The sequence below is a fragment of the Cydia splendana genome, chromosome 18 (assembly GCF_910591565.1).
Source record: "Cydia splendana chromosome 18, ilCydSple1.2, whole genome shotgun sequence".
Lineage (NCBI taxonomy): Eukaryota > Metazoa > Arthropoda > Insecta > Lepidoptera > Tortricidae > Cydia > Cydia splendana.
Window position 1 is genome coordinate 8,209,941 of NC_085977.1, and position 228,471 is coordinate 8,438,411.

Consider the following 228,471-nt stretch of genomic DNA (forward strand, 5'->3'; position numbering starts at 1 on the left):
TCACTTGCTCCCTCCGCATAAATGCGTCCCTTGGAGTGGCCGGCGCCGGGCCATTGTGTAGAGGAGCCATAAGGTTTAAAGTGGTAATACCTATTTACCACGTTTTAGCGTCAGTTTAGCTGCAGCAGGGTCAGTGTTATCGCATTTATTGACGCCGAATACGTCTAAACCAGCTAAAAAAGCTTGTGACCATTCCATTATTAATAGTAAAAGCGATAATAAAGTAACTCGCTTCACTTCGGCTCGAACAAAACGGTAGTATAGAATAAAGAATAGCACTGTGCAGCACATAATAAATACCTAGTACCTACTAGTAGTAGAGGTAAAGTAAGGACTCTAAGCGCGAATAATTTCGTACATTAACCCGCCTGTTCCTATCGCACGCGCATAATTATATTGCTGTCCCGCTGGCACAGTGTCATTGACCGCCGACATCAAGATAAGATAATTTATTCCATAACAATACTATTATGTCGGAAATATAAAGTGATATTTAACTTACAAGCTACTAAAATCGGTAAAATTAATAGTAGATTGTACAACAAGGGCATAAAGTGACCCATTTTTACCCGAGGCAATTTTTTAAAATAGTAGACGAGGGTAAAAATGGACATTTATGCCCTTGTTGTACACTCTGCTTTTCACTTCGATTGCGAGGAAAATATACAAAAAATCAAATATTTTAGGTTATTTTAACGTATTTATTCAAGACTAAAGAAAATTGTTCTTGGGCCGGTCGGAGGCGCGGGGCACGCCGATCGGGAGAGCGCCGGTCGGGGGCGCGCCGGCAGGGCTGGCAGTTTGTATGGCAGAATTTGGACTTTATTGCTAAGTCAATAAGGGTCGTAATAGATGATTTTACTTTATGCTCTAGAGCATAAAATGCGATTTTATGTCGTCTACGCACGACATAAAGGTGCACTTTTTGAGCATGAGAAGTGAAAACACAATTTTATAAATAACATGCCCATTAACTTAAATTAAAATATACAAAATAATAATTACAGTCTTATGTATTATATTTAGGTATGTATGTCACTTTATTGCACATATACGAGGGGTGTTCAAAATATTCTCGGTATGAGAATGAAAACAAACAAGTTCGAAAAGTTTGATATTTTTATTTTTCAATATACTCCCCCCCTATGTTCATACACTTAAGAGATCGATCAATTATTTTTTTTAATCCCTCATAAAAATATTTTTTATCTTTGGTGTAAAAATGCTCCTCCACTGCCGCCTTCAATGCTTCATCGTCAGAAAATTTATTTCCACGCAGATCCTTTTTAAGATTGGGGAACAAAAAGAAGTCGCTGGGGGCTAAGTCCGGGCTATACGGTGGGTGAGTAACAGTTTCAAACCCACATTCAACAATAGCTGCCTTGGCAATATGAGCAGTATGGACGGGGGCGTTATCATGCAGAAGCAGAACACCTTTGGTTAACTTTCCTCGCCTCTTTTCTTTGATTGCATCCTTTAACTGACGTAGAATATTAGCGTAGTACTGTCCTGTGATACTGACACCTTTTTCTTTATAGTCGATTAGTAATACTCCTTCACAATCCCAAAATATCGTGGCCATGACCTTGCCAGCTGAAGGCATGACCTTGAATTTCTTGGGATGAGCTGAACCCTTAATGTGCCACTGCATGGACTCTTGTTTACTCTCTGGGTCATAATGATGAACCTAGGTTTCATCTCCAGTAACTATTCTTTGCAGCACCTCATCAGGATTTTCACCGCACAGGTCAATAAAATCGGAACAACAAGCAACACGCATGTCTTTTTGAAGCCGAGTCAGCATTCGCGGAACCCATCTTGCACTTACTTTTGACATATTAAGATGGTCATGGATAATATCATGTACGGTACCAATAGAGAGATTGGTTACTTGAGCTATAGATTTTACTTTCACTCGACCATCTTCTAATATAAGTTTTTCCACTTTATCTATATTTTCTTGTGAAGTAGCTACTACAGGCCGGCCAGGTCTAGGGTCATCTTCAATACTCTCCCTTCCACGTTTAAACTCGCTTGACCACTTTTGAATGGTAGATAAAGAAGGAGCAGACTCGCGGTAAACACAATCCATTTCCTCTTTTATGGTTTTTTGATTTTTACCCTGTTTTGTCAAGAATTTTATGACGCATCGATGTTCTAATTTTGTTAACATTGTCAATTCGCACATGATGTCCGTGTTTGTTCAGCAATTGCAGAAAAACAAAAGAACATCTCGGTTCGAATTATACTTTTTTTTAATGTCAACGAATAAACCTTAGCGGCCAGTAACGAAAGAAATTTTAGAAGAGGTTGTAAGATATCAATACCGAGAATATTTTGAACGCCCCTCGTATAATAAACAAGTTTACACAAAACAGAAATAACAGAGTAAAAGATCAGTCAGTTTAGTCAGATTTTAAATATCTAGGTATTATATGAACATATTTAAAAACAAATAAAGTCGTTACAAATATTACAAATAAAGTCATGGGCGGGACAGCAATATAAATACGCGCGTGCCATAGAGACAGGAACAGGCGGGTCAATGTACGAAATTCTTCGCGCTTAGCGTCCCCACTTTAGTAGGTATGAAATGTTCTAGTAGTAGCAGGAGCAAGCGTGGCTCATTCCGCGATTTCGTCGCTTTGCTACAGGTAGCTAAAAGTACATCCGTTCCACACCAATTTTGGGGAAAGCCATAAGCCGCGCGTGGCGCTGTCGCCACCTAGCGGCCATATCTGTGCTGATCGTAACAGACGCGTTTTGTTAGAGAGTGAGTCTTCTGTACCTAGTGCAGTGACACTGAAACGGAGCTATTCCTAATGGTTCCCGCTAGAGGACCTACTTCGCCCTTAACCTTTGAGTTTCCTTCAGCTTCCGGTACTTGAATTTTTAGATGATCTCCTTAACAGTATTTGATTTATGACAAATTAACATTTATCAGCTTATCTGCGAAAACAAGTTGGTGAAATTATGTAAAATTTTGGGCCAAATACATTAGACCAGCGTTCGGCAACAGGTGGCCCGCCGCGAAGCTCTCCGAATTCCGAGTTCCGAATGTGTTCCTTTCTTGTGTAGGTAGCCTACTGCCTTTTACAGTTTTTAATATAGTATTTTAGCTAATATTTTACAACAGTTCGTTTAGTTAATCGTCAGGTAATTTAAGCATCAGACTGATTGATGATCTTGATAATGACTAAAACATATAAAAACCTATGAACAGAAATGACGATTCAATAAAGTCTTGAAGTGGTCTACCAGTGCTCGATATACTTACCTATTATCTTCGATTTCTAGGCGGCCGCCCTGTATATTAGTTCGTTCAGAATTGTTCACATAAGTCATGAACGATCCATGACTTCTTGTCAAAAGTCTGATGATATGAGTGTAAGGCCAATATCAATTGCGTATAGCATACCTATTATCAGTATCAGTGTGCGACTGTGTTTGTCATAATTAGGTACATACCTAATATCAAAGGGATGCCTTAGTGCTTGGGAGTATGACTACAGTTTATTCTATACATTATCAGAGAGAAGGTATTCATTATCTTCCATTATAATGTGCAAGAAAAAAATATCTGTAAAGTAGCAGTTTCTCTAGATGCATTATTACTTATTAGGTACAACGTCCATTCAACATTGTAAATTTAGACAAAATAGGTTTATACATTATGTGTATATCTATACTTAGTACAAACAGCAACACTCCTACCCTACATAACTACCCTACTACTACGGGTGTGGGCGATGATACCTCCCTTGCTTAATGAGATGCTGTGCGAACTGCATCTAGTGAGACATGCTATTTTCACAGGGTATTTATGCACTGTCCTCTGCCTACCTACACTCTCTCCACAATGGAAAAACTATAGGGTAATTCGCCAGTAACTGGCCACCCTAAACTAAAAATGAATTCTATTTTTCGTGGGTTGGTCCCATAGTAAAAGTTGCTCAGTATAATCCCAAAATCTCCCTGGCAACGGGAATGCAATTATTTTTTAGCCACCCTGTATTGTATAATGCGAAACTATTACCAGACAGCAATGTTTAGTTATGTATATGTATAATGATCTAACAATGTTAAAATGTAAATATGTATTGTTAATAGAAGAGATAAACACTTATATCCTTTTTAGTGTTTTATTTATTTAAAAAGAATTACGTATAAAATAGTATTCGATTCAGCCTTATACACATTTAAAAAAAACCGGGCAAGTGCGAGTCGGACTCGCGCACGAAGGGTTCCGTACCATAATGCAAAAAAAAAAACAAAAAAAAAGCAAAAAAAAAAAACGGTCACCCATCCAAATACTGACCACTCCCGACGTTGCTTAACTTTGGTCAAAAATCACGTTTGTTGTATGGGAGCCCCATTTAAATCTTTATTTTATTCTGTTTTTAGTATTTGTTGTTATAGCGGCAACAGAAATACATCATCTGTGAAAATTTCAACTGTCTAGCTATCACGGTTCGTGAGATACAGCCTGGTGACAGACGGACGGACGGACGGACGGACGGACAGCGAAGTCTTAGTAATAGGGTCCCGTTTTACCCTTTGGGTACGGAACCCTAAAAAAGTAGCACTTATTGCGTATAAGTATTTAGGTAAGTATATATTTTGAGTCGACCGATGGACCATCAAGAAACTGGAAATAGTTAAAATAAAGACCTTTTAACTCATTGAACTCTATTGCCTAGGATATAAGGGTGACAATTGGACTCCATTTTATAAATCTGCAAATTACAATTATATGTACTAGAACTAGGCCAAAGATTAACTGAATGTATGAGTAAAGTCTATTAGACAACTTTGTGCTTCGAATCTGTCCAACTCGGGGCGGGGTACGATTTTTTGATACTTAACATCTTTACTAATTCATACAATATAATCAATAACTGACGACACTGGCCAATAGGCCAAAATGAAGTCTGACATGACTAAAAATTCTTAAAGACGCGTAGCACGAGGAATCTCCTATACTGACCCGCTTGTTTCTATCTCTATCGCACACGCATAGTTATATTGGTGTCACGCTCGCGCAGTGTCATTGACATCCGGAATCATGGGCGGGACAGCAAAATAATTACCCGTGTACGATAAAGATAGGAACAGGCAGATCAATGTACGAGATTCCTCGTGGTAAAGCGTCAATTTTGTTCGAATAGACCATAGTAACCCTTTACCAAACTAAGGCCCACTTGCAGCATTCCACTAACCCGGGGTTAACCGGTTAAACCTGGAGTTGCCATGGTTACCAGTACAATTTGACACTAAGTTAACTGTTTAACTGTGGGCCTAAGGGATATATATATTTCCCACATACTTGCGGCACTTCAAACATGTGTTCTTATTTTCGATGAGTAAGACTGACATTATTTTTGAACGGTCAGCATGGTAAAGGGTTAAGATAACGGACATGTTCGGTGCAATAACTAGCTTAAATTCAATCACGTCTAGTTTTCGGTATCTGAACTTTCAATATCGTCTATATGCGAGCCTATACTGGTTTTCTCGTCGTCTTCAACTGCGGTCACGAACTTTGGTAGATTATTCTCCATGGATACCCGGAATGGACATTGCTCGAATTCCGGCCATGATATTAATCTGAAACAATAAAAATATCGAAATAAACTCTCTGAAAGCAATAATAAATACACATAACTGATTAATTTTTATTCGACAGCGCAACACAAAGGAGGGTAATTATAATTAATCATAAATATATACCTACTAAACGCGCCATATATTTCATCTTTGCCCCGCCATTGTATAACAAAACAAACTTTTCTTTAATAGGTAATAAAAGAACCAAAAACTACCATAAGTCGATATCGCATATTTGGCGTTGGAAAATCAGTTGGAACATACATACAAAATAGCCAAGGACTTGGAATGTATGAGGATACAGTAAATAATGAAATGAGGTTTCTTTGAACATAAAATGCCATAATTATGCATCCACATGACATAAAGAAAAACTTGGAGTTTAAGAATTTAAAACGTACTTTTTAAACACAGTAATCTTCTGCTTCAGATTGAGGTCTCCGAACTCGGTGAATATCGTCATGTGCGGCAGCGGCGCGTCGCCGGCGCCCGGCGCCAGCCGCCGATCGCTGTCCGGCGGGTCCTGCCCCGTGATCAGCCACACACCGCAACCAGGTATCCATTGTCTGCAAACACATCAAAAATTAAATAGATGTCATATACCTACCTACCCACCCAAGTAAAAGTGACCAAGTCCACCGGGGCCGAAGCCGGAATTGAACAGGCGTCTTCAGCTTCCTGCTTCCTGACCATTAGACCAGGGGGTAACCTTCCCAAATTCTCTAGTATATGTTGTCTTTGAAAAGCTTGGCGCCTTTGACCAAGTCTAAGGGCGAGCAGTACGTGCTTGCACCTCCGCGAATCCGTTACCTACGGGTTTACGGAATAGCGAGAGACATGAGAACACATTGATTTTGATTTAGTTTTACAAGCGTTTATTATTACTTTTATCTGTTCCTGTGTGACTGGACCACTTCAGTTTCCGACTGGGATGACATCTTGCAAGCGATCCTACCTAACTTCGGTAGCAATACGATATGATTGGACCATCACGCTTTGATGACGGAGATCGAAGTACCGCCGCCGTCGCAACGTATTGTAAACGAGAAGTACTGCGTACTGTAGTTGTGGAATCGTCGAGTCGCAAGATCAGAAGTCTGCATGAATAAATAAATACGCAATCAAGCGGAATCCCACTACAAGGCACAAATGCGGAGCACTTAGACGCACAGCACAGACTGACTTAATTCACCTCCGCTGCATGGCGGTTTGGCGTTTGCTGTAGTGGATTTCTGCACTAGTTATCGAGCTGTATAATTTAAATAAACATACTTACTCTAACATTGGAATCACCCTTGTGGACTTGGAAAACATGTGAGGCTTGAAGAAATACCATAGCAGGGGCAAATACTCGGGTGGAACTGGCAGCTCTCGTTTTTGGGAGATATTCACCAAGTACAAACGATGCTCATCCATCTGAAAAATCAATTTAGGTACCTACTTTAAGAATGTTAGAGTTAGAACAAGGAAAAAAAAATAGAAAAAAATCCTGCCTGCCTAATAGCCTGATGTGCTTGAATGGCACTTTTGCTTACGATGTGCAACGTTGCGGCACAAATACAGCAGGCGCTTTTTTTCCATGTTTGTGTGTCGCGCCGTATTATTAATTTTTCGTTAAGATATAGTCAATTACTATAGTTGCCATAATATATGTATAGAATAGAGGTCCCCAAACTGTGCGCCGTAGACAGTAAGGAGGGGCGCAGTGAGGCAATCCTCACGATGTTACCTATCTAATTCGCATAGCCTAGCTAGGTTAGGGCACTGAGATTAAATTTTAAACTTGCAAGTGTGGCGCGGACTGAAAAGGATTGAGAACCCTAGAAGATAAACTTGTAAAGTTTAGATAATCTTAATTTTTACCAGCGTAACTCTCTTGTTGGTTGTGGGATGTGTCCATGGTAAGAAATGTACTTTTGGTAGATTTGCAAGTATTTTGAAATCAAATAGAAGCTGAAACAGAGTTGGCACTGCCATATGCTTTCTATTCTGTATCTCATTGTCCGTTAGGAACTGGAAAAAAGAATTATTGCGTAAATTATACAGTTTTAATTTTAATCAACAAGCTGATACAATTTACATAGCTGCTGAATAGGTCTACAGGTCTAATCTGTTAAAATAGTTTTAACTATAGTTAATAACTAAAACAACACCAGACACACACACATACATATAACAGATTATTATTTTATTTTTATTTCATTATTTTGGTATGACGTCATCATGCGACAGCGCTATATGATAATATGCGATAGCGCTATATATAGCGGCCATGTTATTGTGACGTAGGCCCGTGTCACTCTGGGAATAGAAGACCATGTTTTATTAGACCATGGACAGAGGTGAATATTATTCCTCAGTCTCCCATTGACCACAAACACTGCAACGCGTGTACAGGGTTTGCAAAGTTGGAATGCATTTTAAATTTATTATATGTATATGATATAATCAGTTAAAATAGTTTTATTTTGTGAGTAGCTATCGCGGGTTTATTTCAGTGTTTAAAACATTTTAGTATAAAATTTTACTATTAACTTACTTCATAGTGATGTCCAGGCATAGTGATGAACAGATCTGGTCTGCCTAGATGGCTAGTAGTGTTGTGAAACACTATGGTGTTTATTAAATGTTTAACAAAAGACAGGCCAGGCATTGATCCTACTATCGTAACCACTCTATCTGGAAGATAAATGATGTGACATCATTAAGTCATTGTCAAATTTTAACAGATTTATGTAGCTTTGTTTGTTGAACTTAAAACACTTTTGCACAAATACAAGTACTTGAGACCTAATCAATACAAATAAAATGTGTACAAAGATGACCCCTTAAGAGATCTCTTCCAGTTAGTTATCTACCTTAAAACTAAACTTATTAGAATTGAATATAATGTTTTAACTTTAAAATAAATACAAATAAAATGTGTACAAAGGTGACCCTTTAAGAGATCTCTACCAGTTAGTTATCTACCTTGAAGCAAAACTTATTAGAAGTGAATGTAATGTTTTGACCTGAAAATATATCAGGATGTTTTATGAAAGTTTGTAAAAGGTTCCAATGTCTGTAGTATTGGGTTTTGAGACTGAATTCTAAAAGTATTAAATCCAGTTACAATTCATAAAATTGCCCAAGGAAAACATACCAGGATCATCAGTTGCCAAGTCACCCAATAACTCTTGAATTCTGTTCCCTTGGTCCATCTTATCTTGAAAGGCAAGCTTCCACATCCCAAAAAAGTCTGCTATTTTAAATTTTACTCGTCCAGGATAATTTGATTGTAAATCCTGGAAATGTTTGTATATTTAAGTTTCAAAAATGACTGTATTTTAATATTTTAGTATAAAAATTCAACAATAATAATACTTACTTTTAGATATTGAGAAAAATGACTAGAACTTTCATACATGTACAGATGACTTTTTTGGCACTGTAGTAATTCCTTACTCAAAATTCCCAATCCTGGATTAACTTCAACTATAGGAGAGTGTATTATCAAATTTTTCTTTACAGCCTGGACAATTTCTTTGGCAGTACCTTCATTTATAAGGTACATACTCTCAGGAGCTTTGTATTTCCTTAAAAGAAACTTCGGTATCTGATTTTTAATACCAGCATATTCAGGTGTATTTTCAATATAGTTCATGACATCTTGGGCAACTTTGGGAGGTGGTTTTTCATCTTTAGCTTTGTTTAATTTGTGTCGCAGTCTTACAGAGTTCCGAAAAGTTAAATTTATCACACAGGAAGGAGTGTATCTTACTGATTGTATCATGTTAAACTTGAAAAACTAACCTTTTCATTTATCAATGAAACTTGTTGGTTATTTGTGCCGGTTAAGCGACAACAACCACCAGGCACTCGAAACCATTTAATAGTTCATTAAAATAATTCAAGTTAAGATTAGATTCTAACTATTCAGAATTTGTAATCTTTCTTGACTTTGGAAACAGCAAGTAAACACCAGTAACATACCAGTAAATATAACCGTCAATGTCAAACAACTGTCACAACAAATGTGACATGAAATGGGTGTGTTACAAAACAGTAAAATAAGTCTGAATTTAATATACCTATAATCGCGTTCCATACCGCATAATGATAAGGAGATCCCCTAGTGTTTTTTTTTTTAGATTGATTCCTATATATTTATGCGTTACCGTTAACTTTTTGTTCTCATTAAGAAATATTTAATGGAAAGTTACGACGCAAAAATCTCATTCGATGCACAGTATCATTATATCCAAGGGCCCAACGTTTTCTGTTCTCTTTCACGGCGCAGCAACTAGTATCATTTCTCTCTCCTCGCTCTTTTAAAAATGCCGTTTGTCAAAAAAGGACAACCATACTGTTGACAAGATGGACTTCAAATCAAGTGTTGCCTTTTTTGATGCGCCCAGGCTGTGTATGTGTGCGTAAAAGCGTATATGTGTGCTCTTTTAGGGATGTGAAAAGTCGATTTTAATCATGTTATATATCGATAAACGCTACACAGCGGAACGCATTAGCGATTAATTGAAGCTTCAATATCTTCGTTAAACATAAACATAATTGAAATGCTAATGGATAATGAATATATTATAATATAATAAAATAATTCAATTATTGCGAAACACCTATTTTAGTAGGTATTTATGTATTTTAATTAAATATCTGAACTTTCCCTTGGTTCCCTGCTGGGGCGTGACTATAAAATTGTGATCTGATAACCACAATAAAGAATAAAAGCGTTTTTGTTCATTTTAGGTATCGTTAAACCTTTGAAGTAAAATTAAAATTGCAAGAAATATCGATAGTTTATCGATATGACTTTATCGACATGGCTACAGCAAGATGGGCCTCATTGTTAATCATACACTAAACAAAAGTGGCAACAGTGACAGCTCGCTGAGACGGGATCTCTATATATTAAATCTATGATTATATCTGAACCTTAGAGGATATAACCAACGGAGACGCCATGTCTAAAATTTTTGGTACAAAATAGTCTGCCGTTTTTTGCGGGGAGGGGCACATCAAATGTATAGGTACGTCATGTCAGATAAACGTCAGTCCATACATATGGTTGACATGTGGTTGACCATTGGCCGCCTATTTTCGACAGAGGGGAACGCTTGTTAATGGCGGCTCCATTATTAATTACTCCGAGATCTGAACGTACTTTAACAAAGTAAAGGCGTGTCCAGGCGGGGCCAATTTGATTCGCCAATCTGATTAAATTGTCCGATCAAATCAGGTCGTGCGGACGCAAACGCCAAATTGGCTCGCCGAATTCAACCGCCGATAATGATCGATATTACCGATAAAATGAGGTGCGAATGCAGGAATACCAATTTGTGACGTGTTCAAATTTTCTATGGGACGATAACCCTTCGCGCCCACATTTTTTAAATTTGCCGCCTTTTTCTACTGACAAGATTTGCTTGACCAACTATAAATGTAGGCGCGAAGGATTAGCTCCCAATCGCACGGGAGCTTTTTCAACGCGCGTTAAAAAAGCGTTTGAATCACACAAATGGATACATGTGTATTTTTTCACAAGACGGCGGTGGCGCTTTTAATCAAGCGTTGTTGGATTTTCGACTTTAAACCTTGGTTGTTGAATCGTTTATTAGAGTGCGGACAGATTCAAGCGCTTTTTTAACGCGCGTTGTAAAAGTGCCCGTGTGTATGAGGGCTTAGAGCAAAGAGTATAATAATATATGTATAGTAAAAGAGAGCCAACGTGGAGCCACTCGCGACTAAATGTCAAAAAACGTTGACACTAACGCTCCTAGCGGATTTTTGTTACAAACCTTTACGTATGTGTGCGTGGCACACATGCATAGTAATAAAGACTATGGCGCCTTTTTCCTTGACCGTTTACAGTGAACTACAATGAGGGTTCCATTCTTTCACCTTCTTGCAAAGCAATCACGTGAACAATGTGACGTCCAGGCTCCGTTGTGTACTGGGTGATCAAATGAAACAACTGTTATTGCTCGTGCACTCCGCCAGCCACCCGCCGCCATGACACTTCTCCACGGAGTGAAGCTAGCGGGTAGTTGCGTCGTACTGTTTATTGTGTAATCGTCACATCTCTCCCTTTTTATAATGATTTATTTATTTTACTTTATATATTTATCATGCAACAATAGTTCAGTTTATCGTATTATCTTATACTCGCTAGGTTAATTTATTTTTCCAATCTAGGTATACTACCACCGGTTCGGAAAGGTTAACCTCAGACCCGAGAAGAACCGGCGTAAGAAACTCGGCGAGGTGTGGATGTATTCATTTTACAACAGTTAAATAATAAATATTTTCCAACACTAGCAAGCCTTTAAATCTGTAAAACTATTATTTTACTTTTACAATTTCTTCTTAGGTGTCAGTCCCTCTCCTTCTCCTATTTGCAGTTTTGAGTTTTTTATTCAATTGCTTATAACTCAAAGATTTACTTTAAACGCCTTAATTACTACATTTTCCTTTTGATGCTTACATATTTCCAGGTATTTCCATTAGCATACAATATAATATTTTACTAATTAATACCTATTTCATGATTTAGGTACAATAACATTGTAAGGTTGCCAAGCGCCTTGGACATTAGTTACTTATTGGCAATAACTGATTGACTCTGTTTTACTTGTCTTGTATGATGTTAATATATATAATGCAATTTAAAATACTTGTAGAAAATCCAAGGTCAAATAAAGTAGAAATGTTACATTCGTTGTAGAGGTACCACGTCAAGTACCTATGATTAGTTTTACTTGTGAATAGGTTAAGCAAACAATAATCTATATAAATAGATTTATATATTATTAATTTGTAGGTACCTATACTAAGATTTACCTGCCTATTTGACCATTATTATTATTAATTGCATTGCATACATATCTAATTATCGTTCTTTAATTATAATACTTGAATAATATAATCTTGACATCAATTAATCCAAATATTTATTTTATTCATTTTATTGCTCAAAAAGTAACACAGCAAATATAATATCGAATGTAATATTATTCTAGCAACTTACTTATGCGAAGAATCATAATTACAATTTATGTTATGAAAATAACGTAACACTTTACTAATTGAAAGCTGATTTTTCAATTAAATTGTGACCAGTAAGTATTGTATTATTATTTCCACAATAATTACTGTCAGACTGTCACATAAATATTATTATTTGTACTTATACACTTTTTCATCGGTTTATTTCAATTACTTGCAACATATTTTATAAACCTGAAACATAGGTATACACCTTGTAAGTATGTCTGCTTCCTATATCCTGCCATTGGTAAGTATGTCATTTAATTTCAATAAACATCTCCCAACGAACCAATGGAATTCCATTATTCTAACCATGATCCCATGAAATACTGAGTACACCAGAGTACAGTTCGAATGTTTAGGTACTTTACCATTTTATCGTTACGTTTAACGTTTCTAAATGATAAGACCTAGGTTTTTGGTCTTTTGAGTCTTAGTGCTCAATTAGTACAATAAATGTGTACTCTTGGGTAGATCAATGAAGTGGTTCAAGCTACAACTTTAATCTACTAGTTTTACTTAATTTGTTAGCCTCAACAAATTAAACATCAGGCAAACTGTCATTGAGAGCGATCAAAATCACGGTTAATTCGAATACTTATTGTTTTTATTTTATAATGTGTAGGAATGTACCTACACACAGTATTTAGTTATTTGTTTCTGTTTTGATTTAATGTATCGGTTCTGAGACTATGTATAATTTCTAATGTATGTATTGTCTCAACCGCATACCTAAGCGTTTTGGCATCCTTAATTATTGTAAGTTTATGCATGTGACTGAAATAAGGAAATATATTTTCCGGTAAAGTGCCTTTTTAATTACACTTAATTATAATTAGTCATCACATCACACACATCACTCATCTTCATCTGAGTAGGTGTACCTACTACCTAGGTAGTTAAAAAGGGACTTCGTCATCTACAATGGTTAACCGACAAAAGTCGTATGTCTATTTACAAGACATTAGGTTAACTGCTGGTCACTAGAGTTTTTTCTGTTAGTACCTTAGTCATGGTTGCCTTGGGTATAGTTTCGTAGTTTAGTCAAGTAAGCGGTGCTTCCTCACCGTGTAAGGCTCCCCGCATCGCCACTTCAGTTTTTACAGCATTGACTTTAGGTACTTCATGACATGATGTATTATGACAGGCCCAGCGTCTATTTACGTACCTGTTGTACTTGGGTTTGTAATTGAGCTTTGCCCTGATTACTATTCTATAGAATCATGTATTCCGGCTTTTAAAATAGATTGGAATTGGGATTTATTATATGAAATCTGGGTCATATACGATTTTGAAGAATTGTATATCCTCATCTATTTATAGGTTTTATTTGGGCAGTTTAGGCATGCCTCTGTGTTCCACAATTTCCACGGCTACTTACGCAGAATGCATCATTACTCTTATCCTGGTCACCTGCTTGTTTCTCTTAAACTATAATTTAACCTGTCTTCTAACTGTTCCAACAGGATTGCTACAACAATCTTTAACCGGAATACCGTCAAAGTCGTCGTATAATATATTTTTATATATACTTTGTTCGTTTTTATTTAAACTGATACATTAAGTTCTTACCCATACGAACATCTGCAAAATGCAGTAAATTTATGATACGGGTATAGGTTAGAAGAAGGTTAAATTGTAATACTTTACAGGAAATGTTTTCCAACTGGCGTATTTTTTATTTTGTATAATTGAAATCTATCCCGAATCTACCTTAGTAGATATGCCTATTCCCGAGGCCATCCATCTATACCTACGCCTTAAGTTAACTGGAACATTAGGCAGAGGCACTTAACTGCTTATTATATAATTTCGAATTCAATAAATACATTACATAATAGGAGGTCACTCTATACTAACATAATGTCAGTTAATGACTATTTTGCCTCCCTATTAAGTTTTGGTCGGCTAAATAATCCATCTAATGGTGGTATCTAGGACATTTTGGATGACCTAAAACAAGATACTATCGTTAGTACCAACCAACACTATATCGCGTCAGTTTACTTTTAAGTACTATGTTGTACTAATTTGGACGACCTATAACAAAAGGTCCTATCGTTTTAGTACCAACCACCACTATCGCATCTACTAGACTAGTTACTAGGTACATTTGACTCTTTTGGTTTGTTAGTACCAGTTGAACATTCAACTTACTAATTATTCTCTGTTTGTATCGTAGGTAAGTGTTATGATTTCGCTTATCATTTCTTTTGTTTTGCTAGTACTAGTTGAACATTCAACCTACTACTTATTTATTTTGCTAGTACCAGTTGAAAGTTCCAACCTACTAATTATTTGTTTTGCTAGTACCAGTTGAAAGTTCCAACCCACTAAATATTTGTTTTGCTAGTACCAGTTGAAAGTTCCAACCTACTAATTATTTGTTTTGCTAGTACCAGTTGAAAGTTCCAACCTACTTATTATTTGTTTTGCTAATACCAGTTGAAAGTTCCAACCTACTAATTATTTGTTTTGCTAGTAGCAGTTGAACAATCAACCTACTAATTATTTGTTTTGCTAGTACCAGTTGAACGTTTCAACCTACTAATTATTTGTTTTGCTAGTACCGGTTGAAAGATTCAAACTACTACTTATTTGTTTTACTAGTACCAGTTGAACGTTTCAACCTACTCATTATTTGTTTTGCTAGTACCAGTTGAACGTTTCAACCTACTAATTATTTGTTTTGCTAGTACCGGTTGAAAGATTCAACCTACTCATTATTTGTTTTGCTAGTACCAGTTGAACATTTCGACCTACTAATTATTTGTTTTGCTAGTACCGGTTGAAAGTTTCAACCTACCATATATTTGTTTTGCTAGTACCGGTTGAAAGTTTCAACCTACTAACTATTTGTTTTGCTAGTACCAGTTGAACATTTCAACCTACTAATTATTCGTTTTGCTAGTACCAGTAGAACATTTCAACCTACTAATTATTCGTTTTGCTAGTACCAGTTGAACATTTCAACCTACTAATTATTCGTTTTGCTAGTACCAGTTGAACATTTCAACCTACTAATTATTCGTTTTGCTAGTACCAGTTGAACATTTCAACCTACTAATTATTCGTTTTGCTAGTACCAGTTGAACATTTCAACCTACTACTTATTTGTTTTGCTAGTACCAGTTGAAAGTTTCAACCTACTAATTATTTGTTTTGCTAGTACCAGTTGAACGTTTCAACCTACTAATTATTTGTTTTGCTAGTACCGGTTGAAAGATTCAAACTACTACTTATTTGTTTTACTAGTACCAGTTGAACGTTTCAACCTACTCATTATTTGTTTTGCTAGTACCAGTTGAACGTTTCAACCTACTAATTATTTGTTTTGCTAGTACCGGTTGAAAGATTCAACCTACTCATTATTTGTTTTGCTAGTACCAGTTGAACATTTCGACCTACTAATTATTTGTTTTGCTAGTACCGGTTGAAAGCTTCAACCTACTAATTATTTGTTTTGCTAGTACCGGTTGAAAGTTTCAACCTACTAACTATTTGTTTTGCTAGTACCAGTTGAACATTTCAACCTACTAATTATTCGTTTTGCTAGTACCAGTTGAACATTTCAACCTACTAATTATTCGTTTTGCTAGTACCAGTTGAACATTTCAACCTACTAATTATTCGTTTTGCTAGTACCAGTTGAACATTTCAACCTACTACTTATTTGTTTTGCTAGTACCAGTTGAAAGTTTCAACCTACTAATTATTTGTTTTGCTAGTACCAGTTGAACGTTTCAACCTACTAATTATTTGTTTTGCTAGTACCGGTTGAAAGTTTCAACCTACTAATTATTTGTTTTGCTAGTACCGGTTGAAAGTTTCAACCTACTAATTATTTGTTTTGCTAGTACCGGTTGAAAGTTTCAACCTACTAATTATTCGTTTTGCTAGTACCAGTTGAACATTTCAACCTACTACTTATTTGTTTTTCTAGTACCAGTTGAAAGTTTCAACCTACTAATTATTTGTTTTGCTAGTACCAGTTGAACGTTTCAACCTACTAATTATTTGTTTTGCTAGTACCAGTTGAACGTTTCAACCTACTAATTATTTGTTTTGCTAGTACCGGTTGAAAGTTTCAACCTACTAATTTTTTTTTTTGCTAGTACCGGTTGAAAGTTTCAACCTACTAATTATTTGTTTTGCTAGTACCGGTTGAAAGTTTCAACCTACTAATTATTTGTTTTGCTAGTACCAGTTGAACGTTTCAACCTACTAATTATTACTTATACCAACTGCAGCATAGATGTGATGTACAGTTTACTTCTTGCAATTTATTTTTCTTGTTAGTCCGACTCCGACTTACTACTCAATTCATTTGATGCTGAGTTTACGTGTCTACTCCTACAGTAAAACAATAACAAAGCCCTCGGCATTCATCAGTCTAAGTACGCTATCTATGTTCTTGACTCACTTGACATCGTAACGGTCCTTGATAATTTAACTGGTCCGTTACCTGCTAGCATTGTTTATTATCATAAACAGCACATACCTATGTATATATAAATACATGTTAAGTCGACACTAAGTTAACATCGATTCATACCCATATCGTGCTATAAATAGCATTTCAATTGATTATAACTGGTTATTTTAACCGAACAATATTTCTTTTAGGACATAAGGTCCATAAAATGTATACAACTATACCGACTTAATATGCAGGTTTCTCTATACGTTCCCTCATGTAAAAATATCTTAGTATTTGATTACACGACTAAGTAGGTCGGTATATTTTAAGTATGAACGGTAAATACACAACTCATAATAATTATGATTTCCGCGAAGGTAGTTTGATTATTTACCCTTTATATCATATGAATTCTAATATACGATTTTGAGTCAGAAAATAAACCATGTACCATCTGTATTTGTAACACGCAAACCATCAGCATATTCGTTTCTGTCATTTCATGGAAATATTCATGGCTAATACGTCGGTGCCACATCATAGGAATAATGTAACATGAGTACATTATTTTTTGTAGTGACCCCAATTATTGATCTATCTTGCATTGATTACACTTTTGGATTTACATTTGGTAACTAGGCTCTAGCACAGTAGCCATTGTCAAAGAGTTAGTGTAATAAGCACGCGTATATTTCTTCTTTGCTTAGTAAACATTCCTCCCGAGCTACGTACCATCAATTATTTACTCAATAATAGTTGTAAAGTTAACCACTGTTCTTATGTAAACAGTCAACAAATTTTCGCATTATGTACAACCGTACGTCACTCGTTACACTGAATATCACCTCGCCCAAAATTTTGTATTACCTGAATACAATCGGCAGCTCGGGAGGAAATGGACAAATACGGTAGCTATTAGGTTAGGATTTCCATACCTTAGGTTTGTTTTTTTTCCGCCACCGTTACCTTTCCTTTCCGTATTTTTTTTGTAATATTTTACCCTCGTCGCCATCTGTGACGTCCAGGCTCCGTTGTGTACTGGGTGATCAAATGAAACAACTGTTATTGCTCGTGCACTCCGCCAGCCACCCGCCGCCATGACACTTCTCCACGGAGTGAAGCTAGCGGGTAGTTGCGTCGTGCTGTTTATTGTGTAATCGTCACAAACAATGAATACACCTCATTGTAGTGTACTGTACACGGTCAAGGAAAAAGGCGCCAATATATTATGTACTATAATACCTATTCATTCAGTGACGATTTACTACCTAGACCTTGCCTAGACCAGTATTTTATAAATGTTCATACCAAAGAATATTTTAGTCGCAAAAGTAAAAACACGATGTGTAAAAATATCATTTATTTTTCATTACTTACATGCGTAACAAACCAAAAAAATATTTTCTAAGGGTTCCACTTATTATAGTAAATTAGTTCAAAATAATACAAATCCACTATTAAAACTTGGACTTAAATTTGACTAGCTAGCACGAGCCACGAAGCATTGATGCGTTTTGGAGTCATGTTGTTTTAATTCGCACAGCCGGAAAGGCAATAACGTTTCTTTCTCCCAGGCGGACTCATTTTCATCAATTTATAGTGATTATACTTTAAATTATTAATTAAAATTACAAAAAATTAGAATCTTCTGTTTGACTTTTATAGTTTGACGGTTACTATGTTTTTTGTTTTAACGTTTCCTTTCACTTAAGGCACTTGGCGAAACTATTTAGTTAGTAGTTCTTAATAAAAACGATTATATTATTTGAATATAAATACAATTATATTAAAACGATTAAAAAATGTGAGGTACCTAAATTACTGAAATTTTTAAACGTTTCATACTTGAAACGGAATTTGTGATAAAAATGCAAAGACAAAGTTTTTTTTCTTTTTAACAATTATGGCCTGCGGGCTTAGCAAGGTTATATCATATTGCGCGTGGAATCTACTGTCGTCTTTTAACGATAGTCGTATTTTTATCGTTTTGCTGAACATGGTTACGGGCTACGATAAGAATACCACGTCGATATCGTATAAAGTTATCCACTATCATTCGTAAGTGACCACGATTGTCTATGCCTAGAGTTTATGAAAAATCCATTTAATGCCTGGCTTTATTAAAATGTCGGACGTGTGTCGGACGATGTTTGAAAACGAATAGTTAGTTTTATTACTACACTTCCAAATTGAAAAATGTTTAAATGAGTGACAGCTTTATACAAATTGACTTACATTATAACATGCACGGATAATCGTGTTTTCTCAACTGACAATTCACTTGACATTGACAAGCATCGCGTACGCGCATGATTCAGTGAATTTAGTGAACATACAAACTAAGTCGAAGAAAAATACTGATTTGCTGTGTGAACTAAAGGAAATGCCACCCAAAATGTAAGTTTCTCTAATTTATTTATAGAAAAAGTTATAGTTCGTTTGATCATTAACTGGTTTTGTCATGAATATGTTTAATTTCAGACGATGCTTCGGCGCACAAGAAAATGCTAGCCAAATATATATAACTCAGCATCCCCTGTTCGCCTACACCTACAGGGAGATCCATGAGCCTCTCGGAAGCCAGAGATACAAAATGCAATGCTTCACATTGCACATAACTTCTAAGATCCAGAAGAAAGGATTGAAGATGTAAGTACACCTTTCCTAAACTAAAATCATGAAAATTTTCTGGTGCCTTTTAATATTATTGACACTTATTATCTATTTCTTCTCATTCTATCTATTATGTTCTACTAAGTGACAAAAGTTTGTTAAAAACCTGTTCTATCACTACTATAATTTCAGGAAGTTGATTTGGCAAAAATGATGTGTAAAAGTTACACTACAACACTACCTATGCATACATTTATTCACACTGCATAAAAAGTGCATACGCATTCTAACAAATATTAACATCCTTGAAACCCGTAGACCTCACTTTAAAAAAAAAATTTTTTTTTACTCTGTATATTCTAGAAGCTAGTTTTGTAGCAAGAATAAAAGTTTATTGACAAAGAAAAAGACACACTTTATGCCATAAATCTAAGACATAAAGATAAAATATTATTAATAAGTATTTAGTTTTTATGCCTGTTCCGGATGTGAACTCCCGCTCACTTAAACTTTAAGTCCTTCCTCTTTATAACCGTTTTATGTCTAATTGTTTTGCCGTTCAGGCAACCTATCTATGGAATGCACTCCCTCTACCTGTAAGACAAGCTCCAAGAAAATTTGATTTTTGAGTAGTCATGCTCGGTAGTCATCTGCTAAATGTCTCGTCTAGTGTCTATCATCCCATATACATATTAGTACATTTATTTTTATAACATATATGTATGTTTATGTTAGTATGTATATCTAAGATATACCTATTGCATTTGCTTTTTGATTGGTTTTTGCACCAACCTTTAGTGTTTATATGTGACGTCCCACGGGTAAATGTACCTTATGGCGGTTGGCGCTTACTCTATTAACTATTAACGCCGCTCCAATATTATTGCGGCGCTATGCGACGTAAGCGCCAGCCGCCATAAGGTACCTTTTGCCGTGGAACGTCACATATTTGTTTCTATGGTTGACTAGTAGGTGGTAGATAATGCCTTTTGGCATTAAGTTCGCTATTTTTACGTAATTATATATGTTTGTGCAATAAAGTTTATAAAATAAATAAAGTAGCCATACCCACAAGTAACTTACAAATTCCCTGCAAGAGTTAGGCCGGCGCCCCACTGCTGCGCACGCTATGTGCAAGATAGGGAAAGCTGGAAGTTACTCCACCGACAAGTTACTTAGTAACTCTTAAGTTAATGATGATGATCTTCTTTTCCAGGGTCCGTCGGGCCTGGGCATTATGATCATCGAGGGGCGGCACACGGAAGCCGGCCGAGGAATCTTCGTCTCCGACTTACAAGAAGGCAGCGCTGCCGAACAGGTGACTGGCAATTGTAATTAAGTAATTGTCATAATATTTGGATAACCGACCTTTATCTTTCTTTTATTTGAGGGAAGATAAAATTCAGATAGATTGAGTGCGATATATATTGTAGAACAGGGGCCCATTTCTCGGACGGTATTAGGCCGGAGCCCCACTGCTGCGCACGCTATGTACATGACCCACGTTCCTATACAAAATTTCGTGGGCTTGCCCACGGTTTGTATTAAAACGTGGGCCGTGGATGTAGCGTGCGCAGCAGTGGGGCGCCGGCCTTATTCAATACAAATAAATTGTATTAGTACCTATTCTACTAAGATTATAAAATAATATAATACCTACTAGTACAATATTCTTACTTATAATATGTAATATAGGAATACTAGGAACAGTTATGTTAGCACTAAAGCTGGCCATATACATTTGACAGCTAAGTTTGACCCACTTCCCGATTTCCAATTGAGATGAAATTTTGCATACTTACATAACAATATGTAAATCGGATGACAATTGCAATATTATGATGACATGGAGCCTATCTGATGATGGAGATATGAGGTGGCCATGGGAACACTGTGATAAAACAACGCAAACTAATTGTGCTTGGTGTTGTTAGAATGGACTCTGAGTCTGAGTCTGAGTCTTAGTGAGTATTAGTTGCCTGTTGAAAGAAAAGTACAGTCAGCGATAAAAGCTTATACCAAAAATGATATTTTTGCTAAAAACTTATTTATATTGTTAGGGCTTGGGAGTAGAAGCTGGTTTCTTTACTGCTGGCAGCTGGAATATTTTTTTTTGTGTTTGGTAAAATGGTTTATTGTACCTATACCTGACTATGGGAATGATTTTAGCAGCCTATGTAAGTGTGTGGGTATGTTTGTGTCGTATAGAATATCGTGGTACAGAACTACACTTGATACATAATACAACTTTAATAACGGATAAATAATTACTAGAACAAAATTCAATTTATTTTCAATCGATAATTCGGACAACTGTAACATAAAAATCCCCCTGGCTTAAAAACGAGAGCTTTCTAAAAGTGACATTAATTTCACATAATTTGGCAATGAACCGCTGTAAGTACTAGCCTGCGCCTGACCTCATCTAATATAATTTGTTTCTGTTTCAGTCATGACATATTGGAGGCTTGAAAGTGCACATACCCATACATTGGACGTTAAGCTCAACGAGACCATGCGATGCATCTCAGGCACTATCCGATCTACAACCGCCACTGGCTGCCGGCATTGAGTCACATTGCCCCTCCTCACATCCGACGACTCAAGGCGTTGAAGAGGGAGGCTGAGAATATCACGAATAACCCCACCCTGACCCTGTGCTACAGCTGGGAGCCTGAGCAGCTTTAATATTTCGGATAGGTGGATAGCGGAATGGTCAGCTTCGGCAGCTCGGAGTTGCTGTATATCTGACCCAACTAAAAAACCAAAAGGGTTTGACCTTCCTCGGAAAATCTGGTGCCGCCTGAGAACCGGACACTCATACCCTGGGCCTGTTGAGGACCTGAAGACCGTGACACCTGACTTGGTTGCTTAGCTTGGCAACCTCAAGGCTACACTCTGAATGCCACTTTATTGGAGCATTCCACGAGCTGTCCCGTACAAACGCATTTTATTTCCTGTGTTGCGACTTTTTTTTTTCGCCATTTAAAGCAAGCGAATAATTTTCCGTGCATGTTTGACCATTTGTCATAGAAAAGGAAACTCTTATACCTCCAAATCTCCAGAAAATCTGCATTTCTACGGGACAAACGGTAGTCAATTTCATGGAATGCTCCATTGCCAAAACATGATAAGTTGATGGCAGAAAAAATATTAGGAATACAAACCATATACCTACATATAAATTCTATGTTAAGTATGTACTAAGTTATTCTAGGTTAAGTACTAACTTATTGTCTACTCTATACATAGGTAATTACATTTAGCAAGACATGTTGGCCGTGGGTACCAAGCTCAGCATGTGCTAGACTGGCGTCCAGCGCTGGTTTTCAGTTTGGCCCCTTTTTGTTGGAGGTCTGAGAGGAATGTTGATATTTTCTACACCGTTAAGCATTCTATTTATATTGGAAACGAAACTTATAGATGAGCAGTTATGAAATAGCAATAAATGTGCCCCGGGCGACGTCCAAGGGGGGGCGCCAAAATGGGCTAAAGACTACCTCTCCGCCTTGCCAAAGGCAGCAGGGAAACTTTTGTCAGTCGTATTTACCACCACTGTGAAGTGTGAAATGCGGATGGTAATCTGGCCCACAGCGCAAAGGGAGAAAGACGATCTTTTAGAAACTCTTTTTGCATCGAACTCGATCTTGAAAGACGACGGTAGCGCCCTACCGCCCACCATCCCGTAGTGTGAATACTCTATGCCAGAAACTTCTATCAAGCAGAGGGATATTCGGCGGGAGTTGCTATGCTTTCGTTTTATAAGGCGAGCGGGCCAAGTGCTTCAGAGTTGTGTCCAGTGTTAGCGCGTCTTTTACGTTAGGGGTCTCCTGTCGAAGTTACCATCTTATGGACTGTCCAATAGACTATGCAAGTGGATCGCTAGCCCTTTATCCGGCTGGCGCATATGAGCCGTAGTTGACGGAACCTGATGCTTCAATAGCTGCTGCTGCATATCTGTGACATGTTGTCTATCGACGACATTCATCGATATGTGGACTACTGAGGATTCCTATACACTATACAGGATGGCTAAAAAATAATTACATTCCCGTTGCCAGGGAGGTTTTGGGATTATACTGAGCAACTTTTGCTACGGGACCAACCTCGAAATCGCGAAAAAAAGAGTTTACCCTCCCATAGACTTTCGACCAGCCAAAATGTATGAAACAGCCAAATTTTTTTCGCGACTTAGGGGTTGGTCCCATTTCGTTAGTTCATTTCGTTTCGGAGAGGGGGGGGGGGAGGCGCAAATTTGGTGCCTGCCCCGGGCGCCATATCCTCTAGCTACGCCACTGCCCTCGCTCCGAGACGTTCCTGGTACAAAAGCTGTTCATAGTAATCCAGCGATAAAGCTGCTGGCATGATGGGCACTTTCACACCGGGTACGGCAGTGAATGATTTGTTTGTACACCTACATTTAATGTGTAAATAAACTTTGTTTAATTTTTTGGCAATAGTTGTTTTATTTACGCATTTATAATATTCTCTCTAGCGCAGAGCTGAAATTGTTAACTTATCTATAGAGTTTAGTAAACAAAAAAAGACTTGACAACACCACAAGTGACGAGAATTGTCATTCTTGTATCTACCTAAATGGAATTTAACATAGTTTTTAATATTCAACATTAGTTATTGGCGTATTGAGTCTGACCGCAGTTATAGTCACTAAAGTAGACTTATTAGCATAATAGAGCATTTAGGAATATTTTTATTTGACCTTTTGACCGCCAGACTCACTAGACGTGTCGTTAAGACGCGCCTTTTCATACAAACGTACAGCCTGGCAAAAAAGAGTAGAAATTAAAAAGTGGCAACACTGTAGTGTCGTCCCTTTCAAATCAATATATAGAAGAGAACGGGACGACACTACAGTGCTGCCACTTTTTAATTTCTACTCTATTTTGCCAGGCTGTAGTCCACATTTTTCTCTCTGGAGAATAACATTAAATATTTTGATACAATTTGTTGTATATCATATCAACATCAACTACAGCCATGCCCCTACATTTGTTCTTTTTTTTATTTTATTTTAATTATTATAAGAGTTAGGAGCATTTAAAAATTTGTATGAAATCTGTCTTCCGCTCCTAATTTTTACAATAATCAAAAATTCGAACGTAGGGGCATAGCTTTATGGTTAATATACATTAAATTATGTAAAAATATTTTCCATAATGTCAATATCCAGAGAGGAAAATGAGGACTACGTTTGTATGGAGAAGCGGAAGCGGCCATCTCCCTTTCCTCTTAAGTAAGAACGTGCCTAAAATGTTTTTATTACCTATGCTTTCATTGTACTATACTGCATATGAGTCGGATTTTACGTTTAGAAGCTATATATCACAAATTTTGTACGCATAAGGCTAAAATGAAAAATAAGAATAAATGACACCTACATTGAAGCATGCCCGGGAATGGTGTTCTGTGTGAAGATTATCCGTCTTGAATGTTTACTAGTCTCTACTTGTATAGAAATATAGGTAAATTAGGTAGATATTTGTGTGATAGTAAAACATAGTAATAGGCGAAATATGTATTTATTAAGCTTATTAAGAGCCGGTTTTGTGTATGCTTGCATGCTTAGGAAGTTTTTTAGGAGCGTCTTCTCTAATTTTTCCCTTGATCCACGAGACGTTTTCTGGAAGAAAAAGAAGGAAATAAGTAAAAGTAGGTTCATGTGGCAGCGATGGAGTAAGTATTTTCACATGAGTGCAGTCTAGTGCACTCAAGATATATACTAAACAATCGCCAGGAATAATATCCATTAAACAAGGCAGCACATTAGAACTAGGTGCCTTAGTTAAACCTAATAAGTATTGCATTCCCAGATTATATATGCCAGAGAAAACTACTTATCATACATAACTATCAAACAATAGGTAGGTACATATCTCAATGCACAATACAGCCGCACTCATACTTATTCAAAAAAGTAAAAGTTACTAAGACATTCCTTGTGGAAAGTCACAGTTTAATACTTAATTCAGTAAGTCAAAAGAACTTACCTTCTGTTTACAGCATCTACAAACTGCTTGAGGTTCAGGCTTACAGTAGTGTGGCCAATCCAGTAAGTAGTGCTCCAATGGACAAGCCATGATCTTGACTAGTCCCACGTTGGTAGTTGCCATCAGCTAGCAGGTGTAACTGTTACACACCAGCAGCTGCTGCTGCTGCTGGTGGTGTAGGTGTGCTGCTGGTGTGGTGTATACTGTTAGAACCTAAAACAAATAAGTACCTAATTAAAGTACCGGCCAATAATATATCACCTCCATGCTTTTACGGTATAACTTTTTTTATATTTGTGAGTGACTTCCACAGCTTTAGGTAGTTTAGTAGTATTCCTTGTCCAGCGATGAGAAAAATTGGTCTATGTAATGACTTTTTCATAGAGGTTTTGACATTGGAAATGTCTTTTCGTTCGCTCCAGTATACGGTCCGATTTCACGAAAAAGTGCGATCCCCTTATATCTCGGAAAGTTGTGAAGATATGATATTAAAAAATAGGCTCAAAAGACGCATAATCACGAGAGCTGTAAGGTGCAAAAGTAATTATTCGAGAAAGTCAAAAACAAAAAAGTTATTAAGGAGAGGGAGAGGGAGAGGGAGAGGGAGAGGGAGAGGGAGAGGGAGAGGGAGAGGGAGAGGGAGAGGGAGAGGGGGAGAGGGAGAGGGAGAGGGAGAGGGAGAGGGAGAGGGAGAGGGAGAGGGAGAGGGAGAGGGAGAGGGAGAGGGAGAGGGAGAGGGAGAGGGAGAGGGAGAGGGAGAGGGAGAGGGAGAGGGAGAGGGAGAGGGAGAGGGAGAGGGAGAGGGAGAGGGAGAGGGAGAGGGAGAGGGAGAGGGAGAGGGAGAGGGAGAGGGAGAGGGAGAGGGAGAGGGAGAGGGAGAGGGAGAGGGAGAGGGAGAGGGAGAGGGAGAGGGAGAGGGAGAGGGAGAGGGAGAGGGAGAGGGAGAACTTTTTCCTTATCCTGACTTTCTCGTCGCTCAGCGACAATATTTTTTCGAATTCCGTAGATTCATTTCCAATGTGCTCGATAGTCGTGTGAGGCACGAAATCTGTGATTTTTTTTTTGTTTTAATGTATGGTCAACTTCATTATTTTTAAAGAGCTTTTTTAGTAATATGCTGAGTCTCTTATTGTAGTTCACAGTATTTCAGTATTCATAATATCTTATACCTTTAAACGAGCAATTCTTGTATATTTCTTTATTTATATGTATATATATTTCGGGGATATCGGAAACGGCTCCAACGATTTCGATGAAATTTGCTATATGGGGGTTTTCGGGGGCGAAAAATCAATTTAGCTAGGTCTCATCTCTGGAAAAACACGCATTTTTGAGTTTTTATATGTTTTCCGAGCAAAGCTCGGTCTCTCAGATATTATTTATATAAAATGACTAGTAAAATATGAAATCTACAAACTAACCTACTACAAGTTCATACAAAAACACACAAAGGTGATATGTTATTGACCGGTACTGTAAATCTAATTTTGTCAAGTAGATTTTCCCCCTTAGGTTCGGAGGTTAGGATATGAATGTTGAAGTAAATAGTAGCTTAAGTAACCTCTGTTAGTAGGTTAGTAGCATAAGTAAGAGATTGTACAACAGATATCTTAACATACTAACTTTTACATATAATAATGAGGCCGGTACCTAGTATTGAAGAGTTTAGTAGCATTGTCATTAAGACGTCTGTTTTACATAGAATCAATGATTTCAAATATAATAGAGTCTATGCATAGAATACATATTAACTTTATAAGAAACACTGCAATTTTATAGCTTTACCTTTGAGATGTTTTGGTAGGTAACCCATCACCGTTTTGAAGCTCGGCGTTAAATTCGGCACATAAGTAAATGCACTGCACACTCCTTACGCACTCTGTAAATATGCCGAAACTCTTCGTCCGTCATATCAAATGGGCTGCAAGTGTTTCTTAAAGCTGTTTACGATATTTTTCTTCAACAGCAGCCGCGAGTAGGAATAATAAAATTTGACTTCCCTGCGAAGAAAATATTGACAATATTATATACAGCGGAACATTGTAACTAATAACTCTCAATATAATCATAGAAAAACTGATATTTACCTGTAATTTATACCTTAAAATATGATTATTCACTACTTTTGCTTTCACGACAAGGCTTATCGTCATCTAAGAAGCACGTAGTTAAAATTAACTAAGTTGAACTGTCAAAATGGGACAATCTGTCAAATTATCCACATCTTATCCAACGACCATGTTATGCAAATTGTCTTCTATCATCTACCGCTGTCAAATGTGGATAACTCCATATATCGTCTGCAACCATAGTATGGACGATAAAACCGACGATAACGGCCGTTTTATCCACACCTATTGCGTGATAACTACCTTGTCGTACAACCTTGCTAAGCCCGCTGGATGCATGTTTTTTAAGACACCACAGACAAAGGAGCAAACATGTTTTTCTGCGGTGACACCATCTAGTTGATTTATATGGAAGCATCAGGTGAGGAAATGTTTGCTGTAAACATAACGCTGACTGCGCTAGTTTCCATGTATAAGGTACCCCTCTTTTAAGTTTCGCCTCCCTGGCTTAGAGTCTGTGCGGAAAGAAAAGAGTCGTGAAATGTATAGGATCCAATACAAACTTGTTTGACCGGCTATATCATAAAATTACCTCTAAAATTACAGTTTCGGGAATAAAACAATAATTGGTTACTTATCTTATAGGTAGAGGCAGATTTATCGCTAAAGAGTAATATCTTCCAGACAACCTTTGCGTATATGATGACATATTATGCGGTCACTTACGGTTGGAATTCAAATATGGGTACGTAGTACCAGTACCACACACATGTCATATGTCCACGGAAAATTGTGGTCATTCACAGAACCTAACCGTAGTGGGGTTTTTATTTCGTTAGGTAATTCGACTTGTCGATGATCTTATTAGTTAATTTGGTTAGTACCTGCCTAAGTCGTCCATGATATTGCATCATGGAAAGCAATACATACGAATCTAATGACACCTCAATACATTGAAGGCAGATTGAAGGTATACTGTATACCGAAGAATTGTACGTAACGTACAGTCAGCAAAACGATTAGCTTTTAGCACCCCTTATTTTGTATACAGCGGGTACTGTACATAATTATATACCTATTAGCGATCGAAAAACATAACCCTCCTTACGACAGTCGGGTGATTAGATGAGATCAATGATATTTTTGAGATCAAAGTACCTTATATATTTATGATATAAAATAGAATCGTTATAAGTTATAAATAACCTACTTTACAGGAAATCTGATGTAGAATTTTGAATAGGAAACGGATATGTACATACGTGAGTTTCATCACATATTTCCGTGCATCTAGTAACGTCATACTTTTATCTGTAATTTTACATTTTCCACATGAGTCATGGCGCAAATTAATATTAATTTTGACTTGTAATAATTAATCAACGTCGTCCAATGCATCAGATTTACAGTGGCTGAATTGGCGTTATCAGGTGATAATATTGTACTCGCCTATACTTATACATACCTACGTTGGCGTGCGCCTGTTGATATAATTTCAGTTTCAAAAGCATTTGTTGTCACGCGCGAGTATATTTTGTTAACATAAAAAAATGTTTCTGTTCAATCTTATACTGCTGCTGGCGGCAGGAAATATAGCAGCGGCAGTGGTATTTGAGGATTGTGGTGAGTTCTTAAGAGCCAACGGGAGTGGTCATTTCTCCATACAAACGTACTCCTCGTTTTCCTCCGTGGTTTTTGAAGCTAGAGCAATGATTTTTTCAACACAGATTAATATTGTCAATATCTGTGTCGGACCGTTTTGATTTTTTTGATATTTTTGTTTTATAAGGCGCTAGAGCCCTTCAAAAATGGCCAAAATGGCCTAATTGACTATGCCGCAATGAGAGGCGTGGCATTCAAAACTGATATCAATTAGCCAAAAAAGCAAAACGGTCTGACACAGATAATTTCATAATCATTTAGATTTCCAAATTTGGTTACGATTGGTTAAGTTTTGGAGGAGGAAACAGAGGAGTACGAAACCTCGATTTTTGAGATTTTTACGCAGGATTTTTCGCCTTGTCCTTATCGCACTACTTTTAGGTGCCGCTTCCGTTAGCGAGACGGGTATATTCACCTAAAATATTTAAAACTCAGCTCCTGTTTCGTCTTAATAACTATACTTTACGCGCTGAGTAACTGAATTCTAAGTAAAGTTGTATCAATCTCGAGACCGTTCTCCGTTCTTAGAGCACCGTACAGAACTTCGATCACTTCGGTCTTGCAAATCGGTTATTTGGAAATATTGTCGAACGCGAACGTCTCCCACCGCGCGAATGGTTCCGTACCTTTTCAATTGCTCTACCCCAGATACATATTCTAGAAACTGATTATCCTGATCCACTACCCACAAATCAAAATTATTTCAAGCAATCAATACAAGCAATTAAATAGAGAGACATTTCAGGATTCCGTCACCGCTAAGAAATAGCTGTTTTATCTATCCGGGGTTAATTCACTACCAGGTTCGGAACTGAAACACCTAACATAGGTTAGTTATAGTTATGGTTTCAGGTAAATAGAAGACAATGATGTAAGTAATAGATTTCATGTAATTTTACAAATAATATGATGTAGTTGTGAAAAATCTCTATTCGATTTCAGTTTGTAATGTACCTAAATATAACTGCTCACTGAAGCGTGCTGAAGCTAATTAAGGCTCCCGTAATCTGTAAATCAAGGTAAAGAGATAAGTACCTAATACTAATAATATTAATCATCAGAATCTACTAGTAGTACCTACTATTACCTACATAATAAATCTAATAATACAACACGGGCTGATTTAGACGGCGCGCGAACTCGCATGCGATTTTTAGATTTTATAGTTACATTGCGGACTATTGGTTACGTCCAATTTGACCGACCGATCAAAACCCGCAATGTAATGAAACTCGCAAGCTAGTTCTCGCATCGTCTAAATGAGCCCTAACTTAGATACGCTACACGTACGTAAACGTAACTAGTACCCAGTTGCAAAAGAACATACTACCCACATTGTGAATGAAATTCCATTCATAAAGTGGGTATGCACTTTTGCAGTGCGCTATACCTATTTGGGTAATATCGAATTACTTCCGAAGGCCGATTAACTTCGAAACTGGACTCTACTGGTAAAGATGAAATTACGGGTGTTTTTCGGAATTACCCGATATACGGTAGTGAGTATTAGTGACTCTGACTCGGAATTACTAATAAACAATATGACAATTAATTAATTATTGAATAGTAGTATCTTCGTCCGCTTATTGACTTCCGGTTATTATAAAAGATTAAGATTGCGGCTGTGATTGAAGTTTATTGTTCTACTTATCTACTAGGTGTAGTAAATACCTAGTAGCTATGTCTGCGTTCTGACTTCTGGTGGATCCGCTCGCTTGGGCATTTGTCTGTGTCATAACCCTCCCTGCTTTAAGCGGTAGATTTCTAAAAAAGTTATGTTTCTACATACTTACATGCCAAATCTCGTCAAAATCGGTTGGCTAGTTTATCGATAAAACGTTAACAAACAGAGTTACCTACTTGGTACCTAATATTTAATAATAGGGGTCATCCATTAATTACATCACACGTTTAGGGGGGGGGGGGGGAGGGGGTCAAGAAAATGTGACATGTTGTGACAAGGGGGAGAGGGGAGTCACAAACTTTGTGACGTCACTTTAACTTCATCAGTAACCAAATTTTTATTTTAATCATTTTATTTACTGTACAGTTCAAAAGCAAGTTTTTGGAACGATAATCATTTTTATTAGTTTAATTTTTTTTCATAATCAGTTTTGGGTTATAAATTTACTAATATTTTGTCAAAAAATTAATAATACTTAATTCGATTTGCCGATTTCGTTGAAAAAATGTGACGTCACACCAGGGGAGTTTGCCAAAAGTGACCAAGTGTGACAAGGAGGGGGGGAGGGGTCAAAAAACCTTGAAATTCGTGTGACGTAATTAATGGATGACCCCATATTAATTAGTATCCACAATGTAAGTTTAGACCTGTTGAGCTAGAGATCCAATCCCATACCTATAGGTACATATTTCTGTACAAAATAACAAGCAACTTGAAACCTAGATTGTCTTACCGAGTAATATCTACCTAGTACGCCGCCTGGGTTGCCTTTTTAAATTTTGACTTGAAATACAAATAAAACAAAAACATAATATATTATAATCTTAATCCTTTAGATTCAGCTTAGATAATCTTCAGACGGCTAAATGTTTTGTAAACGATAACAAAAGTGCATCAGAATTTGGGTACCTACTTATCAATAATACTTAGGTACATAATATATATGTCGCAGTTAAAAGTGTGAACTGGTCAAAAGAACTTTTAACCGACAAAAACAGGCAAAACTGCTTTTGACTGAGCATGTTGGTCAAAAGTAGTTTTACCTGAAAATCATTGGTTAATAGTAATTGTGACTGTTACTATCAGTCAAAAGTACTCCCAGAAATAGGTAGGTTAGGGTTATTTTTTTTGCTATTACGCCCTAAAAACGAAACTATTCCCAGAGATAGGTAGGTTAGGGTTATTTTTTTTTGCTACGCCCTAAAAACGAAACTGCTGCCAGAAATAGGTATGATTTTCAGGTAAAATTACTTTTGACCAACATGCTTAGTCAAAAGCAGTTTTGCCTGTTTTTGTCGGTTAAAAGTTCTTTTGACCAGTTCACACTTTTGACTGCAACATATATATTAACGTACTTATATGTCCATATTACCTAAAATTATTGTACATATACTAATATTATGAATATTATGATAATTTATTCATTTTTCCCCTAATTTTATTGTATTTATTCAAGATTGGCGCTACGTACAATTGGAATACTAACTTATAAACTAATACACGAAGCTACCTTCGATTTTTTTATTCTCGATAATCGATTTCAACTGCATTAAAACGATCTTGTAAATAATAAATATACCTATAGGTACCGTACCTACATATTAGAATTAGACTAAGTATCTATATTATTCATGATTTTAATTTATAGGAGTCTTATTAGACACTTATCTACCTAAGGTTAGTCCGGTCGTATTGATTTGAATAAATGAATAACGTCAATTATAGACTAACGCCGATAACGGTCGTTGTTAATACCTACTATTAGTCCATGTCCTTTTAAAAGCGGCACGAGTTGTGCAGCGTCGCATAAAATACATCTGTCTTAATTTACTAGCTATATGCAGTGACTTAATATTAGTTCTTTATTCTATATCTATTCCTATTATGTAAGTAAATTTGCCACCATTATTATCTATCCATCAGGTAGGTATTTGCGGTTATTAGGTTACACGCCCATAGGGGCTATTCATAAATTACGTCATTTCAAATTGGGGGGGGTCTGGACATCGGATGATGGTAGCATGACGTAGGAGGAAACGGGGTCATTCGAAGCATGATTTTTGGATGATTTTAGGGGGGGGGGGGGGGGTCAAAAATCGTCAAAAATAGATGACGTAATTTATGAACAGCCCCCTAGTCCCTCACTTAATCAACTGAGGTTTTTACCTCAGCTCGCTGCTGTTTACAGCAGAAAGCGCAAATATGTAGAGTCGGTTCATGCTAAGTTTTCAATCCAAGTGCAGCGCTCCTATGGCTATGGGATATTAATAAAGTAATTTTATATGTACATTTCGCGTTTGCGTTAAATCCGGTAGTTCTGATTTTTTGCAGACGTGTTTATGGTGTTGGCCCAATGAATAATACCTACAAGTTTGTGACTTCGAGCGCCGAACGCAACTTTGTCAAATATTTGAAAAACCCGCGAAAATTTCGGTTTTCTTTTAGATTTGGTCGATTATAACCCTAAAGGACTAGTTGTTGATAGTGCCTTCTCAGGACGTTTTTAAAGTGAACTAAATTTGCTACAATACGAGACTAGAATTGTCTCTGTACATCTAGTAGTTTCCGAAATAAAACCTTTCAAAATTTATAATTTTTTGAAATTGAATTCGTAGGGTAATTAAGTGCAGTGAGTATGCACTTTTATCTCAGGCGATGCAGCTAGACACGATTCTTCCTTAGGTCAAACAAAGCTGATTTGGCCAGGTAGCTTGAGATCGTACCGTGCCTACCCCCCAAAAAAGAATAAGGAATCCCTAAATTATATGAAAATGATATATTACTTATTATTGCTTTCATCTATGTCCAGGATCAGCGTACGAATTGGATGAAGTTAACATAGATGGGTGCGGCATGAGACTGCCCTGCGTGGTCACCTTGGGCGAAAATGTTCCTGTCAACGTGAAGTTTTATGCTGGTAAGTATAAGGATATAGGCTCTGTCAAATACCTACACATTTATATACATTTTGGATCTTATTAAAATCAAACCCCGGCTCGTACCAATGAGTTTTTCGGAACTTATGTACGAAATATCATTTGATATTTATTATTTACCAGTCGCTTAATTTTCGGTGAAGGAAAACATCGTGAGGAAACCGGACTAATCCCAATAAGGCCTTAGTTAACCCTCTGGGTTGGAAGGTCAGATGGCAGTCGCTTTCGTAAAAACTAGTGCCTATGCCAAATCTTGGGGTTAGTTGTCAAGCGGACCCCAGGCTCCCATGAGCCGTGGCAAAATGCCGGGACAACGCGAGGAAGATGATGATTAATACTTAAGATGCGAAATTGTCATTTCAGTATCTTGAGGGTGAGGTAGATACCTATAATCCTATAATAGGAGTGATACAAATAAAGTTTACGTAGAAGTTGGATTAATAAAAATCTCGTTTCAGGCTTCTCATCAACGCAACTCGACCAGGATGTGGTGATCAATATCAACTTGATAAACTTAAAAACAAATGTTACTCCAGGTAAATTCACCAATTTACATACTTATTTTCTCAAATAGTTCCTTAGTCAAAATGGCAAAAAAGGAACCCTTATACAGGGTGGAAAAATCGAGTGCCACATGGATGGCGCGCAACTACCTTAAATATTGTAAATAGCACATTTTGTGTAAAGGAGACTTTCCTTTGTTTTTAACAACAATAAATTCTGCATTTAAGGATTTATGAAAAATCGCTTGCCTCAGTCGGGACTCGAACCGGTCAAATGTGACAAAAAATCAAATTTAAAAGGTAATTGTTAGTTTTCATGGCCTTCCGTTATTCTGATTGTATTTGTTATTTAAAAATGAACCTTATCAGTAAACCTTTCAATCTGCATCATAAAATACGGCACGTTATTTTTTGTCACATTTGACCGGTTTGAGTCCCGCCTGAGGCAAGCGATTTTTCATAAATCCTTAAATGCAGAATTTATTGTTTTTAAAAACAAAGGAAAGTCTCCTTTACACAAAATGTGCTATTTACAATATTTAAGGTAGTTGCCATCCATGTGGCACTCGATTTTTCCACACTGTATAGTTTCGTCATGTCCAGCTGCCCGTCCTATGTAACAGCCATTTATCTCAAAAATTATTAGGTATCGTACATATTTGAGTGATTATGGAAGGAAATGGAGTGAATATGTAGGTGTATTATCTGCGCCGCCACTAGGTTCACCCCCCCTCTAACTTTTGAACCGAGCGTATAAACAAAAAGAAAAATTAAAGAAAATAAAGCTGAACAAATATTCTCCATGAAAATGAGTTTGAACATGGTCGCCTGATCGGTTGACAATTTTTGCTTGTATGGCTTTGACTTGTGTACGGAACCTTCCATAAAACGTGGCCCGACCCGCACTTGGGGGGTTTTATAACATTGTAGCTATTCGTTTCTTATTACATTTCTCTATTTTTCAGAGCCCTGTGTAACTGTACATTGTCCAGTAAGAACCAACGCGGTCACTTCTTTTACCAGCGTTATGACCGTGCCCACCAATATGGCCCTGGTAATTATTCTATTCCTACCTATCATTATTTGAATCCCTCAATGAATTAACGAGTAGGTATAGTAGACCATTTCAACAGTAACTTTGGTAGGTAGCGATATTGTTCGGCGTTTGAACAGCTCATTTTCGTCTTTGGGATTTTGAAATAAGTAGATTGCTGCAGGAAGTCTAATGTGTGTCACTTGATTCTTGATTGTTATGACCGTGCCCACCAATATGGCCCTGGTAATTATTCTATTCCTACCTATCATTATTTGAATCCCTCAATGAATTAACGAGTAGGTATAGTAGATCATTTCAACAGTAACTTTGGTAGGTAGCGATATTGTTCGGCGTTTGAACAGCTCATTTTCATCTTTGGGATTTTGAAATAAGTAGGGGGAAGCGGGGTAGATAGGCACAAGGGGCAGTTTTGAACACCCACACTAATTCCTTAACTAAAAACTTATGTTCACCTTCTACAATGCTAAAACGTGGCTTTGTATGTGTGAGTGAGGTACCAGCTTCGGCACATCTCTCCTGCCAGCCGTTGTCGCTAGGTGCGTGAAAACGTGTTTCCGGGGTCGCATAGTAAATAAGTTATGATTTTTTAGGGTTCCGTACCCAAAGGGTAAAACGGGACCCTATTACTAAGACTTCGCTGTCCGTCCGTCCGTCCGTCCGTCCGTCCGTCCGTCCGTCCGTCCGTCTGTCGCCAGGCTGTATCTCACGAACCGTGATAGCTAGACAGTTGAAATTTTCACAGATGATGTATTTCTGTTGCCGCTATAACAACAAATACTAAAACCAGAATAAAATAAAGATTTAAATGGGGCTCCCATACAACAAACGTGATTTTTGACCAAAGTTAAGCAACGTCGGGAGTGGTCAGTACTTGGATGGGTGACCGTTTTTTTTTTGCTTTTTTTTTTGTTATTTTTTTTTATATGGTACGGAACCCTTCGTGCGCGTGTCCGACTCGCACTTGCCCGATTTTTTATTGAGTTGTGGTGCGAAATTTTAGACTTTATCGGATGATCATCATAATGAGCGCTAAGTATGTTTATTCAGTAATAAAGTTAGCTTATTATTTTAAAGTAATACTTAATAGTATATTTTTAATAAATGATTTTTATTTTATTTGACCATTGGGGTACTTTGGTACAATAAAGATTGGGGCAGTTTTGAACATATCAAAGTGCCCCTCTAGTGTATCTAAGTGACCCTGCCAGTTTTTATGTTAAGAAAAATATTAATATTATTTTTTTGTGAATAGTGCGAACGTACAATGAGAAAGAAAATTGACAAAGAAAAGTTAAAACAACTCAAGTAGCTTTTTGTCAAAAACTGACACTGATTTAATTAAAAGTTTTTTTTTGTAGTTTTCGTGCACCTGCTTAATAACTGTAGTATGTTCTAATAGCACCGCACTTAATAGACATTTTATAATGTTTAAAAAGTTTACTACTGGTCAGCTAACTGAGTTGATCTGTAACGTGTGCTCTGCGGGGCAGTTTGAAACACTTACGGGGCACTTTGATTCACGTCCCATGTAATGTATCAAAGTGCCCTGCAGGTGGGGCACAATTGAACAAATCCCATTTTTTGTTAAAATCCATATATCTCTATTACTGGCCATAAATTTAACAAAAAAAGATATACTTTGTATACCTTAGTAAATTTGTCATCTACTAAGTACAAAAATAATGTATTTTGAGTTCATTTTGGGGCCTAAAATCAATTTCAAAAAAAGGTGTATCAAGCTGCCCCGCTTCCCCCTAGATTGCTGCAGGAAGTCTAATGTGTGTCACTTGATTCTGTATTTAGTTAGGTTAAATATCAAATTTGTTGATCACCGCCTTTATAGTCGTATCATCGAGAGCGTGGAATTGCATATGTAGTAGTATTGTTTGTTTACAGGCATTCTATATTTAAATTTTCTATTTTCTTGTACTATCAGCATACAACCACTACAAATGCAATTCCATCTTCTCGATAATTCAACTATAGCATCCATTATGTTTTTTTTTTATTAAATTAGGTACAGAAATAAAATAGAGTCTGTCTAATGAAAGTTGAATTGCTGGTGCATGGTGCATAGGTAGGTAAGTATAGATGGTCAAGCAAATCTTGTCAGTAGAAAAGGCGCGAAATTCAAATTTTCTATGAGACGATATCCCTTCGTGCCTACATTTTTCAAATTTGCCGCCTTTTTCTACTGACAAGATCTGCTTGACCAATTTAATTAATTTTTTGCCAGTCCGGTAAGGTAACTATGGGGCCATTCTTCCTCCACTCCGTCATTGTTGTAGAGTCTGTCTAGTGAAAGTTGAACCTGCAAAAACGGGGCAATCAAATTTTGTACGAATGGCATTGATGCCACTCATCCCTACCTATGTTTTTATTCTTAGAAGTAAAAAATCTATTTCCATTTAGAACAATGGATTTCTTAATTAAATTGAAGGCTACAATGTTCGGAGCCGTATGGTTGTTTTTCTGGTAGTTACTAAATTTAAATTTATTGCTTTATAGCAGCGGTCGGCAACCTTTTAGCAGCCAAGGGCCACATAGTAGTTAACGAAGTTGACGCGGGCCGCACTTTGGTAATATTTGTGACTTTAGCAGACATTGTCGTTTGTCAATATTACATACAAAATACCCAGGAAGGCTCGCGGGCCGCAAGCGACAGGTTCGCGGGCCGCATGCGGCCCGCGGGCCGCTTGTTGCCGACCGCTGCTTTATAGCATTATAGCATAATTATAATTAAGTATATGTGATAATTATAATTAATTATATATAATTACGCCGTCTTGGTGGTCAACCTAAATATCGTTGGGCAGATAGAGTGGAGGCAGATCTCCGTGAGCTGGCGTGATACCACTCTGAGGGTCTACCGCGAAACACGTTCGACGTGTTGCCTCTCTGTTGCACATGTAAATTCGTACGTAAGTGTGACAGGGAGGCAACACGTCGAACGTGGTTCGCGGTAGGCCCTCTGGACCGAGCAAAGTGGCGTGCTCTTGTGTTGGAGGCCAAGACTCATTTTTGGTCATCGCGCATACATACGAGCCCCGATGCAAATTATTTCGTCTAGTTCCACGCAACAATTTTGTTTATTTTAATAAATTTTACACATGAACATAAAATGACCCAGTAATGGGAACCATAATAGCAATGTTTAATGTAGTTTATTTTGATCGTATAATAAAATTTCATGAGACTTTTATTGCTGAAAAAAAGGACTTTTCAAAAACGTTGTCCAAATCGTATTGTCCTCTCCTACAGCACTGCTCCATGCATGGGCTCGAAACAAAATTGTCAGTACATTGGCAGAGCCCTATTGCTTTCCCTAGTAATAGCCCTTTTCACATATGTCGTAATCCTACCCGTCAATAAAAAAATAAAAAATCATTATTTTTTTTCTTTCGGTACAAACGGTATTTCTTGTATTTGGATTTAGTTATTGCAGAGTATTACCATATAAAATTAAATTACATTAGTATAAGTATTAAATATGAGTAATTTTTAAACAAAAACATTATTTTTGAACAAACGCGAGAACCTCAAAAAATGGTCTCACTAGACGAAAACATGTGCATCGGGGCTCGTATACTTATGTTATGGGTTAGATAACTCTAACGAAAATAAAAACAACAATAAGCCACAGTTAATTACTCGGACATAAACATAAATTATGATATATCAAATTAGTACTTTACTGTCCACAGTAGCGTGGCGTACTTACTAAAAACTTGCTTGAATTCAACAGTAATTACTCCTGCTAATTTTAAATCTATCTACCTCTCGCAACCAAACCAATGGGCTTGCAAAACTGTTTGGATGAGTACACTGATTTAAACTTTCACGATTATTAAACATTATCAAACTACACAACGGGACTTAATCGCGTATTTAAGTTTTAAGATTTGTTGCTGAGGAACTGCTTGGAAGGAAGCTACTTTTTGTATAGTGGAAAGCATTACCTCCAGATTGATGGGGTAGCCATGGGTAGCCCTGTAGCACCGGTTTTGGCAAATATCTGGATAGAGCATATCGAAGCCAGTATAAACCTGCAGCCTTGGGCAGTGAAGTTGTGGAAGCGATATGTGGATGATGTTTTCTGTATTATGAAGGGTGGGAAGCAGGAGGTGGAGCAACTACTCCGATATCTAAATTCAATTCATCCGAAGACGAAGTTCACGTATAGTATGAATTAGAATCACAGCGCAGTTTGCCGTTTTTGGACGTGAAAGTGATTGGTCGAGTAGACGGAACCCTAACTCATACTGTTTATAGAAAACCTACGCACACTGACAGGTATTTGAACGCCCTTTCTCACCACCATCCCCGTCACTTACAATCGGTGGTTACCTCGCTAGTAAACAGAGCACATAATTTGTGTGACCCTGAATATTTAAAGTGTGAGATGTCTCATATTCAGGAGGAGGTACTAAGGAGGAACGGGTACAAGGTAAAAAAGTGGCAACCCAGACGAAAGGCAAGAGGGAAACGTCCTGATGTCTCCAGACAGCCGGCATTTTTGCCGTATGTAAAAGGGGTAACGGATAAAGTTGGCACAGTACTTGGAAAGTACTCTATAAAGACGGTGTACACTCCTTTATCTAAAGTTGCAGGGAGCCTAAGGTCACCGAAGGACGTTATTCCGTTCCAGTCACCTGGCGTTTATAAAATAGATTGCAGTTGTGGTAGTTCCTATATCGGAGAAACTAAGCGCACCATAGCAGAAAGAGTTAAGGAACATATCGCAGCTGTCAAAAATCGTCAGGTGAACAAGTCTGCCGTAGCTGAGCATTTGCTGGAGTCAGGACCAAACCACTGGATTGAGCTGCATAACCCTAAAATCCTTTCCACGGATCGCCATTTCTACAGTAGAAAAGTGCGGGAAGCCATTGAAATCAAAAAACATTGCAATATTAATCGGGACGAGGGTTTTAACATCTCATTAGTAAATGTAAGCGGAAACGAATATCGACAGTCAATAAATCGAATATCGTTAGTGTTGTGTGTCGACAGAGTAACATCCCTAGTGCGCAAAACGTTCAAACTGATAAACAAGACCAAGTCCGGGTAGTTCGAAAAACTCGCGCGGCTAGAAGAGGTTGATGTCAACTTGAGCCAGTCTTCTCCGAGACCACGGGGACAACGCCGTCCTCGAAACGTCGGAGGTAAATCTTAAAACTTAAATACGCGATTAAGTCCCGTTGTGTAGTTTGATAATGTTTGGATGAGTTGTTTGTAACCAATTTTTTTTTGGCTTATTTTAAGCCATAGGTATGTATTATAATGTCTGCGGTGACGTATGATTAGCGACTAGCACTTTTATATGGAGTAACTCGATCCATGTATTCTTTTAATGACAGATACATAGAGTTAGACCAAGATAAGTCTGCAACGATTTTGATAGCACACGCAATGCAAGTGTTATTTCAAACGTCAAAGTTCTATGAATTATGACGTATTAAATAACACTTGCACTGCATATGCTATCAAAATCATTGCAGACTTATCTTGGACTAACTCTATTTTGCAGTGATTGGCCGAAATAATTTTAACGCTACGAAATCCTTATGATTTCCAGAATCAAAGGGGCTATTTGCGTTGGCGAGTATACAATGAACAAGGCAGACAAGTGTTGTGCTACGCCGTGCTGGTGCAAACTCAGAGTCCACTGCAGAAGATTCTTCGTCAAGCGATGGCCCGCGTCCAGGACACACAGAGCCACTCCCTCAATTTTACTAACGTAAATGCCACTGAGCTATCATACATAGAGAATATCGTGAATGGTCACTATCAGACGAATAGTAGATAGTTCGACTATAATGAATACAGCTATTGTAAATTAGAAGGCAAAGTGATAATGAAAAGATAATGACAGACGTAATAAAACTGTGATTTACTGATAATGTATTGTATTGTACCTACTAAATGTCTTTGTTAGAGGAAATTAAAGATAATGTTTAATTTGAAATCAGAAATAATTTACTATCAATAATTGGTAAAGTGACATTAAAGAGTAAACAATTGTTTGTTACTAGAATACTAGTAATTAACAGATGTGTTTCTAAAAAAAGAGTATAAAGTGTAGTGTAGGGTGTATGTAGGTATAATATAAGAGGTATAAGAGGATTATTTGAGAGTACCTATGAGATTACGAAGTAATAAACGCAAATTGGTTTGGCTTTTTGTAATTTTTATTGAATTCCATTTTAGATACCTTTTTTCGATTAGATCGTAAAAGTAATTATTCTTATTCTAAAGTCCATCCAGTATAACCGGGCAGTTTAGCCATTAAACATCATGGGGCATAATGATACTTTTTAGATTATCATTGGCAAACCCGCATTGGTCCAGGACCTGTAACTGTATAGTGTCTATTTGTCTAAATACCTATTTAGAGGTACGAGTATGTTTGGTAATAACCATAAGGTTATCGGGGGAAATTCCTAATTAAGACGTTAATTTTTGATACTCAAATAACATCCATCAATATCAATTAAATAATTGCGTATTCATGCATTAATTATATCAATCATTGTATTAATGCTTTCAATATTATTAATTTTACCTCGGCTAATGACTCTCTTTGTACCTAATACTTCAAAAACTGATAGAAAGTTGCATTTCATTCACATATGTAGCAAAGTAATCTGGTGCTTTTAAGTTGTTTTGTTTGCTCATGTTAGCTGATATAATTGACTTTTAAGTGATGATTTTGAATGATAATTATTTATAAATAAATAACATTCATTTGAATTAAGTATATTTGTAATTTTACTTACAGTTAGTATTTTCCTCGCGTTGGTGTGGTGATAAATGTGATAATTGATAAATTTTAGTTTCATTCGGGAGCAAAGTACCTATGTTAAACCCTCGCTACGAAACGATTCTGTCTTACACAGTTTTATAACTGTCATGCCCCTTTGTGCGTCCGTCCGTCAGTCCGTTTGCTTATCCCATGTTTATCCATATGTCACATCACAGCTCACAGCCATTTTGATCGAAAATTATATAAAATTTAGCCGATAAAGTGGAGTGTGAATTGTATGAACATCATCAATATCATCATCTCCTAGAATACCTATGATCTCCACGTGTATGTAACGAACGATGTCGGTAATAAATAAATTGCGTTGTGCTCAACACAATAAGTACATTGATAATAAGTAGGTATTTATAATATATTATCTTCACTTTTTTAATCTCTAAAATATCTACTAACTGGCGTATGGTCTATTAGAAGTTTAGGTTTCATTAATTGCATCATTTAAGTATTTATGGGTAGGGTAGGTAATTGGGTAGGCTTACATTGTCAGGTAGGTAGGTTCACAGCTCACAGCCATTTTGTTCGAAAATTATATAAAATTTAAGCCGATAAAGTGGAGTGTGAATTGTATGAACATCATCAATATCATCATCTCCTAGAATACCTATGATCTCCACGTGTATGTAACGAACGATGTCGGTAATAAATAAATTGCGTTGTGCTCAACACAATAAGTAGATTGATAATAAGTAGGTATTTATAATATATTATCTTCACTTTTTTAATCTCTAAAATATCTACTAACTGGCGTATGGTCTATTAGAAGTTTAGGTTTCATTAATTGCATCATTTAAGTATTTATACATGGGTAGGGTAGGTAATTGGATAGGCTTACATTGTCAGGTAGGTAGGTACTGCGGCACGGTCCGTCATCTCTAATTATCATAATTCTGAAAAATCACCTACTACACGCCAATTGTCTTAGTGCAAAAATCCGCTTATAGATATCCAGTTAAGATAGGTACTTATTACATACTTATACTTATGATACGCAGGCAGGTATTTAATGTTAATGAAGAAGAAATGTAAAAACATTGTTCAGATATACCTACCTACACATACCTATATGCAATACACACACATATATATAATGCAATAAATAGAGAAGCATGGCGGGAAACAATGAAAAAGGCCGTAGGTACAACGACCTCAATGACCACGACTACTCTGACAAGAGTATACGAGTGAGAAGAAGACACATACCTATATAGGCTATATACAAATATCCAAAATAATGAACTGGTACCGCCCATTGTAAATAAAGAATTTAAATTATGCAGACGACACGCCCTAAATACCTATAAGCACCAGATTTTTTATATAGTTAAGATTAAATTTTTTACTTTGTATACGCAAGAATGACTGTTATCTATTATTATTATTATTTGGAGCCTGTCGTGTCCCACTGCTGGGCAAAGGCCTCCCCCCAATTTCTCCACAAATCTCTGTCCAGTGCTATGTCTGGCCACTCCTTTAAGAATAAGGAGTCTAGTTCATCCCGCCATCGCCGGCAGGGTCTGCCAGGTCCCCGATTTGAGTTTTCGGGCTCTCACTCTGAAGTGATTTTGCCCCACAACTCATTCGGCATTCGGCAGACGTGACCAGCCCAGTCCCATCCCATTTTAGCTTGGCCGCCTTCCGAGCTACATCGACGATTTGGGTCTTGGAGCGTAGCGTGGTGTTCCGGACTCGATCCACCAATTTGACACCTAATATGCTACGCTCCATGGCTCGTTGGCAAACCCCGAGTCTGGACTTCTGAGCTTTAGTCCAAGACCAAGTCTGTGCACCGTAGGTTAGAACTGGGAGTATGCACATGTCCATGAGCTTCCGTTTGAGTGACATCGGAAGATTACCTTTCATCAGGTGTTTCATGGACCAATAGCTCCTCCAGGCGTTTTCAATTCATCTTTCGACCTCTTTTTCCTGACGCGCCTGGAAGGAGACTAATTGGCCCAAATAAATGTACTCACGGACATATGCAACATGTTCTCCATTTATCGAACGAGCGAGCGAAGCGAAGCGAAGTTCTTACATTCGACTTGGATCACGCGGCTGGCTAGCGGCACGTCCCGGCATTTCGATGATTTTAAGCTGAACTGTCAGAAGATAGTTTGATACTCAAGAACTTAAGTAAATTTGTTTCAATTTAAATGAAATTGGGTAAATGTGTAGTTGAGGGCATTATATTTTAGTCATTAAATTATGAGCAGGCTCGATCAAGGGATTATTGAGGTAGAAGAGCTTAGAAGGCCAAAAAGCTGTTTGTGAGAGGTCTTGCTATTCTGGTCATTTTATTTGCAAAAAACATGGTCTAATTTAGTATCAAATGAAAGTGCTCGGTTTGCACTTTTATAATATCGATTTTAAATTTACCATTTTCAAATAATTAGCAAAATAAAAATAAAATAATATAAACATAATATAGGTATTTGACATTGGACAGGAAATATTTCGGCTTAGCACAGATACAGTTTATTTTAATCTCTATGATTTCTATGATGACATTGATGACTTAAATCCAGGGGAGGGACAGTCGTATATAAAGCACTTTATTCGAAAAAATAGCGACGTCTATATTACTTAACGCTAAACTTTTTTTTTAATATGGCTTCACTTTATTTCGTCAGAACGTCTTAAAAGTCTTGTATCCAGGGCATGTATTAAACAAAAAAATATCTGTTGAACAGATTATTTATGGCCATCGTTGCCATGGAGGCGATTGTCACAAAAAACAACTTTGTCAAATAAAACTCAAAATATTATAACACCCCATTTATTGTCTGTAGTACGCACATAATTCAGATAAATAAAAATACTTTCAGTTTTACAATGTCAAAAGAAACAAAGTTTTCATATGCCATCACAGTTGCTGAGAATTTTATTACCAAAAATTCAAAAAAATATTTGGCGGGTAGATTCACAACCTGCTGCGTGTAATTAATTGTGTTTCGTGGTCAATTGTGTGTTATTCCAGCTGTGTATGATAGTAATTTATTTACATCAACAGTCAAGTTAAAAGTACCTAATCTGTTTTCGTGTAGGTATTAGTAAATATTCTTCAAAGTCAAAGTTTTTTACGTTCGCAACATACTTAGACGCTATTTATGCCCAGCCCCCTGATATTGACGTTGATATTTCTGGGCTATAACCGCGAAAATCGAAGTTCGCAAATTGCGGGCATTTTTCTCTGTCACTCTTATTACGCCTTCCTTGGAGTAAAAGAGAAAGATCCCCGCAATTTGCGAATATCGGTTTTCGCGGTAGCCCCTCTGGTTAAGAATTACAGATGGCATTTCAAAATGGATGCAAAAAAGTTCCACGAGAGGGCTTTGTCCTATATATTATACATACTACTCTTTGCTTAAATCTATCAGTCAAGGGCTCCACAGACCTTGCAATAAATCCAGGCGATTTTTGATCCATTCAATCCATTGCCGCCTTTAGTGCGACATAATAAAATAGTAGAAATTAAATAAAATGGAACTCAAAAATATCCATAAGTACTAAATTGTTGCCATGTGTAAGCATTTTACGTCAAAAATGTGACAGTTACGCAGAAAGTGGTGCCCTCATTTATTTTCTACTATAGTTGGTCAAGCAGCTCTTGTCAGTAGAAAAAGGCGGCAAATTTGGAAACCGTAGGCGCGTAGGAATATTGTCCCATGGAAAATTTGAATTTCGCGCCTTTTTCTACTGACAACATTTGCTTGACCAACTATATTTTATGTCGCACTATACGAGTACCTAAGTAGGTGCAACAAAGTCAATCGCTCTATAATAATTTTTGGTTAACTGCGAGTTCTCAGTTCGGGGCGAACTACTAGTTTCTAGCCTACGTGGTGTGCTGTTAGCCTAAGCGCGCACCACGATTTTAGTTTTTGCGACACGATTTTAGAATCGCGCTGTAATACATCGCAGAAAATTCACTGCGCGCAGTGCGATGAAAAAGTCGACGATTTGTTCATTCTCAACATGGATTTCGTACCAGTCGTTTGTCATGAAACGTTGTCTTTAATATGTGATCGCTGTATGACTTTGAGTATTTAGACCACAAAGGTGATCTCCTTCTATTTCCATAATTAAATGGTCAACATCTAGCGTCTTCAGCAGCAGGTTCCGACATGTTGACGCTTGGAGAGCGATATGCCGGCTGAGGTCCGGGTGCGATTTTATTATCGCAGTGCGCGCGGGGCCATACAACTCCGTATGCTGCAATTCACTTTGCGACAATCGCGTCGCGAGCAGTCGCGGAAAAATGTGACAAATCACAATTTTAAAATCGCTGCGATTTTTTTGTCGCATATGCGCGCACTGCCATATAAACACATACGTTACATTTCTGCGACTAAATTATCGTGCGACAAAAAGTCGTGGTGCGCGCTTGGCCTTAGTCATAAGCTTGGTCTTTGACATATTCATCTTCAGTCCAATCTCGAGGCTTGCGGTGCTTAGTTCTTCAAGCATTTGTTGTAGCTCGGAAGCGGTTGAGGAGAAAATGACAATGTCGTCTGCGAATCGCAAATTGGTTAATCTGCGATCTCCGACGACCAGTCCCTTCTCTCCCCAACTTGGCGCAAGTTTTCTGAAGACGTGTTCCAGAGTGCTGGTAAAGAGTTTCGGCGATAGAGGGTCTCCTTGCTTAACTCCTCTCTCAATTTTGAAGGACGGGCCAGAGGATTGCAGTTTGATGGAAGCGGTACAAGGCCTATTGACTTCCTTGAAACGATGTGACCCTTCAAAATTGTGCATGTGTTGTCCGTTCCCAGACGAGATTGCCAGTAATTAACATCAAAATATTTTACTACAGCAACATTGCTAGAACTGGCTTTGTCTATAGATGCGATTTCTAGGAACAAATCAAATTATTTTGATTTGTATTTTATGAAGTAGTCATATGTAAATTATTATTTATTTTTTGATATATGTATATTATTATCTATTATATTTCAGTTTTTCTTTGTCTATGTTCATAAAATCTACGAAGGGTAGACGTGCCTCTACCCTCCTTGATAAAATAAAAAAAAATCTTTGTCAATTGGCCTCTTTGATAGGCCTTGATTTAGGTCTGGCCGGTAAGAACATAGACAAGATAAAAGTCTGTAATGTCAATGCTGTCATTTAAGTCATTTAATGCAAAAATATAAATTTTCATATAAAACGATTTATTCACTTAAAATATATTTATTTACCTATTAATTTTGAAAATAAAATCTATTCATATGTACGAGCAACATATCTAAATGCGTCTTCGCACAGACTTAGTTAAATTTAAACCGTTGTCTCTCTTCCTTCCTTGCTGTATGTATCCGGCAATGGCGACTTTATCAACAATTCTTATCCGGATTATGGAAAGCCCTAATGTGTGTGTGGAAACCGTTGTAGTAAATCAGAAACAGCGATAATTTCAAGGTAAGATATATATTAATCTTTAAATAAAAATGAGCGTGCTAATTACCAAATTCAAATATAATAATTTAATCTTACTATCCCCGTAAGTCCCGCGGACGCGTCCGAAATTATAATCAAAATTCAACATAGATGTAAAACCCCACAGTGTTTAAGCTGGTAACCCTAGGAATTAGCGACGTTAGTAATTAGGAAGATAGATTATATTGTTTAATTTTTTGACTATTTTGTTTTAGAAAGTGAATCAGCAGATGGCTTGAGCGCGAGATAATAATATAATCCTGGGCCGTCATATGATTTCTTGGAAAAAGCTCAGAAGGGCACGTATCTGCCGCATATCCAAACTAGTTTCCCGGTGACCAAGAACGCTGCGCGGAGCTGTGAAGCAGAAAATGTCCGATAACCGGATAGATGTAATAACAACTTATAACCATTTGCCATATCAGTGTATGTATTCATATGTATTATGAAAATATTTATATCTTAATAATACGTAACTTTTTGTTACCTTTTATATTTCACGAATTTCTGAATATAGTACCTAATCATTATCTTTTAACGTATTTTTTTACTTATTTGTGAAATGCTAATTTAAGAGCCCAACAACGTGCACACTAGCGCCACTGCTAAATAATCGTGATTATTTAAATTTAACGACATGTATTTAAAAAAGGGGCCGCTACGGACTGTATTGTGTATTTAGGTACCTTTTGAATACATCAAACTAGATTTTATGTTGCTGGATTCGTCGATCTATGAGCTCAAAACAAAAACGGCCGTTTTAACTTTGGACGGGTAGATTGACGAATCCAATAACATAAAAACTAGTTTATTGTATTCAGCAGTGGCGCTAGTGTGCACGTTGATGGGCTCTTAAAAACCTGACCCCAACAAAAAATAAAAAAATACAAAAAGAAATTCCCTCTCTGGGATTCGAACCCAGGACCATTAGCTTCCTGAACTGGATTACTGCCAATACCCGCTAGGCTAAACGGGTTGTCAATTCTAATTACAATGGTATCCCACCGGAGCGCTAGTAGTATAAACGAACTTTTGAAAGGGACATTTTTTTGTATGGAGTTATCGTTCTTCTCCTAGTGAGTATTATATTCTTTGGAAGCGGTACTATTAACACTTATTTAATAACACCCAAAAGAAATATTAAATAAAAAAAAACTTGAATGTCAACCTATGTGTACATATTACTATTATGTCACAATTACTACCATAGGTACCTACCAATATGCTGGTTTAGAGGCGCGCGACAACCAAAAATAAAAAAATAATTACATATTCGAACGAGCGAGCGAAGCGAAGTGAAGTTCTTACATTCGACTTTGAACACACGGCTGGCTAGGGGCACGTCCCGGCATTTCGATGTTTTTAAGCTGAACTATCAGAGGATAGTTTGATACTCAATAACTTAAGTTTTGTTCTAATTTAAATGAAATTGGGTAACCGTATAGTTGAGGGCATTATATTTTAGTCATTAAATTTTGAGCAGGCTCGAACAAGAGGTTTTTGAGCTAGAATAAGAGCTTAAAATGCTAAAAAGCCATTTGTGAGGGGTCTTGTTATTCTGGTCATTTTAATTGCAAGAAAGTATGGTCGAGTTTGGTATCAAATGAAATTGCTCGGTTTGTTACACATTTATAATATTGTTTTTTTAATTTAAGTTTTTTTTCAAAAATGATGACAATTTTGGAATCCAAGATGTCGGCCATGCACTATGTCATAAAAGTCGTCATGGATGTCGTTTTATAGGTTTTAGGGGGCGCAGATTTCGAAAATGATGACTGTTTTGGAATCCAAGATGGCGGCCATGCACTATGTCATAAAAGTCGTCATGGGTGTCGTTTTGTAGGTTTTAGGGGGCCCCGATTTCGAAAATGATGACCATTTTGGAATCCAAAATGTCATAAAAGACGTCATGGATGTCGTTTTATTGGTCATGGTCATCATTTTCGAAATCTGCACACCTGTTTCAAATAAGGTATAGGTAGATGCATCCTAGTAAGTCAACAACATCTATATCTACTATTGAAATGTACTTTTGATAGTAGTAGTACGAAATGTAATCTGAAAGGAATCAAGTAATATATTCCTGTAATGAGGAATCGACATTGATTCCAATTACTATTACTTAGTAATTGTAATATTCGAAAAATTGATTCCTGATTCCTCAAATGGAATTGTACTTAGTAATTCGGTATAGTGTTCGGTATTGATAGATTACAAAGTATGAAAGTAATCTGGGAATCGGTAATCAGATTACAAAGTAATTTCAAGTAATCGTGGAATCAGGAATCATTTACGAAATGCCCATCTCGGAATTCTCGGACTAAGTAGCACTGCATTCAATTGATCTTTTTGGCGAACCGCGAGTTCACAGTTCGGGGCGAACTACTAGTTAGGTAATTTGTTTTACAAGGATGCAAAGATTGCAAAGTTGTTGTTGCTAATATTGATATGTGTATCCAACGTGTGTATCAATATCGCTTGCTCGTGAGCAAGCGAATGATTCCAAAATTGAACCGCGAGCATACCGTAGAGTTTCGTATCTTTGCCTGCGCTACCTATTTTCGCCTAGTTGGACATAAGTTGCCATTAACAAAATATTTCTAATGTAAGCCTTACATAAAACTGCTAAATACAAAGTATTTTTCACGGGTGTCAACATTCTTCGAACAATCTGCGGCTAACTTCACACAGTTGACCTTTAGTGAGGTTTTTTCGTGACACCGACCACACGTTTTTTTGAACCAGTGTTTTAACTTAAGTTTTAAACGGTGATTTGGACCCGGTAATGATAAACTTTTTACATGATTATATCCTATAACTATTTCTTTTTCATATGAAACTATTATTTAACGGCTAGCTTACGTTTAGAAGTCACAATTGGATAAAACATTGGTGAGGATACTTTGCGTCCACCTTGTTGCCAAATTTCGCCTACCCCTAGGGTTGACAAATTTTTTGTACCACATTCATTGGTGGATGACATTACTTGTTTCCAAATTTAAATATTTTCTTATGTTTGGTTATTTTAGTTTACGCTATATGCAAATGTTTATTTCTACTCTTACCGATGTTGAGTAGGTACCAAATAGGTATTTTTATGTCTCACTTTGTGTAAATAAGGTTGATTTGCTGTGAATTACGATAATAACAACAATTTTGCAACAATTATACAATTTTGTTAAAAATAATATTTTTTTAACTTATAAACCATTACTCCCCTTTATTTGGCATGTTGGTTAATTTTTGGCAGCCCTAGCTTCATTATAGAAAATGTATGAAACAACTTCAGACTGTTACCAAACTTCGCCTACTACCCCGTTTTTTAAAAATATGCCTAGTCTGGTGTAGTTAAGGTTCATAGTATATTAGCACATTCCAAGGAGATACGACTTAACATCCCATATAACCATTCCAGTCGCAGAATCACAAAGTGGTAACTAAATGTCAGATGTGTCGTAACAGAGTCCACACAATGTGTCTAGAATTGTTTCGAAACAAAGTGTCGTCGCCGTGTCTACACTTTTCCGTAACAAGGTGTCGACACATTTGTGTGCACTTTGCGTGCGGTTTGCGACTAAATCTGACAGCAAATTTGTGACAGCAAATGTCAATATAAAATACCTCTTGAAAACCAAGGTTTGTCAAACTACTATTAGTGTCTCGTGTGCTCGTAATTCTAGTAAGTCATCATGGGCAATGCAAATGATAATAATCGACCGAAACCATATAAACACCCAACACCCGTCAACCTTTTACAGAAAAGTTTTTAAAGAAATTCAATAAGCTACTTAGGTCAGGCAACGAATGCTCCAAAAGTTGTAGAGGGAAATGCTCGGAACACAATTTTTGACTCCGTAACTCGGTTTGACAAGTTAGGAGGTGGACATATCAAAAGTCCCCGGCCGTAGCCCTTGAGCGGGGGGGGAGAGAGGGGGCTTTGAAGGTCCCATTTTCCCGTTTTTCGATTATATCTCGGAAACTATGCATCTCAGCGACATGGCCTGCACTTATACAAAATGAAAGTTAATTTAATTTGTTACAAGTTTATTCCGTCAATTTTTTCGATATGTTGAATAGTTTTTGAGATATCCGCTCTTGAAAGTTTATTTAGGGCTCTCAATTTTATCTTGATATATCTATATCAGTGAAGGTGCTAGGCCGTGTTTGGTATCGTTTTCGTATAAATCTGGGGTGCTGAACCCATTTAAGATATCACATTGACACCATTCCACAAAATAAAAATAAATCTTTTTAGGGTTCCGTACCTCAAAAGGAAAAAACGGAACCCTTATAGGATCACTCGTGCGTCTGTATGTATGTCCGTCTGAATACACAAAATAGTTCTTTACCTATAGATGACAGGAAAACCTATTAGAAATGTGCAGTCAAGCGCGAGTCGGACTTAATGTACGGAACCCTTAATACGCGAGTCCGACTCGCACTTGGCCGGTTTTTTTGAAACTCTTCTTGACGCTTAACCGCTGAACCGATTTCGTTGAAATTTGGTATAGAAATAGTTTGCGTCCCAGAACAGGACATAGGATAGATCTTATAACCAAAATCATCTTTTGAAGGTGTGAAAAGTGGCGTGGAAATTTGTACGGGAAATCAATAACCGCTGAACCGATTTATATGAAATTTGGGATGGTCTACATGTTTGATTTAGTTAAAAATGATGAAAAAACATGACTTCAAACCTAAACTTAAACAGTATTAACTTCAAGAAGTCAATTCTGAATTCCCCCCTACACCTCATTTCACACCTTTAAAGGATGATTTTTGAGATAACTTATTATATCCTGTCTCGGGACTCAAAATATATGTGTACCAAATTTAAATTAAAACTGTTCAGCAGTTTAAGCGTGAAGAGGAGTTTAAAAGAAAGTATTTTAATAAGTTTATATGTTTTTACTTCGGAATGGTGTCAATGTGATACCTTAACTAAATTTGGTACTGCGAATTTATACGAAAACGATACCAAACATGGCCTCGTAGCTTTACTGTTGTAGAAGTCAAAATAAAATTGAGAGCCCTAAATTCTTATTACTTGGCCAAACTTGTGTAGAAGGAAAAGGTAAAATAAAAGTCTTCGGCAGGAATATAAGACACAAATATATTTTTTTTTTGCGTTACTATTTCATTCATCAAATATAAACATACCTTGATTATACTATTCTAGTGAGATCCTCATAGATAAACAAAAACATTTACTTAAAAAATTACAAGGTCGAAATGTCACGGAACTTGTGAGAGTAATATGTGAAAAATATAAACTTTTATGACAAAAAAAATCTGGACACAATTTAAGAATCACCCAATTGCGTCGAGGAATCATCTGTATTTTTGCTTGTTTCATTACCTCCTCGCTTCTTTTTTGTCCTTTGTATTCTGTAGCAATTTGTTAGATCTGAAAATAAAGATAACTTGCGTCGTCACGGATGTCGATTTATAGGTTTTAGGGAGTGCAGAATTCGAAAACGATGATCATTTTATAATCCAAGATGGCGGCTACGTATTTTGTCATAAAAGTGGAATCCAAAATAGTCATCATTTTCGAAATCTGCGCCCCCTAAAACCTATAAAACGACATCCATGACGACTTTTATGACATAGTGCATGGCCGCCATCTTGGAATCCAAAATAGTCATCATTTTCGAAATCTGCGCCCCCTAAAACCTATAAAACGATATCCATGACGACTTTTATGACATAGTGCATTGCCGCCATTTTTAAATTGAAAATGTTATCATTTTCGAAATCTGCGCCCCCCAAAACCTATAAAACGACACCCATGACGACTTTTATGACATAGTGCATGGCCGCCATTTTGGATTCCAAAATGGTCATCATTTTCGAAAGCGGGGCCCCCTAAAACCTATAAAACGACATACATGACGACTTTTATGACATAGTGCATGGCCGCCATCTTGGAATCCAAAATTGTTATCATTTTCGAAATCTGCGCCCCCTAAAACCTATAAAACGACACCCATGACGACTTTTATGGCATAGTGCATGGCCGCCATTTTGGATTCCAAAATGGTCATCATTTTCTAAATCGGGGCCCCCTAAAACCTACAAAACGACATCCATGACGACTTTTATGACACAGTGCATGGCCGCCATTTCGGATTCCAAAATGGTCATTATTTTCGAAATCGGCACTCCCTAAAACCTATATATCGACACCCATCTCGACTTTTATGACAAAGTGTTTTGCTACCATCTGCATGCAAGACATTTCTATTATTTTTACGTACAAAAATGGCCCCCTGTCAACTTTCAATCGAGATTTAATCGATAATTTATTCGATTAATATTCAGATTAATTCAATTTCAATTTATGTTAGGTCGACTAAACTAATCGCGATTAAAATTTGAGAATTAACTTTTTTTATTCCATTAATTAGTCGAATAAACAGTTAATCGATTAATGCCCATCTCTGACCACGGCATTTTTACACTTTGAGAATATCTGAAAACAAATCAACACAAGGAGCCATTTTGCAAATCCAGTAACATACCAGTAACTTTGTTATTACTTTTGACAGCGCGTGTCATGTGTCAACACAGAGTCGACACAAAGTCGAAACATTGCAACTACTTTGTGACTGCAATATTTCTCAGCCTTAAACCATATTTATACATCATAATTAACAAGTTTCGTAGTATGTAAAGCGTTATTTCTGTTATTTAAGTATAGTATACGCATCGAAGTACTAAAAATGCTTCAAATAATATAGTTATGAATACAGGCACTGAGAAGTAAACAATTTCATTTCCGGCTAAACTAAAACAATGTGGTGGCGCGTTGATTATATTACACTTAGTTTATCAAATCACTCGAGCAGTTTAATTCCCCATAATAATTTAAGTCATATTGTAATATAAATGCAAACAATATATAATTACGTCTTGTAATCCGTTTTAGAGATGGCGTATTAATGTCACTTATTTTTATTTAAGTATTTTTCCATCTGACAGTTTCCATTTGACAGGAACAAAATGAACGAATGAACGAATGATTTTGGCATAAAGTAGTCGCAAACCCGAAACAATGTGTGCACACGGCGACCACACTTTATGTCACTTTGTGTCATGTGTCGACCCTTCCCCATTTCTGGTAACTGTGTCGACACGGCGACGACTCTGCGATAGGGATTGCAATCCGGATTATTCGAACTTCGAAAATCCGGATTATCCGCCAATTTTTCAATCCGTTTCTAAATCCGGATTTTTAAACCCAAATCCGAATTTTCGGATTTTTTGTTAAACTATTATACAATTGCCTTTTGCACCGTTAAAATGTTCTGATTACTGCAAATAAGCAAATGTACAGTCAGCAGTCAGCCAAATATCGTAATATAACTTTGTTGCCATAGAAATAAGGATGTGTTACGATATAGTGGCGAAATATTGAGAGACCAAAGCGGCAGCTTCAGTGGCTCGGACACTTAGAGATAATGGGAGAGGACCGTGCCGTGAAGAGAGCGTACTTGGGACAACAAAATGGGAGACGCCCGAGTGGACGTTCTAGGTACCGCTGAAACGACGTAGTTGCTCAAGACCTGCTCAACCTCGGCCATGGCGACTGGCGAGAGCTAATTGCAAGACCGAGAAACATGGCGTGATCTGGTGTCGGAGGCTAGGACTCACTTTGGGTCGTTGCGTCACCGTAGCCGTAGTAAGTACCTAATGTTAATATCCAGAAAGGGAAATGGGGACTACCTACGTTTGTATTAAAAGGCGATTTATCGGCGGTGATCGTCCATATTTGTGTTAAGGCGGAAATTAATCTAATAAATGTTTTTGCAACAAGGCTTATAAAAATATTTTTTTTTTGTTGAATCAAGTTTTAAATAAATACCTACGTAGATGAAAAAATACCATCTTGCCTTTTCGCAATGAGAAATTTGCGAATTAAGTTATCCAAATAACGGCTACAAATAAGAAATCCCTATCACAGTTATAAACCCTGGTAGGGTTGAATACATAATAATATCGGTATTTATATTTGACTAAATTTAAGACAAACTCTTTATTTCACTTACGCGAGCGGAGCTGCGGGCCCGTCTAGTATAAGATAATATTTGTAACTGACGATTCGAAAGTGCTTGTTGCTAAGCCCACTCAATAAAGAATATTTTGACTTAGACATTGACTTAGGTTCCGCAACTTCCGCAGTGGAGATGTGCTAAAACCCCCAAGAAATTTTGATCTCAGTGTTGTGACTGTAGGATTCTTAATTAAAATTATTAAACAAGATATTTTTTTGTTTCCAAGTTGCTTTTGTTATTGATATAATATAACTGTGTAATTAATATAACTTGTTATTTGATCATAACACTATTACAGTAAATAAAAAGACTAATTTCTTATTAGAAAGTCGTTTTTTTTTTATTTATTCCTGGTACCAAGAAAACATTCCCTAAATCCGGATTTTATCCGAAGTTCGGATTTCGGCGTGAAAATTATCCGAAAATCCGGATTTTGTAAAATAGATTCGGATTTGCAATCCCTACTCTGCGACTGGAATTGTGACCGAAACAGACGGTGTCGACACAAGATGTGTCAACACCGCGTCGTAACGGCGACTGGAAATGGTTGTATGGGATGTGTAAGTCACAGAAAAGTAAATATTAGCGGCAAGGCATGCCATAGGCGAAGATTGGGAAAAATACCCAAACATCGCCTATTGCCTTTGGGGCCATTTATGACCAACTTAACCAATGAAATTCTAAGTTTTAGTGGTGTATACTGATAGTTGGGAGTACTAAAAAACATTTTTTCGTATTAACGGATTAAAATGCTTTCAAATTTGAGAGATTTTTTAGGAAAAGTGTCAAAATCCAGGCGAAGATACGAAACTCTACGGTACTCTTTATTATACTGTGCCGCGAGTGTAGCGCGTGATGGCCAAAAAAGTTAAATCTTGAGAGTTGCGAGGGTTTAACTTAAGAGGCACGAGGGTCGAGGGTTAAACAAACTTTGCTACCGAATGAAATAAAATAAATCACAACACCAACGCTAGAGAAATTCTGCCGTGCTAACAACATATGGAGTAATCGCAGTTGAAAAGTCATGCAATTGTTTATCTTGTTCTCTTTGAATAAGTTCTTTTTTTAAACGATGATTTTCATGCAAGTACTGCACATACAATAAGCAGGGCAGATTAATACTCGCAGTAAAATATTACCTACAAATCCAAATTAATGTTATTGAATATTTATCATTCTAAATTAATCGTAATCCTACTGGACTGGCCAACATGAGAAAACAACTCAAGCATCATATTACTTTGCCGCTCTAGAGGATAAAATGCAACTTTTGCATCTGTTGTTGAAAAATAAACAGAGCCTTTTCGAGTTGGTGTGGTCAAATATTATTTTTCTCTGTGAAATTTCAATTATTGATATGATTATTTATTACTGAAAATTCCGAACTTCACCTATTTACATAAACAATAATCTAAACGCAACTTAATATTTCGAATATCGCAGTGTCGCAAGTAGTAAAATATTTAACCACTTTTGTAAAAAACGTCAATAAGGCTGTAAAACATACATATACATTATTACGTAACATAACAGTCATAACATTTATAAGTACTATTATGTAGGTGTATAAAATTGAGCCTAAACTATCCAGTTTTCTCATGGTACCTACCTATAGCGGTAGCCCCGCCCCATTACATGTTAATAGTGTTAATACCGTTAATACCTATTATAGTGATGTCACAAGCTGTCATAATACATTCTAGAAATGCCCCCTAAATGCAATTACTTTCGTTTTTATTACCTGAACACAGAATTAAGTCGATATTTACTAAAACAATGTGTTTCAATAGTATGAAATGTATAAAAACTATCTGACAATTATATGTACATCCGAGATGTATCTGCCACTCAAACACGGAAACCGCATTTCGGTACACGTGTAATGTTATATTATATATGCAAGTGTACAGTTGTGCGTGAGATCGAAATACACAAAAAGTGCAACGTCGTAAATCTTTTATTTTTTCTGAGATGCGCAAACGTAGGCAACCGGTCACTTGAATGGGTCATTGCGGTAACATGGTTAGTTGCCACAATGGTTGCGCTGAGTGTGGTCGTGCTGTCGTGCTTGGCTCTCGCCGCCGCCACAGACGTCGACCAATGTCCAGGTAAGTCTTTACATAAGCCATTAAGAACACGACCTGCTTTCGTCTCCGATTGCGTTCGCAGAATTCATGCACTTATATAGTCTAAAGTTCACTGCATAAGACACCAGTGAAACTAGTCATACCTAACACTTAGATAATTGGACAATTATAGTAAAAAAAACTTAGTAAGCGTAACGGTTTATTGATTCAAAGGAGTCAAATGGTAAACATCACGTTAGTAGTTAGCACAGACGTGATAGCACAAATTTAGTAAAGTGTAGAGTAATGTGACTATCTGATTAGCCAATCTACTACCCAATGTAACTGATTTTGTACATCAATTTAATAAAATAGAATTTGGGTATCTAAATAGGTATGATAAACACAGGTAAACTATTTAAGCTATTATCTAATAAGATTAATACCTATGGAAATTCAAAATGGCAGAGGAAACTTTCGGCCTATTCTAGTCATACTCATACCCTCACAATACTGATATGTTTGTTTACAATTATGCATAGGTAGGTACAGTCGAAAGTTTTAATTTATGAGTTTATGAGCCATTTTGTACTTTATCACAGTGACCATAGTATGAGGTCTCTATGCGACTTTCATATTGATTGTCAATCTGACAAGGTACGAAATGGGTCTTAAATTAATACTTTCGACTTTGATGTTAAACTCTGTTATGTTGCTACTAAAAAAGGTACGATTCACTTCAGGAATTATCGATGTTTGGGATGCTTTAAGCACGTAGCTTAGGTGCTTAGGTCTTTTTTTGTTGTTTTTGCAAGTTTATTTTTGTAAATGTAAATTGACTTGGAAGGAAGCATCATGATGCGAGGATTGCTGCATACTTAAGGATGACTCACGTTAGACCGGGCCGTGTCCGGGCCGGAGCTTCCGGGGCTTACTTTTCTATGACATGACAGGTGATCACGTGATGCTTTCCATAGAAAGCGATGCGCCGGAAGCTCCGGCCCGGATACGGCCCGGTCTAACGTGAGTCATCCTTTACTCTGCCAATAAATTGGTCTCAATTTTATTATGCTATGGCTGCATGTAGTCTAGGGAGAGGATTGGTTAAGGTTAATATTACTGTTATTAACACTAATTATCTATTCCACCTAGAGTAGGGCATACAGATGCTTTCAACCAACAATGCTGCACCAAAATTGCTGGAAAATTAACGATCACTGATAATAATATATACATATTATAGGTACACATATTTAATACATACCTATTAATAAAGATACGGGTCTCTATTGTTTCCCAAATAGTTTTAAGTCATAATGTATTGTTTGTCCGAATTTTCGTTAGTCATAATTGGTTTTTCTCAGAAACGCGTAACTTTTCAGGATTGCCATAAAACAAACCTAACCTAACCTAACCTAACCTATCTATAGAATAACCTTACGAAAATCCTGAAAAGTTAACTGTTTCAGTTTTATGACTAACGATAATATGACAATACATTATGACTTAAAACTTTATGGGAAACAAAGGGACCCCTGAAGGTACATATATATAGGTATGTATAGGTATACAACATCACAATTAAATAAATATAAATATGTATAGGTATACAACATCACAATTAAATAAAATATCGGTATCGTCTTGGGTCGTACCATTAGTTTTTCGTCAAGTTCTTAAATTAGTCCTATTCTGCTTTCGTCACTCATTCTACATTCGTCACAATCGTCGGTGGCTTTCAATGTAGAATGCGTGACGAAAGCAGAATAGGACTAATTTAAGAACTTGACGAAAAACGAATGGGACGACCCAAGACGATACCAAAATATCGTCATGTCAATGTTTAAAACTTTAAAATATTGATTTGGCAGCACGCAACAAACTGAAAGTTCGTTGTAGCTAATGTATACCTAGTTCGTTTTTTTTAGCATTAGAAATAAGGTAAACAATCTTGATGTGTATTTTAATTGAATAACACATTTTAAAAATAAGTCACGGCAAATATGTAACAATTATGAATCTAATACGATCATTTATATTCTTCTGCTTTCATAAGTAATAGTTATTGATTTTTAAAAAGCGTTTTTCAAATAAAAGACATGTAAAGATCGCTTACCTTCTTTCAAGTTCTTTCTAATGCTAAAAAAAACGAACTATAGGTAGGTACTTAGGTAGGTACTGTACCTAGGCAGCACGCTAGTTCTACACGTGCAATGGTTAGGTATGATTTGTAAACACTCAACACAATTGAAGATAATTTTTCTCACACTTGGTCGTGAAAGGTGTCAAACGTTGACGTACCTAGAGTAATAAAGGGAGAAAATCTTTTATTATGTTGTTTATTATATTACGTAAAGACAGCTAAATCAGCTATACTTAAGTATGCCTACTATAAGATTACAAAAAAATCTCTAGGTATTTTATCCTAACCATTAATATTTGGTTATTAAAAAACATTTTAGGAAATAAGTATTAGGCTGTTTTCGTTTTAAATCGTTGTTCGCACCTGGCTGTTGTAAATCCGCATTTAAACACTGCACTTTAAAGTTCACTTTCCTATCACTAAGCACTGTTACTTTTACTACTATACTTCACTGTATCACTGTCACTTTACTTTTGGTTACTGACTTGACCATGGAAACTGTTTGACTCCATTGTTTTTAGAAAACATACCGTTAGCTAGTTTGCATTTTAAAAAGAGACATCTAGCGATCAATTCAGTAATTAATTTAGAGTATGTACATTTATGCGGCAATTTTAAATCTCAACATCCTCCGCCGCCAAGGAAGTATTCCTTGATTACTAGTTAGGAAGTCGACACAGCTTGGTAATCGGCCGTTGTGTGATCCCGAAAGCTGTGCGAATATCATACATACGAGTCAATCCATCAGTGCCAGGGTACTTCTTAAGTACTCTACCTACTCTCCAATTAGCTGGTGGAAATCTTCCATCTTTGATCAATACCAGTTCTCCAATTTCTAAATCCTTCTTAGGTGTATTCCATTTTGGACGCAATTGCAAACGAGAAAGGTATTCGCTTTGCCATTTAACCCAAAAATCTCGTAGCATTCGTTGGGTCAACTGCCATCTCGATAAGCTGGATATGTTACTCTGCTCATTACTGCGATCTGGTAAGCAAATCAAGGGTTCGCCGACCAGAAAATGTCCAGGTGTCAAATAATCTAAATCATCGCCTAATGGAGCCAATGGACGTGAGTTAAGACACGCTTCAACTTGCGAAAGGACCGTATAAAATTCTTCGAACGTCAGGGTTGCGTCTTGCATTATTCTTTTCAGATGATATTTCGTCGATTTTACACCGGCCTCCCATAGTCCTCCAAAGTTTGGTGCTCCAGGGGGAATATATCTCCAACGAGTTCCTCTGTCGTCTAAACTTTTGAGTAAGTCTTCTGGGATTTCGTTGCGACCTTGTTGCCACATCTTCAATAGTTCTTTTTCAGCTGCAACGAATGTTGTACCATGATCACTCCAGAGTTCCTTGCAATGACCACGCCTAGACACAAATCTTTTGAAAGCAGCGATAAACGCTTCTGTGGTCATATCGCTGACTAGTTCCAAATGTATGGCTTTGGTAGACATACACACAAATAAAGCAATATATGCCTTGTATGTCTTAGCTCCTCGACCTTTACTCATTCTGCATGTGATGGGACCGGCAAAGTCAACACCGCTGATAAGGAAAGGGCGGGAAGGCTTCACTCGAACTACCGGTAAGTTTCCCATCAACTGAGTATTTGTTTTCGCATTGTATCTTGCACACGTTATACACTTCTTGTAAAACTGCCTTATTGAAGAACCTCCTTTAATAATCCAGTATTTGCTTCTCAAATATGGTGTCATGAGATGCGGCCCTCCATGAAGAGTGTTTTTGTGAGAATCTTCCAACAAAACAGGTAACAATACGTTGTTTTTAGTTATAATAATAGGATGCTTTTGATCCATACTCAACTCTGCGTGTTTCAGTCTTCCTCCTAATCTCAAAAGACCTTTATCATCCAGATAAGGTGTGAATCGCAGTAGACGACTGCTTTTCTTAATAGTTTTTCCACTTTTCAGGTGATCAATCTCTTCAGGAAATTCTATCTCTTGGGACATCTTTAAACACAAGGTAAGTGCTTCATCTTTTTCTTCACAGGTTATATGTTTACTAATATTCTTTTCTCTTTTCAGGATCTTCAGCCATCTTCTACAATACGAAATCACGTCCAGAAGTTTTTGCAGTGACGAGTATTTCTTCAGTAAGGTAAGCTTTTCAGAGTCTGTTTCTATGGTTGTTGTCTTACATTTTACTAACAAGCGTTTCTCTAATTCTGTTTCAGGTATGGAGTCGACGGGTATGGTGAATTCAGGTTCATGTAAGAATTCCGGACCATTGAACCATAACTGATTTTGTTTCAGCTTGCTGGGTGACAGACCTCTGGAAGCTGGATCTGCTGGGTTATCCTTGGTATTGACATATAACCAGTGTGTGTCTAAATTGCTCCTTATGTCAATCACTCTATTCTTGACATAGGGTGTCCATCTGTTAGGATCTCCTTTTATCCAGGCTAAAACCACTTTGGAGTCTACCCACGCATAGATTTGTTGCAACTCGATATTTAGAACTCTCATCACGTGTTTCATGAGTTTGCTAAGTAGCGATGCTCCGCATAGTTCAAGTCGTGGCAAAGACAATGGTTTAACAACTGGTGCAACTTTGGTTTTTGCAGTAATTAAAGACACTTGACATAGTGACCCATCTTTGGGTACAACTCGAAGGTACACGACTGCTGCATATCCTGTCTGGCATGCGTCAGAAAATCCATGTAACTCGATCGCTGAATTTTTACTAGAACCAGTCCAACGATCAATCTGTATCGCTGATAACGCGGGTAAGTCTTCTTGGTACTGGATCCATTCTTCTTTTAGATCTGTGGGTAGTTCCTCATCCCAATCTAGCTTTTCCAACCATAGCTTCTGCATGAACATCTTTGCCTTCATGATTGCTGGTGCTAACCAACCCAACGGATCGAAAAGTGAAGCGATCTGTCCGAGTACATTTCTCTTTGTAACAGGTTTAGCACTCTCAGTATTTATCTCTTTTTGTGTAACTTTGAGTTTGTCTTCATCAATATTCCAAATTATTCCTAGTGTCTTTATTTGGCTCTTTCTACTCATGTCTACAGTGTTTGAACTCTCTCTCTTTTCAGGTTGTATGGCCGACATAAATTCTCTGCTGTTAGAAGCCCACTTTTGTAACTCAAATCCACATTTGCTCATTACTTTGTTCAGCTCTTCGTGTGCTTCTAATGCTGACTTCACATCATCGAATCCTGTAAGTACATCGTCCATGTAAAAGTCTCTGTCTATAATTTCAGATGCTCTAGGGAATGCGTCTTTCTCTTCTTTGGCCAGCTGTTTTAGTGTCCTTATTGCCAAATATGGTGCTGATGCTGTGCCAAATGTTACGGTTAGCATTCTGAAATCTTGAATCTCTTCTTTTGGATCAAATCTGTACAAAATTCTCTGATAGTCAGTGTCTGCTTCTCGAACCTTGATCTGTCGATACATCTTTACGATGTCTGCCACAAAACATATCTTGTTTTGTCTCCATCTCATGATGACATCTCTTAGCTCTTCTAGCAGAGTCGGTCCAACCAGTAGTTCATCATTGAGAGATACTCCATTAGATCCTTTACAGGATGCGTCAAAAACTACTCTCACTTTCGTGGTCTCCCGATCCTCGCGAACCACAGCATGATGTGGAAGGTAGACTGTTTTCTCATCTTTCTCAGGCTTGCCTACCGGTTCCATGTGTTTCAAGGTAAGGTACTCTTTAATCACGTTATCGTACTCAGTTTTCAATTTGCTGTTGTGTGCTAACTTCCTCTCTAGACATTCAAATCTTTTGACAGCAATTGAACGGGAATTTTCGGGAACAATCGGTGTATCTCGTACGAATGGTAGTCCAACAATGAATCTTCCATCCTCATCTCTCGCTAGTGTTTTCTCATAAATCTCTTCAGCTCTTTTCTCTAGAGGTGTCAGAGTGTCTTTGCTCTCATTATCTAGCGTCTCCGATTCCCAAAATCTTTGCAGCATGTTGTCTAGACTCACACTCAAATGCATGCTAACAATTCTTCCACTCTTCCCGTGCTCTTCAGCGGGTGCTCCGCCCGAAATTATCCATCCGAATAACGTCTGTTGCACTATCGATGATCCTGGTTTGCCCTTGATGACTCCACTCATTAAAATGTCTGTATAGACATGCACACCAAGTAACAAATCTATCTCTCCAGGATTGTAGTATGTAGGATCAGCTAACTCCAAGCCATGTAGTTGAGACCATTGTTCTTTATCGATCTTCGTAACAGGCATTATGTCAGTAACTTTTTTTGACACGTAGGCGGTGCAGTTTAGCTTGTAGCTCTCGTTAATTCTCGACACAATTTGTATCTCCGCCGCGTGCTTGATTGGAGTCGACATCTTCGCAACACCTGTCACTTGACCCTCCACCCTTGTTCGTTTGAGTTGTAGTTTGTTGACTGTCTCCTCTGATATAAATGACTCTTCCGAACATGGATCTATGAGTGCTCGAACTACTTGTGCTCCTCTGTTTGTCATAATATTCACTAGTGCTGTAGCTAAAAGAGTAACCCGTCTCTGAGAGGCACAGTGAGATACTATGTTGATTGTTGGTGTAGCTTGCTCTTTGTTTTCTTTCTCTGGTTTTTCTTCGAGTGATACAGTGTTAGGTTTCGTAACGTGCAATAGTGTGTGATGCTTTCTCTTACAACGCAGGCATGAAGTATTACGCTTGCAAAATCTCACGCTATGTCCAGGCCGTAGACAGTTGAAACAAAGACTCCTTGTTTGAACCTCCTTGGATCGTTGCTCGGGATCCAATTTAGCAAACTCCTTGCAGTTGTAGATAAAATGATCTTCGTTACAGAAACCGCATTGATGGTTGGAGTCTGTGGTACTGCTAGGCGTAGCAGTTGCATGGAACGTCTTGGCTCTAACTTGAGGCTTCTCTTTTGGGTGCGCAGTTTGAACCATCTCCAAAACTCTAAATCTTCCCTCCAAAAATTTGCTGAATTGTTCCAATGTCGGCAAGTCTTCCACAGATAATGTCTTCAGATCCTCTTCCCAGTGCTTGTGTGACTCCGTATCTAACTTGTGCACCAATAGATGTATTATGATTGGATCCCAGTTATCGATACTAATGTCATTGTTCTTCAAGCTATTCAGACATTCTGTAGAAATATCCAGCAATTCTTTGACACCTTTGGCAGATTCAACGCTCAGTTTCTTTTGACCCAAAAATCTATTCAAAATTGAGTTAACCATAATCCTCTTGTTATTGTATCTATTGTGTAAGGTATTCCATGCTACTTCATAATTTTTCTCAGTAATTTGAATGTGCTTCAGCAGTTGTTCAGCTTCGCCACTAAGACTACTCTTCAAATAGTGCAATTTCTGCACTGGGCTCAATGAACTCTGATTATGAATGAGAGATGTGTAGAGATCCTTGAAAGTCCCCCAATCATTGTAATTTCCATTGAACTGTGGTATATTAATCTTAGGTAGCTTCACTTCCTGGCTCTGTGGTCTGATGGATTGCTTCTCCGTTCCTGATGTATGACTCGTTTGCTCTCCTTCTAATTTCGCAAGTATCTCCGCTTTGGTATCTATATACAACTCTTCTCCATTGTCGTATATCTCTTGCGTAAAATATTCGTGACTATTTCGTTGTTCTGTTGTCGCTATCTTCACTATCTCTCGGTGAGTGTTTTGAAAAACTTCCCAAAGTTTGTCTAAATTCTCCACTCTGACTTGCAAGTATGACTTGGTAAGTCTCGCCTTGGGACACTTCTTGAAGTTTGTAGCCGTTTTCTGAAGAAGATGTAAGTTATCCGCTTGTACTACGAATAAGGCTTCCATTTTGACTGAGTCCAAATTCCAAGAATTTTCTAAGTTCCAAACTTCTAAGACACAAGTTAGTGAAAAATATTCAAAGTCTTTTAATCACAGAATTTTTCTATGTTCTAAATTCTATGAAAATTTTCTAAGTCTCGGATACTCGAAAATTAGACTATGTTCAGAACACTACGAAATATTCTAAGTCCCAAATATCGCGGAAAATTTTACAAGTTCAAAGTACACTTCGCGAAATTCTACAAGTCCAAATAAACGGAACGATCTTACTCAATTATAGTCCTTAGTGCAATCCGATAGAGTCCACTTTGCACTGCACTATCACTCGCGTCACAGCCTGATCCGACTCGAATAGGACCAAATGTTCGCACCTGGCTGTTGTAAATCCGCATTTAAACACTGCACTTTAAAGTTCACTTTCCTATCACTAAGCACTGTTACTTTTACTACTATACTTCACTGTATCACTGTCACTTTACTTTTGGTTACTGACTTGACCATGGAAACTGTTTGACTCCATTGTTTTTAGAAAACATACCGTTAGCTAGTTTGCATTTTAAAAAGAGACATCTAGCGATCAATTCAGTAATTAATTTAGAGTATGTACATTTATGCGGCAATTTTAAATCTCAACAATCGTTAACGTAAGATATGAATATGACTGATGTGGGTGGGTAGTGGGTACCAACGACTAGTAGACTAATTGCCAGATTTTAATTTACTTAATCCTGCCCTATTTCCTTTTCTTACTTATTGTGACTTGTGACACAACACGACCTTAATCTTTATTGGTTCACAGTAAGTAGGTAATTACTTGGCAGTTTCATTTCAACTTTTATTTCCTTTCTTTGTTGATCTTAAGGATAACGGAAAATTAACCAAAAGTCACTTTAATCCCCATTACAAAAAAAAATACTAAATTTATCACGGAAGAATTAACTATCACAATAGGTAACAAAAGAAATCGAAATACCCCGCCGTGGTGCACTGGTGCAGTGCACTCTAAAGCTGGAAACAAATTATCGGACGCGGCTGACGGGCGCGACATAAAAGTGTGCACACAGTGTTCGGGACGTGGCTTGCGGCTGACAGGAACATTCAGCGCGCCAGATTTCTGACGATGTCCGAAGGCTCAAGGTCAGCACAAGGTTACGTTCACGGCTTACCTCCGATAGTTTGCACAGTTAAGTTCTCTAGATACCTATAAGTCGCGGCTGTGAGCCGCGTCCGTCAGCCGCGTCCGATAATTTGTTTCCAGCTTTAGCCGACAAAGTATGTCCCAAGCCGAGTAGGTATAAGTGCCATGTCAAGTTACATATAAACTACAAAGAATACTAGTCGTTAAACTGGTATAATGACGTATAATAGAGAATATGCGAACATCTACGATGACCAGCTAAGATTCTTACATTAATTGTGATTAGAAGGCTGCACAATCGCGGGAATAAAGTGATTATCAACAAAACAATGGCGGCCAACCGTGTCGGCCGTTCCTCTAGTTACTAAACTAATTATAATAATTACTAACTCCGGTAACGTCCAAAATGCACAAAGAGCGCCCTTAACGCATCTCGTCCCTGACTCTAATATGCCTAAATAAAAAATAATTAGCTCTGCATTAGACTAGGTTTGTAGTTAATTATTGTAATAGAATTGTATATATCGCTATGCGAAGTAAGCGCGAGCCGCCATAAGGTACCTTTTGCCGTGGAACGTCACATATCTTTACTATTTCATATCTAGTGAAGCTCTAATTCATTTCCCGAATCGCGCCGTAGTTTATTTTGACGCGATAGCACGCGATAGGTAAGACCTACATCGCGAGACCGTCCGCAATGTCCGCATTGACGGCTCACACCTATAATGTCGGTGATGATACTGATGATCAATGCTTTTTGCTCAAATATTTGCTTGTGGCTAATATGTGGCCTGTATGTACAGATCGCTCACAGAAACCAGTCCCGAGGTTACTCTGTTTTTCCAACAAAAAGTGAGACGACTTAAGGAGCCTTAACGATGTAAACCTATTCATGCCCTAGGTACATTATGTATCAATTTAATTACCGTGTTTAAGTGTTCAATATAGGTACCTATTTTATCCCTTTATCAATTAAGTTACTTGTTATAATTCGAAACTACAACTTTTGTAAAATATAATATGTAGGCTATGTAAAATATAGTACTTATGTACCACTTGAGCACCTCGCATGATTTTGTTTTTAAGCTACATTACTCGTAAACCTTAGGTAATTACCAGCAATGGTGTCTTATGAAAAGTTAAATTATTATATTAGGTATTTACTTTATTACCTATATACCTAACGACACTTGGATTCTAATCGCGGGACTCCTAATATATCTGTCTACGATTTAATTGTCCACAAGGGGGCAATAAAATTGACGTCCGTAGCTGGTCTAGTGGTGGAAACAAGCGGTGGTAAAGGCCGTAACAGACTATCGCACCGCACCGCGAGCTTGATGCGTCGTACCCATAAGTGAGAGCGAGAAAGAGATATCTGTTTCTCGCTCTCACTTATCGATGCGACGCATCAAGGTCGCGGTGCGGTGCGATAGTGTGTTACGGCTTTAAAACTCAATAAGTACAGTCAGCTAGAAAAGTTTACTTTTCCAAATGACATTTTTGACGCTATAGTAGGTATACGTAGATATTTCGTTAGATATTTTACTTGTGAAACCCGCACAAGTATAATATCTAACTAACATAAATACTAATGTAATTATACCGAATATAATATATATTTTTTTTATTTATAAATAACCTTCAATAGAATGACATCGAAATAAATGAACAATCGAATAAAAAAAACGCGTACAAATCAGGTAACAAAAAGAGATGATACGCAATAATATCTACCTATCCAACACAACCCAAAAGTGACATGCAGTGCCCACCTAGGTAAGGGGTCATCCATTAATTACATCACACGAATTTCTAGGTTTTTTGACCCCTCCCCCCTCCTTGTCACACTTGGTCACATTTGGCAGACCCCCTCCCCCCTGGTGTGACGTCACATTTTTTCAACGATATCGGCAAATATTGATTTAATATTTTATCAAAATATTTTTCACAAAAGAAATACCTATAGTAATTTTATAAACCAAAACTGATTGGGACAGAAAATTAAACGAATAAAAACGTCGTTCCAATAAGTTGTTTTTTAACCGTACAGCGAATAAAATAGTTTTCGTTACTGATGAAGTTAAAGTGACGTCACAAGTTTGTGACTCCCCCCTCCCCCTTGTCACAACATGTCACATTTTCTTGACCCCCTCCCTCCCCCTAAACGTGTGATGTAATTAATGGATGCCCCCTAACGAACAACACGTAGTTAACGTTTAATATTTAAAATTCTGTAACAAAAACCATACTTATGCATAAATAGATGAAGATTCTAATAACTAAAGGTAGTTAAGAAGGAACTCGCGTACACATAGTAGGAGATCCCACATATGGTCGACTTTCACCAATCTGTCTGACGGATGAAACTATGAAAATATGAAAGAAAATATGTTCCAGAACATAAATAAATAGGGTTGCCTAAAGAAATATGGTCAAGGCTATTTATAATAAATTTTTGAAAAAAAAAAAATCTGCAAATTTCACCCATTTGTCTGGCGAACGAAATAAGTTTCAATGGAAAGTATACAACTTGTACAACATAAATCATCTAGGTTGCCTATCTTTTTCCGGTCACTATTATGTGGTTGCCGTGTTTAAAGAGGTGATTTTATATCGATAATTGCACTCATCTGTCTGACGCTTGAATTATACATCAAAATGATGGTAATTTTATTGCAAATACAATGGTATAGGGTTGCCTGCGAAAATCCGGTCACAAATAAGGGTTGCCAGGCTTTTAATTAAAATAAGAAGGGAAGACTTTTAGCGGTAACTCACAAACGGCTTAACTGATCAAGTTTGTTTTAATTTTATTTGATTGAGTTTTTTAAGCACTATTTTCATGATTTTTTTCATATTTTTTTGACAGATGGTTCAAAAGTTAGAAGGAAAAACCTTGTTTTTTTTCTTTCTAAACGATTATTTCCGAAATGATTCACTTTATCAAGAAATGTTGTTTAAAGACCCCTGTTTATTTTGAAAGGCCTATCCAACGACACCCCAAAATGTTTTTTTGAAGAACATTTTTTGATAAAGTGAATAATTTAGGAAATAATCGCCTCGAAAGAAACAAAATGTATGTGAGGATTATTTTTTCGTGTCAACCCTATGATGTGGGATGTTGTTGGAAAGGTCTTTCAAAATGAATAGGGGTTTTAGAAGAACATTTTTTGATAAAGTGAATATTTTCGGAAATAATCGCTTTGAAAGAAACAAAATGTGTGTGACAATTTTTTTATCGTTTCAACCTCATAGTGTGGGGTGTCGTTGGATAGGCCTTTCAAAATAAACAGGGGTCTTTAAACAACATTTCTTGATAAAGTGAATCATTTCGGAAATAATCGTTTAGAAAGAAAAAAACAAGGCTTTTCCTTCTAACTTTTGAACCATCTGTCAAAAAAATATGAAAAAAATCATGCAAATAGTGCTTAAAAAACTTAATCAAATAACATTAAAACAAACTTGATCAGTTAAGCCGTTTATGAGTTATCGCTAAAAGTCTTCCCTTCTTATTTTAATTAAAAGCCTGGCAACCCTTATTTGTGACCGGGTTTTTGCAGGCAACCCTATACCACTGTATTTGCAATAAAATTACCATCATTTTGATATATAATTCAAGCGTCAGACAGATGAGTGCAATTATCGATATAAAATCACCTCTTTAAACACGGCAACCACATAATAGTGACCGGAAAAAGATAGGCAACCTAGATGATTTATGTTGTACAAGTTGTATACTTTCCATTGAAACTTATTTCGTTCGTCAGACAAATCGGTGAAATTTGGCGAAAAAATTTTTTTTCAAAAATTTATTAAAAATAGCCTTGAGCATATTTCTTTAGGCAACCCTATTTATTTATGTTCTGGAACATATTTTCTTTCATATTTTCATAGTTTCATCCGTCAGACAGATTGGTGAAGGTCGACCATATACGTGGGATCTTAGACCAACATACATACCTACTTGCTAGGAGATGGCTAGGAGTAAATAGGCATAGTTGCGTCAAATGTTTAACTATCTTCAAAAGTATGTTTACATCTCTCTGTTTGTCATTGAAATACCAAGGTAAAATCCATGTAGTAGGCATCAAGGATTGTATCATAGGTTTTTTAAGTAATATCTATAAAATACGTCCTGAAATAAGTGGGTAAGAAGAATTTAAAGTATATTTACCTACCTATTGATATTTTTATTTCGGTAAGTAATTCGATGATACCTACTAAATAATTCTACGACACAAGCCCATTTAAAAATATCTAAGTACGAGTAGGTAGACTTTGTTCGGCAATAGTAGAGTCGTGGAATGTATTCCTCCGTGGAATATATTGGGCCTCATACATTCCTAAATTCCTATCCACGAGTCTTCTCTTTCCGCACAGACTCTACATATTTTTAAACGCGCTTATAAGTAGGTATCATAGAATTGTTTGAGGGTGATAGTGGCCCTACTATAGATATACCCATTGTTTTGCAGGTGGGCGGACCGTTGAGACCCTCAGGAGCGACGTCGTTCTGATGCCGTGCAAGAAGCTGCCATGCAAGCTCAAGAAGAACACCAGGGAACACGTCACTTTTAAATTTAAAACCGGTAGGCGACCTACTTGACTATATTCTTTGTCCTCCAAAAGGCGCAGAGGCAGAGGTCGTATACATCGGATGAATATTGACTTCGTGTTTAAGTTGGATCCATGACTTCCATGTCTTCCCATTGGCCTCCGCTTCTGCAATAATTAGTCTTCTGCCAGATGGGGTTGTATTATGGCTAAGACGCTTTCATAACGTGTGCCTAATCAGACTCTTACTGGCGCTTGATGTGTTGGCTGTCCGGATGAGAGTCCGGAGACGCATTGCAGTATTTCCAAGGCTTAAAACATTGGAAGATTTCTCGGGCCATTTAGGTGGTATATACAATACATATTACCTTCCGTGTACCCGGGGCAGGCAGCTATTGATGCATGCGAGAGTTCCTTAGTCAACTTTCCAAGACCATAAGGGTCTCCCCTGATATATCGACGCGCATTCGGCAAAAGCCGATAGGAAAAAGCTGTATGACCACGCAATAAGAGCGAAAAAGCCGTCGACGCGTCGGCAGGCGCCGGCCGATGCGAGCCGAGCCGAACGACGACTTTTTCGCTCTTATTGCGTGGACATAAAGCTTTTTCCTATCGGCTTTTGCCGAATGCGCGTCGATATATCAGGGGAGACCCTTACTTGATTACTATACGGGGCGGAGGCGGAGCTGTGTGCGATGGGTGTTACTTTGCTTAGGTAATTCATGAAAAGATTTCCTCTTCGACTATTGGTTATAGTCAGTTCAGAACTATCCGGCATCGACAACGGAATGTAGATGTAGGTACTAAGGGTAACCACTTCAGCCTGCTTATTATGAATTCTATAGATCCTCGTACAGTAGGTACTTATTAGGTACTAACCGTTAACCGCAGACCAGGAAAAGGTGTCGTTTACGTTTGTCTGAGTAAAAGATTATAAAATAAAAACCCTGAGCACGTAGCTCTCGACAATAGAACGAATGTATAATATAACGATATGTAAACTAACAGGAAGTTTTATTTCTAGATAAGGAAATTAAAGATCTGAAGAACCACGTGCAAGCGGAGGTGTTCGGAGTGCCGCTGCCATTCGTCGGTGTGGACGGCAAATCTGTGTGCGACAAGCTGGAGACGGAGGCCGGGGAGAAGGCCTCCTGCCCTCTGGCTGCCGACACCACCTACGTCTACAAGGACTCGTTCCCCATTGAAAGCTTTTATCCAAACATAGAAGTACGGGTGCACTGGGCTCTGCAATCGCACGGTAAAGATGTCGCGTGTTTTGAAGTACCCGCTAAAATAGCCAATTAGTGTACCTATTGGAAATGTTTTCTTCTACTTAAAATAAAAAAAATCGACTTAGAAGTTTCGCAACAACTGAGTCCAATTGATGATTCTTGGCCATATTTGGGCATAGACAGAATCGTAACGTAATGTGTACCTATAATTTAGTCGCTTATGATGAGAGGTTTATGGTTTAAGTACATAAGTATTTAAATCGTTACAGAATAAATAGTTTTAAATTCTGTTGAGTTAGACTCAGATACATCTATGCGGAGTAGAAAATATACACGAAATATTGCATAGAAAAGCTCAAGCATCTCAAACAAAAAAGACTAAGCCATGTTCATTGTTCATGCTTTAAATAGAATGCAATAATTATTTTAATAAATGGAAGACAAGTTGTTTAATAAAACCGCTCGTACTTACTGCTTGTGTTATTATTTAAATTATTCTACAACCTGGCAATCAGAGCGTAGGTAAAGATACTAAAGACCAAGCTATAAATAAATACTAAGAGGTAGGTTATTTTATCTAACTTACCTATCTTATTTCTGACCCAACGCAGGATTCCAACAACTGGCTAGAAAAACTTTCAAACAGGATCTCATGAAAACCAGTGTCACTGCTCGAGAGCGAGACTCGGAAACTCTCATTTGGTTAGCAAAATAAATAACATATGTTTCTTACATGCACACTTAGACCGTGTAATGAGGAGGGATGAATGCCATATAGTAAGGCAAAATAATGTTAGGGAAGAATGTTGATGGACGGAGAGCGGATGGTAGACCCAAAAAACGATGGATGGATTGTGTGAGAGAGGATATGAGAAAGAAAGGAGTGAGTGCTGAGGTGATGAAAGACAGAGGAGAATGGAAGAGAAAAACATGTTGTGCCGACCCCACATAACGTGGGATAAGGGCAGAGAAAAGAAGAAGACACTTACCCCCTTATTCATAAACGTCTACTAAAGTTGACAAGCCGATAATAATTAATCGTTTGTCCCTTTCCGACGTTCGACGACGACGTTATTATCGGCTTGTCAACTTTAGACCGCAGACATTAGTCTGAGTAGGTAGTCCTACATCTACATATATGTGCAACAATTTAAAGCTTTTTCTTTCTCAATTCATTGCAGCAACGGCAACCAACCATTCTATTAGTTAAGAGCGGCTAACTACTAGCTGCACCGCTGTTTTTTATTTTGTTTATTAATTTGTACCAGTAATGTTGTCTTATTATGCAATTGTCCTCAAGCAACTATTTTATAATAGCGATTTATCATGAGTCATGACCGTAAAGCTGCAAACGGGTGCAAGGTAAGTCGCATGAGGAACCAGTTTCGTCGAGATTAGATCTCGGTCGTGGTCTTTTTGTCGTCGGCGGTGCCCCGCCTTGTCTGCTCGAGTATTCCTAAGCTGACGTAGGCGAGTTGAATGATCAGACAAGCCAGAGTAGTGGTGACCTCCAGATCTCTTCGTAATCGAAGTGCGCCCTTATATTAAAATATTTGGTCGTTCGTCTCGCTGGCGGTCGGTGCGACTGGAATACATAATAGGCATAATAGCAGTGGTGTGTGACGCATTCCACGGATCGACCGCATCCGAATACTAAGCGGATCACGATTGTCCACAAAACAATGAATTTAATATAAACTGACGTTTGTTTTTTTTAGTGCCTCGATGGCGCATGAGTATACTTAACGTGACTTAACTAAAGATATAGCGCGTTTTTAGGTCTTCGTAGAAAACACGTTAATCACCCCAACAATGTTAAAATGACAATCATTATTTCTTTAATGTCTTTATTACAATAAAGGTAAAAAATATCAAATAATAAAATAAATAAAAATAATGATACACAATGAGGCAGACACAATACTAATAATAACTGTTAACGTACAGTCAAAGATTTTAATATCCGACCCATTTCGTACAGTCAAGTGTAAAAATATGGGTCCACAAATCATCTCAAAAATATGTCCCATAGCTCTTATGTCAGCGGATTAAGAACTATGGGACATATTTTTGAGTAAGTTTGCTACATCCATATTTTTACAATTGACTGTACCTTGTCGCTAGAGACCTCATACTATTATCACTATGACAAAGTACAAAATGGGTAGGAAATTTAATTCTTTGACTGTACCTATGAATATACATAATCCAACAATTACTAAAAGAGACTGGGACAGGACATGGCAAGCATATTGCAGCTATTCGTCATTTTAAACTTTAATAAGTTAATTATTCTACAAATATTTCTAATGCTTCCATTATGGACCCTTTAGCATACCTAGTATAAATACCTACCTATTAGTCCCTCTTTGTGCTACAATTACTTAATCAGACTAGCCAAAAGCATCAGGTCACAATGTCTGCAATGTTAAGTTCTTAAATTGAGATAAACTCATCGGTGTCTATAGGCCAAAGGTATGGTGCAATCTTATCGCGCGATGGCGCCATAACCTTTGACCTACTGTCGAGTACATAGCGTTAATTTCAATTTAACAAATGAACACATATCAGTGAAAGAAAAAAGTAATTTTTTACCGCTAAAAACTTTATTTCATTCTTCACAAATATCATGAAAACTTTGTGTGTAACATGGTTAGCAATTTTAGCCATTACCTAACACATTATACCAACGAGAAGGGTTGTCATACGTCAGTATTTCCCCTGACGTGTAAGGAATTTAGATCCTTTGTCAGGATTGCGAGGGGGCTTAGCGAGTGTCAGAGTTTTTAGAGACCTTCACTAACCACTAGAAGCTAGCATAATGTTTGGAGTTGAGCAAAGGCTAGATTATGTTGCAAGTTAAGGGGCTAGTGGACATGCCAACTGCCACTTACAACAATATTACTAATATGTACCTACATAAACCATAGTCCAATGTAACACACCTCATTTAACTATAATTAAGGTTGTAAGTAAAGACAAGCCACTTACGCGCAACGCGCATCATAAAACTAGCGAGTAAGTATACTCGTAGTCATATAAAACTAACCGCAAATGCACAGTCATTTAACGTGCTATGCTCCATCTTTATTGTTATTTTATGGACCTTTATGTATACAATTACATACTAATTACTCAGAGGTAGGTAGGTATAACATCAACCAGTCTACCTGTACTCAGCTTTCGTGCATTATCTGATGTTGGCTTAGCAAGGAATATGGATTTCGATTTAAATATATATAGATGAATGCATTTTGTGGTGTTTCATCTCCTCAGACTCCAGTCTGACTTGTTTGAGAATGGCTTGCAAGCTTATTTAAAAAATAATGTTTGAATTAATAGTTTTGCATGCCCCTAACAGGTCAAGGTTTTAATATTATGTATCATTTTCTTTAATGCTATTCAGTATGACTTCCGTTGGGTTCACGGAGCCCTCTAATAAATGGTAGTTTAATCTGGTTTTGGCTTGGGAATTCCGAATTACTTGCATGCAAGGTCTGCTCTACCGCATGTCGCTGGACATTTTACTGACTTTGGTACCTACATACATTTATATATATTCAACCTGTTTCACGGAGACACGTCAGCACTTCAGCAGTGAACGCAGCGATTAAGATTAGAAACGGACTCCGGGTAAATTCTACTTCCTTCCTCTCTTCAATCGCATCGTCAGCAAACGTAAGCGAGTACTTAAGTAGATGTTCGTGTACTCGTTGATTTGCTCAATTTCTGCATTAGGTCCAAGGTTCATTGGGAACCGAATGAATACGAACCACGGGCATTTTAACGATCAAAAAATTGCGTCAAACGACTTTTAAGCAGACAATCAAAATGTGAAACTCGTTTTTATCAGTAACACTTTCAAAATCATATTCGGTAAAATGTTAACACTTAGATCCCTAAGCGCCACTTGCACCATTCCACACTAACCCGGGGTTAACCGGTTCAACCTTAAGTTCCCATGGTTTCCAGTACAAATTGACACGGGTTAACCGCGCTAAGAGCCACTTGCATCATCACACTAACTCGGGTTAACCGGTTAAACATGGAGTTACATGGTTACCAGTACAATTTGACACTGGGTTAACGGTTTAACCGCTTAACCTCGGGTTAGTAGGATGGTGCAAGAGGCGCTAAGTAGGTAACTAGGTATCTATAATAATGCGGAAATCTATTTGCCGCGATAACTTGGGAATTATAATGAAATAAAACAAGTAAAAATTACTATAGCCAAGTTTAGTTAGACTAGTCACTCTAGTGGTAGTGGTGGTCTTCTCCTTTCGCCAAAAAAAAACAACTTTTTGTAAGTTAATGACTTAAAGTGGGTGTCCAGACGGGGCATTTTTTCGCACCATCTTAAATTGATATTAAAATTGTGTCGTGTGTACGCAAACATGCAACTGAAGTACATTTGCTAGCCTGGCTAGAGGAGATTGACAATAAATTTGCCCATTTAATTTCTGATCAAATTGGCAATTTGATTGTCCCGTCTGGACGGCCCTTAGGACAACAAACGGTTGCCTTGCCTGTCAATCAAACTTATAAAATCGCGGATCAAGGACCAAATCAGGTGTTTCCAGGACCACGGATTAAGAATCACTATAACACACGGTTGTACTATTGCCCACACTGTTAACTGATAGTTCATTAGCCTTCAACCTTATTACAAAAGGCATAAGGTCCACCGATGGACAGTTAAGAGTGTTGCTGTTTGTTCGAAACCGTCTGTCACCGTTAAAGCTTTCGTTAAATTTTATTGTATGGGAAGTTTCATATAGTTCACTACTGAGTAACGTTATCAATTGACTAATTGTGATTGGTGCAAGTGGTCCTTAGTCCAGTCCAATAACTCCCCTGTTATTCCCATTTCATGAGAACTCGGCAGTACTCAGGTCTGCGGTTGCATCTAATCACAACCCATTTACTCTTTACATACATACATTTTATACATAAATATACTGCGTCGCGGTCATCAGATAGTAGACGTATTTTCTGAGAATGGAAAACTTCTAACAAGATTAAATGTAAACCGTGCGTCACATTAACGAATAATTAATAGACTAAGAGCTAGTCCCGGAGAATGATTTATGATAATGAGAGCAATGAAACGAAACCGGTCTAGTTAGTTTATATGTACTACTGAATGTATTACTTGTTTCGCGAATCTGGCAGCTGTCCATCGGTGGAGGCCGGAGTGGGTTTCCCGACTCAAGTACTTTAATATCAATAGTGTAGCATATAACTGGAGCGGTTTCGTTGCTCTCATTGTCATTTACCATTTTCCGAGGTCAGCTCTTTGACTATAAATAAATGCAATGCTACGACAAAGCCAATAAACAGTAAATAAATGTAAACTTATACACAGTAATATGTCAGTTGGTCTCTTGGTAACAACAATGCGTGTATTTAACATAATACCCTCGTGAATACTATGATATTATATTAAGGCAACATTTCAAATACTTTACATCTTAATTGTATAAATATAAATACATTGGTGACATTTAATTGTGTTTCAGAGAAAAGCTACCTTAGAGCAGTAAACGTCGCAAAGTGTGATATACTTCACTTGAAGTTGAAATATCATCATATATATCTCATTTTAAGGGTTTCATAGTCACCTAAGAAAGCTTAATATTAGTGTCCGACCGAAGGTTCGGTTTCGGCCAGTTTCGGCCAAAAAATCATGTTTCGGCTGTAGTTTCGGTTTCGGCCAAAAAACGGCCGAACCTTTCGGCCGGGCCGAAACTTACGAAATGGTAGTTCAAATCAGACAAAGACCAAAAGTTGGGCAATAAGTAGGCTACGCTCAACTAGTGCCGCGAAGTTGATTTTCTCAATAGTTAATATTTTGCGAGGCTGAACAGCCGACTATTGATTAAAACGAAGAAAAAACCCTTAAAAGTGTCCCCAGTACAGTTTTTCATACGAGTGCTCGACCTTAGCTTCACTTTTTACCTCGATTTACCATTTTTTTGTGTTCCACATGTCCTCTACTTCAGCTTAGCCTTTGGCCTCGCTGAGCCATGCTCGGCCTGCGGTCTCGCTTTTTGATACAATGGACATTGGTTGGAGTCTGTGCTCGACTACTTATCCTGGAGCCTGAAACACGGCTTTGACTTCGCATGAAAATTCGCCTCACAGACGCACTTCGGACTTTTAGGCCCAGGTTAAGATCGGTACCCGGCCTTTCAATATTGTCAACAAAAAATTTCACGCTCGCGTTTTTGGTTCATTCTTGGTTGACCCTGTATCTACATGTTAGCATACGCAGTGTAACTGGTGCAAATGTTATTTATACGTCATAATTACATAGAAGTTTTGTCGTTTCAAATAACACTTGCACTGCGTGTGTTATCAAAATCGTTGCAGAATTATCTTGGTCTAACTCTAGTAAGTTTCTTAAAAAACTGCTTAAGTATCATCAATTTCAAGGACATTGGATGTTGACAACCCCATAATATGTGTGTAAAAGCGGTTTTAGGAAATTTTTTCAACGATTTTAACAAGTCTACAAAAGTTTCGGTTTCAGTTTCGGTTTCGGCCGAAACTAGAAACAAAGCCGAACATTCGGTTTCGGTTTCGGTTTCGGCAAAAAAACATGTTTCGGTCGGACACTACTTAATATATACTTTCAATGAAAACTATAGCGAACATGATCGGTCCATTCGTTTGTGTTATTGCAAAAAATCTTCTCTTAGTAAAAAGACGTACAAAGCGCTGCAAAGGTACTCTCTCATGCTTGTAATGTACATGATACTTACTAAAAGCCCCCGTTTGGCCTATTTTGACAGAATGGTAACTACGAAACCCTACATTGAGCATGGCCCGACATGCTCTTGGGCTCTTGGCCGATTTTAATGAATAGTAATGATAATGACGTATACTAGTCTCTACTAGTAGACGCACTATACTGCCGCAGTAAGGTCCATTTTTCCGAAACACAAGTTTTATTAACTAACGTACCTAAACACGGACTTCGAACACTAAATATGAGTACTAAATTTAGATTAAATAATGTAATACATTCAAATACCTTAGTTGCTCTCTAGATTAAGAGCCACACTAACCTAGCCGCCGCCATACAATCGAAGTTACCCTCTCATTTCAAACCGACGTTCTGTAATAACATGCAAGTTATTTAACATATACATATAAATAAATAAATAAATAAATATTATAGGACATTCTTACACAGATTGACCAAATCCCACAGTAAGCTCAAGAAGGCTTGTGTTGTGGGTACTCAGACAACGATATATATAATATATAAATACTTAAATACATAGAAAACAACCATGGCTCAGGAACAAATATCTGTGTCATCACACAAATAAATGCCCTTACTGGGATTCGAACCCAGGACCATCGGCTTCACAGGCAGGGTCACTACCCACTAGGCCAGACCGGTCGTTATATTATATGTCTGGTACTAGTTTTCATTGCTAGAAATTGTAATACATACAACGAAATTAAAGGGAGCAGAACTTTTACATACAAAAGTGATATTTGCTTTGTTTTGTTTCTATACATTGACGTATATCTAAGGACGTATATCTGGCCTTACGGGCAATAAGAATGTGGCATGAATGGGGCCAGTACAGAAGTGAGACACCGCTACAACGCGATTGGTTGATGAGTCCGCATCACGCGCGCGATATGTCGCAACTAGTTGCGTTAGACTGCACGATTGGCTCGAATTCGTGAGTGACACCGCTGAACTAGTAGCATTTTCAGTGCCCGTGAGGCCCGTCCTTAGATATAATACGTCAATGTTTCTATACCATTTTTCAGCAACTAAAAGTAGTACCACACAAAGATATATGTCACGTTAATGATAGCGTAAAGGCTCCTGTACACAATGGGCCAGTGTGGGCGAGTCGGGGGGACGCATTTATGCGTTAGAGGGAGCAAGTGATATTGTTATCTCATTCTACCGCATGGCTGCATCCCTTGGACTGGCCAGCGCTGGCCCACTGGGTACAGGGGCCTTAACATCGATTGTATGGAGCAGCATTTAGGCGGCGGTTTCGTGTCACTCATAATGTAATGTTAAGCAACTGAAACTACCTTATTAAACTATGATACCTGTAATTTGTTCGTTCGGTACTAGCTGACCAATCGGGTCCGATTGGGACGTCAGTATATCCTTACAATAATTAGGCAGCATTTCTACTATAGTCAAAAGAATACGTAATTCGTTGTAAACTTGTAATATTATTTAAAGGCACCGAGTTACGGATTCGATCCAACTCTACTAATGATAACTTTTAAAGATCATTTTCCAACCTTACCTCCAATCTAGTCTTAGTTATTCACTTCGTTGTCATGGTCCCTTCGCTCTTCAACTTCGTAAGATGAAATCGCTACCTGAGGGAATTAAATACATGTTAGACTATGGTTAGTGTGGTTCATGAACGCAAAACAAATCAAATTTCCCAAATTAGAGTGGAAAAATAAGAAGTGTGGCGCGCGTTTATGGATGACATTGTTTATGTCTATATAATGTATTTTAATAAAAATATTAAACAAATAAACAGACAGACAGAGACTCTTATATAATACCTGTAGTGTTCCGTGTGCAGGTTAGCTATTGCGGCAGTGGGAACCTTCAGGAAGACGTCCTTGAATTGCCGCAGAGCGAGGGCGGGGAGTCTACGAAGGAGCGCTCGAGGACGGCCGCTCCTCGATGGCCCGGTATACTGCAATGTGTATATACCTGTCGGGTTTCCTGTGCAGCTTGGCTATTGTGGCCGTGGGGACCTTCAGGAAGGCGTCCTTGAGGTTGCCGCACAGCGAGGGCGGGGCCTCCGTGAGGTAGCGCTCGAGGATGGCCGGCAAGTCGGAGGGGTCCAAGCCGACCGACCACTCCTCGACGGCCCGGTATACTGCCTATAAAATGACTTCACTATTAATATTATGTATACTTGTATAGGATCGGTTTTAAAAAGGATTTTTGGTGAGTCGCTAGCACCTTCCCTGTCCCATTACTGAACGATAGCGTGAGAAGAGAATGCAATCCTACGTTATCGACATACCATTCATTTAGCGATTTGCTTTGTCTATTTTAACGCGTAATAGTAAGGAATGGATTTTTCTCCCTTCCTTTGTATTTCCTGCCAAACAACAAGAGATATGGTGTCTTCAAAGAAAGAATGAACAAACTATTACCTACTGAATAACATTCCATCAGTTGACGGCCATCCCTGGTCAGTTTTTGGATAGTTACTACATTTAACCCTTAAATGCATGATTTTTTCTTTTTGCCCGAAATTAATATATGTGTCACATAATTGTTTGCCGATTCTAGGAAAAATAGTAAAAAAAAATATAACTTCGATTTTCACTGCGAAATCAGGGTTAGAAGTTGAATTAGCTAAATCATATTTATGTTAATATGTAATTTTCAGTAATATATAAATGTTTTTTTTTACTACCATTAGAAAGGTAAGTACACTATTTGTGATATACCTATGATAAAGTTTTTAAATATAAAATAATTACATACCCCGAAAAAACCGTTCAAAATCACATACTAAAAATTATCATTTGCCGACTTTTCGTCTTAAAACGAATGTAATTTTTATAAATTAAAAATATTGCGTAAATTTAACCCTTAAATCATCACCATATTACTTGACGTTTGGTATAAAGGTGCGTTCAAGAACGTAAGCCTTTTTATTTTAAAACAGTGAGCTGTCTAATGGTTTGTAGACATTTGGCAACACTATGCATTTAAGGGTTAAAGACAGTATATGCAAGACGCTGTTTGCTTGAATGTTTGTGCAATTGAATCAGAATCAGAATCAGAATTGTTTATTGCACTCATATTAGTATACAGTTCTTAAAAACTACTAGTACAGTTCCACATGAACCCTGTAAGGGTATAGCAATATACTTAACACTAACTTATGAAATAACATGCATCATAGGCTTAAGCCAATTCCATAATGTATGATTTACAATGGTCTCTCTTGTAACCTTTTTTACAAATTTATCTCTTCTCTGTGCCAGTTATTCATCCATATTTTCGTTAAAAAAATCATTTAATGTATAGTACGCTTTTTTTACTAGGTAAGTTTTTAATGCATTTTTAAAGTTACTATAATTATTTATTTCTTTGATTTCGTTTGGGATTTTATTATATAGTTTTATGGCCATGCCAAAAGGGCCTTTATGGATCATCTGTAAAGTAGAGTTTGTGTGGCTAGTCTAGTCTTTGGTCGTAGATGGGCCGCTCGCGAGTATTGAGGAAAGAGGTTTCCATTATTCTTTACGAATAGACACACTTCCAATATGTACATGGAGATTAAGGTCAGGATTCCTAACTTTATGAAGTGAGGTTTGCAGCTTTCCAGTTGATGAATATTTACAAGGATCCTAACACAGTGTTTTTGTAATAAGAAAAGATTGTTCACGCTTGGACTGTTTCCCCACAGTATGATTCCATATTGTAACCAAGAGTGAGCATAGGCGTAGTATGCATTGGTGGCTATTTTTATGTCAGTACATTTTTTTAGGTGATATAGTGCATAAATGAAGCTACTTAATTTGCTACTTATTTTATTTATGTGATCTTTCCAGTTAAGGGCCGAGTCAATGTTAATACCTAAAAATACTGTTGAATTAATTGATTCTATTTTATTATTGTTGTAAGAGTAATTAATGTTTAATGTTCGCTTTTGAAAAGGTTTAAATTGTATAATTTTCGTTTTTTCGAAGTTTACTTGTAAGTTGTGGTCACCAAGCCAGGTTACAACTTCTTCTAGGGTAGAGTTTAAGTCACTGTTCAAGTTTTGTTCGTTTTCGCACGATATAACAAATGAAATGTCGTCAGCAAACAACCCATACAACCATTTCCAGTCGCCGTTACGACGCGGTGTTGACACATCTTGTGTCGACACCGTCTGTTTCGGTCACAATTCCAGTCGCAGAGTCGTCGCCGTGTCGACACAGTTACCAGAAATGGGGAAGGGTCGACACATGACACAAAGTGACATAAAGTGTGGTCGCCGTGTGCACACATTGTTTCGGGTTTGCGACTACTTTATGCCAAAATCATTCGTTCATTCGTTCATTTTGTTCCTGTCAAATGGAAACTGTCAGATGGAAAAATACTTAAATAAAAATAAGTGACATTAATACGCCATCTCTAAAACGGATTACAAGACGTAATTATATATTGTTTGCATTTATATTACAATATGACTTAAATTATTATGGGGAATTAAACTGCTCGAGTGATTTGATAAACTAAGTGTAATATAATCAACGCGCCACCACATTGTTTTAGTTTAGCCGGAAATGAAATTGTTTACTTCTCAGTGCCTGTGTTCATAACTATATTATTTGAAGCATTTTTAGTACTTCGATGCGTATACTATACTTAAATAACAGAAATAACGCTTTACATACTACGAAACTTGTTGATTATGATGTATAAATATGGTTCAAGGCTGAGAAATATTGCAGTCACAAAGTAGTTGCAATGTTTCGACTTTGTGTCGACTCTGTGTTGACACATGACACGCGCTGTCAAAAATAATAACAAAGTTACTGGTATGTTACTGGATTTGCAAAATGGCTCCTTGTGTTGATTTGTTTTCAGAAATTCTCAAAGTGTAAAAATGCCGTGGTCAGAGATGGGCATTAATCGATTAACTGTTTATTCGACTAATTAATGGAATAAAAAAAGTTAATTCTCAAATTTTAATCGCGATTAGTTTAGTCGACCTAACATAGATTGAAATTGAATTAATCTGAATATTAATCGAATAAATTATCGATTAAATCTCGATTGAAAGTTGACAGGGGGCCATTTTTGTACGTAAAAATAATAGAAATGTCTTGCATGCAGATGGTAGCAAAACACTTTGTCATAAAAGTCGAGATGGGTGTCGATATATAGGTTTTAGGGAGTGCCGATTTCGAAAATAATGACCATTTTGGAATCCGAAATGGCGGCCATGCACTGTGTCATAAAAGTCGTCATGGATGTCGTTTTATACGTTTTAGGGGGCCCCAATTTTGAAAATGATGACCACTTTGGAATCCAAAATGGCGGCCATGCACTATGCCATAAAAGTCGTCATGGGTGTCGTTTTATAGGTTTTAGGGGGCGCAGATTTCGAAAATGATAACCATTTTGGATTCCAAGATGGCGGCCATGCACTATGTCATAAAAGTCGTCATGGATGTCGTTTTATAGGTTTTAGGGGGCCCCGATTTAGAAAATGATGACCATTTTGAAATCCAAAATGGCGGCCATGCACTATGTCATAAAAGTCGTCATGGGTGTCGTTTTATAGGTTTTGGGGGGCGCAGATTTAGAAAATGATAACCATTTTGGATTCCAAAATGGCGGCCATGCACTATGTCATAAAAGTCGTCATGGGTGTCGTTTTATAGGTTTTAGGGGGCGCAGATTTCGAAAATGATGACCATTTTGGATTCCAAGATGGCGGCCATGCACTATGTCATAAAAGTCGTCATGTATGTCGTTTTATAGGTTTTAGGGGGCCCCGCTTTCGAAAATGATGACCATTTTGGAATCCAAAATGGCGGCCATGCACTATGTCATAAAAGTCGTCATGGGTGTCGTTTTATAGGTTTTGGGGGGCGCAGATTTCGAAAATGATAACATTTTCCATTTAAAAATGGCGGCAATGCACTATGTCATAAAAGTCGTCATGGATATCGTTTTATAGGTTTTAGGGGGCGCAGATTTCGAAAATGATGACTATTTTGGATTCCAAGATGGCGGCCATGCACTATGTCATAAAAGTCGTCATGGATGTCGTTTCATAGGTTTTAGGGGGCGCAGATTTCGAAAATGATGACTATTTTGGATTCCACTTTTATGACAAAATACGTAGCCGCCATCTTGGATTATAAAATGATCATCGTTTTCGAATTCTGCACTCCCTAAAACCTATAAATCGACATCCGTGACGACGCAAGTTATCTTTATTTTCAGATCTAACAAATTGCTACAGAATACAAAGGACAAAAAAGAAGCGAGGAGGTAATGAAACAAGCAAAAATACAGATGATTCCTCGACGCAATTGGGTGATTCTTAAATTGTGTCCAGATTTTTTTTGTCATAAAAGTTTATATTTTTCACATATTACTAAATCTATGGCAAAAGTTATAATATTGCAATGGATTCCATCGCATGTAGGTATAAGTGGCAATGAGACAGCTGATGCATTAGCAAAACAGGCATGCAGCGATGGCATTGAATTTCACTTGAAACATTATATGGGGGCAATAATGACTGTTTACATTTAGTCAAATTAAAGTGTCGCGAATTGTGGAAGGAATATTTCGACGAGAGATCTAGGGACAAAGGTATTTGGTATAAGACAATACAGCAACAACCCTTTAATTCTCCTTGGATTGATAAAAGTGTTGTGTGTAGGCAGGATCTAGTTTTATTATTGAGATTGCGCTCTGGACACATTCCATTGAATAAGTTCGCCTACCTCATGCGTAAAGTGAATTCGGAATTATGCACCTTATGTAGTCGCGTCGAGGATGTGTATCATATTTTAATGGAGTGTGTCCGAAATGAGCGACTTAGAAGACAGATATTTCATGACAATGACAGTTCCATTGGGTTATGTAATACCTACCTTTCGAACCCCATGTCTGAGGTTGTTGAAAAGGTACTAAATATTGTTAAGTGCGATCTGAGGGACAGAAATGTGTGATGTAATTAAACTAGATGTAGCTATTTACTTTCTTTTAACTTTGTTAATTAAGTCTGTTTTTTATGGGGTGACATATTCGTTCAATCGAAAAAGCCCCTTAATAAAGGAAAAAAAAAAAAAGTTCCGTGACATTTCGACCTTGTAATTTTTTAAGTAAATGTTTTTGTTTGTCTATGAGGATCTCACTAGAATAGTATAATCAAGGTATGTTTATATTTGATGAATGAAATAGTAACGCAAAAAAAATATATATTTGTGTCTTATATTCCTGCCGAAGACTTTTATTTTACCTTTTCCTTCTACACAAGTTTGGCCAAGTAATAAGAATTTAGGGCACTCAATTTTATTTTGACTTCTACAACAGTAAAGCTACGAGGCCATGTTTTGGTATCGTTTTCGTATAAATTCGCAGTACCAAATTTTGTTAAGGTATCACATTGACACCATTCCGAAGTCAAAACATATAAACTTATTAAAATACTTTCTTTTAAACTCCTCTTCACGCTTAAACTGCTGAACAGTTTTAATTTAAATTTGGTACACATATATTTTGAGTCCCGAGACAGGATATAATAAGTTATCTCAAAAATCACCCTTTAAAGGTGTGAAACGAGGTGTAGGGGGGAATTCAGAATTGACTTCTTGAAGTTAATACTGTTTAAGTTTAGGTTTGAAGTCATGTTTTTTCATCATTTTTAACTAAATCAAAGATGTAGACCATCCCAAATTTCATATAAATCGGTTCAGCGGTTATTGATTTCCCGTACAAATTTCCACGCCACTTTTCACACCTTCAAAAGATGATTTTGGTTATAAGATCTATCCTATGTCCTGTTCCGGGACGGAAACTATTTCTATACCAAATTTCAACGAAATCGGTTCAGCGGTTAAGCGTCAAGAAGAGTTTCAAAAAAACCGGCCAAGTGCGAGTCGGACTCGCGTATTAAGGGTTCCGTACATTAAGTCCGACTCGCGCTTGACTGCACATTTCTAATAGGTTTTCCTGTCATCTATAGGTAAAGAACTATTTTGTGTATTCAGACGGACATACATACAGACGCACGAGTGATCCTATAAGGGTTCCGTTTTTTCCTTTTGAGGTACGGAACCCTAAAAAGATTTATTTTTATTTTGTGGAATGGTGTCAATGTGATATCTTAAATGGATTCAGCACCCCAGATTTATACGAAAACGATACCAAACACGGCCTAGCACCTTCACTGATATAGATATATCAAGATAAAATTGAGAGCCCTAAATAAACTTTCAAGAGCGGATATCTTAAAAACTATTCAACATATCGAAAAAATTGACGGAATAAACTTGTAACAAATTAAATTAACTTTCATTTTGTATAAGTGGCCATGTCGCTGAGATGCATAGTTTCCGAGATATAATCGAAAAACGGGAAAATGGGACCTTCAAAGCCCCCTCTCTCCCCCCCGCTCAAGGGCTACGGCCGGGGACTTTTGATATGTTCACCTCCTAACTTGTCAAACCGAGTTACGGAGTCAAAAATTGTGTTCCGAGCATTTCTCTCTACAACTTTTGGAGCATTCGTTGCCTGACCTAAGTAGCTTATTGAATTTCTTTAAAAACTTTTCTGTAAAAGGTTGACGGGTGTTGGGTGTTTATATGGTTTCGGTCGATTATTATCATTTGCATTGCCCATGATGACTTACTAGAATTACGAGCACACGAGACACTAATAGTAGTTTGACAAGCCTTGGTTTTCAAGAGGTATTTTATATTGACATTTGCTGTCACAAATTTGCTGTCAGATTTAGTCGCAAACCGCACGCAAAGTGCACACAAATGTGTCGACACCTTGTTACGGAAAAGTGTAGACACGGCGACGACACTTTGTTTCGAAACAATTCTAGACACATTGTGTGGACTCTGTTACGACACATCTGACATTTAGTTACCACTTTGTGATTCTGCGACTGGAATGGTTATATGGGAAGGTACATGGGCTATTTATTATTTTGGGTAAATCATTTATGTATATCAGAAATAAAATACACCCCAGAACACTTCCCTGAGGTATCGATTGGTTTACTTTTGTTATTTGAGATTGGACATAGTCTATTGTATCTGTGTTGTAATTGTGATGCTCTATTTCGACGTACTGTACGCGGTTTGAGAGGTATGAAGAGAACCAGTCATGAGCATTTCCTCTTATGCCTATATCTTTTAGTTTTTTTAATAATATGTTATACTTAACTCGGTCGTAAGCCTTGCTCATATCTAGTAAAACGCCTATAGCGTATTTTCTTTCATTAATTATATTTAGTACTTCTCGAACAAACTTGTACACTGCTAGGGTTGTAGATCGCTTCTCTCGGAAGCCGTATTGGGCGTCATTAAAGATGTCAAATTTTTCGCAAAAGGAGTAAAGTCGCCTAGACATCGCGGTTTCAAATATTTTTGAAAAGGTCGATAGGAGCGCTATTGGTCGATAATTATTACAATCGGTTTTATTACCCTTTTTGTGGATGGGTTTTATTACTGTAATTTTTAAAGCGTCCGGAACAACACCTTCCACGAATGATTGGTTTATTAGAAGCGCTAAGGGTCCTGACAGTATATCTGCACATTGTCTAATTAAATAAGGTGGCATTTCATCGTATCCATAGCTTCGTTTGTTTTTTAAGTTTTTTATTATATTTTTAACTTCAAGTTCTGATACGGGTCGTAAGTACATAGAGTTTTTAGTTGTCGATATTACTGGCCTGCCCGTCGAAGGTAACGTTTGATTTCCGACTGACAAGAAAAAGCTATTGAACGTGTTAGCGATTGCTTTTGGATCATCAATGACTGTGTTTAGAGTTTTTAATTTGATATTATTTCGATTTTTTTTATTTAATTTATTGGTTTCACTTTTTACTACATACCACATTGATTTTATTATATTATCAGATTTTTTGATCATTTCTATATTGTGTAACCTTTTAGACGTTATCACAGCTTTTTTTAATGTTTTCTCATATTGCTTATAGTGTTTGTTTAGAATTTCATTGTTGGTTTGGGATATAAATACCTTTAGTAATCTTTTATGTTTGCACGATTGTCTAATACCTTTGATCAACCATGCCTTTTTAGATTTTGTTTTGAATTTAATTTTGATTTTAGGTATAAATAGGTTCAATATATTGTTGATCACGCTATAGAATTGATTATAGTTTTCATTTACTGTTTTTGCTGGGGATATAAAGTTATTAAAATTAATTTTATTTAGTTCTGCTTTAAAGATTGAGCAATTTTTATCATTATACAACCTTTTCATAATATTCCAAGTACTAGGTGAATCGAATACAACCGACGGGGAGCTAATTAATACACCTTTGTGATCTGATAGCCCATAATCGCGTACTTGTATATGACAATTTTCACGGTGAAAATTTTTAAAAATAAGATCTATACACGTAGAGCTTGTATTAGTTATTCTGGTGGGTTCTTTCACACTTTGGTAAAAGTTGAAGGTTTTCATTAAATTTATTAGTGTTATTGAGCATTTAGTTTCTTGTAAGATGTTTACATTAAAATCTCCACCGATAATAATATCTTTTTTGTTATATCTATGTTGTAGGTATTGCATTAATTTTTGTAACAACTCAAAAAATAGATCGGGCAATCTTTTGCTATCCGGCCAGTACAAGTTGATCAATATTAGGTTTAATTTACTAATTTCTACACTACAGATTTCAAATAGATATTCTACTGACATATCTGTAATATCGTTACATTCTGTGTATTCAATTCCCTGCTTCAATAATATACATACACCTCCGCCTTCTTTGTTAGGACGACAATAAGCTGATGCTAGAGTATAGCCTTCGACTTTTAATAGATCGAGTTTGGAAGTATTTATCCAGGTTTCCGTTAGGCAGATTGCATGTATATTTTGGTCTTCTTCTGTAGCCGCTTCTATCAAATGTGTCTTATTTTTTATGCTTCGAATATTTTGATACAATGCATTAAATTTTGTCTCGAAAGGTATTTGTCGGTATCTCCGGTGTATTATGTGGTCTTGTTGCGCTAGAGGTGTCTGATCCCGGTTTACATGCGGTAGCTGGTGGGTGGTGTACTTCTTCATTCTTTGTTTTTTCTGCATCCAGTAGTTTGTTATCGGCAGTACTATCTTCGATGCATACATATGAATGTTTTTGTTTATGTTTATTAAGAAAATCTGTTTACCGATTTTTTTCAGTTTATTACCAACTAAAATATTGTACAGCAAATAACATCAGGCAGAATAGAATCTTGTCAGGCTTTACAACAAATTACTGCCACTCAGAATACCTCAAAAGCAGGCTGCTTGTGCGCGTGGAAGGCCTTCCTGCTGCCGTGCAGGAGGAACACGCCCCCGGCGGTCGCGTCCGGGCACGCGTCGCCGTACATGCACTGGTCCGTGCGGTAGTTGTAGCGGCACGACAGCTCCAGCACGGCCCGGGGGTGGTAGTGGAATATCACGTTTATTATATCCTGTGAACAGAGATAAAGACAGGATATTCAATCCATGCAAAGACAACCACTGAATAAGTAATAGTACTACTGTACAGAAAGGACACTTCCTACAAACCCGAAGTTTGACAGCGGATCAGGGTCGAATCATGCTATCCCTTTCTAATATATGGCACTATCTCTTTCGACTATTTAGGGTTGTCAAAATTCAAGTGACTATCTTATCTGTGGTTGTGCACGCATAAGGACGTGAAGTGGTGCCAACCCTAATAATTGCTCGGAGCAATGCTGAGCCGAACGGAGCCGAGTTCGACCAAAGTGAGGAGTGCCTCCCCACTGAGACAACTTGAATAATTAGAATGTGTTTTGTTCACAGCTGCATAGTTACAGATTTGAATAACTTTCACCTTCCACCATCTAGGATTTCTTATTCACCCTAAGCACACAAAAGAGCTTTTTCACAAAGGTTTTTTGTTGTGGTCAAGTATACTGTCCTACATAGGTATGGAGAACTTTCTTTAAATATATATTGTCCAGTTACAAAATAGCTTTTAATATTCTTCATTGAGATTACCAACCTGTTGCTATGAAACTTGATTCCAATTCCTTATTTTCTAGTCTAATTATGTAGTAAAGTTCCCTTAATTACCTGGTCGCCCCATGGTATGTACAATTTCCATTTAAGCATAATTGGGGTTACATAGTCAACCCAAGCAAAGTCCCTCATTCTTGTCAGGTTCATTAACATCACACCTGAATTTAGCCCTGAAAATATACAAACAAAAACTGTTAAGGTTTACATAGACAACTAGCAGCTAAACAAAACCTAGTTCTAGGTTTTGTTTAACTGTTGCTAAAATCAAATTTTAATTGAACCAATGCTAGAATACAATTTGATTGAATTTTCAGCATAATTATGCTTATTTACTTAATGCTTATGCATAACCAGCAGTGTCAGAGCATGACACAAGTTACCAATCCAATTCACTAATACTATAATTCAAAAACGGCATGTATGCTCTATGATATTTTAACTGCAGTTAATAATATCATCAGAAGATTAAGGTAGAACTATAATAAGACAAGTCATCTAGGAAATCTAACATTATACACTCACCATACTTCCCATAAAATGGATGCTTAGCAAATCTAGGATACCAAGACACATTAGGATTGTCATTTTCCAGAGCCATGGCAGATATTTGTGAGATGTTGAACAGGGAGAACTTGCGCCACAACTCGTCGGCAGGGCCCAGGAACAGGGTATCAGTGTCAACATAGATCATGGCATCTATGTGGGTAATCAGTTTCTGAAAAAAAATTATATTTTTATTTTGCTACGAGAGGAGACGTAAACCAACAGAACATTGCTTATTATTACATTATTTTTTGTATAAGACTGTTTGTTGTCTAAATAAAAAATAAAAAATGTTTGTGTGAGATAACGTAAATTGAGAGAAAGTGTTGCCACTTGACTTGACAGGTCACATGTAGCTTTATAAGGGATATAATATATACTGTATGTTGCACTATGTGATCACAAGTATAATAAGGTCAAGCAATGTTGTAATGATTATTACTTTACCGGTATAAATAATCGTTGCGCAGCACACTTGCTGAATAAGTTCATCCAATCATCGACATGTTCCTCAGGGAAGTTAATGCTGTGGAGCTCAAAATCAAGCTGGTAGTCAGTTAGCACTCTCCAGTTGCTCAGAGTGTCATTGAATTTCAATTTAAGATTGTCGTCTGTGAATATGACGAAGAGCACAGGAGTCTTAGTAAACAGTAACACGGATTTAACCACATTCAGGGATTCGTTGAATCTTGAGTCACACACAACGAACGACAAAACAATCCTGTTTATGGTAGTCTTCTGAGGTATAGTACTTTGAGGTCTTCTGAAAAAGGACGTATTATATAAATAGTGCTATACAACAAAGATGAGAAAACAAAATTCATTTTAAACGATTACTTACAACGTTAATAATTTAGTGCTCGCTGTACCCCGAGGTCTATTTACAAAGCTCTTCACACCATCATTACTAATCCAAGAGTATAAATAAATTATCACAAAACTAAAACCCAGTAAAACTACGATTTTCCAAAGAGGTAAACGTCTCATGATATATTTTAAGGAATTAATTTCTAACTGATCATCCATCCATTGTTTGTTTACAGCTATTTCCTTTTTTTTTAACTGTCAAATGACATTTTGTTCGAGGCAACATTTTTTGGTGTGGTCTGTGAAATCTGTATGAACTTTGGTCAATAGTCTGGCAAACACAACTTGTCAGTCAGTAAGAACCAGAAAAATTATACTTATCCCTGTCTTTTGGGTGCTATAGGGCTACCGCCATTGATATAGAATAAGAACTGGATACCCAATCAGCCGCAAAAAATGGCCCCGCAAAAGTAACGTTAAAACAGATCACGCGTTACTTTTTCGTTTAGTCTTGTATGGACCGCTCAAATGTGAAGTTGTCAACAATGTCGTAAAATGGTCGTAAAAATATGCAAAAACAACAATGATAAAACGAGGAAAAAGCATGGAATGTATTTCTTTCGGTTAGTTCTTTGGATAGCATTACATAATTTATGTAATCTGGTGGTAATTTCATGATTTTGAATAAATTATTATGTTAGTACCAAAGAAGGGATGTGAAGGAACAAAAATCTAATGAGTCGATGTGAGGCCAATACTTTTTTATTTTTATATGGAATTCGTAAGATATAATATTATGTTTAAATTCAAGATTTCCAAGAAAACCTATGCGACGTGCAGAGTGGACTGCTATTATAGCAAGAGATAGGGGTGATGCAGTTTTAAACAAGGCAAAACGGCACTTGTGTGTTCGGCGCATTTCCCTGTTTCCGACATATACACGACCAATAAGGGCTTACATTGACTAACTGTAAATGTTAAACCTGTCTGAACACAGTGACAACCACAGGATTTTTTTGATAAAGACCATAACCAATCAGTACCAGTAGCGACTTGAATGTCCCCGTGCACTATATTGCAAAGAACGAAAGTGCGAAGAGTATTATGTAGATCTAAAATACACAGTTATTTAATAAGTTGAATTTATTTCAAGGAAAATATAATAAATTTATAAATTTATTTTATGATAACTTACACGGGTTGTTACCATGAATTAATTTTATTTGAACTCCCGATAAAATTAAATTTGTTTCATTTATTACTTCGGTTTTTCTGTACAGTAATACCTATTAAAATGTACCAAAGGGACTCCATTCGTTCATTATTCTCGTTTGACGTTGTTTGACGTAAATACAAAGGTGAAGTTACGTTTAGTGCCATCGGACTTAAAGTTTTAACAGTGTTGGTAATAATGTTCACAAATTTGACACTTAATACTTACGACAGTAAGTTCTTTTCCGTACAAAACATTTATCTTGACTCAAAATTTACGTAAGCGTTTTTATCATCAATGCAAATTTGCAGCTAATGTCATTCTGATCCACATTTTGTTGACATTTTTGTTCCGCTCTGTGTGTCTATTTCTAATATTAAGTCAGTGGCTACCGCCAATACCGAAAATCGTCAATTGCGGGCATTTTTCTCTGTCACTCTAATTACGCCTTCATTGGAGTAAAAGAGTAAGATCCCCGCAATTTGCGAATTTCGGTTTTCGCGGTAGCCCCTCTAGTACTAGCTTAAGACAAAGATAGTATGATCTCTCTGTCTATGTTTAAAATGAGACAGTCCTGGGCAAAGAATATAATACTCACTAGGAGGTCCTGGGCCAAACTATATTTGAGACAATACTAAAAGCGCTGGTAAGTGATACATTCTCGGTGAACCTGATTGGCATTGGCACTGACACTGACAGATTTTTGTTAATGTCAGATTATGTATGAATGTGGTGTTATACGAATAGAAGAAAACTTGCAAAATTAAATTGATACATGTAATCGTTTCTCCAGTTTACCCTAGTAGGGCTAGAATTTCTATAAAAATATTTGCTGTGTTATTATAATCACTAGAATCATAAGCTACAATGGTTATTGGAGCGTTTCCCATTGCCAAATTGTCGGTGTTGCTAATCAAGCAGATCAGTAAACCCATCGCTAATGCATGTAAAGAACGAGCCAAAAATAGTCCCTTTTTCAGGACCTATGTTTGTATGCCTCCTGCCCAATGTAAGTATATCTTTAGTGACCATTTTATGATTATATTAGAATATTGTATCTTAATGTTGATTATTGATTTGTTCAGTCTACAATTGGTGCGAGGTGAAAGCTAAGATGTGGGTCCTAAATTTGGGTAAACCTGTGAACATACCTGTGCTGAGCCAGGAAATGGCCATTGAGCTGGGTGCCAATCTGCTGGGTGAATCAGTCATCTTTATTATTGGTGCTGCCCTGATTACTGTGGAATATAGCAGGTAATTTTCTGTTTAAATGCCACTAAGGGATTATTTAATTAGTTATTGTTATTACCATGTTAACAACTTTATTTGTGAACTTTTTTTTTTTTCAATATGTCCCTATAGTATTTAAAATCTGACTAACTAAAGTAACATAATTATAAGACTAATTATTTTTATATTGTATATTTTAGTTTAAGTTATAAATTATAACTGATAGATGAGATAATTTATTCCATAACAAATTTACAATCATGTCGGAAATGGAAATATAGAGTGATATTTAACTTACAAGCTAAATATCACACCAAGCTGTGATGTGGCTAAGATTGACGCTTTTGAGATGTGGTGTTGGCGAAGACTGCTGCGTATACCTTGGACAGCTAGAAGAACTAACATGTCTATTTTGTAAGAACTCAGTATTACCACACGGCTCTCTATAGCATGCCATGAACGAGCCCTTAGATTTTTCGGACACATTATGAGATCACCAATGCATGATATGGAGAAGTGTATCATCTTGGGGCGAATGACAAACGCGCTCAAGGTGGGGCTTGTAAGAGATGGTCTGACTGGTCATGTGGTCGCGATCCTCAGCATTGAGGGAACGAGGAAGAAGAAGAAGAGAAATATCACTTTTTATTTCCATTTCCGACATGATTGTAAATTTGTTATGGAATAAATTATCTCATCTGTTTAATGTTTGGTTTTAGTTTTGTGATAATTTATTTATACTCTTGGATTAGTAATGATGGTGTGGAGACCCAGAACAGACCATACATCACATGGTATTTCAGTGCCCTGTTACCAGATATAATGGCCCAGTTGAGGATTTTAAAAACCTGACAATAAACGCGAGTTTGTATCTGCGGAATTGTAAATTTTGATGTTAAGTGTAAATTTAATAAGTGTGTGTACCTATTGCCATACGATAAATAAAATGTTTCAAATCTGAAAATTTCAAAATTGTAGTAACAAGTTTGTCTTAAGTTTATTGTATTGTTTACAGGCAAAGCAATAAAGAGGCAGCTAAAGAACAAGCCCGTATAGATGAGCTGAAACATATAACCAATACTATTACAGACTTGTACTTCGCAGTCCAGCAACAAGAAACACAGATCAGGGAAATGGAGCGCCTCATTCATTCAATCAGTGAGTACCAGTTAACTATTATAAACTCACCTTGGCTTGTCAGTATTGTTGCTTCATTAATAACAATAACTCTATAGTGGCATACATTTTTATTTTATTATGTATTAGTCAAATTTACCTCTTGAAGGTATAAAAGAAAAATCCATTATATTTTCAGTTAAAAGGTAGCTACAATTGCTGCTATTATTACTGTGTTATGTGTTAAGAATTAAAATGAATTGTTCTATTCAAGGTGGTAAAAAGATAGAAGCACCTCCTCCAGATGTCAGGGACATAACCAAATCACTGAAGGAACTTGAAGAATTGACGACTAAGAGTTCCCCTCCACAACCACCAGCTGGTCAAACATCACCAAAAGGCCAACAACCCCCCACCACCCAACAGCCTCCAGCACAGCCAAGGCCACAAGATGGCTCTAAAATGATGAGACCTGAGGCCCAACTTATTTCCACACCATACCCTGACAAAGGACTTATACTGCAATCATTGAATTATATCCAAATGGATGTTTTTAGTTCAATATTTCCTCATAGCCGAAGGGAAGAGGACAATAAACAACAAGAAAAAAAATTACCGTTTCAGAAACGTGATAGTGCTGTACTTTCAGAGGCACTCTACAACATAGAAAATAACTTTAAGAGCTTGTTTTAAACTGTATTCAAAATTGTAAAATTTAGGGAAAGTTAGTTTGTTATGGTTATTAAATAACACATTGTATTGTATAGTTTTTTTAGTATATTGGTAGTATTTATTTTGCTGCACTTTTCTTTGAAGTTGGTGAAGCTTAAAATTTATTAATGACAATGTTTGTTTTAATCTTTACTGCCAACCAGGTTGCATTTGTGCGAAACTTTTGACTGTAGAAGTGTTGACACAATACTGGGAGTTATGAGCATACATTAGGGTTTTGGGTGCGGGTATAATTTTGTGGATTATAAATATATAAAATCAATTTGTTTATTGTAAAATAATTACGAAACTTTGAATTAAAAATAGGTAGTAAGCTCCACATGTTTTTACAGTTTTTACCTATTTTATGGCTAGTAAATATTCCCGCACCCAAACTTGATGATTTATACATTTTTATTTGAAATGTTTTATAGCAATAGCACTTGTGAGTTGTGTTCGAAAAGCTGGTATATATTGTACACATTCAAGCTACAAATTAAAATAATGCTGTTAGGCAGACAATTAATTGGCAAAATAATAAGATTAGTGCATGCTTAATACTTACCGAGTAGGTGTTTCAATGTTTGTTACCACACTAGGTCTATGTGAGTCTACGAAGTATGACTTGTAAACTCTAATCACTCTAATGTATAAATATTTATTTATTAGGTAACAATGTAAATAAATTGTATCCAATAATATTGTCTTTCTTTTTTGAGGTGCTGTGTTTATTAATATTAATATATTTTTCCTTTTTAGGGTTCCATACCCAAAGGGTAAAACGGGACCCTATTACTAAGACTCCGCTGTCCGTCCGTCCGTCTGTCACCAGGCTGTATCTCACAAACCGTGATAGCTAGACATTTTTCACTTTCATTTTCACAGATGATGTATTTCTGTTGCCGCTATAACAACAAATACTAAAAAGTACGGAACCCTCGGTGGGCGAGTCCGACTCGCACTTGTCCGGTTTTTTCATTGTGATTGACATCCGTATTTACAATTTATAGGGCATAATTAATCATTAGACACACAAGGACAACTATAATGCAACAAATGTACATTATATGATTTAATATTCTGTAAATAGGCGTGAAAAGGGGGTAATTAGGTTAGGCCCTTACTAGACTAACAAGCAACAACTAACTATACTATTAGATCAGTAATCAATAACAAGATATTATAGTTTTATGTAGATTGTAGAACATTACAAGTTTATGAGAATGTTGCAGCTATGTGTGACAAAGAATTTTGGGTATTCAATATCTACTTTTGATGGTCCCCCTGTTGCATACTGTGAAGATACAATAAATAACACAAACACACATTTTTATATATTTATTATTCTAGCCATTCATTCATATAAGTACAGTCCTGTGGGGTGATGAGTCCTTTGGAATAGCACTTGTGTATGAGAGGACACACTCCACAGGGCACTTGCACTAGCCCTGGGGGTGGCAGTAGGGACTCAATGGCGCGAAACACTTTGCTGCCATCAGGATACACACTGCTCTCTGCCTTGCCATCATATACTAGTGTGTTCAAAATTGTGATGACATCTTCAACATCTAGGGTGACCTGAAATGAGAAGTATTGGACAAGTGAACAAAGCATCAATATCATAAAATATTTTTATGTTGATAAATGTTACCATTTACATTAAAGATATTGTATGGATGCTAAATTTTTAAAGTTCATTTTTATGATCTGTTTATAGAAAATAGTAGTGCTATTTTTATTATATAAATACTTTTTTACAACTTAAATCAAATTATATTTATCTTGAACATTTGCTGACAAAGGTCTCAAATACTTACATTACTAATTCCTAAGTCAGTTATGTATTTGTGTACTTCTGCACCAGTAGCATAAGACTGAGTTCTGCCTACAATGGGTCCACGAACATTATTCATGATTTTGTCAGCTCTTTGCTGCAAAAACCTAAGGCACTGACGATTCAGTATATCCACAAACTCAGACTCAAAATCTTGATCCTGATACCATGCTCCTCCAGATATAGACCTATCTGGTTCTAAGTTATACAACATGTACACTTTCTTTTTTGAAGCCTAAAAGTTGAAAAACAAAATTTAAACAAATACAGATAATAAATCATGACATAATTATTCCAAAAGTAGTAATTACTGGCATTCCATGTGTGGGTGGCTCCCATTTTGACTTGGGCTTCAGCCAACAAAACAAGAATAGGACCATTGACTGGGTAGTTTATTAGCCGGGTCCACTTAAACTCAAATTTATGAACTTACGTTTACGCATTTCACTGCCTTAATAACTTTTTTGCTCTCAAGACTTTTGAGCACTTTAGTGAGCTGTGTATTGGCGAGGTTAGATCGAACTCTGATGTCACGAATCCATATTCCCTTATTACCAGCTTCCTCTATCAAATTGTAAACCACTTTCTCCTCATTGTCTGCACCTTTAACTGCTGTTTTACTAGTTTGAGTTTTTAACCTGTAACAAAGAGTAATAGTCAAATTAAAATTAAGGCATGTTGGTTTTAACGTGGCTCTTGTTTTCTAAATTGCCTGGGAATACGAATGCTAGAGTAGGTACCTATAAATTAGAGACCCTCCTTGATTGAATAAATCAAAACATCCTTGCTGCAATAGCGAGTTGATCGCTGCCACTAGTTCCCCAGAGGATAGCTCCGGCACAGCAGCTTTGATATCTTTATCTGACACACCTTTAGGATTTTTCTTAGCCACATTCAAAATCTTTTCCTTGATTGCTTCCTCTGATTTATTAGTACTCATTTTGAATCTTAATTTTTAAAAACACGCTACACCGCGTCGACGCCGACGATCAGCTGCAACTTGACGTTTGAGCTGTCAAGAGTCACTGATATCTAGTGCTATTCGAGGTACTATTAAAAACATTAAGTTGCGGGTTCTAGCACGCGGCGCATATCACATTTTTTATTGCACATATTGGGGTACTTCTGTACTGGCCTACAACCGCGAAAATCGAAGTTCGGAAATTTCGGGCATTTTTCTCTGTCACTCTAATTACGCCTTCATTGGAGTAAAAGAGAAAGATCCCTGCAATTTGCGAATTTCGGTTTTCGCGGTAGCGCCTCTGCACCTCTAGCACATCTTGCATCCGCGACTTAGCCCCCATTCGCACGACAGCTTTTTCAACGCGCGTTAAAAAAGCGCTTGAATATGTCCGCACTCTAAATTCGATTTAACGACCAAGGCTTAAAGTCGAAAATCCAACAACGCTTGATAAAAAGCGCCACCGCTGTCGTGTGAATATACATGGGTCTCCATTTGTGTCATTCAAACGCTTTTTTAACGCGCTTTAAAAAAGCTGCCGTGTGAATGGGGCCTTAGACCGCGACTCGAGTCGACATTCCCGCGGCTGTCAAATCTGTCGATTTCCGTAGCACAACTTGTACCCGCGACTGCAACAGCCGCGTAGAGAACTCAAAGTCGCGCATAAGTCGCGGCCATAGACTTATAATATATAGAGACGGTGTCTCAGCGAGCTGTCACTGTTGCCACTTTTGTTTAGTGTACGATTAACAATATGGCCCACGCTGCTGTAGCCATGTCGATAAAGTCATATCGATAAACTATCGACATTTCTTGCAATTTTAATTTTACTTCAAAGGCTTAACGATACCTAAAATTACCAAAAACGCTTTTATTCTTTATTGTGGTTATCAGATCACAATTTTATAGTCACGCCCCAGCAGGGAACCAAGGGAAAGTTCAGATATTTAATTAAAATACATGAATACGTCCTAAAATAGGTGTTCCGCAATAATTGAATTATATTATTATATTATAATATAATCATTATCCATTAGCATTTCAATTATGTTTATGTTTAACGAAGATATTGAAGCTTCAATTAATCGCTATTTCGTTCCGCTGTGGGGCTGTCCATAAATTACGTCATCGTTTTTTGACGATTTTTGACCCCCCCCACCCCTAAAATCATCCAAAAATCATGCTTCGAATGACCCCGTTTCCTCCTACGACATGCTACCGTCATCCGATGACCAGACCCCCCCCCCCTAATTTGAAATGACGTAATTTATGAATAGCCCCTGTGTAGCGTTTATCGATATATAACATGATTAAAATCGACTTTTCACATCCCTAAAAGAGCACACATATACGCTTTTACGTACACATACACAGCCTGGGCGCATCAAGAAAGGCAACACTTGATTTGAAGTCCACCTTGTCAACAGTATGGTTGTCCTTTTTTGACAAACGGCATTTTTAAAAGAGCGAGGAGAGAGAAATGATACTAGTTGCTGCGCCGTGAAAGAGAACAGAAAACGTTGGGCCCTTGGTCGCGGCGCGACTCATCAGTGTTCCCCGATAGAATCAAAGTCTAAACATAAATGCTATTTACATGTGACAACACTGAATCGGAAACAGAGGGGCTACCGCGAAAACAGAAATTCGCAAATTGCGGGGATCTTTCTCTTTTACTCCAATGAAGGCGTAATTATGATATTATTACACATAATATTATCACTACTTGTAACGCAGAGTCCCTTGTGAATAAAATAGATATTAAATAATAAATTAGGATTTAATTTATTAAGCAAAAATTAAAACATCAACAAAGAACAAAAAACACAGACAGTTACGCAGCATGACACTTGATAGAATAGTATTTTCAAATACGATTTAATATGAAATTACAGAATACAAAATGCGGCCAGTACTCTGGCGCCAAACCTCTTTTGACCATTCTAACACTCCTCCTTAATTTCATACCTCTAGAGGTCTAGACCCATGCCTCTTGCACACAACACAAACTTACCCTTCAATAAGGCTTTCGTAAGTACGTCCGCCACCATTCGTTCTGTCTCCAAGTACACTAACTGGATATGCCCATTCTCAACCGCTTCTCTCACATAGTGGTGGCGCACATCAATGTGCTTTGTGCGTTGATGGTGCACAGGATTCTGCGCGATGGCAACTGCTGACTGGCTATCACTGAAGATAGTTAACTGCTTTTCTCGTTCTCCAGTGATCTCAGCAACAAATCGTTTTATAAATATTGCCTCTCTGGCTGCTTCTGAGATGGCAACATACTCGGCTTCCGCAGTTGAAAGGGCAATCGTTTTCTGTTTTTTGCTCTCCCAGCAAACAGCTCCTCCTTTCCATAGGAAGACCAAACCAGTAAACGATTTCCTGTCGTAGGATGTAGCATGGCTAGCATCCGCATAACCGACTAGGCCTTTCATCTTGTCCGACTTTTTGTACTTGAGTCCTTGACTCTTTGTACCCTTTAGGTATCTAAGCACTCGCTTCGCTGCGATCCAGTGCTCGTCAGTATAGCACGTGTTAAATTGGCTTAGATAAGTCACAGTATGTGCTATGTCCGGCCTCGTGCAGACCGCCAGATACATAAGTGACCCTATGAGATTCTGATATGGTATGCCCTCATCAGTTTTGTGTGTTTCTCCTGGCTTCTCAAGCTTTTGTCCAGGCACTGCAGGCGTTGATGCGATCTTGCAGTCAACCATACCAAAGGTTTTCAATATTTTATCCACATAACTCTCTTGGTCGATTTTGATCGAAGTATCAGTTTGGGTAAACCGAATTCCCAAGATAAATTTCGCACGACCAAGATCCTTCATCTCAAACTTTTTCATGAGATCGGTTTTGACAGAGTTCAGCTCCTTTTTATCATTCCACAAGATAAGAATGTCATCCACATACACTGCGAGTATAGTAATCTTTTTGTTTTACTAGATTTTATATAAACGCATGGTTCGTTCTTAGACCGCGTAAAACCTAATTGTAGCAACTCATTGTTCAGTTTCGTGTTCCATGCTCTAGGGGCTTGTTTTAACCCGTACAGGGAACGTTTGAGTAAGCATACGTAGTCCGAACTCCCTTCTTCAAAACCTTCTGGTTGCTTCATATACACGGTTTCAGATAAGTCTCCATTTAGGAATGCCGTTTTGACATCCATCTGGTCTATGTGAAGGCGATAATCAGCTGCCAATGCCAGAAGCGTCCTTAGCGAGCTGTGTCTAACGACCGGGGAGAAGGTTTCGTCATAATCAATGCCATATCTCTGGCTGAAACCACGAGCCACGAGCCGAGCCTTGTACCTTTTTCTTCCCTCCCCCTCGTCTTTGATTTTAAAGATCCATTTTGAATCAACGACGTTGCATCGCTCTGGTCGTTTGACTAAGACCCATGTCTTATTTTTCTTTATCGCATTCAACTCCTCCTGAATGGCGACTTTCCACTCTTTGCTGTCATCTCTTGACAGTGCTTCCCGAATCGTTCTGGGTTCCTGTTCCGATTCTATGGCTTGATACAGTACATGATCCGGAAACTCAGTTGGTTTCCTTGTTCGAAGGGGGTACCTCCGTTCCTGTTCCTCCTGAGGTTCTTCATCGATACTTAAAAATGATCCACAGTCCGACTCAGCCAGATCAGATTCTATGTTTGGCTCATGTTCGACTCTAGGACTGTTGATACCACTTTCCGGTCTTTCCTCTCTAGGAATGACGTCCTCCACTCTAGGAATTTCGACATCCTCTCTAGGTGTACCGCCTTGAACTCTAGGAACCTCATTTTCCACTCCAAGGGGAATTTCTATTTTATCACACTCATGTGACGTTTCTAGCCTTTTCTCAGGTTCAACGATGTTCTGATGGGGTGTCGCCTTGACACTTTCTTCAGACATATTAAGTATCTCCTCCGGATGCTTATCTGTTTCCGAACGCTGATGATGTATTTCATTTTCGAAGAATATCACATCTCTTGCCTTATGCAGTTCGCCTGTAGTGGGGTTCACTAATCTATAAGCTTTGGAGTTGTCACAGAAGCCTATATAGATCAGTGCTTTACTTTTGGGATCCCACTTTCTCCTTTTTTGTTTAGGGATATGCATAAATGCTTTACATCCGAAGATTTTCACATTGCTGAGGTCACATTTCCGCCGTGACCACTTTTCTTCAGGTGTCATATTCTTCACCGCTAGCGTTGGTGACCTGTTTTTTAAGAAAACGGCATGACGGACTGCTTCTGCCCAAAAACGTTTAGCCAAACCGGAGTCATGCAGCATGCTTCTTGCTTTTTCGCATATCGTCCTGTTTGCGCGCTCGGCGACGCCATTTTGTTCTGGCGTGTAGTCAACTGTCAGTTGATGCTGTATCCCGAACTTTTTCAAGTAGTTGTCCATCTGTTTATTGACAAACTCTGTGCCGTTATCTGTGCGAAGGATCTTCAGTTTCTTCCCACTTTGATTCTCAGCAAACTCTTTAAACTCCATAAATTTTTCAAACACTTCACTTTTTTGTTTTAGAAAATATACAAAAGTTTTTCGAGTGAAATCATCAATAAACGTTAAAAAATATCGGGCCTTACTGACTGAAGGAACCTCCATAGGTCCGCAGACGTCTGAATGTACCAGACCTAGCACCTCAGTGCTTCGCGGCGCTTTATTTTTTTTTATAAAGGGTTGTTTTGTCTGTTTTCCCATGATGCAGGGTATACACTCAAGTTTAGATAAAGTGTTAGGAAAACTTACCCCTGTTGCCATCTTATCTCTGAGTAATTTGAGGTTTTTCATACCAAGATGCCCCATCCTCCGATGCCACTGCATCAGCTGGTCACTTGCAGTTGCAGATGAAAGCGCAGAACCCTGTGAACAGCACTTTATTTTATAAATGCCTCGTTCTTCCACACCTTTCACTACAGCCTTACCTCTAATCTCGCATTCATCACTCTTAAAGATGTCACACCCTTTTTCAGTAAATACCACCACGTGTCCCTTTTTCGCGATAGCATTCACACTCAATAAATTAGAGGCTAATTCAGGGACATAAGTTACATTGCTTATAGTCAAATCTATAGATTCACAAACTACCGTACCTTCACTTTCGCCAAGTACCTCATTACCATTTGCACATGTCACTCTCAAGGGTTTCTTAGAGTCTTTTAAGTTTTTGAACCAAGATTTCCGATGAGTCATATTTGAAGACGCTCCCGAGTCTATGATCCAGTCATCTGCGTGTGGATTCATCGCTGTACCAAACGCATAGGCTTGCAGTGCCTCCTTCCTCGTTTTCGGATTCTCTGGACATTCCTGTGCCTTATGAGGTCCTTCACAAATGAAGCATTTGACCTTTCCTTTGGTCTTCCATTTAGGTGCACTCTTGCTCTTATGCTTCTTTGTTAGCAGCGCAGATGTTGGTTGCTTCTCGCTGGAGCCTGCTGCGAAGGTATCTTCCATTTGAAATAGCTTGGTTTTCACATAATCGGTAGTTAAACTAATGTTGCTGTTCTCTATGGCCAACCTCATCGGTTGAAACTCTGGGGTAAGGCCTTGAAGAAGTAAAGCTGCTAGTAGCTCATCATCAATCTCCTTCCCTAAATCTAACAGCTCTTGTGACGTCGCCATGACAGATGTCACATAAACTCGAACCGACGAGAATTGTTCCAGCCTCAAGCTCACTAGCTTTGACAATAGGCGGCAGCGATTGTTCAGACCTTTGTCTTCAAATGCATTCTTTAATGCTTCCCAAGCTTCCTTAGCAGACTTTGCTTTACGGACATGCACTAGACAATGGGGTCGGACCATAAGACAAATCTTTGCACGCGCTCTTTGGTCCCGTTTCGTACCTGAAACGTCGGTGGCTGCAGGAGTAGCACTCGTGTATTCCCACAAATCCTCGTGGACCAAATACAGTTCCATCATAAACTTCCATGTTGCGTAATTGGAATTACCATCCAGTTTTTCTATAGATGGCAAACCACTGATGCTACTACTCGAAGTTGCATTTCCACTGTTGCTACTACTCGAAGTTGCATTTTCACTCATTTTGCTAACACTATCTTCTAAATTATTCACACTATGGGCATAACGCAGTTATAGTTGCGCGACGGCCCTTAACCTGATATTATTAATATATATTATCACTACTTGTAACGCAGAGTCCCTTGTGAATAAAATAGATATTAAATAATAAATTAGGATTTAATTTATTAAGCAAAAATTAAAACATCAACAAAGAACAAAAAACACAGACAGTTACGCAGCATGACACTTGATAGAATAGTATTTTCAAATACGATTTAATATGAAATTACAGAATACAAAATGCGGCCAGTACTCTGGCGCCAAACCTCTTTTGACCATTCTAACAAATTAGAGTGACAGAGAAAAATGCCCGCAATTGACGATTTTCGATTTTCACGGTAGCCGTCCAGGGTTGCGCTATTTCATTCGTTCTTTGGTGGTAAAAAATCTAGTTTATTGTCGATGGTTAAGTTTTTCCTGTCAAAGTCAAGGAACTTTCAAATTTTGTCAACATTTAATTACGAGAAAAAAATGTTAGTAATAGAGCCTTATATACTAAATTTTGATAATATTCCTTAAAATATATATTGTTTTTTAATTTCTGTTTAATAAACCTTTTAAATAAAATATTTTTGTAAATAACTATAATTAATGGAATTGCTATTAATGGTTTTAGTTCTCATATTCCTGTTGTAAATTGTGTTTTTTTTTTTTCAGAATAAGTCCAGTAGGGCTACCGCCAATACCGAAAATCGTCAATTGCGGGCATTTTTCTCTGTCACTCTAATTACGCCTTCATTGGAGTAAAAGAGTAAGATCCCCGCAATTTGCGAATTTCGGTTTTCGCGGTAGCCACTCTGTATTATCCTAGACACGATTGATATCCTAGCACCCAAAGGAAAATATTGTTAACAGGAATTTGCCAACGGGCCCCGAAGTGGAGAGTCAGGAAAATAAACACTAGGCAAGCTTTTAGGTTTCAAACGCGGAGCTGTCCCCGTTTCTAAAGTCACTAAGATGTGAGAAGCGCTTTAGCTTTAAGAACACCACCGAGGAAGTGAACTATTATAATAACCATAATGGTTATGGCGTACCTATCTATAGTTCGTTTTTTTTAGCATTAGAAATAGGTAAACAATCTTGATGTGTCTTTTAATTGAAAAACACATTTTAAAAATAAGTTACGGCAAATATGTAACAATTATGAATCGAATACGATCATTTATATTTTTCTGCTTTCATAAGCAAATATTGTGCCAATAATGGATGGCATTTGTGTGTATGTGTACTGTGTAACTGTTTATGATTTGACAAATTGATATGAAAAGATTATTTCATAGTCCTTGATGAAGCCACGACCATATTTTATTTTTTTGTTTACAAACCAATTTTCTTTCCAGGGTGATATTTAACACATTCAACACCAAGAACCCGACTGTCGGGTACACTGTTCGTAGCGACTACGCGCTACATACGACGAAACCGTGGCTACGCGCTACGAGCGTAACCCGTAGCACTTAGTGGTATTGAATGTGTTAATTGTCCTACGCCGCATGTCGAAGAAAAAGGAAGAGAGAAAATACTTTTCAAGGGTAATAAAGAAGATTCTTACAATTTCTCTATTGTGGTTCTAGATATTAATAATATATTAGGTTTAATAATAAGAAGTCGAATATTGCAAGAATATATAAGGCAAAGCAATATATTATTAATTTAAATATTGTTTTTTTTTTCACTCCTGTATTTTTTACCTGAAATGAAACAAAAATAAAGTAGGTAGGTACCTACAACTCCTAGAAGCCATGATTAGCTCCCCAAGGCCCACTTCATACTTAATGCTGACAGCAACGTATCATAGCATGATCGTATCAGACCCTGTCAAACATGAAGTGAAACATCTAGAACGCGGGTATGATCTAGAGGAGTTTCAATATGGTAGAGTAGACCATATGATAACCGTACCTATGCTACGCAGACTATGACATGAGCGTAACGATTCCTTCAAAATATTGTTGGTCGGGTCGGTCCAGAGGGGCTACCGCGAAAACCGATATTCGCAAATTGCGGGGATCTTTCTCTTTTACTCCAATGAAGGCGTAATAAGAGTGACAGAGAAAAATGCCCGCAATTTGCGAACTTCGATTTTCGCGGTTACAGCCCAGTCACGTCACGGTATGGTGTTGGCAGGGGACGGAATGGTTTAGTGGGTGATGACTGATAATATTTCATACAAAGCATGATTTTGAGCCGGACATGATCCTGTTACAGCCACGTATTACATCATTCTGTTACAGTACGATGCAGCGGGCACAGGCCACATGTAGGTATGTTTTGTTGAAGTCGAGGAAGGTTCCAAACGGTACCTAAATAGTAAGAGATTGTTGAAATTAGACATCTAACCGTGATCCTAAATACTACTACTAAGGCTTACTTAATAATAATAAATTAACTGGCCTGGCCCGCAGGATTTTATAAGGATTGAGCGAGGAATCTTTCAGGGCGACAGTCTGAGTCCCCTGTGGTTCTGCCTAGCTTTGAATCCCCTCAGCACCCTGCTGAAGGATTTGGGACTAGGTTGTCGGCTTCGGAGAGAGGGTGAAGTCATTTCTCACCTTCTGTACATGGATGACCTCAAATTATTTGCACCAAATAGCCAAGACTTGTTGGAGCTACTGAAAACCACCGAAGTCTTCAGTAGTGCCATCCACATGGAGTTTGGTGTCGATAAATGTGCGGTTATGCATGTACAGCGGGGGAGGGTTGTAAATTCAACAAATTTACAACTTTCTGAGACAATGTCTTTCAGATCTATCTCTGAATCAGAAACCTATAAATACCTTGGTATGTCACAGTCGTTGGGTATTGAGGACGAGGGTATTAGACGGTCGGTGAAGGAGCGCTTTTTCAGTCGGCTCACAAAAGTCCTTAACAGTCTTTTGTCAGGAGGCAACAAAGTGCGCGCCTTCAACGCCTGGGTAATGCCCCTACTCACATACTCCTTTGGCATACTAAGGTGGACTCAGACCGAGCTGGACGCCCTGGATCGGAGGGTCCGATCACTGCTCACCGCACATCGCATGCTACACCCACGCTCGTCAGTTATGAGATTGTACATCCCACGGAAGTGTGGAGGCCGAGGCTTCCTAAACGCCAAGGATCTCCACAACCACGAGGTGTACAATCTCAGGAACTATTTCCTTAACAACGAGTGTGGGATGCATCGTGATGTGGTGGCAGTAGATAGGAACCTCACGCCGCTTTCCTTGGCAAACGAGAACTGGCGCAAACCTGTGGTACTAAGTACTGCGGATCGCAGGGCGGCATGGGAGAGTAAGGTGCTACACGGGCGGTTCTACAAGGCCCTCACGGGACCCGATGTGGACCTGCTCGCGTCGGTGAACTGGTTACGATTCGGGGACCTCTTCGGAGAAACCGAGGGTTTTGCCTGTGCAATTGCGGACGAAGTGATGATGACGAACAACTATCGGAAATATATCCTGAAGGACGGTACGGTCGACATCTGTCGGGCATGCCGCCGTCCCGGAGAGTCACTCAGGCATATCATTTCCGGTTGCTCTCATCTTGCTAACGGCGAGTACTTGCACAGACATAATCTCGTAGCCAGGATTATTCACCAGCAACTTGCTCTTCTATATGACCTTGTGGACCGCGAAGTACCGTACTACAAGTACTTACCTGCGCCTGTTCTCGAGAATGGTCGTGCCACGCTCTATTGGGATCGATCTATCATCACTGACAGGACTATTGTAGCCAATAAGCCTGATATTGTGATAATAGATCGATCGCAACGTCGGGCCGTGCTCGTTGACATCACCATCCCCCATGATGAGAATCTCGTGAAGGCCGAGAAGGACAAGTCCAGTAAGTACCTAGACTTGGCTCACGAAATAACCGCCATGTGGGATGTTGATTCGACGATCATTGTCCCGATAGTCGTTTCAGTAAACGGTCTAATAGCGAAGAGTCTCGACCAACACCTTGAGAGACTCTCGCTAGGTGGTTGGATCAAGGGTCAGATGCAGAAGGCGGTGATATTGGACACGGCGCGGATAGTCCGCCGGTTCCTCTCTCTGCAGCCCTGACCACCGGTAGCTTGGGCCTTGCCCCGCTGCTGGCGGCACCCTAGGTTAGGTTTTTTATAATGTGTTTATATTAATTTTTATTGTTTTGTAAGTGTTTTTATATTTTACTTTTATATTCATATTATAAAATAACCTAACTTAAGATGAGAAATAAATAAAGAGAATAATAAATTAACTACTTATACTAAATTACTTAATAAGTTGGATAGTTTGTTTTGAACATTTGTACCTACCCACCTCATCGGCTTCGTTTATGTACAAGCAAGCGGGCTCCGTTGTTAGTTGTTAGGTTGATGAAAGTTTTGTGTAAGGAAGTCTTAGGATTATACTTTTACAAACTTACGAACCTGAATTGAAATTTAAACAATCCTACATATGTACCTATTTACTTAATTGAGTACCTACAAGCTAGCTGTTTGAAATTAAAGTTGTAAACATGATGGGTGTGTTGTGGTACTTGTTGGTATCACCGTGCATAATCGATATAAGAGTGCGTAAAGCGCATTTAGTGATTGTTCCATACTTCCTTATCCCTTAGGGCAATAAGTAATTATACAAATTATATTATTACATAATATATGAAACTTGTTTTTAAGTTATAATTATCATGAGTTCAGTTAAAAAAGTACAAGCAAACCACCCGCGAGAGCGAGTCGCGTTATAAAGTCGCGTAGACTTCAACTCGCGGATTGACATAAAGCCGAGAGAATATTTTGTCTCAAAATAGGCAGTTGTGCTACGGATTTTAGTTCAAAGTCGCGATCGTTGTCATTTTCTGACAGTGACACCTGATCGCGAGATTGTCGCGGCACTCGCGCGTGAGTTGTGCTGCCAACACGCGACAAGCCGCCAAGTCGCGCCGATCTGTCTCTTCTCGCGCCTGTCGCGGCCAGTTGTGCTAGAGGTGCAGTTGTGCTACGGATTTTAGTTCAAAGTCGCGATCGTTGTCATTTTCTGACAGTGACACCTGATCGCGAGTTTGTCGCGGCTCTCGCGCGTGAGTTGTGCTGCCAACACGCGACAAGCCGCCAAGTCGCGCCGATCTGTCTCTTCTCGCGCCTGTCGCGGCCAGTTGCGCTAGAGGTGCTGATCCGCAATAATATCGCTCTAACTAAACCAAACTCTAAACTTATTTAAGTTAAAAATATTAATAACAAGCTAATGTCATTATGATATAGTTTATTTCCTCATTAAAATTTTATTTTATTGCAATATAGCTAAATATACAATTTCGTAAAATTACTACACATCAAAGTCCATCTTGTACTGAGTAATACTTTCTTTTTTGGGAAAATTAGTTCTTAATATAAACATCTTATTTACTTCTGGGGTGGAGTCCAGTGTTTCTAGATACCCAAACCAATAGATTACTAATCCTGGACCAAACCTGTTCCAATAAGCCATTAATTGATCCTTTAAATACCCAGAATGGTTTTCTTCATCACCAAATAATGCTTTACTTTCTACCCAATGAACAATAAAGCCATCTACTGCTATGGGTACATCAAGTTTGAAATCAGGGGTCTTATCATAACCCCGAGACCTCAATACATTTTCATCAGAGAATGTTATATTCATCAATCTTAACTCTTTTTCTAGTCGTAACTCATATTCTAATCCAATTGACCTGAAAATATAAAAAAGTGAATTTAAACATTAAGAAATTTTGTATAAGTATGCTTGTAGAAATGTTATGTACCTACACTATTTTAGAAAGTTTTAATATTATTATTAAAATTGACCTGAAATTTGGCACAAACCCCCCAAGTTGTTCAAAAAGCTTACTAAAGGTAATTTTATGATTTTTATGAAACATAACTTACTGTTTTATTATATCTGCATATGGGCCATACTGGTTATCATTCATGGTGCCCTGTAAATACAATACATTACTACTAGAGGAAATACTGCCAGCATCTATTCTTCGGTAATATGCCTCAGGGGCCATCTTTAGATTTTTAGTTTTAAATTAGGTTTTGTTTTATATTTTTTATAAGTTTTATATCAAAATATTACTGTTTGTTAGTTTTAATTATATTAAATTTAATAGTATAATAGTAATAAAAAGTAAATCAAATTTAAAAATTTTAATTATTATATTAAATAGTAAAGTAAAATTTGCAATGACATGGATAACGAAGACAATACAATTTACCAGAAAGACTTGATAGGCAAGTTCCTTGTCTTCAATCAATGTGGTATCTTTGAAGCACTTCTTGACCATGGACGAGTCCGAGTAAACATTCTGCAAGAGAGATCTTGCAAACAGGGCTGGGCTTATTCCTTGGTTGTCCGAAAGCCTAAAAATAAAAAAAGTACAACAAACTAAACATTAAGGCATTATATTAGAATAAATTTGAAATTAGCATTATTTGCAGATGTTTCTACTAAAACAAGTTTAATATAATTTGAAAATAAACATAATATTCAAGACATAATAAAAATAAAAACATAGTCTACAATACATGGAACATTAAAAAACCTAACTCATCAATATAATGAAACTATATTAAAACTTAAAAAGTTATTACTAGGTAAATAAAACTAAAATTTGGCCCCTTTGGCAAGTGCAAGAAAACTGACAAGTCTTTGGTTGCCAATAAATAAACTGAATAAACAAATGACTAGTCTTTGAAAAAGTCGAGTTCTGCAGAACAATAAAATACCATTTAAAATGTTTTCTTAAGTTATTTCTCTTCTCTATTCTAATTTCATGTAACGAATATTTTATAACAAACACACTAAACTAAAATACTTACTGTAAAAGAACACCATCTTCTGCAGACTTGTCTCTCATTAGTCCTTCATACAGTTCATAATATCTACTGGATATTGATGGAGACTTTCTATAGCTCTGTTTCATTGATCTCTGCACCAGCAGTGATATAATGCTGCCCAGTGTAGCTGGTGGTAAACTGAAAATATTACCATCACGTTAATCTCAAATCCATATTCATAAACGCAAACAAACTTTTTTCTCAGAGACCAGCAGTTAGAATAAAATATATTTAACGAGAGCTTGGCTCAAAATAAACAGATTTATTGTCTAGAAGCTAATAGTTCGATCATTCTTATACACGCAAAAATAAAGCAAAGGATACTAACTTTTTGTACTTTTTCTTTAATTCATTCTCAGCTTTACGCCCATACGATGGGAGCCTATTAAAGTCTGCTACAATAGCGTTGTATAATTCCACTTTCATAGGTTTCATACTGAAATTTCTCAAGGCAAATAAATGTGGACCAATACACGACTATTATTCGTAATTTTCTAAGAGGAATAATAACGATTTCATAAATAAATAGCGAGCACCGAGCAAAGTCAAAACATAACACGGATCTGACAGCTGTCAAATTAGTAATACCAGTCTAACAAATATAATTCCCGCATAACAGTTGTGCCTGTTTCTGTTTACCATCGTTTATCATATTATGGAAGGAGATGCAATACGAATGTTTGGGAATATATAGTAATGCGCCGAATGCGCGATACCGATAGCTAAAGGACTTAAAAATAATGTTAACGAAAAAGCTCCAAATTCATCCGATTACGAAATTATGGCTACTCCCCCCAAAAAGGCGAGTCGTATTTTTCTATTAAAAATTAACCGGTAGAGCATGAAGCTGTTCAAGACTAGTATAAAAACTTCACACTCACTTCACTTCTTGTTCGAAAGAACCTTTAAAAAAATACATTACACTCATGTCATGTAGGAATTATTTTGTAACTATTTTGTGAATGTGTTGTGAATACAAAATAAATTAATGATTTATTTTGTCCTTTAACGCATACAATACAAAACTAAAATAGTAAAATACTCGAAGTACGAAGATGATGACTGACGAGAGTGCGAATATATCAGCAAAAACAAGAGCCAGGGCTCTAGAACCAATTAACAAAGTCTGTATTTCTTTTGATAGGATTACTAAATGTGTATATCAGATTTGCCATATTATTTATACAAATAACATATACGTTTTTCATACTTTCAGCATGGATACATGGATGGTGCAGCTGATGGACAGAATGCTGCATTTCAAACCAGTTTTAACATTGGCTATGAACAAGGTTTCAACTTTGGCATGGAGTTAGGATTCAACGAAACCCTGTTAGTAATCAAATAATACTTCATTTAAGTATGTAAAGTTGAAATGGTTTAACTAACTTGATACTTTGCTTTCAGAGCACAATACCAAAATGAACCACCTGTTATGAATTTGCAAGATCCAAGACGGATAAATTGTCAAATGTGTATAACTGGGTCAGGAGCTCAGGAGAACATTGTCAATTTATACAATGCACAAAAAGAAAAGAATGATCTCTATTTAAGTAATAAACAATCAAGTAAAGTAACATAAATCAAAATGCTAATTTCATTTACAATCTTAAATTAATTATCCTATGTTACATTGTTGGTCTTTAAATATATAGCACTTGAACATATTTCTGATTCAGTTTATTAACTAGTTCAGTGCTCCAAGAGCATGATCACACTCTGGGCTTCTTCTCTGGAGGAGGTTTCATGTTCTCTTGTTTGATTTCCTGTTTGATGTCCACATGTCCTTGGATGGCCCCATTGGTCATGTCGGACCCACTAGGGTCAACAGGCTCCTGCTTTATAGTGATGTTATTGACATTGTTTGTTTCTGATGGCTTGTCTTTGTCATTTGTATTTTCAGTTTTTACTCCATTAGTCTGAAATAAAAGTAAAAATAAAAGTTATGTGTATAATAATATTATCCATCTATTATATATCAACGAAAAGTCTTTATGAATGTTGGAGTCATAAACCAATTTAACTTCTACACTAATCACAGAATGGTCAGAGCTACACTATACCCAAAAGCAAGGAACAAGACAAGAATTCATTTCAATTCTCACCGACACAGGCTCCAGCACACAAGAAACATAAACACAAGTGATCCCAGTGACTTTCAAAATACCTACGATAGAGAAACCAGTAAAATGTTTAACACCACAACAACAAAAAAAGAAAGGAAAGACATATAGAGCTCAAAAACGAAAACACTAATAGCAGAAAGAAAAGAATTATTTAAAAAGAAAAAAGACCTGACCATCTCCAAAGCCATTACCAAACTAAGCAAGGAAATCAGCAACAGTATAAGAAAAGATCAGGAAAAACGGAAAATGGACAGCATAAATTACCATATAGCTAGGGCAGGAGGAATAAGGAAAGCTTTGAAAGACCTGCAGGAATCTAAATCCTGGATACCGAGAATCAAGAATAAAGATAAGAAACAAACAACAAAAAGGACATCTATTCTCAACACTGCCACTAACTTTTATAAGGACCTGTACTCAAGTGAAAACATCCAAGAAACAGAAACCATATGCGAAGATATTAACGATGAAGACATCCCGCCCATACTAGAAACAGAAGTTGAACTTGCAGTTAGAACACAAAAGAACGATAAAGCCCCGGGACCTGATGGTATTACCAACGAATTAATAAAGTCAAGGTTAGCTGACATCCTACAAAGACTAACGGCACTCTTTAATATGACTATGAAGGCAGAGGAAATTCCAATACAATGGACCACAATGTTTTTTATTTTATTTATTTATATAGCCCTTTATTCTGAACATGATTGTTGGTTTTTAGTTTTGAATGTTTATATGAAGTCTCTTGGTTCAGTGTGCCTGTCGGCAAAGGCCTCCTCCAACTCCTTCCAGTATTTCCTCTCTCTTGCCACCCTTGTCCAGAGTGGTCCCACTGTGAGTATAATTTCGTCTTCCCATCGTGTTAATTGAGGGCCTTGCGATCTTGATCCATCTGTAGGGTGCCACATGAGAATTCTTTGGCTCCACTTCTCTGTTTTGCATCTTATAGTGTGGCCTGCCCACCTCCATTTTTGCCTGTCTATGTGGGTGAGGATGTCTGTCACTTTTGTTCTGGTTCTTATGTCAGAGCTGCGGTTTCTATCCTGTAATTTTACACCGAGCATGCTCCTCTCCATAGCTCTCTGGCACTTTGCAAGTTTATCTCGTTGTTTTTTAGTAAGAGACCAAGTTTCGCAGCCATAGGTTAGACATGGAAGCACACATGTGTTAAAAGTTTTGCTTTTTATCCGTATACCAAGGTTGCTTTTCATGATTTCTTTGAGTGACCAATATTTGCTCCAGCCGGATGCTATTCTTTTTTCAATTTCTTTATCCATTTGGTTCTTGAATGATATTATTTGACCTAGATATACATATTCTTCAACATAGTCCAGACTGAATCCATTAACTGCAATTTCTTGTCTCCTAGAATTTGTCATCAATTTAGTCTTGTCTGAGTTAAGCTCCAGTCCCACTGCCTCACTCTGTTTTGCTAGATCCAATAGCATGCATTCTAGTTCTTTTGGGTTTTCCTCAAACAAGACTATGTCGTCGGCAAACCTGAGGTGGTTTAGGCGTGTGCCATTTATGTTGAGTCCAAGGTGTTCCCATTCGAATTTCCTGAAAATTTGTTCCAAGACAGCGGAGAATAACTTTGGTGATAGTGGGTCACCTTGCCTGACACCTCTTTGTATAGGGAAGTTTTTGCCAGTTGATTCTAGTCTAATTCTGCTTTTGCTGGTTGTATATATCCTTCGGATAATTTCTACGTATACTTCGTGTACTCCTTGTTGTTTCAGGCTTGTCCATATACAGGTGTGGTTAAGGCTATCGAACGCTTTCGAGTAGTCGATAAATGCTATGAACAAAGGCTTTCGGAACTCTTTATACTTCTAAATTACTTGTTTTACTGTATGGATATGATCAATTGTACTATAGTCTTTCCTAAATCCAGCCTGTTCGATTGGTTGGCATTCGTCTAGTGTTCTTGATATTCTTTCTAGTAACACCTTAGCAAAAACTTTGTATATGTTTGACATGAGGCTTATTGGCCGGTAGTTGCTGATATTGTCTTTCGCACCTTTTTTGTGGATCAAGATGATGTCTGATTCTCCCCATTGGTTTGGGATTATCCCTGTTCTTAGAATTTCGTTAAATACCACTGTTAGGATTCGGCTAAGTTCTTCAACTGTTCCTCTCATAAGTGCATTGGGTATTTTATCTGGTCCAGGGGATTTATCTAGCTTCTGAGAGTTTATTGCCTTTTTGACCTCTTGTACAAGTATAGGTGGTACCACATCGCTTTCATGCAGTGGAAAGGCTCCGGTCGGTGGTTCAACGTTTTCTTGATCTGGGCTTGAACTTTCTTTGCTGTATAGGGCTTGATAGTACTCAGTTGCTACTTTCTGGATTTCTGTTCGGTTAGTGAGGTTTGTCTCTGCCTTTTTCAGTTTGGGAATCCATTCCTTTCCTTTTTCCCTTAACTCTTTTAGCGCTTTCTTAGTACCGCCTGTTCTTATTATATGCTCCTCTATAGTTCGTAGTCTTTTTAACTTCCTGTCATTCCTCATGTTATTTCTTATTGTTTTGCTAAGATTAGATATCTTCTTCCTGTCTTTATTATTATTTTCTGAGATGATCGCTTTTCTTTCTTCCATGAGTTTAATTGTAGTCTCACTTAATTCGTGTGTTTTAGTCTTTTTTGTATTCATATTTGTTAATTGTGTCAGATTTTTTTCTACTTCTCTATACTTTTCTGCTAGTGGCCTGGTAGATTCTACGATTTCAGTTAAAGGTTTAAGGTTGATTTGTCCCAGTTCAGTCAGGTTCTTATTTATAAATGTTGTTTTGTTGTTAAACATTTTTCTTGAGCTTTTGGGTGGGCAATAGTTCATACAGCTGCGTACCATGCGGTGGTTAGTGTTGAAGTTGAGATTTTGAATTATGCTTGTGTCGCTAAACTGTTTGGCATTGTTTGCTAAAATAAAATCAATTTCATTTTTAGTTCTGCCATCTGGGGAAATCCAAGTCCACTTGCTTTTTTGTTTTTTCTTGAAAATGGAGTTCATTAATATTAAATTGTTTTCATGTAGGAAGCCAATCAATTTGTGGCCATTGATACTTCTTTTGCCATAACCAAAGTTTCCCATAATTGACTCTTCTCCTTCTTGTCTAGGACCGACCTGAGCATTGAAATCTCCCATGACCACCAGGTTGTTGCGAGAGTATTTTTTTACTTCTTCTGTTAGGGTGTTGTAAAAAAAATTAATTTCATCCTTGCTGGCTTGCTGTGTAGGAGCGTACACCTGGATTATTGTCAGCTCTTTTCTGTTACCAGGTATTTTCATACGGAGTATTGCAAGACGGTTTGATATTCCTATGAAGTCCAGGATCTTGTTTTTATGCTTTGATTTTACTAGGAATCCTACTCCATGGTAGCCGGCCGTCCCTTTGTGATACATTACGTAGTTGCTGCGTTCGTCGATTCCTTCGCCGTCTCTTCTCATCTCACTGATGCCTAGTATGTCCCACCTTATATTTGTGAGAGCATATTCAAGTTCCTGTAAACTTTCTTCAGTCCTTAACGTTCGGGTGTTTAGTGTGCATATATGTAGGGTTTCTTTCTTCTTTGGTGTTAGATTTTTTGGATGGGTTGCAGTTGGTGATGATTGTTTACTATTTGGAATTGTTGTTGTTAAGTTTGTTTCCTTGGTTGGAGGGTGGTGGTCTGACGTCCCACGGGGACCAGCCGGGTTGGGACCTGATGTTTTGGTTGTTGGTGGTAGTTGCTATGATGAATTGTCCGGCTCATTTGATGACCGCTGCCTCACATATTCACTGGAATTTGAGCTAGATCTAGCTCTCATCAGGTCGAATGCGTTTGTTTTCTTATTAATTGGTGGGGTAGCGGTTTGCTGTTTTTTTGGCTGCGAATTATTTGATGGGGAAATTGATAGTTCCCTCTTCCTGTTTTCTTTTGTGTTAGTAGCTTCTTTCACTATCAATTTATCATATTTAATGTACGCAACATTTCCTTTATTCCTCTCTTCCATTAGTTGTGGCATTAATGCCTTCCTTCTTTCTAAAATGTCTTTGGAATAATCTTCCGTGAGCTTTAGTTCTTTAGATTTATTCTTATTCCTCATTATTTCTGTCTTTTTCCATCCACTCACAAAAGATAGGAGTGTTGGCCTTGGTTTATCGTCTTTCTTATTTTTACCGATGCGATAGATTTTGTTGATGTCAAGAGCTTCTAATGATATATTTAACTCTGTCAGGAACTTTTCTTGTACATGATTTATTAGCTCAGTTGTAGATTTTTCGCTTTCGCATAGCCCGTGTATTATTATATTGTTACTTTTCTTCTCTTTCTCCATGAATTCCACTTTCTTTTCTAACAGATCTACTTTTTTCTTTAATTTATCATTCTCTTCTATTAACGGCTTTAATTTAGTGTCGATAGTTTCCGTTATTCTCGTGGTTATAACTTCAGTGTGAGCGTGCATCTCTTTTTGCATTTTCTCGAAATAGAGTTCAAACTGGGCTTCCATCCTTGTTTTTTAATTTTGTTTGCTTAGAATGGAACGTAATGGTAGTAATGGGGTAAGCCGATTTAAATTGCTGGCAACACTCGAGATGACCACAATGTTACCTTCCGTGATTATTTCTCACTTGATGGTCTAATCGGAAGATCAGCGCTGGAAGTCGCCAGCAACATGCTGAGATGGGACCATTTCGTGACATTTTATTTTTCACTATGTTTTTTCAATGTATGTCTGTTGTCTGTGTGTTTACGAATAAAAAAATATTCTATTCTATTCTAAGCAACATAACACTAATTCACAAAAAGGGAGACCAAGATGACATCAACAACTACCGCCCTATCAGTCTAATGTCTAACATTTATAAAATATTCGCAAAAATAATATTAAACCGCATCACAAAGAACTTGGAGGAACAGCAGCCTATTGAACAGGCAGGATTTAGTTCGGGCTTCTCAACAGTGGACCACATGCACACATTGAAACAAACCATCGAGAAGTGCCAAGAGTATGGACAAGCCCTATACCTGGCATTCGTCGACTTCAAACAAAGCATTTGACTCTCTGGAACACAACCACATCTGGCAAGCTCTAGCAAATCAGGGTGTTGAGAGAAAATACATACAACTAATAAAGAACGTGTACAGTAACAGCTCCGCCCAAGTCAAACTTGAGTCGCTAGGAGAAGAGTTCCCTGTCAAACGAGGAGTCCAACAAGGCGATCCACTTTCACCAAAAATTTTCATTTGCGTGCTGGAAGAAGTATTTAAAAAACTTGATTGGACTGATTCAGGCATAAATGTAAACGGCAAGAAACTAAGTTACTTGAGATTCGCGGACGATATTGTGCTCATGACTAACGATCCAGAGTCCCTAAGACACATGCTGCAAGACCTAACAAGCAGGAGCAGAGAGGTTGGCCTAACAATAAATAAAAGCAAAACTAAAATTATGACCAACAGAATGGAAGTGGAGTCACAGTGGACGGGGAAGACATTGAATGGGTAAAATCATACATTTACTTGGGCCATAAAAAGAAAAGTTTCAATATGTGTATATTGCCTATACTAACATATGGATGCCAAACCTGGGCCGCAACAGAAAAAATGGCACAAAAACTGATAACGTGCCAGAGGGGAATGGAGAGAAGCATGTTAGGGTACACAAAAAGAGACAGAAAATGGGCGACGGAAATAAGAGAGGTCACAAAATTAGAAGATGTTACTCTAAAATCAAAAACTCTAAAATGGAAGTGGGCGGGCCACATGCTCAGGGAAAAGCAGAAGTGGTCAAACATACTGACTGAGTGGACCCCACGCTACAACACAAAAAGGAAAAGAGGCAGACAATACAAAAGATGGTCAGATGATCTAGAAAACTGCTGGTCCACTATGGACACGGCTAGCCAGAGACAGAGAGGCATGGAAGGCAATGGAGGAGGCCTTTGTGTCAAAAGGACATGTCGAGCCGACGGTTGTTGCAAACACATAAATAAATAATCAAATACTGTATTAAATATTATTAACTGTATGTTCGATAATAAAAGGCTTTGAAATTGAAATTGAATTATCCCTTGAAGTGGCAGGAACCGGCTCCTGGACAATTTACATTATTTAAATTTGATATTTGATTAAATCATTAAATAAAAGGTTCATTCACATTCTAAATTCTTAAAATAAGGTGGACAATGCTTTAGATAATGTTACCTGATTGTGGGCCACTTGAGCTACAGGTAGTGGAAACTGCCGCACTAGCTCTGCTAATAGCATATCCACTCGCTGCCGTTGGAACACTGTTGATGGCTCTTCTTTGGGAGTAGTTGTCGTTTCTTTTGGTGCTGATGAACCAGCATTGAAGGGGCTTAGACCTAAAAACAAATTTTGTACAATAACTTATACATACCCACATATCTTGGAAAAGAATATGTGATAAAAAATGACTCTTCAACCCTAAGACCAAATTGCCCTTTATTGTGAAATAGTATTTGTTACAACAAACCTGGTTTATTTGCCTTAAAATCCCACCAGTAACCTTTACTGGGATGATATCTTGAGTAAGACATTGTTTCTTCAAAGGAACATTGCAGGTGATGGACAGCAGATAACTGTACAAAAACAAAATTATATTAAATATATAATAGTTCAAGCCTGTATTGTGGTTTCTTCACTCTCTCCTGTAGTCACTTCGGAATTACCAATGTTATCAGAGATCCTCTAAATATAAACTAGCAGATTATCATAAAAATAATAATATTTACATTAAAATAGTAGAACAAAAAATAAACCAGGAGAATATTTTATGTATTTGATATCTTACCAGTCTAGAATTAAGTACACTGGCGAGGTCAGGAGCCTGATAAACAATGCCAGCAATTATATAGTAATCAGCAAGAGGTATGACATGATTTGGACTGTGTCTATGTTGTTTCCGTATAACATATAAAATTGGATCCTGAACATGTAGAAGCATGTATTCCAACCCAGTCATAGACCTGCAAGGTAAAGTTTTATGAAATAAAAAATATACTCAGTGGCCAAATCCTATGTTAGATATAATATATGTGAATAACACTTACTGCAATTGGTCCATGCTGAGCCGTTGCATCTTAACAACTTCGTTGTTACATGTGCGATCGAAAAATGGGTTAGACCTTTCCGAAAAATAGTCCATTATATTTGATGGGTTCAGCGACGGTATCCAAGTTGAATCGTGCCAAGACAATCCTAGAGGGTTCTCAGCCGCTAAGGGCAAGTTACCAATCCTTCCGGGCATCATTTTGATTACGGCGATTAGAGATTTAGGATTGTTGGTAAATGAAGCACGACCGTATACATGAATCAATAAAATTACTATTTCTGAAAATTCTGAAATATTTCACAAAGATTGTTATGACACGGACAGTCGAGTCGAGATTGGCATTTAATTTTGCCACAGACTATAAAACAAACCCGTACAAACTTGAGTAAAACCAATAAAGTAATGCCAACATTCAAGTATTAATACCACCTCCAACGGACTACTGTAAAAGCGGGCGGAGCGGCGGAAAGCGCCGAAATTCTAAAACGTAACAAATATAAGAGCCTCGGTAGAGAGTACCATTTGGAGTTGAAACTCTAGGTCCATGGGGTACCAGCGCGCATAAGTTGTTCGCAGAAATCGCGAAGCGTCTGGTTGACGTAACTGGTGACCGAAGAGCTGGCGGCTACCTCGCACAACGTATCAGCATTGCGATACAGCGAGGAAATGCCGCCAGCATCCTTGGTACAATGCCTCAAGGGCCTATTTTAGATTTAAGCTAGTTATTAATTTAGTTTAGTAGTACCACTGTATATATATTGTATGTAAATAAATGATTAAAAAAAAGTATTAATATCCAAATTATAGCATGAAGTTATAAGATGGAGTGAACTGTCACTTTTTTTGCCATACTAAATTTAACCTTATCACCGAGCCAGAAAGACGTTTTTACCAGACTAGAGAAAACGGTCCACTTGAGATAGCAAAGGTGGGTCGCGGTGTCTCACTCGCACATGCTGCCAATGTTAAAAATATACTATTGTGGTAGTATTTATATCAATATACTACTAAAGTGAAACACCTTCTTATATTATTTAAGTGCTATATTTAGAGTAAGGTTCTGATATCTTTTAAGAAATTTGTAAATAATTATGATGTCAATATTATTAACTGATTTAACCAAGCATGTGCACAACAAAAAAAACATTAATTTTGATATGGTAGACATTGTAGTAACTTTGAATATTAATTGGTATCCCTAACGTGTGATGACATGTTATCAAAACACGTGAATGAAAAAAATCTTAAAAATGGTGAATAAATGTTGCGTTAAAGGTTGTAGGAGTGAAAGAATTTCTAATTGTGGAATATTGTTTCACAAGGAAGCCACAATTATTACATTTTGCGATAAAAATACAAGTCAACATTGTCAAACTCATTAGGGTGACCATGATGTCGGCACGATGAGAATCAGTGTTACACAATTCTTATTACGTACTTGAAAGTAAGTTTATATGAATAGGTATGTATTTATTTCGGCATGTTTAAATTAGTGAAATGAGAGCCAATACAGAATAAATAATTGCCAAAATTGAAATCTAAAGGTGTTAAACATTACAGACACATTTATATACTTGGTCAAGCAGATCTTGTCAGTAGAAAAAGGCGGCAAATTTGAAAAATGTAGGCGCGAAGGGATATCGTCCCTAGAAAATTAGAATTTCGCGCCTTTTTTTACTGACAAGATTTGCTTGACCAGCTATACATTGTTATATACTTGGTCAAGCAGATCTTGTCAGTAGAAAAAGGCGGCAAATTTGAAAAATGTAGGCGCGAAGGGATATCGTCTCATAGAAAATTTGAATTTCGCGCCTTTTTCTACTGACAAGATTTGCTTGACCATCTATAATAATAAAAAAACACATTGATAATAAAAGAAAATAGAACTTTATGGTAATTTACTGACTTTTCGGACGATACCAGAAATGTTACTGGGAATTTACCCTCTTTGGAAAATTTACTGGGAACGGCACATCACTAGTTTCTTTACATTTCACGTCTCTTCTCTTTTCACACAGATGGCCTACCACCGTGAACACCGAGGTTCGCAAATTGCGGGCATCTTTCTCTTTTACTCCTATAAATGAGTAATTACAGAGACAGAGAAAGATGCTCGTCAAACGATGCAAACTTCGGTGTCTAACTGTCTATGCTCCAGTGACAAGCGTCCTAGTTAAAAACTATAGCAAACGGGCGTAGCGGTCCCACGCGACCCTGTGGCAGTGGCGGATTTGCCCTAAGGCCGAGTAGGCCCGGGCCTAGGGCGGCCAGATATTTTAAGCGGCAGTCTATATGATGGGTGCTGAGAAAAGGGCGGCTAGTGCTTGCTATGAAGGGCCTGGGACCTAACGCGGCAAAGACTGTAAAAAGCTCTCAGGACATTGGGGGTGTCCTGAAAGCCTACCCCGAGCCGCTTTCGACCTGTTGCCTCTTTGTAGCACTTTCAAAAAATCAAAAATTCAAAATCAAAAATATACTTTATTCATGTAGGCCTAGCAACAAGCTCTTATGAATCGTAATTAATCTTAATCTAATTATCAGAGCAATTTATTGATGTTAATATTATTCCATAATAAAATTGGATTATTATACATATCAAATTTAACACTAAGAATTTCACAAAAGAATCGTCAAACATTAAAAAGATTGTATAAAAAAATACTAGTCTAGAATTTCTAGAATAAAATCTAAATGTCAAAAAAAAGCATAAGTAACAAAAGAAGTAGATAGTATTACATCGGAATATCCATTTCCTCATCAAAAATCAAATGTACCTAATAAATAAATAATCATTTCGAATAACAATTAATCCCACGTTGTAATATCATTCATGTAGTCTTGTGTGGTATAATAAGCTTTATAAATAAGTTTACGCTTTACATAATTCTTAAATTTATTAATAGATAATTCAGTAATATGGTTTGGAAGTTTATTATAAAATCTTACACAATTACCCATGAATGATTTTTTAATTTTATGGAGCCGAGTGAAGGGCACTGCGAGCTTATGTTTATTTCTAGTATTAATATTATGAATTTCACAATTTTTCCTAAAATTTACAATATTTTTATGTACATACAGAATATTCTCATAAATGTATTGACAGTGCACTGTCATTATGTCAATTTCCTTAAATTTATCTCTAAGTGAGTCTCTATGGTTCATTTTGTATATTGCTCGAATAGCCCTCTTCTGCAGAACAAAAATGGTATTTATCTCTGAAGCACCGCCCCACAGTAAAATACCATATGCCATAATGCTATGGAAGTAACTAAAATATACTAATCGAGCTGTTTTCACGTCAGTTAACTGACGGATTTTGCTCACTGCAAAAGCTGCAGAGCTCAGTCTATTCGAAAGAGTAGCAATATGGGGACCCCACTGGAGTTTAGAATCTAAAGTTATACCAAGAAAAACTGTACTATCAACTAATTCCAATTCCTCATCCTTCACAATGACACTTGTTTGCACATGCCTTACGTTACTACTAGTGACAAACTTAATACATTTAGTCTTTTTCTCATTTAACAATAAATTATTAACATTGAACCAATTTACTACTTTTGAAATGGCATTGTTTACATCATTGTAAGCTTGTTGCTGTCGTTTGACTTTGAAAATAAGTGAGGTGTCGTCTGCAAACAATACTATATCATGGTGGGTCTTAACAAGGAATGGCAAGTCATTTATGTAGATAAGGAACAGGAAAGGCCCCAATATTGACCCCTGTGGTACACCCATAGAGACCAATGACCCAGGTGATCGCTGTCCATTCACATCGACCCTTTGTATTCTACCATTTAAGTAGGACTTAAGTGTGACAGAGGGGCGACACGTCGAACGCGGTTCGCGGTAGACCCTCTGGTTCTGTCAGCATATCTATCTCTCTCACTCATACCTGTATTCTTGACAGACGTTACGGCGGACCACCTTCCTGAGGATCGACCATGTTCGTGGTCCAGCATCTACGCCTATTAATAACAGTTTTAGAACAACTAAATTAAGTACCTAAGGTTGTGTGAAGCGTTGTACAGAAGAGAAAAAAACTATATCCATCCCTTTTTTGGCCATAATACTAGTACAGCGATAAGACAGTATGATTCTTTATAACTGATATAACTAAGTATGCATGAATAAGAAAAGATCCTGGCCAAACTATATATTCAATGTTGTCCTAATATCCCACATACATATGACTTATGGTCACCCTAATTAGAAAGAGATGCAACGGCCCACCTTGACTTCTCATGTGGACACACTTTTTGGCTAATGTACACTATCCGGTTTACTCTCTAGGTCCGTGAATTATAGATGGTGTAGCAAATCCTGTCAGTAAAAAAAGGCGGCAAATTTAAAATATGTAGGCGCGAAGGGTTATCGTCCCATAGAAAATTTGAATTTCGCGCCTTTTTCTACTGACAAGATTTGCTTGACCAAGTTTACTTGCACATGGAGCTCGATAAGGCCTCATACGTAGGAACCTTCGAGCAACACGGAAGGGAGGCGGCATCAAAGAATATAATACTCACTAGGCGGCATTCGCACTATTTCCCCTCTGCCGAGGTACAAGATTAGCGCGTCAATCTAATCTAGCGCGGGTAATAAAACTAGTTGCACTTGGATTTTTCACTAGACCGAGTCCAGACGCGCGCGTGAACACTGCTGCACAAAAATGCCTGTTTGCTCGGTTTTTTGTTATAAAAAGAGGTCGGGGACATCAAATTTACAAAAAGAAAGTGTTACATTTCACATGTTATATTTTTTTTACATATCATACGTTTAATTACATTCAAACACAATTATTATATTTTAGTCTCATGTAATTGTTGGATTTATCGATTTTGCTCGCTCAGTACAAATTGCGGATCGGTCGAGCGACAAATCCGACTTCTCATCTCTCAGAATACAATAACATACTTCAACGAAAATGTGTTAGTGTGCGTGTTGTGACACTTGTCACTCGTCCGTACACAAAAAGAGATCGAGGTTTGCAAGATTTGTCTTTGACGTGTGTCATTTTCTATGTATTTGTGTCGTCATTACAGATTGGATTTTGTATGTAAGTGTGTGAGAAGTGCGACTGTGTGCACCTTTCCCCCCGCGAAAAATGGCAGAAAGATTTGTACGGTGAGATATCGCTTGGGCCCCTCCCTTCCGATGTGTCGGAAGCCGGTGTTGCTCGAAGGTAGGAACGCTTTTACAACACGCGTTTAAAAAGCGTTTGAATGACACAAATGGATACATGTGTATTTATTCACACGCGCGCTTGGCGCTTTTTATTTATCAAGCGTTTTTGGATTTTTGACATTAAGCGTTGGTCGTTAATCGAATTTAGCATGCGGACTGATATAGATGGTCAAGCAAATCTTGTCAGTAGAAAAAGGCGCGAAATTCAAATTTTCTATGGGACGATATCCTTCCGCGCCTACTTTTTTCAAATTTGCCGCCTTTTTCTACTGACAAGATCTGCTTGACCCAGTATACAAGCGCTTTTTTAACGCGCGCTGGAAAAGCGCTCGTGGGTAAGAAGCCTTAGAAATTCATTTCTTGGTTTTGGTTTCAAAGTCGAAAATTCAGCAACGCTTGATAAAAAGCGCCACCGCCATCGTGTGAATAAATACACATGTATCCATTTATGCCAATGCTTTTTAAACGCGCGTTGTAAAAGCGCTCGTGCTAATGAGGCCAAGTGATTCCTTGCTTGTTATCGATGAGTCCAAACATTCGAGTTGCATCGATTTCATCTTCGATTTTTTACTATCGAAATCCATGGAATTGTGACTTTTGTGATAAGCTGTGGTCCATGTCCATGCCTGTCAAATATGTCAATACACGAATGAATTTTTATGATTGATTATGATTAAAACCAAGTTTTGAATTAATAGTGAAAAATATTGTCATGTATTTGGATTTACTTGAGTAAACAACGTATCTAGAACGAATTGTGTGAATAAACGAGATTATTTACTTTTAGATACTGTAAGTATGTGTCACTAAACTATCGCGTAATTTAAGTTTGTATTCATTGTAAAGGTTATAAAACAAAGGTTACAATCAGCCTAAATATATTAAGCAGATACCTGAGCTGAGATCTATATGCAGAGGTGTCTGCATTTAGAATGCAATAAATAGATCGCTCGCTAATTGGGGTAGTAAACCAAGCTGCTAGCCAAAATAAACTTTATAAATATATGTATACAGCTAGAAACTAGATTATGCTTTGGCATTGTTATAATAGTATTTGATATTATATATTAGTGTACATTTCTAATTTTACTTTTAGGTACAGTAGGATAATTCTTTCCTTAGTGTATTCAATATGAATAAAAAACTGGAAAATGAGATTCGGTGCTATGCCAACATTTCTGCAGAAGCTTATAATACAGAGAAAGTAGTCACGGATACAGCCACAGATCAGGTAAACAATGCATAATTATTTATTTGCTTCTTTTGATATATCAAATGGAGTCTGTACTTACATATTCTTTTGAAATGATAAAGTGGGTTACCTACGCCATTTCGAAAGATGTTTTGCCGATAGTTGTTTCGTCGAAGACCTTTTATCGAATCTACTTTTAGACGAAAGCTTGATCAATCGAAGGTACCATTCATCGAAATATCATTTCACCGACAATGTGTTTTGTTGAAAGCTTAAAACATCGAATATTCATTTTATCGTAACTTTTTTACACATGATATTTCATTGACATTTGATGTACTTACCTACTTATGCAATGTTTTATTTTATCGAAAAATGGGACCTTGACCGTTGGCCCTGGCGTTGTTGCGTTGGTGGTGGCGTTGTTGCGTTGGTGGTGGCGTTGGTTGGAACGGTCAAGGTTCTATTTTTCGATAAAATAAAACAGGTCTAAAAGTAGATTCGATAAAAGGTCTTCGACGAAACAACTATCGGCAAAACATCTTTCGAAATGGCGTAGGTAACCCTGATAAAGTCAAATGTCATTTCTTTGATATTGATTTCTATTCATATTTTTTGCACAATGTTTTAATTATCACAACAACCTATATCTTTGAATGATTTTAATCTTAAACATACAATATGTTTAAAATTAAAATTGTTCCTATCGGCTCATAGGGGCTATTCCGTCCACAAGCGTATATTTCTTTGATTCTCAATTGTAGGAAAAAAAAACCATTTTGATTGTTGAAACTAAAAGCAATCGCTGCTTTGTTGATGAAATTATCAATTTTGTTCATTGTTTATTGCATGCCTGTTGGTCAAATATAGCAAGACCACTTTTGTAAGATTACCATCACGGTACCTGTGTACTACCTATATTAGCAAATAAAATAATTATAGCGATATCTGATTATCTGATCTAAAAATACAAAACTAATTAGTTACGCTCACTACAACTACCACACTATAGTTTGTGCCATTCAATAAATTATAGCAATTGATACAAACAATTTTAAGGGTGATTAAAGTTAATTTAAACTCAAGTTATACTAACATACAACTAATTTTACCGTTTATATTAAGTTACGAATTTTTGACATGCATGACTCTCATGACATGTTGAAATGAAGTGACTAAATACATTTAACATTATAGTTCATCTAAAAATTGTTTTAACTTTAAACTATGTCAAAGGTCAAAGAAAGATAACAGACGATAACAGTACACTGAAATTCCATCTAGCTAAAATACTACTATACCATTTCAACTATACTAATACTACCACATATTTAATTGGTATCATAATCAATAATCATAAGAACATTCAATAGTAAATAAATTAATTTGACACTTTTCATTGTATTTTAGTTGGAGGTTGAAGCTACAGTATTAAAAATATTTAGACAATTTGAAAAGGAAGCATCCATTGATCCTGATCTGCCAATACTTAATAAACGGGTTCACAGTAAGCAATTAAAAACTTGGTTGAATGCCCTACCAAAAGGTTATGAATGCTTGGATGCCAGCAGACCATGGCTTGTGTACTGGATTTTACATGCTTTGTGGATCTTAGATGATATGCCCGACACAGAGACATTGTCTAGTGCTGTGGACTTTCTCGCTCATTGTCAACACGAGGAAGGGGGCTATGGAGGTGGCCCAGGACAATATCCACATTTAGGAACTACTTATGCTGCTGTAAACGCATTAGCTATAATAGGAACAGATGAAGCATACGATTCCATAGATCGCAGCTCTTTACAAAAGTTTTTATGGACTCTTCGAGATGTAGATGGCTCCTTTGCTCTTCACAAAGGAGGGGAACAAGACATAAGGGGAGCGTATTGTGCAGTGAGCGTTGCTAAAATGACAAATACTTACACAGATCTCTTATTCGACAAGACAGCAGAGTGGATAGTTAGTTGCCAAACTTATGAGGGAGGTTTTGGCGGGTGTCCAGGCATGGAGGCACATGGCGGATATGCTTTCTGTGGGATCGCATCTCTGGCGTTACTAAACCGGCCAAAGCTATGTGACATAGATGCACTATTGCGGTGGTGTGTAAATCGTCAGATGCGGTTAGAGGGTGGCTTTCAGGGACGGACTAATAAACTTGTTGATGGCTGTTATTCATTTTGGCAAGGTGCTGCTTTTCCCATAATCAGTGCTATTTTAGCTCAAGGTAAGATTAAATGGCAATTAATTTGAAATAACGAGATATGATTGCAATTGCCTGAGGTCGTTAATGCTTTTATCCTTTTTTGCAGAAGACAAAGAACTGATAGAAACGTGTTTATTCAATCAAGGTGCCTTACAAGAATACATCATTGTTTGCTGTCAAGCCAACGACGGGGGCCTAATAGACAAGCCTGGAAAGTGAGTGACATGAATTGTTAACATGCCTTTGTTATTGATACTAGCCATATACTAGGCTGATGGCACGACAGCCGAATTGTTTGTGCAAATATATGGCGGATGTGTTAAATACTGGCGTAGTCACTCATAACAGAGTTAATAAACACTGAATACGAAACTAACCTCATGCGATTTGAGCACACGTACATAATGCTATCGTACTGATATTTTAACATACGTATCCTCGTAAGGCCCAATGTGCATTATAATATACACTCTGTTTCAATCTCATTCGAACCTTTTAAATACGAAATAAAGTAGCATTGTTTTCTAAAACAAACGAAAGTCACCCTAATATACTATACAAGACGGTTCAAAATAAAAACGGGGAAACTTTGTATGGTAGGCCTACGAGGGTATACATAATCTTTACGACAGAGTTAGATACTATGGAATAATTCACTTGTGGATGAGATTACCTCAGGACCAGATCCGTATTGCAGGAGGTCTATGCTCAGCAAAAGGCTGAAATGATAACGATGATGATGATTTTACTGCCTTCACTCAGGGGTGACCGTATCAACGGTGGTATACTTTAATGTGCAACTTGCCCTGATTTTGTCAAAACGTGAGATGGAAGTATACCACATGTCAGCGTGTAATTCGGTTTCAGAGCGCGCGACATCTACCACACATGCTACACGCTATCAGGGTTGTCGATCGCGCAGCACGGCACGGGCGCCGGCGACCCGTTCGTGGTGGGCTCCCCGCGCAACGAGCTCAACCGCGTGCACCCCTTGCACAACGTGGCGCCGCACCTCGTCTACAACGCCGTGCACTACTTCATCAGGCACCCGCCGCCGGTCAAGGATTTCAGAAAAAACTAGCTTGTTTTAGATCTTCAACTATTTAGCACTGATGACGGACTGCTTTGCACGATTACGTGTGATGCGTGCTTCATAACAAATAGTAAAAATAAATAAAAACTAAGTAAGTTAGTATTTGTCATAGAAGGAAAAAGAGAGGAAGAGGAAGACCGAGAATAAATTATTTCAACCAAATAAAAGAAAAGGTTCAGGTTGTTGTGTCATACCAGAAGGTTAAGGAGTTGGCAGAGTACGGACGAGTTGGAGATTGCTCCACCGACAAGAGCACAGCTCTTAAATATAAAGAAGAAGAAATAAAAACTAATAGGATGCTAGTAGCTTTTATATGTATTTTAAAGAATTAAACTAGTACCAGTTCGATTTCTGCTCAAAAATGCATATAGGTAGGATATATATCCGGTTCGAAGGACCAGTTATTTTTTCTAGTAGTAGCTATAGCTAGTACTAGAAAAAATAACTGGTCCTTCGAACCGGATATATATACCTATAGCAGCCTATAGGTACAGATTTATTTATCAACTGGTTCCTGGGGCTGATATTTGTTTTTAGGTAAAACTAAAAATTTATCTATTCATATATTTCCCTCCGGGCATTGAACTTTACAAAGTTATGGATGTAATTGTATTAGGCAGATATGGTCCTTCGAACCGTATTCTATAAAATAAATCAAGGTACCTTCCGGAAATCGGAAACATGTTATGTAATATCATAACATTTTCCTTAACCAAATCTGAAGGACTTATTTTCCAGTAGCTACTCTAAATTTAGGTACCTAGTGCCTATTTTGAAATCCGGGGCTGCGTGCTCAGATATTTGTGAGCAACTTGGCCGCCTCGATATATCTGATAGCGACTGTATTATGAGTGTAGTAAAAATCAGGACTTACTTATTTGTTAGTATGCCATTTTGGATTGGATAAATTCTACTTTTCTTCTCTTTTTGACATTTTAATCCCAATGGAGCGTTCTGACATATTACGTACCTACCTCTTACGAACTATGACGGATTGATGGTCTAGAGCAGCGGTCGGCAACCTTTTAGCAGCCAAGGGCCACATAGCAGTTAACGAAGTGGACGCGGGCCGCACTTTGTTAATATTTATGACTTTATCTAACATTGTCATTTGTCAATATTACATACAAAACAGCCAGGGAGGTTCGCGGGCCGCATGCGGCCCGCGGGCCGCTGGTTGCCGACCGCTGGTCTAGAGTATTTTTCCCACATTTGGGTAAGTATACTAAGTACAAATGTTCTCTTCAAACAGCCTTGTATGATTCTATTTATCTATCGATTCTATATATGTAAATATATGTAGCGATAAATTACGCAATCAACTTGATTGCTTCAACATATTAATTTGTGTATCGTCAAGATTATACATAAGTATATAGACGATAGCGTACCTTAGGTAAGCCATTTGATTGGCATACGTTAAAATGTGTTGCAGTTATACACAGTGGTTAAAAAATAACTGCATTTCCGTTGCCAGGGAGGTTTTGGGATTATACTAAACAACTTTTACTATAGGACCAAACCCGAAATCGCGAAAAAAAATTTTACCCTCCCATAGAAATAGGGCCAGGCAAAATGTATGAAACAGCCAATTTTTTTTTGCGATTTGTGGGTTGGTCCCATAGTAAAAGTTGCTCAGTATAATCCCAAAACCTCCCTAGCAACGGGAATGCAGTTATTTTTAGCCACCCTGTAAATGTAATAATCTTGAATAGGTACTTCTTGTCAAAGACATTAAGAATTTAAGTGTCGTTTACCATAATATTTTTTGTCCATTCCTAAGAAATTCTGTTAATGTGTGGGAGCCCTTATTCCTATTAAGCTTATTGCATTCAAGTTAGTAGATAATCTTCATATTCATCAGTTCTACTTTTTATAGTATAGTGGCGTGGTGTGATATACGTTGTTTAAAGCCTTTAAGTACACGTTGTATTATCACTATTAAGTAGTGAATCTGAATAAAAATACATAGATATGTCGCAACATCATCATCAATGACCGAGGCGTTGTGTTGAGAAATTTAACATCGGTACCGTCGCCCACACTGTTAACTGTACATCGGTGGACCTTATACCTTTTGTAATAAGGTCCACAGGTGTACAGTTAGGAGTGTTGCTGTTTGTACTTAAATTCGGTTTCTGATAAATTAATAAAATTAGAATGATACTGGAACTGGATATCGCAATGGTACTGTACAGTCTTACATCACATTATAAACTCTTTAAGCATCTATAATGGCCTTGTACCTACCTATAAATAAATAACCTACTATTTAGTTACGTATGCCTTCGGGTTTTTAGCTGATTGCCTATCGACTATGCAAGAATGCAAACAATTATACTAACATTCAAAAACTCGAAGAAAGAAAAAAACTTGCTGGAAAAGAAGAGGCGGAACAAAATCGTCTTTATAATCAAGGGGGCCGGATGCGGTAAAGGTTGAAAGTTGAAAGATCCATGGTTATATACGTGTTGTAAATAACTAGACAGAGGACAGTCTGCATGTTTGTTAAATAATAATTCCTGTTTCATGTTAATTTTACTGAAGAATTTTACAGACAACCTAGGCCCATCCCATAGGTAAATTGTAAAAATGGTGGAATGTATTTTTATAACGTGTGTAGACATAAATGTATAGAGCAACTGTTTTATTTGTATTAAAAACAATAAACATCTTCACAACTGTTATATTTGTTTTGTTGTCAATGGTATTACATGTTGGAGTTATAGATGAGTTGGTATTGGTAATGATAAATCAGAATATCTAGATTACAGTCCAGCTGAACAAACTAGTCAAAGTAATTTTAAGTCTTAACATTATTAATAGGAAGAAACTTAGATTTTTTTTTTACGTTTTAGGATTATATTTGGATACTGTTTCACACTTTACTATCCAGACTGATAAATGGTTTTACATTAAACATTACCAGTTTTACTATAATATTGCATAGCAGCCTCTATTAGAAGATTTTATACTCACCATAGTTTTATATTGATTTGTATAAAACCTTATACTTTTTACAATATTAGTTATTAAAATACTAGCAGGTAACAACTGGTCCTTGAAATGCATGAAAGTCTTAGTGGAAAATGAATAATATTTTGATAAGAAAGTTTTAAGTACATAAATTCTGTATTTTATCAGAAAGTTCCTATGATAAGCGCATGTGTGTTGACCTTGTGTATCACTAATTAATAATCATGTTATGTACACACTTAAGTGAGCATGAACATATATGACAGCACACAGAGATCTTCATATAAATATTAGAATAAACATAAAAACATCAATAAATTAACTTAAAAAACCTAACAGATAGTGCAAATACCCAATAAAATGATCTACTTTAAAATAACTGATATACACAATAATTGCAATCATATTTGGTATAACTAATATAAATATACTAAACTAAAACAAATTCCTCTGACTCGATGTCTGTATCACTGTCATTGATGCTGGGTGTCACCCAATTCTGCTCTGATTCATAAATTGAGTATCTTATGTTTGGGGGATTCATGACTGAACTACGGGAGCCCGGGTGTATTGAAAATATTGGGTATTCATTGTTTGATGACACACCCTGAGGGATGAGAAAAGACTTGATTATGTTTATGTACGTCTCAAAGTCATGCTCAGTAGCAAGGTAAAATCCAATACAGCATGAGGGATCCATTTTACTAATAGGCATCTTTCTCGGAGAATGGCAGTGGAAGGACTGCAGGGCAAAGTTGGGTTGCCAAACATCAACCATCTCTTGACAGTAATGTGGATCTAAATGTATTAATCTATCATCTTGGTAGCCAACAAAGTAAAGTGAATGCTTAGGCCGCCCACCAATAATCCCAATGCAAAAGTCCAGGGTTAAGAGAGAAGTGAGGCAGGGTCCATATATGGGATTTAACTTATCAGTGCCTAACTTTACAGGCACCAGTAGTATCAGGGACTTCCAGCTTCCGCTGGGCAGCTTACATAAATCTTGTATATCTTTGATATACACAGTAGAGTCTTGAGCAACATAAACTTCTAAGGAATCAAATTCATAATTTTCTTTAGAAGCAGCATTTAGCACTGCCTGCAAGCAGTGGGCGACAGAAGCTGGACCGTACCAATCTCCGGGCTTCTTGCCCAAGTTTTCTCCTAACTTTACCATCTGGTGGATGGAGAGGGGACTGTTCACTGATGACTTATCGCCAAACCACTTTATTATCATTCGATGAAGGCAGTCTTCTTGGAATTCTCTTGCATTTTGAATAGGCTTTTCAGGAGTCCAGCGCCAAGTTCTTCCAAGGAAATGGCATACCAGTGCTTGTGCTAGTAACATTTGTCCACTCCTCAACATGCAGCCCCACCCACAGTCTGTGGTGAATGAAGAGCCTGACATTGTAGGAAACTCTCTTCGGTAGGTCATCCATAGTTTACTAACAAAATCAGACTTGAATCCTTCAATCCCTTCCCCATATATTTGTTCCATAGGTTGAAGTGCTGTGGCTTCCATACCGATCTCTGTAGAGGACTCCAAGGAGCCGGTTGGGCTTAACTTTCGATGATAGCACCGCCCCAAAAGCCATACTGGTGATTCTTTTGAAAAACTAGTCTTCAATTTTACAGTCCAACCGAACTTTACGTTGTTCCACATAGACAGCAATCTGGATTCGACTTTCCCTTTAAGATCTTGCAAGTCGTCAGTTTCACGTCCATTTTGATGAGTGGGTACAGGTGGTGCCGGTGCAGCTCTAGTAGCGACTCTCATTGGAGTGCTGTTGGGAACACCACTATCCGAAGTTAAGTGTAATTGGGAGCTCTGGGCGATGTTATTAGAACGGTTCATTATGTACCATACAAATGAGTTCAAATTTCAATAACATGCCGAAGGCAATGCATTCCTTTAAGCCAAATTCTTGATCCACAACCCGGAAGCATTTCGTTGCTTTGTGACTAATCTTTCAAAACGGCTATTCCTATTTTACGTGCAAGCAAAACGAAGTCTTTCTTTCCTTTAGTTACAAATGTCATTTTGACAATAATATGTGACAATAGTAAAGTAATGCGAAAATGCGTTTGAGTTACATATAAACCGACTCATTGTAGTCACTTAAATTTCGTCGAATGTGCAAGCTCTATAATCGATTCATCGATAGAAAGCAAAAATAAATTGAGATTATCATGTTGTCAGCCCTGTTTATAATCTCAAATCATGAATCTAGTATATAACTGGATCAGGCATGAGGGGGTGGAGGGAAATGACCGAACGGGATAGTCTTATGTATTTTTCAGCAGGAGTAGCAGCGAAAGCGCGCTGTTTGTTTTGTCATAGTCTCACTTTTTTTTTATACCCAACCGTAAATTTAGTATGGACTATGGTGGGCAACGAATAGATTCGATCAATCATAGTGTCCCAATACTCGCAATGCGTATGTTTTGTCCCTCACGGAGGCACGCGTATAGCACGTCTATAGGATCCTACCATCTATTATGTCTCAAATGAAACGTCAAATGTCAATGTGTCAAACGCACGTTTTAGGTTTAGGTTTTCGTTTCCCCAACATTTCTCATCTCTACAAAAACTTGAAAAACATTGCTCTTTCCTTGAATTTAAAATATTTGATCGCCTCCAATTGTTGAATTCAAAATGGGCCGAGGAAAAGGAGGTAAGTTTCATAAAAACAATAGATACCAACACGCAAACCATTTCAAAAAGAAGAAAGAGAATAAAATTGAGGTTGTTAACAAAAAGGCTCTATTTAACCGGTACAAAAATAAGCAAAAGGTCGAAGAAGAGAACTTGAAGAAGGAGCAACTGGAACGGAAGCTAAAACAGCAGCAGGCGGCATACTCAGAGAGCGAGGAAGAAGAAGATCCTTATGGAATGCTAGTTTCCTGTTTCAGTCAGCCAAAAAAACAAAAAGTTGTAATTGATAGTGATGAAAGTGATAGTGAACAGGAACCCGAACATGAGAGTGACGATGAAGTCATGGCCAGTGAACAGGGAGATATCGCAAGTGAGAATGGAGATGATAATGGTGGAGGGGGTGATGACAGTGAACAGGATTCAGAAGATATGCAGGATGACGATGAACAAGACAGTAATTTGGAGATAAAAGTAAGACTCTATATAATAAAAGTAATTAGGACACTAAACAATTTCAACTTATGTTTAAATTGAAAAATACTCAAAAAAATATTTTTATTATTGCAGGTAAAGTCTTCACACAAAGCTGAAAATGAGGAACAGGACTCTTCCAATGATCCATTTATCAAGCACCTACAATATGAACTCGGGGAAGATCTCCTAGTCACTCTCTCAAATCCATCTCCAGAGAATTTGGACCAAGTTGAGAAAACATGGCCAATCCTTGGTAACATATCTGTAACCATACCCAAACCAGTCAAGTTGAAAGCCAAAGTAAAATCTAAAATTTCCTTACTTGAAGAAAAACCTTCGGCTCCGACAGGCACTGTCCCACAAATAGCAAGCACAGATTTTAAACATATGTTCATAAAATCGCAAATACATGGTAACATTGTGTCTGCAAATAAAACTAATTTAATCAAGAATGATCTGGAGCTCACTGAAGTGTTCACTCCTCTGCAGAGGGAACTCTTTGGCATAATGAATAACTATCAAGATCTTTACTACCCAGAGAGGACTTTTACTAATGCTGAAGAAATTCGCTTCACATACTGTTTACATGTTGTCAACCATATGTTGAAGACTAGGACTAAGATTCTTCATCATAATTCCAAGCTTAGTAAAAAGACTGACCCTTCTGAGGAATATAGAGACCAAGGCTTAGTCAGACCAAAGGTAAAAAAAATATAAATATTTCTAATTAAACTTTTTAGTAATACACTGTTTTATGATGCCTATTCACTTTCATATTATTACCCAAATATTCAAGTTGTATATCTCTTGTTCCCTTATACTCTTATACTATAATCTTGTATGGTTTTGAATCAGTGATGGTCAATAAAATTTGTAGTGAGTGTCACTACTGTCACTGACATAATTTTTCTTGTGCAACAATCCATTTCTATCTTCGAGCAACACCGGCTTCCGACACATCGGAAGGGAGGGGCCCAAGCGATATCTCACCGTACAAATCTTTCTGCCATTTTTCGCGGGGGGAAAGGTGCACACAGTCGCACTACTCACACATTTACATACAAAATCCAATCTGTAATGACGACACAAATACATAGAAAATGACACACGTCAAAGACAAATCTTGCAAACCTCGATCTCTATTTGTGTACGGACGAGTGACAAGTGTCACAACACGCACACTAACACATTTTCGTTGAAGTATGTTATTGTATTCTGAGAGATGAGAAGTCGGATTTGTCGCTCGACCGATCCGCAATTTGTACTGAGCGAGCAAAATCGATAAATCGAACAATTACATGAGACTAAAATATAATAATTGTGTTTGAATGTAATTAAACGTATGATATGTAAAAAAAAATATTACATGTGAAACGTAACACTTTCTTTTTGTAAATTTGATGTCCCCGACCTCTTTTTATAACAAAAAACCGAGCAAACAGGCATTTTTGTGCAGCAGTGTTCACGCGCGCGTCTGGACTCGGTCTAGTGAAAAATCCAAGTGCAACTAGTTTTATTACCCGCGCTAGATTAGATTGACGCGCTAATCTTGTACCTCGGCAGAGGGGAAATAGTGTGAATGCCGCCTCCCTTCCGTGTTGCTCGAAAATTTCTATGCTTATTGAAATTAATTTGAAAATAGATATAAAAGATTATATCTATTTTCATAAGAATTAAGAATTCATTTGAAAATAGTACTTAGTGCAATTTACCATATGCAAATTTAGTTATACTGCTTATTCTATTTTCAAGGTACTAATACTGGTTCCATTCAAAAGCGCAGCATACAAAGTAGTGAAGACCCTAATGGACATCCTAGTGCCCAAGGAAGCGGGCCAGGTGGTCAACAAGAACCGCTTTGAGGAGGAGTTCACTGGCAACGAGCTTGCCATGCCGCAAAAGAACCCTAAACCAGAGGATTATGAGCTCATGTTCAGTGGGAATACTGATGACACTTTTAGATTAGCTATGACTTTAACTAAGAAAACATTGAAGGTAAGTTGTATTAGCCAAATAAACACTTTGAGGCAATTTTTATTTTATACATATTGACATAAAGGTGATGATGGTGCCTAATGCCTAACCCACAACATCTTTAAAAATAGTAGGCTAGCATTATTTTACACCATTTTTAGAAGCTTATTATTGTTAGAGCCTAGATAGGGCATTTATAAATTTTATTATGAACAATAATGAGTCTTAATGTTATGATATTACAGTTGCAATTTACTTCAGTGTCTGTGCGGAAAGAGAAGAGTCGTGAAATGTATGGGGCCCAATACATTCCATGACTCTTCTCTTTCCGAACAGACTCTACTATTGTTGTTCATCAGAATATACCAGTTTAAAGTAACAAAACAAGAAAGGCCTCAATATTTACGTTAATCGCGTATTATTCAAACGCCCTCTGAACAACATTAAATAAAATAATAAATTTATACTCAAACACATCTAACTTGTCAGTAGAAAAAGGCGCAAAATTCAAATTTTCTATGGGATTCAACTCTTCGCGCATACGTTTTTTTTTAAATACCGCCTTTTTCTACTGACAAGGTTGGTGTCCCAGAGTATAAATAAATTAAATATTGCTGGAGGCCCTTCATACAAGTAACCTAATTTTTTCGTGTCTGATGATACTGATGATAAATAATCGCGCGACGTTTAACGTTTTATTTATTAACGTCTTATTACAGTTGTACACAGACTTCTACTCATCAGACATCATAGTGGCTTCTCCCCTCGGTCTGCGCATGATTGTCGGCGCGGAGGGCGAAGAGGACCGCGACTACGACTTTCTGGCCTCCATAGAAGTCCTGATCATGGACCAGACAGATGTGTTCCTAATGCAGAACTGGGACCATCTACTGCACTGCCTGGACCACTTCCATTTACAGCCGCAGAAGACGCGTGATACTGATTTCTCTAGGGTCCGATTGTGGGCTATCAATGGCTGGTCTAAATATTACAGGTTAGTTTTCACATAAGCAACCAAACTCACACTTCCTAGTTTCAATAGAACTGCTTATCCTGGACCACACAGATGTGTTCCTAATGCAGAACTGGGACCATTTACTGCACTGCCTGGACCATTTCCATTTACAGCCGCAGGTGACGCGTGATAGTGATTTCTGTAGGGTCCGATCATGCGCCATTAATGGCTGGTTTAGTTTCAATATTACAGGTTAGTCTTGATATTATATAAGCGACTAAACCACAATTTCTAGCCTCAATAGCAGACTTGATCCTGGACCAATCGGACGTGTTTCTAATGCAGACCAACCACCATCTATTGCGCTGTACCACTTCCACTTACAGCCGCAGAAGACACGCGATACTGATTTCTCTAGAGTCCGATCGTGGGCTATCAACGGCTGAACTACAGGTTAGTTTTGACACAACCACAAAACCCACTCTTTCTAGTCTCAATAATAGGACTCCTTGTACAACCAGACATGTATTTTTAACCCTTTTCCAGGGCGCACCAATCTACAAGATTTACCCAGAAAATCCATATATATTCCAATTAATCCACCTTGATGATTCATTTGAAGACAAGTCACATTTCCCGAAACTCCAATCTAATTTTAAACTTTAATCGGAAGGCTAAAGTTGAAATTCTATTGGCGCGTAGGTAATTATGTGGTCGATAAATCGTACTATGCCTGGAAAAGGGTTAATGCAGAAGTCGGATCATCTACTGCACTGCCTGGACCGTGGACCACGTTCATTTACAACCCCAGAAGACGAGTGACACTGATTTCTCTATGGTCAGATCGTGGGTCCTAAGGATAAGTTTCATAAGGATAAGGAAGGACGATGAAATACGGCGTTTCGTGAACCAAAGATTTCCTTTGGCAGCAAAGGAAATCTTTGGTTCACGAAACGCCGTATTTCATCGTCTGCAACGGCCACTAAAATGTATTGTCCTAGTAAACCACAGTAGTAAACTGTTACAATACATTATTTACTACCGATTCTAGTTTTAAGTTGCTCGTACAGACGTGACCAAAATTTGTCGTGACGTGATGATCGCTGGGCTAACCTTATTTTTATTATCGTCCTATGACCGACGACCGGCCTATTCATTTTCAATGCGCTCTGATAAAAGATATATTATTATAGGAATACACAGCGTATCTAAATGGTAAGCGCGATCTATTTATACTGCACTGAATAGCGGTCGGTATTAAGTGCTTGCCTGATTTATGCATTACATACTGTACCGAAAATATCTTGTTTATAAGATTTATGTTTATTTGATACGCGTCAGGCGCGAGTTCACGTAGACATATATTTTTACAGACAGTTTTAGAGCAACATGTACGGACGACTGTACTAGGTTAAACGAAAAATATTATTTACTAATTTATTTACCTATACATTATGACTTTAATATTTTTATTAATTCCCGACTCCAATTACCGTTGATAATCTGCCAGAATAACTTATTTGTGTTTATTTCTATTTATCCAATAAGTATACGAAATATTTGACAAGCATGTCCGTTAACGTTTGCTGTGTACCTCCTTCCTACGTAGGTGGGTATATGTCTGTGGTGTTTGATTTAGATTATTTTTGCAGGCAAACGTTGATCTTCAGCTCGGTGGCGCTGCCGGAGATAAAGTCTATCCTCAACCAGAAATGCCAGAACTACGCCGGCAAGGCGGTGGTCGCGAACCCGTGCGAGGTCGGCACCATACAGCAAGTTTTATTGCAAGTGCCGCAGATCTTTCATAGGTATTTATGGAGACTATTTATAGAAATGTATTTATTTTAGACACGGAAGCTGACATGACGTGTGCTGATCTTGCCGTTTTATTGCTCGTGAAGTAATATGCACATCTTAAACAAATTTAATTTTAGGCGGTATTTAGTCTATAGTCCGTTTTTTTAGCATTAGAAAGAAGGTAAGCGATCTTGACGTGTCTTTTTATAAAAAAAAAACACTTTTTTAAATAATGCACAGCAAATATATAACAATTATAAATCATATAAGACTATTTACATTCTTTTGCTTTCATAAGTAATATAAACTAATTCTTAAAAGCGTTTTTCAATCATTTTCAATTAAAAGGCATGTCAAGATTGTTCACCTTTTTTGTAATGCCAAATAAAAGATCTATAGGTTGGTGCTCATATGAGACATTAGTTCACCAACCATTCACCCAAGGTTTTCTTTAAATAGTCTGTTTGTCTCTCCCACTCATGGGCAGTTGGAGCTAAGACTTCTTTTCTCCTTTTCCCCTTCTCTCTAATCTTGTCCTCAGTCTTGCAACCTTCCTCTTCTCGGTTTGCCTCGGCTACGATGACCATATTGGCCTATCTGTCTATGTGCATCCGGCAGACATGTTTAGCCCAGAGTTGGGCAAAAATTAACTTGAATAAGAATAAGAATATAAACAGAAAATTTATTCTTATTAAAATCGATTTGAATTAGAATAATTCTTGCACTAGTTATTTTAGAATAAAATTAAGGTGAATAAATCATGTGACTTTTATTTTAAATGCGGAATAAAAAACAGAATAATTATTCTAGAAGTGGGACTATTCTAACTAAGGTTTTATTCAATTAAAATGTTATTTAGAATTAAGTTAATTTTTGAAGTACAATTGGTTATATTTTGTAAATTGATTTTCAACCTTCTATTTAAAAGTCGGATTGATTTGATATTTGTTACTTTAGTTTAGGTATAGTACCTACACATTGAAGAGTTCCGCTATACACTATCTAGTTCTATCATCCGATCAGGGTGCTTAGCCAACATGTCAAACGTTGACGCTCCGTAGAGTTGCGCATAGTCTCTCTCTATCACTCTTACATATTAGTGCGATAGAGAGACAGAGATAGCGTTTCGTTGTCGTAGCGCAAACGATTGGCACGTTGGCTACGCACCCAAGGTGCCTACTTGCCTAGCCAAGATGACAATTTTTGTTTTTATTTTAATTACCAAATCATTAAGTAACTTTAGCTGTTCTGGGGGCCTAGCCAAGATGCCATTGCCAATCGCTTGTGCTCCGACAACGAAGCACTTTCTGTCTCTATCACTCTTACATATTAGTGCGATAGAGAGACAGAAATAGCGTTTTGTTGTCGTGGCGCAAACGTTTGGCATGTTGGCTACGCTCCCAAGGTGCCTAGCCAAGATGCCAATTTTTGTTTTTAATTTAATAACCAAATCATTAGGTAAATTTAGTTGTTCTGGGGGCCTAGCCAACATGCCAATCGTTTGCGCTACGACAACGAAACGCTATCTCTGTCTCTCTATCGCACTAATATGTAAGAGTGATAGACAGAAAGCGCTTCGTTGTTGGAGTGCAAGCGATTGGCATGTTGGCTAGGCCTCCAGAACAGCTAAATTTACCTAATGATTTGGTTATTAAATTAAAAATAAAAATTGTCATCTTGGCTAGGCACCTTGGGTTCGTAGCCAATATGCCAATCGTTTGCGCTACGACAACGAAACGCTATCTCTGTCTCTCTATCGCACTAATATGTAAGAGTGATAGAGACAGAAAGTGTTTCGTTGTCGGAGCACAAGCGATTGGCATCTTGGCTAGGCCCCCAGAACAGCTAAATTTACCTAATGATTTGGTTATTAAATTAAAAACAAAAATTGGCATCTTGGCTAGGCACCTTGAGTGCGTAGCCAACATGCCAATGGTTTGCGCTACGTCAACGAAACGCTACCTCCGTCTCTCTATCGCACTAATATGTAAGAGTGATAGAGACAAAGCGCTTCGTTGTCGGAGCGCAAACGATTGGCATCTTGGCTAGGCCCCTAGACCAGCTAAATTGAACCTAATGATTCGGTTAGTAAATTAAAACTAATACGGTTACTGAAACTATGCGTTATGCGACAGTCAATTTGTAAGATTTTATTCCATAAAATAGGTATAAATTAGACAAGAGACTAACTACTATTACATCTACCTAACTATACGTAATTAGTTAGTACCTATACGGTACCCAGACTACATTTTTATTCGTGGAATATTATTTCGATTAAAAATCATGATTATATTTATTTGATTAAGAGTAAGTTATTCTCATTCAATTTTTTCTCATACGAATTATTCCCGACCAAAATTATTTGAATATTTTTGACGGAAATAAAATCGAGATGATTTTATTCCTACGAATTCATATTCAAATAATGATTTTATTCTTGAATGCCCAACACTGGTTCAGCCCCATTTCAGTCCGGTGTCTTCTTCTCAACCATCCAACGTATATCCTATAGTCTACCTAAATTTAATCTAAAACCATTTTATTCATAATATTTCTTACACATATAGGTTTTTAACTTTTTGACCCCAAAAGACATCAACTGACGCCCGCAGCTATAGCCCAATATCAACCTTCTTACATTCCGATACGGTTTACAATGATGCGCCGCAGACGATAGTCACATACCCCCTTATTCATAAACGCGCTACAAACCTCAATTAGCTAATCGCTCGTCTTTATCTGTCATTCCGACTTTTGTATTTGTAAGAAAGGGATAAAACATAATTTAACTAAATCAGTTTTATGAATAAGGGCCATAAGGGGGATTATCGTTATTGCTTTTGTAGGTTTAACGCAAGCAGTCCGCTGGCAGCGGTAGACGCCAGGTTCGAATACTTCGTGAAGGAAGTTCTGCCGAAGCAACGGGACCCTCTCATGAGCCACACGCTGATCTACGTGCCCAGCTACTTCGACTACGTGCGGATACGTAACTACTTCAAGAAGGAAGACATCAAATTCGTGCAAACTTGCGAATACTCTAAGGTACAAAATAAGCAAAATTATTTCCACCTTGGGCGTTAACACTTGAATCTCTTACTACGCTCAGCATTCTATTTTAGAATCCTTCCCTTCGTTCAGGATTCAATGTACAACAATACAAAATAAAACAGAAATACAAGCAGAGGTAAACAACAGGCTGTCTTATCGCCTCTATTATTGTGCGAGTGCGTATACACAGAACTTGGATAAGGAATATGGCATCAAAATCGATAAATGAGCTTAGTAGCACAAAATCTGCTCCAAGTTCTAAGGACCAGTTTGCAGTTGTTGTGGTTACCTATTTGGTTCTAAGGACCGTCATAAGATTAATTATCAAGAATGAAAACACATCATTTTCTTAGGCTTTCTTTAACAGGTATACTTCAACCTAATTTGCCCTTTCTTGCAAACAATTTAGTTTGGTACGCTTTACTTTGCTTCTAAGTTTAGGAACCAATACTTACCTAAATTTACAGTCATTTGCTGAGATTTGAAGATTTGAGGGTGGATGGTTGAGAATAGTAGCTTTATTTTGAACTACTTGTTTTAGGATGGTAAAATAGCCCGAGCCCGAGATATGTTCTTCCACACAGAAGCGCACTTCCTGTTGTACTCGGAGAGGGTGCACTTCTTCAGACGGTTCAGGATAAAAGGCATCCGGCACATCATATTCTACCAGCCGCCGACGTATCCGCATTTCTATTCGGAGATGTGTAATCTTATGCAGGTACTTATTTTCTTTCTAAGTTTGAATGCCCACTGCATGGCTATCCCTATCCATACCAGGCGTGGCTCACTCCGCGATTTCGTCCCGTCGCTACAAGTACATGCGACCCACACCAATTTCGGTGTCTAGCAGTAGTAGTTGCCGCGCTCCGCTACGGAACGCTCGCGCTTGCGCCACCTTGCGGTCATATCTGTCGTAATAGACGCGTTTTGTTAGAGAGTGAACCTTCTGTACCAAGTACTATTATTTATTCTGTGTCCATACTAACATTATAAATGCGAAAGTAACTATCTGTCTGTTACCTCTTGACGGTTAAACCGCTGATTTAGATAAAATTTGGTATAGTATAGAGATAGTTTAAGTCCGGGGGAAGGACATAGGATACTTTTTATCACGAAAATCATCATTAAACGCAGACGAAGCCGCGGGCAGATGCTAATTAAAAATAAATTAATTTCTATCCTCCTACACTACTTCTATTCGTAGAATAGCATATCGTTATGGGTTTCCGACTAATTGTAAGCGATATCAACTGATTAGTTGGTTCAGTAGATAACTACTTATTTGAGTTGATACGGTGAGAAATCTCGGTTTGATAAATGTCACATTTTGGCGGCCCTAGTTTTTAGGTGAAATTAAACCTGATCTTGTTCATGGCATTGCCACAACGGCGACTGATCGTACGACGCTTGCGGTGATGGTTGGGTTTCCCAATTCCATCCCATTTGTCTTTTGCCACTTTTCACCATTTGTACTTTTTTTCTTTAGGAATCAAACCAAAACAAATACGGCGGCAGCGAGTTCAACATGTCCGTGACAACCCTAATGTGCAAGTACGACGCAGCGCGCGCCGCCGCCGTCGCGGGCGCCGCGCGCGTCGCGTCCATCCTACGCTCTGACAAGCCAGTACACATGTACATCACCGGCGAGTGATTTTATGTTTTACTATTATGGATTTAAGTTTAATTTTTAAGGTTTAACCTTAGCGAACAGTGCTGAGAAGATCGCTGTTACGGATGTCCTGCCTGAAGGCATGAAATATATTTTTATGTACAGGATTTCGCATAAGTTTTGCCTCAGCCAAGCCACTACTCATGTATTTGACTGACGAATGACTATAATGCACATTACAAGGTATGGTTTTAAGATTTATTTTGAAACTATACATTTTTGATCCTGCATGTGTTGCGCGCTATCAACTTTGCACATTTTTGAAGTACAATATTTTATTACATATATACTATGGCGTGGACGACTTTCAACTGGTGCATTAAATAAGGTAGGAGTTTTCTTTATTGTAAGAAAAATAGTCATAGTTTTTTCCAAACTACTATTTTGTATAAATAAATAAAAAACTATTATTTATACAAAATAGAAGAATTGTCGAAGAAGACTTGGTTGAGGATAGAGTTAGCGACGATCTGAGGTATGCCTCCATCATTAATCAATATGAAAAGAACCTGTGAGATACTTCCGACGAATTATTTAAAAATCTTCAAGATAGTATGTTAGCCAGGCGAGCCGAGAGTATGCGTAATTATTGGACGAAGCAAACAGAGAAGTGCGAGCGGCGCGCGCCCGAACTCCGGGAAAAGAAGTTGGAAGAAGAAGGATGCTTAAACACTTACATGATAATGACAATCTTACAGTCTTAGAGCAAGCCAAGCTGGACGAGAAAAACTCACAAATAATTAATAAACACACCATAGAAAATATGAACCGAATTCTAGAAGAACAAAACCAAGCTACGGCACGCTTCGCCGCAGTAACAGACAGCCATACAAAAATATGTATATGCTACAATGAAATCACAAATATTTTACAAAAAGATCAAGGACTTTCTAAGGCAGTCTGTGAAAAACACATTCCATCAATTAATTCTGTGATAGGGAACATCAGTGCAATAATGGACCTATGCAAAACAGGGGCCCTCACAGACAAAAATGTGAAACAGGCTGAAGTTTTAGCGCTAAATATAGACAACATTAGGAAGAAAATGCTAGAAGAATTAGAAGAAATCAAAAAACAGGAGTTAGTCAAGAAGCAACAGGAAGAGGCAAAGCAGCAAGAGATGTTACGGCAGAAGCAGGCGGAAGAAAAAAGAGCACAAGCGGCTAGGGCAGCAGAGGTTGCTCAAATTGAGAAAAGTTTAACAGAGCAACCCAAAAAATCACAACCAATGTTTTATTCTCAAACCAACTACAATTACTTCCAAGAATTAAAAAGCTTTTTAGATCAATATGAAAACCAATATAAAGATTTGCTTCAAAATGTACATATGAAAAAGTTCCTATTTGACTGCCAGAAAGCTGTAAACACTCCAGTCAATGCCATATCTTCTGTTAGTGGAATGCACATGAAAGATAAATATGACAAACTTGCTAAGCTTCTGAGAGGTGAGCAAGTGCAAGTTCTAGATACTTACGTCACAGCAACGCAGCATCCGCAGGGACTTTATTACTGTACAGCATTGTTAGCTAAAAAGATAGTGAGACAAGGAGACTTGCTAGTTTCTAGTAATCCAGAGGCAGCCTTCCCTTTGGCTGCAGTCACTGCAGCCCTCTGGTCGCAGTTTCCAGAGTTTGGCAAGCTCTTAGAGGCCTACTTCCGTAGGTTATGCCCATACTTGGTGCCAATGTTTTTACCTCAAAAGGAAGGACAAACAGACAAAGATTTTTACCTGTCTAGAGGCTACACCTACAATGATTAAGGTGTAGTAGAAAAGCAAGATAAATTCTTAAAGAGAATGTCTGGAATATTTAAGTTGAGATGTGTAATTTGGATTGCTAAAACACCTAGATTTGTGAATGCTCCCAATCCTCATGGCCCTCGATTTGGTTAGCAATGGCTGGCTTCCTTTGTCAACCTAAAACCTGAACCAGACATATCTGCAACTTTAATCCATGATTTCTTCAATGTCTGTGGTGCCGAATTTCATAAGCTGTACGGGAAGCAATTTGTGAAAGTAATAAGACTGATTAGCTCAGAATATCTGGCAATACTAGAGAATATAGACGAAGGAGGCCCAAAGACCAGATTGGAAGTGTCTTACAAGAAGTATTAAAGACAGGAGTCATGCAGCCCCCTACTGGTGTTTTACCACCCAATACCTGGTAGCTAGCTCATAAGAATAATGTGTTAGTGACTATTTATTTTCATAATTTACTTTGCCATTATCAAAAAAATGTAACATCCCTTTGTTAGTAAAAATAAGTTTATGGATTGGATTGTTAAGCGATACCTAGACTGGCAATAACTTGCATGCAATTTACGTTACAGTGCCGACTACTAATGTAAACCGCATTCAAAAGTTTGATCAGATACCGCAATATAATGAAAATTGCATGCAAGTTGTGATTTGTTTTTATCTGTGTATAAAGTGTTCTATTACTTATTTATATGTTAAAATAGAAAATAAAATAATTTTGTTCAATTTAATCTAATGGTTTTTGTTTAAAATAATAACCCCGGATGTGCTGCGGTAGGTGCTCTTATCATATGGCCTGGCAGGTAGTTGGAGTTTGAAGTAAAGTAATTAAACAAAAGTCAATATTATTTAAAAATATATTATACAATGAGTTCTCTACTACAACACGGCTTGTACTTATAAATTACAGAACTTGTGAATGATTAATGCAATTTAACATCGGTTGACGTACCTACACTCAAGATAAATAATAACGTGTATAATGTCGCCTGAACGCAGGCTGCACTTTGTTAGGTTGTCTATTGTTTGTCCGAAAATTATATAAAGTAATACTCATATTCCCGAATTTTATTTGCCCGAATTTCATTTGCCCGAATTTCATTTGCCCGAATTGTTTGTTTAGCATAAAAATGATGATACTCTTTGTTTACCCGATTATTAGATTCCAGAACGTACGAGTGCCATACGTGTTGTTGTCCATATTATTAATTGTAATAATATTATTTAATAGAATATTTAACCTCACCTAACCCACTTTTCCAGTAGTATTTCTTTTCTGTAAGGGTCGCAGTTCAAACCTAACCTAACCCACTTTTCCAGTAGCATTACTTTTCTGTAAGGGTCGCAGTTCAAACCTAACCTAACCCACTTTTCTAGTAGCATTTGGTTTCTGTAAAAAAAATATATTATGGCTAGAGATAATTATGGCTTAAAATGATGACAAATGATATTATTGAAATTGATTTTATGGGAAACAAAGTTTCTGGCACGTGACTAATATAGTAAACAATAAGTATTGCATATGTGATTATGGGAAACAATATAATGGCTGTTGACTATTATGGCAAATGAAATTCTGGCAAGTGGGTGTATACCACTTTGTTATATTTTTGCTATCGATACAACGAATCGTCAGATAAAAGGAAGGTAATACTAGTGTGATACCACTTGATTTTCCAGTAGCCATAGGCTACCGTTTCCGCTTAGCGCCAAGCGGGCGGTACTCTTGATTTCACATAAGGCATTCGACTTTCGATTATTTTACTTTATTGCTCTTGTTCATTAATATTATACAGGGAATTTGATGGACGTATTGAATACATGGACACGTTTCGTGAACTTACGATACTTACGTCTACAGGCACTACAAAGACTTGGAAATAGTAAGACGTGATCTTATTCTATACAAGTAGGTATATAGCTGCTACTGTGAGGATATGTCAGACGATACACGCAAAGTAAATGAGATCAGCAACTTGGTCTAACACCGATAATGTAATAAGGTTCGATAGGGTAAGAGAAACACGGGGGCAAAAGAAACACTTGTCAGGAATCCTCATACTGTTTATCTTGCCCAAGCAAAGTAAACTATGATTTTCTTACCCCACATGACCTGAAATATGCGATTTATGAGTAAATAAATCTCTAAACATATTCGTTAACACTTAACACTAAGTATAAATTACTTTAGTAAATATCTGAAGAAATAGCCTTCGTCTAATGCTAGTTAGGCATCTATAGGAAATTATACATGAATATCACTAGTAATCCGTCGTTTAATATTGGTGTTTGTTATCAGCCTTTAGATGTGATTGGCGCCAGTGACTATTTAGAAATCGCCGCTACTTTGAATGATGCCGCAATTATACTATCGTTTATTTTACTACCTACAGTATCTCCACAGGTTGCCAATTGCCATGCATCCGACATTGTTTACATGCGGCGATCAAACTAATGTACTTGCCGCATAATTCTTGATTTATATTATGAGTTATTTTATTTTTTATTATGTTTTATTTTTGCCACTTATTCATTCATTCATTCATTCTTTTAAAATTATGGCTTCAGCTCAGCCCATTGGGGCTATTTCGCCAGTGTCAAGGTCGTAGTAGCAGGGTAAAACGATTGAAATTGTACGGTTAGTACAAGACAGTGTACGGTGATTTAGCTCTTGTAAAGCGATAGCGGGCTTTACAAGAAACACGTGGACAACCGGCCGTTGACTCCAAAAAGATGGTTAAACGTGCTTCAAGATAAATTCTCCATTCACTGCACACTACCACATTAGTTTACTGTATAATAGACTATCGATATTACACTTTAAACAATATTAATGAGCAAAAAACAAAGCAATTGATCCCGACGCGTGCCATCAAGATGGCGCTCGAACCGGAAGCTGCCACTTATTCAACCAGTGTCGAATTCTGGTGATTATTTTTTTGGGTGATTTTCTTCGTAACAAGTAAAAAAAGTAAAGTATGATTGTAGGTCCAATTAAAAGATAAAGAAGTTTTAAGAAGAAAGCGAAGTACAAAGTTTTTACCTTGAGTCAAAAGATTTTCAAAGTAACGGCGATCCTTTAATTCAAGACTCCTGTATTACTTATAATTTAAATTCTATGAGTAACTACCCAATAAGGGTTAAGAACGGAATAGTGCAGGTGACAGGTGTAAATTTTAAATACTGAACTGATGAAGCGACGCAGTTATACCTAACGATTGAGGCACATGTCGAAGTCAGGAAATGTGCCTCTGCATTTTTTAGAAAACATTGGTTCATCCAGGGCCTTCTTTTTCGGTATATGTACACCACTAAACCACCAATGCTGTAATTGCACCACTAAACCACTGGTTAGATGCCTCTTGTATACTAGCGTTTTTTATCACAATCGTCAACCTTCTCACACTCATCAAGTCATCAGCTTTATAAACTTGAGTCGTAGAAAAGTTTAAAATGTTGGCTCGTGTTTTATGCAACATACATAGTTCTATAGTAATTTTGATTAGCCTGTCGCCATCACTATACCGATTGGCGCTATGAATAGTTGAGTGTATAGGACTACATTCGATTGTTATTAGTCTAAATTCATTTGTCATGTGACGCTAGAGTTGTCAGCGCGAACGCCGTTCGTCTTGTTTTCCGAGAGACTAAAGGACTCAGTGGATAGGAGCGGCTCCGAGCTTGATACTGAGGAACTAGGGTCTAGCGTTGTCTCGGTCGCGATGTCAGCTGTTGGAGTTACTGCTGTCGAGTTCAAGGTTTCGTCTACTGCGCCACCGCCTCTTCCTGTGAACAATGTGTTGCATTAGCTAAATTGCACTTGCCAAACTTATAGGAAAGAGGATCGCCGTGGTTGTGTTTTGGAAGCTGCACACAAGCCACGTGGGTTCAATAATCATTTGTAAAAGCGTATATCTGCATTTGGAAATATGTAATCCCACCAAAAACATTTTCATGTAAAATGTTGCCAAGACGAAACCATATGGCTCGCACTACCAAAAACTTATCAGATCTCTTGTATAGCCAAGCTTCTAACTCTACAAACCCAAACATCACAAACTCTACACCTTAGTCAAAATATGTGGCTCATCAATCAGCACATCAGGCATCTTGTTCTTTATTGCCAACAAGGCTTTGATTTATCGCTGTCTGATGATACCCGCGTTCATCTAAATCCCTCTGGAGATTATACCGAGCAAACGATTTTAGAAGCAGACCATCATCACCAGTTGTCTATACTATACTAGTATGCTATATGTCCTACTACCTATGACAGGCCCCTTTTGTTTGTACAATGGGGTTTAGGCCAGTCATCTTAAGCCTAAAAAGGGGGTCAACCTCGGAATGAAGAGATAATAAGCTGGAAACTCGTATACACCTTCGTTATGACATTTTAAAGGTTCTCTTAAAAGTCGACGCATATATCGTGTGCGCGGCACAAGTTATTCAAGGTCAAAGTTCATGAAAATCGGTTTTTCGCGAATATCAAGATTTCTATAGCTCCAACGCTGTTTACATGTAGGGAAGAGTTGTAGAGCATAAAATTTGTGACACGTTAGGCATGGAACGTTTTTTCATGAGATTAGCCGTTTTCAAAATATAGGGCACAGAAAGCGCAGTGATAAGACATACGTACTATTAATTGGTTGGATAGTGAACGACACCTTGCATTTTGTGACTAAGCGCTGAAACTTGGCACAGTTGATTCTTAGCTGGTCTTGAGTAAATTCTAACCGGGAGCCATCGAGAGCCACGGCACATTTAGTGGGGTGAGGGGGGAAGTTCGACGCTGCCGCGCTTCAATTGAATCATCATATCTCTAAAGCTATACATAAATATTAGGGCATGTGATATATCATTTCCGGATAAATTAAGGATGGGGAATCTATTTGTTTTGAAACAAAAACAATGTACTTTCTAACAAAGAAAATGAATAAGAATGAACTGAAAACTACTTCAACTCGCTATTTTAACTACAGATAAAGATTTCGGGAGTTAAATAAAAGCATGTGAAAACATTATCTTGTATTATTAGTACTTAAAATCTACCTCTTTCCTGTAGAAATACCTTAAGTTAAAGGCTATAAAGCTTAATTTCCTGATTAAACCTCAATAAAGGGGTACCCTTTTTGTATTAAACTATGTCATAAAATCATTACATATTTACACACAAGCTGTTAACTAATGTCCACAGGAGGGGCCACTTTTTTTTTAAATCTATGTATGATCCATAAGTGTCATTTTAACGATTAAAAAACTTTATAGATAGTATTATTCACACAGATTACCAGCTCGCCTTGCGTCATAGTGCGTTTTCCGTGCCGCTGCGCCTTCTATGCCGTATATCTTGAAAACGGCTAATGGCATGAAGAAATGTTTAATACTTAACTCGTCGCAAATTTTATGCCCTACAATTTTTACCTACATGTAAACAACATTGGAGTTATAGAAAATTTGATAACCGCGAAAAACCAATTTTTATGACCTTTGACCTGGAATAACTTCCGACGCGCACACGATATATGCGTCGACTTTCAAGAGAACCTTTGTTACGTCATAACGAAGGTGTATACGAGTTTCCAGCTTATTATCTCTCATTCCGAGGTGAAACCCTTAATTCAACTGGGCCATTTAAAAGTCCCGTATCATTAGATTGGTACTGAATAGTAATTTTCATAAATTTATTTTGCGTATAAAAATGAAAATGATCCAGCTTTGTGTTATATAATTTCTGAAATTAAAGAACCCTCTTTACATAATCCTGAAGTCGAGGCCGAACAACTTCAGGCGGAAACTTTGTTAAATTCAATAGTTTACCTCGGGCTCAGTAAATTACGGAGAAATGAGTTTACCGAGATTTAAAGTGGCGGTAAAGGGCGACCACAAATTTGTAATGGTAATAACTATTAAGTCATTTAGGCTTATCTATCGACGGATTATAGGCTTTTCAATGGATTTCAATAACTTTGAAGATTAAACCGATTTTCTTATTAGCAGCATTTTGAAGATATTTAATTAATATTTTTCATTCCGGTTGTAAATTTTAGTACGTAATTTCACATTTTTTTATGTATGAGGCGTGAATGTACAAATGATTCTGAGTAAAATGAGCCCAAGTAGTCAATATTTTGACGACATGAATGAAATGTAAATTTTGTTTGGAAAACGCTCATTTACTACAACTTGCACTTGACCTTATAATTATAAACATATTTCTTAAAGTTTTCAGAATCCAATATAAAATCTTATTTTACAACAATCTGCCTATCAAAGTTTCAGTTCAACATTCTAGCCTAGAATGTCGGTTTCGGGCGCGATCTACATTTAAATCGAGTGTCGAACTATCGAGCCTCCAGGCGACAATTAATCCCAGCACGAGAACTACTTAGTTTCACTCGCCACATGTGTTTTCACTAATTGAATTGTAACTTCCTAGCGTATAATTTGAAACATGTGGAGTTCGCCTTTTCCAGGTAAACTGGATTTATGTTTCTGAACAAATTACTGCCTATTTTATTTCCTAACGTTTCGTCTGAGCTGTGGGGGAGTTCTCCAGTATAAGCTGACCCCGGTATTTGGAACAAGCACGGACTAGTCTACTAGGACGAGCAATCGCCATATTGAGTAGCGTGACTTTATATTTAGTTCCCAAAAGTACAGCAGATGTCTCTAGTAGTGTCAAATGTTGCAAATGGTTGCAATAAGTGTGATTCTGTATTAATGTCATCTGACGGGTTTGAATGACAACTATCGTCATGCTCTCGTCTTGCCTCAATGTTGATAATAGATTTCGTGAGATGGCGCTTCGACCATACCCGTACTTGCCCGTACTGAGGGGCTACCGCGAAAACCGAAATTCGCAAATTGCGGGGATCTTACTCTTTTACTCCAATGAAGGCGTAATTAGAGTGACAGAGAAAAATGCCCGCAATTGACGATTTTCGGTATTGGCGGTAGCCCTACTGAGGGCCTGCCGCGAACCACGTTCGACGTGTTGCCCCTCTGTCGCACTTGTAAATTTGTACGTAAGTGCGACAGGGAGGCAACACGTCGAACGTGGTTCGCAGTAGGCCCTCTGAATGCGTTTCGTTTGACGCATATTTTTTGAAGCTGTTTGATATTAAAAAAATATATAAATATATTCATACGGATAATAGCATTAGCGATGTCTTATTAATTTTAATAGCTGTAATACATTTTTCTTTCACATAATATTAATGTTACCGACGCGCGGTAACACGATACATTACATTTAAGTATTTTTACCTATTTGTAATATATAGATGGTCAAGCAAATCTTGTCAGTAGAAAAAGGCACGAAATTCAAATTTTCTATGAGACGATATCCCTTCGCGCCTACATTTTTCAAATTTGTCGCCTTTTTCTACTGACAAGATCTGCTTGACCAAGTATATTTGATAATTTTTCGCATATTAAAGTTCTATTTTTCTATTGACATAATTATTTATTTACACTGGGTACCATGACAACCTCAAATATTATACTCGTAACATAATTATGTAATAAAAAGGTAAGTAATGCTGGATATAGAAACAGTTAACTACCTACAAAAAAGTGATAGATATCTTCGAAAAGTCGAATAGAGTTGGACCAAGGAAAGTTTGCAGCGATTTTGATAGCCCATGCAGTGCAAGTGTTATTTACACGTCATAATTTCATAGAAGTTTGACATTTAAAGGCCTTTGCACACCGGCTTGCGTGTGCGTGACTTGCAAGGCCCCAACGTTGTCTGTTCACTTTGACGGCGCAGCAACTAGCATCACTTCTCTCTCCTCGCTCTTTTAACAATGCCATTTGTCAAAAAAGGACAACCATACTGTTGACAAGATGAACTACTCAGAATCACGAGTTCTTTCTATCCTAATAGGAGAAAAAAAGTTTCCAAAGTTTTTTTCCCACTCCGTTACCATTTTTTCATAGACTTTGTATGGCGGTTTCGGAATGGAAAGATCGAAAAATGTATGGAAATCTTTGGACACTTTTTTCTCCTATTAGGATCAAAAGAGCACATGATTCTGAGTAGAAATAACACAAAAAATCCCAATTTTGAAAAAAAAGTGTAGGGGACAACTTTAAATAAAATGGCCCATGTGTGCTCTTTATAGGGATGTGAAAAGTCGATTTTAATCATGTTATATATCGATAAACGCTACACAGTGGAACGAAATAGCTATTAATTGAAGCTTCAATATCTTCGTTAAACATAAACATAATTAAAATGCTAATGGATACTGAATATATTAGAAGACAAACAATAAGAATATAAAACTAAAACTAACTACAATTAAAATAACTAAAACTAAAAATTAAAAATACCTATCAAAATTTGGTGCCCTCGGGAGGGTGCCCAACACGCAGGCAGCGTTCCCGCGCTGGATTGCAATTGAAATTCTCTGCGCGAGAAAGCTGCCCGCGCGGGGGTCGCCCGTTGCCTCCCTCACGGCCTGGCCACGACATTGGTCTAAGGCGATCGGCGGCGGCGACCGGCGGTAAGTCGCAAAAACAATAACCCGGCGACGCATTATGCATGCCATGAGCCTTGTCGCCGAGCGGCAACGCGCGCGGCGTGCACCGGGCGACCAGCGGCGGCGGCGAGCGGGGAGGGACGCGACTCGAACATTTGTATCGGGCAGCGCAGGCGATGCCACGACTTTGTTTTTTTCTCGAGCGACATGGACACGGAAGCGTATATTATTGAAATTTTAAATGTACTTTCGCGTATTTAAGTATGTTGTAACGTCTCCACACTCATTCTTGTGTATTCGTTTTTTTCTGGGTGCTTTCTATACACAATATATAAAATACTAAACTAGATGTAAATAAATTTGTCGTCCTGTATTTAGCCCATGCACCCATTGACAAACAATTAAATATATACTAGGCACTGAAGTGCCACTTTTGAAAAAAAAAACATGTTTTTAAAGACGTCTACGTCCCAGCCGCTCCTAGTCGCTGCCGCCGCTACTAAAAGTACGTGGCATGCCTGGCGGTCGCTCGCGTTTGCCGCGCCGCCAGCCGCCCCGCCAGTCGCCTTAGACCAATGTCGTGGCCAGGCCGTTTGCCGAGCGCCTTGTGGAGCATCTGTGCGCCTCTGCCCCACGAACCAAGCGTCTCGACGCCAAACGCGACGAAGTCGTATTGGGCGCCGAGACAGCTGTACTTGGCTACCTTTTGACGCTCCCGAGTGTCCGCCGCCGCGCCAGCACGCCTGCTGGTCGATGGGACGTAGGACGCCGCTAGCGTGTCAGCGCAATATATTAGAATATAATAAAATAATTCAATTATTGCGGAACACATATTTTAGTAGGTATTTATGTATTTTAATTAAATATCTGAACTTTCCCTTCGTTCCCTGCTGGGGCGTGACGATAAAATTGTGATCTGATAACCACAATAAAGAATAAAAGCGTTTTTATTCATTTTAGGTATCGTTAAACCTTTGAAGTAAAATTAAAATTGCAAGAAATGTCGATAGTTTATCGTTATGAGTGTTATGACTTTATCGACATGGCTACAGCAAGGTGGAGTTACATTGTTAATCGTACACTAAACAAAAGTGGTTACAGTGACAGCTCGCTTAGACGTAATCTTTAAGTATATTATATCTATGGTGACGTGCACGTGCGCGTACGCCGCGCACACGCACACGTCATGCAAGCGGTGTGCCGTCTCTCATAAGGATCTGTATACTACAACGCCAAACGCGCACGTGCTCGTCACGCACACGCAGCCGCACAGTGTGGGATTTTCGATCAGTTTTGACCACCTTCGTTTTATATTTTTATTATATGCTTTATAATATTTTACATCCCACTGTAAAACTCCCGTGTGATTATCTTGCTTAGTTTACGTAAAATATTTTTTTTTGTAGATGAGGTCAATGACCTTAAGAAATCATGTTTATCGGTTTATTTCCTAAAGTATTGTCAATGTGGCCGCAAGTTTTATTACTGAGTTTAAGTGAAAGATACTCAATAATTGTACAAAATATCAGCATCTTAATAGTGCCTTTGAATTAAAAGTTATAAGATGCTAAAGTTTTTTAACATTTTTTTTATTTCTCATATATTTTCCAATATTAGCCTTTTATTTTTTATAGAGTGTAATTAAAATAAGGTAAACTATCATCATACATCATCATCATATCAGCCTTTTATCGCCCACTGCTGAGCATAGGCCTCTCTTCGAGTACGCCACTTATCCCGGTCCCGAGCCAATCTCATCCAGAAGTGACCCGCAGTCTTCCGGTTGTCATCCACCCAACGAGCCAACGGACGCCAGGCACTCCTTTCGTCTGTAAGCGGCCACCATTCCGTTAACATTTTGGCCCACCTGTCATCACTCTGCCTGGCAACATGTCCCGCCCAGCTCCACTTGAGTTTGGTAATGACGTATCCGACTATAATTCCTAAACTAAAATAGACTATAAACTATAATTCCTCAAAATTTCAAAAGCTAATCTTTCGGGATTTAGGATTTATAACATTTCTAGTTTTTTTCCGATTTCTATGGAAATAGGGTTGTCAAGTTTGAAGTTAAGAAATAATACTTCAATAGGTATAGTTTTTGACAAAGAAAATTTTGAATTTAACTCTTTATTGAGAATTGTCATAATTCATCATCATTATCATCATCATCCGAATGAATAAGAATTTCTTCTTCTATCTTGCTGCTTTTGACAAAACCATGACATGTTTCGACAGCAATTTGTGTAACGTTCTTCACAGTCATGTGTGAACTTGATAACAATTTTTTAGAGTTCCGTACCTCAAAAGGAAAAAACGGAACCCTTATAGGATCACTCGTGTGTCTGGCTGTCCGTCTGTCACAGCCTATTTTCTTCGAAACTACTGAACCAATTAAGTTGAAATTTGGTACACATATGTAAGTCTGTCACCCGAAGACGGACATGTAACGTAAATAAATTAATTTTTAACATAGGGGGCACTTTTGGGGGGTAAATGAGACGATTAAAAAAATGACCATTCCCCCCGCCCTTTAGCTCCGAAACTACTGGGTCTAAAGTTTTGAAAAAAAAATACACAAAATAGGTCTTTACCTATAGATGGCAGGAAAACCTATTAGAAATATGCAGTCAGGCGTAAGTCGGACTTAATTACTTAGTTTTTGATCTGACCCCTACGGGTTTTTAAAGACATTTCACTCACGTTTCACATAAACGTTTGTTTTCTTGTATTCTTATTTTGTAGTTTCACAGTGCCTTAGTTTTTACTGTAATGCTGTGTCACTTATTTGAGTAATAAAATAAAAAAATACATATACGAGGGACGCCTTCCCAACACCACATCATATTCTTCATCAGAGATATGTCACAGTGGCCTGATATGGCCGTTCGTTCTACTATAGAGTTAATACTTTTCAGGCAAGCGTAACAACAAAATACTCTACACTCAAACAACAACAAAAACACACTAAACAATCTAAATACTTGATGTACCAAATAAATGCTTAATTATTACAACAATAAATATTTTATTGTGTTACTACGGTTTTCAGATACGGCCGCTTGTGTTTCATTTGGATTTACAGACATTTTAACTATGTAGGTACACCACCGGAGATAAAGGTCACAGCCCTGACCCAAATATAAAAAAATACATATTTCGGCAATCCTGCGTTATTTTCGTTCAATTTTTTTTTCAGTACTGCCTATCGTAGCATAGAACCGTTTTGTTTAGAAATAAAATGCTAGAATTGTAGGATTATCGAGAAAAAAAATTATTTTTCTATATGTAAAAAAATATATATATCGCCATTCTGGATCATATATTAAACTTTTTTTTGATGAATGGAATACCTCAGAACAGCCCTAATAGATCTAAAATAGAATATTTTAAAAGATGCACGTAAAATGAGAAATTATGTTTCTTAGGTTTCTATGGACATTTCTCGAGTTTTTGATTATCTCCAAAACTATGCATGATAAAATTTTGGACCTTCACTTTGAGCATTAATTTGATGAGGTTAATGCGATGAATTAAAAAATGAAGATAGTCAAAACTGTAGGGCTACCGCCAATACCGAAAATCGTCAATTGCGGGCATTTTTCTCTGTCACTCTAATTACGCCTTCATTGGAGTAAAAGAGTAAGATCCCCGCAATTTGCGAATTTCGGTTTTCGCGGTAGCCCCTCTGATCGGAAATCCCACACTGTGAGCCGGTGTGCAATTATTGTGTGCATTAAAATGACACTTGCACTGTATGGGCTATCAAAATCGCTGCAGACTTTTCTCGGTCTGACTCTAGGTAGTCATGTTAAAGAAAATGAATACAATATGTACTTATGTATACAATTCATCACAAATTACAATACCTATTGACATCTTCAAAAAGTGATTTATCCTGTCGGGCCTGATCAAATTGGTCGATTTGATCAGAAATGTAATTGGCGTCAATCTCCAAGTTTAGATTTATGGTGATATTAGAGCCCTCTAAATTGAAAAAATGTCCCAGAACGAAAATACTGGCCTCACAAATTGGTATTCTTGCGTCCGCACCTCATTTTATCGGTAATATCGTTCATTATCGGCGGGTGAATTCGGCGAGCCAAATTGGCGTTTGCGTCCGCACCTCTCGATTCGATCGGGCAATTTAATCAGATTGGCGAAAAATTGTTTAATCTGGATACACCTTTACGTATCAAATATATCTTCGAAAAATCGAATAGGTAGTCATGTTTTCGGACATTTGGGACCGACCATGCACGACCACAGCGCCACCTAGCGAGCGCAACTTTCTATCTTTCTTTCGCGAGATATTCTGGCACAAAACTTTCAAACGAGAAGTAAGTAAACATCGTAATAATTTCAATGAAATCTAATGATGTTACAGTATATTCGACATTTTTGGACGATGGCTGTTTTGACAATTACATTAGCATTGTGGTTTTCAGTTAAAATGAACGTGCTTGTGACGGGAACAGGGTTTCGTGCCATAACCCATGAAATTGTCTTCCAGCTCGAGACAATGAATAAGGGCAAAAATTTGGTGTTAGCTGGGCACGTACTGGAGGTGCAAGACATTTGGCAAGGCGCCAGGCCAGGAGCTACATAATCAAAGCCCGAGTGGTTCGTCAAGCCTCTGTGACGGCGACTGCGTACAAGGCAGCCTTAATTCTTAATATCAATCGTCATGTTACTAGTGTAACATGCGATTGTGTTTATTACAAAAGTGGCAAATGCAAGCACATTGCAGCACTAATTTACTACATCAATCACCACCACTAAAACCAGCCAGGAACAAAAATGGGGCAAGCCAAGTGTCCCACAATTTACGAACGAAAAGTATTCCAAAGGGAGATACTTCCACCAAATGTATCCTACATCAAAGAAACACAAGTGTGAAGCTTTTCAGTTCGATGTCTCAGATTTAAAGGAAGATTGTGCCTTAAAACGTGTACTTACTGGAAGCTGCTGAAATAAATTGTACAGAAGATATTGAAATTTCCGCAAAGTTATCCAAAATTTAGTAGAACACACTGATATTAATATTCAAAAAGAAGATTGTGTTACATGTCTTGAAAACTTTAGTATTTTTAGAAAAGAGTTTGATGTGTACCAAAGTGAAGCTAGTCTAGTTATAGAAAAAACATTAAAAAACTTTTATGAAGCAAATGTTGTGTTGGCAGATAAAGAAATTTTTAAATTATGTAGTGACACAATAGAACAATCAATGTGTCAAGAGTGGAACTCGGCGAGGAGACTAAGAATTTCTTGTGTCAGAGTGATTGTTCGCAAAGATCAGCCTTGGTTGTGCACTAGTGTAGACGGTGTTGTTATACATATGCAATGAATGTGTCAGAATGTTAGTAGAAGTCCTGTATCTTGTAAAAACCAACCTATTGTAGATTTTGATAAACAACAATATAATTAGTGTAATATTTGCAGTTTGTGAATGATCAACCAGAACTAAAAAGAAGCAAACCATATTATATTATACCCAAATTCAAGTGCAAGTGTATGACACTGGTATGACTATTATATGTGTGATTTCTTTATATATTCACCAAAAGGTAGTTGTATTGTATAGTAAGAGCAGACAGAGACGAAGACTTTATTAAAGCAGCAATTCTAAAAAGTGAAGAATTTTACTTCGCTCATTATCTACCGCTCTTGTATTCTACAAGAACAAACCAAACTTTGAGTGAGAAAAACCAGCCAAAGCATAGTTTTACAGGTAAAAATATAATCAATACAATGTTAGGTAATTAACTTTTAAAATATGTAATAAAAGGTAAGGTACTACTGATCTCAATAAGTACAGTTAGCATCATTGTCATACAGGCATGAAGCATACTGATTAATTAAGTTTAGTTAAAAATAATAATTTATATGTTTAAATGTTGTTAACTCAAAATGTTTATTACTGTTTTTTTTTATATGTAAGTATAGTAAAGTAGCCGAATATTGCAGTATCACACTTTGTTAAAATTAGCAATACACATACCTAGCTGTAAGTAAGGAACTCAACATTTTAATATCTTAGAATCCTAGCATACCTAAATATTAACCTGACCTTATTTGATTGTTTTTGTTTTGTTTTAATGTTTGAATCTTTAGACTATGTTTGATTCTGATGTATGTATTGTCCCTATCGCATAAGCGTTTTGGCATCCTTAGCTGTAAGTTTATGCATGTGACTGAAATAAAGAAATATATGACAAATGGTATGTACAGTCGAGTTCATAAATATGTATAAATTTCTTTATCTTTATCCATTGTAATATGGTGAAAAAATGTACACACATTTATGAACTTGACTGTACATTATAAAAAATAAAAATAAAAAAAGCCCTTTATTCATTGTAACGTGTTTACATAAAAAAAATTAAAATAAAACTATGACTTATAATATGTGTTGTTACTAATGAATCCCTAGTGGGTAAAGGCCTCCTCCATTGCTGCCCATTTGTCCCTGTCTTGTGCTGTCGCCATCCACTCTGTGCCGGCTGTTCTTTTTAAGTCTTCCTCCCAACGCATTTGTGGTCTGCCCCGGCCTCTTTTGCCAAGTGGACCTCTCCATTTGGTGACTATTAATGTCCATCTCTTATCTGTAAGCCTTGCTGTGTGGCCTGCCCACTTCCATTTTAGTCTTTTTGCATAGCTCAAGGCATCTGTTGCTCCTGTTTTTTCTCTTATTTTTGAGTGTCTTATGTTATATATTTTTCTTATATTGAGCATGCTTCTTTCTAGCGCCCGTTGACATGTAATGATTTTTCTTTGAGCTTTTGCCGTGAATTTCCAAGTTTGGCTTCCGTATGTCATACATGGCAAGACACTTGAGTTTAGGACTTTAGTTTTAATGGCTATTGGCATGTTACTTTTAAATATACCTTTTAGGCTCCAGTACTTGTTCCATGTTTGTTGTATTCGCCTTTCAATTCAACTGTACATTAGACTTATGAAAATGTTGATCAGTCCAGTGCTTGGTCATATTAAACCCTAACCTGACTGACACATTTTCATAGGTCCACAGGCCCATGTTATAAATATGTGGCGGTCAATGTCTGTGGTTCCTTATGCTCCATGTGCATAAGGGTCCTTCAGACATGAAAAGTCACATAACATTTACAGGTTTTATGTGTGAAATAAAAACAAATTTAAATTAAAAATGTTTTAATAGCTTTTTAAATAATGTAAATATTGTAAAAAATAACTGTTGTTTTATTTGTTTGAAAATATAGGTGGTTGCAGGTTTACCAGTACACAACAAACATGTAATATATCATCAATATGATAAAATAAATTTACAGGTATATATAAGTGCTGCATTATTCTTTCGGCATGAATTCTGACTCGAGCTATTTTATAAGTTGCATCGGTCTCTTCCCTTGTAAATTCACCTTTATTCTGGAGAAAATGTGGCATAATAATAGCACTTTCTTTTCCACTTTCATCAATTACCTTCTTTATTGCCGGAAATCCCTTATCAGCCAATACAATATCCCCATTTTCTAAGTAGTCGACTAATCCTGACTACCGTTATTTGGGAGACACTTTTTCTTTCACCACTTACTTTTGACTTGAACGAAATGAAGCCTCCTGGAGTAATACTAATAAGCACTTTTTATAGAGTGAGTAGCAAAACACACGATTATCAACACTTGATGGTACTTCTATAGGAAACTCTGTACAATCAATAATGACTAGTGTTACTATACTCCGGACGGAAGCATTCTGGCATTGTCTTCTGCACAACATTTTTGTCTGGCCAAAAAACCTAATTTGATGTACCAGCTGCTATTTCTTCAACATACGAGCAGAATATTCTTGACACTGTTTTCCAGCAATTCAAAGTCACTTGTATTACTTAGTTGTATTAATAGCATTAACTGCTTCTATTTTTTTCGCGTTTCTTCGTTCCATATAACGTTGAAACCTCGATATTGCCGCATTTTCGTCAATCCGTTTTGTTTTTTACTGCGGGGGAAATATCCTTGGAACATAACTGGGACTGACTTGTTCATCAGCCTTTCTACCACCGATAAAGTGAGCACTGCAAATTGGGTGCCATAGAGATCCATCGGGACTGTAACAAAATAATTCACCGTTAAAACTTCATACGATTATAACATAAATCAAATGATTGCGTATTTAAGGAAGGTAATATGATTTTAGAGGTTAGGTTAGGTGACTTACTTTTTTTCTCCTTACGGCAATTATCCATTTATTGCGCTGTTCTTGTTTCCACACTACTTTTGGAAATCTATAAAATTTGCAGTCACTACTTTGCTAGTGTTTACACGATTAACAATAACACATCTTGCTGTGAAGTGAAGACCATTTTTATCTAAAACATCGAATGTTTACTGCAAAGCAAAGCAACTAACTCACACAATGACACGTGTACAGATGCGCTGTTCACACATAGAAACGCAAATGATGCGGTAGTATACAAATTATTGCGCCATCTATCCGCTCGTATAAGAAAAACTAAGAACTACACCAACTACACCTAACAACTACAACGTCTACAACTCTTCTAGTGGCAGCGACCTCTTGCGGAATACACTACACAACCTACAGCCCGCTGAATGACAAACGCCATCTAAGTTTAATACAAAAATAATGTTTTCTTCCGGGGTACGCTACTCAATATGGCGATTGCTCGTCCTAGTAGACTAGTCCGTGGAACAAGTAATGTATTCGGTGGCAGTATTTTACTGGTTGTGGCGAAATTGTAGTTGTTTTGAACAGCGAAGTAGGTATTCGGTGGTGTTAACTGTCTCGGAGTTGGTTTTATGGCGCGGGAAATGTAGTGCAGATGCATACGCAATTATTTACAGTTCCAGTTGAGAATAAAAATATACTTTTGTAAATATTTAAACACTACATAGATTTGAGTTCATATTAGATACAACCCAGTTTCCGTTAACTCTTAAATAAAATGCGTTTGGGTACGTATATAATTTAGTGTCCGACCGAAACATGTTTTTTTGCCGAAACCGAAACCGAAACCGAATGTTCGGCTTTGGCTCTAGTTTCGGCCGAAACCGAAACCGAAACCGAACCTTTTGTAGATTTGTTAAAATAGTTGAAGAAATGTATAAAACCGCTTTTACACACATATTATGGGGTGTCAACACCCAATGTCTTTGAAATTGATGTTACTTAAGCAGTTTTTTAAGAAAATTACTAGAGTTAGACCAAGATAATTCTGCGTCGATTTTGATAACACACGCAGTGCAAGTGTTATTTTAAACGTCAAAACTTCTATGAAATTATGACGTATAAATAACATTTACGCCTAGGCCCGTAAGTGGGATTTTCTTCCCACGGGACGGGAAGAAAATCTCACTTCCTGGCCAAGGCAAGACGTAAAACTTTATACAAACCACGGGCGGTAATTCGTAAAGCCCCAGATCGCATATTTATGGATCACACCTGCGATCTGGAGCATTTACAAATTTACCTCCCTAGGTATGTAATGTACTATTGCACTAGTTGCACTGCTATCAAAATCATTGTAGAATTTTCTTGGTCTAACTCTATTCATTCACCAGTTAAGCTAACATGTAGATAAACCAACCATAAACGCGAGCGCAGCGAGCGCGAAATTTTTTGTTCACAAATATCGCAAGGCCGGGTACCGATCTTAAACTGGGCCTAATAGTCCGAAGTTCCCCAGTGAGGCGAACTTTCATGCGAAGTCAAAGTCGTGCTTCAGGCTTCAGGATAAGTAGTTGAGCACAGACTCCAACCAATGTCCATTGTATTAAAAAGCGAGACCGCAGGCCGAGCATGGCGCAGCGAGGCTAAATGCTAAGCTGATGTAGAGGACATGTGGAACACAAACCAATGGTAAATTGAGGTAAAAAGTGAGGCTAAGGTCGAGCATTCGTATGATAAACTGTACTGGGGACACTTAAGAGTTTTTTCTTCGTTTTAATCAATTGTCAACTGTTCAGCCTCGCAAAATATAAACTATTCAGAAAATCAACTTTGCGGCACTAGTTGACCGTAGCCTTTAGCCTCGCTTAAAATTTGCCATTAGAGGTATGTAGGAAAATTACTGAATAAGTGAATGAATAAGTGCGAAAAAGACATCGTTCGACTCGGGCCGACCTGATATTGTGGGCCCCGACATGCTTAATCCGGCCCTGCTTAAAATTACCATTAAACGGTTCCAATGTCTTTATTTTTTTGACTTATGTATCTGAAATTTAAATCACAATGTGTAAATATTTATACCTAAACCGTTAACGAGTAATATTACACAAACAATCCACGTTTATTTTTATTACAATAGTTTTCTTATTATTTCCTTAAGTGCTGGTGGCCTAGCGGTAAGAGCGTGCGACTTTCAATCCGAAAGTCGCAGGTACAAACCCCGGCTCGGACCAATGAGTTTTTCGGAACTTATATACGAAATATCATTTGATATTTACTATTTGCTTTTCGGTGAAGGAAAAACATCGTGAGGAAGCCGGACTAGTCCCGATAAGGCCTAGTTTACTCTCTGGGTTAGAATATCAGTCTGATGGCAGTCGCTTTCGTAAAAACTAGTGCCTACGCCAATTCTTGGGATTAGTTGTCAATTGGACCCCAGGGCAGGCAGGCCCATTCCCATTGCCACGGCTCGGCAAAAATTCCGGTATCACGCGAGGAAGATGATGAGTTTTCTTATTATTCTCTTGCCCAGGACCCAGTAACATGCGACAGTGCGATCTCATTCACTCCGATACAATTAGACAGTGAGCGCGTTATAGGTATTGACAGCCTCTTAAGACTGCGTCGATCGTCCAGTGGCGCCCTCATTAGTGGAATTGTATTTTATAATAAACCAATTAATCTCTGTACCTATACAATACATGAATCAGTATATGTAGGTATTAATATTGTTGTCCTACTTATTCCCCAACTTTTGGTCTTTGTCCGAAGTACCATTTCGTAAGTTTCGGCCCGGCCGAAAGGTTCGGCCGGTTTTTGGCCGAAACCGAAACTCCAGCCGAAACATGATTTTTTGGCCGAAACTGGCCGAAACCGAATCCGAACCTTCGGTCGGACACTAATATAATTCTAGTACAAATTATATAGCTACCCTACAAGTTCTCATTGATAAATTTTAAGACGAAATCGAAATCACACACAGTAGAGTTTTAGCCGATAACGCGTTTTTCCGCTTTGTGGCCGTCTAGCGAGTCGCTGGCAGTGAATGTGTTAAGTTTCTCTATGTCGCTCGACTTCACCGGATTTCCCTACCGCCGTGATGGTCGCCATAGTAGGAGATCCCCCATATAGCCGACCTTCACCAATCTGTCTGACGGATGAAACTATGAAAGAAAATATGTTCCAGAACATAAATAAATAGGGTTGCCTAAAGAAATATGGTCAAGGCTATTTTTAATAAATTTTAGAAAAAAAATTTTTTTCGGCTTTCACCGATTTGTCTGACGATCGAAATGAGTTTCAATGGAAAGTATACAACTTCACAGAACACCGCCTCTAGAAACCTAATATTGGCCATTTTGTTCCCGACGCAAATCACCAAACTGTGAGGCGCGGGAGGGGTGCTCACGGCGTTGCGATTGGTCGTTTTAAACATGGCGCGCTGACACGTGTAAATGTAGGGATGGGACATGTTCATTACAGGTAGTGGGTACTGCTACCAGTGACATCGAAATTTATTGTGGTAAAATTGTTACCAATTTAGTATACTTAGAGTAAACTTACTTAATAATTATACTTATTGATTAATTTAATATTTCATTAAGTAATTTAACAATGTACCTGAATTTTTTACTTAACATATTAGGGCATTTCTGTTTAAAGTACCCAGAACTTGAATTTTAAAGTTTAGAATTTTTATATTATTTCCACTCAGAATCGCAATCTCTTTCGATACGAGACAAAAGTGTCGCCAAAATCTCATACAATTATTTTCTTTTGTCCATTTTATTAAGGTCATAGAAGGTTGTATTGAAAACATATTCAAATGGACCAATAACATATGCCTATTACAAATCAACTCCGAGTTCTCTCGCACTTCTTTGAAGTTCATCATCAGGTCCATCTCGTGACATGAGACCTAACTGCTCACCTAGAGGATTCTAAATAACCCATACAACATATGTCTATCACAAACCAACACCGAGTTCCCTCGCACTTCTTTGAAGTTCATCATCAGGTCCATCTCGTGACATGAGACCTAACTGCTCACCTAGAGGATTCTAAATAACCCATACAACATATGTCTATCACAAACCAACACCGAGTTCCCTCGCACTTCTTTGAAGTTCATCATCAGGTCTATCTCGTGACATGAGACCTAACTGCTCACCTAGAGGATTCTAAAAAACCCATACAACATATGTCTATCACAAACCAACACCGAGTTCCCTCGCACTTCTTTGAAGTTCATCATCAGGTCCATCTCGTGACATGAGACCTAACTGCTCACCTAGAGGATTCTAAATAACCCATACAACATATTTCTATCACAAACCAACACCGAGTTCCCTCGCATTTCTTTGAAGTTCATCATCAGGTCCATCTCGTGGCATGCGGCCTAACTGCTCCGCTGGCCTAGAGGATTCTAAAAAAACTTACACAACATGTTACCTATATATTATGTCTAAAATGGTACAATACGGTATGACGAAGCACAAAGTTTCCGCAACTGAAAAACCATCATCGTCACATCACTAGTCGAAAGGGAAAGGGATAGCGCATTGCATTTTCAAGTTGACGAAAAGGGACGGACATACTTCGCCTCTGCTTACTGACCAGTATAAAATGAACCCCGCGGACAAGAAACATTATTCAATGAAATAATGAATTTCGCTTTCCTGTGGGATGTTATTCCATCTGTTTTGTAAGTAGAAGTCTTAGATGACTTGCCACACCATTTTACGCTGCAATATCCCATGATTTCCCAATGAATTCAATAGTTTACGATTTATTTTCTTAGACTCGTGCACACTGCTAACAGGTCGTAACCTTGGGCGCAACTGATCGGAGCGGCGCGCGAACAATCTTATATTTGACCTATACACCATACGGGCGGTGACCGCGAGTCGTCCTATAAGCTCGGTCTATAGGGGTTGGTCTGTGATACAACTTGTACAACATAAATCATCTAGGTTGCCTATCTTTTTCCGGTCACTATTATGTGGCTGCCGTGTTTAAAGAGGTGATTTTATATCGATAATTGCACTCATCTGTCTGACGCTTGAATTATACATCAAAATGATGGTAATTTTATTGCAAATACAATGGTATAGGGTTGCCTGCGAAAATCCGGTCACAAATGAGGGTTGCCAGGCTTTTAATTAAAATAAGAAGGGAAGACTTTTAGTAATAACTCATAAACGGCTAACTGATCAAGTTTGTTTTAATTTTATATAATTGAGTTTTTTAAGCACTATTTTCATGATTTTTTTTCATATTTTTTGGACAGATTTTTCAAAAGTTAGAAGGAAAAACTTGTTTTTTTTTTCTTTCTAAACGATTATTTCCGAAATGATTCACTTTATCAAGAAATGTTGTTTAAAGACCCCTATTCATTTTGAAAGCCCTATCCAACGACACCCCACACTATGAGGTTGAAAAGATAAAAAAATTGTCATGTGAGAATTTTTTTTTCGTGTCAACCCTATGGTGTGGGATGTTGTTGGAAAGGTCTTTCAAAATGAATAGGGGTTTTAGAAGAACATTTTTTGATAAAGTGAATATTTTCGGAAATAATCGCTTTGAAAGAAACAAAATGTGTGTGACAATTTTTTTATCTTTTCAACCTCATAGTGTGGGGTGTCGTTGGATAGGGCTTTCAAAATGAATAGGGGTCTTCTTTGCCATTGTATTTGCAATAAAATTACCATCATTTTGATGTATAATTCAAGCGTCAGACAGATGAGTGCAATTATCGATATAAAATCACCTCTTTAAACACGGCAACCACATAATAGTGACCGGAAAAAGATAGGCAACCTAGATGATTTATGTTGTACAAGTTGTATACTTTCCATTGAAACTTATTTCGATCGTCAGACAAATCGGTGAAATTTGCCGAAAAATATTTTTTTTCAAAAATTTATTAAAAATAGCCTTGACCATATTTCTTTAGGCAACCCTATTTATTTATGTCCTGGAACATATTTTCTTTCATATTTTCATAGTTTCAGCCGTCAGACAGATTGGTGAAGGTCGACCATATATGTGGGATCTTAGACCACCAGCTTGTCGACAGTTATACATATATTATACCTACAAATTCACGCGACCACGCTTGACATGTCACTGTACGCTCGCTGTCACTTTTCGTGGAAGATTTATCTTCTTAGCTGCACTCTTTCTTTGCGCGACTTCGCTACGAGTTCTACGGCGTAATAGAGGCGGCTCTCGTTACGCAGTTTTTTTTTATAGCAATTGCTTACAGAAGCGCGACGTAAACTTTATACAGTATTACGGTTTTACAATTATCACGCACGATGGAATCGATCGAAGGCTTAGACCAGTGGTGGGCAAACTTTTTTTATGGGGAACCAGAAAGTATAAGAGATTTCAGAGGGGGGCCAGAACTGCAGCTAAAATGCATTTTCATTATTTCGCAGGCCATATACTATTAATAACTATTCGGAAGGAACGGCAGCGGGCCAGATAAAGTCCTTTCGCGGGCCGGAGCTGGCCCGCAAGCCGTACTTTGCCCACCACTGGCTTAGACAATCCAGGAGGCCTATTCTGATTGTAATAACAAGTTATGAATTTGATCTGAATAAATTTACAAAATTAACAAATCAAGATCAAATTAATAACCGGTTTTTACAATCAGAATACTCCTGGAGTATTCATACCACGAGTTTGACACTAACATATTCGCTAGCGACTGCGTAAACTAACTCCCAAGTCTCCCAACGCATGTCTCGGATTACGTATTGGTAGTTACGTAAGTATATGAGGTTACGTTATAGTATGTATTAGCGCTGGTTTTTCCAAGAGTTTTGACTCGCTCGCAATCACGAACGTTTCTCCTAGTAGAACCAATAGAAGTAAGAGGGCCTACTCTGAAACACGTCAACAAACGTTAGTTAATGAAAAAAGACTGTGAACTATGTTTTATAAGCTTTTAAGTTTACATGATTTCTGATATTGTTGGCGTGAGTGGCGTGTAAGTCACTACGTCATAGTCTGCAATCAATCATCACGGCTGCGATTCACAATGCTTGCCGACGTGTGCTACCTACCACTATAAGCTTGCCTGACCTTTGTTTGTGATTAGTTACGTAGGTACATATTTGTTACGATTGATAGGCACAGTCTTAGGGTGGAATTGTAGGGGTTTTTAAACAAGCTTATAGATGCGTAATAAACATTTTGGTGAAGACATGTAAAATTGTCACAATTGAAAAGTTTATAAACGCATCAGTAATTCGATGGGTGGATCAGCTTAATGTATGAGTTGATTTGTAATCCAACGTATTTTTTGAAAAGGTATTATGCAATGATTTACAAGTAAAGTAGGGATCTAAGTTAAGTGTTTTTAGGGTTCCGTACCAAAAAACCGGCCAAGTGCGAGTCGGACTCGCGTTTAAGGGTTCCGCACATTAAGTCCGACTCACGATATATTGTATATTTTTTGCAAAATTTTAGACCCAGTAGTTTCGGAGATAAAGGGGGGAATGGTCATTTTTTGGCTATTTTCTTAAGTAACTTCTAACCTATGTATTTTAAAATTATAAAAAAATATATTAGAAATTCTCAAGATGAGTTCTTTCATTTGATATATACTTAACACAATATAGTTTGAAAAACTTTATTTTTTAACTTTCTCATTTACCCCCCAAAAGTGCCCCCCAAGTAATAAATTCATTTGTTTACGTTACATGTTCATCTCTGGGTCACTAATTTACATATGTGTACCAAATTTAAGGCCGTACAACGACCTCAATGACCGCGACTGCTCTGACCAGAGTATCCGACTAAGAAGAAGACCAAATTTCAACTTAATTGGTCCAGTAGTTTCCGAGAAAATAGGCTGTGACAGACGGACTGACAGACAGACGCACGAGTGATCCTATAAAATAAAGTATGAGCTATAAGGGTTCAGTTTTTTCTTTTGAGGTACGGAACCCTAAAAGGGTAAAAAGGAACCCTTACGGTGCGACTTTGTCGGTCTGTAGGTATATTTTTCTTAGATCTAAAACAATGATAGCTACTCGTAAAAAATATTTAGGACACATTAAGGACACTTGTGTACGTCTACGGTGCCACATTGCAACGACATCAATGAGCGAAGTGCGTTGTGTTATGGATACTGATCTGTTGATAATGTGTTGACTTCAAGAAAAAAATTGAAGTTCAGATTTTTTTAGCAACTTTTACGTTTGTAAGGTACCTGTGGGGAAACTATAATGCCGTCACTATACTTTCGTTGCATAAATGTGAATTTTCGTTAGACCATCTCATTTGACATAAGTGAACTCTCAAATAACTAATGTGGCCTACACACAATCATCCCCATAGCCAATACAACGCGAGTAAAATGATTCGGTGCCGTAACTATTCAGCGCGTTTCTCTATTCTCGGTAATTCGGCCGGATTCGCTGGTGATTTATGTGTTAATAAACATAATCGGCAGTAAATAGCCGAATGCTGCTTATTGTACCTATGCTATATTTAAACTTTAAAACGCCGCACTGTAAATCGAGTAGAGTAACAAAGTTGGACCACATGCATTTCAAGTTTTAAGAGTTCTGAAGCCAGAAGCAAGCGTTTTTACCATTTTCAACAGTCCGTCCCGTTCGACCGTCCGTCTTTCTGCCCTTCTTTTCCGTATAAGTATGTAAAAGGCATATAATTCGGAAACAACAAGTCGTAATATGGATAAAAATCAAATTAAAAAACATAAGCGTTGTTTGCTACGAGTATCAACGCACGGCAGCCGGAAGAGTGTAATAATAAAGTTACAAGTCTGTTTTTCCTCGTATGAAACATGTGTGCATTGACCAAATACAATCTCGGTACAATACCTCCTCGGGTGTAATGACCAACATATGTAGCACACTTATATCATGAATGTACTATTAAAATATTTATAAATCGAATGAATAATTGTTTTGAATATCGGGCATAACCCAGCGGCCCAGTTATCTGGGCATCGTCAATACTTTTACCAAACAGACGGGGAACGCCAGTTGTGCAACGTGTTTAATCTACCTCCCTATAAGTTTCGAAATATGTAATTGTGTTTATGCTGATTCTGTCTAATTAGTTTCTATAATTAGAAATTTTAGTCATTGACAATCTGTATATTCTATTAAGCATCACGCTTCAACATATATTTTTCTTGCGTAATATTACTGTAAGCAGAGAGCTGTAAGTAACTACATAATAATTGACAGGCTGATGTCAGTCAGGGCTTTCTACCAAAACCCGGAGGCAATTTAGAATTGAAACCATTGAAACTTATATTTTGATATCATTGTCATGTTATTTTGCTATCATTCGCGCGTGCATTTCACACCTACTCTTCGTATGTACCATCGCCCACACTGTTGACTGTACATAGATGGATCTTATGCTTTTTGTAATAAGGTCCACCGATGTACAGTTAGGAGTGTTGCTGTTTGCACATGTATTGGCGCGAGCGAGCGAGACTCACGGGCAAATGTAAGTTCGTATTGGCCTCCTGTAGGTATAATTATTTGCTATATAGAATCATTATACTTTGTTCTTGGGTTATTTTTATGGGACCTGAAATTGCATACCTATGTTAACATATATGTGTTTCTCCATTAGATCAAAGATGTGAAGTCATTTCAATACGTTTTTGATACCATTATGCACATTATTATTATTATTTTATTTGATACACTAGCAGCTTTTAGAGCTGATGCGTGTATATCGAAGCACTTGTATTTTATTTTGCACTTTTTAAAGTTCTAAAATGTGTACCTATCCAGTCTATTTTTGAAAGTGTTGACAGATTTTTTATGAATTTCACAGACGTGTAGTGTGACATTCTTAAAATATGCCCCTGCATTATCAATTTATCATAGGTACAGGTCGGCCCAAAAACACGTTGAGGATATTTTAAGTAAAGTTAGTTATTCCAAATTTTATATTAAAGGAATAAATGGAAAAATTTACGCTTCCGGTAGGAAAATCGAGGTCGGAATTTTTTTATTTTTTTTTCCTTTAATATAAAATTTAGAATATCGCTCGCAGACGTAACTTTGAATAAAAATTGGTAAAGTTAGTTATTTTTAGTTTAATAACATTAGTTATCATTTTTAATTCCATTTTGTAAAAGACGTTTAAGAGAAAAAAATCCTAAAAAATGTTTATAGACGTATTTGTGGGCCACTCTATAATTTAGATTTAGATGTTTTTGTAGCTGACTGTAGGTACAGCCTGCTTGTTTGGCAGCGAGGGAGCTTGGATTATTCCAATCCGGACATGAATGTTTCACCCCCGTACGACTACGTGTCTGTTAAGTATCTTCATTATGTATTCCGCTCGGCCGTCGCCCATAATTGAGAAAACGAAGGATAGGCCAATCAAATTCGATTTATTCCAGGAATTAATTCCCAGCAAGCTGGAAATCGTCTTAAAACTTTCATTTGGTTCTAAATTAGTGTAATCCGAGTTTGCTCCAATCCAGAAGTTGTGGTAATTTTTTTTGCTCTTTTTCAGTTCTTTGCTTGTAGTTCAAAAACGGTACGACTGACAGAACATTTGCTCTGATCATGATAAAATTGACATCTGAGGATCCGAAAGATACCTTTATATGAATTCGTAGTCACAGATTGTTAAAAATGGCCGCCACTTTGAATTTCTTTGTTTTTGGTATAATAGTGTTAAAATCCGATTTTTTTTTCACCTATGTATAATCCACCATAACCTTGCTGGTAGTGACATTGTAATTGATGGTGGTTTCCTTCTACATCGAGTGGTTTTGTCAATCCAAGGTAAAATGTATCTCCTAAGGCTCCCAAAATTTATCCACACCTGGGATGGAGCAAACTCGGATTATACGGATTTAGGACCAAATGAAGGTATTAAAATGATTTCCGGCTTGCTGGGAAATAATTCCTCAAAACGCTTTTTTGGATCTAATTTGATTGGCCTAGGAATAAAGCGCTTGACTAAGTATCACCCTTACGTAATTCGCCCCAGCGGCGTAATGAGGGTTAGCCAGGGGTTAGCTGAGCCGGAAGGTAGGTACAACTTCACGGCTGGACACGCGTGCAATTATTATCGCTAAGTTTTTGGGAATTATCTTACTACTAGAAATTCCATTTGCTTAATCTATATATATAAATGCAAGTGTCCTGACTGACTGACTGACTGACTGACTGACTGACTGACTGACTGACTGACTGATTCATCAACGCAGAGCCGAAACTACAAAAGATAGAAAGTTGAAATTTGCACAATAGATTACATTTATAAAGTGTACAAGAGATAAGAAGCCATTTTGAGAAATTCAACCCCTAAGGGGGTTAAAAAGGCGATTAAAGTTTGTATGGGGTTAAAGTTTTATTTTAAGCTAGGAATTTGAAACTTCGTAAAAAGATATATTAATAAAATACAAGAAAACTAATTTCAGCGTTTTTGAAAATTCACCCCCTAAGGTGGTGAAAAAGGGGTTGAAAGTTTGTATGGATATCAACATTTTTTCGAGTGCGGGACTTGAATCTTTGTATTTAAGGATATTATTAGAAGACAGGAAAAGTAAGTTCAGCGTTTTGTAAAATTCATCCCCTAACAGGGTTAAAAAGGGGTTGAAAGTTTGAATCCATTACAAATGCTTTGAAACTTCTTAGAAAGGCATAATAGCCGATTACAAAAAAAAGTAATTGCAACGTTTTTGGAAATTCAACCCTTAAGGGGGTTAAAAAGGGGATGAAAGTTCGTCTTGGGGTGCAAATTTTATTTTAAGCTAGGAACTTGAAACTTTGTAAAAAGGTATTAAATTAAAATACAAGTAAACTAATATCAGCGTTTTAGAAAATTCATCCCCTAAGGTGGTGAAAAGGGGGTTGAAAGTTTGTATGGATATCAAACATTTTTTCGAGTGCGGGACTTGAATCTTTGTATTTAAGGATATTATTAGAAGACAGGAAAAGTAAGTTCAGCGTTTTGTAAAATTCATCCCCTAACAGGGTTAAAAAGGGGTTGAAAGTTTGAATCCATTACAAATGCTTAGAAACTTCTTAGAAAGGCGTAATAGCTGATTACAAAAAAAGTAATAGCAAAGTTTTTGGACATTCAACCCCTAAGGGGGTTAAAAAGGGGATGAAAGTTCGTCTTGGGGTGCAAATTTTATTTTTAGCTAGGATTCTGAAACTTTGCAAAAAGGTATTAAATGAAATTACAAGAAAACTAATTTAAGCGTTTTTGAAAATTCATCCCCTAACGTGGTGAAAAAGGAGTTGAAAGTTTGTATGAATATCAAACATTTTTTTTCAAGCTTTCAAGGTAGGAACTTCAAACTTGGTAAAAGGGCATTAACATTATATTAAAAGTTTGCATCGATGAAAATTATAGGTAGGTACTCAATATGTAAAATGTTCAAGATAAGAGTCCACGCGGACGAAGTCGCGGGCAACAGCTAGTTAGACATAGGCTGCTGTTTAAACATTAAATTAGCTCAAACAAAAAGAACGAATATCATCAAGTCAATTCAAAAAGTATGTCGTTGTCACATAAGAAGGGTGAATTATTTAGAATTTCCCAAATATTATAGAATCGATAATTTAAGTACTTAGCTTAGGTATATGTACTTAGGTACAATTAGTACGTATTTCTAGTGTATTGAGTGCTTTTTGTTCTCTGAAAGTATTATGTTTTGATTGAATCGGTCCTAAGGATCGACTATAATTGCATTTTTTTATATTATTCAAATTCATGTAAAACCATCGTCACAAGCGTAATAATAAGTTGTTTAACTTTCACTGTCGATTTGTTGTACCAAATTAAATCTTTTAGGTACGTAATGTCTCTTTGAAGATCATTTTACTGGGCAGTTCACCTACCGTCAAATGAATGTTTTCTTTGTTTAGACGTTTAGATCTTATATTTGTTTTAAAGAACGGGTCGTTAATAGTTAACGAATATTTTATGCGTCCGTAGCACTGTTTCATGAATGTCTCGTAAATTTTACGCGTTCTGTCGTTAAAATAGTGTTTGATAGATCCGCACTTACTCGCGCCCATAAAATTCCGATATCCATAAAGTTATCGGCCACAAAAATTACACTTAGTTTTTTCTGTTGTAAGTACGTTCATTCCTGTAAGCTTGCAGAAGTAGCCTAACGGGGGCAGCGGGGGCGTGGGTGTGGGGGCGATAGAAAAGAATAGTGGGTTCACCCGCCCCCCTACTATACATAAGTACCTATAGACGTCTCATCTCGGAATTGTGAAATGAATACATTTAACCTTTCGAGCCAGCGAAGCATCTGGAAAGGCGGAACAGTGCCTAAAGATAGCTGACCCGCCCGCCTAAATTGGAAGTGCTTGTATAAATGAAGGTATTAACCCGGAAACGAAAATATGCCTGATAAGTACTTGAAGAAAGGTTCCTGTTCCATAATATAAATATGTTATTAGTCGTAACGTAAATCTACCTACAATAAGTATCTCTAAATCTCAATTATTTGTTAAAAATTTCAAGAGTGACAGTTTTAGTCTAAGTTACTTACTTGAATCTACTTTGGTATTGTAGTCAATGACACAAACATGCGATTAAATAAGATATGGCTCACATTTGGTGCAACTGAAGTGTATTGTGTGTGCCACGAAGCGCAGTTAACACATTGTTCTACTGTGGTACAGGTAGGTAGTTTTGCAGTGTTTGCCCTTGCTAAAGTAATTAGGTTTAGTAATCCTCTAGGAATATCTAGTCAAGGTACTATGGTAATTAGGTAAGTGATTCTAGTAAGGTAGTAGTAGGTATAGTATTTTTGGGATAGAAATTATGCTGTAAAGTCGTAATTACAGTTGTTAAGAGGATAAAGTGGTAAAGGAAGCGTTTCGGAAGTGTGACCTACCGGTGTGGGGCATTAAGCATGTGGGCATTGGTGTAGTGCTGGTCTGGTCTACAGTGTGAGACACCTTGCGCTGCGCGTACTGCGCGTCCTTGCTGGGCTCCCAGAAGAACACGTAGTAGAGGGAGAGCATGATGGCGGCGAGCGAGACGCAGAACACGTAGATGATGACGGTGAGCACACGCATGCTCTTCTTGTCGCGCTTGCGTTCGTAGAGCGCGTCGAGCACGAGCTCGTGGCCGGCGCCCGCGCCCGCGCCGAGCCGCACAGACCCCCCGGTCGACCGCATGCTCCCCGTGGTGAACGACTTGCTCGACATGTTGGACGCCCGCCCAGCACCGATGCACCGCCGCACTGCTGGCCGCCCGCGCTGAATCCAGGTAAATGGGGCACGCTTATCGAATGGCCCAGTTGGCCCGCTGCGCGGCCGAGTCGCGTCGCGCGGGTCACGCTCGTGTCTGCTGCTTGACACCTCCTGAGGCGGACTGCTTCATTATTCCCGCCGCTCCGGACTTCATTTGTTTATCCTTTAATTTCACGCACGGTACATGCGAATCTATTCCAGTTGGGCTGACGTAGTCGCACGATCGTGATTCGTCTGTCATGAAGCCGCCTCTGAGTTTACATTGTTTCGGGTTAATGAGCTATTATGTTTTTATTCAGCGCTTTTAATTTTTTAAATTTCCGGAAACAGTATAAGTCCAGTGTAAGTATCACAGTGAGTATATGCACGATAACACAGAACAGTTATTGTGTGGTTTGAAAGGGGTCGCGGCAGGTGTTATTTGTGTCGAGAGCGGGTCGAGCTATAACAATACGCTAACGAAGTTAATTTAGAAGAGGTCGTTCGTTGTTATGACAGCGAGTGTCGGCGGCACAGCGGTGACAGGAGCGGCGCGTCGCCGGGAGCGCTATCCATGTATTACTGTTTCTTACCAAGAGGAGGCGAGCATTCGGCACCATTAACCAGTATAACTGTATCCTTCGTCTTTGACATATATGCCTGATCAGTGATCGCGGCTATACTGGTTCCCGTCTGCGCCCGTAAACGAGTGGGAACACAGGGCCGGGGGAGGCGCGCGCCGCCGCCTCGACGTTCGTTGTTCCTCAGCGGCGCCGTCACGCTGCCCGGATCAATAAACATTTCGCGAATAATTTGCACTTTGCAATCATTAATCGCATGCCCTCCTTTTTTCCTCAAGATTTAAGTTTGTCGTCACGCCAAGTTATACAATCGCTCGCTAGGTCTTTTTTTATTTTAAAAGTTTGATTAATATAGATTTACATAACTATCAAAAGCGGGGAGGTACCTACTTTGCTAAGTAGCTTAAAGCTTAATTTGGTAAGTTTCTTCTAAGTACGGTGACGAGTTACTTAACTGAATTGGTGGAGCTTATCTGGTTGCAATTAGGTTCATGAATGGTCAGGTAACTGTGTCAATGATGGCACAAGCAAATACTTATTATATCTCGACTCGGAACAGTCGGAACTGTCTCCATTATTGCCGACCTAAGATTACGTCAACTGTTTCTGCTCCTGACTTAGATAAGACAAGTGTTAACTAGTAGTACCTAAAAGTTTACCGGTAATTTATTTTAGGTTAAGGTAAACTTTATGTGGAAGAAATTTTATCATAATTATATTTTCTCACTTCTCTAACGATCTATTTAGGTGTTAAATGGGTAAAAAAAAATTTATTGCCACTTAAGAAAGGATGGAGATATTTATATGCTTCCACATGTTTAAATAATTGTGAATAGCTTTGGCATAGATCAGTGGTGGGCAAACTTTCTTTATGAGGGGCCAAAACTTGAAGGAATTTCAGAGGAGGGCCAGATTTACAGCAAAAATTTATTTTTATTATATTGCTGGCCATATTATAAATTTTTTTAAATGACCGGCGGCGGGCCAGAAAAATCCTTTCGCGGGCCGGACCTGGCCCGCGGGCCGTACTTTACCCACCACTGGCATAGATAGACGTTTCAGTTGCTTAGATATTATTGAAAGGCTTACTCAGATGAATATGATAGGTGAATCGTTGAATAGATGTTTATATTATATGCCTTCCAATGTATACCTACATATTTTTGAACACTTACATATTTAATATGAACTCGACTGTAATACCTTCATAGTCCCTATTTTCATGCCGATCAAATATAAACGTCAAATATAGGCAAAAAGTCGGACAAGATGATTCCCATTTAGCGCAGGTACCTACGTTTCCTGAATCACCTTAGTTTACCTACGTTTCCTGAATCACCTTAGTTTACCTACGTTTCCTGAATCACCTTAGTTTACCTACGTTTCCTGAATCACCTTAGTATACCCACGTTTCCTGAATCACCTTAGTGTATACACATGAAATAGATATTTACACTTCTAATGGAACTCAAAGACTCCTTAAACCTGTATAAACTCCCTAATCCTTAATAAGTAGATAGTAAAGTAGCTAATAAAGCTACCTACTTACAATTAGGCCCGTATTACAAGGTTAGATCGCAGCGACGTTTGATAAATATTTACCAGCGTCGATATTGGCTATTTCAAACGCGGATTACGATTGTTCTGTAAACGAGACGTCTCTCGGAAAGCTAAGTACCGAAAAGTTAACTGACATTTTATAAACCTTATTCCAACGAGATAAGGTCTACAAATGTTTAGTTAACTGTGTTGGTGTTGGTACGGCTCCGATGGCGCCGGGAATTACGGCTAACGAGTTCAATTGATTTGATTTCGGAATCGTATTAGAGTTGCACGTGTAACACGAATATGAACGGTGTAGAAATACAAACAGACAACTAAATTAATGTACCTATCCTACCCTTTCAGTTAGACTAATTGAATTTCGGGATCACTTTGAAGCAGGTACCTAAATGAAGAAAATAATATGTATATTTTTATAATGTGTCGGATAAGGTTTATCTCAGTAAGTATCCAATTTGTTTACGGTTTGAAATGCCCTACATTCGATTGGTTTAGGTTTACTCGTACATAATATATTGAAAGTCATTGTTATATGTATTTATTAATCGGCCTTCTTGTCATCAAAATATTCATAAAATACTAACTCAATTAAATCTAAACCAAAAATTTCCTCTTATGCTAGGTATTTTAGCAGATTATAAAATATTCTTTCAATACGCCATGCATTATTCTAAAAGCTTCCGAGGTGCCTAAGTATCTGTAGTATCTATTCACTTAACGTTTTCAAATAATTTAAGTAATATCTGGGAGATCGAGCTTTGCTCGGATAACGTATAAAAACTCAAAAATGCGCGTTTTCGAAGAGATAACACCTAGTTAGATCGATTTTTCGCCCACGAAAACCACCATAAGTAATAGCAAATTTCATCGAAATCGTTAGAGCAGTTTCCGCGATCCCCGAAATAAATAAATAAATAAATATACAAGAATTGCTCGTTTAAAGGTATAAGATGTGTGCTGAGCTCGTTCTTATTAATTCAACTTTACTACGCATCCTTCAATAGTATATCTATTAAACATTTTATGAATTATTTCATGGTATGAAACCTTTTCATTTATATTTATACAATAAAATGCCGGAATCTCAAAATATTTTTGTAACTGCTACTTGGTGTAACATAGAGTCGTAACAGTTATCGAAAAACATCGTGAGACATACTAACATTAAGCTATCACACACACAGTTAGGTATCTGTGATCGGAGACCAGACTTATACTGGGGCCCAATTCGAACGTATACCTACATTTTGACATCAAAATGATCTCTAATGATTTTGATGTCAAAATGTAGGTTTGAATTGGCCTCCTGTTTACAAGTGCACCGGTTCGAAAGCTTTGTGATTTTCTCCCCTAAAAGCTTCCGTTGGTATATATAGGTACCCCATCGGAATCCTTCGTCTAATGCGTTCTAAACACGCTCGTTGTTTTATATTAATGAATTTATACTTAGTGAATGTGTCGAGGGATTTAACCCCAGCGCTATATCTTACAGTAGGTACGCCTACTTAATACTTATGTCAGTGAAACACAAAAACACTCTTATCATACATGGTTTGAATATTTTTCTAATTAGCTCAATTTTAGGCTTAAGTAAAATGCCATAAAAATATAAACTATTTAGGAAAAAAATAAATGCTTTCTTTTTGCTAAGTGCGCAGGATTGTGACACGTGCTACGCCGCGCCGCGCCGTAGCCCGTAGCATTGTTTACTCTGCACATAAAAATGTCAGTAAATAAATAATGGCCCCAGGTACCTGCAGTATCTGTTTCACCGATATTGTAAAGGTGAAACTATCACGGTGATCGTATATTTATGTACTCTAGTTTTGGTACTCTTTATCGTTAGAATTCTTAATTTTGTAACAGTGACGGTGACGCGTAATCGGGTATAATAATTTGGCGGTTTATTATTGCTTGGCCGATGCGTGCAGTAAATATTACTCGTAAAAACAGTCACGTTTTTGTCCGCGCTATCATTTATTTACTTGATGATGATGAATTTTCCAAGTTATTATTAGGAAATGCGGATCCGGTAAATAATTGTATACCTATTACCGGTAGGTACCTATATATTTATCATACTAAATATTTGCCTGTAGCATTCCCTATAGTTCGTTTTTTTACCATTAGAAAGAACTTGAAAGAAGGTCAGCGATCTTGACATGTCTTTTAATTGAAAAACGCTTTTTTAAAATTTGTAACTATAACCAGATTACTTATGAAAGCAGAAGAATATCAATGATCGTATTAGATTCCTAATTGTTACATATTTGCCGTAACTTATTTTAAAAATGTGTTTTTTTAATTAAAAGACACATCAAGATTGTTTACCTTATTTCTAATGCTAAAAAAACGAACTATAGTAATTAATTACTAAGTTCGTTTTTACTGTAGCCGTTTAGTAACAGGCGAATGGATCGCCTGTTACTAAACGGCTACAGTAGCATATGGATGCTTGTAACTTCAGTAAGTTGTCATTTGTCCTTTCATGTCATTGACCAATTACTGAAATAAGCCGATTACGGAGTGTGAAGCACGCCGCACGCCTCCAAGCCTCCATGTATAATTGTATCGATTCCCTGAACTAATTTACTTTTGCTAATTGTGGGCGTTAGAGTCTGCTTACGTAAATATTGGGTACTTTTTAGGTTTCGTTCCTAGGTGTTAAAATTCAATGTCAACCAAAGTTCATGCCTCTGTAAAGTATTTTGCCGAGAACCACGTTATCGGCTACGACGTAGCGCTACGACCGCGATCGAAGCCCAGCAGTAAATGAGTTTATTACAAATTTACACCACACCACACATTAACAAGCGTAGGTAAGTCAAATTCTCGTGCAATAAAGTACAAGTTCTAACTGAGAATAGTCGCTTATTTACTTACGGTGGTTATGCTTGGCTGGGCAGTATCGTAATCGAAGCTCTACGTCAGAGTTTAGCTACAAACCGTAAAATGTCTGCTTAGTACAACCACCACACCGTTGTGCTCGTAAAAAAACTACGCGGTGAATGATCGTAGCAAACTTTCAACATCCAAACAAAATCATAAGCCAAATAAGATCGGATTTTGAATTAAAAAAAAAAGAGAATTAGAATGCACCTCCTGGCCTAATCACGCGCTCGCATTTATAGGAAATTGAGATTGAAATTATGTTGTTAATTCTCTTCGGGTTTGCGTTTTCCCTACCTAACCTAATTCCAGGAATTAGCGCAGGCGCGATTTTTTATTACGAAATCATTAATTATTATTATGGACGGAAACTAGATCCTATCCTATTGACATTAGTCCGGTTTGTTAATTACTTAGCCCTTCGTAACCGCTTATCTTTTATCATGTGTTAAAGTTAATACTTAATACATAAAGCCTCAGCGTCATGTTTCAATTAAATACTACTGAGACGAGCTAACCGGTTCACAGCATGCTCATAAAAGCGTGTATATTGTTACTTAATTCACAAAACATTGCCTCGACTGCAGCTCGTACTTAGTATAACTTGACCACAAGAACAGTAACAATCCATAGGCAATCAAAGAACACACTTATTACTGGTTTACTGAAGCGATATGCTCGATTAGGGTTGTGAATGACAGCATTTAGTCGCGTGGCGGCGTACACTTGTTGCGCGTTCATAAAGATAATTTAGCGGAATAATGTAATGCCCATGCCCGTTTGTTGTAACATACAGCAAATAGAGGGATGTATTCCGATTTTATTGATATTTTCACTTGCATGTCAATCGTATCCCATATGACCAATATGAGCTTGCAAAATTTAGCACGCGAAGCTGAAATGTTTTTGAAGAATTAAACCATGTTGTTTATATTGGTTACCTACTTTAGCGCGCATGATGGAAATGGAAATTCATATTTGGCCAGTCAGTTGGTTAACAATTTCTGCGCTCCATGGCTGTATGACTAACTGACAAATTCAAATTAAACCAAAGCCTTAAGTTAGCCTGGCGGATAACTTTTGGAACATTTCCTTTAAAAATAAAAAAAATACATGCCTGCTCTATATATACAATGTGATTATTTATTCCGCTTGATCTTGATCCCTTGATCTTATAGGGTTCTTTAAGGCATAATATCACTAGAAAAGGCAGAAGCACGAAAGAAGGTCTTACGCCAATTCAGGAAATGTAATGATTTTATTTTCCTCGTTACCTGATAGTAAGTTAAGTACCTAGTTGGACAAACGGAATAGTTGAGTAGGGTAAAACATACTCGTATTTATTTTACTTAGGCCCAAGTGGGAGGTGCAAGTGCACCGTTCCATTAGTGGGTTAGCCCGGGGTTGACCGGTTAAACCTGGAGTTACCATGGTTACCAGTACAATTTGACACTAGATTAATGGTTTAACCGCTTAAGCACGGGTTAGTGGGATGGTGCAAGTGGCCCTTAGACTACTAAAGACACGCGTTTAGCGTACCTAGTATGTACATACCTACTGTCCCTTGACGATTAATAAGTACCTAATACATTTCAAAACACCTTTGTTATTTTAACGATCTAGTACTGTTTACTAGTCTTGATCCTTAGTTAAGGCCGGTATTCCACCACAATGTGTACTTAAATGATCGGCCTTACTTAACTCGCCGCGCTAACTGAAACAGTATATTGGGAGGCGAAGGCGCAATTGGGTTAAACGGCTAATTGGATTAGAGAAACCCCTCGCGACGGGCCTTCCCAGGCTAACTTTTTGACATGTTTGCATAACATTACAACGGTCGATTATTTGCCTTCTTTTTTAGTGTCCGATCAAAATTTAGGTTTTGGTTTCGGCATAAAAATCGTGTTTCGGCCAAAGGTTCGCTGTCGGCCAAAAAATTACTGAACCTTTCGGCCATGCCGAAACTTACAACCATTGTAGGTACTTTGGGATCGCGTTCGGCTAGTTGTTATTCTATTTAGTCTTGCTAAATTATAATCTTAGGCCACTTCCGAAACGCATTTGGCCGGCTTTTTATGCCACTTGCTCTAGCTCCTACTCCACTTACACTTGCCCTCTAAAAATTAAGGCCGCCGACATTTATTTCAATGTTTTCAATACGTATAGGTATAAAAAGTTTTGGTTTCGGCCGAAACTGAGTCAATACTGAACCTTAGAAAGTTTCGGTTTTGGCAAAAAAAACTCGGTGTCAGTCGTACACTCTTTTATTTATTACAGAGGAAATTTCCAGTCTCATGGGGCCTTGGGGCTATGTTTGGTACTTACTTATATTTAATTTACATTTTTTATAAAATAAAATTGAAGAAAAATAAAAATAAAACGAATGATTACGACTTTGGGCTTCGAATTTCTTCACTGTCTGTCTCCAAAACCTGAAGCCGAAGGCATTAATTTACTGTAGTGGTAGTAATTTACAGTTCGATCACGTATTGAAGAAAGAAAGAAACTTACTAGCACGGAAAAAGAAATGCAATATGAACTTAACAAATAAATTGCATACATCTTGTTGGTTATACAACTGCGCCGTTTGTCAAGAATTATATGTTACAAGAAGAAACATTCGAGAAAGTTCAATAGTTTTTTTTAATACCTAAATTAATTGCTTCACCTCGGAATTTCTTAACAAAAGTTAAAAGTTTTAAAAAAATAACTCGAAAACTACGAAAAATCGGCTAACATACATGGGGTATATTCTGATAGCCCACGACGTGAGCAATCTAAAAAAAACCTTGGACGTCAAGGTTTGGACCAACCTGTACTTGTATTGTAGCTATGTTGTTTTATTTTTTTTTAGAACATCACGAGGGAGTCGTGATGTTGGATCGTATTTGTGTCGTGCATTGCCCTTGTCCCATGGGATTCATGGGAAGAGTCAAATTTGATTAGATATAAAAATCGAGCAATCATCAAAATCCACTTAGTTTTTTATTTACGCAATTTTACCCAATAGGTATTGGCTGATGGTGTTTCTAAACGACAGCCAAAGACTATAGTTTCAATCAATTTAATTTAAAATTTCTTAGTTATTGCTCATAAAATCTATAAATAACACGGCGCCAAGACTTAGTAAATCGTTCATTAGCCATCCACCTTCGTACATATAATTTTCAGCGCATCCTATATTTTTAACACCATGAGAGTTTTAAAGCAAATAAATATTGGTGCGTAAACTTGCTAAGTTCAATACCGCTTCGTTCGAATTCAATATACCTACTATGAGTCTCGACTGAAACTTTATCACATAGAATCCGTTTTCCGCAAGGAAAATGAGTATGCAAGTAAAAGTCACGTGCTAAACATTACGTACGTACAGTTAGCATCACATCAAATAAATAGTCGCATCCAAAGTGACCAAATATATTGCAACACAACCCTTTGTCTCATGGTAACAAAGGTATGTTGCTATACATGTCCATTGTCCAGTGTACACTGTAGGTACACCAATCATTACGTTATCTTAATTGTTATTGCTCCTATTCTTTGACAAATTCGGCATAATTTAATAATCTGTTTTGAACTAAAGTCATTTTTTTTTACACTTAATTGCGTGTAGTAACTAGGCATCAGTGGAATCTATAAAACTCGATATCCACCGACATGCCTCATTTTTAGACAGTTTAGAACTTTTGCTACATTTCCCTCCATAATACTTTTTTGGTATTACGCTGCCATTGCAGCCAAATTTTTAAAAATAAATACTTCTTAACGAAGTATTTGTTTTTAGTTATAACTAAGACACTTAATAGAGTTACCATGGACATCGTGGAACGGCGGGTTCGTTGCACCGCCGAGATCCGCTCCAGCGCGCTGTGCGGCCAGCTCGCCCTCGCCAGTGCCATTCAGAGGCGGCAGTTCCGGGCTCTTCCACACGCACACGTAGTACACAGACAGCAGAATAGCCGCCAGCGATACCGACAACAGGTACGCCAGCACCGTCAGCACGCGCACCACCTTGCTCACGGACTTCGGCTCGTACGCCTCCCGGAGCGGCGCGCCGGGCTCCTCCGACGCGCTTTCCTCGTCCCCCTGAGCGCACACCGACATCACCTCTACATTTTTTGTAATAAGAACTATATTTGTATACGACGTGAGTGTGCGGGTGTTCGCGGTCGGGAACGCGGCGAGAGTGGCTCCCGTCCAGCGACTGCTGTTCCCGCTCTAAGCCGATCAACTACACGCGTCACGGATTTACGAATGTTCGACGCGTCACCGATACTCGCTATACGTGTACGACGTGCCTACAGGCGAATTGACGAATTCATTCATAGCCGATAAAAATAGCAAATTTGGTACTTATAATTTCGGGGAATAGGATAGGAATGAGTAATAATTTGACTTGTATCCAAGTCGAGTTTCAAGATATGATTGGTTACGTTGATTTCGGTACCCTTTTAGCACAAGTTCTCTTCGTGTCTCTATGTCGAAGTTGAAATGAACATAATTATACATTCTCCGAAGAATCCCCCTTTTCTCAGACTAATAAGTCTTAATCAGCATAATCTGCTCATGCAATCAATTTTCTCAAACGTTTTAAGGTTCCGTAGCCAAGCCAAATGGCAAGACAAACCCCTATAGTTTCGTCATGTCCGTCAGTCCGTCCGTCACATTTGGAACATACCTAGTTGCATTTGTGAGCCGCTACTCGCGTACTTATTTTAGAAGTTTAAAATGTATTTTAGTGGTCACGCCAATCACTCCATAATTTAATATGTATTGTACAGTCACCAGCAATAATTTGTTACACAACAAACGCCGCAAAAATATGTGACGCGCTCTTATTGCACTACAAATAAGATCGTGTCAGATATTTTTGCGGCCTTCGTTGTGTAACATATTATTGCAGGTGACTGTACCACATTGTGTAAGAAAAATCTAAATTATTTTTATCATGATCGGTTGAGCCATTAATGAGTTTTTTCCAAACAACTCTCTTTTTATTGAAAAGTACACCCTAAGGCCCCTAAAGCGCATACGGTCAAAGAATTTAATTTAAGTCACAGTGACAATAGTAGGTAACTTGGTATAAGGGCTCTAGCGACTTTCATATTGATTGTCACCAGATTGCCACTGACAAGGTACTGCATACCTACGGAAATTAAATTCTTTAACTATACGATTCCTGTTAGTAGATTTTGTGAGAGACAATTCTACTGGCAATCCGAGAGCTAATTAGACATTTTAAGGTAGGTATTTGAGGCAAGTTGCAAAGTTGTCTCATACTTCTCTACATAGAGCTACTGGGGGGTAGCCCCCAGGATTGGACAAGTAAGAGACAAACTTTCAGCTTGCCTCAAATACCTACTCTAAAATGTCTACCAGTGCCCTGTTTATCAAAAGTCCCTTTCTAACAAACCTGTCAAAACGGGACTTCCACTTGTATTACAAGTTACGCTCTTGATAATTGATAAACAGGGCACAGCTCTCCTACTCCGGTTTGGTGAAATCAGATCTTAGTGGATAATCATAGCACTGCAACATCCAAATCCAACCTAATTTTGCGAAATAAGTAGCGCCCTTGACTAAAGGGATCAATTCCCCAAAAGCTTGGTTTAACAGCCGATTACGTGTAAGACTTCCTCGCGCTGGCCTCTTATTCCCATACTTCACTACTCAGCATATACCCTCAATGGAACCAGTATAAGCGTGATCTTATTTACAAATGGTTGTTACAGATCTCGAGTTCCCATTTATGCTAGTTCGCCAGTGGAGATGAGTTAGCAAAGCAAAGATAATAGCAGCGCGCCTCATAACCCACTTACGTTGTTAACACAGAACCCACGTTAATGTCATTGGGCAAAATATAAATTGGATGTTGAACTAAGGCTTATACAAATAGGATTAATCTCATAGCTGTTCATTTCAATGTGTTACGTGACCTGGGCCCAATTTCACATCGGTGACAGGTGCGACAATTGTAAAACATCACTGTTGCTAACGTCACAGGCATCCATGGGCTACGGTTACCGCTTACCATCGGGCGGGCCGTATTCCTGTTTGCCACCATCATTGTATTATTAAACAAAACTTTATTATATCGAAAAAAAAAAAGATTTCTCTTGCTAAGTTGACATGATAATTGTCACAAGAAACACGACAATTGTCACGAAATTCCGACATATAACTCATTTCCTGTCAAGAATTACCTACAATTCTTCTAAATCTTGACAATTGGCGGCTTTTGTATTATATACAGGGTGTCCCATAAGTGACACGTCACAGTGGCACTGGAGGTAGACCAGGCCAAGAGGACCCAAACCAACTTAACATGACCCCAGTAAAAGTGGCACGGTTTTCGAGTTATTGCCAAATTAAGGTTTTTCATGAATTTTGACCGTTTTTAACATTGTTAGTGCCAGTGTGCACTCGGAAAGGTCTCGAAGTTAGTTTTTTTCATGTGTACGGCATCATGAATAGTTAATTAAGATAACAGAATAGGTATTTTATCGATAAACAATGTAAAATGCAAAAAAGTACTGGTTTAAACTTGAATTAGATTCACAGCGAAACATTAATTTCGACTTTGACCACCTGTCGTGAAAAAAATAATACTAGAAAAGTAATGAGCAAATAACGTCAAAATATTGAGCATGTTATGCAAATTCAAAAATGGTATAACACATGTACCTTCCTGAAATAAAATAGGAATTATTATCATCTTTCGAAAGCCTCATAAAAAATAAGGCAATCAATCAATCAATCGGCAATCCGTTGCTACTTAGTAAAAATAACGATTTATGTTAAAATGTCTAATTTTGGATACAGAAATAAAAAAACGCCTATTCAGTATTTGCCGAATGCCTAAAAAAGATCTTTCTTTTAATGGAAAATGGTTATCTCCCTTTTTAAGGATATCATTGAGTTGATAAAGGCTTAAAGAAAATAAAATACTGCAGGTTGGAGTTTAATCAATTTATTAAAGTAATTTTATTTTACAATACTTGCTCGAATTGTTTTTCCTCGGCTCGTATGCACGCTTGGCACCGTTTATAAACTTCAAGTTAATTTTCTCAAATTAATTTCGGATATGTTTCGTGCTGCCTCCAACATACGCCGCCGTAGTTCCTCTTGGGACCTTATTGGCTTGGAGTAAACTCTATCTTTAAGCATTTTACGCATCCCCAATGAAAAAAATCTAATGGGTTTAGGTCCGGGGAACGCGGCGGCCATGCCACTCGTCCCAATCGGCTGATCCATCTGGGAATTTCTGTGTGAGGTGGTCGCGGACATCGCGAGCGTAGTGTTCTGAGCAGCCATCTTGCTGTGGTTCCAGCTCCAAGAAGAAGGATCGGCCGACTGGAACCAGTGGCATGGCCTAACGTTCCCTAAACCCATTAGATTTTTTTATTGGGGACACTTAAAAGATAAATTTTACTCCAAGCCAATAAGGTCCCAAGAGGAACTACGGCGGCATGTTCGAGGCAGCACGAAACATATCCGAAATTAATTTAAGAAAATTAACTTGAAGTTTTACAAGACGGTGCCTAGCGTGCATAGCCGGAGAAAAGCAATTCGAGCACCTATTGTAAAATTATTTCAACCTACCCTTTCAAACTTGAACCTGTACTTTTTTCTTTGAACCTTTATCAACTCAATGATATCCTTAAAAAGGGAGATAACCATTTTCCATCTCTTTCTTTTAGGCATTTGGAAAATACTAAATGGGCGTTTTTTTATTTCTGTAACCAGAATTAGATATCTTAACATAAATCGTTATTTTTACTAAGTAGCAACGGATTGCAGATTTCCTAGTTTTAACTTATTTTTTATGAGGCTTTCGAAAGATGATAATAATTCCTATTTTATTGCAGGAAGGTACATGTGTTATACCATTTTTGAATCTGCATAACGTGTTCAATATTTTGACGTTATTTGCTCATTACTTTTCTAGTATTTTTTTTTCACGACAGGTGGTCAAAGTCAAAATTAATGTTTCGCTTTGAATATAATTCAAGATTAAACCAGTACTTTTTTGCATTTTACATTGTTTATCGATAAAATAGCTATTTGATCTTAATTAACTATTCATGATGCCGTACACATGAAAAAAACTAACTTCGAGACCTTTCGGAGTGCACACTGGTACTAACAATGTTAAAAACGGTCAAAATTCATGAATCACATTAATTTGGCAATAACTCGAAAACCGTGCCACTTTTACTGGGGTCATGTTAAGTTGGTTTGGGTCCTCTTGGCCTGGTCTACTTCCAGTGTCACTGTGACGTGTCACTTATGGGACACATATATAAATATTTTGTCCATACAACGTCTAGTCTAAACCAGCGGTCGGCAACCTTTTAGCAGCCAAGGGCCACAAAGTAGTTAACGAAGATGACGCGGGCCGCACTTTGGTAATATTTGTGACTTTAGCAGACATTGTCGTTCGTCAGTATTACATACAAAATAGCCAGGGAGGCTCGCGGGCCGCAAGCGAGAGGTTGGCGGGCCGCATGCGGCTCGCGGGCCGCTGGTTGCCGACCGCTGGTCTAAACTAAACCTTAAATCAAAGGTTACTGTTGGAGCCTAACTAAGTAATTAAAAACACATTGTTAATTGTTACCGAGTCTAGAGAACCTGCTACATCGTACTAACTCGAAATAATTGAAAAAGAAATAATACTACACCTAAGTTTTTGTATTAATTTATTTATCAGTTTGGTGTTTATGGAAAATAAGTAAAATAACATCAACCAATAGTTAATAATAACATTTGGGCAGGTTTCATAGGTAGAAATACCATACAATAGGTACAATAACCGTATTTAATTGTTTATTTTTTTATAACGGTTAGAGATAACTTGGTAAGTATGAAAATATAGAAAATCATAAAACGGGTTAGTATAGCATGGGGTCTATTTCGCAATTCGTCTATGGAGTTGCCCGTCTAATTCGCGAATGGTCTACTTCGCATTTCGTCTAAAATATCAGTTCCTCTAAAAAGCATCTGGTCTACTTTTTTTTTGAGTAGCAAATCGTCTAAGTAGCAAGTTGCCTATTTAGCAACTGGTCTAATTGGTAATTTCGTTATATCCATCCATGGCCAAGCGTGAGAATACGGAATCATAAGCGTGAGAATACGGATTCGCAAATGGTCGGTTTAAAGTTCAGTTTTCACTTTAGATTCCATATGAGAGGACTGACTGTACTGCGTTTAAGTGACTATTAATTTGGAATACTTATATTGTAATACGGTCCCGTCCCTTGTGTGACGTGAACCCCGGAGTTGTCCATTAGGGATAATTGGATCGGTTCGCGATATTGTAGGGACACGCCGGCCGCTCTAAGCGGACAGGGCGTTTATTCTCAATTTCGCGCATAACAGCATTTTTAATAAAAAAATTCTCTGACAGCAAACTCTCGGCATTTGCTTGCTTGATCGCGATTGACGAAGGCTTTAAAAACAAAACATTCCTTATTTCGAAAGTCCAGTAGATAACAAATAAACAACGGACAAAGGTTGAAAGTGGTAATTATTCTCTGTCAAACCATATTCGTCAGTAGAATTAGGTGGCAAATATGAAAAATGTAGGTGCGAAGGATCGGTCTCCCATACACATTTTGAAATTCGCGCGCCTTTACTTTATTCTACTGGCAAAGTTAGCTTGAAAGAGTAGGTATGTCTTAGTACTTATGTTTACCCACTCTACCGTTAGAGTCAACCGAACTATTACAATACCGCTAACCAAGTCTACCGGTTCTTCTATCAATCGGCCCTACTACCCTACTAAGCCATAAGTGAGTTCCTATAGGAATTAGAACAGAGTTTTGTCTATGCTCATTGATTTATTTGCATACCTGCTGCTAGCTATTTATTACTTATCCATATAATCCATATCTTACATGTGTACCTATTCTAACATTGCCGGATTGCCTATACATACTTACTTATTTTGAACAGTGGCGTAACTAGGGGGAGGGTTGGGGGGGGCACGTGCCCCGGGCGCCGTCCAAGGGGGGGCGCCAAAATGGGCAAAAGACTACCTCTCCGCCTTGCCAAAGGCAGCAGGTAAACTTTTGTCAGTCGTATTTACCACCACTGTGAAGTGTGAAATAAGGATGGTAATCTGGCCCACAGCGCAAAAAAGAAAGCCGATCTTTTAGGTACTCTTTTTGCCTCGAACTCGACCTTGAAAAACGACGGTAGCGCCCTACCGCCCACCATCCCGTAGTGCAAATACTCTATGCCAGAAACTTCTATCAAGCAGAGGGATATTCGGCGGGAGTTGCTATGCTTTCGTTTTATAAGGCGAGCGGGCCGAGTGCTTCAGAGTTGTGTCCCGTGTTAGCGCGTCTTTTCCGTTAGGGGTCTAAGTTACCATCTTATACTGTCTAAGAGACTACCTATGCAAGTGTATCGCTAGCCCTTTGTCCGGCAGGCGCATATGAGCCGTAGTAGACGGAACCTGCTCCAATGGCTGCTGCTGCATATCTGTGACATGTTGTCTATCGACGACATTCATCGATATGCGGACGACAGTACTGGGGATTCCTATACAGGATGGCTAAAAGTTGCTCAGTAATCTCAGTATAATCCCAAAACCTCCCTGGCAACGAGAATGCAGTTATTCTATAGCCACCCTGTATACAGAATGGTCCAAACCTTGAGGTCCAAAATCGCTTGTATTTTTTATTTATTAGTAGTAGTGAGGACAGCATCTAACTAGCTTGACATGCTTGAACGTAACACTTTGTCTTTTTTGCCCAACTCAGCCAAGTGAGGATGCTGATTTTTTAGCTACTGCGCCGTTTGTCAAGGATTATGTTACAAAAAGAAACATTCAAAAAAGTTCAATAGTTGTTTTTTAAAAAATTAATTGCTTCACCCCGAAATTTTTTTAAAAAATAAAAAAATCATAACTCGAAAACTACGAAAAGTCGGCTAACATACATATTCTGATAGCCCACAGTGTGAGGAACCTAAAAAAGATTTTTTGGACATCAAGGTTTGGACCATCCTGTATAACACATGCCGTGCCAACATCCCTCGTTCTGATACTAGAATGTCGTGAAAAACCTGTGTCAGGTATCGAGAGCATTCTATCCAGAGTTTCGGTGTGGGATCGAGACAATTTAGTCCAATTCGATCCCACCAAGACTCAATTTTGCGCGTTTACCGCTAAGAAAACCCCATTTTTCAAGGCACTACCCTTCCCATGTCAGGGAGTATTGGGAGCCTCGGTGTTGACATCTCCATCAGTGACGTCCAATAATTTCATAGCCACCTTGCTGGGTAGGGTGCGCTCGTGTATTTTATGTTAGTCGCAAGTCAGATCCCATATATTGAGTACTGCTGTCACCTTGGGGCAGGAGCACCTGGATGCCATCTTGGACCCTTCGAATCAGTTAAAAACATGCTGCCTAACTAGGTGACAGAATAAGTTGCCTTTTCTCGAGAGGCTACAGTAGGGAGATCTCCAAAAAAGAAGTGTATAAGTTTTTAAAATGGTCGGCAACGCGCATGTAACACCCCTGGAGTGTAGACGTCCATAGGATGCGGTGACCGCTTACCATCAGGTGGGTCGTAAGCTTGTTAGCCACCGATGTACTAAAAAAACACATATACACTATATTTGTCTAAATTTAAAGTAAACTTTAATAAGTAAAACAGTAACCCTTTCGTTAGTTCATTTCGTTTACGGCGCACATTTGGTGCCTGCCCCGGGCGCCATATCCTCTAGCTACGCCACTGATTTTGAACTAAGATATATCACAAAACTATTGCGATTTACGTCAAAATTTTAATGGACGAATAGTTAGTAAGCTCTACAAAGGACGAGGGTTTTCTTTGTGAAGATATAACAAATAGGTTCACTTACGTTGACGTTGAGTCAATTGGTAAACTGTTCTTATTTAAGTATTAGGTCCTTACCTATGAAATTGGCGTTTTTGTTCATAGATATAAGTCTGATCCTAGTTTTTTTTTTTTTACAAAAGTACATACACAATTACAATAAAACTACAGTGCACTCAATAAACAACGATTTTACATACAATTAATTGTTATTTTTTATTGTTAAGTGTTCAGAATTAAGCCTTGAAAATAGGTCTTTTCATGTGCTGTCGGTTCGAGTATTAAAATTACTTATATTTTTCTAATGGTACCAATTTTCAAGAAATGGAGATATTGAAAACATACCTTAAAGGTGTCAAAAATTACTGGAAAAATTTTGTTTGGTTTGAATTAGCCATCAAAAAAATATCCGCAAAATTAATTGTATGGAAATTCGTGTTTCGTTGAAATTCTCCGAACAAAACGCCAATTTCATAGGTAATGACCTAATATATCAAGTGATGCGACTAATATTACGTCAATATTGGGTGCTTCCCATTCAGTTAATTGGTTTAAAGGTATACTTAGTAAAAATAAACTGCTGTAAGTAAGCGCCGATTTTTCAGCGAACATAAATTAACATGTTCTTTTGTTTTGAATTCAATTTATTATTATCGTTTTACAATATTGAATAACGCTAGAATAGGTGCCCTGTATGTAGACAATCAATCATGCTCAACTGGTGGACAGAGGGCAACCGTCGCCGTGGGACTTCTAATGGCAATTAAGTTATCATATACCATATCGAATCCCTATCTATATTATATAGGTATTATATACCTTGTTACTTACATAAACCTGAAATTGCAGTGATATCTTATTAATCTTAGTACTTACCTAGCTACTATCAAAAATAGTATTGAACTACTTAGAAAGTTTAATTCATTATTTTTGCTAATAAAAGGTACTATTAGGATTTAATAGTCATAGGAATGAGACATAGGAAAAAAAGTAAATTGCAGTAATTTGTTGTATTTTTTTCATGAATAATAAAACAATAAAAGCACTTGTATAAAAAATATCAAAAACTTACAAATCTACAGTTTACTCGCGCGCATCTCTTTCAGCTTCTGCTTTAGTACGCGGCGAAGTATTTTTCCGGATGGGTTCTGTGGGATCTCGTTCACGAATATAACACCGTGAAGACGTTTGGCTGGAGATAGCTGAAAAAGAATAAAAAGACTTACATTTTGTTACCTGACCTCAACCTTAACATTTTCGACGATGTTTAGCTGAAAATGTTTACTATTAATCAGGTGCATGGAGGACTAGTGAAAAAAACTTTTCTCGCAGGTCTGTTAGTCTCTGGCCGTACCCGTACAACATCATAAGTATTCAGTCAGGTGAGAGGAGATTATGAGGGATTTGAAATCGACAGCAGGCCTGCCGTATTGTAACTTAAAAATACTTACGCCGAGCGACTTACAAGGATACCATCCGTATATTCGATTATTGGAAACAATGTATGTAGAGTAAGTCTATGATATGAAACAGTTTTACCCACAGGATACATTATTAAAATTTGGTTACTTGTGAATTGTGAACTAGTCCTGGATCTGCCGATCACGAAAAGGCGACAGTCATGTACGTTCCATCCACCACACTGTTATGCCGGGTTGTTTGTAGCAGGGGTTGGTCTGTGACGGCAACACACGCGCTTCACTTCATATATGTAGGATAAGATAAAGTTACTACAGGAGTGTTAGTGTTACCCGGCTAGCTGTGAACTCCAACAGCTCAGCTTCCGTGACTGTGGCCCCAGGCCTGGCGACTACGAAAGCGAAGGGCAGCTCGCCGGCGGCCATGTCCGGGGCCCCCACGACGCCGCACTCCGCTACGCCTGTGTGTTGCAGTATTACGCGCTCTACCTCGGCTGGGGGCACCTGAAACACCAATAATTATCAACACAAGTATTAACTTGCCTACTGAACTATTATTAATAGTTAACTTACATGCTTTATCTAAAAATTCCATTTTCACCGTCATTTGTTTTTGAGATACCTCTTATTCGGCTACGTTGTTGTCGGTAATAAAATTTTAAGATAAGACCATTACTTCACTTGGTGTTATACGTAGGTACTTACATTGATCATCAGAAATAACTTAATTTACTAACTTCTAACCTTAGCTTAGAGGATCCTACTTCCTAAATCTACCTTTCTTTTTCTTCGATGTCTGACTAATAGAACGTTTAGAATTTTCAATTTACTCTGTAATGTTCACCTGGAACCCTTTGTATTTAATAATCTCCTTCAATCTGTCGACTATGAACAAGAAGCCATGTTCGTCGTAATAGCCGATATCTCCTGTCTTCAGATACCCCTCCTCGTCCATGACTTCGCGCGTGGCGGCTTCGTTGCCCGCGTATCCCTTCATCACGATGGGCCCTTTGATGCATACTTCGCCTTGCTGGTTGGGGCCTAGCTTTTGACGAGTTTCTATGTCCACCACCTGTAGACATTTCTAAATTAGTAAAATTTTGCTGTCCAGCCCATATCCATTATCGTGTCTTGGCGTGCTTGAGAGCGTATATTACTTTTATTTTATTACAGCTCTTATATTTACATATGGTCTTTTTTTAACTCTTTTTATGTTTAGCAAGCTTCTCTCCATTGCTCTCTGGCATGTAGTTATTTTAGATTTAATTTTTGCAGTGAACAGCCAGGTTTGACTTGCATGCATGCCTTCATTCAACGAGCCGATCATTATTAAACGTTTAGGCTACCTACCTACTGATGGCGAACACACAGTTCGTCGCACGAATTTCTTATAACTTTAACAAAATACCTCGAGATCACGTGACACTGGTTCTCCCATGAAGCCTACTCGCCAAATGACCGGGAATACACGGCCTAGGATACTACCTTGATCCTGACGCCCGGAAGCGGGTGGCCGCCGCTGCCGACCCGCTGAGTGGCCGCGTCCATCTCATCCCGCGTCGCCGCTAATGACGTTTCCGTCATGCCGTACGCTTGAAATATTCCGGTGCAATTCGGTAATCTAATTAAATAAGCAACAAAATTATTATGATGTAATTCTTAATTCAATTGTTTAGCACTATCTCAACGAGATCTCGACCGTCAATTTCCAACAATTACTTAGTATAAGTAATTTTGGGATCAAAAATTATAGCAAAAATGTCAAAGACACAAAAATGCGGCAAGATAGGATCGCATATCGATTCATTTTTGGAAAAACATAGTGCTGAAAATATATTAAGTAATAATGAATTACTAATATGAAATCATAACTGCACTAGTAAAGACTAACTGCACATTTGTACTTTCCATATTACGAGTATCTAGGTACCTATACAGGGTGATCAATCCAAATGGGTCAGTATGGAGAAGTCAGAAACTATAAGAGATAGCGAAATCTGTTCTTAGGAACCATGGCTTCGATTTTAGATTTAATAATAATGGCATTCAATTTTTTTTTAATCTATCATACATAACCGGGATTCGAACCTAGACATGTGCGCCGCGCCGCCGCGCCGCCGCCGCCGACGATTTTTCCACGCCGCCGCCGCCGATAAATTTGACCGGCGTATAATCGGCGTGGAAATTTTTGATACCTATCGTGTCTTATTGCATGTTGCGTAGTGAGAAGATAGTGTCAGAGATATAATTTAAAGAACCTTATGAAGCTTTCGCTTATAATTTGCCAGTGAAACAAATTAGCATCATTTTTGTCGTTGCAGTGTTAGCTGTGATTACGATTAGCGTTAATTTACAAGACCTAGTTTCTGGATCACAGGTTATTATTTGATACTTATTTTATCGCGCGGTTTTTTTTATAGAACGCATTTTGTTTTACATTCACTAAAATCAATAAAATAGCAGGTTCATAATCTAGGACGTAAACATCTATTTTCTACATAGAAAGAAGATATGGAGAATAATGGTCTTCATATGATATATTATATCATGGCACTTGCAGGCTGCAAGTGCCATGCGACACGGGACACTTCTAAGACATTATGTTGAGCGAATCAATCTGCCAGAGACGTTTACTTTCGAAAACGACGATATCTTTATTCTTACAAACATTTCTGATAAACTTTAGTTCAGAAAAACGTAAAGTAGTTCATCATTATTTCATAACAAATCATAGGTGAGGCGATAGCGGCTGAGAAAAGCCAATATAGATTTTTTAAACTTACGACTTAACTTATAAATAAATCTTTTTATATTATATGTATTTGTATTACGCTTACAAAGTCATTATACTCCCTTAAAATGTAGCGTTTTAAAACTTTTAAATTGTCCTTTTTATGTTAATATTTAAACATACCGTTGGTAACCGTTAGGTTGGTAAAAAATGGTTGCCAAGAATGCCAAGTGACATGATGGGATATAATTTTCGACAATAATTTAGAATTTTTTTTGGATAGCCTAGTAATTACTCAGAAGGCTTTAATGTGGAGTTTCTACAACTACGATCTCATGCAGTATCAAAAATTATGCCACGCCGATTTCACGCCGATCACGCCGCCGCCGCCGGTCAAAAAATCATCGGACGCCGCCGCCGACGATATTGCCATCGGCGCACGTGTCTATAATCGAACCTGGTCAATATTCTTGTTGTTTGTTTGTATGGCAACTTTTAAACGATGCGTGATAGGTGGGGGGTGCTCAACCAAATATCATAGAGGGCCCCGAGACAAAACAAACTACATTAAAAAAAATTCAAAATGGCCGACTTTTTTTAATTTTTTCAAGTTGTTCCGAGCGCGCTTAGATTTGGCATGCGGCGAGCCTGGGGTAGACATGTGCGCCGATGGCAATATCGTCGGCGGCGGCGTCCGATGATTTTTTGACCGGCGGCGGCGGCGTGATCGGCGTGAAATCGGCGTGGCATAATTTTTGATACTGCATGAGATCGTAGTTGTAGAAACTCCACATTAAAGCCTTCTGAGTAATTACTAGGCTATCCAAAAAAATTTCTAAATTATTGTCGAAAATTATATCCCATCATGTCACTTGGCATTCTTGGCAACCATTTTTTACCAACCTAACGGTTACCAACGGTATGTTTAAATATTAACATAAAAAGGACAATTTAAAAGTTTTAAAACGCTACATTTTAAGGGAGTATAATGACTTTGTAAGCGTAATACAAATACATATAATATAAAAAGATTTATTTATAAGTTAAGTCGTAAGTTTAAAAAATCTATATTGGCTTTTCTCAGCCGCTATCGCCTCACCTATGATTTGTTATGAAATAATGATGAACTACTTTACGTTTTTCTGAACTAAAGTTTATCAGAAATGTTTGTAAGAATAAAGATATCGTCGTTTTCGAAAGTAAACGTCTCTGGCAGATTGATTCGCTCAACATAATGTCTTAGAAGTGTCCCGTGTCGCATGGCACTTGCAGCCTGCAAGTGCCATGATATAATATATCATATGAAGACCATTATTCTCCATATCTTCTTTCTATGTAGAAAATAGATGTTTACGTCCTAGATTATGAACCTGCTATTTTATTGATTTTAGTGAATGTAAAACAAAATGCGTTCTATAAAAAAAACCGCGCGATAAAATAAGTATCAAATAATAACCTGTGATCCAGAAACTAGGTCTTGTAAATTAACGCTAATCGTAATCACAGCTAACACTGCAACGACAAAAATGATGCTAATTTGTTTCACTGGCAAATTATAAGCGAAAGCTTCATAAGGTTCTTTAAATTATATCTCTGACACTATCTTCTCACTACGCAACATGCAATAAGACACGATAGGTATCAAAAATTTCCACGCCGATTATACGCCGGTCAAATTTATCGGCGGCGGCGGCGTGGAAAAATCGTCGGCGGCGGCGGCGCGGCGGCGCGGCGCACATGTCTAGCCTGGGGGCCCAAGATTACCATGTCAAAAAAAATTTTTGGAAAAATCCAAAATGGCGGCAGACACGGGCAAAGTCAAATTTCCAAGTAGGTTAACACATTCGACACCGCGTACCCGACTCTCGGGCACCCGTAAACTTTACTCAGATGCCGGCATACCCGCTAGTCGGGCAAGAGCTATAAACCTACACGCGACGCCGAAGTGCCCGACAGGCGGGCAAGCATTGCATCTTCACTACCTCAGGGCTGCCACTGCCACTAACAGAAAAAATTGTAAGTCTTCTGATTATTATGTGGTCGAAAAGTTGGTACAGTTGATTATTATATTTTATTACTTCACTTTGTATTTTTATTTACTTTACCTAATGCGATTACAAAATAAAAATTCTTATTAGTTGGTTACGTGAAATTGCATACACGGGTATGTATCAATAGGAGTTAGAATTTTCGTAAATCGTACAACCTAATTTCTGTTTACGAATATTTAGTAAGTATAGGTATACATCTATTTCATGAGTACTCATAGGATGATTTTTGTGAAACAAAATTCGGAGAAAAATAAACCAAGAAATTCAACTAAGTACCTAACAACATTCTAATAACTTCTAAGCGGCACGGCAGTTCTCAGAAAAAGACAATAGGTCAGTCATCATAAAACAGCACTGCACTGCAACTGCGTGGAAGCAAAATGTAACAAGTAGCTTTGAATAGTTACGATAATTAGTACGTTCGTACACATACAATAAAGTCGCAACTTCTTTGACAAAAGAATGTAGTTACTGTGATCATACACTTAACCCTGGAGATGTTGTTTACCATCCCTTATCTATTTGAAGTTTGCGACCCGGGTTTTTTTTCAACCCGGTCTCGGTGTAAAATTGCAATCGGAGCCATTCCGTAATGGTTTGTGATGTGCTTCGGACGTTGCTGTGTTGTGTTAATTTTCATTTTGACGACTCGGCTTGTTTTTTGGACAACTGTGATTTCTGCTTTCTTACTGGACTTTGTGGTTTTACCTATTGATGATTTGGCTTTGTGTGATTTTATTCATTTCCTACTGCCCCACTGAATGCATTGTGATAATTGATAAAACGGGGAGCCTAAACAGATGAGACAGCAGATTTAATTTTATCCACGTACTTATACGAAAGTTACTTGGCACAGCCCTGAGCGTCCGCCGCTTGCCCGACTAGCGGGTTCGCGGCGTGCGGCATTGAGTTGCACGTCGTTGCCCGACTAGCGAGTACTGTCGGTTTCTGGGGTATTGTTTGAAATTTTGCCTGGTTGCGAAAGTGTTAAGCGAGCCCGAAGGGCGAGTTTCAGGCCGGGAGGCCGAAGACCGACCCCGGCAGAGGACCGAAGGCCCGGAGCCTCCACCCCGACTCCCAAAACGCAACTCCCAATAGGAAAAGTGTTGGGTCGTGTTTAAGCTCCAACTTCCCCCTTTCGTGTGACGCTTCGGGCCTTCGGCCCTACGCGGAGCTCGGCCTTCGTTTACTCGGCTTCGGCCTCGCGTGTCGGGAGTCGGGGTGGAGGCTCCGGGCCTTCGGCCCTACGCCGGGGTCGGCCTACGGCCTCCCGGCCTGAAGTTCGCCCTTCGGGCTCGCTTAACCTACTTGGAAATTTGAATTTGGCCGTGTCCGCCGCCATTTTGGATTTTTCCAAAAAAAATTTTTGACATGGTAATCTTGGGCCCCCGGGCTCGCCACATGCCAAATCTCAGCGCGCTCGGACCAACTTGAAAAAAAAAAACAATCGGCCATTTTGATTTTTTTTAATGTAGTTTGTTTTGTCTCGGGGCCCTCTATGATATTTGGTCGAGCACCCCCCACCTATCACGCATCGTTTAAAAGTTGCCATACAAACAAACAACAAGAATATTGACCAGGTTCGAATCCCGGTTATGTATGATAGATTTCAAAAAAATTGAATGCCATTATCTAAAATCGAAGCCATGGTTCCTAAGAACAGATTTCGCTATCTCTCATAGTTTCCGACTTCTCCATACTGACCCATTTGGATTGATCACCCTGTATATAAATTGCTTTACCCAACTCAAAGTGTTACTGACTACTAGTTAATAATACAATATTTAGTGCATTTACTATTGTTTATAAATGGATAACATTAACATTAACCATGCAGACAAGTTATCATGTGTAGTTAGTTGAAGTACCTATGAAACTTACATTTATGTTGGCACAGTGTGTATATCAGCAAACTCAGACACTATAAACATATCAGTGGTGATATTCACAACCTCTACATACATTTAGGTACATACAGTCGACTCTCGTTAATTCAAACCCGTGATAATTCGAACCTCTCTATAATTCGAAGTTAACGAGTTCCCTAGAAAATCTCTTTATATTTCGAATAAAATCAACACATTTTTAAGCACTTGGTAATTCGAACAAAAAAAATCATCGCTACGTAATAAAACGACGCGTTAATTCGAACTCATAGGAGTCAAACACTCGACAATTCAAAGTTATCAGATTGCAATTTGAGACAAGCTACATTTTGAGACAAGTTGAAGTTCATCGGTGCACGAGCATTTGTTTGGCACTAGGTATATCTGATAAAAAAGTTATTGATCAGTCTCAGCAACAGACTTCTTCTTGCATTGCATTGCATGTAAATATGTACCTCTAACCTTTAGATATTGTTAAAAAAATAGCATTTAATAAATCATAATCGATTATTTTATTACTCAATAATTCGAACTTTTATATTTATTCTCTCAACAATTTCGAACTATTTGATATTTCAAACTCTCGATAATTCGTAATATTTTAAAAGTCCCTCGAGTTTCGAATTAATGAGAGTCGACTGTACCTACAACCACTTTTCAAAGACTTTGTCTAATCTCTTATTGTAAATCGATGAGTAGAAGTAGCTGTCAAGAATCACACTTGCGGTTAAATTATACTAGAATTAGGGTCTCCCCAGATATATCGAGGCTTAACTGGCCAAAGCCGATAGGAAAAAGCTTTTTCATATCTCATGCTCTGAAAGTGGGTCGTTGTTGTTCTAAAAGGTGCGCAGAAAAGAAAGTGATACGTTTATGCTCTAGCGCAGAAAAGTGGTGTACTCCTCTGCGTCCCCGTCCCACGAACTACTGGGCGGAAACAAAATGGAAAAATAGTGTCTTTATTTCCTCGCCTGGAACAATTGGTAATTGTTTAATTTTACTAATCCCCGCCACTTTTTTTATAAAAAAATGATGTAAGTAAATTGTTAAAAACAAATTATTCTGGATTTCTTTCGTTGAATTCTATTTACTCGATTTCATAAGGCGGGAACCAAAAGGAATACACCAAATATTTTTTTAAACCTTACACTTGCGTAAATGAGCAAAGGCAGAATCTTATACAGCCACAGTTAAACGTTTGTACGATATTAAATTGGTTTTTAAAGTTATTTAGCACTATATTCATGAAAATAGAATAAAATGCAAAATAAAAATTCTTATATAATTAATTAAATTGTTATTTAATATTTAAAATACTTTTATTATGTTATTACGTGGTGCGGCGCACCAAGGTCGCGGTGCGGTCCGGTAGTCTGTTGCGGCTTTTAGAACGAAAAAGGATAAAATTAAAAAGTAAGAGGCAATCCCCCTTAGCCTAAGCGCGCACCACGATTTTAGTTTTTGCGACACGATGTTAGAATCGCGCTGTAATAGGCCAAGCGCGCACCACGACTTTTTGTCGCGCGATAATTTAGTCGCATAAATGTAACGTATGTGTTTATATGGCAGTGCGCGCATATGCGACAAAAAAATCGCAGCGATTTTAAAATTGTGATTTGTCACATTTTTCCGCGACTGCTCGCGACGCGATTGTCGCAAAGTGAATTGCAGCATACGGAGTTGTATGTCCCCGCGCGCACTGCGATAATAAAATCGCACCCCGGACCTCAGTCGGCATTTCACTCTCCAAGCGTCAACATATCGGAACCTGCTTCTACAATGGAATCACAAGATGAGACGCTCGATGTTGACCGTTTAATTATAGAAATAGAAAGAGATCACCTTTGTGGTATAAATACTCAAAGTCATACAGCGATTGCATATTGTTTCACGACAAGCGACTGGTACGAAATCCATGTCGAGAATGAACAAATCGTCGACTTTTCATCGCAGTGCGCGCAGTGAATTTTCTGCGATAAATTACAGCGCGATTCTAAAATCGTGTCGCAAAAATTAAAATCGTGGTGCGCGCTTGGCCATATATCGCAGAAAATTCACTGCGCGCACTGCGATGAAAAAGTCGACGTTTTGTTCATTCTCAACATGGATTTCGTACCAGTCGTTTGTCATGAAACGTTGTCTTTAATATGTGATCGCTGTATGACTTTGAGTATTTATACCACAAAGGTGATCTCCTTCTATTTCCATAATTAAATGATCAACATCTAGCGTCTTCAGCAGCAGGTTCCGACATGTTGACGCTTGGAGAGCGATATGCCGACTGAGGTCCGGGTGCGATTTTATTAACGCAGTGCGCGCGGGGCCATACAACTCCGTATGCCGCAATTCACTTTGCGACAATCGCGTCGCGAGCAGTCGCGGAAAAATGTGACAAATCACAATTTTAAAATCGCTGCGATTTTTTTGTCGCATATGCGCGCACTGCCATATAAACACATACGTTACATTTCTGCGACTAAATTATCGCGCGACAAAAAGTCGTGGTGCGCGCTTGGCCTTAAGCCCCCTCCAGACTATGCGCGTGAATCGCGGGCGAAGCCGCGAACGCGAATGTGGAGTCGATTTCGCTGTCTGCGAACATCGACGCCACACTCGCGTTCGTGGTTTGAACTTTACAGGATGAATATTGCGTTTGAAAGTTATACCGAATTATTTCGCGAAAGTCATATTTACGATATCACGACTTTGAATATTATGTAATGAACAAATTACGAATTTATGATTCAAAATATTAATCTGAAGTACCATTTTTTATGAGTTTTATGACTCAAAAATAAATACGACTTGATGATTCAATTTGTCGCGCCATTTTTCATATGAGTGTCGCGAGCTCGGCGCGAGCGTATTTCCGTAGTTCATTCGTTTTCACAAGATGGCGGAACAAGTGCGAGAACTGAAGAACGTTTTAATGAGTGTTTGTTATTTGTTTGTTGTGCAGTGATAAAAGGTAATAAAACAAGTGAAAAGTTATTAATAAAACAAAGGTGAGTACTTTGTGAATGTGTGAAATTTTGAGGAAGTGGATTAATCGAGTACGTGACAGGTAAATACCTATGCGGTATAGGATCCACTTTGAATCATCGATTTTAAATATCGATCTATATTATTTCGTTTTATGTTATTTAAACAAACCCTGTACGAGGATTATTGGGCATCCTTTGTGATTGTGAACGAATGCACTATTATAGCAAAGAAATCGTCACGCAATTACTTCGTTACAAGAAATTACGCCATTACGACGCGTAAATAAATAAATAAATAAAGACGTGAGGGCTTACCCACGGGATCATAAATACAGTGATAATTTACGTAATAATTAGATATTTATGTGATCTTACATAAAGGAAATATGGCTTATTTCTATGTGACTTGACATGTTTATATTATTTAATGCGTAAGCACTAATTCGTATACCTGAGAGGAATTAGGTACTTATCGTTGGGTCAGAGGTCAAAATTATTGTTTGTTGCACTTGAGTACGAAACCCAACTAATATATTGTTATGAAATAGGAATTTCAAGAAATACAGCGTAGTCAGCGTACGAACTGACAATTTTCGAGTCGAGCGTGAAACCAAGGCGTCTCTACGCCAAGCTACTTCTCTACATGAGGAGGAGGATAAAGATTGTTAGACCAAAGACATAAGGTATGTAAACACGATTAATATAGTGTTAACTTGGTATACAGCCCATAATTACTGTCAAATTGCATTCATCAACTTTGAATCGTTTACTCGTAAAATTTAGACACGCGGTAGCGTGTCCAGCTAAGTTCATTAACCTTATACAGTGTTTACATCTCTAAGAAATAGATGGCGCTTGCAACATATATGACAATAAATACTAAATATTGTTCTATAGTGATGATGAAATAATAGAGTGATACTCAAATAATAATTACATAATATTATTATGATAAATATTTGGTGATATGAAGTCTGTGTTTTAAACATATGGAATGTGTCAGGTAAACTACACATTTGGTAAAGTAAATACTGAATGTGAGTATGTATGTACAGATACCCATACATACAGTACAGGCATGTACTGTAAGTGGGAACTACACTTAGTTGATATAATGAGAACAAGTTGTACACTTGAATAATGCCATAGTGTGTGGTATTTTATATGAAACTAATATAATAATAAATAATTTTGGTGTATTCCATGAGTAATTTGAGAATGTTTTAATACACATGATGCTATGTTCATCATCATCATCATGTTAGTCATATTGTACTTATTAGAAAGTTCAATTCATTTTGAATAATGTTCATATAACAACTACCTACATATATATTTTATCTGTCATATGATGACATTCGTGTTGGTATAGTGATTCACACTCGGTGGAAATATGAAAATTTTATAAAGTACTTGACAACATTATTGAGTTCTGTTGTGATAACTTGTTTAAAAATGCGTTTCCAGAACGAGAGTGAGAACACTATGGAAGCTATCCTGCTGAATCGCCTGTCCACATTTGCCACAAACATCAAAGAGCATCAAGTAAAAGCATCAGAGCTATGTGCGTGTCGTCCATGGGGAAAGGATGAGTTAGAGCAAGCTGCTATCATCGCATCCAAACTACAATCTTTACTGGGAAGATTTCAAAGTGATCTCTATCAGTACTTCAACCTGTCTAAGGATCCTAACGCCAATGAGATTTCAAATTAAAACTGCCATACAGCTAGAGGGTGATGAAGTTTTAGCTGAACTTAATACAAGAATTCAAGCCGATAATGATACAAGACAAGTCAAATCTGATCCTACAAAAAATAGGAGCAAGTTACCAGAGTTGGATTTAATATCTTTTCATGGTGACGTTCTAGAATGGACTCAATTCTGGGACCAATTTAGTTCCAACATTGATCAAAGGAATATACGAGACGTTGATAAGCTACTCTATCTTAAAGCATCATTAAAGTATGAAGCCAAAACCATATTCGATGGTTTAGAGACCACGAATGACAATTATAAGATTGCCATAGATACTCTGAGAGAGAGATACGGCAACAGAGTGCAGATTGTTGACGCTCACTATTCTTCCTTATATAAGATTAAGAAGGCCACGAAGCCAGAAGATTGCAGAAAGACATTAGATGAACTCGAGAGACATCTAAGAGTCTTACAGTCCCTAGGAGAGGACACAAATCAAAACCATTAAGATTTCTTTTCATGGAAAAGTTCCCTGAAGACGTCATTTATGAAATGAAACTAAAATTGAAGACTGAATCCATTGAAGGAATAAGAAAACAACTAAACGCTATCATATCAGCAAAAGAAGATGCCAACAGGATAAGCGTTGAGACTAAAGATATGGAAACAACCTTTACTACTGAAACTTTACACATAAGAGATAAACATGCGAAGAAATCCAACATAGAGTTATAAATATGAGGGAAAAACCAAATAAATTTAGAAAAAATACATCAACCTTTTCAAATACATTCACGCCTAAGAAAAGAACATACGAGGCTAATAGTGAATCGAATAATGCGCAGGCATCTGATAAACGAAGGAAATTAGAATGTATATTTTGTCAAGGGGATCATTACAATGACGTTTGCACGAAATTAAGACCTTGGCTGAAAGGAAAGGTAAAATACCTAACCGTTGTTACATCTGTTTGAGAACTGGTCATAAACAAATTACCTGTAGAAAGACACACACCTGCCATCACTGTGGTGAAAGGAATCAGCATAATAGAGCATTGTGCCCTACGAAATTGCTTCAGGTAACAGAGACGTCATCGTCACAAGATTCCTGTGCCTGAAAGATATATCTAAACCAGCTATAGAAGTGAATCTTATACATTACAGATTTATACGTGTACCTTTTGTAATCATATCTATAATCTACCTATAATGCTACCATCAAACATCACTTATTCAGTACCAATGATGAACGTTTAAAGAGTCTAACCAGCGACATCTATGTACATAATATCTGGCAGGATTGAACGGAGTCAAAGAAGTGATGAGTCTGTACAAAAACAGTAAAATGATATGGATTCTAACTCTAAGAGCTTATGCAGAAGAACATAACAGATGCTACTACAGATTAAACTGTAAAACTCTTGATTTAAAATGGGACTTAGAAAAGGATACGATTTGCCTAAAGATAAAAACACTACTAATGCTTATACGAAGAGAGGTCGTCAGAGGTGTTCTGAAGACCTTAAGCAAGTTCATCACATATGCCTACCTAAGAACATAGCGAATAGCCAAGACGGCCAACTTCACGGTTTCACAGATTCGTTTGTCAGCGTATGCAGCCGTAGTATATTTACTTCAAGGAGACAAGGTGAACTTCGTTATTGGCAAGTCAAGATTAATACCCATAAAAGATCAAACTAATCTGAAGATTCCTAACTTGGAACTATTAGGAGTTTTAATAGGTACCAGACTAATCCAATATGTCATGAAACATCTCCAGATATAGAAAAAATCAAGAAAAATAAGAAATTGACTGTAAGATATGTCGCGTCTGAATACAACTCAGCTGATGTAGGCAGACTAATTCAACAGAAGATTTTCAACAATGCCTCAGCGGCCTAGAATTTCTGACAGGAGATTCTCACAACTGGCCATGCCGACCCGCAAGAGATGTTACTCTTCGAGCGGGGGAGGGTCTGTCGAACAACATCATACAGAAAGTTGGATTGAACTCGGACGGAAAAAATCAGCTTAAAAAGAATATTGACTTGAGCAAGAGTCAAAGTATCAGACGGAAACCGGACAAGTCTGTTCAGAAACACAGGCAAGTGAGGATAACAGAATAAGCTCAGAAGTACAAAAAATAAAAAGTACATAGAGACAGTTTACCTGGATGAAGTCGATGGTAAGGAGACACATTTTACTCGCTATCTAGGATTATTCAAAGATGTCTACAGAATCCTTAGATGTAGCGATCGTTTGACGCACTCTGATTTATCATATGACGCGAAACATCCGATTCTTTTGCCAAAGGATTGTGACTTTACCACAAGTATGTACCACAAAGAAAGCATATGAAAACAACTACCATGAGGGAGTACCTCACAGTCCTCACATCCTGAACATAGTTTAGTACCAGTAGTGTCAAACACTGTCTATAACGAACTTTACAGAAACGTCTGCTTGACAATAACCAATTTACTGACCATCATCAAAGAAAAGTGGAAAGTGTCGTGAACACAAGACCCTTGATTTGACTTATGTGAGTACTGGTTTGGAACATGTATTGAAACCAGCCATTTTCTTAACACCAGGAAGATGTCTCGAACTCCAGATGTCAGTGAGTAAGGCACCAGTTACAGCCACTGCAACTAAACAACAGCTCATAGAAGGATGAGACGAGGTGAGACTATCATGAAGGAATACAGAGACATATTCATGGATCAGTACTCGTGGAAGTCTAAGGAAACGTTACAAACATTCAACTAAACTACCAAGAGTCAGATCTCACGATGAACCATGTGTTGATGACAGTATATTTACAAGATCTATATTGCACTATAGTACCCTTTAGGTCACCGATCTGAAGTCGAATTTGAACCAAACTCAACTGAGTGAGAGAATGGAAGTTGATGAAGATTCCGACTTACCAGTGATACAAAGGGAAGACTATTCCAATATTTAAACGGATGGGAACATGGATAAGACTGATAACATGGACACGGACACGGCACATAGCATAAATAGGACAAAGGAGAACACTGATGTTACTAATGAAAATGTAGATACAGCAAAATTAGATATGGAGTTAAGACTTAATGACTACCCTAACTTGAGGCTTCGCAATGCAATAGCTCGCCTCGGCGGGTGTGTCGCGGATTTCCGCGATGCATATATTACGAACGGGAGATGATCTTGTTAACGAGAATAATGAAAGGCAAAAAAGGACGGCGGCGATCCAGGCAATGAAGAGAATTCAGGAATGGACTCGCTATTTAATGTCGACACTTACTACGTCGCAATAGCTCGCCTCGGTTGGTGTGTCGCGGACTTCCGCGATGTATTATATATTACACCTGGCAACAGCTTCTATATTGTCTATGGTAAGAAAACCACACTTCCTTTTTTCGCTCGTATGAAAGTTGCGAGTTAGTTTGTAAACTTATGATTGATTCATTAAATAAAAGTCCTTAATATAAAGTGGTTTGTATAAAGTGGTACGTGTGCTGGACGCCAGCTTCGTACAGCGAGACCATCGTCTTTCAAAGCTAAGTATATGTATTTAAAAGAGGACTGGTTAGTCCCATGCACATATTTTCATATATTTATTTATATAGCTGTGTTACTGGCAGAGGGTGTGCTTGCATATGTTCAGGACAGGTCGGAGATGCGTCTGCCGGCTTGTGCCTAGCCTTATATAGAAAATGGTCTAGAAGCACCAATAGGCTTGGGGTGCTTAGTTGCGACTAAGCACCACTATCCCTTCACGAGGGACAAGTACACCCCCAACTAATGCCAATATATAGATGTATCTGGTTGAGGCCAGGATACATATACGTTGTGGATCTGAATGGTTAGCGACTAGCGCGGCTAGGCATGCGAACACTCCTTAAGTGTGCCAAGGGATCGATATAGATGTGTCTGGTTGCGACTGGGATACATATATATACCTTAGGGCTGTGGATCCGACTGGTTGCGGCTAGCGCGGCTAGGTTTGCGACACAGATAGAACTGTGTGCCGTCAGATCCGTATATAGATGTGACTGGTTGCGACCAGGTCACAGCACCCCTTATCTGGTGCAAAGGTTTAACTTATGAGACTTTCTGAGACATAGAGAATTGTGACTATCTTATGCAGACTTGCATACCTATATATATGTATATTTGAGTCCTGCGGGACAATGTGGTATCTTACTATGAATATGAATTTCTGGCTATCTATCCCTACATATACCTACATGTTACAATGTTCTACATTTGCCTTGAGATATTATATATGTGTTATAATATGAAACAGGCTAGGGATAATTTAGTGACCCATGGTCATAAATCTATTTTCTACACAGGTGGTGGCATATGATCTGATAGAGCTGGCAGCTACGCTTGGAGCTCATGAACAGGGAGAATTACTCCATACTCATCACTATAATAAGGTATGAACCACATTATCTACAGAATAACTGACCTCTCTCCCAATAATATAAGCGAAGCAGAAATGAGTTCATTAAGATAAAAGTATATATGTCAAGTTGATAGTAAACTCATATTTAATTTAATAAGATCTTAGAATCTTTAAGTAACTTGAATTCAGGCAATCAATTTATCTTAGCATTTTGTATCAACGTGGGTACACGCAGTGCGCGCGGGGCCATACAACTCCGTATGCCGCAATTCACTTTGCGACAATCGCGTCGCGAGCAGTCGCGGAAAAATGTGACAAATCACAATTTTAAAATCGCTGCGATTTTTTTGTCGCATATGCGCGCACTGCCATATAAACACATACGTTACATTTCTGCGACTAAATTATCGCGCGACAAAAAGTCGTGGTGCGCGCTTGGCCTTAAGCCCCCTCCAGACTATGCGCGTGAATCGCGGGCGAAGCCGCGAACGCGAATGTGGAGTCGATTTCGCTGTCTGCGAACATCGACGCCACACTCGCGTTCGTGGTTTCGCGCACGAGTGTGGAGGGGGCTATAGGCCAAGCGCGCACCACGACTTTTTGTCGCGCGATAATTTAGTCGCAGAAATATAACGTATGTGTTTATATGGCAGTGCGCGCATATGCGACAAAAAAATCGCAGCGATTTTAAAATTGTGATTTGTCACATTTTTCCGCGACTGCTCGGGACGCGATTGTCGCAAAGTGAATTGCAGCATACGGAGCTGTATGGCCCCGCGCGCACTGCGATTATAAAATCGCACCCCGGACCTCAGTCGGCATTTGGCTCTCCAAGCGTCAACATATCGGAACCTGCTTCTCCAATGGAACCACAAGATGAGACGCTTGATGTTGACCGTTTAATTATGGAAATAGAAGGAGATCACCTTTGTGTCTATAAGAAGACACGTTTCACGACAAGCGACTGGTACGAAATCCATGATGAGAATGAATAATTCGTCGACTTTTTCATCGCAGTGCGCGCAGTGGATTTTCTGCGATATATTACAGCGCGATTCTAAAATAAAAAAAAAATAAAATCGTGGTGGGCGCTTGGCCTTATTTTCATACTATAATGAACAAATCATTTTAAAATGACTGCAGTTTGTTAAAAAATGTGTGTTTTCGTAAATATTGCAATCTAAATTGTTTTCGCTAGGGGTATTAAGGCTGGCGTCCACTAGACTCGCCGAGGCGAATCGAATCGAATCGCAATAATTCGCCTCCTATATTTTCTATGCAACTGCGTCCATTGACGAATAGCCGCGGCGCGCCGATTCGACTCTCCTCGCGTATTGCTCGTCAGGCGAATTTCTGCGGCTACGCGTTTCGGCTCGACTCGGCGAGTCTAGTGGACGCCAGCCTTTAATCTTCACACATGTAAAGTCTCCGATTGCAAGTAAGTCCTGAGGAAAAAAATCATGGCAGGTAGGTCTATTGGGTACTTCAATTACTGATTTTGCGAAATTGCCTTGTCTTGTTTGGTTTCCTCGCATTCGATATGAAAAGTAGAGTGTTTAACTCGGGTGAAAGGCACCATTTCCGTCTCGGACTATCGCCAAACTACCTCGACAGAAATGGATGCCTTTCAACGGTACCCTTGGTTAACAATCTACTATATGTCTGCGCAATAAGAGCGAAAAAGCCGTCGACGCGTCGGCAGGCGCCGGCCGATGCGAGCCGAGCCGAACAACGACATTTTCGCTCTTAAATTGCGCAGGCATAAAGCCTTTTGTCGAATCCGCGTCGATATATCCTTGCAGTTGATTAAATCAAACAGAGGACCTACCTCGAACCACTCTTCGTTCTTCTGCTCGTTTATTTGTATCTTTATTGTTTGAATATGCAAGGTGGGTAGAGAGGCACATAACGAAATTTTGGTTTATGATGTTCTCGGTAGGCCATCAGATTTGTGAATATACCCGTAGCTCACCGTTTCAGGGCTCCCTGAATAATTTCCTTGCTAAGAGGGGCAGCAGCGCACCACACCACGTGCACTGATGACAGGTCATACTTCTCCACAACTGGGGACTTCGCCAGCAAGAGAACAATTGGCGGCACTGTTAGTAAAACTTGTATCTGGAAATATATTACGATCGTTAAGCGCTTTGGGATATATTTACGCTCATGGTAAATGGTTTCAGGGATGCCGTCTCACGCTCGCTCAGCGCTCCTTACACAAAGTTTCCTCCTCCTTGAACAAAATTTTACGCGAATGTGAATCATAATTTTTAGTCCATTAGCCAATGATGTGACAAATGCCGAATGCCGGTTAAGTAAATACCGTAGGTAGGTAGGTAAGCCATATTACCTAAATGCTAATTGTTATATTCTTGATAGAGGGGCAAAAATCTATGATCGTGTATATACAACAAGGCAAAAATATGAAACTTATGCGCTCCAACTTTCATACTACATATGTCATATTTCTATCATATAAGTATTATAAGTTATGCCCGGGTGGCCGCCACTGTCAAGCACATAGCCAAAATTAGATTCGAATTCGATTAATAACTTAATAAGATTATAGTAACAGCACCAGTCATGGGACATTTAAGAGGAAATTTGGAGTATTTATGATATTTCCCTTGTACATGTAAATGGTCTTCCGCTTAGCGTGTTAAAAGATGAAAGTCCTATCCGCCTTTCATGTTTTAGGCGTGTTGTATCAAAGATACTGCAATGAGTTTCCACATAATTAACAAATTAAAACTATGCTTTTTTTCTCCAGTCATGGACACCAAAGCTCCAGTAATGGGCCCCCGGTAATGGACGTGGATCCAGTAATGGGCCCCCTATAATGGACATTGTTCTATCAGTATAAAATTTTGAAATGGGGAATAAGTTATGGCAAAAAAATCAATTTTTGGTATAAGCTTTTATCGCTGAATGTATTTTTCTTTCCACAGCCAATTATTATTGTATTAGATTTATCGAGACAATTCTAATATACCCAAACACAATTAGTTAGGGTTTATTGCGATAAAGTTCCCATGGCCACCTCCTGTCTCCATCATCAGATCAAGTCCATGTTATCATAATATTGCATTATCATCCGATTTGCATACTTAATTACGTACTTAAACAAAATTTCAACTGAATCGGAAATCGAAAAGTGGGTCAAATTCAGCTACCAAGATTTGACCCACACTAACTAACAAGGCAAGTTAAATAAAAGTTTGGAAAAACGATATTAATTTATCCTAAGTCCGAGAATACCTCCTGGTTGACATATTTCGTAACTACATTTTACTTCTGTATTGTTTAAAACATGAAATTATGGCATGGCAAGCATCATTATGCCAATTGTCCCATCATAGGAGGTATGCAGTTTTACAGCTCCTATAATGGGATTGGGCCAAATACCACTATTTTTTTACATCTGTGGAGTCACAACATAGTGTGTTGTATACCTTATATCATGGTAAATGCAATTAACAAAACACATTCTAGTTTTCATAAAGTCTTAATTAATTAAAATTTAATAAATTAACTCACCTCTCTTAGCGAAGTTGTTAAGAATTTTTAGTGATATTTTTTTTCAGTGGCACGACAACTTTTGGGTTGACGCACATTTCTTAAAAAATAACCGAATTTAATAAAAATTCAAACATAACCAGCTCTAGGACTCTTATTTATGATAAAAATATATCCAGTGTTTATAAACTACTTTTATATACTTATTTTAGAGGAATTGTGTTTTTTTGTCCCATTACTGGTTCCGTGTCCATTATAGGGTATACTACTATATACCTATAGGTACCTGTTTTGAATTATAATTCGGGAAGCAGGTATATATTTATGTACCTATTGTTACCTTGTACTTTTGAATAGCTCCTAAATATTTTTCCGCATTGAATCCCGAAAAGAAAACCAGCTTCTTTTTAACGGCCATGTAATTGATTGTGGATAAGAGTCCGTAGCCGTGATACCACGGAACCACTGTCAGCAGTCGGTTGTAGGCCTCTTCATCGACTTTACTGTTACTGAAAGCATACGGTAAGTAATTAAGGATAGTGAAAGATAATGAGAGAATGTAAAGAATTTTGTTAGCAGAGATAATTCGATCAATAGGTTTTTTTAATAAATTTATAAGCCTTCAGGCCTTGTTACTGGAAACTGAAAGGAAACAAATTGCTTTTATGTAAATTACGCCCTGCTAATCTCCCCACGAGACGTATGCATGATGAGATCTCGCAAATATGTATGACACATATGTATAAGTATCTCTTTGGGAACAATCCTATAACCATGTTCTCGCGTTTCAGGCACATTCCACGCGATCTTTAATTATGAATCGGAGTCTTTAGAATCTTTAGAAGTATTAGCTGAAAGCAGTTCTCGCTCTACATATTGTACAGATGGCAACGCATGTACATATATCGTTACCCTGCATACCATAACAGTATAATTTGAATATAAAACCGAGCGACATCTCTAGCATATTTTTTAAACATAAGTTTATACTTTTTTTTCATATTCAAGGCGTGATGTGGAGCCTTCGCATTCACGGCTTCGCGCGTGATTTATTTAAGCAATAAAAGTTGAGGCAGCTTTGGAGGACTGTGTGGTAAATGGAATATCTTAAATATTAGTTTAAGATAGCAAACAAACCGAACGAAAAAAGAAACGATTATTCAATTACGTGTAATGTATTGCGCTGTACAGAATGTTGAAGTGTGTGAGCATGACTCCTTTCGGCAAGCCGGTCGTGCCCGACGAGTACAAAATCACCAACACGTCTGACCATCCCTGAACATCTTCCGGAGAATACTCGTCCACCCTCACGTCTTCGCTCATTAAACTACTCAACAGGACAATACCAGGCTCTAGAGGTGTACCGTCAAACTGCACCATCTTCTTTACAAATGGTAGTTTTTTGAAAGTGTTGAGATTTATTTTTAGAGCTGATGACGATCCGATAACGGTATTTGGCTTCGCAATGTTCAGCACGTGCGACATTTCCTCTGAAAATTTAAGTGAGTATTTGTAATTATAATTCAGTTCTGTAGTCCTTAGACCAATGCGTCTTTTGGAATACGAATTATCAATCCTATTCAATAGAAATTTCTTAAAATTTATTAAGTAAGTGCTACAAAGTTTATTCGTATTCAGTTCTTCGTTTGTATTTTATTTGAGACTTGAGATAAGTAACAAAGAATTGAGCCGCAGGTTTTTCTCGTATTTATATTCGTAAATACAAGTCTTAGAGTTACGAGGAATAGATAGGTAAGCAAACAAATTGTGCGAAACGACACATCGTAAAGAAAGCACGTAAAACTTAAATTGCTCGTAAACACACAAAAAACTATGCAATTTGCTTATACTTAGTGCACCGACTGACATGAAATTCAATGAGTGGGCCACATTGGATAAGATTTTTCGATATAAATTCGGGCACAAGCAGTACTACAAGTTTTTCGCCACTATTTACCAGAACAGCTAAGTTGGCAGCGATTTTTCATAGCATAGACTGTGCAAGTGTTATTTATACGTCATAATTTCATAGAAGTGTGACGTTTATAATAACACTTGCACAGTCTGTGCTATCAAAATCGCTGCTAACTTGGCTTGGTCCATGCTTGGTCTAACTTCTATTTAGCTCGTGGTGGTGACTCACCAGGTTGGTACTGCAAGTTGACAGCTGTAACAGTGGCTCCGCAGCACATGACGGCTATGGCGGTTGAGATGTATTCTATCCTGCTCTCGCTGCACAGGCCGACCACGTCGCCACGCTTTACTCCAAACTTCTTAAGCCCTGTGGCGATTCGCACCACATCATTCAAAATTTGATAAAACGTTACCTCTTCGCCAGTATCTCCGTTTACCTGAAAAAGTCGGCAGAAATCGTAAACATTACATAACGCCTCGGCCCACCTCACCTTAAGTTGCACATTGCAGGGGGAACAAGAAGAAAAATTAGAGATATAAGCCACCAAGCACAAATAAAGCACCTAGGTTAGATATTTACCAAAGCAACGCCATCCCCAGCCTTGCAGTGCTCTCTAAGCTTGTCTATCACGTACTGCGCGTAGGAGAGGTGTCCTGGCAACTCCATTGCAGGCTCGCCAACCACCACATTGTCTACTATCATTTTCTTCAAACGTATTTGTTAACTGCTGCAAAAAAACCTTATCGTAAAGTATTCCCTTCTTAGCAGGGATTGAATGCCGGACTACCGGTATTGTTTTCACACAATTATAGGTACCGTTAGTTTAAATGTCTTGATTGTTAAGGTGTAGGTTAGGTTAAGTTAGAATAGCTGACTAGCTAAAACATTTTGTTCAGCTATTCTGGTTATTATAGATACCTAATATGTAGTCTAAACACAGTTTGCATGCAGTAGCACGAGATTGTTTATCGTTATCCGGCGATAACCTGTTAAGGCCTGCGCAAACCGGCGGAGCGCAGCGCAGATCACCGAGGAGCATTTACGCCGCGCAGCGCGCATACCGGCAAGGTAAAATCCCCCGACATACCGCGAGCGCTTGCACAGCCCGGCACTGGCGGCCGGCGCACCAGGGAGCTCTTCGGCGCAGGCCGGGGGATGCCGCGGCATGCCGCCGCGTGTACTCTACCAAAAGGGATTAGTCACTAGTGTACACGAGTTCTCCTCCGTCGCACAGACAGGTATTGTGCCTCAGAAGCTGGCCAAAATCCATTTTTTTTATTTACGCTGTACCCCTTCTCAACCATTGTTTCTTAAAACTAGGATAACCCCTCCACACAGTAAAAAAAAATACCACGTGCTAAGGCCATGGTATAATAATATACTCCGCCTGGTACTCCATTCCCGTCTTTTCTAGGTCACCTAACTGACACGGGCCTACGTCATCATGCGACAGCGCTATATGATAATATGCGATAGCGCTATATATAGCGGCCATGTTGTTGTGACGTAGGCCCGTGTCACTCTGGGAATGGAAGACCATGTTTTATTAGACTATGGCTAAGGCCATCCACCACCCGCGCAGGCTTAGTCGAAAGTTACCGTTCGCCGAAAGTGTCCGCGTGATTGTTCGATGCGCTCAAATTTCATAGTTTTCAAATATTTGTTATTCCTTGATCGGGAAGTTTTGTGTTGGTTTTTAATATGGATCACGAAGAACCAGGTATGTACTTTATTTAACACTAAATTTTACTTAATAATTAATTGATTTTCTTCATGAATACCCTTGAGAAGTGAGTACCGGGAAATTTTATATAAAAAGACAAGTTTTTCAAGAACATTGGAAGTTTTAATAAGTTTCCAAGCATTTCCAAGCAAACATTTGAATGGCATGTGATAGAATGGACTTTCCTTAATAATATAAAGTGAAAAATAGCCACCCCAATGCACCCCTCTATTTTTGGTGATTTTTTTCTCCGTAAGCACATTCGATACTCAGTACATGAGATTTTACTTATAGTTGTGTTTTTTTGTTTTAGGTTCTTCTGGAATGCGGATATTATCTAGAAATGATTTATTTGCTATAATTGAACGCTCAGATAGCTCAACTTTTAACGAAAAGTTGCAATTTATGGAGCACGAACTACTGAATCAATATACAGAAAATGACCACAATATTCCTGACATAAAGCATAAACTGTCTCAAATCAAGCATCAATTTAAACAAAAATGGTCAGCTGCTCGCAATACAAAAGCCAGATTCCTAGATAACAACGTCGAGTGGCTCAAAGGATGAATATCTCTACCGAAAGCAGGTAGGTGATACCCAAATTTCGTTAATTCTTTTGTTTCGATTTTCTACATAATTAACACGTGGTTATTTACTTAAAAAATTATTTCGTGTAAATTATGATGTTCCTAGTAACTTGTGTTATAAAACTATCATCTTTTTCTTACAGGAATAAGTCCTGGTCGACCTCAAAAAACTTTCTTAGAGTTGAGCGAAAGAAGCAAAAGACGTAAAACAGAAGAACTTAGATCGTTAAACACAGATGAATTAACATTTGCAACTCAGATGAAATTACGGGAGACAGGCAAATTAGAAGCGTCAAAAGTCGTAAAAGACTTAACAAAAAGCCCTAGAAGAGCAAAGAAATATATAACGGCGCTGAAAAAAAATACTGTTACTTGTGAAGACGATCAGGAGAAATTAAACAACCTAACACATTTACGTGCCTTGTTTATGTACACGGAAGCGGGATTAACACAGGCCCAATATGAAATAGTCCGAGAAACCAATCCAAGCTATTATCCATGCTATTCTATATTACAAAAGTGTAAGAAAGAATGCTATCCTGAAATTCATCGTGTCACTGAAACATGCGCTGAAGTAAGGGTTCAAAACCTAATGGATCACACGGCACAACGACTGATTTTATATCTTGGTGACGCAATGGAACAATTAAGTGAAATTGATAAACAGTCGCTAGTATTAATAAGCAAATGGGGCTGCGATGGGTCTCAACAGATGCAATACAAAATGAAATTCGAAAATGAAGCCGATTCTGACGCTAACATATTTCAAAGTTCAATGGTACCGCTTCAGTTGGTTTATGGGCCAGGACGAAAAATTCTGTGGCAAAACCCTACGCCATCTTCGCCACGTTATTGTCGGCCAATAAGAATAAGGTTCGCAAAAGAGTCGACAGATGTGACAAACGAAGAAATTGAGTATATAAAGTCTCAAATAAAAGAGCTCACTGAAAGCGAAGTTAATAGTTTTTCCATTAAACATAAGCTGCTTTTCACCATGGTCGATGGGAAAGTGTGTAATGCAGCTACAAATACCAGATCGACGATGAAATGCTACATATGCGGCCTCTCTTCAACTCAATTCAATGATTTGGATAAGGTGATGCCAAACAAAGAAGGAACTTTGGAATTCGGGTTATCTTTGTTGCATGCTCGCATAAGATTTTTTGAGAGCATTTTACATGTGGCCTATAGATTGCCCGTAAAAAAATGGAGGAAACGCTTGACTGCCGAGGAAAAGCAGCTAATAGAAAATAGAAAAAAAGAAATCCAAAACAAATTCCGGGAGCAGCTCGGTCTGTTGGTGGATATACCAAAAGCCAACTTCGGCAATACAAATGACGGCAACACGAGTAGACGCTTCTTTGAGAACTTTGAAGTATCGGCAGAAATTACTGGGATAGATTTAAATTTAATTTACCGATTAAAAGTGATTTTGGACACAATGTGCAGTGGTTTTAGAATAAATGTGGAAGCGTTTGAGATGTATTGCCAAAAAACGGCTGAGTTATACGTGAACTTGTATGAGTTCTACCCAATGACTCCGACCTTACACAAAGTGCTACGTCATGGGTCCCAGGTGGTAGCGGAAGCCATTCTTCCCATTGGACAACTTTCCGAAGAAGCGGCAGAAGCCCGCAACAAACATATAAGGATGTTCCGACTGAACTATACACGGAAGTTTTCCCGGGTAGCCTGCAACGTAGATGTTTTGAACAGACTGCTATTAACATCTGATCCTGTCCTGACAGGCATGAGAACCAGGAAAAATAAAAATAAACATCCACTTTCTGCTGATGTCCTGAATTTATTGTTAGAAAGTGACATTGCCAATGTAAGCTTTGAAGAAAATGACCAATAAAAGTTGAAATATAATACTTAATGTCTTTTTTTTACCTTCTTAACTCTAAAACCTAAATAACAAATGGTTAGGAGGCCATTGGGACAAAAAAATATTTTTGGCCAACTTTTAGGGTCAAATACCAGTCTGTGCGTCGTCCCGGTGCTACTCCGGCGCACTCGGGAGGCCTCGGCGCATACCGGGGGATGCCGCGGTATCCTCTAACGTGCTCCTCGATGCCGCGGAGTAACAATCGTCCGTAATGCTCCGAGGTCGGTCTCAAAGCATTTAAATTTATTTGAAAAAGGGAAGAATAATACATTGATAATTTTAAAGTGATGTGCGCTGCGCTCCGCCGGTTTGCGCATGCCTAAATAGTGTCGGCACACTTACGAGGCAACTCACATTGTTTACTTGCACCGATTCGACATACAAGTTGTTCGAGCGATCGGTTCAAATTATATTTCGTAAACAAAGCAACCAACCAGCATAAGTCTGTACTTCGATTGCGCATAGTTGTTTCTGATAATGAGATCAACTTATACTGGCTACGAAATCGCTTTAACACTCCAAGCTCGAGACAATATTTTATTAGCAAACAAATATTATGAACCTATAAGGCCTCAAGCCCTGGATCCACAACTAACACTCGAATATGCATGAGCGACAGAGAGTTAGAAATCGATTTTAGATATGTTGATGCTGCCGGTAGGTCCAGTGGTGTATAACTATAGATTCGTTGAACATTGAAACTTATTATGATTATGACAGCGCATGTGCCACCCAGCCACCTAGCTAAACTGGTCAAACCGGCTTTATTATTCACAGATGATTCTACGCACTCATAACATAACCTCGGGCTACCTCGGGGTAAAATTTGACTAACAATAAGTACAGTGTGCTGATGCTGAGCAACTATGCACAATCGGAGGTCATGTTATATTGGTAATTCTACGGGGCTACTGCGAACAGCGAAGTACGTCTATCTCCGATTGTATTGTAGTGACAGAGATGGAGGTTAAAGATGTTGAAATGAAATGCCCTTAGGATTTAGATGAGTCGCCACTGTCAGATACATTAGTTAATAGCGATTCTATATGGATATTATTTGCAGAATAGATGAATCCAAGCAACGTTATTATATCTTGAAAAAGTCATTCTTATTTCTAACACTTACATATATAGAAGGAACCAATAATGACACTATGTATCATCTAGATCCGCGGAGTAGTCGACAATCAAATAACAAGACGATGAGAGATAGCGTTATCGTTACGCCTTCATATTATAATTGATGACAGCGCCACCTATGGACTGTATGGGGAACTACATATGTTATTGGATGAGTATTGATATATAAGGTGCTAACAAATTATTTATAGTCACGGATATTTTAAGAGATAATCGCTGCAGACATTACATTAAAACAATTAACTTTTAACTGTAATTAAGGAACCTTTGTATATCATTTTTTTATTTCATTTACCGAACAAAAAAAAATATTATAATTTATTTTTAAAATAATCAACCCTATTATGTACCTGTCAAGATGTTTAACACTGTCTGACATGTCACGTCACCTCAAGTTTAAAGAGGTTCTAGAATGTCTAAAGAGGTCTCATTTAATTATCTTATTAACAGGGTGTTTTAACGTAGCAAATTTGTTTCCTAGTTTTCTCCAAAAAAACATAATATAACCAATGATGTTTCATACTTAAATGTACTCCGAGAACCGAGTACTATCAGCTGTAAAAATATCCGTGACTAATTTGTTAGCACCTTATATAGTATTGATAATCGATCTATTGAAAAGCCATCTAGTCTGACTAGGGTTCGATTAAGTACATAAGGGGTCCGATAGATGGCGCTGTTAACTTCACAATTACATTACAAAGCGCTTTGTAATGTAATTGTGTAGACGCTGCTGGAACGAGAAAGTATTAGTATTACGCATTGAGTCAGACCAAGCTAAAGTCAGACCAAGCTAAAGTCAGACCTAGAAAAGTCTGCACCGATTTCGATAGCCCACGCAGTGCAAGTGTTATTTTAAACGTCAAACTTCTATGAAAATATGACGTGTAAATAACACTTGCACTGCGTGGGCTATCAAAATCGCTGCAGACTTTTCTTGGTCTAACTGAAATATTCTTTGATTCATGACTAAAGGCCGTAACACACTATCGCACCGCACCGCGACCTTGGTGCGTCGCACCCATAAGTGAGAGCGAGAAAGATATATATGTTTCTCGCTCTCACTTATGTGTGCGACGCACCAAGGTCGCGATCATAGAGGTATAATAATATAGAGATGAAACGGGGAGGGGCCAAACGACCGAACGAGATGCACTTATGGAACTTTCAGTAGGAGTAGCAGAGAAAGCGGTATTATTACTTGTCCTTGTCACAGTCTCACTTTTTGTTTGTTCCCCACCTTTTTATTAGTATGGATTATGGTGGGCAACAAATGAATTCGACCAATCACAGTGTCGCATTTGCTAATTTTGCTAGTAGGAGATCCCACATATGGCCGACCTTCACCAATCTGTATGACGGATGAAACTATGAAAATAGGAAAGAAAATATGTTCCAGAACATAAATAAATAGGGTTGCCTAAAGAAATATGGTCAAGGCTATTTTTAATAAATTAAATAAACAGATGGTTCAAAACTTAGAAGGAAAAACCTTTTTTTTTTCTAAACGATTATTTCCGAAATGATTCACTTTATTAAGAAATGTTGTTTAAAGACCCCTATTTATTTTCAAAGGCCTATCCAAGGACACCCCACACTATAAGGTTGAAACGATAAAAAAAATTGACAGTTTATCAAAAAATGTTCTTCTAAAACCCCTATTCATTTTGAAAGACGTTTCCAACAACATCCCACACCACAGGATTGACACGAAAAAAAAAATCCTCACGTACATTTTGTTTCTTTCGAGGCGATTATTTCCGAAAATATTCACTTTATAAAAAAATGTTTATTTGAAAAATTCTACTTATTTTAAAACTGATATTAAATGACATCTTACAACATAGGTATCAAACGAAAAAAGGGAAAAAAAATGTGTATGACAATTTTTTTCGCTTCAACCCTAGAGTGTGACATGTCATTGGATAGGTCTTTTGAAATAAATACGGTTTTTTAGAAAACATTTTTGGACAAAGTGAATATTTTAGGAAATAATCGCCTCGAAAGAAACAAAATGTACGTGAGGGTATTTTTTTCGTGTCAACCCTTTGGTGTGGGATGTTGTTGGAAAGGTATTTTAAAATGAATAGGGGTTTTAGAAGAACATTTTTTGATCAAGTGAATATTGTCGGAAATAATCGCTTTGAAAGAAACAAAATGTGTGTGACATTTTTTTTACTGTTTCAACCTTATAGTGTGGGGTGTCGTTGGATAGGCCTTTCAAAATAAATAGGGGTCTTTAAACAAGATTTCTTGATCAAGTGAATCATTTCGGATATAATCGTTTACAAAAAAAAAAAAGGTTTTTCCTTCTAACTTTTGAATCACCTGTCCAAAAAATATGGAAAAAATCATAAAAATAGTGCTTAAAAAACTCAATCAAATAAAATTAAAACAAAACTTGATCAGTTAAGCCGTTTATGAGTTATCGCTAAAAGTCTTCTCTTCTTATTTTAATCAAAAGCCTGGCAACCCTTATTTGTGACCGGATTTTCGCAGGCAACCCTATACCATTGTATTTGCAATAAAATTACCATCATTTTGATGTATAATTCAAGCGTCAGACAGATGAGTGCAATTATCGATATAAAATCACCTCTCTAAACACGGCAGCACATAATAGTGACCGGAAAAAGATTGGCAACCTAGTTGATTTATGTTGTACAAGTTGTATACTTTCCATTGAAACTTATTTCGTTCGTCAGACAAATCGGTGAAACATGCCGAAAAAAATTTATTTTTAAAAATTTATTAAAAATAGCCTTGACCATATTTATTTAGGCAACCCTATTTATTTATGTTCTGGAACATATTTTCATTTAAGAAGAATTAAGAATTAAATCTGTTTATTTCAAAAAAATATTAATAGCATTACAATTTCTTAAACCTAGTTACAATCTTTGATATTTAAGATTTTATTTACTAGGTAGTGTGGGGGACTTAATCCCTAGTCTTAAATTCTAATATTTATTATCATTAACATTATGTATTTATATATGTGTATGTGTATATGTATTATATTTATGTGCTTACTTAACTATTAATTATTCTTGTATTACTATGGTATTCAGTCCTTTTTTTTTTTTCATAGTTTCATCCGTGACAGATTGGTGAAGGTCGACCATATATGTGGGATCTCCTACTATGCGTATGTTTTGTCCCTCACGGAGGCACGCGAATACCACTTCTATACGATCCTAACTTCTATGGTCGCGATAGTGTGCTACCACTTTAAGGTTATTAGACATCAACTGATTATTTTTTACAATGGCAACACATCAATAAATAAATGTCAATGTCAAATTTAAAAACGTCGTGCGACCCTCCCTGCCCCGTCTGTATTTTATTTCCATTTCCAGTATTTTAATTTAATAATGTTATAGACTATTATTTACATAAAGAATATCAGATATGATATGTGTTATCAGTCGCTATCTTACTTATTCGGCTTTAATCCGCTATATCGATATTTTTATCGAAATCAGTCTATAAAAGCAAGTTTAAAGTGTTAGTTGAATTTACTCGGTTAGGTTATTTCACGTCTGTCCACTGGCCGAAAAATTAAATAAAGGAAAATGGCTGTGTCTATACACAATAATATAGTTTACGGGCCGGAGGAACGCCAGATTCCAGCCCACTTGTCGTACCCACAGTTTTTATTTGACCAGCTGAAGAAGGGTGGAGATAAAGT

At 37.8% G+C, this 228,471-nt stretch overlaps 16 protein-coding genes and 2 long non-coding RNA genes across 23 annotated transcripts in view; 8 read left to right on the forward strand and 10 right to left on the reverse strand.

The window, feature by feature from the left end:
* Nucleotides 1-5,386: 5,386 nt before the first annotated feature.
* LOC134799500 (dimethyladenosine transferase 2, mitochondrial) lies at nt 5,387-9,561 on the reverse strand. The gene is made up of 7 exons (XM_063771914.1): nt 8,975-9,561; nt 8,750-8,891; nt 8,147-8,286; nt 7,471-7,620; nt 6,884-7,023; nt 6,009-6,173; nt 5,387-5,607 (listed from the first exon to the last, which is right to left on the reverse strand). Exons 1-7 carry the CDS (start codon nt 9,377-9,379, stop codon nt 5,457-5,459), a joined length of 1,293 nt encoding a protein of 430 aa, XP_063627984.1. The 5' UTR covers nt 9,380-9,561; the 3' UTR covers nt 5,387-5,456.
* Nucleotides 9,562-19,026: 9,465 nt separating this feature from the next.
* Nucleotides 19,027-23,871, forward strand: LOC134799225 (uncharacterized). Of its 2 annotated transcripts, XR_010145367.1 has the most exons (4): nt 19,027-19,465; nt 19,550-19,717; nt 20,898-20,999; nt 22,132-23,871. It is a non-coding gene; the product is annotated as an uncharacterized LOC134799225 (long non-coding RNA). The 2 variants fall into 2 exon arrangements; XR_010145366.1 differs by having other exon boundaries at nt 19,027-19,717.
* Nucleotides 23,872-29,070: 5,199 nt separating this feature from the next.
* LOC134799226 (uncharacterized) lies at nt 29,071-41,500 on the forward strand. Its single transcript, XM_063771610.1, has 5 exons — nt 29,071-29,381; nt 33,914-34,021; nt 34,499-34,576; nt 35,509-35,597; nt 41,176-41,500. Exons 1-5 carry the CDS (start codon nt 29,309-29,311, stop codon nt 41,404-41,406), a joined length of 579 nt encoding a protein of 192 aa, XP_063627680.1. The 5' UTR covers nt 29,071-29,308; the 3' UTR covers nt 41,407-41,500.
* A 16,362-nt stretch (nt 41,501-57,862) lies between these two features.
* Nucleotides 57,863-73,311, forward strand: LOC134799549 (NPC intracellular cholesterol transporter 2 homolog a). Its single transcript, XM_063771982.1, has 3 exons — nt 57,863-58,015; nt 71,528-71,641; nt 72,631-73,311. Exons 1-3 carry the CDS (start codon nt 57,943-57,945, stop codon nt 72,909-72,911), a joined length of 468 nt encoding a protein of 155 aa, XP_063628052.1. The 5' UTR covers nt 57,863-57,942; the 3' UTR covers nt 72,912-73,311.
* A 6,676-nt stretch (nt 73,312-79,987) lies between these two features.
* LOC134799505 (glucoside xylosyltransferase 1) lies at nt 79,988-93,242 on the reverse strand. Its single transcript, XM_063771918.1, has 7 exons — nt 92,998-93,242; nt 92,604-92,919; nt 92,136-92,328; nt 91,668-91,783; nt 90,857-91,039; nt 81,558-81,730; nt 79,988-81,208 (listed from the first exon to the last, which is right to left on the reverse strand). The coding sequence occupies exons 1-7, from the start codon at nt 93,180-93,182 to the stop codon at nt 81,205-81,207; spliced, it is 1,170 nt and encodes a 389-aa protein (XP_063627988.1). The 5' UTR covers nt 93,183-93,242; the 3' UTR covers nt 79,988-81,204.
* Nucleotides 93,243-94,869: 1,627 nt separating this feature from the next.
* LOC134799501 (putative OPA3-like protein CG13603) lies at nt 94,870-97,934 on the forward strand. Its single transcript, XM_063771915.1, has 4 exons — nt 94,870-95,185; nt 95,262-95,430; nt 96,422-96,564; nt 96,797-97,934. Exons 1-4 carry the CDS (start codon nt 95,044-95,046, stop codon nt 97,213-97,215), a joined length of 873 nt encoding a protein of 290 aa, XP_063627985.1. The 5' UTR covers nt 94,870-95,043; the 3' UTR covers nt 97,216-97,934.
* A 625-nt stretch (nt 97,935-98,559) lies between these two features.
* Nucleotides 98,560-100,053, reverse strand: LOC134799227 (DNA-directed RNA polymerase III subunit RPC6). Its single transcript, XM_063771611.1, has 4 exons — nt 99,808-100,053; nt 99,501-99,705; nt 99,051-99,302; nt 98,560-98,811 (listed from the first exon to the last, which is right to left on the reverse strand). Exons 1-4 carry the CDS (start codon nt 100,005-100,007, stop codon nt 98,575-98,577), a joined length of 894 nt encoding a protein of 297 aa, XP_063627681.1. The 5' UTR covers nt 100,008-100,053; the 3' UTR covers nt 98,560-98,574.
* An 11,252-nt stretch (nt 100,054-111,305) lies between these two features.
* LOC134799228 (CDAN1-interacting nuclease 1) lies at nt 111,306-113,476 on the reverse strand. Its single transcript, XM_063771612.1, has 5 exons — nt 113,253-113,476; nt 112,907-113,062; nt 112,303-112,447; nt 111,971-112,020; nt 111,306-111,774 (listed from the first exon to the last, which is right to left on the reverse strand). Exons 1-5 carry the CDS (start codon nt 113,357-113,359, stop codon nt 111,390-111,392), a joined length of 843 nt encoding a protein of 280 aa, XP_063627682.1. The 5' UTR covers nt 113,360-113,476; the 3' UTR covers nt 111,306-111,389.
* A 977-nt stretch (nt 113,477-114,453) lies between these two features.
* On the reverse strand, nt 114,454-122,385 carry LOC134799504 (mediator of RNA polymerase II transcription subunit 6). The gene is made up of 5 exons (XM_063771917.1): nt 122,107-122,385; nt 121,848-122,022; nt 121,530-121,635; nt 121,238-121,398; nt 114,454-114,843 (listed from the first exon to the last, which is right to left on the reverse strand). Exons 1-5 carry the CDS (start codon nt 122,304-122,306, stop codon nt 114,637-114,639), a joined length of 849 nt encoding a protein of 282 aa, XP_063627987.1. The 5' UTR covers nt 122,307-122,385; the 3' UTR covers nt 114,454-114,636.
* Nucleotides 117,477-119,555, reverse strand: LOC134799503 (uncharacterized). The gene has a single exon (XM_063771916.1). It carries the CDS (start codon nt 119,538-119,540, stop codon nt 118,779-118,781), a length of 762 nt encoding a protein of 253 aa, XP_063627986.1. The 5' UTR covers nt 119,541-119,555; the 3' UTR covers nt 117,477-118,778.
* A 5,585-nt stretch (nt 122,386-127,970) lies between the features above and the next one.
* Nucleotides 127,971-132,129, forward strand: LOC134799506 (protein farnesyltransferase subunit beta). 2 transcript variants are annotated; one of them, XM_063771920.1, is made up of 5 exons: nt 127,971-128,087; nt 128,392-128,526; nt 129,898-130,711; nt 130,797-130,905; nt 131,558-132,129. In XM_063771920.1, exons 2-5 carry the CDS (start codon nt 128,428-128,430, stop codon nt 131,769-131,771), a joined length of 1,236 nt encoding a protein of 411 aa, XP_063627990.1. In that variant the 5' UTR covers nt 127,971-128,087; nt 128,392-128,427; the 3' UTR covers nt 131,772-132,129. The 2 variants fall into 2 exon arrangements, with proteins under 2 accessions (XP_063627990.1, XP_063627989.1); XM_063771919.1 differs by having other exon boundaries at nt 127,974-128,091.
* Nucleotides 132,130-134,866: 2,737 nt separating this feature from the next.
* On the reverse strand, nt 134,867-136,802 carry LOC134799507 (cysteine protease ATG4D). Its single transcript, XM_063771921.1, has one exon. It carries the CDS (start codon nt 136,612-136,614, stop codon nt 135,190-135,192), a length of 1,425 nt encoding a protein of 474 aa, XP_063627991.1. The 5' UTR covers nt 136,615-136,802; the 3' UTR covers nt 134,867-135,189.
* A 583-nt stretch (nt 136,803-137,385) lies between these two features.
* LOC134799528 (U3 small nucleolar RNA-associated protein 25 homolog) lies at nt 137,386-148,090 on the forward strand. Its single transcript, XM_063771956.1, has 8 exons — nt 137,386-137,886; nt 137,983-138,591; nt 139,642-139,884; nt 140,583-140,857; nt 142,471-142,626; nt 145,465-145,660; nt 146,208-146,384; nt 147,153-148,090. The coding sequence occupies exons 1-8, from the start codon at nt 137,416-137,418 to the stop codon at nt 147,315-147,317; spliced, it is 2,292 nt and encodes a 763-aa protein (XP_063628026.1). The 5' UTR covers nt 137,386-137,415; the 3' UTR covers nt 147,318-148,090.
* On the forward strand, nt 147,890-149,664 carry LOC134799533 (mRNA export factor Gle1-like). Its single transcript, XM_063771962.1, is given in 3 exon segments — nt 147,890-147,988; nt 147,991-149,428; nt 149,431-149,664. Coding segments are annotated over 3 exon segments (1,608 nt in total). The 3' UTR covers nt 149,502-149,664.
* Nucleotides 149,665-152,577: 2,913 nt separating this feature from the next.
* On the reverse strand, nt 152,578-189,195 carry LOC134799551 (uncharacterized). Of its 3 annotated transcripts, none has more exons than XM_063771985.1 (2): nt 188,808-189,195; nt 152,578-152,877 (listed from the first exon to the last, which is right to left on the reverse strand). In XM_063771985.1, exons 1-2 carry the CDS (start codon nt 189,097-189,099, stop codon nt 152,684-152,686), a joined length of 486 nt encoding a protein of 161 aa, XP_063628055.1. In that variant the 5' UTR covers nt 189,100-189,195; the 3' UTR covers nt 152,578-152,683. The 3 variants fall into 3 exon arrangements, with proteins under 3 accessions (XP_063628055.1, XP_063628054.1, XP_063628056.1); XM_063771984.1 differs by lacking the exon at nt 188,808-189,195 and adding an exon at nt 179,623-179,953 and having other exon boundaries at nt 152,582-152,877; XM_063771986.1 differs by lacking the exon at nt 188,808-189,195 and adding an exon at nt 179,687-180,598 and having other exon boundaries at nt 152,739-152,877.
* On the reverse strand, nt 163,909-165,839 carry LOC134799229 (uncharacterized). Its single transcript, XR_010145368.1, has 2 exons — nt 165,771-165,839; nt 163,909-165,660 (listed from the first exon to the last, which is right to left on the reverse strand). It is a non-coding gene; the product is annotated as an uncharacterized LOC134799229 (long non-coding RNA).
* Nucleotides 189,196-197,866: 8,671 nt separating the features above from the next.
* LOC134799532 (uncharacterized) lies at nt 197,867-224,781 on the reverse strand. Of its 2 annotated transcripts, XM_063771961.1 has the most exons (10): nt 224,767-224,781; nt 220,019-220,166; nt 219,668-219,875; nt 218,693-219,014; nt 217,865-218,033; nt 215,981-216,126; nt 199,746-199,881; nt 199,105-199,332; nt 198,594-198,764; nt 197,867-198,044 (listed from the first exon to the last, which is right to left on the reverse strand). In XM_063771961.1, the coding sequence occupies exons 2-10, from the start codon at nt 220,139-220,141 to the stop codon at nt 197,919-197,921; spliced, it is 1,629 nt and encodes a 542-aa protein (XP_063628031.1). In that variant the 5' UTR covers nt 220,142-220,166; nt 224,767-224,781; the 3' UTR covers nt 197,867-197,918. The 2 variants fall into 2 exon arrangements, with proteins under 2 accessions (XP_063628031.1, XP_063628030.1); XM_063771960.1 differs by lacking the exon at nt 224,767-224,781 and having other exon boundaries at nt 220,019-220,169.
* A 3,338-nt stretch (nt 224,782-228,119) lies between these two features.
* The window catches only part of LOC134799510 (luciferin 4-monooxygenase-like), a 25,769-nt gene continuing 25,417 nt past the window's right edge, over nt 228,120-228,471 (forward strand). Inside the window, exon 1 of the mRNA XM_063771925.1 lies at nt 228,120-228,471. This exon is cut by the window's right edge and continues 7 nt beyond it. Coding sequence (XP_063627995.1) covers nt 228,356-228,471 — 116 coding nt within the window. The 5' untranslated portion in view covers nt 228,120-228,355.

What these genes read in the sequence shown, in the direction of transcription:
- LOC134799500 (XM_063771914.1), bottom strand. Translation starts at nt 9,379, where the DNA reads ATGATACAATCAGTAAGATACACTCCTTCCTGTGTGATAAATTTAACT. An exon ending in CTTGGCAACTGATGATCCTG is followed by an intron (nt 8,287 to 8,749) that starts GTATGTTTTCCT and finishes TTTATCTTCCAG; the next exon opens with ATAGAGTGGTTACGATAGTA. An exon ending in TGCCTGGACATCACTATGAA is followed by an intron (nt 7,621 to 8,146) that starts GTAAGTTAATAG and finishes TCTTTTTTCCAG; the next exon opens with TTCCTAACGGACAATGAGAT.
- LOC134799226 (XM_063771610.1), top strand. Translation starts at nt 29,309, where the DNA reads ATGTTTCTGTTCAATCTTATACTGCTGCTGGCGGCAGGAAATATAGCA. An exon ending in AGTGGTATTTGAGGATTGTG is followed by an intron (nt 29,382 to 33,913) that starts GTGAGTTCTTAA and finishes ATCTATGTCCAG; the next exon opens with GATCAGCGTACGAATTGGAT. An exon ending in TGCCCACCAATATGGCCCTG is followed by an intron (nt 35,598 to 41,175) that starts GTAATTATTCTA and finishes TATGATTTCCAG; the next exon opens with AATCAAAGGGGCTATTTGCG.
- LOC134799549 (XM_063771982.1), top strand. Translation starts at nt 57,943, where the DNA reads ATGGTTGCGCTGAGTGTGGTCGTGCTGTCGTGCTTGGCTCTCGCCGCC. An exon ending in AGACGTCGACCAATGTCCAG is followed by an intron (nt 58,016 to 71,527) that starts GTAAGTCTTTAC and finishes ATTGTTTTGCAG; the next exon opens with GTGGGCGGACCGTTGAGACC. An exon ending in CACTTTTAAATTTAAAACCG is followed by an intron (nt 71,642 to 72,630) that starts GTAGGCGACCTA and finishes TTTTATTTCTAG; the next exon opens with ATAAGGAAATTAAAGATCTG.
- LOC134799505 (XM_063771918.1), bottom strand. Translation starts at nt 93,182, where the DNA reads ATGGATGATCAGTTAGAAATTAATTCCTTAAAATATATCATGAGACGT. An exon ending in AGCACTAAATTATTAACGTT is followed by an intron (nt 92,920 to 92,997) that starts GTAAGTAATCGT and finishes GTCCTTTTTCAG; the next exon opens with AAGACCTCAAAGTACTATAC. An exon ending in TCCATTTTATGGGAAGTATG is followed by an intron (nt 91,784 to 92,135) that starts GTGAGTGTATAA and finishes GTATATTTTCAG; the next exon opens with GGCTAAATTCAGGTGTGATG.
- LOC134799501 (XM_063771915.1), top strand. Translation starts at nt 95,044, where the DNA reads ATGGTTATTGGAGCGTTTCCCATTGCCAAATTGTCGGTGTTGCTAATC. An exon ending in TTGTATGCCTCCTGCCCAAT is followed by an intron (nt 95,186 to 95,261) that starts GTAAGTATATCT and finishes TGATTTGTTCAG; the next exon opens with TCTACAATTGGTGCGAGGTG. An exon ending in ATTACTGTGGAATATAGCAG is followed by an intron (nt 95,431 to 96,421) that starts GTAATTTTCTGT and finishes TATTGTTTACAG; the next exon opens with GCAAAGCAATAAAGAGGCAG.
- LOC134799227 (XM_063771611.1), bottom strand. Translation starts at nt 100,007, where the DNA reads ATGAGTACTAATAAATCAGAGGAAGCAATCAAGGAAAAGATTTTGAAT. An exon ending in GGAGGGTCTCTAATTTATAG is followed by an intron (nt 99,706 to 99,807) that starts GTACCTACTCTA and finishes TCTTTGTTACAG; the next exon opens with GTTAAAAACTCAAACTAGTA. An exon ending in AGGCAGTGAAATGCGTAAAC is followed by an intron (nt 99,303 to 99,500) that starts GTAAGTTCATAA and finishes TTCAACTTTTAG; the next exon opens with GCTTCAAAAAAGAAAGTGTA.
- LOC134799228 (XM_063771612.1), bottom strand. Translation starts at nt 113,359, where the DNA reads ATGAAACCTATGAAAGTGGAATTATACAACGCTATTGTAGCAGACTTT. An exon ending in TTGCCTATCAAGTCTTTCTG is followed by an intron (nt 112,021 to 112,302) that starts GTAAATTGTATT and finishes TTGTATTTACAG; the next exon opens with GGCACCATGAATGATAACCA. An exon ending in TATGCAGATATAATAAAACA is followed by an intron (nt 111,775 to 111,970) that starts GTAAGTTATGTT and finishes TTATATTTTCAG; the next exon opens with GTCAATTGGATTAGAATATG.
- LOC134799503 (XM_063771916.1), bottom strand. Translation starts at nt 119,540, where the DNA reads ATGGAAGCCCAGTTTGAACTCTATTTCGAGAAAATGCAAAAAGAGATG.
- LOC134799504 (XM_063771917.1), bottom strand. Translation starts at nt 122,306, where the DNA reads ATGATGCCCGGAAGGATTGGTAACTTGCCCTTAGCGGCTGAGAACCCT. An exon ending in TTTTAAGGCAAATAAACCAG is followed by an intron (nt 121,399 to 121,529) that starts GTTTGTTGTAAC and finishes ATTTGTTTTTAG; the next exon opens with GTCTAAGCCCCTTCAATGCT. An exon ending in CTCAAGTGGCCCACAATCAG is followed by an intron (nt 114,844 to 121,237) that starts GTAACATTATCT and finishes CTTTTATTTCAG; the next exon opens with ACTAATGGAGTAAAAACTGA.
- LOC134799506 (XM_063771920.1), top strand. Translation starts at nt 128,428, where the DNA reads ATGAATAAAAAACTGGAAAATGAGATTCGGTGCTATGCCAACATTTCT. An exon ending in CGGATACAGCCACAGATCAG is followed by an intron (nt 128,527 to 129,897) that starts GTAAACAATGCA and finishes ATTGTATTTTAG; the next exon opens with TTGGAGGTTGAAGCTACAGT. An exon ending in CAGTGCTATTTTAGCTCAAG is followed by an intron (nt 130,712 to 130,796) that starts GTAAGATTAAAT and finishes CCTTTTTTGCAG; the next exon opens with AAGACAAAGAACTGATAGAA.
- LOC134799507 (XM_063771921.1), bottom strand. Translation starts at nt 136,614, where the DNA reads ATGAACCGTTCTAATAACATCGCCCAGAGCTCCCAATTACACTTAACT.
- LOC134799528 (XM_063771956.1), top strand. Translation starts at nt 137,416, where the DNA reads ATGGGCCGAGGAAAAGGAGGTAAGTTTCATAAAAACAATAGATACCAA. An exon ending in AAGGCTTAGTCAGACCAAAG is followed by an intron (nt 138,592 to 139,641) that starts GTAAAAAAAATA and finishes TCTATTTTCAAG; the next exon opens with GTACTAATACTGGTTCCATT. An exon ending in TAACTAAGAAAACATTGAAG is followed by an intron (nt 139,885 to 140,582) that starts GTAAGTTGTATT and finishes GTCTTATTACAG; the next exon opens with TTGTACACAGACTTCTACTC.
- LOC134799551 (XM_063771984.1), bottom strand. Translation starts at nt 179,938, where the DNA reads ATGTCGAGCAAGTCGTTCACCACGGGGAGCATGCGGTCGACCGGGGGG. An exon ending in ATGCTTAATGCCCCACACCG is followed by an intron (nt 152,878 to 179,622) that starts GTAGGTCACACT and finishes CATTGTTCACAG; the next exon opens with GAAGAGGCGGTGGCGCAGTA.
- LOC134799532 (XM_063771961.1), bottom strand. Translation starts at nt 220,141, where the DNA reads ATGATAGTAGACAATGTGGTGGTTGGCGAGCCTGCAATGGAGTTGCCA. An exon ending in CTGGGGATGGCGTTGCTTTG is followed by an intron (nt 219,876 to 220,018) that starts GTAAATATCTAA and finishes CGACTTTTTCAG; the next exon opens with GTAAACGGAGATACTGGCGA. An exon ending in TGGAGTTCACAGCTAGCCGG is followed by an intron (nt 198,045 to 198,593) that starts GTAACACTAACA and finishes ATTCTTTTTCAG; the next exon opens with CTATCTCCAGCCAAACGTCT.